General features: G+C 28.1%; 12 protein-coding genes and 1 pseudogene across 25 annotated transcripts; 10 read left to right on the top strand and 3 right to left on the bottom strand.

Moving 5' to 3' along the window:
* The first annotated feature begins 22,961 nt into the window (after window positions 1-22,961).
* LOC145937428 (aminopeptidase N-like) lies at window positions 22,962-33,453 on the top strand. The gene is made up of 10 exons (XM_083040447.1): window positions 22,962-22,984; window positions 23,269-23,718; window positions 25,124-25,288; window positions 29,586-29,785; window positions 30,479-30,759; window positions 32,032-32,222; window positions 32,362-32,667; window positions 32,757-32,826; window positions 32,982-33,077; window positions 33,324-33,453. The coding sequence occupies exons 1-10, from the start codon at window positions 22,965-22,967 to the stop codon at window positions 33,420-33,422; spliced, it is 1,878 nt and encodes a 625-aa protein (XP_082896573.1). The 5' UTR covers window positions 22,962-22,964; the 3' UTR covers window positions 33,423-33,453.
* A 3,311-nt stretch (window positions 33,454-36,764) lies between these two features.
* Window positions 36,765-45,286, top strand: LOC145937427 (aminopeptidase N-like). The gene is made up of 11 exons (XM_083040446.1): window positions 36,765-37,171; window positions 38,438-38,887; window positions 39,472-39,655; window positions 40,113-40,251; window positions 41,005-41,086; window positions 41,973-42,127; window positions 42,340-42,620; window positions 43,358-43,554; window positions 43,679-43,931; window positions 44,292-44,366; window positions 45,170-45,286. Exons 1-11 carry the CDS (start codon window positions 36,765-36,767, stop codon window positions 45,284-45,286), a joined length of 2,340 nt encoding a protein of 779 aa, XP_082896572.1.
* Window positions 45,287-46,778: 1,492 nt separating this feature from the next.
* On the top strand, window positions 46,779-58,250 carry LOC145937059 (aminopeptidase N-like). 2 transcript variants are annotated; one of them, XM_083039852.1, is made up of 13 exons: window positions 46,779-46,932; window positions 48,690-48,784; window positions 49,291-49,749; window positions 50,360-50,546; window positions 50,994-51,132; window positions 52,293-52,374; window positions 53,273-53,616; window positions 55,467-55,747; window positions 56,245-56,447; window positions 56,618-56,932; window positions 57,029-57,098; window positions 57,169-57,243; window positions 58,037-58,250. In XM_083039852.1, the coding sequence occupies exons 2-13, from the start codon at window positions 48,717-48,719 to the stop codon at window positions 58,145-58,147; spliced, it is 2,334 nt and encodes a 777-aa protein (XP_082895978.1). In that variant the 5' UTR covers window positions 46,779-46,932; window positions 48,690-48,716; the 3' UTR covers window positions 58,148-58,250. The 2 variants fall into 2 exon arrangements, with proteins under 2 accessions (XP_082895978.1, XP_082895977.1); XM_083039851.1 differs by lacking the exon at window positions 46,779-46,932 and having other exon boundaries at window positions 48,258-48,784.
* Window positions 58,251-69,864: 11,614 nt separating this feature from the next.
* Window positions 69,865-74,354, bottom strand: LOC145937253 (uncharacterized). Of its 2 annotated transcripts, none has more exons than XM_083040188.1 (9): window positions 74,237-74,354; window positions 73,659-73,845; window positions 73,330-73,536; window positions 73,004-73,175; window positions 72,571-72,919; window positions 72,038-72,487; window positions 71,701-71,950; window positions 71,178-71,509; window positions 69,865-71,023 (listed from the first exon to the last, which is right to left on the bottom strand). In XM_083040188.1, exons 2-9 carry the CDS (start codon window positions 73,800-73,802, stop codon window positions 70,870-70,872), a joined length of 2,058 nt encoding a protein of 685 aa, XP_082896314.1. In that variant the 5' UTR covers window positions 73,803-73,845; window positions 74,237-74,354; the 3' UTR covers window positions 69,865-70,869. The 2 variants fall into 2 exon arrangements, with proteins under 2 accessions (XP_082896314.1, XP_082896315.1); XM_083040189.1 differs by having other exon boundaries at window positions 74,120-74,269.
* Window positions 74,355-74,537: 183 nt separating this feature from the next.
* On the top strand, window positions 74,538-76,613 carry Urod (uroporphyrinogen decarboxylase). Of its 2 annotated transcripts, XM_083040018.1 has the most exons (7): window positions 74,538-74,562; window positions 74,698-75,071; window positions 75,179-75,337; window positions 75,464-75,625; window positions 75,802-75,939; window positions 76,041-76,214; window positions 76,325-76,613. In XM_083040018.1, exons 2-7 carry the CDS (start codon window positions 74,775-74,777, stop codon window positions 76,463-76,465), a joined length of 1,071 nt encoding a protein of 356 aa, XP_082896144.1. In that variant the 5' UTR covers window positions 74,538-74,562; window positions 74,698-74,774; the 3' UTR covers window positions 76,466-76,613. The 2 variants fall into 2 exon arrangements, with proteins under 2 accessions (XP_082896144.1, XP_082896143.1); XM_083040017.1 differs by lacking the exon at window positions 74,538-74,562 and having other exon boundaries at window positions 74,584-75,071.
* Window positions 76,584-80,731, bottom strand: L(2)41ab (lethal (2) 41Ab; the record flags this gene model as incomplete). Its single annotated transcript, XM_083040019.1, is given in 8 exon segments — window positions 76,584-76,811; window positions 76,919-77,077; window positions 77,157-77,447; window positions 77,657-78,178; window positions 78,310-78,720; window positions 79,015-79,258; window positions 79,530-80,152; window positions 80,474-80,731. Coding segments are annotated over 8 exon segments (2,736 nt in total), but the record flags the coding sequence as incomplete, so codon positions are not given.
* A 684-nt stretch (window positions 80,732-81,415) lies between these two features.
* LOC145937244 (protein TAPT1 homolog) lies at window positions 81,416-85,159 on the top strand. Its single transcript, XM_083040181.1, has 7 exons — window positions 81,416-81,810; window positions 82,383-82,537; window positions 82,643-82,740; window positions 82,894-83,228; window positions 83,455-83,552; window positions 83,686-83,901; window positions 84,407-85,159. The coding sequence occupies exons 1-7, from the start codon at window positions 81,612-81,614 to the stop codon at window positions 84,989-84,991; spliced, it is 1,686 nt and encodes a 561-aa protein (XP_082896307.1). The 5' UTR covers window positions 81,416-81,611; the 3' UTR covers window positions 84,992-85,159.
* A 1,625-nt stretch (window positions 85,160-86,784) lies between these two features.
* For (cGMP-dependent protein kinase for) lies at window positions 86,785-144,206 on the top strand. Of its 2 annotated transcripts, XM_083040814.1 has the most exons (10): window positions 86,785-87,546; window positions 118,469-118,635; window positions 137,204-137,423; window positions 139,025-139,088; window positions 139,187-139,359; window positions 139,723-139,869; window positions 140,206-140,652; window positions 141,632-141,931; window positions 142,008-142,070; window positions 142,157-144,206. In XM_083040814.1, exons 1-10 carry the CDS (start codon window positions 87,002-87,004, stop codon window positions 142,320-142,322), a joined length of 2,292 nt encoding a protein of 763 aa, XP_082896940.1. In that variant the 5' UTR covers window positions 86,785-87,001; the 3' UTR covers window positions 142,323-144,206. The 2 variants fall into 2 exon arrangements, with proteins under 2 accessions (XP_082896940.1, XP_082896942.1); XM_083040816.1 differs by lacking the exons at window positions 86,785-87,546; window positions 118,469-118,635 and adding an exon at window positions 121,758-122,972.
* On the top strand, window positions 111,409-116,160 carry LOC145937636 (uncharacterized). Its single transcript, XM_083040817.1, has 2 exons — window positions 111,409-112,210; window positions 115,423-116,160. Exon 2 carries the CDS (start codon window positions 115,667-115,669, stop codon window positions 115,949-115,951), a length of 285 nt encoding a protein of 94 aa, XP_082896943.1. The 5' UTR covers window positions 111,409-112,210; window positions 115,423-115,666; the 3' UTR covers window positions 115,952-116,160.
* A 2,462-nt stretch (window positions 144,207-146,668) lies between the features above and the next one.
* On the bottom strand, window positions 146,669-147,495 carry LOC145937426 (cyclin-C-like; annotated as a pseudogene). The gene is made up of 3 exons (XR_014425555.1): window positions 147,220-147,495; window positions 146,913-147,138; window positions 146,669-146,830 (listed from the first exon to the last, which is right to left on the bottom strand). The product of XR_014425555.1 is annotated as a cyclin-C-like (transcript).
* Window positions 147,496-148,061: 566 nt separating this feature from the next.
* Ago3 (Argonaute 3) lies at window positions 148,062-160,691 on the top strand. Of its 3 annotated transcripts, XM_083040811.1 has the most exons (12): window positions 148,062-148,220; window positions 151,251-151,357; window positions 153,769-154,234; window positions 154,566-154,764; window positions 154,856-155,169; window positions 156,073-156,343; window positions 156,477-156,830; window positions 156,930-157,180; window positions 158,194-158,344; window positions 158,484-158,684; window positions 158,783-158,974; window positions 159,754-160,691. In XM_083040811.1, the coding sequence occupies exons 3-12, from the start codon at window positions 153,804-153,806 to the stop codon at window positions 160,087-160,089; spliced, it is 2,700 nt and encodes an 899-aa protein (XP_082896937.1). In that variant the 5' UTR covers window positions 148,062-148,220; window positions 151,251-151,357; window positions 153,769-153,803; the 3' UTR covers window positions 160,090-160,691. The 3 variants fall into 3 exon arrangements, with proteins under 3 accessions (XP_082896937.1, XP_082896938.1, XP_082896939.1); XM_083040812.1 differs by lacking the exon at window positions 151,251-151,357; XM_083040813.1 differs by lacking the exons at window positions 148,062-148,220; window positions 151,251-151,357 and adding an exon at window positions 153,139-153,471.
* A 3,380-nt stretch (window positions 160,692-164,071) lies between these two features.
* Window positions 164,072-181,692, top strand: Chico (insulin receptor substrate 1 chico). Of its 7 annotated transcripts, XM_083039582.1 has the most exons (12): window positions 164,072-164,517; window positions 165,631-165,946; window positions 166,053-167,189; window positions 169,750-169,895; window positions 170,193-170,478; window positions 171,596-171,712; window positions 173,428-173,796; window positions 175,220-175,653; window positions 176,976-177,394; window positions 178,226-178,643; window positions 179,426-179,666; window positions 180,699-181,692. In XM_083039582.1, exons 3-12 carry the CDS (start codon window positions 166,715-166,717, stop codon window positions 181,649-181,651), a joined length of 3,858 nt encoding a protein of 1,285 aa, XP_082895708.1. In that variant the 5' UTR covers window positions 164,072-164,517; window positions 165,631-165,946; window positions 166,053-166,714; the 3' UTR covers window positions 181,652-181,692. The 7 variants fall into 7 exon arrangements, with proteins under 7 accessions (XP_082895708.1, XP_082895709.1, XP_082895706.1 ...); XM_083039583.1 differs by lacking the exon at window positions 165,631-165,946; XM_083039580.1 differs by having other exon boundaries at window positions 165,631-167,189.
* Window positions 181,693-222,182: 40,490 nt separating this feature from the next.
* On the top strand, window positions 222,183-226,310 carry Odd (odd skipped). The gene is made up of 2 exons (XM_083040377.1): window positions 222,183-223,074; window positions 225,834-226,310. The coding sequence occupies exons 1-2, from the start codon at window positions 222,533-222,535 to the stop codon at window positions 226,183-226,185; spliced, it is 894 nt and encodes a 297-aa protein (XP_082896503.1). The 5' UTR covers window positions 222,183-222,532; the 3' UTR covers window positions 226,186-226,310.
* The last annotated feature ends 4,886 nt before the right edge of the window (window positions 226,311-231,196 follow it).

The raw sequence follows: 231,196 nt of genomic DNA, 5'->3' as shown, positions 1-231,196 counted from the left end.
ATTAATATGTGTGTATGTCAAGTTTCCGTACACACACGTATAAATGACACACTTGAAATTACAATCGCAGTGATTACGAAATCGAAATATTGAATCGTATATAATATAAATTTAAATACACAGTAATAATTTAGACGATGGTTCAAGTACAAAAGTTACAACCTATAATGGTTTTTGAATTTGGCGCGCGGCGCGCTGAGTGTCGACTTACGTAGTTATACGTCACGTCCTTCGTCCCTCGCGTCCTCACGATAGTCACGGTATCACGCTCAATCGGCTCCGCATTTTTCACGCGTTTTTCCCGTTAAGAATGAATTCCGCGTACAAACGAATGTTGGGAGTATTGAATCGTGCCACGGGCAATTAGCAGGAAGTATTAATTAACTCGTGCGATCACGGTTAATCAACCTACGACAGTTTGCATCCACCGGGCTACGCCGCCTAGCCGCTTTTTCTCCGAATCGATCGATCTCATTGAACATTCAATTTATTAAGAGGTATGTATCATTTGGCGTCATTTATTTGTACGAATCGCATCGCGTTCAAGCTTTTGTGCTTTGGGAAAACTATATTTTGGATGTGAGATATTTAATCAATACATAATTTATCGTTTTCAGATGATTGTGTCGCGCGCGAACCGCGCGAAGTTCGCGCCGCACAAAGTGTTGCATTACGTCACGATATACCACAGCGTACTACTTCACTACATATCGCGAATATCGAAAGTGGCGGATGGTTATATATCGTCGTTATTTATCCGTTGCTATTTATGCAATCCGGTGCGTAGTGCGTGCAATCGGTGTCGAGAATGCCGTACAAAGTAACGGGTGATCGTTCTATCGTATTATTTAATGCGGGAAATCGAAATCTGTAATGCCTGGTCGATGAAAATGCATCTCGGCGAACGATTTCCGAAACGACGCAAGAATCAACGAGAATATGGCAGCGTTTCAACGACTGGTGAGCAAATTGACTTTATTTACCTGATTATATCATTGTCATTTACCTGAAATATATAGCTAGCATATGAAAATCGCTCATATAATAATAATATAATATTATTTATAGGAACGACTTTCCGAAGCGACGCAACAATCAACGAAAATATAACCGCGTTTCAACGACCGGTGAGTAAATTGATTTTATTTAACTAATTATACCAATCATCGAATTTATATCATCGCCATTTATTTGAAATATATATTAGCCAGCACATAAAAACCGCTAATATAATAATAATATAATATTGTTTAGGATATAAATTGATTTTTGAGATTAGCTCAGAAATAAATTTACATTATACATATATACATATATTTAAATTTATAATATTTTCGATAAGCACTCGCATTAAAAATTTCATAAATATCTTAAAGTTATTCTTCTTTTTTTTTTTCAAAAAACGCAATAATATAACATTGGTTAAAAAAATCTATTTTTTAAATCAGAAAGAAATTTAAATTATACATTATATATATTTTCAATAAGCATTCGTATTAACAATCTCATGAATATTTTAATGACTTCTAAAAAATCTCTAATGAAAACGATTCTATGGAATTTAATTAAATGAGATGTGTGAAAAGTTTAATCATTTTAATTACTTATTTGAAAGACATTAAATGCATTTTCATTCAGAATTTGACTCTTCCTTTATTATGTAATAATTTCATATTTACTATATTGGTTCCATCTGAAAATTTATATAATTAAATTAAATTAGATGTGTGATAAGTTTAATTATCTTAATTACTTATTTAAAAGACATTGAATGCATTTTCATTAAGAATTTGACTCTTGCTTCATTATGTAATAATTTCATTTTTACGATATTGGTCCCATCTAAATATTTATATAATTTAATTAAATTAGATGTTTGATCAACTTAATCATTTTAATTATATATTTGAAAGACATTGAATGCATTTTCATTTAGATTATATATTTGAAAGACATTGAATGCATTTGCATTTAACTCGTGATTTATTATGTAATAAATTCATTTTTACGATATTGGTTCCATTTAAATATTTATATAATTTTACACATTTAATTAAAGTAAATGTGTGATAAGTTTAATCATTTTAATTACTTATTTGAAAGACATTGAATGCATTTTCATCAAGAATTTGACTCTTGCTTCATTATGTAATTATTTCATTTTTATGATATTGGTTCCATTTAAATATTTATATAATTAAATTAAATCAGATGTGTGATAAGTTTAATCATTTTAATTACTTATTTGAAAGACATTCTATGCATTTTCATCAAGAATTTGACTCTTGCTTCATTATGTAATTATTTCATTTTTACGATATTGGTCCCATATAAATATTTATATAATTTAACACATTTAATTGAATTAAATGTGTGATAATTTAATCATTTTAATTACTTATTTGAAAGACATTGAATGCATTTTCATATAGAATTTGACTCGAGCTTTATTATGTAATACATTCATTTTTACGATATTGGTTCCAATTAAATATTTATATAATTTAATTAAATTAGATACGTGATAAGTTTAATTATTGTAATTACTTATTTGGAGGATATTGAATGCATTTTCATGTAGAATTTGACTCTTGCTTGCTTATGTAATAATTTCATTTTAACGATATTGGTCCCTTTTAAATATTTATATAATTTAATTAAATTGGATGTGTGATAAGTTTAATCATTTTAATTACTTATTTGAAAGACATTGAATGCATTTTCATCAAGAATTTGACTCTTGCTTGCTTATGTAATAATTTTATTTTTACGATGTTGGTCCCATTTAAATATTTATATAATTTTACACATTTAATTGAGTCAAATGTGTGATAATTTAATCATTTTAATTACTTATTTGAAAGACATTGAATGCATTTTCAAGATTTTGACTCTTGCTTCATTATGAAATAATTCCAATTTTACGATATTGGTCCCATTTAAATATTTATATAATTTAATTAAATTAGATGTGTGATAAGTTTAATTATTTTAATTACTTATTTGGAGGAGATTGAATGCATTTTCATATAAAATTTGACTCGTGCTTCATTATGTTATAAATTCATTTTTACGATATTGGTCTCATATAAATATTTATATAATTTAATTAAATGAAATATGTGATAAGTTTAATCATTTTAATTTCTTATTTGAAAGACATTGAATGCATTTTCATCAAGAATTTGACTATTGCTTCGTTATGCAATAATTTCAATTTTATGATATTGGTCCCATATAAATATTTATATAATTTTACACATTTAATTGAATTAAATGTGTGATAATTTAATCATTTTAATTACTTATTTGAAAGACATTGAATGCATTTTCATATAGAATTTGACTCGAGCTTTATTATGTAATACATTCATTTTTACGATATTGGTTCCATTTAAATATTTATATAATTTAATTAAATTCGATGTGTAATAAGTTCAATCATTTTAATTACTTATTTGAAAGACATTGAATGCATTTTCATCAAGAATTTGACTATTGCTTCGTTATGCAATAATTTCAATTTTACGATATTGGTCCCATTTAAATATGTATATAATTTAATTAAATTGGATGTGTGATAAGTTTAATTATTTTAATTACTTATTTGGAGTACATTGAATGCATTTTCATATAGAATTTGACTCTTGCTTCATTATGATATATTTTCATTTTTACGATAATGGTTCCATTTAAATATTTATATAATTTAATTAAATTGGATGTGTGATAAGTTTAATTATTTTAATTACTTATTTGGAGGAGATTGAATGCATTTTCATATAGAATTTGACTCGTGCTTCATTATGTAATAAATTCATTTTTACGATATTGGTCCCATATAAATATTTATATAATTTAACACATTTAATTGAATTAAATGTGTGATAATTTAATCATTTTAATTACTTATTTGAAAGACATTGAATGCATTTTGATCAAGATTTTGATTCTTGCTTCATTATGAAATAATTCCAATTTTACGATATTGGTCCCGTTAAAATATTTATATAATTTAATTAAATTAGATGTTTTATAAGTTTAATAATTCTAATTACTTATTTGAAAGACATTGAATGCAATTTCATGAAGAATTTTACTCTTGCTTCATTATGTAATAATTTCATTTTTACGATATTGGTCTCATTTAAATATTTATATAATTTAATTAAATTAGATGTGTGATAAGTTTAATAATTCTAATTACTTATTTGAAAGACATTGAATGCATTTTCATTAAGAATTTGACTCTTGCTTCATTATGTAATAATTTCATTTTTACGATATTGGTCCCATCTAAATATTTATATAATTTAATTAAATTAGATGTTTGATCAACTTAATCATTTTAATTATATATTTGAAAGACATTGAATGCATTTTCATTTAGATTATATATTTGAAAGACATTGAATGCATTTGCATTTAACTCGTGATTTATTATGTAATAAATTCATTTTTACGATATTGGTTCCATTTAAATATTTATATAATTTTACACATTTAATTAAAGTAAATTTGTGATAAGTTTAATCATTTTAATTACTTATTTGAAAGACATTGAATGCATTTTCATCAAGAATTTCACTCTTGCTTCATTATGCAATAATTTCAATTTTACGATATTGGTCCCTTTTAAGTATTTATATAATTTAATTAAATTGGATGTGTGATAAGTTTAATTATTTTAGTTACTTATTTGGAGGACATTGAATGCATTTTCATCTAGAATTTGACTCTTGCTTCATTATGATATAATTTCATTTTTACGATATTGGTCTCATTTAAATATTTATATAATTTAATTAAATTGGATGTGTGATAAGTTTAATTATTTTAGTTACTTATTTGGAGGACATTGAATGCATTTTCATCTAGAATTTGACTCTTGCTTCATTATGTAATAATTTCATTTTTACGATATTGGTCCCATTTAAATATTTATATAATTTTACACATTTAATTGAATTAAATGTGTGATAAGTTTTTATCATTTTAATTACTTATTTGAAAGATATTGAATGCACTTTCATCAAGAATTTGACTCTTGCTTCATTATGCAATAATTTCAATTTTACGATATTGGTTCCATTTAAATATTTATATAATTTAATTAAATTGGATGTGTGATAAGTTTAATTATTTTAATTACTTATTTGGAGGACATTGAATGCATTTTCATCAAGAATTTGACGATTGCTTCGTTATGCAATAATTTCAACTTTACGATATTGGTCCCATTTAAATATTTATATAATTTAATTAAACTGGATGTGTGATAAGTTTAATTATTTTAATTACTCATTTGGTGGACAATGAATGCATTTTCATATAGAATTTGACAATTGCTTCATTATGATATAATTTCATTTTTACTATATTGGTCCCATTTGAATATTTATATAATTTAATTAAATTAGATGTGTGATAAGTTTAATTATTTTAATTACTTATTTGGAGGACATTGAATGCATTTTCATATAGATTTTGATTCTTGCTTCATTATGAAATAATTCCAATTTTACGATATTGGTCCCACTTAAATATTTATATAATTTAATTAAATTAGATGTGTGATGAGTTTAATTATTTTAATTACTTATTTGGAGGAGATTGAATGCATTTTCATATAGAATTTGACTCGTGCTTCATTATGTAATAAATTCATTTTTACGATATTGGTTCCATTTAAATATTTATATAATTAAATTAAATTAGATGTGTGATAAGTTTAATCATTTTAATTACTTATTTGAGAGACATTGAATGCATTTTCATCAGGAATTTGACTCTTGCTTCATTATGAAATAATTCCAATTTTACGATATTGGTCCCATTTAAATATTTATATAATTTAATTAAATTAGATTTGTGATAAGTGTAATTATTTTAATTACTTATTTGGAGGAGATTGAATGCATTTTCATATAGAATTTGACTTGTGCTTCATTATGTAATAAATTCATTTTTACGATATTGGTCCCATATAAATATAATTTAATTAAATGAAATATGTGATAAGTTTAATCATTTTAATTACTTATTTGTAAGACATTGAATGCATTTTCATCAAGAATTTAAGTCTTGCTTCATTATGCAATAATTTCAATTTTATGATATTGGTCCCATTTAAATATTTATATAATTTAATTAAATTGGATGTTTGATAAGTTTAATTATTTTAATTACTTATTTGGAAGACATTGAATGCATTTTCATCAAGAATTTGACTATTGCTTCGTTATGCAATAATTTCAATTTTACGATATTGGTCCCATTTAAATATTTATATAATTTAATTAAATTAGATGTGTGATAAGTTTAATTATTTTAATTACTTATTTGGAGAAGATTGAATGCATTTTCATACAGAATTTGACTTGTGCTTCATTATGTAATAAATTCATTTTTACGATATTGGTCCCATATAAATATTTATATAATTTAATTAAATTAGATGTTTGATCAACTTAATCATTTTAATTATATATTTGAAAGACATTGAATGCATTTTCATTTAGATTATATATTTGAAAGACATTGAATGCATTTGCATTTAACTCGTGATTTATTATGTAATAAATTCATTTTTACGATATTGGTTCCATTTAAATATTTATATAATTTTACACAATTAATTAAAGTAAATTTGTGATAAGTTTAATCATTTTAATTACTTATTTGAAAGACATTGAATGCATTTTCATCAAGAATTTGACTCTTGCTTCATTATGTAATTATTTCATTTTTAGGATATTGGTACCATATAAATATTTATATAATTTTACACATTTAATTGAATTAAATGTGTGATAAGTTTTTATCATTTTAATTACTTATTTGGAAGATATTGAATGCACTTTCATCAAGAATTTGACTCTTGCTTCATTATGCAATAATTTCAATTTTACGATATTGGTTCCATTTAAATATTTATATAATTTAATTAAATTATATGTGTGATGAGTTTAATTATTTTAATTATTTATTTGAAAGACATTGAATGCATTTTCATCAAGAATTTGACACTTGCTTCATTATGCAATAATTTCAATTTTACGATATTGATCCCTTTTAAATATTTATATAATTCAATTAAATTTGATGTGTGATAAGTTTAATCATTTTAATTACTTATTTGAAAGACATTGAATGCATTTTCATCAAGAATTTGACTCTTGCTTGCTTATGTAATAATTTTATTTTTACGATGTTGGTCCCATTTAAATATTTATATAATTTTACACATTTAATTGAATTAAATGTGTGATAAGTTTTTATCATTTTAATTACTTATTTGGAAGATATTGAATGCACTTTCATCAAGAATTTGACTCTTGCTTCATTATGCAATAATTTCAATTTTACGATATTGGTTCCATTTAAATATTTATATAATTTAATTAAATTATATGTGTGATGAGTTTAATTATTTTAATTACTTATTTGGAGGAGATTGAATGCATTTTCATATAGAATTTGACTCGTGCTTCATTATGTAATAAATTCATTTTTACGATATTGGTTCCATTTAAATATTTATATAATTAAATTAAATTAGATGTGTGATAAGTTTAATCATTTTAATTACTTATTTGAGAGACATTGAATGCATTTTCATCAGGAATTTGACTCTTGCTTCATTATGAAATAATTCCAATTTTACGATATTGGTCCCATTTAAATATTTATATAATTTAATTAAATTAGATTTGTGATAAGTGTAATTATTTTAATTACTTATTTGGAGGAGATTGAATGCATTTTCATATAGAATTTGACTTGTGCTTCATTATGTAATAAATTCATTTTTACGATATTGGTCCCATATAAATATAATTTAATTAAATGAAATATGTGATAAGTTTAATCATTTTAATTACTTATTTGTAAGACATTGAATGCATTTTCATCAAGAATTTAAGTCTTGCTTCATTATGCAATAATTTCAATTTTATGATATTGGTCCCATTTAAATATTTATATAATTTAATTAAATTGGATGTTTGATAAGTTTAATTATTTTAATTACTTATTTGGAAGACATTGAATGCATTTTCATCAAGAATTTGACTATTGCTTCGTTATGCAATAATTTCAATTTTACGATATTGGTCCCATTTAAATATTTATATAATTTAATTAAATTAGATGTGTGATAAGTTTAATTATTTTAATTACTTATTTGGAGAAGATTGAATGCATTTTCATACAGAATTTGACTTGTGCTTCATTATGTAATAAATTCATTTTTACGATATTGGTCCCATATAAATATTTATATAATTTAATTAAATTAGATGTTTGATCAACTTAATCATTCTAATTATATATTTGAAAGACATTGAATGCATTTTCATTTAGATTATATATTTGAAAGACATTGAATGCATTTGCATTTAACTCGTGATTTATTATGTAATAAATTCATTTTTACGATATTGGTTCCATTTAAATATTTATATAATTTTACACAATTAATTAAAGTAAATTTGTGATAAGTTTAATCATTTTAATTACTTATTTGAAAGACATTGAATGCATTTTCATCAAGAATTTGACTCTTGCTTCATTATGTAATTATTTCATTTTTAGGATATTGGTACCATATAAATATTTATATAATTTTACACATTTAATTGAATTAAATGTGTGATAAGTTTAATCATTTTAATTATTTATTTGAAAGACATTGAATGCATTTTCATCAAGAATTTGACACTTGCTTCATTATGCAATAATTTCAATTTTACGATATTGATCCCTTTTAAATATTTATATAATTCAATTAAATTTGATGTGTGATAAGTTTAATCATTTTAATTACTTATTTGAAAGACATTGAATGCATTTTCATCAAGAATTTGACTCTTGCTTGCTTATGTAATAATTTTATTTTTACGATGTTGGTCCCATTTAAATATTTATATAATTTTACACATTTAATTGAATTAAATGTGTGATAAGTTTTTATCATTTTAATTACTTATTTGAAAGATATTGAATGCACTTTCATCAAGAATTTGACTCTTGCTTCATTATGCAATAATTTCAATTTTACGATATTGGTTCCATTTAAATATTTATATAATTTAATTAAATTAGATGTGTGATAAGTTTAATCATTCTAATTACTTACTTGAAAGACATTGAATGCATTTTCAACAAGAATTTGACTATTGCTTCGTTATGCAATAATTTCAATTTTACGATATTGGTCTCATTTAAATATTTATATAATTTAATTAAATTAGATGTGTGATAAGTTTAATTATTTTAATTACTTATTTGGAGGAGATTGAATGCATTTTCATATAGAATTTGACTCGTGCTTCATTATGTAATAAATTTATTTTTACGATATTGGTCCCATATAAATATTTATATAATTTAACACATTTAATTGAATTAAATGTGTGATAATTTAATCATTTTAATTACTTATTTGAAAGACATTGAATGCATTTTCATCAAGAATTTGACTCTTGCTTCATTATGCAATAATTTCAATTTTATGATATTGGTCCCTTTTAAATATTTATATAATTTAATTAAATTGGATGTGTGATAAGTTTAATCATTTTAATTACTTATTTGAAAGACATTGAATGCATTTTCATCAAGAATTTGACTCGTGCTTGCTTATGTATTAATTTTATTTTTACGATGTTGGTCCCATTTAAATATTTATATAATTTTACACATTTAATTAATTTAAATGTGTTATAAGTTTAATCATTCTAATTACTTATTTGAAAGACATTGAATGCAATTTCATCAAGTATTTTAATCTTGCTTCATTATGTAATAATTTCATTTTTACGATATTGGTCTCATTTAAATATTTATATAATTTAATTAAATTAGATGTGTGATAAGTTTAATTATTTTAAATACTTATTTGGAGGACATTGAATGCATTTTCATATAGAATTTGACTCGTGCTTCATTATGAAATAATTCAAATTTTACGATATTGGTCCCATTTAAATATTTATATAATTTAATTAAATTAGATGTGTTATAAGTTTAATTATTTTAATTACTTATTTGGAGGACATTGAACGCATTTTCATATAGAATTTGACTCTTGCTTCATAATGATATAATTTCATTTTTACGATATTGGTCTCATTTAAATATTTATATAATTTAATTAAATTAGATGTGTGATAAGTTTAATTATTTTAATTACTTATTTGGAGGAGATTGAATGCATTTTCATATAGAATTTGACTCGTGCTTCATTATGTAATAAATTCATTTTTACGATATTGGTCCCATATAAATATTTATATAATTTAACACATTTAATTGAATTAAATGTGTGATAATTTAATCATTTTAATTATTTATTTGAAAGACATTGAATGCATTTTCATCAAGATTTTGACTCTTGCTTCATTATGAAATAATTCCAATTTTACGATATTGGTCCCGTTAAAATATTTATATAATTTAATTAAATGAAATATGTGATAAGTTTAATCATTTTAATTATTTATTTGAAAGACATTGAATGCATTTTCATCAAGAATTTGACTTTTGCTTCATTATGCAATAATTTCAATTTTACGATATTGGTTCCATTTAAATATTTATATAATTAAATTAAATCAGATGTGTGATAAGTTTAATCATTTTAATTACTTATTTGAAAGACATTCTATGCATTTTCATCAAGAATTTGACTCTTACTTCATTACGTAATTATTTCATTTTTACGATATTGGTCCCATATAAATATTTATATAATTTAACACATTTAATTTAATTAAATGTGTGATAATTTAATCATTTTAATTACTTATTTGAAAGACATTGAATGCATTTTCATATAGAATTTGACGCGAGCTTTATTATGTAATACATTCATTTTTACGATATTGGTTCCATTTAAATATTTATATAATTTAATTAAATTAAATGCGTGATAAGTTTAATTATTGTAATTACTTATTTGGAGGATATTGAATGCATTTTCATGTAGAATTTGACTCTTGCTTGCTTATGTAATAATTTCATTTTAACGATATTGGTCCCATTTAAATATTTATATAATTTAATTAAGTTGGATGTGTGATAAGTTTAATTATTTTAATTACTTATTTGGAGGAGATTGAATGCATTTTCATATAGAATTTGACTCGTGCTTCATTATGTAATAAATTCATTTTAACGATATTGGTCTCATATAAATATTTATATAATTTAATTAAATTAGATGTGTGATAAGTTTAATTATTTTAATTACTTATTTGGAGGAGATTGAATGCATTTTCATATAGAATTTGACTCGTGCTTCATTATGTAATAAATTTATTTTTACGATATTGGTCCCATATAAATATTTATATAATTTAACACATTTAATTGAATTAAATGTGTGATAATTTAATCATTTTAATTACTTATTTGAAAGACTTATTTGAAATTACTTATTTGAATGCATTTTCATCAAGAATTTGACTCTTGCTTCATTATGCAATAATTTCAATTTTATGATATTGGTCCCTTTTAAATATTTATATAATTTAATTAAATTGGATGTGTGATAAGTTTAATCATTTTAATTACTTATTTGAAAGACATTGAATGCATTTTCATCAAGAATTTGACTCGTGCTTGCTTATGTATTAATTTTATTTTTACGATGTTGGTCCCATTTAAATATTTATATAATTTTACACATTTAATTAATTTAAATGTGTTATAAGTTTAATCATTCTAATTACTTATTTGAAAGACATTGAATGCAATTTCATCAAGTATTTTAATCTTGCTTCATTATGTAATAATTTCATTTTTACGATATTGGTCTCATTTAAATATTTATATAATTTAATTAAATTAGATGTGTGATAAGTTTAATTATTTTAAATACTTATTTGGAGGACATTGAATGCATTTTCATATAGAATTTGACTCGTGCTTCATTATGAAATAATTCAAATTTTACGATATTGGTCCCATTTAAATATTTATATAATTTAATTAAATTAGATGTGTTATAAGTTTAATTATTTTAATTACTTATTTGGAGGACATTGAACGCATTTTCATATAGAATTTGACTCTTGCTTCATAATGATATAATTTCATTTTTACGATATTGGTCTCATTTAAATATTTATATAATTTAATTAAATTGGATGTGTGATAAGTTTAATTATTTTAATTACTTATTTGGAGGAGATTGAATGCATTTTCATATAGAATTTGACTCGTGCTTCATTATGTAATAAATTCATTTTTACGATATTGGTCCCATATAAATATTTATATAATTTAACACATTTAATTGAATTAAATGTGTGATAATTTAATCATTTTAATTATTTATTTGAAAGACATTGAATGCATTTTCATCAAGATTTTGACTCTTGCTTCATTATGAAATAATTCCAATTTTACGATATTGGTCCCGTTAAAATATTTATATAATTTAATTAAATGAAATATGTGATAAGTTTAATCATTTTAATTATTTATTTGAAAGACATTGAATGCATTTTCATCAAGAATTTGACTTTTGCTTCATTATGCAATAATTTCAATTTTACGATATTGGTTCCATTTAAATATTTATATAATTAAATTAAATCAGATGTGTGATAAGTTTAATCATTTTAATTACTTATTTGAAAGACATTCTATGCATTTTCATCAAGAATTTGACTCTTACTTCATTACGTAATTATTTCATTTTTACGATATTGGTCCCATATAAATATTTATATAATTTAACACATTTAATTTAATTAAATGTGTGATAATTTAATCATTTTAATTACTTATTTGAAAGACATTGAATGCATTTTCATATAGAATTTGACGCGAGCTTTATTATGTAATACATTCATTTTTACGATATTGGTTCCATTTAAATATTTATATAATTTAATTAAATTAAATGCGTGATAAGTTTAATTATTGTAATTACTTATTTGGAGGATATTGAATGCATTTTCATGTAGAATTTGACTCTTGCTTGCTTATGTAATAATTTCATTTTAACGATATTGGTCCCATTTAAATATTTATATAATTTAATTAAGTTGGATGTGTGATAAGTTTAATTATTTTAATTACTTATTTGGAGGAGATTGAATGCATTTTCATATAGAATTTGACTCGTGCTTCATTATGTAATAAATTCATTTTAACGATATTGGTCTCATATAAATATTTATATAATTTAATTAAATTAGATGTGTGATAAGTTTAATTATTTTAATTACTTATTTGGAGGAGATTGAATGCATTTTCATATAGAATTTGACTCGTGCTTCATTATGTAATAAATTTATTTTTACGATATTGGTCCCATATAAATATTTATATAATTTAACACATTTAATTGAATTAAATGTGTGATAATTTAATCATTTTAATTACTTATTTGAAAGACTTATTTGAAATTACTTATTTGAATGCATTTTCATCAAGAATTTGACTCTTGCTTCATTATGCAATAATTTCAATTTTATGATATTGGTCCCTTTTAAATATTTATATAATTTAATTAAATTGGATGTGTGATAAGTTTAATCATTTTAATTACTTATTTGAAAGACATTGAATGCATTTTCATCAAGAATTTGACTCGTGCTTGCTTATGTATTAATTTTATTTTTACGATGTTGGTCCCATTTAAATATTTATATAATTTTACACATTTAATTAATTTAAATGTGTTATAAGTTTAATCATTCTAATTACTTATTTGAAAGACATTGAATGCAATTTCATCAAGTATTTTAATCTTGCTTCATTATGTAATAATTTCATTTTTACGATATTGGTCTCATTTAAATATTTATATAATTTAATTAAATTAGATGTGTGATAAGTTTAATTATTTTAAATACTTATTTGGAGGACATTGAATGCATTTTCATATAGAATTTGACTCGTGCTTCATTATGAAATAATTCAAATTTTACGATATTGGTCCCATTTAAATATTTATATAATTTAATTAAATTAGATGTGTTATAAGTTTAATTATTTTAATTACTTATTTGGAGGACATTGAACGCATTTTCATATAGAATTTGACTCTTGCTTCATAATGATATAATTTCATTTTTACGATATTGGTCTCATTTAAATATTTATATAATTTAATTAAATTGGATGTGTGATAAGTTTAATTATTTTAATTACTTATTTGGAGGAGATTGAATGCATTTTCATATAGAATTTGACTCGTGCTTCATTATGTAATAAATTCATTTTTACGATATTGGTCCCATATAAATATTTATATAATTTAACACATTTAATTGAATTAAATGTGTGATAATTTAATCATTTTAATTATTTATTTGAAAGACATTGAATGCATTTTCATCAAGATTTTGACTCTTGCTTCATTATGAAATAATTCCAATTTTACGATATTGGTCCCGTTAAAATATTTATATAATTTAATTAAATGAAATATGTGATAAGTTTAATCATTTTAATTACTTATTTGAAAGACATTGAATGCATTTTCATCAAGAATTTGACTTTTGCTTCATTATGCAATAATTTCAATTTTACGATATTGGTTCCATTTAAATATTTATATAATTAAATTAAATCAGATGTGTGATAAGTTTAATCATTTTAATTACTTATTTGAAAGACATTCTATGCATTTTCATCAAGAATTTGACTCTTACTTCATTACGTAATTATTTCATTTTTACGATATTGGTCCCATATAAATATTTATATAATTTAACACATTTAATTTAATTAAATGTGTGATAATTTAATCATTTTAATTACTTATTTGAAAGACATTGAATGCATTTTCATATAGAATTTGACGCGAGCTTTATTATGTAATACATTCATTTTTACGATATTGGTTCCATTTAAATATTTATATAATTTAATTAAATTAAATGCGTGATAAGTTTAATTATTGTAATTACTTATTTGGAGGATATTGAATGCATTTTCATGTAGAATTTGACTCTTGCTTGCTTATGTAATAATTTCATTTTAACGATATTGGTCCCATTTAAATATTTATATAATTTAATTAAGTTGGATGTGTGATAAGTTTAATTATTTTAATTACTTATTTGGAGGAGATTGAATGCATTTTCATATAGAATTTGACTCGTGCTTCATTATGTAATAAATTCATTTTAACGATATTGGTCTCATATAAATATTTATATAATTTAATTAAATTAGATGTGTGATAAGTTTAATTATTTTAATTACTTATTTGGAGGAGATTGAATGCATTTTCATATAGAATTTGACTCGTGCTTCATTATGTAATAAATTTATTTTTACGATATTGGTCCCATATAAATATTTATATAATTTAACACATTTAATTGAATTAAATGTGTGATAATTTAATCATTTTAATTACTTATTTGAAAGACTTATTTGAAATTACTTATTTGAATGCATTTTCATCAAGAATTTGACTCTTGCTTCATTATGCAATAATTTCAATTTTATGATATTGGTCCCTTTTAAATATTTATATAATTTAATTAAATTGGATGTGTGATAAGTTTAATCATTTTAATTACTTATTTGAAAGACATTGAATGCATTTTCATCAAGAATTTGACTCGTGCTTGCTTATGTATTAATTTTATTTTTACGATGTTGGTCCCATTTAAATATTTATATAATTTTACACATTTAATTAATTTAAATGTGTTATAAGTTTAATCATTCTAATTACTTATTTGAAAGACATTGAATGCAATTTCATCAAGTATTTTAATCTTGCTTCATTATGTAATAATTTCATTTTTACGATATTGGTCTCATTTAAATATTTATATAATTTAATTAAATTAGATGTGTGATAAGTTTAATTATTTTAAATACTTATTTGGAGGACATTGAATGCATTTTCATATAGAATTTGACTCGTGCTTCATTATGAAATAATTCAAATTTTACGATATTGGTCCCATTTAAATATTTATATAATTTAATTAAATTAGATGTGTTATAAGTTTAATTATTTTAATTACTTATTTGGAGGACATTGAACGCATTTTCATATAGAATTTGACTCTTGCTTCATAATGATATAATTTCATTTTTACGATATTGGTCTCATTTAAATATTTATATAATTTAATTAAATTGGATGTGTGATAAGTTTAATTATTTTAATTACTTATTTGGAGGAGATTGAATGCATTTTCATATAGAATTTGACTCGTGCTTCATTATGTAATAAATTCATTTTTACGATATTGGTCCCATATAAATATTTATATAATTTAACACATTTAATTGAATTAAATGTGTGATAATTTAATCATTTTAATTATTTATTTGAAAGACATTGAATGCATTTTCATCAAGATTTTGACTCTTGCTTCATTATGAAATAATTCCAATTTTACGATATTGGTCCCGTTAAAATATTTATATAATTTAATTAAATGAAATATGTGATAAGTTTAATCATTTTAATTACTTATTTGAAAGACATTGAATGCATTTTCATCAAGAATTTGACTTTTGCTTCATTATGCAATAATTTCAATTTTACGATATTGGTTCCATTTAAATATTTATATAATTAAATTAAATCAGATGTGTGATAAGTTTAATCATTTTAATTACTTATTTGAAAGACATTCTATGCATTTTCATCAAGAATTTGACTCTTACTTCATTATGTAATTATTTCATTTTTACGATATTGGTCCCATATAAATATTTATATAATTTAACACATTTAATTTAATTAAATGTGTGATAATTTAATCATTTTAATTACTTATTTGAAAGACATTGAATGCATTTTCATATAGAATTTGACGCGAGCTTTATTATGTAATACATTCATTTTTACGATATTGGTTCCATTTAAATATTTATATAATTTAATTAAATTAGATGCGTGATAAGTTTAATTATTGTAATTACTTATTTGGAGGATATTGAATGCATTTTCATGTAGAATTTGACTCTTGCTTGCTTATGTAATAATTTCATTTTAACGATATTGGTCCCATTTAAATATTTATATAATTTAATTAAGTTGGATGTGTGATAAGTTTAATTATTTTAATTACTTATTTGGAGGAGATTGAATGCATTTTCATATAGAATTTGACTCGTGCTTCATTATGTAATAAATTCATTTTAACGATATTGGTCTCATATAAATATTTATATAATTTAATTAAATGAAATATGTGATAAGTTTAATCATATTAATTACTTATTTGGAGGAGATTGAATGCATTTTCATATAGAATTTGACTCGTGCTTCATTATGTAATAAATTCATTTTTACGATATTGGTCCCATATAAATATTTATATAATTTAACACATTTAATTGAGTTAAATGTGTGATAATTTAATCATTTTAATTACTTATTTGAAAGACATTGAATGCATTTTCATCAAGATTTTGACTCTTGCTTCATTATGAAATAATTCCAATTTTACGATATTGGTCCCATTTAAATATTTATATAATTTAATTAAATTGGATGTGTGATAAGTTTAATTATTTTAATTACTTATTTGGAGGACATTGAATGCAATTTCATATAGAATTTGACTCTTGCTTCATTATGATATAATTTCATTTTTACGATATTGGTCCCATTTAAATATTTATTTAATCTAATTAAAATTAGATGTGTGATAAGTTTAATTATTTTATTTACTTATTTGGAGGATATTGAATGCATTTTCATCTAGAATTTGACTCTTGCTTCATTATGTAATAATTTCATTTTTACGATATTGGTCCCATTTAAATATTTATATAATTTTGCACATTTAATTGAATTAAATGTGTGATAAGTTTAATCATTCTAATTACTTATTTGAAAGACATTGAATGCATTTCCTTTGCGAATTTAACTCTTGCTTCATTATGTAATAATTTCATTTTTATTATATTGATTCCATTAAAATATTTATATAATTTAATTTAATTAGATGTATGATAAGTTTAATCATTTTAATTACTTATTTGAAAGACATTGAATGCATTTTCATCAAGAATATGACTCGTGCTTCATTATGTAATATATTCATTTTTACGATATTGGTTCCATTTAAATATTTATATAATTTAATTAAATTAGGTGTGTGATAAGTTTTATCCTTTTAATTATTTGTTTGAAAGGCACTGAATGCATTCTCATTAAGGATTTGGCATTAGCTTCATTATGTAATTAATTCATTTTAAAATTTTGGTCTTATCTGAATATTTATATAATTTATATAAATGAGATCTAAGATTATTTCAATCATCTTAATTACGAGTTTGAAAAACACTGAATGCATTCTCATTAAGAATTGGCACCAGCTTTATTATGAAATTTATTTATTTTAAAATATTGGTCCACTCTGAATATATATATAATATAATTAAATGAGATGTAAGAGTATTTAATTAATTTTAGTTACTTGTTTGAAATACACTAAATGCATTTTCATTAAGAATTTGGCACCTAATTCATTATGAAATTATTCATTTTAAAATATTTGTCCTATCTGAATATCTATATAATGTAATTAAATGAGATCTAAGATCTTTTTTCATTTGTTTACCATTTATTATTTAAAATTTTATTTTTTAATTATCGTGACGCTTTATTGTCATTACAAAATTTATGTCATTTGCTGAATCTATATAATGGCATATTTTGTATTAATTTCTTAAAGCAATGTTATATTAACATACCAATTTTCTCAGTTATAAATCTTTAGTTTTGCTCATTAGAGCGTGTGTGTAAGAGTAAATAATCAAAATAGATTTTAAAATAAAAGACTAAAAAATTCATATCGCCATAATAAGCAAGCAATTAAAATATTTTTTATGTCGTAAATATGGTCTCTCAGATGGTGACATTTTTGAGATTTTAATGTTATTATTATTTATTTAAACGTGTAATTAATGTTCTATTTTGACATAAAGTATGAAATATCTTGGAATGTATTTATTTTCCGGTAATTATTATCTTATCTTAATAAATTTCTGCATAAAATTATGTAGACAAACCGATTGGTGCAAGAAAAACATACCCCTGTGATTAAGAAAAAAGAATTTGCAATTTACAATGTGCAACTGCATATTTTTTTAAAAATAATGATATGTTTTATTCCAATTGATTTAAATCATTATTTTATTCAGAAAATTATTGAGATAAGATTATCGAAAGATGAGTATATTGCAAGATATTACACAATTTTTTGGTAATATGTGTCAGAACAGGACTAAAATATCTCATAAACCATTCATTTTTCGACTATTTAACTCGAACAATTTTTTACGCCAAATATTACGAGGAATCGATTTATGTAAGAAAAGTATGATAGTTCCGTTTAACAAAGAATGACTATTTGAAATTTCAAAAATACTTCTACCTAGAATAAGATTATGTTTATGACAAGATACACGCGTCTCCCTTGAAATTCTATAACTTTTGCATGAAACAATTTTCGATGGAAGCTTCGGTTCTCAAAAAATAGCAATGCAGTATTTAAATTAAGACATTTTGTATATGACCAGTCTATTTCCATAATAATTTATAAGAGTTAATAATTTAAAAATATACTATAATAATAAATTAATAATTATAAAAACCAGTATAAATTTTATCATTTAACGATTTATAGAAAAAAATGCGGGAAATTTTAAATGTGTTGCTTGAAAAACTTAAATACGAAGAAGAATCTTTGAGTAACGAACATGATCTTACAAAATGTTTAAGACAGGAGGCTGCAAAATGGGCATGTTTTTTCGATAACATTCATTGCCAAAAAGAAGCAAACCGTAAATTAAAACAATATTTGTCAACATCTAACAATAAAACGCATAAGTAATTTATCACACATATTTATAGTATTCTTAAGTCACAATTTCTTATACAATCTAAACAGAGTTTAAGAGAATCAGATGTAACAGTAATGTGCGCCGCTATTTCAGAAGCGTATTTTACTTAGCGAAATGATATACATATATAACATTTGTTCAAAAATGCCTCGTTTTCATGTTATGATCATATTTGGATTGAAACTTAAAAATCAATATAAAACATTATTTTATTTTTAAAACATATTGTTTTATTTTGAACAATACAAAACAGTATAAAATAATTCTCATATCTCAAAATGATTGAATTCTCAAGCAAAATGGAGGCAACTCGTTTTCCAAAAATTGTAAAAAATTGTAAACAGTATCTGGTCTTAACTGGACAAAGAGGCCAATTAAAAAATCATTTTTGAACATATGTTTATATGAAATTTTTATTCATTTTGAAAGATAGAATGCTCCTAATGTAACCGCCCAAATTTTTGTTATACTCTGAATGTGGAATTATCTCTTTCTCTAAATATTTTTAACTAAAACTTTTGTTTAATTGTTTTAATAAGAATTTGTTTGGAAATATTACGCATGTTTTTTAATAATTTCATTAAATTTATACATATGTTAAATATACATAAGATATGTGCTTAGATGTAGTACACACTGATTACTCAAGAATTACGATACTTGCTTTTATCTGCAAATTGTAAAAATTTTAGTGTTTAAAAAAATGCAGTTTACATTTTGTTTCATTAAGGCTCCTGGGTGCTCACCGCGGCCATATTGGATTGTGACGTCAGAGGCGAGAAAGCACACGCTGAAAATTCTTAGATGCCATTTTTTAATGAAAAGATATTTCGATTAAACAGCACTTCAGATGGCTTTAGCACACTCTTAAAAACCCCCGAAAACTATCCTTTTCCCTTTATAATCAATCAACATCTGTAAAATGATCGAGATATCAGACTTTGACATGCGGAATGACTGCGCCTGTGCAAAGACCATCAGACGGACTGGGCTTCATAATATTACATTTTACAGCTGTTGATTGATTATAAAGGGGAAAGGATAGTTTTCGGGGTTTTTTAAGAGTGTGCTAAAGCCATCTGAAGTGCTGTTTTGTCGAAATATTTTTTTATTTCGAAATGGCATCTAAGAAATTTTAGCGTGTGTTTTCTCGCCTCTGACGTCACGATTTCGACATGGTCGGAAAGGAGCCAGGAGCCTTAATTATTACTATTAGAAACAAAGAGCAAAGAAAGACTGCTTTCATGTTTTTTTTAAATAAGTTGATATAAATTTATAAATAAAGCATACATATTTATTTAATTATTGGCCGAAATTTGAATGTGTTTAATTAAGACATTTGTTACACACAAATGCGCGACACACACACAAACATATATATATATATATATATATGTATACATATAACGACTTCAGAAGTTAGGTGATCCTATACAACATTATATTTATCATGATGACACGTAGAGAATCGTCAGTCTTTCATGATCTTTCGAAATGGTATATGTAATGATTGTAATAAAGTGTGTGTGAATATTATATTCTTCCTGTATTACATATTGCTAAAGCATTAATTTTCTGCAGGTAATTTTTATTAAGTTATACTTTTTATTAATATAGTTTTTGTAATTAACATATACTATTCCAAAATATAGGGTAAGTTAAATTAAAATTAATGATTAATTTACAATTAATATATAATGTTACATGTTTGATAGTGAGAACATGTAAAAAGTATTATCTCAATTATAGAAAAATTTGATAAAGTAAATATTGATGAAGATTATTTCAAACTTAATATAAAAATAAAGCTATCAGAAGTTAAATTGTTGTAATTAAAAATTACAATAATTATTAATTATCAATTATGGAGTATGATAGAACATTTTAATTGTCGATCGAATGAAGGAATCCGTAATATTATAGATTCGAAGCAATTATTGGCGCATCTATTTTGATATATTCCGATACATTTGAAAGACATGATTTATACATATATTATGTTCAGTAGTTATGTATCAGTTTTATAATTGATACAATTTAAAATTTGCTTTTATTTTGGCTTTATTTTCGGTATTTGTTCGTTTAGTATATGTATACACAATTTAAAAAAGGAAATAACACATAGACCTTCAAAGTAAAATGATAATAAATATGTGCGCTCTCTCGCACGCAAACATATGTATGTATATGTATGTAGACTATTGTGTATAATGATTATTGTGTTTATAAAAATAAATGCTCTAGAAAACTAACTTTACATATTCTATAAATTTTTTAGATTTTAAATGTATAATATAATAACTAACTTTTTACAATGAGCATAATTATTTAAAGAAAACATGCAATGCGTTGTCAGAAAACTGTATGTTGCTGTCAAGTACAATATGTGAAGCATAGAAAAATATTTATATACATATACAGATTTATTTTAAAAAATATTAATAAATTTGTGACCATTTTAAAGAAATTCGAGCGAAATGAATATTATGTTTCTGGTTGCAAATTATTTTAACTAGCGATCATAGATCTTTTCATATTAAAAATAATTTCAATATATCTTGATTTTGTATTTATTTTCTTGTTTATGTACAATGATATAAAACAGCCATCTAAGCTACATTTAATTTCTCTATTTGTCTCTTGTCTAGAGAGTGTGTTTTACAGATATCTAAAGTAAATATTCTCTCTCTAATATGATGTTTCTAAAACTATTATTAAGTAGCGGATTAATATTTACCGCTGCGACGGCTTCTTTAAATGAGTTATTCTATCAACAATCAAATTATACAAAACCAATGCATTACGATATCAAACTTATACCATGTATTGAAGGAACTGTTTTCTATGGCGAATGCAATATCAGCATAAACATTCTTAATAAAACGCAATACATATATTTATATTCAGAAAAATTATGTATTGAAAATATAGTTTTATTTCCAAGTTTGGAAAAATATGATGCGAATGATAAAGATATAGATTATAAACTGACATATAGTACTACAACACACATTCTTAAGATTTACTTTATAGATGAGTTATCACCAAAAAATTATACTCTATATATAAAATACACTGGTACTACTGATGATGGAGGCTTCAGAATTTTCAAAATGAATACACAAAATACATTGTAAGTAAATAATAAGTGTGTGTATTGAAAATAGTACAATGTGCAATTACAAAAGACATTGTAATTATTATATTATTTATGTATTAAATGCCACAAAAATGTTATTATATATCACAGAATTTAAACATAAAAACGAATAATTTATATCTTTATTATTATAATAATATGTAACATACTGACAAAATAATATCTATTAACACATATAACGTTTATACGTTTTTAAATCCCAATATTTTTATGCCTGCCAAAAAGGTTTCGTTAATTTATGTTCTTTGAAATGGTAGTTGGATAGCTGCTACGCATTTCCAGACAATTGGCGCCCGGCGATTGTTTCCATGTTGGGGTCAACCAGATTTAGAAGCGACTTTTAACATTTCTATAGGGCATGATCGTGAATACATAGTTTTGTCAAATATGCCAGTGCGAAATACGGAAATAATTGATCAGGATATGTTGTGGACACACTTCGATACCACCCCTGTAATGTCGCGTCATCTTACAATTGTGATTGTGTATAATAATTTATTCCGCCTTGATTATAATGGAACCATCACAATGTGGTGCAGAACATTTACTGGATTCAACATGCTATTTGCTTTCAAAGTAGCTGATAATGTCACATTGTGTTTAAAAAACAAATGGAAACTTTCGAACAATATTTCGAAAGTGGTTCATGTTGCAATTCCAAATTTCCCAGACAAAGGCATCGCGGTTTTAGGACTTGTTCTTTATAGGTGAGTATGTGTGCTTAAAATAACAGTAAAAATAAAATTATATTGATATGCAATATTATAAAATTTAAAACCATTTATATCTTTTGTTTCTGTGAACCTTTGAAAGCATAAAAAATTGTGAAAACAAACAATTTTAGTAAGAATCAAGTTTATTCTTATTATTCACAAAAAGTTAAAGTTTACCGTCGTAATACATACGTATACATGTACCTACATGTATACATTGGTCAACATTATCGCATTGGTAATTTTATGTCAAAACTTCAAATTATCATAACTCCGCCGAAATTGAGGAGAAGATAAGTAAATTCAAAATCTGACGAATGCTTTTTAAGAATTTACAGACTTACTTTACAAACTTTAAGCTTGACAGTGAAAAAAATTTTTAAATACGACAATTTTTGACAGAATTATGATTATTTGAAGTTATGCAAAATTTCGGCATAAAATTATCCATTTGATAATTTTGTTGATCTGTATATTAGCTATAATAAATGTCGCTAAAAATGTATGTATGTACAACGTATGTATATGTACAATGTATTAGAATATACATTATTTAAAGATTTATATAATTATTTATAGAATTTATAGAATAACATGTTTCTATTGTGTTATTAGTATCTCATAATAGAAAAATATTTCAATTTTTATATATCAGAGCAAACATTAACAATATTTAACAAATTTTTATTTTAATATTACAATTATTCAAATTTAATTTCTTGACTTTTGTTGTATAAATTTTATTTAATTTGATACCTTAATTTTTTTCATTTTATTACAAATTTTATTTATTTCTTTTACATTTACCTAATAGAATGCAAAAATCAGAATATACCGGACTTTTCTTTCTTTAATTTCAACCATATATGCCATTTTCTTAAAATAATTGATAGAGATAGTATTATTTAATATTATTTAAATAATTGTTAGGGATAGAAACTTTTTTGTATATTTAAAAGTTTACGAAGCACTTTTAAAAAGTATTACTAAAATCTTTTATGTAACGTGTGTGTGCGTGTGTATTATCTTCAATATATTATACACATATATAAGCTTATACGGAAAATAAAATTAAAGTATGATGAAATAGTTATAATGTTACATAAAATTATAAATTATTTAGAGATATGTGACTCTTGATGGATTTTTGATGCAGATTATTGAATTATTGAATTTTTTTATATTTATTAAATGCAAATGCTGAATTATATAATAATACCAAGTGATTTGTTTACGGATCTTGAATAAAATAATGAATTATTAACATATATAATATATATATGTATATTATATAATATAAAAACAATTATTACTTCTTCTGTCTTTATATATAAAATCTTTAAACGCGTACAATAAATATTTTTTATATAAATAAACATTATTTAAATACATTTTTCAGAGAAACAGATATCATGTACGATAAAATGTTAGATCCTGTTGCTCGCAAAATCGAAGTAGCTCAATTAGTAGGACGCAAAGTGATACAGGAATGGTTTTCTAATTTAATGAATCCGTTTTGGTCAGATTTTTGGTTGTACGAAGGTCTTACTACATTTCTTGGAATGTATGCTGTTAATAAGGTTTTATTCCAAAATATTTTTAAAGCTATCTCGCTCCCACTCTCTCGCAAATAATATAATACTTAAGCATTTATATTCATATATATATATATTATATATTATAGAATTTTCGTATATCGAGCTTTATTTAGAAAATGCATAAACCTTTTGTAAACGTTTTGTCTTATAAATTATTTTTTAAATATATTTTTAGCATTATATATATAGAAAAACAGTTTTTTACAAAATACTTTTTAAAAATATTTCTACCGTACATATTGTTACATTGTAAAATGTGAACTTTTTTCTAATTTTTTAAGACCACACTCATTTTGTTGAATATACTCTCAAATTTTTATAAAATATAAAATAAAATAGATTAACAATAAATTAACACGTATGACATTTATGTTTAAATTAATTTGATAAAAAGAACTTTGTAATATAATATAATATCAATAATTTAAACAATATGTAATATTTGTTAGTTATATAAAAATACATAATTTTAGATTTTTGTATTATATTTTTTTGAATGGTTTTCAAGATGAGAGAAACTTCTTTTTAACATAGGAGTAACACTAGTGATATTTATTCGCGAATTTTGCTAATGCAAGCATTTTCAGAGCGGGTTTATATTAATATATGTATTAACAATATTTTCTATAGCTTTTTCCAGATGATCGAATAAAAAATTTATTTGTTGTTCAAATTCAACATAACTCTCTTCATTTGGATGATGATTATCATATGAGGCTTATTATATCACATGTTAACAGTTCTTCGGAAATTTTCTATTCCATTAGAGGTATAGCAATATAAATTTTAATAAAATTATCCGCGGAAAATTTTAATTATAAATGTTATATAATATATATAAAAGATATTTTAAAAAAGAGTCAAGTATAAATAATTTTTTATCTAGATTTTAATTAAATATTAATTTTATAAAAGTAATTTTATAGTAATTTTATAATAATTTTATAGTAATTCTATAAAAATATATATAATACGTTTATGTAAAAATATTTTTTAATTATAATTTAAATTCATCCATTTCATCCATTTTAATCAATAACCTCCTAATATCTTTTTATTTTTCATTGTAAAACAAAATGTTTCAAACAAAAGTTTAATTTAAAGTGGGACAGAATATGGTATTACTGAAAGGCGCTTTTCAAGATCATTTAAAGGTTATTTATATTTTTTTAAGTGAAAACATCATATTTCTTTAGTATAAATCGATTTCTCACAATTTTTGGCATAAAAAATTGTATGGGTAAGATGACCAAAAAATGAATAATTTACGAAATATTTTTTACTTAAATTTGACATAATTTTACATAAACTATAAAATATATCTTGTAAAATATTTATTTTTCGATGATCTTAGTTCAATACTTTTATGTATAAAATAATGAGAAATTAATTGGTATAAAAAAAACACATAGTTGTTTGTAAAAAAAAGTATGTAGCTGCTAGTTGCAATTTATATACTTTTATGAGGAATTGTGAAGAATTGATTATTTACATAAAAAAAATAAAATAATTTTATTTAAAAAAACATAAATGACCTTTTAATGATTTAAAAAGCGCCTTTTAGAAAAAAATCAGTAGCGCAATCTTTTGTTACCTTTCAAATCAAACAATTTTTGTTTGAAACATTTTGTTGTTACAATCAAAAATAAAAAAGTTTGGGGGGGTAATCGATTAACATGATACCCTGTATATACAATATATATTTTTTTAAATACATATATGTATATATATATTTCGGAAAAATTGCATTTTCGAAAAAAATGTTTCAAACAAAAGTTGTAGGGCTTTAAGTGGCACATAGCAATATTATTATGATTTTGAAGAGTGTTGTTAATGTCACTTGAAGGTGGCCTTTAATTTCTTAAATGGAATCCCCCATGTTTTATTGCATATTCGTGTAGCTTACTTCGAGAGCTTTTCAAAACATTATAATAAAGTAATTTTTCATTGGGTACTTTTTGTGTTATGAGACTTGAAGTTTACAGTTTTTGACATAAAATACAAAATATCTAGTGATACATAGTTGCTTTTAGAAAAAAGTATGTAATTTGTAACTAACAGCTACATATGTTCTCTTGAAAATAACCATGTGTTTTCTTTACAAAGTATTAAGATAAGATTACCGAAAACTGAATGTTTCATACGATATTTTGTATTTTATGTCAAAATACTGTAAACTTCAAGTCTCATAAAGTACTTAATGAAAAAATACTTGATTATAGTGTTTTGAAAAGCTCACGAGAGGTAAGCTACACTACATATGCAATAAAAAATGAGGGATTCTATTTAAGAAATTGAAGGTGACCTTTACGTAACCTTGGCAACACTCTTTAAAGTCATAATAATATTGCTATGTAATGCGCCACTTAAAGCCCTACAATTTTTGTCTAAAACATTTTCTTCGAAAATAAGTATTTTCCGAAATATTAAGGAATTTTGATATTTTTGGAACACCCTGTATATAATAAACATATAAATAATTATATGTATATATATGTATGTATAATTAATATATAAATATGTATTTAAAAATATATATATAGAATATCCGATAATAATCGCAGGTGTATAAGTAGAGCGGGTTAAACGAATGGTCCTCTAATGTTTTGCAATCTTCGTAAAAATTATTGAGAAATTAATTTAAAAACTAGGTCGATACACGCGAGTATAACGCGCAGCGAAAAGAGACATCTCAATGTTACACGGTTACTATCCTGTATATGTATATACAATAAATTTTTCTTTATTAAATCAATTACGTTTACAAATAAACGTTGTAATAGTATATATTTTTAATATATGTATATCCAATTATACATTTGATGTAAATTGTTGTAGCATCCATTATATTTCGCATGTTGCAACATGTAATTTCCGAAACGATATTTTGGAATAATATCGGCTTATATGCAAAGAATACGTGAGTAATACATTTAATACGATAAAATTGCAATTATGTCAACTTAAATATATGAAGTATAATAATAATAGAAGATTTCATAAAATGTTTCTTATTTTTTTACTTTTTTTGTCATTATTTCTTATAATTTTTTTTTAGTTTTATTTATGTCATTGTTTAAATCTATTACTAGATTTTTTTAAGTTTATTATTTTTACTATCATATTTTTGAAAAAAAATGCTTTTGTAGAAAAGAATTGCTTTTTTACTTTTGTCGCTTTTTTATTTTATTCAAATTCATTGTTGTTTTGTTTATTATTTTTAATCTTGTTTAATATTTTTATCTTTAAAAATTATCTTCTGATATTTTTTTATTTTTCAATAATTTGTAATATTTTTTAAAATTCTTTTTTTATTTCGACATATCTACATATCTTTCATAATTTCTGCATTATTTATTCTTTTAAATTGTGTTTTGTGTTTTATTTATGTTATTTTACTTTCGGATGTTTCTTATCTTTTGTACTATTTTCCTTATTTTCCATTTTATCTCTTTCTTTTCCCTGTTTTGTTATCTTTTATTTTAATTATTTCAACTCTCTCAATACTTTGCTTAGATGATTTTCTGTATTTGTTTTTCTCTTCATTGATTTTCTGTTCTTTTTCTGTCATTTCTCGAATCTTTTCTTTGCCACAGTTTATCATCTTTTCTTTTCTTTTAATTTTTAAAATAGATAATTTAAAAAAAAGGATCTCTATTTTTACCTATCTTTTTTTCTATATATCCGCATTGTTCTTAACTTTCTATTACTCCTTTGCAATACTTCATACTATTATTTTTGCTTCAGCCATAAAACTTATAATAAGTCTCTTTTTATGCTAACATCAAATTTTATCTTTACTTATCATTAAAATGTTCTTTGTATTTTCTTTACAATTATGAATTGTTTCGAACATGTTTATATATGTATATGTTCCAAATATTTATTAATTATTCTCGTATCTCACTAATTCTCTTTATATTTAATTAAATTATAATTTTGACAATTTACATTTTAAATTCTATTTAAAATTATGTTATATTATTTATTATCGAAATATAAATATAAGGTATATAAACAAGGATGCAATTTTATATTGTGTTTCTTAATATTCATTTAATTTCTTTATAATATTTTAACATATATATATAAATTTTTAATAATTATATATTTAATGTGTGAATCTAGTCGACAACATCGCATCAATTTTACGTGTCCTATGATGACTGATGGAATAAAGAATCCGGATATAATAAAACAGGCAATATTTTTTTGGCATGAGGAAAAGCATTATCCTGTCATAAAAATAATACGAAATTATAGTGATCCTATGGGTCAGACAAATATAACGATACAAAATTTCGATACAGTAAAAAATTATTGCATACCCATAACTTTTACTACGCAAAAAAATCCTAATTTTAATCATGTTTCAATTTTTACTTGGGCACACACATCGTCGAATTTAAATTCACTATCTCTTAAAGAGGATGGTTGGATGATATTCAATATACAACAAATTGGTAAATATTGACTGATTGACTTAGTACTTTTCCATATTTATTTTATACAATTGATATTTTACATTATTTTATATATTTTTATCTAATTTATTTATTATCTTATAAAAACTTAGATATATATTATATATAATTATTATTATAATAGTTTATTATAAAATGTGGCCTGTAATGTTCAGTGCTAATATATATAATTATGTTAAATATTGTCTTCTCTATATAATAGTAAAACATTAAATTTATATTAAATCTTACAAATATTCTAACAATAATCAAAGTTATTAAAAAGATAAATCATATTTATACATTTTAAATAATAATATGAGCAAGAAACACAAAATATTTTTGTTACACATGCGATAGAAATTGTACTGTACAGTATAATATGAATACTATATTTATAATGTGCACAACCAGAATTAATTCTGTTTTATACTGTTTTATATAACAATATCTTGCACAGTTTTATTTTTTGTATTATTTTAATTATAAAGATGACATTTTTACAATTATTATTATATACATTTATATATACATATATTTGCACTTTATTCGTGATACTTTCGATTATTCGTATATCTTTAATTAATTTTTTTATGTAAAATAAAAGTATATGTACAGATATTTAAAAATATTTTGTGATAAAATTATTCAAAACAATAATAAAATTAATAAAATTTATTTATTGTTCAACAGGATATTATCGCGTGAATTACGATGACGAGAATTGGCGAAAAATTTCAAATTATCTAAACTCTGATAATTACACGAAAATTCATGTTCTTAATCGCGCTCAAATTATCGATGACGCATTTCATTTCATGGTAGCATGTCAACTTGATTCCTCTATATTTTGGAATCTCACGTCATATCTTTATCAAGAAGAAGATTATATAGCATGGTATCCTATGTTTAAAGCTCTGGAATATATGTCGAATGTTTTTCTACTGCAGGATGAAAAAATTGAAATTATAAAAGTAAATATCAACAAATTTCAATGAAATTATTACATTTTAGATATTTGTATATTCACTCATTAACAAAAACATATTCATTAACAATAAAATTTAGTATACAATATAGTAGAAGAAAATTATATTTCTTCAAAAAATATATATATATATATATTATATAGATATAAAGAATTTCGCCTAATTATTTTCGTGCAACGAAATTATTTCATCATTGTCTGACTTAATCTATACTTAACTCCTTGAATGCGTAATGAGTATAATTTACAATGTATCTTATACATACATATTGTATATATTATATAGATATAAAGAATTTCGCCTAATTATTTTCGTGCAACGAAATTATCTCATTATTTCATCCTATGTCTGACTTAATCTACACTTAACTCCTTGAATGGAGATATCTTATACTTTTATATATATATATTTTTTTTATATATATATTTTATATATATATTATATATATATATATATATATATAAAAGTATAAGATACACTGTAAATTATACTTATTACGCATTCAAGGAATTAAGTATAGATTAAGTCAGACATACGACGAAATGATGAAATAATTTCGTTGCATGAAAATAATTAGGCGAGAAATTTTTTATATCTATATAATATATATATATATATATATACACACACACACACACTGGCGGATTTTTTTGGGGGGGGGGGGGGTAAAACCCCCTTGCAAATTAAAAGAAACAATTTTGCTGAATTTGTTTAAAAAATATAAAGAAAAACAAACATTAAAGAGCTATCAACGTCGTTGATCCTGGAATACAAGCTAATCATGAAAACCCCCCAAAAATATTAAATAAAATAATTTTGCAAACCCCCCCCCCCCCCCATTATCGACGTCAGGATCCGCTAGTGCATATATATATATATATATATATATATATATATATCTCTATATATATTATATACATGTATATTATATATACATATATCTATATATGTATATATATGTATATAAATATATATACATACATGTATATTGTATATGTATATTTGAGCATTTATACGTGCGGAAGAACGTTTGAGTCCATAAAGTGAATACGTCTGTATGTATGCTCCAAAGAAAAAGAAAATTTTTAAGAATTTGATGTAATTGGAAAATAATAAAAAAATTTTTTAATTTTTGGATTTCTATAATATTTATACATAAAATTTCTCTCTCTCTCTCTCTCTCTCTCTCTCTTTTTCTGAAAAGAAACAAAAATCAAAAATAGAACATAGACATTACAAAAAATTGATAATTTTTAGACAAGAATAAGGAATATATTATACATGGTACTTAAAAGAATCAAATATGAAGAAATTGACGACACAGACGAGCTTAGAATATGTTTACGACAAGAAGCTACAAAATGGGCATGTATTCTCGATGACTTCACTTGTAAAAAAGAAGCTTTCTATAAATTAAATCTACATCTCAAAGATCCTGAAACACAAATGTAAATATTTTTATACATTTATATATTTTTTAATTTTTTTAAAATTTTCTTGTACCTCCTATAATGTTTACATAATTCGATCAAGAGATTTATATGCTAATCTTTAATAAGAAAATTTATTTTTTTTCAAATATTTTAGATTGCCATGGTGGAAAGAATGGACATATTGTAAAGGTTTGATGATAGCTACCAAAGAAGACTTCACTTGGCACTCAGTGTATAATATGGGATTAGAAAAATCTGATATTAAATTTTTAGAATTCTTGGCTTGCTCTGAAGATTCTTCCGTCATCATTTACTATTTAAACTTAAGAAATAATCAGAACATTATAAAATCGGAATATCAAAATCATGTTAACAGTTTTTTACATATTATTACGAAGCATGCAAAGAGTCAAACTATACTGAAGTACATATTAGAAAATTTTAACGACATAAAACCAAAGTAATGTGACATATTTTTATAAATATTTTGTTCAAAAATTAAGTATGTGTAATTATATGTATATATACATCTGTTTTTTTTGTTTTTAGACATGTTAATATGACTGCAGCATTAATTATTATTATTAATAATATATATTCCACAGATCAACTAACTCAGGTAAAAATTTTACATGTTTATATATATCCAAAATGTGATAACAATGCGATATAAAAGTATGATTTTTAATAATTTTTATGTAATGTTTAAAATAATTATCAAAATGTTATAATAATGTTATTTATTAATAATGTTAAAAAAATAATCCATTTTAGCAAATAAACGAATACGTTGAAAAGTTTAGCGAAACAAAATCAGCTGATACAATAAATAACAAAGAAGAATTATCTGAAAGTGATTTAATAGACAAGGTAAATTTAATACTTATATTATAACTATATTTTAATATTATTATAAAGAGAAAAAGAAAAAGAAACACATATTGTACTAACTTTTTAATCTCTGATTATTATTCTTATATTTGTTTTGTGTATTATATGAATAGTATATTGTTTTCATTGCAAAATCTTTGTTTATATTTGATTTTTATAATGAAAAATTAGATTATTATTTATATTATTATATTATGATTAATGTAATAAAACGATATGTTTCAGATAAAAAAAGAATTATCTTATAAAATTAAAAGTAAGATTGTAATTCGTTGGAATCAAATTAAAAAACAGACAAAGTACATTAAGAGATTTTATTTCTAATTGATGGATGTAATGAGAAATTGAATTCGTAGACATATTCATAATTTATAAGAATAATTTTATTATATAATATATACTATTTCTTTTATTGCTTTAATTTTTAATTATTGTATATTTAGATGTGTTACTATTCGATGCCTCTGCATTTACGAAAACTTTATGATTATATGCCTCAAGTATTTTTATTTCTTTGTAAACATGAAGTAGTTGAACTAACTTCTGAACGGGTGAACGTATCAACCTCCGGTTTGCGCCAAAAATTTTCTTTTTTTATGTCCTTTTAAACGATATACTACAATATGGGTGGTTCTATTTAAAATTTTTGAGTTAGATATCCCCCTGAGGCACTCTCTTGGGGGGACAATCATCAAAATCCCCTTAAAAGAGTAGTCTCTCAAAATAATCAAACATGTATTTCGTCGTTTTTCATAATTTTGAGCCGTTTCCAAAATAAAAGGGGTGGACGGGTGGTCTGATACACCCTGTATATATATATATATATATATATATATATATATATATACACATATTTAATAATGTATATATGTATATATTTATATAACTATAGGCATTAGTGATAAGTTAACGTTATATATATAATATAATTAATATTTTGTACTTATATATTAGTAATTATCTAAAATTTTGTATTAATTAGCATTTTTTAAATTACAATAAATCACATAACACAATTCTCTCTCTCTCTCTCTCTCTCTCTCTCTCTCTCTCTCTCTCTCTCTCTTTCTCTCTCTCTTTCTCTCGCTCGCTTTTTTTTCTTTTGTTAACTCGGTAAAGTTTAGGACAAAAATAAATAATGTGTTAATATATACATACATATGTATAATACACAATATTTTTTCATAGAGATCTTTACATTTTCTAGTTAGCAATACTTTTATATCTGCAAAAACAAAAAAGTTTTTATCTATGTAATTTATGTTCTGTAAATATGATATATATTATATCATGATGAATAGCTAAAATGCATTCTTAGATATGTGGCCCCCAAATAATGTGTCCATGCTAGGACAAACCGTCACCAAAAATAATCTTTAATATTTCTATAATGCATTCTCATAAATATATAATTTTTGAATACTATATAATTTTTGAGTACAATTAAGATTTTATGCTTAATGTGAAAAAATTCAAGTATTAAGTTAGTTTTTTATTGTTTGCATATATGTATATATGTATATACCTATTTCAAAATAATCTTTATTAACTGCAAATTTACAAATGACGCCCATCAATTTGATTATATATTTATATAATATCTGATAGCTTTCATCGACAAGATGTTTTTGAATTATTAATAACCTTAGACGTTATTGACATAACATTACATATACATTATATTATATTGTCATGTATTTAGTACTGTCAGTTACTAGAAGTCTCTCAAAGTAATATGATTGTGATAGTCTTGATAAATATTTCCACAGTTAGTGACGATAAAGGATATAAAAGACAGAAGCTAATTTTTTCAAGGAATCCAATAGTTGTATAATTTGTGACATAAAATCTCAATAATATACAAAGTAAGTTATAGATAAACATACATATATTTGCTTTAAATATATAAAAAGATGAGAGCAAGAAATAAACTTTAGTTTAAACTCTTTAACACAAAAAGCATATTTTTTCATTAAAATTATACATTTGACACGATTTTGATATACAAATAATTTCAAATTTTTATAATAATATTTTGCACATATTATAATATTAATTACAATCTTGAATAATTATTTGTCTATTAATTATTTCGAATGTTAAAATATTATATAAATATAATTTGTAATATACATTTCGTTAAAATGTTTATATAGACGATATGACATTTAAGATTAAATAGAACAGAGTAGAACTATACAGAAACGAGGAGAAAACGAAAATCAAATTGTTAAAAATGATACATGTATATGAAACAAATGTAAGCGACAACTGTTTTTTCCTTTTCTCGGACTGATTTACTTAAGATATTATAATAAAAAATTTAAATACGTAAAATTTTATCAAATAAATAACGATCGAATAGATAAATACAAAACATATAATAAATAAGTATCATAACACTCATATAAGACAGATTGACACATAAAATAAAAACAGATAACAAAATATACAATATGTAACTTTCAAAACCCACTAGCAGTAGGTATATCAAACTATCATTGCGTATTTAATAAAGTTTTTCTTTTCAAAACGTTCTAGAACTAAAATATTATTACATAATTATTATTAAAGTTTAAAAATAATACTTGATATTATTCAGTTTAAATTGCTTAGGGCCAATGTCCTATTATGTTCGAGATATAATATATATAGATTCGTAAAAATAAACATTAATAAATAATTTAAAAACCTAAAAATAAAGAAAACAAGAGATGTATTTGTGCTTCAAAATTATTTAAATTATATCTTAATATCTTACTTAATATTAAAAGTACAATTTAAACATTTAAATTTTGTGCATGTATGTGTTACACGTTTTTTGCAATTTGTGATATAAAATTTATTGTTTAAAATTTGAGAAACTCAGTACATTGTAAAATGTAGTAATTGTAAAATGTAATAAAATCCAATTGTACAGTCATCTTAAGTAAAGTAATGAAAAACAAATTACTTCAATATTTTTCACGCGAAATAAATTTAAATATAAATGTAATGTGCATATATTCAATTAAATGTATATAATTATTACTTATAAATCACTTGTTAATATCTTATTATTTTTTACATTTGTATATTTTTTTAAGTATTTATTTTGATTCTGAGTGCATTATAATTTATACATTGTACATCTATTCTCTCTCTCTCTCTTTTTCATAGTCTGTCAATAATGCTCTGTATTTTTTTCTATAGAATATTTACTAAATCCAATTATTTTTAAATTAGCATAGCATTATAGCTTTAAAAATAAATTGATCAATGAATTATTAACATTATTAAATATTGTTATTATCTTATTATCTTTAATTAAAATAAATTAATATAAATTTTATTAGCTTATTCTATAGTAAAATGTAAGATAATAATTTATTAATTTATTTTGAAAAGTATACGCGTAATGTGTGTGTCTCTGTGATATATTTAATATGGTAATCTATACGGTATACCTTCTTTTTAAAAAGAATATAAATTAAATTTTTTTTGTATTTATTGTCTTATTTTAATATATAAAATATAGAAAATAAAATAATCGAATTCTACGCCACATTTAGTAAATCCGTTTTCCTTTTTCTTAAAGAGAAAATCTGTCTGCAGAAATCTGAGGTCAATATTGATATGATTTTTCTAAAATTATTTTTAACCAGCGGTTTAACATTTCTTACCGCGATGGCTACGACCGACTTTTTATTGAATTATATAAAACCAGAGCATTACAACATCAAGCTTAACCAATATGCTATAGAATTTGGATACAATAATTACTACGGCGAATGCAATGTTAACATTAATATTCTTCAAGCCACGCATATAATAAATTTTCATTCAGAAACTCAATGTATAACAAATATAGAATTGACCGATAATCCACCAAGATTTCGATTCAAATATGACAGTGAAATGATAGTTTATAAACCGATAGAATATTTACGTGACAATAAGACGCAAATTATCAAATTTTCTTTCATAAATGAATTGCCATCGGGACGCTACATATTGAATATGAAATTTGCCGGTACTATAGCTGATTACGGAGGCTTCAGAACAATGTCTTCAATGGAAGGTGAAAATATAGGGTGAGTAATTAATAAATGTATAAAATGATAAATATATAATATACATTATTAAATACATAATATGTTGTAATTATTATTTATATATTTAATGCAATCAAAAATATTATTAAACATATTATACATATTATACAATAATGAGTCTAAACTATTCTTCAAATATGACGTTTCTATATTTTGTAATTTTCAATATTTCTATGATGGTAAAAACAAAATATTTATCGTTATCCTGTTTATATTATTATTAAACATACAATACATTATAATTATTGTTTACATATTAAATGCAATCATACGCATAAAAATATTATTACACACATATTATACATAGTATAAAATATATTATAAAAGGTGAATAATTTATGGTGAATATTATAATATTATAAGAAAATATTTTATATAGTGACAAAATAATAACAAAATAATAGATTAAATAACAGATCGAAAAAGCTCTGATTATGTGTACAAAACATAATATAAAAATGCTGGTAATTAAAAATCGACGAACTAAACTACACTCCGCAAAATAATTAAGGGATAAAAAAATTGTTTAAAAAATAGGCAAATTTTAAATAGTTGTAACTTTGTTTCAAAAAATGAAAATTTTAATTTTGAAAAAGGGTTTTAAAGTTTAAAATCTCTACTTTCGAAAGGTCACAGCTGTTTTTCATTTTCTTCAATTCTGGCATTGTTTATATACAGAAAACGGCGAACTTAACGAAATGGAAAATTTTCTTCTCACTTTGTAAAAAAATTTTTTGACTTTTTCACGTAAAAGCTTGAAGTTTTTTACAAAATCGATTTTTAAAATTTAAATTTTGATTTTTCCTTATCAAATTATCGATAATTGAATAGTAAGTGGTCATTTTTACTTTGATCGTTCATAATTTCGTTTAAAAATTCATAATTTCGTTTAAAAATCACCGTAATTTTAAAACTGAATTCTTAAAGATGAATCTTTGCTCTATAGTATACTCCTCCACTTCTATATGCTCTAAATAATCAAAAGAAAAAAATTCTAAAATCGTTTTAAATTTCTTTATACTTATTTCAAAATAAGTATAAAGGAATTTAGAAACAATTTTATTTCATTATAATATTTATTTGTAGCTTTTATCAGCCCTTTTTATATGGTGTTTTAAAAATAAAAGCGAAATAAGTTTAAAATATTCCCATAAAATGTTTATTCTTTTTGTAGTTTTTAATACTTCTTTGTTGATAAATACAAAAAAATTTATCTTATCTGCATGTATTTTTAAATCATTGTAGATGGATTGCTGCGACACATTTCCAAAGAATTGGCGCTCGACGATTGTTTCCATGTTGGGACAAGCCGGAATTAAAAGCGACTTTTAACATTTCTATACTGCACAATCGTAAATATAGAGTTTTCTCAAATATGCCAATGCAAAAAATGAAATATATTAGAAACATCATGTCTTGGAAACATTTTCAAACCACTCCTGCAATATCTACTTATCTAGTAGCAGCAGTTGTAATTCGAGCCAAACTATTTTATGTTTCCAAAACTGAGACCATCAACATGTGGTATAGAATGGCCGCTTCATCCCACCTGTTATATGCAGAAGAAGTTATTAAAAGTGTCACACTGTACTTAAAAAGCGAATGGAAACGATCACAAATGATTACGAAAGTAAATCATGTAGCAATACCAAATTTCCAAGACAAAAATATGAATTTTGGGCTTGTTTTATATAGGTAAATATATAAATAAAAAGTATTTATATTTATTAAAATGTATTTATATTTACTAAATATTAATAATATTTAAAATAGCAAAACGTTATATTTACATATTTTTTGGTGTTTATTTAAGTTTAATAAAAATAATTTTTTTTTCAAAAATATATTTATATATATTAAAATTAATTTTTAATTATATTTGTAGAGCTTTCAAATATTTAAAGTAAATTATTTTTATAATTACATATTTTAGTAAATAACGTATGGAAAAATTATAATCTTTTATGTTTATTTTTAGTATCGATTATATCGTACCTTTTATTACACAATGAAAAGACGTTTTCATTTTTATAAATATGATAAGAAAATTTATATTTTTTTATTGATTAAAGCTTATTAAATTAATGATTTATACTTGTTCAAAATATGCACTTACTTAATCAGCACACATTCTTATACATACTTGAATTTATGTACATAATGTGTAATATAAATGTAAAAGGAATTTGGGGAGAGATTGTATCACATTATACATTATAAACTATATGTTAATGAAGGTTAACATTATAATATACTGTTATTTAAAAATTAATTTTTAGAGAATCAGATATTCTGTACAACGAAAACTCAGATCCAATTGCGCGCAAAATCGAAGTGGCACATCTATTGAGACGAAAAATAGCTCAAGAATGGTTTTCTAACGTCTTGAATTCATCTTTGAACTCTTCCTCGTGGATAAACGAAGCTTTATTACCTTTCATTGAAATGAATATCATCAACAAGGTGATTTTCACTTCTTTTGCATTTTTCACATATTTTACATTTAATTAGTTGAATCAGTAAAAAAAATACGTTTTGACGTATAATAAAACATTTATGTGTTTTTATAATTTTATGTGTTTTTATATATCTTTTGTAGAAAAGTTTGATAGAAAAGTTTCATGACTTTACATTTTCTGAAATCTGAATTATATAAAAATTTATAAATAGTTATTGAAACTGATAACTTACTGATACTTATTAAAGTTTAATTTGAAATAACATCAAAATAAAATTTGTAATATCTATAGAACAGTTATGTTGTATGTATAACGCATATTATTTCATAAATCTTTTATATTTTTAAGCCGTAGGACATAAAATAGCCCTTTTGCAGCGTAAATTTACAGTGTATATCTGCTAATTCATGAATTTTTTTCAAATTTATATTAATAAAATTACACAAAACGTTGTTCTTTAGGCTCTCCCTAATATCCGGATGATGGATTTATTCGTGGTTCAAATTCAGCAAGAATGTCTTCATTTGGACGCTGATTACAATATGTGGCCTCTTATGTCGCGAACCAACAATTCTATTGAAATTCCTTGTCATAACAAAGGTATAGTAATACAAGTATAATTAAAAACTGTCGTATGCGCAAATTCTTGAACATAAATATTATAAAAGACTAGACAAATATAAGAATGTAGTAACCTATTCAAATTTTAATTAATTTTTAATTATATTAAAGTACGAGGCGTATTATTAAAGTAAGGTCCATTTTGAAATAAAAAAAATATCTTAACATGTAAAAATAATTTATAATAGCCAAAAAACTTTTACAAGCTTACTTAATTTTTCTACATAATCACCAATGACTTCCATTCATTTTTGATATTGTTTCAACAGCTTCCTAATTCCATTGTTGTAAAAATCCGCCGCCTGTGTCTTGAATCAGTTATATAGTAATGCCGCTTTTCTTTTCGTGTTTTAGTTCGCTTTAGGAAATTGAATAGACAATTCTGAAACCGTAAACCGCTGATTTTCAATAATTTTTGTATTTACTTCTTCCATTAAACTTTCTGTCATCATTGTTGGGCAACCGCTATACGCTCTTCGTCATGAACATTTGTTTGTCCTTCTCTAAACAAACGACACCATTACCTAACTTTACTGTCACTCATAACATTTGATCCAAAAACCTCACAAAATTGTCTACTCAATTTTTTAACAGCGAACTAAAGAACGTTATTAACTAGTTTAAGACGCAGACTTTTAAGACAATGGAATTAGGAAGCTGTTGAAACGATATCAAAAATGTGCGATCATTTTTGATTTGCTTCATTTTTTTTATAGTATTGATTTTTTGTAGCATTGATTTTATTGCGCATGCTTCAACATATAATTACTGAAACGGAATTTTGGAACGCAGTCCATAAATATTTCCATAACAAGTGAGTAATAAGTTATAATATAATAATTACATACTATAAAATTAAACATATTTAGTAAATTAATTAAAATAATTATTTTTTTGTAAAAACAATTCTTTTCTTGTATCTTTTATATAAATGCTATATTAATTTTATTTTAAATTTCGCAATTTTCTAAATTCTCTGTCGTGAGCATTTCCTACATTATTTATTTTCATGCTTTTTAACGCATTCACGTATTATTTTTTTCTGATTATCAAAAGAATTTTATCTCTATGCAAGTTCAAAATTTTATCTTTATATTTAAACTTTATATCACCTCTCTCTCTTATTATACCAAAACAATTTATACAATATGAATTACACTTTAAATGTAACTTGTGTACAGAAAAATCTATTATTAAACAATTTGCGCATTTATTTATTTCTTACAGTTTAAATAAAATTCGTTTATTGTCTATTAAACTAAATTTACTTTAAATGACATGTGCAATATGAAATTCTAATTAAAATTAAACTATAATAGTATTAATTTAATATATAAAATATATAGCTATCTTAATATATTATCTAATCATATTCATTACATTACTTCCTATTCATCAATATTAAATTTTAAAAACTTTGCATATCCAGAGAACCATCTTATGAAGTTTCTCAAGACATTATATTGATTGCAATCAATCAACATACACTTACAAATGTATGTATAAATATGTGTGTACGTGTATATAAATATTATATATTCATATAAACACAATTCAGGATCGTTTCTAAAGTTGACAGAGATCATGGATGTTTGGGTAAAGCATATATTTAAACATTATCCTGTCATAAATATAATGCGAGGTTATGATAATCCTACGTCCTTTATAAATATATCAATGCAAAATTTCAATATTTCAAGCGATTATTTAGTACCTTTGACATATACTACGGAGAAGAAATATGAGTTTGAAAAAACTTTTTCTTACCTTTTGCTAACCAAACAAATGCCTTCTCTGACATATGGATTGGCCTACAAAGAGGATGGTTGGATAATATTCAATATACAACAGACTGGTAAATATTGAAAAATTCATTACTTTTTAGCGTTTATACTACATAAATAATATTCTACACATTTCTTTAGAACTTTTTTATTCTTTATTTTACTTTTAATCTGTTTTGTATGTAAAAAAGTATAAACAAGTAGAAAAAGTTTATTTTGATAAATCTATTTTAAATATACAATATATATGTATAATGATATAATCAATAAAATTTTATTAAAGGATATTATCGGGTCAATTACGATAAAATGAATTGGCAAAGAATTTCAAATTACTTGGATTCTGAAAATTACATTAGAATACACGTTTTAAATCGTGCTCAAATTATCGATGATGCGTTTCACCTTGTGATAGCACGCAAACTCGATTCCTCTATATTCTGGAATCTCACGACATATCTGTACCGAGAGAAAGATTATGTAGCATGGTATCCTATGTTCAAAGCTTTGGAATACATGTCGAGCGTTTTTCCACTGCAGAAACAGAAAGTTGATAAAATCAAGGTATCTATTAATTTATAATAATAATAATAATAAATAATCCTTTGGACCAGCCCCGCCTCCGCTGTCCAAACTGGCCGAGCCTCAATCGTCCTCGCGATCGTCGTTTTACAAACTTACCAACTTTCTCAGCTGCAAATCTTTAGCGTCAATTGAAAATTGACAAGTTTGTGATAAAAATAGAAACTATGTTTTGTTAAATATTTAAATAATTTTATTAAGTTTTGATAAATTATTAATTATATAACGCACCCACTTTTTATTTAATAAAATCTATGTAGAATTGATGCTTTTAAAACACATAATTTTATATGCAACAACAAGATATTAAATCTTTACGTATAAATTGTTATCAAAATTTTTAACAAAGAGAAGCTATGAAAATTGCCATCGACGCACTATCAATCCTGATACAATTGTGCAAAATTTATAGCGTGGGATTAGATACTTAAGATAGATTTTGAAATAAAAGCCAGAAAGAATACGTATCAACTGTTAATAAGCGAGCGATTCAAATATTATAAATTTTATTATGACATTTACATACACAAATGCGTACGCAGATCATTATCGTGCGTGATTTCCTGCATAAATAAATTTTAATACATGCGTCAAAGCAGAAGATATATGACAATTTATTTCTCTAACTCTCTTATTAAAATAGAAAATTTAAAGATACGTATAGCAAATCTATAATAATAAAAACCAATATAAATTTTACATTATTTAATGATTTGTAGGAGAAAATGCGGGAAATATTAAAAGTGTTATTTGAAAAACTTGAATATGAAGATTCTTTTTCGGACAACAAAGTTGAAGATCTTCAAAAATGTTTAAGACAAGAGATTGCAAAATGGGCATGTTTTTTCGAAAGCAGCGTGTGCCTAAATGAAGCCAGTCATGAATTGAACGAACATCTTGAAACACCTAATCATAGGTAATTTTTCGCATATATTCAATATATTCTTCAGGCTATATTATACAATGTTTAAGAAAAATTTATCGATTAAAATACACAAGACTGAGTACTAAACTTTTAACAAAATTTTATTTTCTCCTAGACTTTTACCATGGTGGAAACAATGGACTTATTGCAATGGTTTACGAGCGATCGAAGCAAACTCTTGGTCGACAATATATAATATGATGGAAAATCATACCGATTATAAAATTCTAACATTTCTGTCTTGCTCTAAAAATCCTAAAAGAATTAGGAACTATTTAAATCTAATAAAAGATCTAATAAAAAATAATGAAATCACATCAAAAATTTACCCACAAGTTCAACTAAATCTGCAGGTTGAAAGCAATTTGGTTAATAGTTTCCTCGTTACTATTGCAAAACATGCAATGAACAATGATATACTTATATATATATTAATAAACTTTGGAAAAATTAAACCCAGGTAAAAAATAATCTTATTCCCTAAATATACATATATGTATATACTATTCTTAAAGATATGCAAGCTTATTATCTGTATATTTGTTGTTTTGTAGACAAATTAACACAATTGCATCATTAACTGTTATTATTAATAACATATATTCTATGGAACAACTTACCGAAGTAAGCATTTCATGATTTATTAAAAATTAAATATATTTTTATCTGTGCTGTACGGTAAAATTACTTTACTAATTAATAGTAAATATTAAAATATCTTGTTTTAGGTAAGCGAATACGCTAATGAAGCTATAAAGATGAAACATTTCATTATTAACGATTTGGTGATTTTAACAAATGAGGTAAATTTTATACACATATATTAGAATTCCACATAAGTTCTCATTTGTTACTAAAATTATTTATCTTCGTATATGTTACATATACCATTTTATGCTTTACTTATTAATTAAAGTAAAAAATTTCAATTGCATCAAATACATACAATATGTATGAATTTAAATGTGGCCCTTTTTATAATAATGTTACTAGTTAATAATGTTAATTAACATTAATATCTATAACTCATAGTACTCTACGCTTTATTTCAACTAATACATATTTAAAAACTTTTTTTCTGATACTATAATACAATTTATTAATACAATTAAAAATTGTCAGGGAAAAAGTTATTTAAAATTATATGTATGTTAGTAAAAAATATTAATTTTTTTGTTGTGTGTTCAAAACGATTGACGTATATAGAAAAATTCTAGTTTCGCGGAATTATATAAATAAAATACTAATAATAATAGTTGCATTTATACAAGTATTAGACAACTCTAAAATTATATAATTCGATGTTTCTTATAAATATTTCTGTTTGACAAAGAAAATTATTGCAAGATATGTCAATCTGCTTTGTAACTTACAATTAAATTTTAAAGAGATATAAACATAGACAAAAGACAAAAAAAAATAAATTTAAAAATCTATTTTCATTGAATTGATGTTTATGCGCATAATAATAGCTGCTTTTTTTAATCAACGCTTACGCAAATTTTAATATCACATAAATTGTGCCCTACTATTTTATTTGTTTCCCTATTATTTATCGTTCTTCATTATTTTCTTTTATGATAAATGTCGAAACAATCTGTTTTAGGAACGCGAAGTTTGGGAAACAATGTTGCAACATGTTCCACAAATTCGGGAGAAGATAAAATTACGCCAATCCGAAATCGAGAACCAATTAACGTATCTCGAGACTTTGTCCAATTAGATAATATAAGGGCACAGCAACTGTGTATTGCATGCACAAACTTGTAATTTTTTGTATATCTTATAGTTATTTTTAATTACAAATTTAGAGTGCATTAATAGTGTTTGATATATTTACAAGTGTACTTTATAAATTGCGATTCATCAAATTTTTTAATTTTTAATTTTTAATTTCTCTTTTATTTTTTTAAACTTGAAGTAGTTGAATCACATGGTTAAATATAAAAACGAAAAAGTATATGTCTGCAAGTTTATAAAATAATTCAAGTATTAAATGTAAATACGTGGAATATCATTTGTGCATTCAAAGATGTACTATTTAATTAATCGTTTGAATTTGTTTTAGCTTCTTTTTGTAATATGTAATTTCTATGACTTAAATTATGTATATATACTATATATGTTTTATTATTAATATTTATTAATAATACATATTATATATATATATATATATATTAAATACATAATAATTTTTTAATATTTTTAATAATCATATATTAATATTTAAATTATATGTATATACGTATATGTGTATATATATATATATATATAGATTTATATATATATGTATATATATATATCTATATATATATATATACCTACAAATATATTAATATTAAAATGAGAATAATAGACTACATTTTTTTTAAATATTATGTATATGCATAAATATATACATATGTATGTATAAATATATTAATATAGATATTAATTGTTTAAATTAAAACTATTTATTAATAAGTATTTAATATTTAAAATGTTATTAAATATTTGAAACTCGTATCAAAGTAACATTTTTTAAAAATTATAATAATAATTCAACAACATGTGTGATGAATCTTTTTAAATACATTTATGTAACTAAAATTTTTCTTCATTTGTTTCAACATAAATCTTGTTTAAAAGTATTAATACTAATTATACTTATTACACTTCTCTTTTTAACTCTTACTATTTGAATTTCTAAAGCATAAATATTTGAGCGTAGCTTTTAATAAAATTATTAAAAATTTAATTGTTAAACATTTAAAAAATATGTGCTTAGATGTAACACACTGGTTACTCAATATAATGTTTGCTTGTATGTATTTGCAACGTGTAAAAATTAGCGTTTAAAAAAGTGCAATCAGCAATATTTCATTATTTATTACTGTCGGAAACTTTAGTAAATATTTCTTTTCGCTATCGCATATGTACACTAATTTCTTTTGTCCAATATATAGACCTATAATTATTAAAATAGTATATTTCTTTTTGACTACTTGTATATTTTTCGAGATTAGTTGATTTAAATAATGCATATTTATTTGTTTATTGGCCGATATAATTGGTCGATTTGATTGCGTTTAACTAAGAAATGTATCTGTTACACATATACCTACGCGCGTACACAGACATACACACACAACAAAACGAGAAGTTTTGTTGACATGAGATTATACATTTATTATGACACGTACTGAGAATCGTTAGTCTTTCATGGGCATTCGAAGTGAAAAGTCATACTTGTAATAAAGTGTGTGTGTAAACGTTATATACTTCCAGCATCACGAACAGCTAGTAGCAATAAAGCAATAATTTGTTGCAGCCAATTCTTACAAATGATAATATACTTTTGCAATTAATATTCTATTCTAATACATAAAGGTAAGTCATTAAAAATATAAAGAATTTACATATATATTTATATATATCTACAAATACAAAAAGAATTTAGTCATACAATAAAACGGAATATAAATTTTTTCAAGATACACGCACAACGAAAGTAATTTTATTTTTTCAAAGTTAAAGTTTTAATACAAAGAGTTTTAGTACAAAGATAATTTTTTTTAAATAGTGTGTGAGTGTACATTATAATATTTTACGAAACGCAATATTGAAATAATCTTAAATCAAAGAAGTTTAATTTCGAATAAAATGTTTTTGAAACTTGAAAATGCTATATATTTTACATAACAAATATATAATAAATATTAGACTAGATGTTTTACTAGATATTAGATTAGGTATTTTACATAACAAATATATAATAAATATTATATTTGATACATTTAATTATTGCCATTTAAATACTAGATTAGATACTAAAATTTCATCTTTATAATATTGTTGTGCATTTTATAATAGATTTTTGACTAATATAATATTTGAAAGGATTTTTAAGTCAAGCTGACGAATAAGTAGAATTTTACTTAAAATGCACTTTAATATTAAATTTACAATGCATAGTGTCTATATATGTATTTAGTTCTTTGTCAAAGCTGAAACGTTTTCAAACATTTAAAATAAAAAAATTAATAATTAATATAATTTTTATTTATACAATTAAAATCATTTTAAATATCACATGTTACACACATTGAAGATAAAAACATATAAGAAAGTATTATCTTAATTAAAGAGATTTAAAGTAAATATTATTTAGGATTTTATCTTCGGAATTTTTTATAGAAATAAATCTATATCAGGAAGTTAAACAATAAAATTTTTAATAATTATTAATTATTATTAAAGAATATGATAAAACATTTTAATTATTCGAAAGAAGAAATCCATAATAAATTTAAATCAATTGTTTTGATATGTTATGATGATTCGTGATGTATTTCCTTTGAATGTCATGATTTATATACATATTATATTCAACATCAATTTTATGATACAATTTAAAATTTATTTTTGACTGTATTCTCTCTCTCTCTCTCTCTCTCTCTCTCTTTCTCTCGTAAATATATGTATGTATGTAAATGTAACACCTAATGTGTTTATAAAAATAATTTGTTCTACTGAACTATTTTTAAATAACTTATAAATTTTAAACTTATAGTTATATTAATTTTTGACAATGAGAGTGCATAATAGTAGACTTTTTAAATTAATAATAATTTAAACAATTACTTGTATTAATTTTTTTATATAAAATATAATAGAAAATAATATAATAAAGAAAGTTTGGCACCACATTTAGTTTCTCCGTCTGCCGTTTTTCTAAAAAGAAAATCTGTTCGCAGATACTTGAGGCAAATACTGATATGATGTTTCTAAAACTATTATTATATGGTGGTTTGATATTCTTTGCCGCGACGGCTTTTTCTAACGACGAACATTCGCTGATTTTACTGGATTACATAAGACCAGAGCATTACAATATCAAATTTATATCATTTGTATCATTTGAAGAAAATATTTACTACGGCGAATGCAATGTTATCATTAACATTTTAAAAGACACGCATAGAATAAATTTACATTCAGATTCAGATGTATTATATATAACAGATATCGAATTGACCGATAGTATTATATATAGCAGATATGACAGCAAAATGATAGTTTATAAACCGATAAAATATTTACGTGACAATAAGACGCAAATTATTGAATTTTTTTTCATGGATGAGTTGTCATTGGGACGCTACACATTGAATATGAAATTTATCGGTACTGCAGCTGATAACGGAGGTTTCAAACCTGTTTCTTCAATGGGAAAACAAGTGTGAGTAATTGATAAATATATGTTTTATATATATATATATATATATATATATATATATATATATAATAAGTTCATATTAAATACATAATGCATTGTAGTTATTCTTTATATGTATATTAAATGCAACTATACACACACAAAAATTATTAAACATATCATACATATTATGAAAAAAGAACAGCGAATAATACTGTTTATTTATTGGAGGTCGGTACGTTCGTTCCTGTCTCTTTCTCTCCAACCTTTTTGATATTCTGTAAATGGTTCAAACAAAAACAAAGTTTAAATGTTCAAAATAAATACGGAGGAATTTAAAAATAATTTTGCGCCTAATATCTGTTCCTCACTCTCATCAAACCTTTTTATACCATGTTTTGAAACAAATAAAAAAATTAGTTTAAAATATTATTGAAATATAAGGTTTTTTCATTTTCTAGTTTATAATTCTTCTTCATTGGCAAAAAAAAATATCGCTAACTTATTGATGTATTTTTAAATCATCGTAGGTGGATTGCTGCAACACATTTCCAGAGAATTGGCGCTCGACGATTGTTTCCATGTTGGGACAAGCCGGAATTAAAAGCGACTTTTAACATTTCTATACTGCACAATCGTAATAGTACAGTTATCTCTAATACGGCAGTGCAAAAACAGGAAATAATTGGAACCCTCACATCATTGACACATTTCAACACCACTTCCGCAATGTCTACTCATCTCGTAACGATACTTGTGATTCCATCCGATTTATTTGATATTGTTGATAGAACTGAGATTATCAACATATGGTGTAGAAAAGACGCTTTATTCTACATGTCATATGCAAGAGAAGTTGCTAAAAATGTCGCACTATATTTAGAAAGTAAATTTAAACGATCAGAAATTATAAGAAATGTGTTACATGTTATAGCTATCCCAAATCTTCAAGATAAAGACATGATGAACTTTGGGGTTATTTTATATAGGTAAATATATAAAAAATGTATTTTATTTATTAGAAAGTTAAATACTAATAATAAAATAGCAAAATATTTAGGATTAGCATATCTTTGGGTGTCTATTTAAATTTGTTACAAATAAAAAAATTATATTATTTATTAAGAATATATTATAAATATTTTTTTATATATCTTTAGAGATCCTAAACAATAATAATTTAAAATAATTTTTATTATTTACGAATTTTAGTAAATAATATTAGCTTATGCGTATAAATTATAATTTCAAAAGTATATTTATAGAATACTGATCGTGAATACATCATATCTCTCAATGTGTGAAACGACGTTTTCGTTTTTATAAATTAATTAAGAAAGATTATATTTTCTTGTAGATCAAAGCTTATTAAATTCATGTTTTTTATTTATTAAAAATATATATTAAGTAATCGGGCTGCTTCTTAAATGCGCAAACTTCTTGTACATATTCTTGTACATATCTGAATTAACATATATAAAGCAACAAATGTAAATGCAGGATGGAGAGTGACTAAATCATTAACATTAAGCATATAAATTGCAGGTTAATAAAGGTTTACTATATAACACACTGCATTATTTAAAAAATAATTTTTAGAGAATCAGATATTCTGTACCACAACGAATCAGATGCAATTGCGCGCAAAATCGAAGTGGCACATCTTGTGGGACGAAAAATAGTACACGAATGGTTTTCTAATATGTTAAACTCATCTTGGTATGCTTCCTCCTCGTGGTTAGACGAAACTTTAATAGCTTATTCTGGAATAAATATTATCAACAAGGTAATTTTCACAACTATTGCATTTTTTACATATTTTATGTCTTGTTCGCTGACTCAGTCAAAAAAATACTTTTTAACGTATGATAAAACAAAACATTTATAAAATTTTTTATGTATTTTTAAATATTTTTCATGCTAGAATTGTTTGATAATTTCACATTTAAAAAAAAAAAAAAAAAAATTTAAATTATATAAATACTTAGATCTATTAGAATTATACTAATACTTAGATCAAAATATCTGTAATAAAAAAGGTTTAATATATATAGAACATAGTTGTGCTATATGTAACGCACATTATTTCATAATAAATCTTTTATATTTTTGTGCCATAAGATGTAAAGAAATTTTTTATATGGAGCAACAGCGCGAATGTATATTTGCTGTTTTATGAATTTTTTCTGAATTTATATTGATGAAATCATATGACATAAAATATTGTTTTTAGGCTTTACCTAATTCCCGGATAATCGATTTATTCGTGGTTCAAATTCAACAAGAATGCCTTCATTTGAACGCAGATTACAATATGCGGCCTCTTATATCACGAATCAACAATTCTATTGAAATTCCTCATTACAACAAAGGTATAGCAATGCATGTATAATTAAAAATTGCCGTATGCGCAAATTTTTGAACATAAATATTTCTAAAAAATTGGCCAAATTTAAGGATAAAGTAAATTATTTAGAATTAATTATTTATTAAATTTACTATAATAGTGTGTGTGTGTGTGTGTGTGTGTGTGTGTGTGTGTGTGTGTGTGTGTGTATGTATATACACACACTTTATTATACATATATGTACTTTAGTGTATATATAAATAAAACTTGAATTTTCTGTTTAATCAACAATATTTACATATAAAAGTGTTTATAATAAGGGAGGATATTAAAAAAAGTACCAAATTTGGCCCCTAAAGATATAATTAAAAGGAACAGCGGTTTCTGTAGATTTTGACCTCCTAAATACGAAAAAATTATGAAAAAATTCGTGGGGTTTAGGGAATACCTTTGAAAGTTGAGCAACAATATTGTTGTATTTATAGAAATTTGGATGAGCTATCACAAAATACATCCGTTTTTTTTTTAAAGGAAGCTAGAAGGAGATGCATTTTATAAAACATACAGAAACAATCTAATAATAATTAATTAATAATAATAATAACACTAGTTTACAAAAAAATTTCTTTTATTATTTTAAACGAGACAAGGTGTTTTTTTAGATTTTTAAATGCTAAAACGAAGCAATTTATTGCATATTAAACCTCAATTATTTCGGAAATGTGACATGCTAGTGAAAATTGGCTTGCGACATCGTTTTCAGTATACAAAAATTTATAAAACATATCTTGTTTCGTTTAAAATAATGAAAAAAAAAATTTTTTTATAAACTAGTGTTATTATTATTATTATAATTAAATATTATTAGATTGTTTCTGTATGTTTTTTATAAAATAAACCTCCTTCCCGCTTCAAAAGAAACACACAAATGCGTTTTGTAGTAGCTCTATGCATCATCCGAATTTCTCTAAATACCATTGCATGTTTTGATGGTCAATTTTCAAGGTATTTCCTAAATCCTATAAATTTTTTCATAGTTTAATTGCATTTAGGAGGTCAAAATGTACAAAAAACACTATTCTTTTTACTTACACCTTTAGGGGCCAAATTCGGTATTTTTTAAGATCCTCCTTTTTTTTAGCATACTTAATCATGTTTTATATATATAATATGATTTGCCGTAGCATTGGTTTTATTGCGTATGTTGCAACATGCAGTTAACGAAATGATATTTTGGAACGGCGTGCTCAAATACTTACATATCAAGTGAGTATAATATTATAAAATGAAATATAATAATTACATTAAATAAAATATTCTTAGTAAATTAAGTAAAATAATTATTTTCTATTTTTTCATAAAACAATTTTTTCTTTGCATTTTATTTTAATACTTTTATTTTCTTTCTCAATTTTTTAATTTACTATAATAACCTTCTTCTATCTTAATTATTTTAATTTGTCATTTAATTTATTTCTTTTAATAAATTTTATTCATTTTTTCTCTTTATTAACATCTAAATTGAAAAATTTAATCTCTAAATACATTTGTTAAGAAAAACTTATACTTTTATTTGTTTATTAAAACTTATTAAATAATTAATTCTATATGCTTAATAAAAATATATGTATTAACTACATAATCGAACTTAATTCTGTAGTGCACATATATTTTCACACATACTTAAATTAATATACGCAATATAATATAATATAAAAAAGAAAGGTTGGGCGAGATTAAATATAACATTATACATATATTAAAACGCAAGCTCAAAACTATATTTTTATATTTATTCATATATAATATATATACTCATAATGCCTTTTTCTTATTATATCTAAATTTTACGGATCCAATTATGTCAAATATAATTGTGTTCGAACGAAATTATGAATTATATATAAATATTATTTTCGCACTTATTTATTTTATACAGTTCTAACAAAATTTTTTATTTCTAATTAAATTATATTTAAAATTTTTTATATCAAAATCTTATCAAAATTAAATTTAATATTAACTAATATACAAAATATGTAAATGAAATGTTGCAAATTTGCATGTTTTCTAATCATATTTATTACTTTATTTTTTTCATCAATATTTTAAATTTTACAAAATTTTTTAATTTAACAAATCATCTTATATATCTCGATTTTAGAGAAACTGTAATGGCTTACAATGGCTACAATTTAGAAACACGATCTCAATATCCGGAGAAAGTAAAATGGCTTTTACATTTGATAAAAGTCGTGGATATATGGGCAGTGCAAAAGACTTTTCCTGTCGTAAATGTAAGACGAAATTATTCTGCGTCCAATATAAATGTATCGATACATTTCGATACTTCTTACGATTATTTCATGCCTTTAACATTTACTACGGAGAAGATCTGTGATTTTGAAAATACTTTACCTCGTTTTTTTCTAACCAAAGAAAGTTCCTCTGAGACAATAGAATTGCCAAAAGCATATAATTGGACAATATTCAACATACAACAAACCGGTAAATATTGACAATAAAATTTATTACTTTTACGAGTTTATCTTACGTATATATTTTTTTTTTTATAAAAAAGGCATGTTAAGTCGATTCTCGAAAATCTCAAAGTATTGTTGCTTCTTTTCCGCAATGCTAATTGGCTGTCTCAATTCGCGTTGTGCGTTATATTTGTAGCAACGAGATTATCAGCTGATAACTGTCAAAAATATTAACAGAGTTTTAAATATTGTAACATATATTATTTAAAACATATAATTATTTTATATAATTTTATTTTGGACTAACTGTCAAACTGCTAGCCTTCGCGATGCTAATATAACGTACAACGCAAATCGAGGCAGCTAATCAACATCGCGAAAAAAAGGCAACAATATTTGCGAGAATTGATTAACAGGCCTTGTCTAGAACGATACAAGCGCGATTCCTCAATTTTATGTTAAAGAGAATGATACAGAAATCAGCTGATCACTGTCAAAAACTATTAATCGAGTTTAAAGTACTCTATAACATTTTATTTAAAACATACTATTATTTTAATTTATATAACAATATTATTCTTAAATGTAATTAGCAAATTAACGCTTTAATCAGTTGATTTCTGTCAAAAAATATTACTAAAGCGTTAATTTGCTAATTAAATTTCAAAGTAATAATATGTTATAAAAATTAAAACAGTAGTATGTTGTAAATAATATGTGATAATACTTTATCCACCACGCTGCACATCTCGCGCGAGACTGACCGCAAGACTCTGAGCAACCGTGTCGCCAAGCACACCCCACACGTCCACCACGCTGCGCGTCTCGCGCGAGACTGATTTTTCGATTGCGAGACTGACGATTGACGATCAGTGATCAGTCTCGCGCGGAACGCGCAGCGTGACGGATGTGTGGGGTGTGCTTGGCGACACGGCTGCTCAGAGTCTTGCGGTCAGTCTCGTGCGAGACGTGCAACGTGTTGGATGTGTATAGACGCGGGAGTCTAATGGAAGTGCAAATATTTTGATCCAAAGATTCTTGTAGAAAATTCTATTTTTTTTTGTTCTCTGTTAAAGATTTAAATAATGAATTTTTATGCATTGCATAATTAATTTACATATTGTTATGCATGCATTGCAATCGATGCATAAAAAATATATATTAATTAATTATGCAATGCATAAAAATTCAATATTTAAATCTAAAACAAAAAATGCAAACAAAGAAATAGAATTTTCTATAAGAATCATTTGATAATCGAGGTATTCGCAACGTCGAGATTAAATACGATTTTATTGACGAAAAGATTTATTAATATTTTTTTATAGAAATTAGCTACTTTAAACTCGGTTATTATTTTTGACAGTTCTCTCAGCTGATTTCTGTCAAAAAATATTAATCGAGGATAAAGTATTATTATCAATATTACTACTTTAATTTTTATAACATATTACTTTGAAATTTAATTAGCAAATTAACGCTTTAGTAATATTTTTTGACAGAAATCAGCTGATTAAAGCGTCAATTTGTTAATTAAATTTTTAAATAATATGTTTTAAAAATTAAAATAATATGTTATGGTACTTTAAACTAGATTAATATTTTTTGACAATTATCAGTTGATTCTGTCGAGAAATATTAGTGTTTTAATAATATTATTCTTTTTAATGTAAGATCGAAGAATGGCGCCCGCGTATCGCGCGCTTATGTTGTTCTAGTAATTGATATTCTAAATTATTATAAATTTTAATTATAACGTCATTTATCTTAAATCTGTTTTGTACATAAAAGAGGATATAAACAGATATAGACAGTGTCTTTTGATAAATCTATTTCAAATAATAATTAACAAAATTAATTTTTGTTGTGTTATAGGATATTATCGAGTCAATTACGATAGAATAAATTGGCAAAGAATATTGAATTATTTGGATTCTGAAAATTACGCGAAAATACACATTTTAAATCGTGCTCAAATTATCGATGATTCGTTTCACTTTATGATGGCAAAAGAACTCGATCCAATTATATTTTGGAATATCATAACATATCTCAACCGAGAGAAAGATTATGTGGCATGGTATCCCATGTTCAAAGCTTTAGAATACATGTCGAGCATTTTTTCATTGCAGAAAAAGAAAGTTCAAGATATTAAGGTAGATATCAGTTTAAATTAATTAAATTAAACTAGTCAATATAAATGTAACATATTAGCAAGTTGTAAAGTACATATTTGTCACATACAACTTATACAGTCGTCACATAATTTTTAAACAAAACACATTTAGCTAAAGAAATTAATTTTTACATTATTCTTCATATTGAAATTAGAATATTTAAATTTGTATATTCTGCATATTATATCTTGTAAATTTTACATGTAAGTATATTATACTATATTATACTATATTAATATTTCTCTTTTTTCTTTTTTTTATTTATTAATACCATCTATTATTTAAAATTTTATTTTCTATTTATCATGACGCTTTATTGTCATTACAAAATTTATGTCTTTTGCTAAATCTATATAATGTCATATTCTGTATTAATTTCTTAAAACAATGTTTTATAAACATACCAATTTTCTCAGTTATAAATCTTTAGTTTTGCTTATTAGGGCGTATAAATTTTATCATTTAACGATTTATAGGAAAACGTGGGGAAAATTTTAAATGTGTTGCTTGGGAAACTTAAATACGAAGAAAATCTTTTGAGTAACGAACACGACCTTATAAAAAGTTTAAGACAAGAGGCTGCAAAATGGGCATGTTTTTTCGATAATATTCACTGCCAAAAAGAAGCTAACCGTAAATTGAAACAATATTTGAACAATTCAGCATCTAAAACACATAAGTAATTTATCACACATATTTATAGTATTCTTAAATCACAATTTTTTATATCTAAACAGAGTTTAAGGTAAATTTGTCGAGTTAACTAAAATATACAACCATCCATCTAAGATCAACCATCTGATGTGACAATGTGCTAAATTTTTATAACAAAATTATATTTTCTCGTAGGCTTTTGCCATGGTGGAGGGAATGGACTTATTGCAATGGTTTTAAAGAGTTCAATAATATACAATGGGCTAAAATGTATATTATGTGGGAAGATAACTGTGATCATAAAATTTTGAAATTTCTGGCTTGCTCTAAAATTCAATACGTCATTAACAACTATTTTAGGCTAATGAAAAATGCGGAATTCAAATCATGTATTTATCAGCAAGCTGAAAGCTATTTGATTAATAGTTTCCTCTTTACTATTGAAAAACATGCAACAAATAATCTTACACTTACATATATATTAGACAACTTTGAAATAATTAAACTGAGGTAAAAAATCTTACTTCCTAAATATACATGTACTACTCTTAATGATATGCAAGTTTATTATTTACGCAAGCTTATTATCTGTTTGTTGTTTTGTAGACGAATTAACACAGTTGCAGCATTAACTGTTCTTATTAATAGCATATATTCTGTGGAACAACTTAACAAAGTAAGCACATTTCATGAATTTATATAATTAAAATATAGTATATAGTAAATATTAAAATATCTTGTTTTAGGTAAGCAAATACATCACTGATACTATGATTAAGATTGGAAACTCTACTACTGACGATGTGAGTTCTACAAATGAGGTAAATATATGTTAAAAATTACATAAGCTCTCACTTATCATTAAGATTGTTTATCTCTGTATATGTTATGTATATAGTATTTTGCTTTATTTATATTGAAATAGAAAACTTAGGTTTTATAACAGATATCTAAAATATAATATGAAAAGAAATTAAAATATGGCTTTTTTTGTAATAATGTTTCAGTTAATAACATTGACCATTTTTATAACTTATAATATTATTCTTTATTTTAAATAATATTAATTTAAGAGCTCTTTCTTCTTTCTGATACTATTAAATAATACAATTTAAAATTATCGAGAAAAAAATTATTTAAAATTATGAGAGTAAAGAAAATAAGTTATGGTAGTAAAGAAAATTTTTTTGTTGTTGTGTGTTTAAATCGTTTGGCGTCCATAAATCCATATTTTAATTTTACGGGGTTATTTAAATAAAATATTAATATTAATATTAATTTTCACAAATATATTGGATAACTTTATTTGTGTAATATATTTCGGCTTTATATTTTGCTAATATTTCTAATTGATAAAAAAAATAGCAGGATATGTCAATCCAATTTGTAACTTACAATTACATTTAAAAGAAATATAAGCGTAGATAAAAGATAAAAAGCATAAATTAAATAATTTTTTTTCATTGATGTTCATGCGCATAAGTGTCTCTTCCAATCAACGCGTATGCGACAAACTTTAATATCATAAAAATTATTCTATTATTTCATTTATCTTTCTATTATTTATCATACCTTACTATTTTTTAATGATAAATTTGAATGAATCTGTTTTAGCAACGTGAAGTTTGGGAAAATATATCGTATCGAGTTTCAGAAATTCGTGAGAAAATAAAATTACGGCAATGCGAAATCGAAAATCTAATAAAGTTTCTCGATAGAGTTTGACCATTAGATGATATAAAGTCATAGCATTTGTGTATTGCATTCACATATTTGCATGTAATTTTCTGTATATCTTATAGTAATTTTTAATTATTTCTAATTACAATTTGTGGTGCATTAATAGTGTTTGATGTATTTATAAGTGTACTCTATAACTTGCGATTCACTAAATTTTTTATCTTTTAATATTTACATATTGGATTTTAATTTTAATATGTTTAATTAATTTTTAATATTTTTAATATCATCAATTTTTAATTTGTTAATATATTAATATTTAATTTATATATTATATATATATATATATATATATGAATATTAATATTAAAATAGGAATTATAAATACACATTTTAATATTCCATATATGCATTCATATGAACATGTACATGTAAATGTATTAATGTATATATAAAAAAATAATTGTTTAATTTAATAGGTATTTAATGTTTTAAATGTTACCACAATGATATTACAAACATAAAATAAAGTAATTGGTATTATGAATATTTATTAGTATTTTTTTAATTTTAATAATCAATCTTATTTCATACAAGATACAAGTAACAATAATGTGCGCCGCTATTTTAGAAGCGTATTTTACTTAGCAAAATGATGTATATGATATGTGTCCAAAAATGCCTCGTTTTCGTGTTATAGTCATATTTAGATTGAGACTTAAAATCAATATAAAACATATTATTTTATTTCGAACATCAAGAAACAGTATAAAATAATTCTCATATCTCAAAATAATTTTATTCTCAAGCAAAATGAGATCAATTCGTTTTTCAAAAATTATCTGTAAGCAGTATCTGGTCTTGATAGGACAAAATGCCCAATTAAAAAATCATTTTTGAACATTTTTATATGAAATTTTTTACTTATTTTGAAAGGTAGAATGTGCTTCTGAAGTAACGGCCCAAATTTTTCTTATACTCTAAATATGAAATTATCTCTTTCTCTAAATATTTTTCTGTAATTAAAACTTTAATTGTTTTAATATAAAACTTGTTTGAAAGTATTCCCAAATGCGTCATTTTTCAGACAGCTAATAATTTTAATTATACTGCTTATTCTTTTAACTTTAATATTTGTTTTTTTAAAGCATAGATATTTACTCATATTTTTATATAATTTCATTAAATTTATACATATGTTAAATACACAAAAGATATGTACTTAGATGTAATATACACTGGTTGCTCAACAATTACAATACTTGCTTTTATCTGCAAATTGTAAAAAAATTCACGTTTAAAAAAATACGGTTTGCAATATTTCATTTTCAAAATAGTAATTATTACTATTAGAAATAGAGAGCTGGAAAGACTGCTTTCACGTTTCTCGAAATAAGTTGATATAAATTTGTAAATAATGCACATTTATTTAATTATTGGCCGATGTTAATGTGTTTAATTTAGACATTTGTCACACACAAATTTCACTCGTATAAACACATGTACAATACATGCACACATCATACATACACACACACACACAAAATGTATATATAACGACCTCAGAAAATTTGTTGACCTAACAGTATATATTTATCATGACACGTATAGAGAATCGTTAGTCTTTCACGGTCTTTCGAATTTGTAGATGTGTCATGCTTATAAAGTGTATGTGACTATTATATTCTTCCAGCATTTCGTACTGTTAAAAGCAATAATGCATTAATTTGCTGCTGCTAATTTTTATTAAAAGTTATATATACTTTTTAATAAACATACTATTTCAGAAAGGTAAGTAAAAATAAGTAAAAATATAAAGAACATACATATACTAGTACACAAATACACAAAGAATTTAAGCATACGATTTAAAAAAATTTCTAAAATACAAGCACAACAAGAATAGTTTTATTTTTTCAACGTTATCTTTGAATTTTAATACAAAGATAATTTTAAATGGTATGGATATTGTAATTTACTAATCGTAAAAATCGTCGAATGTTGAAATAATCTTGGACCCATAGTAGTTTATCGAATGAAATGCTTTTGAAACTTGAAAATATTATAGTTTACATAATAGATAACAAATATTAGTCTAAACACATTTAATTCTTCTTCTTCTTTAATTTAATTATATTGTTACTTACATTTATTTATATCGTCTTTTAATTACTAGAAGAAAATGTATATGAATATGAGAAATAAAAAATATTGCTTTCGATCTGTATTGGATCGCTTTATAAAGGCGATGTAAACAAGTAGATTATATTAATCATATAAACTAGAAACTAGAAGTAGACAGAATACTAAATATTTTGTATTTATAATTAAATGTATATAATTATTACTTATAAATTATTAGTAATATCTTTTTATTTTTTACATATGTATATTTTTTTTTAAATCATTTATTTTGACTCTGAGTGTACTATAACTTATTATACTTCTATTTTATAGTCTGTCAATATTGCTGTAGTCTAGAGAATATCTATTAAATCTAATTATTTTTAAATTAACATAACATTATTAGCTCAAAAATAAATTGATCAATGAATTGTAAACATTACTAGATATTGTTATTATCTCATTATTTTTAATTAAAATTAATTAATATAAATTTTATAACTTATTTTATAGCAAAATGTAAAATAATAATTTATTAATTTAATTTTAAAAGTTTGTGCCTATGTGTGTGTCTCTGTGATATATCTAATATGGTAATCTTTAGGGTATACGTACTTTTAAAAAAATATGAATTCAATCTTTTTTGTATTTATTTCCTTATTTTAATACATAAAATATAATAGAAAATAAAATAATAGAATTCTACGACACATTTAGTACATCTGTTTTTCTTTTTCTTAAAAAGAAAATCTGTCTCCAGATATCTGAGGTCCATATTGATATGATTTTCCTAAAATTATTATTAACTAGCGGTTTAACATTCCTTACCGCGATGGCTATCGACAAACATTTATTATTATTGAATTATATAAGACCAGAGCATTACAACATCAATCTTAAACAATATGTTATACCATATGGACACAATAGTTACTACGGCGAATGCAATGTCAGCATTAATATTTTTCAAGCTACGCATAGAATAAATTTTCATATGTCAGAAACTCAATGTATAATGGATATAAAACTGACTGATAATCCACCAAGATTTCGATTCAAATATGACAGTGAAATAATAGCTTATAAACCGATCAAATATTTACATCACAATAAGACGCAAATTATCGAATTTCCTTTCATAAATGAATTGCCATCGGGACGCTACATATTAAACATAAAATTTGCCGATACTATCGGTGATAACGGAGAGTTCAGAACATTGTACTCAATGGAAGGTGAAAATATAGCGTGAGTAATTAATAAATGTATAAATTGTTAAATATTTGATATTAACATTATTAAATACATAATACATTGTAATTTTCATTATTATAAAACGAGCCAAAAATTATTCGTATATATATTTCAACAGTACATTGCCTGCACATTAAGATGGTACCATCAGCATACTAGCCTACAAACTTTTTGATCTAATATACGTAAAATAAATCCGCGTCGTATGGGGTCCGCGGCTTAATAATTTTAATTTTCATTATTATAAAACGAGCCAAAAATTATTCGTATATATATTTCAACAGTACATTGCCTGTACATTATGATGGTACCATCAGCATACCAGCCTACAAACTTTTTGATCTAATATACGTAAAATAAATCCGCGCCGTATGGAGTCCGCGGCTTAATAATTTTAATTTTCATTATTATAAAACGAGCCAAAAATTATTCGTATATATATTTCAACAGTACATTACCTGCACATTATGATGGTACCATCAGCATACGAGCCTACAAACTTTTTGATCTAATATACGTAAAATAAATCCGCGCCGTATGGAGTCCGCGGCTTAATAATTTTAAATTTCATTACTTTAAAACGCGCCAAAAATTATTCGTTTATATATTTCAAAAGAACATTGTTTGCAGATTATGTTGGTACCAAGAGCAAAAGAGCCTACAGACTCTTTGATGTAATATATGTAAAATAAATCCGAGCCGTATGGGGTCCGCGGCTTAATAATTTTAAATTTCATTACTTTAAAACGCGCCAAAAATTATTCGTTTATATATTTCAAAAGAACATTGTTTGCAGATCAAGTTGGTACCAAGAGCAAAAGAGCCTACAGACTCTTTGATGTAATATACGTAAAATAAATCCGCGCCGTATGGGGTCCCCGGCGATAAAATTTCAATTTTCAATATTATAAAACGAGCCAAAAATTATTCGTTTATATATTTCAACAGTACATTGCCTGCACATTATGATGGTACCATCAGTATACCAGCCTACAAACTTTTTGGTCTAATATACGTAAAATAAATCTGCGCCGTATTAGGTCCCCGGCGATAAAATTTCGATTTTCAATATTATAAAACGTGCCAAAAATTATTCGTTTATATATTTTAACAGTACATTGCCTGCACATTATGATGGTATCATCAGCATACCAGCCTACAAACTACTTGATACAAATAAACTTTATGGAAGAGCATTGTACATTATTGTCACTGTACGAGAACTTGTTTAGAGATAGCAGAACCGTTGAAATTTAGCCAGCATCTCATCTTTTTATGCGATAATACATGTTTTACGTAAAAAATAATTGTTAAAAAAATGTTCTATTAATTTTTATTACATAAACTTTATGGTAGAGCATTGTACATGATTGTTACTGTACGAGAACTGTTTTAAAAATAGCAGAACTCTTGAAATTTTGCCTGATCTCATCCATTTAATCGAAAATACGATTTTTTCGTAAAGAATAATTGTTAAGAAAGTTTTCTATTAATTTTTATCACATGAACTTTATGGAAGAGCATTGTACATGATTGCCACTGTACGAGAACTGTTTTAGAGATAACAGAACTCTTGAAATTTAGACTGATCTCATCTTTTTATTCGAAAATACAATTTTTTCGTAAAAAATAATTGTTAAAAAAATTTTCTATTTATTTTTATTAAATAAACTCTATGGAAGGGCATTGTACATGTGTGCAACTATACGAGAACTGTTTTAGAGATAACAGAACTCTTCAAATTTAGCCCGATCTCATCTTCTTATTCGAAAATACGAGTTTTTCGTAAAAATTAATTGTTGAAAAGTTTTTATATTAATTTTTATCAAATAAACTTTATGGAAGAGCATTATATATGATTGCCACTGTGCGAAAACTGTTTTAGAGATAACAGAACTCTTGAAATTTAGCCTGATCTCATCTTTTTAATCAAAAATATGATTTTTTCGTAAAGAATAACTGTAGTCGACCGTAATCGAAAACTGTACTCAAAACTACTCAATCGCAAAATTAATAAACACATATTCTTTAGATTTTAACAATTTACTCGCTAATTGCAATTATATACACAAAATCCCTTGATACACATAATTTTCGATACACTGTTAACCCCTCGATGCACACAACTGTCAAAATATGCAATGACAGCCGCTCACGAAATAAGCGCAACGACAGAACCAATCGGCAACGCGGAAAAGAGGCAACAATACATTTCGAAACTTTCGAGATGACTTCGATACATTCGAGAGGACTTCGAGACTTTCAAGAATCAATAACATGTCTTTTTTGAAGAGGGATATTGTTTTAATCAGCGTTGGGAAAGTTACTTTATAAAAGTAACTCGTTACCGCGTTACTGTTATTTTTTCTAAAAAGTAACTCGTTACCGTTACTCGTTACTAATTTTGAAAAGTAACTCATTACCGTTACCGTTACTTCGAACGTGACGAGTCGTTACAATTTCCGTTACTTTTTTTTTATAATTCGGATGTATGTTAGGTTGTTCCTATATAAAATGTCCGATTTTGCAATGTAAACTTTTTAAAACTTTCTTTATCAATAAAAACCTTTATATTTATTCAATCTTATATTTGTTTAATCTTTTTTTAATCTTTATACTTGTTTTATACATCATTTTGAAGTTCAAAATTTGCCTTTTTATATCTAATTTTATTCTTTGATTTAATTGGTTTCGAATGTATTTTTTTCAACATTCTTTTCAGTATGAATAAACGTGATTTTCGCGTGCTTTTTTTGTATGAGAACGATAGTCTCGGGTCCACGATCGTCATTTGTGAAACTTTTATCTTCAAATTAAAATTTTTTATATCGGTGCATTCGTCGGCAAAGTTCTCACCAAACATAGCATTAATGTTTCGAGCGGTTGCTGCACATTATGGCCACTTTTCTACTGATATAAAAAAGCACGCGAAAATCACGTTTATTCATACTGAAGAAAGTGAAAAAATATATTCAAAATCAATAAAATCAGATATAAAAAGGCAAATTTGTAACTTTAAAATTATATATAAAAGATATACAAATATATATAAAGATTTTTATTGACAAAGAAAGCTTGAGAAAGTTTACATTGCAAAATCGGATATTTGATATAAAACAACCTAATACTATATCCGAATTAACATACATAATGTAATAAATGTAATATGTATTAGTCAAATGGGACGCTTCCCACTTTTATCAATATGTTCCTTTGTATGAAAATTATACCGAGTAAATCCGGAAAAAGTAACAACAAAAGTAACGGTTAAATTCGTTACTTGTTACCGAAAAATGTAACGAATAAAGTTTTTTTTTTCGTTACAAATAAATTTTGTAATGCTGTTACCGTTACAGTTACCAAAAAAAAGTAACTGTAATGGTAACGGCGTTACAATAACGCATTACTTCCCAACCCTGGTTTTAATTATGTCAAATCTTAGTTTATATTAGATTCTTATAATGCGGATTTAGATTATTTATATATAATTAATGTAATAAAATGATACATTTCAGATGATCAAATCTACGGAAGCTTATTTTTCATTATTTGCACATATAGAGCAACTAACTTATCATAAAATTCAAAAGAAGATATTAAATTCGCTCCAATCAAATCAATAGACAGAAAGAGTACTTTGAGAGTTATTTTTTTCTAATCAGTGGATGTAAGACAAAATTGCAACTCTGCATACGTGAATATATTTATCTTTTATAAGAATAATTTTTTTATATAATAAATATTATTTCTTTTATTGTTTTAATTATATATAGTATATTTAGATGCATTACTATTCGATGCCTCTGCATTTACAAAGACTTGATAACTACATGCATCAAGTTTTTTATTTTTTTGCGAACATGAAGTAATTGAACTATATTATTACCTGTGTAATCACGAAAAAGTATGTTATATAATATTACAATAAATTTGACTGTTACATATAATATAATAATATAAATATATAAATATGCTTGTTAAATGATAAATGCACCTAAATGTACTATCTTTTCATTTTTAATTATACATTGATTTGTCTTTAATTATTTTTAATTTAAAATTTTTTTTACGTGACTTAATAAAAATATATGTATACGCACATACACACAAACACATTTACATATATATATATATATATATAACATATTATTATTTAAATATTTAAATATTTCAACATTTAGATCGCCAATCTTCAAAGGAGGCATCATAAGAAGAATTTAAATATTATAAAAATTTATTGTTATTTATATATGTATATATATATATATATATATATATATATATCTGTATGTGTATTTAAAGTTCGTGAAATGCTTATACGAAATATCCTATTATAATTTTCATATATTTTAAACTATATTCTTGTATTTTCTAAAAAGTTTTAATCACTATCAGCATCATTTAATTTTTTCATAATGAGGTCTCTTAGTTGGAGATGTTGTGTTAGGTTGTTTACATGTATTTCAAGATTTTATTCTTTCGAAACGGAGGCTTATTAGAATTTCCCTACATTTTATTCAGTTATTTTTTTCAAGTTTTGATCATTGACAGCGTTAATTATTTTTTTCATAATTTCATAGTTGCTCGGTTGATACTTAAAAATTATGTTTTCATGTATCTATTTATCACGCTTGATTTTCAAAACAATAAAGGTGTATTCTATTAGAATTTCCCTATAATTTGAACCATATTCTGTTGTTTTCTAAAGAATTTTAATCATTAGTAGCATTATTATGGCCGTTAATGATTAAAACTCTTTAAAAAATGAAAGAGCATGTTTAAAAATACAGGAAAATTTATTTTGAGGTAACGGATCTACAATCTACAATCTACAATCTACAATCTAAATCTAATTTCTACAAAAAATCGTTACCCCGTAATAAAATAATAATTCACTCACCAATCGATGCGCAACAGTGAAGTTATAACTGCATCAAAGCTACGCTGATCTGTAACATACAAATAGAATTCAAATTATAGCAGCGCTCAAAATAATTGATATTTCTAAAAATTATCATTGTATCTTATATTAAATTTTATATTCAAAATATGCGTACAATAATCAACAAATGTATAATTAAATAACTTTAAAAATTTTGTAAAAAGGCTATCTGTTTAATATAAACTTTTTTACATATAAACTTTTATATATCAAAATAATTTCTTTCTAATTATTCCTTGTTTAAAGTTAAATGTTGCGTGACTTATAACAAGTATTATAGAAATAATACAAATATTTACCCCAAGGTTGCTCCGCCAGAGCCCGATGCCTCCTAGGCCTGCTCCTCCTCTCAGATTGATCAAGATTGTCCGTTCTCAATCCAAATCCTTTAATTTACACGCGCGATACTTTAAACTTTAAACGACACTCCCGCACTTAAACGCGCGAAACTTTGCACGACACTCCCGCACTTGAACAATTTTGCAAGGCATTTGAATATGTCTTACAATTAGATGCTTGTGTCGAAATCAATTTATTGTTCAATGAGCACAATTTTATTTGGTCATTATACGTGTCAGACACGCCGTATGTGCTTATAATTACTCTTTTAGTATTTAATAATATCTTTTTTTTTCCCCTCTTTATAATAAATATTATACTTTATATATTTATTTTACATCATTATATTTTAATAAATAAATATTAATATTAATATGAATATTGATATTAATGAATAAATATTTTATAAAAGAAATTTCGTACGTTTTTGTTGCGTCGACCGTGAGAGCTCGATAAACAATTGTCTATCATTAATCCGCGGTTTGTAATTAACGCAGTTTGTCGTGTTTATTTCATCAAGGCGATAATAATGTAACCGGTCAATTTAAAAAATAAAATATAATAAAATAAATTAAGACATATAATTCGCATTAAAAATTCTAAGATATCAAAAAATCTTCTATCACAATTTTCTTATCACTATTTGTTTCTTTTAGTTGCGTTAAAATATCTTCTCAAACTCATATTTTAATATAACTTCGCTTAACTAGTGTAAAGTTAACAATCAATATAAATGAATATGGATTACAAAATATTAGTCTAAAATTACATTAAAGTAAATTATAATAAAAATAATTATAATTATATATAATCATTTACAAAACAGTTTATAATCACAATTAATCATTATATAGTGTGTTCTTTATAAAATGAATTAAGTTAAATTTACTATATATTATAAAATGTTTTTGTAATTTTTAAAATATTTGTGTCAATATTTTTAACATATTTTTTTGAAATATTTGTCTTAATCTGTTGTAATTTGCAATCCATTCATTTTGAGGTAACGAAACTATCTACAATCTACAGTCTACATAATTATTACACAATCTAAATCTACATTTTCATATTATAAAATCGTTACCTCATAAATAATAATTTATTTCTCACCAATCGATGCAAAACAGCAAAGCAACGTTGACTGCAAGCTACGTTGATCTGTAACATATAAATAGAATAAAAATTATAGTAGACCGCTCAAGAAAATTAATTTTTCAAACAATTATTATTGTATTAGATTTTATTTTCCAAGCGTATAATAATAAGAAAATAATTAAATAATTTTATAAAGTCTTGATTTAATATACAACTAATAAATTTGGATTTAATGCAACTAATAAGTAAATAATAAACACTCACTTTAAGGTTGTTTTGCCGGGGCCCGATGTCCCAGACCTCCTCCTCTCTCAATTTGTGAGTATCGTCTATTATATCAGGTGTCCCATTTTAAAGGATCCACTCAAATATCTCATTGTCAGAAACACTGCGTTAAATCGAAAAATATTTCCTACAAAAGTTGTAGGGTTTCGAGGGGGACATAACATAGTAATATTCATTTGATCTTGGGCGGCGTCTCCAAGGTTAGTGAAGGTTAACCTTAAGTGAAGGTGAGAATGAATTTTGAAGAAAATAAAAAAATGCTTCAGATAAAAGTTGTTCAAATTAATTAGTAGAAAAAGATGTTATAATAAAAAATATGGGTTTCCATTTAAAAAATTTATTCTTACCTTCACTTGACCTTGGAGACGCCGCCCAAGGTCTATTATTGTATTAGATTTTGTTTTCCATGCGTACAATAATAAAAAAATAATTAAATAATTTTATAAATTTTGATTTAATATAAGTAATAAATATTTAATATAAGTAATAAATTTTAATTTAATGGGGGGAGGGGGTAACTAATAAATAAATAATAAATACTCACTCTAGATCTAAAGCTTCGCTGGCGTTCGAGTCTTTTCCAGATCTCCTCTTCTCTCAGTTCGTCGTCAGTTACATTGATCTGTAAAACAAGCATTCGTGTCTATAAAAGTCATGAATATTTTCATGACTATATATATTGTGGCCACCCTGCCCATGCTTCTCGAAAACCAAGCGTCCGTTAACCTTTCTTATTGACTATCGTCGAGCGAATGACAAAACGATCGAATAATCTCGCATAAACAATATATAATATCTCGCACGTCGCTAAATGCCGGATATACATGATTCGCAATCGAAAAATGATTATAATATATGATTTCAATGACTTACTCACCAATTAAATGTGTTGCGATTCAGAATTAATCTTTTTCGCTCCTGCCGCGACGCGACGTCTCGATATCGACTCCGAAATGACGTCAGAAGCTTCACGTTGGTTATGGCGGGAAACGTAACGCGCGAAGATCGATAGATACTCGCGATCGATACTCTCTTGCGATATATCTCTAAACACTATGACTTTGCAAACGCGCGAACAATAAATACTGTATTTATATGTTATACAAAAATTATTAAAATAATATGATTTTAATACATTTTACAATTGATTATTGTAAATCTATATATATTATAAATAAAGCATCGATCTATATCTCTAGATGTATATGTATGTTTTCCAAAACACATATAATTAATGATTATATATTTTTTGTAAATTAAAAAATTAATTTTCGCATAAAAAATTTGAATAATTTAATTTTTTTGAGATACAATAATTTATATAAAATTTAATCCAAGCTTGTTACCTGAATTCAAATTAACTAGGATATAATTGGATTTGTACATTGTAAAAAGTTCGTCAAAAGTATTTTCTCTCATTTAATATATATGTGATATGTACCATATCACATGTAATTAAATACTTATTCTAATCATGTTATTTTCTGATTATTTTCTATAACACATTAAAAAGTTCCATTCATTTAATTTTTACATCTTTATTACTTTTATTTTTATATATAATATTTATAACTTTTATTTTTATATACAATATTTGTATACATAATATTATTTTTGTATTTTACTTTTGCTGTAAATAATACTACAAATAATAATTTTATATTTCTTGTTATACTTTATATTTTGAATACACACATATATTCTTTAAAAAAAAACAGGCTACTTATGTTTGAGTTTTTATTTTTGTACAAACTATTACAGTAATTATAATTAAATAAATATTTATTATGAAAATGTATATTCTATTTATCTTTTTATTTATCTATACATATCTTATAAGCTGAAAAATCTATTTTTTACACACTGGCAACCGACTATCTAGGCGCGGCTTTGCTTAAAATAACTTTATCGCAAAGAAAAATCGCTTTGAGAGAGCACCGTATATAAAATTACACGCAGTAAAATTAATTAATAATATATATATAATTAATAAATATATATAATATATATTAAAAATATATTATATATATGTATAATATATAATTAATATATATAATTAATTAATAATATATATAATTAATATAATCGTTCAATATATTTTCCGTATATTTTCTTACCGACTACCACTTGGTATAAATCACAGCATCATTGTCATGATTAAAATTTCTTGATGCGCACAAGTTATGTCACATTGCAAAATTAAATCTATAAAGTTTTGTCTATATTATCTATGTTATATTTTTATAATGTCTTACTGCTAAATGAGATTTACAAATTAACGAGATATAAAATTATAACTATTTAGATGCAAAATATCACACATTACGATAAAAATGTTAATACTGTGACACGCAAGTGATACTGATTATATAACCATCTTATCACATGTACATCAAGTGCATCTTATTCTTATCAGTATTTCTATAAAATTTTATCTCTTTGATGAAGCATGACATGTGGTAGGTTTTTCTTTTTTCCTTTAAAATGCTAAAATTCTTTGATCTAGAATTTCTCTATCTATCAGATTACACACAGATATCTTTATAAAATATAAAATAACAAATAAATATTTGCAATTATATAGATATCTAGATATTCTGGTTATCATTTAGATATTCCGCGTATATTTAAAAAATATTTAACATCTCAGGCTGCTATATAGAACATCATATAAAAACTTGCATGGAAAAATATCCCATACATTTATAAATCCATTTATGTCTGTATCTCAATAGTATGTACATCGACGTCTTTTCCAAAACTGCTTGGTATTCCGTTGATATAAATCTTCCGCATGTTTTCGCGCATTTCTACGAGAATATACTCGTTGAAAATACCAATCCGAAGCGGCATCTTGTCGTTGCTTCTTATGCATATCAAATCTGTGAAAATGAAGAATATTATTTGTTAAAGATATTTTGTATATATATATGAGCGCACTAGAAAAGCTATACTTAAAGCATAATGAGTGTATTTTCAGAAATTTATATCTATATTATTTGTTTCTTATATCTTATTTTTTTCTTAAATTAATACCTTTCATTATCGCTCTGCCAATCCATATTTACATAATCCTGGTCATCTTGCTTTATTACGCGGCTGTTAAACGAAGACCGTTTATGATAATTATTGTTCTCTGACATACAATTCTTCATTTCATTCTGAGAGAGCATCTTCTTTTTTCCTTTAATATTTTTATTATCATTTTTGTAGATCTTTTTAGTAGAATCACTTGATTTGGAATACTCTTTTTGCTTTGGTTTACTCTTTTCAAACGAAACTTTTGCAGAACTTTTATAATCCGATACAGATTCTTTATTTGCATCATGTTTATTGTTAGAATTAACAATACAATTCTCTGTTTCACACTGAAAAGAATTTACAATTTGTATTTAGGTAACTTGTATGAAACTGCATTGCTGTATAATATCTTTTTAAATCTCTCTGTACATATGTATATATATTTACTATTTTTTATATTATTTTTATATATCAAAATTTCTTTTTTTTAACTTTAAATCTGAAGAAATCAACAATTTAATATAGATCTATGACTTACGCTTGATGTGGTGGACAATGTGGGTAAATCTTCGATATTAGATCTTGAACAATAGTTGGTTGGAGACGTGTCTTTCCATTGTATTAAAATATCATCAAAATTATCCTTTGACATTTCATCTGTTTGTGTTGCTTCATTACATTTAGTACATGTATGCTTATTTAACGTTTCCATGTTCATTTTTTCTATCGAGTCTGAGAAAAGTAGCTGAGAAGTATTGTATATTTTATCACTGCCGTTTTGGAAAAACCTGGTATAGAAAATAAAATAAATACACAATAATAACATAATAATAATTTATAATAGAAGGGAATAAAAGAGTGAGATTATTACTTACTTTGGAATAGTATAATTTTGTTCATTCAATCTCTTAGTGCTTTCCTTCTTTGAAGAACTCTTTCCATCGTCATCATAAATTTTCTGGCCATCCTCTTTATCGTATCTTGCATGAACCGCTGCATTATCAGCTTTCTTGCTCCGCTCCTTTACATTTTTTATCTTTGTGTTTCTTTTTTCAATAGTTTTTGTATTCAATTTTTTTGATGAATAATTTGAGAAACAAGATTTGTCATAATTTTTGAAAAGCTCATTATTCTCGGTTAATCGTTTCAAGAATTTATCATCAGGCAATACATTTTTCAAATCACATAATTTCTTAATCAATTTGTATCTTTGTTTAGTATATTTACTGTACACATTTAATGTTACCTTGCTTATTTTTTCGACTAAGTTAGAGAGAAGTAACTTAGAAGTAATATCTATTTTGTCACCGTCATGTTGCAAAATCCTAAGATAAAACATAATAATTAAAATATATACGAAAACAATTTATAATTTAGAAATAAGAGAACTGCATTTTATTATACTCACTTTAAGGCAAGAGAATTGTACTCGTTTTGTGTATTGTTATTAAATAATATTAAGTTTTCATAAAATGACTTTGTACTGTTCACAATATCCAGTGTCTCACTTATTTCATTTTTTAAAGAACTGTTGTTATCATAAATAAATGCTAATGATGATAATACATGTAGAGACATTTGGAGTTGAGACACTTGATCCAATGAATATTGATCAAAATTGAAAGATTCCGATGTAACAGTAGGCTTGTCATTCATTTTATTCGCAGAATCTATCTTAAAAAGCTGCCCTATAAAGTGCTCCATAATTTTCTTGTCAACTACAGTACGTGCTTTAATTTCATTTAGCATAGTTTTTACTGAAAACGAGAAACCTGATTAAGATGTAAGCAATAAATTAAAAATTTACTTTAAGGTCTTAAAAAAAAAACTTTTTATTTTACCTTCTGTCAATGTTTTGCAAGTATTAATAATATTGTGACTTACAGTCTTAAGACTTTCAGTATTAATCCCATTTGAATTTAAATTGGCTTCAGGAGTTATGAAAGAATAGCTAAGAATGAAACCAATAACGATACCAATTATACAAGCGATGAAAACATTTCTTATATTTCCCTATATGAACAAAGAAAAATTATACACAAAATTCTATTATATAGGAAAAATATTAACAAAGAAATATAATCTTAGATGGATAATAAAATACAAGTTAGATGCTATATACTATATATGTATATGTATATACATATGTACATAAATTATTTAGTACCTGTTTATTTATTTGTGTTTCCAGCATCCACAGAGGCCCACATGTGTTACCATTAAATCGACCGAGTTGAACAATATTTGTAACAGTGTCTATGTCGCTCTCCGTTATGACAGAAATCCCATCGGATATATCTTCTGCTTCTGTATTTATGGACGAAACTTTATTATCACTATCCTTCATCTGTGAAGTCTCAGTATTCAAATCCTCCTAAAATTAAGAATCCAGCGTGTTTTATTCATTCGCATATATTTAAATATTATTCGCTCGTGCATATAGCATGGAAAATTAATATATATATCAACGTTATTGCGCAAAATTAAAATTCTCACCTTCTGTGCGTCCGAGGATTGCGAAGTTTCATCATCACCATTCTGTTTATTAATCCAATTCAATTTAATCCACTCGTCTCCATCTGTCTCCACTTCTACCTCCTTCAAATGAAGGCATATTTCATTGATATTTACATCATCCATCGTTTCTGCCTCGTAGAGAGAGAATTGTGGCTCGAAGCAAAATCTGATCGAAATACCAACGCAAATTAATGCACCAAAGTACGAAAATTCATACTCATTGAGTCACAGCACAAAATACATTTTATTGAACACGTGCCAAAAATAGCGACAATAACGCTTGCATATCTGACAGCTCTCGCGATTTAAGTAGATTCCGTCGAATTTTTCAAATGACATACATCAAGGAGATAAATATTCTCGATTACGAAATCCTTAGAATACCGTTCTTTTTTTTTTTTTTTTTTTTTACATAAATTCTTAGCGGAGAATAAACACACCGGAGAAACGTTTTTGTTTTTGAATTCCAGCTGATCGAGTATCTTGAGTATCGCAAGATGACAACGTATAATAAAAATCGCACTTGGCGAGCACCGATTAGAGTAAACACAAAATACCTTTTTCCTTATCTCTTTCCTCTTCTTTTGTCCTCCTCGAGTCACTCCTTTATTTTATATTTTCCTCTATTCCGAATCAGCTGTTTTCCTCTAAACTGCGTCTACGTCAGATCGACCAATCGGGGGAGAGAAATTGTTTTCCCCCGATTGGCGCGCAATCTGTCACGTGACCACGTGGAGCGAATGACAGACGGCTCCGCGCGCGACCACGTGACCACGTGACCACGTGGAGCGAATGACAGATGGCTCCGCGCGCGACCACGTGACCACGTGACAAGTATGACGTAAGACGTCGCGCGGGATGGCAACAATAGGGAACCCGATAGGTGAGTCTCCGTATTGTAAGTAGGTGCCAAAACACTGCCAGAGAATCGTGTATTTTTGTCTAACAATTAAAATATTCTTCTAATTGTATAAATTATTGTATAAATTCTACAATATTAATATTACGATATATGCAGGATTTTTTATAAAAAAAAAAAATTGTGCGATATAAAGAGGATATATTTTGGAACCGAACGGAGAGGGGATTGTCAGGATGATCGAGCACAACTTTCCACCCTTGAAAAACGATCGTGTCCTAAGGGCGGCCCGAGGAGAACCGGTCGACAGGGTCCCGGTTTGGGTCATGAGGCAGGCCGGGAGGTATCTTCCGGAGTTTCAGGAAGTCCGGGCCCAGCACGACTTCTTCGCCGTTTGTCAAACCCCGGAACTGGCCTGCCAGGTGACCCTGCAACCTATAGAGCGTTTCGATCTGGACGCCAGTATAATATTCTCGGATATTCTGGTGATCCCTCAGGCGATGGGCTTGAAAGTCGAGATGGTAGCGGGGATAGTAAGTGAAAAATCTCCTCAAATTATGTTTGAAAAGCAACAAGTATAAGTAACGTAACATTGTATTCACTTCTATTTGTTCTCTATAAAATGAAAAGTGTCTGTTAGGGTCCGGTCTTGCCTCAACCCTTAGCGGATCCTGCTGATCTGGCGAGACTGGCTCGACCAAATGTAGAGGAGGCCCTCAAATATGTCGGAGAGGCTATAACATTGACTCGGCACAAGTTAGATGGAAGAGTGCCGTTGATAGGCTTCACTGGAGCACCTGCAAGTACTTTCATATCTAGAAAAATATACAAAATTATTATTAAAAGAATTATTTTGCTGTAGAGGATGTACACGTTGTGGATTTTCACAGTATCGTACAACTTGTATATTAATTTTTATTTTTAGTGGACTTTGATGGGTTACATGATTCAAGGGGGAGGTAGTTCCACGATGGCCAAAGCAAGGTCTTGGTTGTACAAGTATCCAGAGGACTCTCATAAAGTGTTACAGATGATTACAGATGTTATTGTGGATTATTTAGTAATGCAAGTAAAGGCTGGTGCTCAGGTATATATATTCAAAAGTATAATTTGATAAACATTTAAAGGATTCTTTTGTAAAAAGAGAATTCTTTTGTAAAAAGAGAATTCTTTTGTGATACATACAATAACATATTTATATATGTAGCATATACAATAAAAATATAAATTAAAAGAATAACATTATATATTGTTTTTTTCAAGTTACTTCAAGTATTCGAAAGCAACGGGGACTATTTGGATGACGCATTGTTCACAACTTATTCTTTTAAATATCTGAAACAAATAAGCGAACGTGTACGAAAGCAATTGAAGGAAGCAAATATTCCGGAAGTGCCTATGGTATTTATTACATAATTATTCTGTACATATTTATTACATGATTATTCTGTACAAATTGCCTTTGCATAGATGTAAAATAAACTTTGAACCCGTTTTTATAGATCGCTTTCCCGAAAGGTGCGACTATGAATTCTTTAAAAATTCTCGCTAAGGATAAAAGTTACGAAGTTATAGGCCTTGATTGGACTGTAAATCCTGTTGAAGTCAGGAAACAGCTCGGACCTGATGTTACATTGCAAGGTAACATGGATCCTTGCGCAATGTATTCTTCTCAGGTATGTTGGATATTTTCTTTAAGATTAACAAAAATTGTACCGATTAGTGATAATTCATGATACAAAGATATTTATAAGAATATATGAAATATATTCATAATTAATTTTAGGATCAAATTGTTGATCGTGCACACAAAATGGTGTCAAATTTTGGTAAAACTCGATATATTGCTAATTTGGGTCATGGTATTTTACCAGATACTCCCATTCCATCCATGGAAGCTTTTATCAAAGGTGTACATTCTGCATAAGTATAATATATCTTTTATAATACAGATTTTTTACATGCATTATGCATTTGTATAAGTCGTTACAATTATTGCGTTATTAAATAACGTTGCATCGTTTTTTTACATATTAACTGGGATCTTATAATATTTCTAATGTCAAAAATATTTTTTGAATATTATTTTTCAATAAAGGGAAGTCTTGGCTCGTTCGTTCCATTACGTGTTTCAAATAACCGTGAAGAATCTGTTCGTTTTGGAATTCTTCGCTTATTGCTGCTTCGCTCTTAAAAAGCATCTTGTATCTACCGCTTTTAATGTCTTGAAGCATTTTAGCTTTTCGTTGTTTGAAAACTAACGCTTGCAAATTCTGCAAAAGTAACAGAAAATTTGTCTAATTATAATAATGTTTTTCTAAACACAAATATAGTAATTTCAAATTCATAAAATTAAAGAAAATAATTCACAATAACATACGTGATATTTAAAAGCTTCTATTTGCATTATCTTTTGATCCACATTTGGGATAACGTCTTCTATCATTTTTACTGCTGTTTGCAATTCGTTACATTTGTCCAGCGTATCTTTTATTTGACATTCTCGCTCGAATATTTTATTTTCAACTTTCTTTGTTTCCTGTAATAGATATCAGAAAAAATATCAAGAAGAAACGATTTATTTCACTTGTCAGTCAATTTTGACGCAAGTTGATTACCTTTGCGATTTGTTTTATCTTCAATTTCTGATCGGCGAGGCGTTTGCAGAAGATAACTTTCTGATTGTGTTGTCCTTTTGGATCTTTCTTGAACTTGCTCATAACTTTGTCCAATATAATGTCTCTCCGCGCGACGCAAAACTCCATATCGTGGATCAATTTTTCCTGTATCCTGCGCAAATGTGACAGACGCATTTCCATTTTGTGAATTTCGCTCTTCATCAGGGCGATATCCCCGCCATTAGTTCGTTCATCTTTCATCTTCTTCGTCGTTTCTTGCATCAACTGCACCTGAAAATGTAAAATAAATTAAATGATGATATTAAGCTTGTTTGCTTCAAGTAAATTAAATATTATAAATTGACATAATTGTGGCAAATGTTTTTCTTCTGCTCTATCGTGTGATTATATATTATAATATATATGTATGTATATAATTATAATTATATTTATATATATATAATTTATATTATAATATAATTATATGTTTAAAATTGTACTTTTTTCTCCCACGATAAACTTTCTTGTTGCACAGCATCTAGATTGTCCTTCAAAAGCGCCTTTTCTTCATATAATTGCTTTAAATCACTCTGCATCTTTATTAGATTTAATTCTGCATCCTCGAGAGACTGTACACCCTCGTTCTTCATAATAGAATTTTTGTCCTCCAGCTCCTCTTTCAGTCCTTTTTGTATAACTAATTGCGCATTCATCTGCACCAATCTTTGTTGCAATAGATTTAACACTCTCTGCATATTCGAGTCTTCCTTATCGAGCATTTCCAGGGTATGCTCCAGTTTCAAATTCTTTTGATCCATAATCATAATTTCTTTATTAAGAAGATTGAGTTCCTGCAGCTGTAGATCCCTTTGTTGGCTCAACGTGATCATGTGTCCCTCTTGTCGGATCCAGAATTGCTGTGACTTTTTATTATCCTGCTGTATTTCTTCTATATTTTTTTCCAGAGTCATTATTTTCATGTCGAGCGGATTCACTTCTTCGCCGCCAGTGTGTGATAATATCTGTAAAAAAAAGATTATTATTAAAAGTAAAGAGAGTTTAACATTTTCATATTTTTCTAAATATTTAAATATTTTTAAATATAAGAATTTAGTAATTTTATCTTTAATTATCATAATATATTTAATATTACCTCCTCAATGGTTTTATTCAAGGTGGCAATTTTTATTTGTTTCCTCTCGATTGTCGCATCGTGTTTCTTGATTTCTTTCTGAATCTCATCTGTTTCTTTCCCTTTCGCGTCGTTACTTTGCGAAAGTTCCTCTAATTCCACCTTTTCATGAGATATGTAAGCATTGAGCTGTTCCAATTCCAATAATTTTTTGCCGTACGAATTTTCTGTCTCCATCAATGACAATTCTTGTTCTTGTATTCTCTCTTTAGAATCCACTAATAATTTATTCAAGTATCGCGCCGCTTTATCATGCGCAACTTTTTCCTCCAGCTTGCTATATATTGTATTTTCCAACTCGTTTTGCTTGTTCAAAAATTTGGCAAATTCTTTATCGATTTCTTCTTCTTCGTGCAGCAAATATTGCCATTCCTAAAATGTGAAATTTTCGTTAACTGGATAATAATATATAATCGCATTTAAAATATATATTATATAATATATTATATAAATATATTATATAATATATTAATATTAATACATTATTTATATTATTATATTATTTGTTATTTTATTATTTATATTATTAATATTAATATTAATATATATTTTAATATTAATATATATTAATTATAATTATTGTATTTTTAATAATATAATTATTATATTTCTATATATTAATATGATAATTCGTAATAAATATGCAAAAAACTAAATTTAACGTACATTATTAATCAAGTCGAATTCATGTTGTTCGTGCTCACTGAATTTTGCCATTTTTACTAATTCAGATTGCAAATTATTAAGTTTGTCATTTTCCACTTCCATCAGCTTTGAATTAATCTGTATATTGTCTCTTATTCGTACATGCAACGAGGTCAAATTCTCGTTATTCTCCGCTTCCTTCTGCGTCTCTTTCTTCAATTTCTCTATCTCTGTATGCAATGTGGTGAAGGAGTCGCATATTTTTCTGAAAAGATATATTAAACCCCTTTTGAATCTTCCCTCATTTAACGAGAATAGAACCCAAGTAGCAAGCGTACGTCATTTTGACGCCAGTGACGTCATTAGACGGCAAAATGACGGTCATTTTAACGTTTAATGACTTCAGTTTGCTACTTGGGAAGTTTCGCGATTATCTCTTTATTTAAATATATTATATATAAATGTGATTTGATCATGATACTATCTCATCCGTTATCAAATCCACTCATTCAAAGATCCCTTAAATATTTACGTACTCGCGCTCCGCGTTTAATTGCTCGTAAACCTTATTCCGCTTAGTGATATTAAGTACGACGGAATTCCAGGCGTTGCACAAATTCATGTGTTGCTTATGCAAGGCTTCCAGGTCGGCGTTGACGTCGGCGATCATCTGATTGATCTCGATCCTCTCCTTATTCTTCAACTGCAACTGCGCATCCAAATTGGCTATCTCGTTCTTGATCTTCCAGATCTCCTCCATCAATCGAAATATTATAAAGTCCTTCTGTTGCTTCCGCGCAATTAGATCTCGTTGAACCGTCTTGTCCTTCTTAGACACTTGTCTAGAGACAGCCAAGTCGCTCTCGAGTTCCTTCTGCCACTCCGTAAATTGCGTTTGCAAAATCGCAAGCTGCTCCAATTCCTGCCCGAGATTCTTCTCCTTCGTTTTTTCGTCCAGCAATTTTGCATGGGTTACTTTACGTACGTCTCTTGCTTCCCTTACTTGAGTATCTTTTTGCTCACGCAATAAAATTATATTCGTTATCATGCTTTGATACTTCTCTATTGTCATTTGCTGCTGTGCTGTTTCTTGCTGGGAGTTATACAATCGTAAGCTCTCTGCTTCGTGTTCTTTTTCTATAGATTTTATTTTAGCATCCTGCGAAATATTTGCAGCTAATTATTCAATGAATAAGTATGTATAATATATATAATTATATATTATTAATTAATATTTATATTTTAATATTAATATATTTATATTATTTAATTATATTGACAATTATATATAAATAAATATATATATATATATATATGTGTGTATTTATATTATATATATAATATATAATAATTATATGATATATATAATATATATTATATATAATGATATATAATAATAATATATGTTTGCACGTTTTATTTATTTTTATTAAAATTTTTTCTAAATTTGTGTGTGGAAAAGAGAGTAAAAAATTCTTACAAGATCTAATATCTCGCTGCTCAACTTATTGTCAATACGGACAAGATGTTCTTGCAGAGCATTCTGGAATTTCTTCATCAAAGAGTCATCTGGATCTAGAACGTTTGACACATTCAAAGATGACTTTGAGTTGTCTATCCATAATTTTTTTCTGAATTTAGTCCCTGATCGTTCTATGCTGTCAGCTTTAAATTCATTATCGAGAGATACAGCGTTGCTTTCGATTGATGGATCCATCGTGGAATTTTATCTGTATCGCACAATATTTTATAAAAAAGAAAAAAACTTTTTTCTGAAAAAACATACACAGAAACTACTCGCTTTCAACACCGGTCTGCATGCTAAACTGTTGTTGATTCAAATCAGATTCGTAACTAAGCAAGTATCATGACATCATCATGAAATTATTACTATACGTAATCAATATATAAGTTTATTTTTTATTAATTTTTTAAAATTTATTTAAATTTATTTTAACAGATCATCGAGTTGATTTAACTTTAATGAAAAATATTATATTACATGTAGTTAAATATAATTAAGTATATCTCTGATATATCCCCGAGTTTGTTCCTAAATAATAATGAAAAATATATATATAATTAAATATATATACATATGTATATGTACAGATATTATTTTTAATAAAATATTTAATTATAATATATTTTTAATAATATTAAATATTATTTTTAATCACATTTAATATATTTATAATATATTTTTAATAATAATATTTATAATATATTTTTAATAAAAAAATCGATCATACACACATATATGTATATAAAATAAATTTTCTATATTATATAATATTTTGTTGACAATTATATTAATAAAATTATTTCTATTTTATCGACAGTTGATAATTAAAATTCCCTTCTGATTAACAATATTATCGACTGTTGTTTATACTGACCGTCAATATAATCTAAAATTCATAAACGTGTTACGATGACAGTTGTGTCCGGAACGTCCGGAACGAGGCACGATAGAGTCGCGCATATACGAGAGAAACGAGACGCGGTTATGTCTGAATGAAAATAATACACAGGGAGAGTAGAAAGTTCGCGAAGAGAATGCATTTCGTATCGGTGGTGTTCCTTATTGTTTGAAGTATATTATTAGGGAGAGAGCGATGCAGATGCAGAACGTCATCCCCGATGGGGATTTGGAGCAGAGCGGCTGCTCGGACCAGAAGAGGACCATCAGGTTTTGCGCTGCTGACAAGTCGAAAAATCATGTGTCATCCAACAATAAACAACGGGTGGAAAATGTTGATCCGCCGCGCTACAGGTCGCAATTATCAGGCGGGCCAGATACGAGGAAAAAACCAAGTATATATATATATACACATATATATATATGTGCATGATTGTCGGAATTTGCTTCGCAGGATATCTGCAGAAAAAACTAGCATGATAAATTATGTATTATGAAATGTAAATACGATAGATTAGTCATCTGTACAGATACGTCATCGAATTTTGCAAGATTTATCCGCAAAAATGTGAAACAAGAGTTCTCATGCATGACAGATGATTTTAATTTAAGATATGTCGCGTTACGTTATCTATCCAATTATTATGTTATTTATTTATTATTTATTATTTATTTTTAATAAATGGTTAATAATTATATTAGGAATACGCTAGGAATTATACATAAGTTTCACGTTTGACGGATGATTTTGATATAAGATATGTCGCATTACATCATCTATCCAATTATTATATTAGGAATTTGTTTATTATTAACTTTTAATAAATTATTATTAATTAATCATGTTAGAAATATGCTGGGAATTTATTATATAGAACTACTTTTATTATAAATATGGAATTTCTACAAATAATGCTTTACTTTTGTGTATAGCTTGATTGAATTAAATACATTTTTAATATTTCAGAAGTGTCGTTCATGCAATTTTTAAGGACAGAATTAACAAGGGATTATCAGCTGGAACACGATGAGGAGAAATTCTCTGCCAGAAGGGAGAAGATTTATTCATTTATAAAAATTCCTAGAGAGGTGGAGAACTTTATGGCATATGGTTTTCTTCAGGTATAACGATATTACATTTCGCCATTGCAAGAATAAAATGATAAAATTATATTTTTAGCATAATTTATATTCCATTACTTTATATTACTATTTTTATTGTTACAGTGTGCGGATTCCTTTCTCTTCGTGTATACATTTTTACCGTTAAGAATTGCAATGGCTCTATGGGCAGTGATTACGAGACCCTTACAACATTGCTTAAGGTATTTGAAGGAATCGATGAATTATATCACTAAGAATTTAACGTTAAGAATTTAAAATATAATTAAATTTAATTTAGAATTTAAAATATAATTCAAATATAATTTAATATATATTTGTTTATTCAAAAATTTTCACTTAATCCCATTTCACAGGGGCAAGGACGAAAGAGTTCGTGCGCAAGATACAAAGATGTATTTAAGCCCAGCTGAGGTGTGCGATTTATTGAAAGGGATCGTTGTGGTAGGTTGCTGGGCAGCCACCTGGAAAGTGGACACCTCCATGATGTATCATCTGGTTAAGAGTCAGTCGGTCATAAAGTTATACATATTTTATAATATGCTGGAGGTAGGAGATCGTCTTTTCAGTGCTTTCGGCCAGGACGCTATAGACGCTCTACTTTGGACAGCCACAGAACCGCGTTCGCGTTCCACTCGTACGCAACATTTGGGTACATTACCACATCTTTTGTTCGCCTTCATTTATGTGTGTATCCTTTACATACAATTACATAATTTTATATATATATGTATATTTTATATATATTATTTTATATATAAATATATTATTTTATATATAAATATATAATTATATAATATATATATATTATATATGTATATAATTATATTAATAATCAATTTGATCCGCAATAATGATTTTTAAGTCGTTTAAGAACAAGATGCATATGTATGTACCTTGACTGCATTCTCATAAAGTATTTCATAGCATATTGGTATTATTCCAAGCAACGACATTAAATGTAGCGATCAACAGCAGTAACAAAGCCCTTCTGACAATTATGATGTCCAACAATGTAAGTACATCACGAAAAGTGTGAAGCAGTTTTTTCTAGTATCCAACAATAAAATATAGCAAATTTAAATAAATAAATAAAATATAGTATATACAAAGTATAAAGGAATCTAAAAATATGTGAAATTTTTCAGTTTGTAGAACTGAAGGGTTCTGTGTTCAAGAAGTTTGACAAGAACAACTTGTTCCAATTATCTTGCGCTGATGTCAGGGAAAGATTTCACCTAACTATGCTGCTCCTTGCAGTGACTCTACAAACAATGAAGGAATACGCATGGCACAGCGATCGTTTCGCCGTGTTACTGCCAGATTGTGTGATGCTGTTGCTCGCAGAAGTTCTTGTTGACTGGGTTTGTATAAATTATATTATTATAATTAATAAATCGAAAATATATATAGACTCTTACGTATCTAAATTATCATATGATACAAATTTAAGCATGAAGAGAACTAATAAGAGAACCAGATATAGATATTAGGTACAACAAAATTCCTTTAGACTTATTTTGAATGTTCTGGGCCTTCCTTTAGAACATCTTAAGCACATCAATTAGTAATTTTTTTTAGCTCTTTTCAATATCTTAATTTGTATTTATATTATTATATTATATCGAGCAATATCGGATAGGATTTAGCCTGTATTGGTAATCGAACTTGATTATTCTTACGGTTAAATTGTTCAAGTCTTAATATGTACTTTAATAAGGAATTTTACGCACATTATTAATCGAGACTCCTTTGTCTGTTTATATACGTTATAATATCGCTATAATTAGGCCTGAAATATCTGCAAGCTGTATTTGATCATATGAATCATTCCTGCCTACGCTAATCTCACATTGTATGTCTGCGAAGGTGAAACACGCGTTCATTACGCGTTTCAACGAGTTGCCTTCAACCGTCTACAGGGATTATACCGTGAGTTTGGCCTATGATATGACGCAGACACGTCGGGAGACAGCGGTCTCGGATCCCTCGGATTTAGTCGCGCGGCGAATGGGCTTTATACCTCTTCCCCTGGGAGTCGCCATGGCTCGTGTTCTGTGTACAACCCTCACGCCATCCGCGAGACCCGCTAACATCATACTTCTACTGCTGGCGTATCTTATACTGATGGCTCTTCGTATACTAAATAGTTTAATCATTCTCGGTAAAGCGTGCGACATAATATCGCACACGCAGACCGAAAAAAATAACGTAAGCTCGAAATCTCCGTCGCATAAACGTGCTAACAGTGCTGACATGAAGAATCCAAATCTTGGAACGGCTATCTTGTCAAACAGCGCCGTCAGCTTGAACAACGTCTGTTTAGACGAGGTATTTCTAAATACGGAAGAGACGCATAAAATTGAGAAACTTCAGTGCAACGCTGACGAGTTCACAGGTGCCGCGAAAACGACCGTGTTAAGGACAGGAAGCGAACCCCTTCTTCCACAATGACAAGTCTTTAGCGGGATTAAAGTGCGATGGTTCTTTTTTTTTTATTTATGAATTGTACATATTTTCCGTTGTACATATATACACATGCACAGATACTATATGAATTTTTTGCAGTAATATTTATATAATGTACCTATGTAAGGATAATAAATTTTTGGTTATTGTTTATTCGCAGGTTTAATTGCCAGGGATATGCAGTTTTACGTGCAAATTTATGTGGAATATGTTTTAAATTGTTTCTTCATAACTACATATATCACACGGAGTGTTTCATCTAGCAAAGCAAGCAAGTATTTCTGTTTAAATTCTTTAATTATTTTGAATTGGAATTTTTTCTGAAGGATATTGAAAGCAAATATCTTTTATAAATATTTTATATATTTTTAAGAATAATGTTCAACTACTCTTTAAATTAAAAAAAACTTGGTAATACAAAATTTTATATATATAAAACTGTATATAATTATATAACTAATTTAATAACAGTTATATAATTATGAGCCGGTTGTTCCAACTTCTTGATAAGTTTTACCCGACAGGTAGCATATCTTCGTCTCTTTTTTAGAACTTATCTGAAAAGAGACGAAAATATGCTACCTGTCGGGTAAAACTTACCAAGAAGTTGGAACAATCGACCCTATGTAAATTATATAATTATATATAACTGTATGTTTATTCAATTTGTATGTGTATTCAATTTTGCTTTGGACCTTGTGCATTATGCATTATTACAATTTGATGACTAATGATTGGCTGTATCAAAGTTCTCTATCCATAAAGTTTATTTGAGAATGACGAAATTTTTTATAGCATTGCTTTAAAGAATTTTTAATTACATATATTTAGATAATATATATAAAGTTAATAATATTATAAACCGAAATAAGATAAAAAATCTGCAAAAGTTGATGACCAATAACGTTAATTTTAACGATAAAAATTTGTGCAATTTTTTTCATTGATATTATAAATTGATTTTCTTTCATAAGCAATATTTTTTATTTTTTAAGAAATTTGCTATATAAATAGTTGTTAAAGAAGACAAAATAATATATCTTTTTCAAGAACAAACACTATTAAATATTTGAGAAAGTTCAGAATTATGAATAATATTTATTTTCAAATAATAGCAGTTTTTTTCATTAAAAATAAATCAAAATCTTATTTAAAATGTTTAAATGCAACACATACATATTTATATAGCTGTGTAATATTAGTTGTTGCTAAGATAAAATTTAATAATTATCTTTTATATAAAAATAATAATATATTAATAACATTAATTTTATCGGAATAAATAATTTTGTACAATTACTTATTTTATTGGTAGATATAAATTTAAACAATATATTTTTATTTTTTAAGAAACTTGTGATATAAAAATTGTTAAAGAAAGCAAAATAATGCTTTTCTCAAAAATATTCGCCAAAACATATTTATTAGCAAATAGGTTTTTTTATTCAAAAATAAAATCAAAATCTTATAAATAAAACACGTATATATTTCTAACTATATCTATATCGTCAAAATAAAATTTAATAATCCTCTTTTGTGAAAAAAAATAGAAAAACATATTTTAAAATTTATACTATAGTTCTCTCTCTTATGATTTTTATCGATGAACGAACAAGAAGAGCGCGCTCTTATATACGCCATAGAGTATGCAGAACGAATCTAGTCGATTCCAGAATCTCGTTACGTCACGACCACGTTCGGACCGGCGCGCGCCTTCCTCCCCCCACTCCGCCGTCTCCTTCTCTCGCTCCCTCTCTCGCTCCGTCCTTCTCCCTCCCACTTCGCAGTATCTCTCGCTCTCCCGTCGAGTTCGGTACGACAGCGTGGAGGTGGCGGAGGACGTCGGTCCTCCGCTCTTCGGGAGCGCGAATCACGCGAATTCGCGCGATAGTAACGACCGACGACGTCCCCGACGTCGCGTTGCTCCGCGTTATACACATCGCAAGAGTTATTCTCTCTCTCTCTCTCTCTCTCGTGCATCATCGAACAAGTTGAATGGACAAAAGTACAAAGTACCGAGTGCCCATCGGCGACGCCTGCGTGTCTATGCGCGTGTGCTTCGACTCGCTGTGCTTCTCGTCGACGCAGCAGCGGCTCGCCGACGAGGAGGACGCAGCCGCCTCGTCGCAGCCGCCGACGCGGGACGTCGCCGTCGCCGTCGCCGCTGTCACCAGTCCCCAGACCGCCACCACCACGCAAGTCGCCCAAGTGCCACACGTCGGCGGCGCCGCCCCGGGAGGTGGTGGTGGTGGTGGTGGTGTTGCCGCGATCGCCGCCATGGGTACCCTGAGGGAGCTCCAGGAACTGCTCCGAGCCAAGGACGAGCGTATCGCCGAGCTCGAGGCGGTTGTCTGCTTCCGCGACGCCGAGATCCAGGAGCTGCGCAGCCACCTCGACAAGTTCCTCAGCGTCCTGCCGTTCAGCACCGCGCCTCCGCTCACGCCGACCAAGCCGCGGACCCGCGATCGCGCCCAGGGCATCTCCGCGGAGCCCCCGCTCCAGGAGCTCGCGCCTCTCGCGGTCGTCGACAAGAGCGACAGGTTGGTACCATGCGCCTCTGTTTTTCTCCGTATTTTTGCGCGCACGCATATATTTTCTCTCTCACGTATGTAGATGTATCTATAGGGTGATCTACAACGAGGAAAACATTTTGACAGCTCGTTCTGGAGGTCATTTCGAGTTAAAAATGTTTTATTTAAATTGGCTATTTTCTAATAGTTTTTATGTAATAATAATGATCATTTTTTATAATATATTTTTGATAATATTAACGATAATTATATTAAAGATAATATTTTACATCAATTATTGATTATTATTTATATATTAATTATATTTTATAGTATTTCTGATAATATTAATGATAATTATATATTAATAATATTTATGATAAATATTAATCATAATTATTATATAATAATAATTATTATTATACGTATAATAAACAATAATATATATAATAAATATAAATATATATAATAAATATTATTTTCCAATAATAATTATTAATTTATAAATAGAATATTTTGTTTTTGAATATAATGTGAACAGATATTAAATCTACTATTTATTACTGCATTAATCAAACTTTGATCTCTCGTAGTTCTATATAATTAATTGAAATATAGAACATTTTTTTTTTATTTGAAACGACCGAACAGGCTGTCGAAATTTTTTACACTCGTTATAGATCACCCTGTATATGTATATGTATACTCCGTTCTCCTTTTTTTATCCCCCCCTCCCCCTCTTCGCCCCCCCCTCTTCTTCGCGCGCACCTTGCGCTGCGACCTTGTCGGCCCTCCGACGATTTCCCGCATTAAACGGATATTTTTAAACCCGCGCTTATAATAATATATGACGTTTCTCCATTTTGACACGCACGTGTAAAATGGAGCGCGATCGACTGGAAGGAAAAATTATACGCACCGTCAATAGTCAGCGATAATGTGTACAGTGCGAGACAAAATATGATAGCGCACACATATGCGCTCTTATATATTACACATTCTCTTGAGAAAAAACATACCGAACGTCGCGTCGCTCTCTTTCCTCACGAAATATATTTTTAGAAAGTTATATCAAGCGTAAAAAATATAGAAACATAAATTCACGCGCGGTGAGACGATAAAAAAGTAGCACATTTCATAGAAAATGCAAGGAAGATTATAATATTTAATATTATTGTATAATTATTATTATTTAATATTATTATTATTATTATTATTATATTAATATTAAGAAGATTTTTTATTCTCTTTTATATAAGCTCCAATTTCTCTCTTTTAAGAAGAAAGAGATTTGTCGTCTTAATTCTTGTATGTTTATTGTAAGAAAAAATGTATAATATATAGGGTGCGCAAAATGTACATTTTCTTTCGCCGATTTTAAGAGACAAAAATATGAAGTGCGTTACTTTATTATTATATATTACAGAAAAATACATTTTATTAATTATAATATCAAATCGTGGTCTGTAATTAGATTTATACAAAGTCAAAATTTAAATGATTTCGACAAGTTTCTCGCATTAATTAATGATCGAAAAGTTATGATATAATTTTGCCAAATTCTCCTTCATCGTACGAGTATGCAAAAGTGACCTTTGTCAATGATTGAACTCACCGGCATTGAGATCATCTTTTTTAAATACCTTTATTCGTCACTCGTACAACTTAAATTACACAACACACATACTTAATCATTTATATTTGTTTTCGAATGTCTTTTTCCTTTACGAAATTATTTGCTAAACACATCAAAGCTATCTATTTTTACTCTCAAATAGCCGATTTTCGATTAATCGCATCTTCAATAATTTAGAATTTAGAGGTAAATGGACGTCATTTTATGCTATTTTATTGCCACGATTAAATATTTTTATTATTAAAGCTCTCAAATTAACAATTTGTCAAAATTATTTTTAAAGTGCATTTAGAAATATAACTGAAGAATGAAATTTATTGTGACTTTTATTTGCTAAAACTTGAGATACGTCAAAATTCTTTAATTTTTAATTATTAGATTGATTCGTCAATTTCGTATTATTATTTTTTTTTTATAATTTTGAATTAATTCAACATAATATTAAACATACATATTATTACAATTAAATATATTTATTATTGAGCTTCTCAAATTAAAAATTTGTCAAAGTTATTTTTAAAGTAAATTTTAAAATAATTGAAGAATGAAATCTTGTGTGCGGTTTATTTGTTAAAGCGCAAATACGTCAAAATTCTTTAATTTTTAATTATTAACTACTTAAGGCTTTTACCGATTTTATAATTATATTATAATTTTTTTTTTATTATTTCAAATTAACACTCTCGACATACAATATATAATTCATCGAGAGGTGTCTCACTGTCGCAATACATGTACATTTTTTCTGGAACATTGATTTACAAGCATAAAACAATAATAACCCAGACAAGATTAAAACGTCTTAAAAAGTAAAAATGATGTTGTTATGACGTTTTTTTAATATATATTTTTCTAAATATTATAATTTATGAAATCATTAATATTTGATATTTAATTTGTTCAGATTTAATCTAATTTTATTTGTATTTTGTGTGCTCAAGTTTATATAAAAGAAATTTTTATTAAAAATTGTTTTTTGATTTTTAAAAATTTCTGAATTTTTTAATCACGAAATTTAAAACAAGACATTTTTTAAAACTTATAATTGGGAACACGTAACTTTTTGTTATATCTTTATTATAATATAATATTTTAATTTATTGTGTTTCAACTAAATATTTGCAATATTAATTTTTAAAAAATATTGATTTTAAATTATATATGATTTACAATATCTCATAAATTTATTTTTCTTAACATTTCTTCTTAAAATCATTCTAATTACATTTTTCTTACTAAATTAAACAGTACTAATATTTAAATATTGTATTTTATTTTTAAAAAAGAATTAACATTAATTACACGCATTCTTTAGAATTATACGGCGCATTACATGGAATTACTTCGAATTCTCGATAATTCGCAATACATGTACAAATTTTTGATGAGTGAGACACCCCTCGTAATTCATAAAAACATATTAGCAATTACAAGAATTACAAGATGCACGATGTAAACAGTAAAAGGACAGAAAAAACAATATTAATGGACAGCAATGAATATTAACTAATGTCTGTTGCTGTTTCTGCCATAATTTGTGGATTTTTTAATTTTTCTAAAGAATTCTAATATGTACACTGTAAAAAAATTTTGTGTAAAATTACAACTATTATAGTGGGTAATTTTAAGACCCACTATAATAGTTGTAAATTTCCACGCGTTTGTAAATTTGCAGTATATACAAGTAAAATTAATTTCTTCATTTGTAATTAAGCTGATTGCAAAAATAAATTTACAATATGTATGTAAAATTATAAAACGATAATGTAAAAATATTTTTTATAATTGTATTATTAAACATATTATTAAACACAATATATAATTAAACATATTATTATTATACATATTATTAAACACGATATATAGAATATTACTGTTGTATTGAGTAATATTACAAAAATTTAGATAATTACATAAAATCTTTAAAATATCATATTATTTCGTAAGTTTCCATATAAAAGAAGATATATTTACATAATAAAAGACATCTACATAATTTTGTGGAATTACATAATTTCTGTATAATTACATGATTTCTTATATTTACAAGACTAATCATGTAATTTTTACACCTATTATTTGCGTAAATTTACTAAATTTTTTTACAGTGTACAATGAGAATAGAAGAAGAAGATAAAAAATAATTCCACGATTTTTGCGTTGACTTCGTGCTCTCAATGTTCGCACTCATTCGATTATGTTCGATTTATTGACGTCCGTATTCAATCTGTTTCATTTGTCAGGTGTACATACACGCGATTTAATACGCACGTAGGTGCTTAAGTATTAATACACGCGACGCGAATATTTAATCATAAGTCGGCGCTAAATGCTCGGCGGGGATTATTTGCATTCCACGTGTTCGAAGGCAGCAGACCTCTCCATACAGGTTGCGGCATGAAGAAAAAGTGGAAGAGAGATCAGTTATATGTTTTCTTCTCGACGAGAAACTCGGAGCTGACATTTAATGTCCTCCGCGGACTCCGGTCTTTTCCCCTAGATATACATAAAATTTATGAATTTATCGCGACTGCTATTTAATAAAAGAATTATTTTGATTTTTGCACGCGATGACTTTTTTTCAAATAATTAAAATTTATCACACGCATCTTTCATAATCTGGACATTTGGAAAAAAGTTGCTATATAGTAAATTTGAAATGAACTTTAATACTTTTTACATTGTGAGAAAAGCTCATTATTTTTATTATTAATTAAATGGAATTTAAGGTTTCGCAAAAAAAAAAAAAAAAAGGAATTTTAAATATATTATGCGCACTTTTATTTGATAAAATTTATTTATCGAGAATAGTAAAGAAATTATAATGCTAAAAAATAAAAATTAGGCGGCATTACATTGATCTATCAGAAAGCCGGTCTATATTTAAATAGATCTTTGATTAATAAACTCGACTTATGTTTACGTTATCGCTCATCGGATATATTTCGATAAATATCGCGTGTATAGTAAATTTTTTAATTTTTATAATTTACTTTTATAATTTCTATAATTTAATTTTTTAATTTATTTTTGGAATTATATTACGAATAAAAGATTGCATATAATATATATATATTCCACAATTAATGATCAATCATATGAATGGCAAAAAAGAATAATTTTTTTGAATTTATAAATTGCTTTGCATAATAATATTTAAATATCCCAGAAACTTGCAAAATGTGTATTTAAGTATATTTTTGAAGATTTTTTCTATTTATTTATCAGTATTTACTATGTTTTCATAGTTTTAGTTTACCTATTAAATTTCTTGACGTATTGTCGCCTTAACGTATAAATTCCGAGAACACGCAACTGCCTCATCAACTACTTCCGCAAAAAAAGGAAAAAAAATCTGCTGTCGTCGAACGGGGACGATTTTTATCGATGATAATTGAAATTCGATGCGCTTTGTTTGAAATCGTTACGCGAGAGCGAAACGATTGAAACCCAGGTCAGCAGTTAGGTGCTAATTTTAACTCGGTGCATTTCATTATGCAAGTGCTTTCATCGTGCGGATGAATCAATGCACGCATTGCGATTTCCTTTTATAGCGGCGTCAGTTTCTGTAGATCGTGATTGGACGTGATTAATTAAGTAGCATCCGAATTTTTGATATGCATTGCGCGATTTCGATTTCTCTCCTTTCGGTCAACGATTTTTTATGATTAAATGCATATAAAATATGGACTTCAAGGTTTTAACCTTTAAAATTAAATGTAATATTTATTCAAATTTTCTATTTATTTATGAGCGTGTATTATATTATTATTTTTAATTTCTTTATATCCATTTTTTCAAAATTATATAAAATAATCTTTGAATTTGTTATTTGGTATCAAATATTTCTTTTTCTACCGCGAAGATATTTTAAGCACTTTTATCCGCTTTACATCTCGATTTCATTACAATCAATCCTGCCTTACGTGAAAAGTGTCTGATTAAATCTGACATTTCATATCAAGGGCATATTATGGAAAGCATACACAGTTGAAAAATTTGTGTTAAATTTAACAAATATCACCTGTCCCAAACGGTCCACAGAAATTTTTGTGTTAATTTAACATAATACGGATATGTTAAATGGTGACACGAATATTGTGTTAATATTTTAACATAAAATAAATGCAAACTTCAAATAAACTTAAAATAAATTTTGTGTAAAATTAACATAGTTTTAATGTAAAAATTAACTAAAAAAATTGTTAATTTTACATTTTATCACCCCCACTTATATTATAAAGTAAAATTAACATTTTTTTCTGTAAATTTTAACAGATAAATCTTGTCACTAATAATACGGAACATATTTATTGTGTAAAATTAAAAATAGATATACATTGTGTTATTTTTACACTTTTTTTTAGTTGTTTTAATAATTTAACATTTGAGTCCAATTAACATAACAGCAATATGTTAAATTAACACATGAATGTGTTAAATATTTAACACAAAAATTTTAACGGGGACCGTTTTTAACAAGAAAACACACATTTTCCAATTGTGTAGGGTGGAGAAGATGACATTAACATGTGTGCGTTGTGTCTATAAGTAAGAGACTTGTGCTCCTGACACACCTGTTGCGCCTAAGACACCTGTTGCTTCACGTCTAATTCCTTTCACCTATTGCATTGCTATAGTTCAAAGTTTTTTGTTCTCCAATAAAAGATCTTTGAATCTCATCCATCACTAAAAGAATCTTAAATTTGCATTTTTTTTGCGCGCAAACAGAGATATTCTATAATTATAATTTTAAATGAAGCTAAGCGAATTAATCGGATTGAGACTGCACGAGAGTGTTACAGAAATTATAATAAAGACTTATTAATATATATATATATATAATAATTTAATAGAAATTTAATTTTTATAAAAGAATAATATATAAAAAACTCCCATTTAGCAGAAATATACACCTTCGACGATAACAAAGGTGTACATACACATTATCGAGATTAGTGCACCGTTTAAATAATCATGATTAGCAACGAGTTTAACTGTGTGTATTGAACGCATTGCGTTACTGCGTAATTGCAACATTAGAATAGTCATCCTACGTAGCATTGCGCATTTGGATTCGAGCACAACGGAAGGTGGCTTCGGCCATTTCCAGAATGTCAAAGATGTCGCATACATTTTACATTCATATATTCTCCAAGTAAAATACACCATCTCAAGTAAATAATCTGTGTGAATATACTTAGTTTCTCTGCACGTAGCCTCGAAAATTTATTTTACCGAAAATACTCTTTACATCAAAATATTTCTTTCCTTTTATATATATATTTATATTTATATTTATAATATATTTATATTTATATTTATAATATATTTATATTGTATATTTATATATTTATTTAATCGATATTATACACAGAGATAATTTTCTCTTAGAATTTACTCTGAAAATCATAATCGTAGGACAATATGGTATGGAAAGAATTTTTTGAGAGAATTTATTTGATTAATATTTATCACAATAAAAAATAATAATATCTATCACAATAAAATATAAAATATATAGTAACTAAACTACATAGTAAAATTTACTAACTATATAGTATAAAATTAATCAAACATACTTTATATTTTATTGTGATAGATGTTATTATTTTTTATTGTGATAAATATTAATCAGAGAAAGTTTCATAAAAAATTCTTTTCATACTATATTATTCCTCAATTACCATAATTTTTGAGGGTATAAATTCTAAGAGAAAATTCTCTCTGTGTATATTTATTTAACCGATAAAAGAAGCTCGAGTTCTTCTTAAATAGATGCAAACGAAAAAATGGAATTTAAAGTGGTCATTTTAATTTAAAAATAGAAATTAAGGAATCTTGTAACACATTCAGTCGCGATAAGCAGGATCGCGTTATAACGAGTTTCCGGTCTGGCACACGCAAGATCTCGGTCAATCTGTTATTATAAGAAAACGTCGACAGATAGCAGATAGCAGATGTGTGTGTGTGTTTATATGTTTTGGAAGGCCATACACATTTGTATCGCCAGGTCGATCTTTTATCGCGATAATCAGATAATCGCGGATAATGATATAGATTCATCGATACAGACACGTGTCCAGTGTAAAGAAAACAGTGATACGCGATTTTTTCAAGGTTTTATTATCCTTATCCGAAGAAACGCTCGGGAATAATTTCTCTTATATATCTAGCACCTTCTCACTAATAAAAAGTTCGAATTTATAACGTAATTTAATATTAATACATGTATTAATCAATTTGTCACTCTAATCCCCTCAAGTATTTCTTCTATATCAATTATCAGGAAATTGATATTGAAAATTGCTGACTTCGTATTATGCTAATAATATATTCGCTTTTATAAAACACTTATAATGAATCATAAATAAAAAACAAATACCATAAATTAATCGTTCAAAAATACTGCAGGTAGAAAATATTAAATTTATTAATTAAAATATATTAAATTTTTATAGATACACCAATGGAAAATATAACAATAAAATTGTCGAAAGTAAGAAATTATCAATATCAGTTTTATCAAATTATTTCTTGAATTAATCAAACTATTCAATCAAACTAATCAAACTATTCTTCGGTTTTATTGTTCACGACATAAATTAAAAAAATAATTGAAAATTAACTTAATGCTCATATCGTTACAAAAGTAAATTAGTGTAAATTAATTTTTCCTACAACTTTGATATAAAAATATTTCTAAATTATTTATATATTATTATTTTTATTAAAACTGCTAATATATTTTTCCAACAATTCTAGTTTTAGAAGATTCATATAAGCAGGTAAACGCAAGACATTTCGCCTTGATGTTTTAGAAATGTTTCATAGTTTTGATATTTTTTTAAAATTTAAAGTAAAACATAAAAGTATTCTTTGATAAGTAAACCTTTAAATAATACCAAAAAAATTTCTATTATTTTTGTAGATTTATTTTGCGAATAATAAAACAAATAATAAAATAAAAACTTATAAATTTTTAAAATTAAACTTAAAAATCTTTAAATGTGCTTCGTCATTTCTTAATGTCTCTTCGAGCCTTTTCTTCCTTTCTTGTTTGTTCTTCGCTGCTTCTTTATGGCACTAACACAACACTCTCTTACGAAAACATGGTTAACTACGACCACGCACTTTACATAGCATTCTGGACATTAATTACACACGACGCGCACTTTATTTGATGTTGCAACGGAAAAACGCGAAAATTATGATCAGACAAACCTGCAATTCGCTCATTCGACATTGATAAATTCACGGAATGTTATCTCTGTTATTTATAAATAGCACGCATCTTTCTTATGGCAATTTTACTATCTCTCTTATGATTAATTATGATTAATTGTACATATTATGATTAATTGTACACTAAAAAGAAATTTGTTAACTTGACTAAATCGTTCAACTAAATATTATTTTGTTAATTGAACATATAGAAATATTTAAATTAAATATAACATATTAAATCTAACAAAACGTATATTTAACTTAAATACTAATATATGTTCAATTAACAAAATTGTAGTAATTTAGTTAAAAGGTCTCTTTTCTAGTCTAGTCAAATTAACAATTTTTTTTTCAGTGTAAAACAATTTTAAATTCTTATTTCTCCATATGATAATAATAAATTAAACTACTATTGCAAAGATGTATGTGTGAGCGAGAGAGAAATTAATTTCACAAATATTTTTAATAAATAATCTACAGATTTTTTAATTATATATTTTTAATTAAAAACTCGTGAAAATTCATTGTGTTTCATATTTTCTAGTACTTGTCGCGATCACGTTTCAAGAAATAAATAAACGTATATAAATATTCGAGATAAATAAACGTAGAATAAATAATATACATATATGTATATATACATAGGAATTTATAAATTAAAATATTTCGACGCGTAGCGCGCTGTGACGTCACGATCAGCTGTTTGTTGTCATTTGTTGTCATTTTCGCGGCGAGACTCGAGCGATGCGAGACGCTTCGCATATTTTCACTATATTCTCTCGAAATACGATCGCGACGAGTGTTAAAAACTATCAAACGCGATCATTCTTTCCGGTGATTACAATTACAACTATAGTTGTAATTTAGTTAAAAGGAGAAATCGTTGAAATTAAGTGTGTTTCGTACATATGTATTCTACCTAACTTAACCTAACCTAAGTCAACAGAGATAGAATTCAATCGAATGATTTTCCGATGCCGGACAGATCATAATTTCGTGATTCTTGCGTTATAAAATCGCAATAAAGCTGTATTAAGGCTCCTGGCTCCTTGCCGACCATGTCGAAATCGTGACGTCAGAGGCGAGAAGACACACGCTAAAATTTCTTAAATGCCATTTCGAAATAAAGAAATATTTCGACGAAACAGCACTTCAGATGGCTTTAGCACATTCTTAAAAGACCCCGAAAACTATCCTTTTCCTTTTATAATCAATCAACAGCTGTAAAATGTAATATTATGAACCTCAGTCCGTCTGGTCTTTGCACATGCGCAGTCATTCCGCATGTCAAAGTCTGATATCTCGATCATTTTACAGATGTTGATTGATTATAAAGGGAAAGGGATAGTTTTCGGGGTTTTTTAAGAGTGTGCTAAAGCCATCTGAAGTGCTGTTTAATCGAAATATCTTTTCATTAAAAAATGGCATCTAAGAATTTTCAGCGTGTGCTTTCTCGCCTCTGACGTCACAATTCAATATGGCCGCGGTGAGCACTCAGGAGCCTTAACATCGCAAAAATGCTATGCAGAAAGTGCAATTATCAAATTCTAATTATACACGCGCGATCGTAATTAACCATATTTTCGCGATTGATTGTGGGTGAAAGAAACAAAGAAAGATAAATGAAAGAGGAGAAGCAAACCAGAGAGGCATCGAGTAATCATGGGGGTGAGCAATTTATATAATTTTGCTTATTGATTATTAATTTAAAAAATATGTGAAATTAATTTCTCTCTCGCTCACACACACATATTTTCGCGGTAGTAGTTTAATTTACGTCATTTGGAGATATATAAGAATTTAAAATTGGCCAATTACACGTTACGTTTACGGACAGTCACCTGTGCGTAAAGTCGTGTTAATGATAGTGTTAGCGATAAATCGTACACGCACATTTTCAATTTTCGTTTAATCTGACATCTCCGGCACGAGAAACTTGGATTTATGTCATAATTAAATATTAAATTATTATTAATTATATATATAATATATGCTAATTATAATACATGCTAATTTATTCATTTAATTGCAAATTTATTGCTCGCGGAATAAATTTAAAAAATAATTGATAGCTGTCAAACTCATATTACTTATTACGAAAACTATGTCGATTAATTGCTTCTTTCACATTTTGATATATTAAGCTGTTTCGTGAATTATTTCTTCTCCGATCTGAATAACGCAGATTTAAAAATAACTTGTCATTGCGACTTACAATTAGTCACAAAATTTTTTTATCGCGGATATTTTTTTTTTTTTGCAACGAAAATATGCGTGAACATTTTTATAGAACAATTTTTTTATTCCAGTATTCTCTATATATTATTATATTAGGTATTCATTTTATTCATTTCATGGGACCCTGAATTCGCGAAATGTGTTTAAAGAGAAATCGATAAAAGAAAAAAAATATCTCACAAAAAATTGTACATTGATATTACATAATAAAACATATGTTAATCGCTTCTATAGATCTTACTCTGAAATTTTTAGTAAAGCAAATTTAACATTATTTTGTCCATGAATTGAGTTCTATCATCTGCGCATTAACTTTATTATAGTTTCTTTTTTTTGCATTTTTTATATACATATATATATATATATATATATATATATATATATATGTATACATATATCATATTTATATAACCGAGATTGTGTAAGTCGGTTTCAGGCTATTTGTGAAATGGAGTAAAGTGATTTTCTTATGATAACTGCACTTTGAAACGTGCGCAGAATATTATTATGCATTTAGAAGTTAAATATGTAATCGGCACAATTCAATATAAATAAAATATTAAATTGATAAATTTAATTTTATTAATATAAGGCAATATAATTTTCTCGAAAAAAGTATCAAAATATTTATTATATGATTTATATGATGTATATATAAATTATATAATAATATTCTGATATTTTTTTCGAGAAAATTATATTGCCTATATTAAAAATTAAATTTATCAATTTATTTAATTATATATTTATATATTATTATATATTATTTAAATATATAATATTATATAAATATATAACCATATAATAATAATATAAACACATAATAAACATATATATTTATCTTGCATCTGTGTGCAACTTTTCTCTCTCTCTCTGCGTCATTTTAGAAAAAAAATTAATTATCCTGTAATTGTGAAAAATTATATTACGGAAAATTATTAGAAACTTAATAACGTTTATAAATATTGAAGAAAAATGATACGTTTTATCGAGATTATTGTCTTTTTCAGATATTTATTAGTTTTCACTTAAATCTATTTAAGTAAATGTGCATAATACTAACAAAGAGATGTAAGAAAAATAGATATTAATATTTATAAAATACTCGAGCCACTTTATCTGTGAATTGATACTTAATTTTTATTTGCTTATCTAACAATAAGGAAATAATCTAGAAATTGCTCTTCTCAAAGTTTCTATTCTGTAATTTATTGACAAATTTGGAAAAATTTTTTTTACGTACACAATCATACATATGTGTGTAATTAAGGATACTTAATTAATATACGAACGTCTCTATTAATAACTGATGATTCTTTAATTACCTATTGATAAGAAACACAACGCGAACGATGGACTCGACGCAATATTTTCTGACGGTTGTGTCATAGATCCCCTTTCTTTCTCGCTACATTCGCCGATAAATAATTAGAAATGATTTATTTAATTTTGCACTCGCCGTTAGAATTATTGTGATTAATGCGTCCGTTATAGTCCGCTTTAAGTGGCTGCGTAAACCTTATAGACGCTAACGCGTCGGTGATTTACCGGTCATAAAGTTTGGCGGAGGTGCTATTTTTCGCCTCGCCTCTCCTCGTCGAGAGAGAGAGAGAAACACACGTAAGAAGATTGCATTTCTTCCACACACACGCATCCCTTTACGCCGCTCGTAATTGCAAGGCCCTCTCTGGCCCACTTGCTGTTGGACTCGAGTCGGGTGTTGAAACCAGTCGAGTGACGTCACGTATAATTACTTCTTTGATTCACTCTCTTTCTCCTCTATGGTGACTCTGGCACGGCGAATTCGTCGGTCTCGAATCAGTGATGTAACGAGAATGGGCCTTTTTATTAGGCTTCCAGAAAGTATGCGCGAGAGATTCGCATACGTGTCCTTAAAAAAGGAATCTCATTCAACGTGTTTTATAAATATATATAATTATAAATATATTTAATTATTAAATTTATTAAATTTAATTTATTTAATAATTATAATATATTTTTAATTATAATATAATTTGCATATTGTTATACTGTCTCTCTTTCCCTTTTATATAAAATATATATATATATATATTTTTTTTTTATATTTTAGATACAGTATGTGTTGTGTGAACAAGAGAGAGAAACTACGTTGTATTATAATTATTTTGTAATATTTATAGTATTTTTTTCTATTTTTAATACATAATGAATGAATTTGAAGTGCAAAAAGGAATATCGTGTTTCAGCGTTTTTAGATGAGACAATATTGTGTTGTAGCATTTTTTTTTTTTTAGATAAAGAATCAACGAATTAAAAAATTATCTTTTATTAGCACCAAAAAATTAGAAAAATTTTCTCGTAGTTTCATGTTTTTTTTTAAAAGAAGACTGTTATATTTATTTTATCTATTGTATCTGACTCTCGTCAAAAATATTTTAATTAATCTTTTGTATATATTAATATATTAATATATTAATATAAATAATATTTAATAAATATAAATATATATTTATATTATAATATTATAATATATACTTTTGTTTACAATTTTTACTAATATTAATATTCATAATATCTTAATATTAATATTAATAGTTATAAATATATATATATATATTAAATAAATAAAATAAAAATCTTTTTTTATCATAAATAAAGTATTAAACAATTAAAATTAGTGCTTTAATCTTTATACGTTTACTAAAGATATATGCTCGTTTTTACATTTTTTAATTATTTTCCTATCAAACTTTTTTGAGGAAAACCACGATGTAATAAAACATTAGATTTTATTTAAATAATAATGAAAATAAAATATGTATTTTTGTGGATACATATATATTTTCGACTTTTCTTATATATTTAATTTTTGTTACATACAACGATTTACGTGGATTCAACATAAATTTATTAATATATATTATAATATATTGATATATTAAATATACACATATAAAAGATTAATTAAAATATTTTTGACGATAGTTAGATACAATAAACAAAATAAATACAACATATTTGAAAAAAAAAAACATAAAACTACTAGAAAATTTTTCTAATAAAAGATAATTTTTTAATTCTTTAATAAAAAAACGCTGAAACACGATATTCTTTTTTGCATTTACCTATTTGCTTTTTACATTTATCGATTATTTATCATTCAACATGTATATATGTATTAGATAATAGAAAAGAAATACTATAAGTATTAAAAATAAAAAATTAGTATGATATTCTAGTAAAAATATTTATTCTAATGCATTTTCAAGCTAGGGAAAAAATTTGAACAAAACCAAGCTATTGTCAAGAGAAAAATTTCGCTGCGCATACCTATATTTTTTTTTTCGCGAGAAACAATAGCAAACCTACTGATAAATACATCACATAACACGTGTCTCGCGTGCCAACGAATGTTGCACGCGAGTATTATAATTGCAAACGTGATTCGCATCTACGCGCATGTATTTTTAATCTCGTCCTAAAACGTCATTTCCCTGACAGCGATTCATCTCTCAAATTCCACACCGCTTCGCTTTTTTCCTCCTCCTTAGTACATTTAAAAAACGAAACAGAGATGTTGCGCCACGTCGAATTTGTCGCATAGTTACGCTACTGATGCTGCGAGTTTGCTCGCCTCTCTCGCTCCCCCTTTTGCCCTCCCACCCCCCTCTTGCCCGCCCTTCCCCCTCTTGCCCGCCCTTCCCCCTCTTGCCCTTCCTCCCCCTCTTGCCCTCCCTGCCCCTCTCTCTTCCCCTCTCCCTCCCTTCCCTACTCTCTTTTCATTCTGGCTCTTTACCCGCGTCGTCCCTCCCGCGCTTATCTCGGCGCGTGGTTAAAAATAGATTCTGTCACGGCCATCGGCGACATTTCAAAAAGCTGAAGCCGTACGAGCGAGCGAGCGAATGGCCGAGAAACGAACGAGCGAATTAGCGCCTCGATCTCGCCTGATCTCGGCTGGTGGCGCCTTCTCGAAACGTCATTTCACGCGCTTGATATTTCCGCTGCGCCGATCCACCTGTTTCTCGAATGGTGGTCGCCTTCCTCGTCGCCAGGGCTCAGTCGGTATATATCTCTCAAAATATGTATTCTGCTGAAGGAAGGAAAAATAAGGATTATGATGTTCAATATACGGTATTATATAGACAATTATAAAATATAATAAATATAATAAATATTATATATACAAATAATAATATTAAAATAATAATGAATATTTACATATGCAAATATAAGTGAAAAAATAAAAATAAGCAAAAGAGATTTTTAATATCACATAAAAAGATATATTTAAAATTATATATTTAAAAAAATATATATGTATAATTTTATATATATTGTTTATATTTAAATCTCTATGTATATTTCATTAGATATATATAATTATTTTCTTATTAAATATAAATATTAATAATATTAGATATTATATTGATAATTAAATAAAATACAATAATTTAATTAATACAATAGAATTTCATAAAGAGTGATGAATCTTATCAATCTGCAATCAAAGAAGCGACTTCCAAAAAATAAATTTGTGTAATATAAATCTCTCTATAAATATAATGTACATATATACACGCGAAATATTAAATTGAACAATTATTTTAAAATATAGAGAGATTAATTATTATTTATTAGACCATTAATGTACCACAAATATAATTCCGACTGAGAAGTAAAACGATCAAATTGTAGAATCGAGTAAATAAAATGAAGATTAGCTTCGGGATACATTAAATTGTCTAATAAATAATTAATCTTTACACTTTAAAATATACTTAATTATAATTTAATATTGTTTAGGTACATATGTGTATATAATGTCCGAGATTCTCATCGTCCTTTTAATGGCAAATTCTTTGGCTAATTAGGACTGATTTTTCTTTTCTTTTTTTCTTTTTTCTTTAGCGAAAATATTGAAGCATCAATAACTTTTAAGGTATAAATGATTGAAAAAGAAAGACTTGTCGCAAATTAAATTTTGGCAAGATAAATTTGCTTATTGCAATTAATTTTAGGTCGAGTTTACTTTAAAGGATTATAAGAATCTAGCGAATCAAAAAATAAGATACTTTTTAATATAAAGTGTTTATTTGTTGATTAATCGATGAAAAATTTGTTTGATTAATTCATAATATTTATGTTAATGAAGCTTTAATATTCTTTATTTGCATTAATATACATTTGTCATTTTTTATTCATGTGGTGAATTTTTTTCGAATTTTTATCTTTTTAAATTATAAGAAAGAAATAAAATTTTTTGGCTTGTGATAATTCATGAATAACAAATGTAAAGATTTGAAAATCTCTTATTTTATACATATAACTTATCATTGAAAAACTAATAAACTAACTATCATGCAATCACACTATTTATTTAGAACGCCATTATTATGTTCTATTACAATATTTTATCTTAATTTTATTATTGAAAATATATATTTTTCAACGGATAAAACATGATTAATCTATTTGTTTAAATAATAATTTACACGATAATAAGAAATATTATTTTTTGATTCGTTAGACTTGTACAACCCTTTAGATAGATTTTTATTAATTTGAAACTTAATTACAAAGTTATAAGTATACCATGAAAAAATTGTTACAAATAATGATTTTTCCCTCCACATTTTCGTTAACGAAAAATCAACTCCGAATTGGCCAAAGTATTTGTTTATTAAATCGATAAACGCGATAACTTTGGGACATTCTGTTTATATAACTTGCGTAATGAATAACAAAACAAGATCGTTAATGAACGCTACATATATCATGTGTGATAACGCCTTTTATATTTATATTTTATAAAGAATCGATATCCAATTTTCTCGAGAGCATCGAACTCCGAACCAAGTAATGAGTGCGGAACCTCGCGTCAATGAGATATTTACGCTTATCGACGATGAACTGTTTGACAAAAATAGCGTTGTCAACGCGTCTTATCGATAAATTTACTCGATAGCGTCAATCACGAAATTCGATAGCCAGAACGCAATGATTTAACGTAGTTCGCGTCTTGATTCACCCGATGATTCTCGCGCGTTTCGATTTCGACGTCCAGAAACGAACGACATCTTTCTTTTATTTAGAATCTGTTCTTTTACTGTCACTTCGAGACGGATATGACGTGCGTATGAAATCTCTCAACTTAGATTACGATTATAAACTACTAAGCGACTGAGTTTTTCTACAGCTTAAGTCGAAGGAGGAGCGATATATTTTTTTTTATTTTACAAAGTTTTCGTAAGAGTTCGTCGGAATAAATCTTCGCTAAAACATGCATATGTGTATGTGTGTATTATATAACGGAATTAAACAGACTTATCTATTTAATTATGAAAATTTAGAAATTATTAATAGAAAAACAACCTAAAGAATATAAGTATATACAGTGTATATTCTATTCAAAATTGAATATGTATTATATTTTTAATACTTATACAATTACATTAATTATAGTCTCTTTTCTTTGTTTTTTTTCATAGGATATATATAATTATTTATTAAATATTATAATAAAATTATAATAATATTATAATTTTATTTTTTATATTAAGTTATATATAATAATTATTATATAATTATATTAATTAAATATTATATTAATAATTATATTAATTATAAATTATATCAATATAATTATTAATATGATATAATATTAAATATTATATCGATATAATTTTTAATTAATATAATTATCTAAAATTAATATAATTATATTAATATAATATTTAATTAATATAATTATATTATTATTAATAAAATTATAATAATATTATAATTTTCTTTTTTATATTAAGTTATATATAATAATTATTATATAATGATATTAATTAAATATTATATTAATAATTATATTAATAATTATATTAATTAAAAATTATATCAATATAATTATTAATATGATATAATATTAAATATTATATTATATATTAATCATTATATTATTATATTAATAATTATATCGATATAATTTTTAATTAATATAATTATCTAAAATTAATATAATTATATATAATAATTAATATATAACTTAATATAAAAAATAAAATTATAATATTATAATTTTATATATTATAAAAAATAAAATTATAATATAATATTATATTATAATTTTATTAATATAGGGAAAAACGTAATAATTCGATTCGTGAAGTAATCATTTGAAGAGATATGCAGGGAATGTTTGTGCTTCTCTCTCTCGATTGTAACTCGTATATCTCTCGTACGATGGGCCACGCCTCCTCGTTTGAGATCTTGACAGTGTAAATTGACGGATCGCGCAATCGTCTTTCTGGTCGTCTTTTCGAGTCGTTCAACCGAGCTAGAAATCATCGGTTAGTGCTCCCCAACAATTGAGATTGGCCCCAGACATTCCGGCATTTGGCCGCAGAATCATCGCGGAACTCGCATCTGATGCGCGGAAAGCTGCCAAGTCCGAAACGCGGTATTCCGTTCTAGATCTCACATTAACAGATCTAGCTTACAAATGAGCAACCTGTTCTCTGCGCATTGCACAATCCGCATACATTCTCTCTTTCGCAAATTCTCCGCTCATATTTCACAGAGCTCATTCTCATCTCATGCACATTTTACTCACATTGCTCTACATTATTATATTATACATACATTATTTACGAGTATACTTTGGTGTTTGTATATTTGTTTCTATATGCTGTTATTGACAGTTAGTGGAAAAACTAACAAGATTTTTAGCCTTTGCCTAATTTATATTTATTTATCTTAAAAGCGCGTTTGTATACATATATAATATATAAAATTTTATATTAAATCCCTTTTTTATTTAAATGTGTATAAAGATGTAAAGAAAATGTATGTTTTTTTTTCCCTCTCTTTCTTTCTCTCTTTTTCTTTGATTTTGATTTTTAAGTTTATATTATACATATATAATTAGATTAAACAATATAATCTGTTATTGTATATTATAAAAGCTATGTAATGATTTCTACCAATTTATTATCAATGATTATTATCAATGATATACAATAATTGAAATTCTATTAGCGATATTTGAAGTATTTTAAAGTGTTAGTTTTTCGCTTTCCAGATTTTTGAATAATCTCCTGTTTTTGAGTTAAAATCAATACGATATCCATTTTAGACTTTTAAAAATTTTGAAACATCAAATTATTAGAAAGAAAGAGAGACAAAGAGAAAACACAAATATTTCCTATCTCTGTATACATTTAAATAAAATATGATATAAGATTTTATATATTTTTTTAAATTTTATTTTATAAATTATTCTTACACAGTTGGAAAATGTGTGTTTTCTTGTTAAAAACGGTCCCCGTTAAAATTTTTGTGTTAAATATTTAACACATTCATGTGTTAATTTAACATATTGCTGTTATGTTAATTGGACTCAAATGTTAAATTATTAAAACAACTAAAAAAAAGTGTAAAAATAACACAATGTATATCTATTTTTAATTTTACACAATAAATATGTTCCGTATTATTAGTGACAAGATTTATCTGTTAAAATTTACAGGAAAAAATGTTAATTTTACTTTATAATATAAATGGGGGTGATAAAATGTAAAATTAACTATTTTTTTAGTTAATTTTTACATTAAAACTATGTTAATTTTACACAAAATTTATTTTAAGTTTATTTGAAGTTTGCATTTATTTTATGTTAAAATATTAACACAATATTCGTGTTACCATTTAACATATCCGTATTATGTTAAATTAACACAAAAATTTCTGTGGACCGTTTGGGACAGGTGATATTTGTTAAATTTAACACAAATTTTTCAACTGTGTACATTTTGAAACAAAACTAGTGTCTTCTAATCTTATTATCTCTTCTATGTACATACATGAAATTTTATTACATTTTAAATTAAAAATTTAATGTTCAATTATTAATTTCTAATTTAATTTAAAAAAAATCAATTTTATTTATATTTAATTCTATTTATACAGATGATACAATATATATGTATATAGGACAATACACAAACTTATCATAAGTAAACATGTCTCGTACAATGCACGCGAGGTTTTATTATCGTAAAATCTCGCGTGATTATTCAAGAAGTTACGCGAATCCCGGCATTATTCTACTTGAGGCTTTTGCATAGACAGTACGTAGAATAATGATTGCGAAATAGAAACGCACGAAGAGACTTTTGAGAGGCTCCGATACGCGACTTAAATAATTCAAGCGTCCCAATAATGCTCTCGATCCCGCATATATGCTTAAGCTCGTTTTACACGGTTCAAAAATATTCTTTAGAGAGATCTTTACGATCTCAATTATAATATTACAAACAAACAATATTATATTTTACATTGATCTGGAATTTAAATTAGAAATTACAAAAATCGCTATTTTTCCCGATAATTAATTGATTATTATATATACATATATCGGACAAAACAGACTTTATATGTATACATGCGATTCATATAGATACCTTTTTGAAAATGAGGCAAGATTTATAATCACATTCGTGTATGTTTTTGTTAAGGAAACTCGTTATTAAGAAAAAAAAATAATTCGCGCGACCCTAATTCCTACTTATATTATTTAATAAGCGATCATATGAAAACGTGTAATTCAAAGTTCTTAGTTTTACTACTTGAATATTACCGGTTCTCATGACAGTTTGGAAAATACTTACGCAATTAATTATTGACTTGATCGATGTGAAATTTTGTTCTTTCAATTTAATATATAACGATAAAGAATTTTTCACATGTAAATTGAATTTTTTTCATTACGTTTTGCGAGTTGAATTACGATTCTAATCAATTATGCAAGTGTATTTTTGGTAAAAGAATTCATTAAGAAACATATAGAATAAAAAAATTCTGTCAGATTAATTATACGGTTTAAATAATAAAATATTTTGAAATTAAATGTGAAATTAGTTTTGATAATTAAATATATGTTATATTTATTATTATAGTGTATATAACAATTATTAATTAATGTTATATCAAATTCAAAACATTTTCCATGCATTTATCGTGCGCGAATCTTAGAATCTTTAGTTCTAAATACAAATAAAATATTTTATATATTATTAAGTATATAATAAATATTTTTTTATAATATCGAATCTAGTACGTATTAAAATTTTATTATTTATTATATTATATTATTACTTATTTATTATTATATAAAATTTAATGATAGCAAAATGTTAATCTGAATTTTATGCATATTATAAAACAAATATATTGAATTGCATGTTATTAAATACACAAAACTTAACATATTAACATAGCTAATAAAAGCGATAATAATCTGTGCCATCAATGATTTTTTTTTTACATTTTATAATGTTCGTACGGTTTGTGTCAACAAAATGCACAATAGCTATAATTTAGCATTTCTTATTTATATGCGTACACATTTGGTAACACAACTTGTTGCAAGTTATTAAATCCAAACCGGTTATCGTATCAAAGCTTCTCGTATTCACTTAAGTGAATACGAGAAGCTTTGATTAGAAAAAAGACAACTTTACAATATTCACAATTCTGCGATATCTAAATATAAATCGTCATCAAAGGCAGTTATATTCGTAAGATTACGGACTCGATAATTGTTGGAGACTCGTTAGAAAAATGATTTGATGAATTGTACAATCTGTTCCTCCGCGATATAACGCAATCTTCGGAAATAAAGCCTCGAATAAATAGTAGGAGGGGGGAGAGAGATCGTAAATCAGTGAAAATCTTTAGAGAATCGCATACGGAAATGTGTTTGTTGGTTGTTTTTCCTCACGCTTTGTAAGAGAGAGGAACACCTTTTTTTTCTTGGCGTTTAACATCGACGTGCCAAAGTCAAGGAAGCCATCAGGGCCGCACTCGGTTAAAGGCCGGTTTTGTATGTAGGACGCATCGGGTACGAGGCATAATAAATCGCTCCAAGCACATTTCGCCGACGCAAAGTAGACTGACAAAGCGTAACCAGTGGCGTAATACAGTTTATCTTAATTTTTTTACAGAGTAGATTCGAAAATCTTGAAGAAATGTATATATATATTTTTTTTTTAATCTAGGAAGAGAATATATATATCATTATCTACCACAAAATAGAGATATTTTATTTTTATATAGAATTTTTTTTATTTATATATATATATATCTTTTTTTTTTATTTTTTCTCTACATTATTTAAGGCTCCTGGATCCTCGCTGTGGCCATGTTAGGTTGTGACGTCAGAGGCGCTGTGGCCATGTTAGGTTGTGACGCGAGAAAGCACACGTTGAAAATTCTTAGATGTCATTTTTAAATGAAAAGATATTTCGATGAAACACTATTTTAGATGGCTTTAGCCACTTTTAAAATACCTCGAAAACTATTCTTTTCTTTTGACAGTCAATCAACAACAATATCAGACTTTATCATGCGGAATGACTACGCATGTGCAAAGACCAGACGGACTAGACCTCATATTACAGTTATTTTACAGCTGTTGATTGATTATAAAGGGAAAGGGATTTTCGAGAGGTACTCTAAGATTGTGCTAAAACCATCTGAAGCGCTGTTTCATCGAAATATCTTTTTATTTCGAAATGGCATCTAATAATTTTTAGCGTGTGTTTTCTCACCTCTGACGTCACAATTCCAACATGGTCGGCGAGGAGCCAGAAGCCTTAAATGATTGCCCTTGGATTCTTTTTGAATTAAAATTAATTAATTTTAAAACATCTTCAAGAATTTCAAAACATCCTCAACATTTAATTTAAAACATCTTCAGTAGACGTTAAATTATGAAATTAGCAAAACTGATTTTTTTTTATTTGAAAGAGAGGGGGATTTTAAAACCTCCCCATCCCTAAAATAAAAAGCATTAAAAAATAAAAAAAATGTATACAGGTTTGATGTTGTATCAAATTTTCAAATCGCTCGTAACAAACTCGCACAGTTGGAAAATTTGTGTTTTCTTGTTAAAAACGGTCCCCGTTAAAATTTTTGTGTTAAATATTTAACACATTCATGTGTTAGTTTAATATATTGCTGTTATGTTAATTGAACTCAAATGTTAAATTATTAAAACAACTAAAAAAAAATGTTAAAGTAACACAATGTTTATCTATTTTTAATTTTACACAATAAATATGTTCGGTATTATTAGTGACAAGATTTATCTGTTAAAATTTACAGAAAAAAAATGTTAATTTTACTTTATAATATAAGTGGGGATGATAAAATGTAAAATTAAAAATTTTTTTAGTTAATTTTTACATTAAAACTGTGTTAATTTTACACAAAATTTGAAGTTTGCATTTATTTTATGTTAAAATATTAACACAATATTTGTGTCACCTTTTAACATATCCGTATTATGTTAAATTAACACAAAAATTTCTGTGGATCGTTTGAGACATGTGATATTTGTTAAATTTAGCACAAATTTTTCAACTGTGCACAGTTGGAAAATTTGTGTTTTCTTGTTAAAAATGGTCCCCGTTAAAATTTTTGTGTTAAATATTTAACACATTCATGTGTTAAATTAACATATTGCTGTTGTGTTAATTGAACTCAAATGTTAAATTATTAAAATAACTGAAAAAAGTGTAAAAATAACACAATGTGTATTTACTTTTAATTTTACACAATAAATATGTTCGATATTATTAGTGACAAGATTTATCTGTTAAAATTTACAGAAAAAAAATGTTAATTTTACTTTATAATATAAGTGGGGATGATAAAATGTAAAATTAAAAATTTTTTTAGTTAATTTTTACATTAAAACTATGTTAATTTAACACAAAATTTATTTTAAGTTTACTTGAAGTTTGCATTAATTTTATGTTAAAATATTAACACAATATTCGTGTCATCATTTAACATATCCGTATTATGTTAAATTAACACAAAAATTTCTGTGGATCGTTTGGGACATGTGATATTTGTTAAATTTAGCACAAATTTTTCAACTGTGGGCCTGTTGCCCTTCGATAGAGATCGAGGTCCTTCCTCCTACGCCATTGTCAGTACGCAACAGTAGTAAACGCACGTATATTCGCGAATAGATCGGCACGTACGATCGTAGCGGTGATCGTAGCCAGGAACGACGATCGGAGGGCCGAAGGAAAGACTCGGATGAAACCGGTGAAAGGAGAGAGACCATATTTTTTTTTGTTTAATTGGCTGCCGAACGCGGTGGCGGGAGTTTGGAGGAGAAGCCGCGAGAGTCGTTCGTGATTAAAACGTAAAAATAGCCGGCCCGCGTGTTACGAGATCGTTAGTCATTGCCGGTCCTATACACAGACGGAAGCCGAAGAGAAGAAGAGTGCGGCTCCTCCGCGTACTTATATATACATATACATACGTACACTTATGTTAGTCCCGCGTGCTCCTCTTCGATCAGTGTCAGTTCGATCCTATCACTTCTGAGTGACAGTTCGCGCCTCGTTTTCCGAGCTGGATTTTCGAATCCGAGGATTCGATATTAATATTAGTGTAAAATCGGTATAATTTCGGGTGGGACTCCAATTTCGACGTTACATACGCGCGAGAGTGATTATACCTTATATATATCTACTTGTGTCGAATTTGATATGGAAATTTGATAATTGGTTCTCTCTCGCGTAACTTCTGCATAGCAGGAAGGTGAGCTCGTGTCAGCGAAATTATTATACCTCGTTCAGAGCCAGAATGTACCGTTAAATTCGCGATTTCTTCTTCCACAATTATTCCCATGAACAATAATTGAAGTTAACCGATGTTTGTGGAAGAGAAGGGATTTTTCCTGCGAAGGAAATGAATTTCCTTTTTCTTCCCACGAAGAAGTTAATTGGTCCCAACCCTAACTCGGTTGTTTTCTTCACCGATGACGCAATAGAAACGTCTCTAAGTAATAACATCATATATAGTAACACTGATGGATAAAGTGTAAAGCTATTAGCTATTTAATGATATATGTTGGAAAAAAAGCCACGTGTCTCCAATTGATAGATTCAAGATAGATAGTCAAGATAGATTTCAATGTCCAAAGCGGATTTTTTCTTCGATGTCGTATCATATTCGATATTTTGTACGATTTTTTTTACGATATATACTTCTCGATTCGGTTGTAACAAGCGAGATGTCACGCGAGACACGCGAGTGAGTTGATACCGATCTCGTTATATTGTAGATCGCTTGATTAAAACAGATTGAACGAAGCGTTGTGGCCTCCGCCAAATTGAGCAACGTTTAATAAAAAGTCTGGAAGAGACGGCGGAGATTCTGTGTGCGATGAGACTTGATAAACTAAGGGAATACCCCGGTTACATGTATCTCATTCTTGGGATACCGACGTCAATTTTTTATTACAGCTTATAATAATTAGCCTCGTTTGTGTGTCATGTGTACATTTTTTAATAATAATTTAGGAAAAAAAAAAAGAACAAGAAGAGTGAATTAATGTACTCGTCAGTAATAGATTGCTTTGATTGGAGCAGATTGAGAAGAGTAATATTCGCTTCAATATCTTTATTATTTTATCTATCATCTAAGTCTAATGATAGCTTTTTTTAATACGGCTTTTTACAATCATTCTTCAATTCAATTTATACATGTAAATAAACATATATATTCAACTATAATATATAATATGATATATTCAACTATATAATATATAATACGATATATTCAACTATAATATATGTATAATAAATAATCATAATACTTCGAATAGATTATTTTCAATATTTTTTTTTATTGATTTATAGAGATCAATTTATGTATTTAATTTCCTGTTTCACTTTTCGTAGAATCGTTTTATTTGCATTTTTCTCTTACATTGCATATAATAACGAAACTTTTTTTTTTTATTACAAAACATGTGAAGAAATACTGAACTTGAAAAACTACTAGCGCGTAAAGTATCGAAGACAAATGATTATTTCCTTCACATTTTTTTAATCGCAATATATAATTGCCAACGAGTAGTTAAATATATCTTTGTATATCCCGGCAACGTATTATTAGACGATTATACAAGATATAAAAGTTTTTACAATCTGCTAATATTCTCGTGAGATTACAGGCAAGTTTCTCTGCAATCGCAATTTTGTTATAAAAATTTTAGATGCGTGCAAATTAAATTTATAAATGCATCTTATTTCAAGCAATGCCCCAAAAATCCCTTTTTTCAGGATAATATTAGCTATCCTTATTTTATAAAAAAAAAAATTTCCTAAAGTATAGGAAATTTGTTATTTTAAGAAGAGAGACCTGTTTTCCAACTTCTTATGTAATTGGTGCTTCTAACTTTGGCTTATTACACTGAGGAAATAAATATATCTGGCTAGCTTTTGGAATCGTCTTCGACTAGATGAGAACTCGAAATTTTGCTGCCGGCTATCTTTGGAACTATACTATTAACATTGACAACTGTCTGAATTGTGTTAAACATTCGAATCGCCTTGGACCCGCGATGAGAAACTGAAATTTTGCTCCCGGCTATATTTAGAATGCTACTATTAAAATTGAAAACTGTCTAAATTGTATTAAATATTTAATGTAAATATATGGAAATTTTTAAAATTTCCTAAAAATTTGTCTAAAAATCTGACATATTCTCGAGAATTCTGGTAAAAAAGTATTCAATAATGCATGACTCAAATCAGTTATAAATGATTATTGAAATAAAAAAGTGGACTTGGTATCTCTTCAAATGCTTATCTTTTTATATTTGATCACAGAAATTTTTTTTGTATTAGAAAAATGTATTAGAAAATACCTTTAGAAAATAACCAGAGTTCTATTAATTAATTACATCGATATTTTGAAAACTGGAACGTTAGCTTCGAGATTGATGATCAAGATTAAAAATTTCCGACGAGTTAAAGTTTTTTTGTTTTTAAAATCTGACATTTTCTCGAGAGAATTCTAGTAAAAAAGTATTCAGTAAAATATGACTCAAATCAATTATAATTGAAATAAAAAAAGACTTGGTATCTCTTCAGATTATATTTTACATTTGATCACAGAATTTTTTTGAACGTATTAGAAAATATCTCTCTCTTTGGAACATAGCCAGATTTCTATTAATTAATTATATACTTATTTATTATTTATTTATTTCTCAATCCATGCCTTATGTCTTTGGATGGCTTCCAGTTTCTACTGTAACTTGTATATACATATATGTAAAGCTAGAGTTATAAATCGCATCAAATGAATCAAACAAAACAAATCTCATTATCAAATAGATTAAACTTAATTGAAAATTGAAAATTGAAAAATTGACAATTAACGTTGCTATTAATATTAAGCTTAAAATATTAATTAATTATATCGATATTCTAAACATTTTCAAATCAATTATATCAAATAACTCAAATAAAAAAAAAAAAAAATCTTAAATAGATTAAACTTGAAATTGAAAATTGACAATTAAAAATTAAAAAATTGACGTTGCTATTAATATTAAGCTTAAAATATTAATTATATCGATATTTTGAAAAATTTTAAATCAATCACATCAAATAAAACAAAACAAATGTCAAATAGACTAAACTTGAAATTGAAAATTGACAATTGAAAATTAAAAATTGATAATTGACGTTGCTATTAATATTAAGCTTAAAATATTAATTATATCGATATTTTGAAAAATTTTAAGTCGATCACATCAAATAAAACAAAACAAATGTCAAACAGACTAAACTTGAAATTGAAAATTGACGATTGAAAATTAAAAATTGACAATTGCAATTAATATTAAGCTTAAAATATTAATCATATCGATACTCTGAACAAAAATTTCAAGCTTCGAGATTGATGATCAAGACTAGATCACTCATACAGAAATATTAATACTGTTATCGTCTTAGGTTCAAATAATGGGGACTGAGAATTGAATACACTTAGATATATGTATATATATACATATTTCAATATTTACGCGTTCATACATGCATTTCCCTTGATTTTCGCGCCTTGTGAAACATTCATTGGACGACGAAAGAGTGACATTTTCGTGTATGGCTCGCGCGCGATATCGTTGAACGAGAGAAAGAGAGTGTCATTTGGATTTTATACGGGAGAAGAAAGAAAGAGAAAGAGCGAGATAGGAGAATGGATTCGATACGTGACCTGAAACGATTGCTGTACGAGCGCACGGAGGCCTTGCGACGTCGCGACGAGACCGTCGAGATGCTGGAAAAGACGCTCGAGGAGCGCGACGTCACGATCCGTTACTTGCAGAACGAGATCGATAAGTTCCGGCAGATTGTCGATCTAAGCCTGATGGCGTCCAACGTCAATTCTAATCCGAGACTGAAACGGCAGGCCATTTCGGCGGAACCCCTCAGGAATGACACGGCGAGGCCGGTGGTGAAGTTCACCAAGCCGAAAAGGTAGATCCTGATGCCCTGGATGTGTCGCGCGACATCCTTTTTTCATCCCGAAAATAATACAGGGTGTATGTTTCCGGGAAAAAGCTTAAAAACCTGGTATTCTCAGGGAATTTTGTTGAATCTTGAAAAATCAGGGAATTCTCATGGATCAGGATTCGGGGTATTTTTTAAAAAATTGTGTGTCCTTTGGTGATTTTACTCTTATTTATAAGAAACATATAACACATCTTTGTAATAGTTAAATTCTTATTGAAATTTTATGTGATCTTTTTATTTGACGATTTTTTTAATATCAAGATCTTGTGTAAGTTTCATAGAAAATTGTTCAATTTTTTAATAGATAATATCTAAATAAATTAGTATTCCTTATTTATTTAATAAATAATTTAATAAATAATTAATTTTAATAAATTAGCATTTCTTAAAGATGTTTTAATAAATTATTTGTTTTATAATTTTGCATATATTTTTAACGTTTAGATATAGTGATATATCAAACTTTGTTAATGTCCAAATTAATTTTACAATTAATGAATCAATATTAAATGCTAGTAAAACTATACTCTTGATAACTTTGCAATTGTATGAATATAGGAAACGCATTAGAAAACGCATACAATAAAGAAACTTATTTTAAAAAGCTGCATCTATATACATTTCTGATTTTTTTACAAGATTTGAGTAGACACCCTGTAATATCCAATTTTGCAATAATTTGCAAATTTGCGTCTGCGCTATTTTTCCTCATTTCCGTTTCATCTGCTGCTGATTTACTTTGAAATTTTTTTACGTTTGTTTACTAATAATATATTTTCATACGAAATTAGGCATGAAAAGAACTAACAAGAACCAAGTATATAGATATTAAGCAACAAAATTGTTTTTAAATTCTTCTTTAATTATTTTGAATGTTTTTTTCCTTCCTTTGGACCATTCTCATATCGATTAGTAAGATGCAATTTATTTTAATTAATATATTATTAATATATTTACATATTTAATATATTTACATATATTTAATTAATATATTAATATTTCGGAAAATATTTATTACATAAATACACATATATTTATCGAAGTGCAAATGTAATTAGACATATAATTTGTAAATAAAATATAATAAAATTATGCAGAATAAATTTATATACATAAAATAGATTCTATTCTAAAAACTGTTTTTGTTATTTATTACAAATAGATGATTATTTTATGTAAATTGATACGATTCAAGCATATAATATGCGATATACATATATGTATATAAGAAATTTTAACTTACTTAATCAGTTGTTAATGATAGAATAAATTTTCGCATATATATGCTCTCTCTATAATATATATTCTCTTTTTCAGATCGAGATTGTACATATAATTATTTTAATATTAATCTTATAATAGTTTCTAATAATATTATTAGATACATAATTATTTTAATATTATACTTTAATATTATTATAATTTTGTAAGATCTTTTTCTTTGAAGAAAATATTTGTCAAGAAGTTTAGATTTGTGCATAGTCTGCAGCTATAAAATATATTATTGCTTAACTATTTTAATATTACTTTAATATTATTCTACCATCATAATTCTATATATTTTTCCATTATTCTACTATCATAAAATCTTTTTATTTGTAGAATTCCAGATTTGTTAAGAAATCTACAGCTAAGAAAAAATTTTTAATGCGCCCACTGCAAGTTACTCATGCATTGTAATTATAAGGAAAACATGATACAATATTTATCAAATCTATGCCTTATACTTGCTTTACGTACTTTTAGATAAGATTTCAACCGCGTTCGTTATATTTTACACTCGATGAATATCGTATCACGTTTTTTTACAATTACATCCACGAATATAATTTGCACACTTGACTATGAAAAATAATATTATTTATTTTCTCATTTTCTTGTAAGAATATTCACTGTAAAAAAATTTTGTGTAAAATTACAACTATTATAGTGGGTAATTTTAAGACCCACTATAATAATTGTAAATTTCCACGCGTTTGTAAATTTGCAGTATATACAAGTAAAATTAATTCCTTCATTTGTAATTAAGCTGATTGCAAAAATAAATTTACAATATGTATGTAAAATTATAAAACGATAATGTAAAAATATTTTTTATAATTGTATTATTAAACATATTATTAAACACAATATATTATTAAACATATTATTATTATACATATTATTAAACACAATATATAGAATATTACTGTTGTATTGAGTAATATTACAAAAATTTAGATAATTACATAAAATCTTTAAAATATCATATTATTTCGTAAGTTTCCATATAAAAGAAGATATATTTACATAATAAAAGACAAATCTACATAATTTTGTGGAATTACATAATTTCTGTATAATTACATGATTTCTTATATTTACAAGACTAATCATGTAATTTTTACACCTATTATTTGTGTAAATTTACTAAATTTTTTTACAGTGTACTCCGTTTGATGCAAAAGAAAGAAACTTAATAGTGAATCTGCTTCTGTGTTTCCAGGTCTCGCGAACTAATCAAGACTGCCATTCTGGACAACGACTTCATGAAAAATTTAGAGCTCACGCAAATCCGAGAGATCGTCGATTGTATGTATCCTGTTACGTTTCCGGCTGGTTCGATAATTATACAAGAGGGCGATGTCGGTTCTATTGTATTTGTTATGGAGGGTAAGTGAATACAATCATATATATACATATATCTTTATGAAATATGATAGTTTCGTCGAAACAATATTCTGATGTGTACTATATAGCAATAATAATGCGCGAAAATATTAATAAATATTAAACAAATAACATTAATAAATAAATAATAATATTAATAAATTTTATGACGTAAGAAGAAATAAATATTTATAAATTACCGATAGCATATATATTTTTAAAAAATGGATTGCTTCTTAAAATTTAATTAATTTATTAATAAAATGAGACAATGCGATATATCTCCATAGAGAAAGTAAAACAGAAACAGATATATTGCGATATATCCTCAAAAAAAATTTATGCAGCTTCAATTGTCTAGTATATGAAAAGTTAAGGATCAAAAATAGTAATATATAGCCGCGTTATTTTAAAATCAATGTTTCTCGTATATATATACTATTTGTTCATCTGGAGCTGCATATGATATATATGTTCCTAACTTAAAAAAAAATTATAAATAGTGCTGTTAGTTGGATTTTTCGAGATATATTTCTTATATATATAGAGTGTCTCTGAATTTAATGCCAAACTGATATAATGGTTTTAACACATAAAAACAAGTCGAAAATGTCTAATAAACTGTATATATGTATATATAAAATCAACCTAGTGCACTTAAACTTTTGACGTGAAACTTTTCATCTTATGCGAAAATAATCGCAATATATTTTCCAAAAATTAGTTGAGTTTTATATATGTTGTAGAATAGCTAAATATGAGGCGATTAAACGTACATTCATTATTGAGTTCAAGCTTACGTTCACATTAAAAAATGTTTGTTGTAATCAAAAATTTATCGCTATCGCGGGAAGATTACGTTAACTTGAGAGTTTCGCATTTTTTTGTTTGAATAATCTTTTCGTGTTTGGATAAAAATAATCGCGTTATGTAGGATTTTTTTCTGCAAAACTATTTATTTCTGCATGCACAGAAAAAGATTGCAAAATAATTAAATATATAATAACAAGATTCCAATTACAAAATTATAGGAACTAGTTTATTATTTTAAGGCTCCTGGCTCCTTTCCGACCATGTCGAAATCGTGACGTCAGAGGCGAGAAAATACATAAAATTTCTTAGATGCCATTTCAAAATAAAAAAATATTTCGATGAAACAGCACTTCAGATGGCTTTAGCACACTCTTAAAAAACCCCGAAAACTATCCTTTCCCCTTTATAATCAATCAACAGCTGTAAAATGTAATATTATGAAGCCCAGTCCGTCTGGTCTTTGCACATGCGCAGTCGTTCCGCATGTCAAAGTCTGATATCTCGATCATTTTACAGATGTTGATTGATTATAAAGGGAAAAGGATAGTTTTCGGGGGTTTTTAAGAGTGTGCTAAAGCCATCTGAAGTGCTGTTTAATCGAAATATCTTTTCATTAAAAAATGACATCTAAGAATTTTCAGCGTGTGCTTTCTCGCCTCTGACGTCACAATCCAATATGGCCGCGGTGAGCACCCAGGAGCCTTAATTGTATAGCGCTTTATTTTAATTATAAAATTGAAAACAAAAATTGATTTTGCCGGAAGTCGAATTTCAAGGGAAAAAAAAAATTATATCGGAGTAATCGTGTGATAAAAACGATCCGTGGGATATCAGCGCGAAGTTGGATTTATGTAAACACGATTATATGAACTGCGACATATAATTCTCTTTCTCCCGGAATTCGATTTCCACCGAACAAAGCACCGATTTCGTAATGACTGACGTGCCGTGTCTTACTTTCACAAAAAAATACGCGTCGCTTTTCTCCCTTTTTTTCTCAACTGATCCGATTATTAGTGTTATCACTCATCCGTGTCGGTTGCAGTCACGTAATCGGTTCGCCTCGTATACTTATAAATATTTAAAGTCTATACGAAAGTATCTTTAATAAAGTATCTTTTGATATTCGCTTCTATTATTATTATACACGCAAAAAATTTGAATGGATATATTTTGTTTCGTAAATTTAAATTAATGTATTTAAATATCTATAATTAAAATTTACATATATTATTATATATATTATTTACATATTGTTTTATATATTATAATTTTTATTAATTATATAATTATAATTAATTAATAATTATAAATTAGAATTCCTAAGTAATTTTATCATTTATATATTATTTTTATTATTATATATTATATTACTTATAATATATATATTTAAATTTATTTATATGACAAAATTTTAAAGATCGAAAGCAAGAGTTAAAATCAATGAAAGATGATGCATTAATATCCCTCCGTTCATACACATGCACATAAAAATAAATATTATTTTTATATATCTATGTTAGAAAAATTGTTCGATGAATATAAATATAAATTCGTATATATCTATTTAAATATCTAGAATTAAAATATGACAAAGTTTTTAAAATCGAAATCAAATGAAATATCGTGCACTAATATCCCTCATCCGTTCATATACACATAAAAGTAAATATTATTTTTATAAAAAATTAAAATGTTAGAAAAATTGAATTTTGTATAATTAATATAATAGACATTTTCTTTCTCTTATTCTCTTTCTTAAATTATTTTCATTATATTTATATACGAAAAGTATTATGTTTATCCGCAATGATTAATCTGTACTTAATAACCGTAACAAATGTTTATTATAAATTTTACAAAATAGAAAGCTTCGAAAGTATTGCAAAATTAATTTCGAAAATTCAAAGAAATACCACTTGAAATGGCTTGCGCATTAAAAAATCCATAAAATTCATCAGTTTCTCCAATTATTCTAAATTTATGATAATAACAAAAAATATCCCGATAAAAAACGACTATGCGTAAAATCAGCCGAATTAACACACAGTTAATTAAGTCAGCGTAGGACCCTCCTCTAATCTCGCACTCCCGGATCTTCGCGATCATAAAAAAAAAAAAAAAAACAATCGCTGTGCGCTTTTATTACATCGTGGGAGCGAGTGCGGGGGCGAAATGAGAACCGCTGTCCTTTCTCTCACGAGCGCGAATGGTGGGGGGAGACTCGCGCGAGAGAGGGGGGGTCTCTCTCTCTTTCTCTTTCTCTCTATCTCGCGCGCGCACGCTTTTCACCAGTCGCGAATACTGTCAGTGAGCGTCAGACGACGCCGCGCGAACGTTATTACGGTGTCCCTCCTTCGACAGGATATACCGTATAGCTCGTGGGTTCCTTTAAAAAGGAACGCGTCGTGTGACGTTTTTATTTATTTATTTTTTTTTTTTCGCGAAAGTGATGATTGCGATCGCTCAAAGAAGAGGAGAACGTCCTGTCAACCTGGGATCCCAAGGAAAGCTGTCGGCGATATTTTGACAGCTGTCAAACGGAGAATGTCCCCGAGTGCGAAAACAGTATACGAAGCGCATCCTGCGTCCGAGAATTTTCAATGAAAGGCCGGAGTTGCTCGTCTGCGCCGGATGCTGTCGCGGAACGGATGTTGCGAATGAACGACACGGTGCTCGTCGAATTTAGCTCTCGAAGATAACTGTGTGGATTTCTCTCTTCCCTCGAGATATCATCGCGAGAGATTCTTCCTCGAGGCTCCGTTTCGGAGCGAAAAAAAGCGCAACTGTCAAGAATGCTCCCACCTGTTGCGCCTACCTGCTGCGCCCACCTGTTGCGCTTCTTCGAGCGCGTCTAAGAGACATTATCGGACAAAAGGAGGAAGAAACGGCGTTAAACCCCGAGCGATGATCGGCCTGTAACCTTTGCGCGTCTCGAGCAGTCCGGGAAAAACCACCGGCGAAAGTCTACCGCGAGAGCTCCGCTGCGAGAGTTCTCCACTCCTATCTCAGTCTCGGAAGGACTTTAGCGAGGCTCGAGGTCATGAAGGTTCGGAGTTATCCCGGCCGGGCGGTCCTGGAGGACCCGGAACTCCTGCTCGACCCGGACGCGACCCGGGGTCGAGCGATGGAGTTGCTCTACGAGGCCAGCTGGCGCGAGTGCGGGGTCAACTGGGCCAGCAATGGCGCGGACAAGGTTCCGGCTTCGGCCATCAGGCATCAGCAGCAGGAGGACGAGCGCTTCGGAGGAGCGTACGTCGTCGACGTGGTGTCGAGGCTCGAGGGCAAGCCGGAGGAGCCTTCTCCGAGTGCGAGGGACGAGGACGCGCGGTCCAGGGGATCCAGCAGCACCGACACCATCGACAGCGAGTGCTCCGAGGTGAATCAGCCGCCGTCCTCGTCGGCCCCCAGTAATGCTCAGGGCGGTTTTCTCATCCCGAGGCCGAGGCTGATAGTCCCGGTTCACACCTACGCGAGGAGGAGACGCACCGGCGCGCCCCAGCCTGTAAAGAGACGCCAGCGCGAAGGTATTTTCTTCGAGGATGTATAAGGGATATCGGCAGTCTTGTTCTTAGATGATTTTAAAATTAGCTAGATGAGATGAAAATGTGTAAATTCATCTTATTGTTAGATAAGATGAAGATGATTTTGTTTTAAGTATATCTAGATGAGAGATAAAATTATATGACGTTTCATCTAGATAACTTGCAGATAATATTATATTTTTAAAACCGCTTAAGGCTCCTGGCTCCTTGCCGACCATGTCGAAATCGTGACGTCAGAGGCGAGAAAACACACGCTAAAATTTCTTAGATGCCATTTCGAAATAAAGAAATATTTCGACGAAACAGCACTTCAGATGGCTTTAGCACACTCTTAAAAAACCCCGAAAACTATCCTTTCCCCTTTATAATCAATCAACAGTTGTAAAATGTAATATTATGAAGCCCAGTCCGTCTGGTCTTTGCACATGCGCAGTCATTCCGCATGTCAAAGTCTGATATCTCGATCATTTTACAGATGTTGATTGATTATAAAGGGAAAAGGATAGTTTTCGGGGGTTTTTAAGAGTGTGCTAAACCCATCTGAAGTGCTGTTTAATCGAAATATCTTTTCATTAAAAAATGGCATCTAAGAATTTTCAGCGTGTGCTTTCTCGCCTCTGACGTCACAATCCAATATGGCCGCGGTGAGCACCCAGGAGCCTTAAGTAAACAGAGTTATTAAAAAAATGTAAATTATAAAAGGGATATAAAAATATATATTCATATACTTTTATTTATAAATTTTTATCGATTACTGCATGCTTAAGTTCTACTACTTGAGTGTTTTTATGTGCTATAACTCTAGACCAAATTATCTGAACATTTGTTTAGATAGTTTAGTAAAGATAACACTTTTTTTCATCTTAGATGCAAATATAATACATACTTTTATTATCTATATTCTATATAAAGATAAGATGATGCTAAAATTTCATCTAGATGATCATCTATATAATTTTATTTAAATAACAGCAAACATGGATATAACACTGCATCAATGTGGAAGTCCGCGGTTTTTATGGGCTGGGTGAAAGATCATATTATCGATGTGTTAAGGTGTTAGATTAGATATTCGGGTATATTTGATTAAATATATAGTCAATGTGATATGTCTCAGTCTTATTTTTTTAAATAATATATAGGAAATGATAATAAAGAAAAAATATTGTAAGATTTATATAAAAAAATACAAAAATTTACACATGAATTAGTAAAATTTAATTAATATAAAAATAATAATTAATAATATTTATTTTAATAATGAATTATTAAAATAAATATTATTAATAACAAAATAATAATAATTATAAAATAATTATTAATAAAATTTATATAAATTAAAATTTGCATAAGTACAAAAATTAAAAATTTATCAATATATAAAGCAATAATATAACAATTATTTTATACTTAGATTGATTTTAATATTACATATTACACTTTGTTCTATGCACAACTCAACGAAAGTAAACTGGTTATATTAGCTGCTATCAAATGTCAATGTTACGTTCACTTTGCGTTTGGTAATACTATATATAATACTGTAATACTGTTGATAATAATTAGGAATAATACTGAAAAAATAACATAGGTATATTACTGGCATTAATAATTACATTATATATTAATATTTAATATATATTAATTACATTATATTAATTAATTTATTCACAATATTTTGCCTTTTTATTTTGCTCAATTTTAATACTATATTATTAAAAAAATACATTTTAGTGAAATCTATACAGTTTAAATTTCGCCTCTAATCGATCATTTCTGTAGATATCTTTTACCTACTTTCTTAGTAAAAATGGACGTGACCCGGAAACAAAGCATGCTTTTCAAACTTGTTTGACAAGTTTTTTTTTTTTATTACTATATATGGCTTTAATTTTTATTTATTCACTTTAACAATAATTACATTTGATAACAATTTTATTGAAATGTGTTAAAATAATATACCATATAATTTTCATATTTTAAGAAGATTCATTTAAATTTTGATTGACACTAATGTGGACACTGTCAGTAAGATATGGTCTTTCACCCTATTTCTCAAGAATAAACAAACGTTAGCACGAGAATGTATTTCATATACGAAATGATTATAAAATCGCGAACACACTCCATGCAAATCTCGAATTAACAAGGAAAATTTCTTGTTCTTCTTGACTTCAAATTTGCTTGAAAACCATCTTTCTTCAAGATCTTTGAACATTTTTTACGAATACTTTGATAATGTTTTTTAAAGTTTTCCTAAATATATAATATTTTGTTTTTAAAATTCTAAAATTTAAAAAAATATATATTTTAATTAAAAAAAATTGTTTAATTAAAATTTTAATATAAGATTTTGTTATCCATTTAGAAACGTGCATTTATAATTTACTTACAACACAAAATTTATTTATATATAAATTTGATGTTTAATATATAGAATATATTATATATCTAATTATATATTATTATATATAATTATATTATTTATTTTATTTATATGTAATATAATTAAATATATACAATATATATTATAATTCTTCAAATATTTTATATAGGTACATTATGCACGGGACATAAAACTAAATAAAAATCTAGTTTTATCACAAATTACACATCGTCTAAAAAATATAATTTTAATATCATTAGAGCGATCAGACAAATATACCAGAACAAATATAGCAGAAGTGCACTTCTCGAAAGAAGTCATGCACTTTTACAAAAGAAGAGAAAGTACCCCGACTTCCGAGACACTCTGTACATGGTTGCCGGACGTGGTTATGTCTCACAATTAAATATGTATACGAGAAAAGATACTCGTTTATATAATTGTTCCGACATATACGGAGAACGAACGTAACGCGAGGCGAATCACACGCAGACACATACATATACACACACATATATACGCATATATATATATACATATGTACATCCGCAATTTTCTTGAACGCTCGTGGAAAGAACAAAGGTTTCGGATATACCGATGTCGCGTCAAGCTGACCTCGATGTAATATTTTTTAGTGCACGAAACCGGATTATCTCGCGAAATGGACTCTTCGTCTGCTCGGCTGCTCGAGAAAAGCGATTTTATCGTTCGCTTTGTACACGCAATCCTGTGCTCACGACACGTTTCAATGTTATACAACGCATATGGACATACCCGAAGAGATTTTTTACACGATTTACACAGTTATAGATATATTATTTATCTCGTGTTACTCGCGCCGTGAAATCGCTCTACGAAAATCAATAATACATGACATGAATAAAAAATATATATATATATATATATACGCTCGAATTGATGACGATTTATAAGGTATTTAACGTAAAATGCCACATCCTGATGTTTTCTTAAAATATAATCGGAAATTTATCGTTTATATCATTTATTTATAAAATCGGAGCCTAATCGCTGTTGATAATTAAATATTTCTAAAACAATTCTGAAAATTTACTTAATATGTTTAATATGCATCTTTTAATTATTATTACTCTTTCTTTTTTTCTTTTTCTCTCTATTAGAGACACTATGTTAAGGCTCCTGGTACCTTGCCGACCATGTCGGAATCGTGACGTCAGAGGCAAGAAAACACACGCTAAAAATTTTTAGATGCCATTTATTTTATGCAAATAAAAACATATTTGCATAAAATAACACTTAAGATCTTTTTAATACACTTCTAAAAAACGCCGAAAACTATCCTTTCCCCTTTATAATCAATCAACAGCTGTAAAATGTAATATTATGAGGCCCAGTCCGTCTGGTCTTTGCACATGCGCAGTCATTCCGCATGTCAAAGTCTGATATCTCGATCATTTTACGGTTGTTGATTGACTGTCAAGGGAAAAGAATAGTTTTCGGCGTTTTTTACAATTGTATTAAAGAGATCTTACGTGTTATTTTATGCAAATATGTTTTTATTTAGAAATGGCATCTAAAACATCTCAACGTGTTATTTCTCGCTTCTGACGTCACGATTCCAATATGGCCGCGGTGAGCACCCAGGAGCCTTAAACATTTTGAACTTAAACGTACGACAGATACTTTCGAAACTTTCTATATATAATTTCATATTCATGTAAAACCTATCGAGCATTTCATACAAAATCGATTATCGACAATAAGCCATCCGAAATAAGTCACGTTATAACTTTTACCAATTTTCTCTATAAAGCAAGTCTTGTTGCATTTATGTATTATACATAAATAGCATGGGCTTGTTTATAAGTCAATTTATGGCATCATGCGTCATAATAAAAATCGTGTTTTGACGTGTCAAGAATAATGAAAAGCAAAGTTAATTTTATTGCCATTTCATTATCATTTATTTTCTGAAATTTATGTTTCAATTTAAATAACTGAGATGCTAAAATCTATACATTAACATATTCAACTATAATCAGTTTTAAAAACATTCGTGAAAGAATGTGTATAGATTAGCTATGCAGATTATTTAATAATTTCATAAAGATTGAATTTTTCAACGTTTAAACGTGCTGAATTGTTTGTACAAAAATTTAAGAGCCTGTATCATATTTTCCACTTTATGAGAAATTTTCCTATTTTATGGAATATTTTAAAAAATCATTCTCAGCACTTGCACGTCGTTAAGTTGGATTCTTATCAACGCTAATGCCGCTTTGAAGTAGATAAAAGTAAGAAAAGTGTATACATTGTACAGACTTTATTACTTTATTCAGTGTAACACTTGATACACGTAACCTTCTAACATTTAGATAAACGTGCATTAAAGTGTATAAAAATTCCTTTCTTAACATAGAGAGCAATGATTTTCCCACCTTTTCAAAAAATATTATATAATAAAAACTTTAATTATTCCAATAATAGCGCAATAAATTGGAAATGAAAGAAATTAGCAACAAAAAAGCAATTAATAAGATTAAATTGATGAGTATATTCTTTTAATAATCTAATTTAATATTCTCATATCAATAAATAGTTAATAATCAAATTAGCCGTTTTGTTTTTAAACACACAAAATATTTGAAATGCTATTTTCTACAAAATAGTGGATATAATTAATTATATTAATATAATATAATATTAAAAAAATAATAATAGCATTTAATTAATTTAAGAAGCAAAATGCAATTCTCTAATTCGCTGTACAAAAATTTGTCTTTGCGCTGCGATATATTGCCCCTCACTTTCTTTCATTCCTTACTTTAAGAAGGAAAGGATCCAGATGTGCACCGAAATATTCAACAAATCGGAGGGCATCTGGTTTTGAGGGCCGTCCAGAGTTAAAAATGTCAACGGCTGCCGCGACGAAATTTATTTCTTGTCTTGAATCCAAGTTTTCGAAGTGGAATTAATTAAAATCACACTTTCTTTTTTTTTTATTCACGTGGGCAATGTAAAACAATTACGACCAATTAATAATAATTTAATAATCATAATTTCTTAATTAATTATACCGATCCAGTGCAGAAATAAAAACAGTCGATCGGGACGAACAAGATTCACTCTTTAGTGTCTATATAATAATAATTATTGCAGGTGGAAATTATATATAAAATCTTGGAGATGCGATAAAAATCATTTATGCCGGATGTACATATAATTGCGACTGTCGCGTTATTTCTCACGAATAACTCCAATTAAAAAAAATTAAAATTATTTTATACACCAACACACACATAAGATTATTATAGAATATTAAGCACGCGAAATCGCAATCTTTGCGTTCTTCGAATGGCACAATCTTCTAATTGCTATGTTAGATCGCCTTTAATATACGATGATTTATTTTTGCCAAAGCGTTCTTGTGTCTCTAGTCACTGCAAGTGCTGCCACAAGCAATGTTCGACCGCAAGCGTCATTAATTAAAATTATAATTGTCAGTAAACTGCAATGAAAAGTATCGTCTCTTTGTCGCGTGGGCCCTAACCGCAGAAATAAATTGTCTTGTCCCCTATCGAGTTCGCTTGGAAGCGTCAAAGGATCGTAAAGAGCGAAGAATCCTATCCTATCCTATAGTGATGCCTTCTCGAGTCAATTAAAAATTCATACATATTACAATACGTCGAGATATGCGTTAATTCGAGTATTATTCGTATATTTAAGGCTCCTGGGTGCTCACCGCGGCCATATTGGATTGTGACGTCGAGGCGAGAAAGCATACGCTGAAAATTCTTAGATGCCATTTTTTAATGAAAAGATATTTCGATTAAACAGCACTTCAGATGGCTTTAGCACACTCTTAAAAACCCCCGAAAACTATCCTTTTCCCTTTATAATCAATCAACATCTGTAAAATGATCGAGATATGAGACTTTGACATGCGGAATGACTGCGCATGTGCAAAGACCATCAGACGGACTGGGCTTCATAATATTACATTTTATAGCTGTTGATTGATTATAAAGGGGAAAGGATAGTTTTCGGGGTTTTTTAAGAGTGTGCTAAAGCCATCTGAAGTGCTGTTTCATCGAAATATTTTTTTATTTCGAAATGGCGTCTAAGAAATTTTAGCGTGTGTTTTCTCGCCTCTGACGTCACGATTTCGACATGGTCGGCAAGGAGCCAGGAGCCTTAACAGGATATACTCCCGGGAAAAACCTTGAAAACCTGGTATTCTCAGGGAATTTTGTTTTACTTTGAAAAATCAAGGACTTCTCATGCGGAATTTGATTGGGATTCAGGAAATTTTTTTTTTAATTTATTTTTATTTAGCACTTAAGAAACATATATCTAACACATCTTTGCAATATTTAAGTTTCTTTTTAAATCTGATTTTTTTAATTGAAGATCTATTTTTCAAGATGTCAAAATCTTATGTAAATTTCATAGAAAATTGTTCATTTCTTTTTAATAGGTAATATTTAAATAAATTAGTACTCCTTATTTATTTATAAATAAATAAATAATTAATTTAAATAAATTAATATTCCTTAAAGATGTTTTAATAAATTATTTGTTTTATATCTTTGTCTTTTATATTTTTGAATATATTTTTAGTGTTCAGATATAGTGATATATCGTACTTATTGTCCAAATTAATTTTACAATTAATAAATTAATATTAAATGCTAGAAAACTGCACTCTTGATAACTTTAGAATCGTATGAATAGAAAACATTATATATATAGAAAGCGCATACAGGAAAGAAACTTATTTTAAAAAGCTGCATCTACAAATTTTCTTATTTTACTTGGAATTTTAAACGAAAATATCTGGAAGATCAGGGAATTATCAGGGAAATTTTTTACAAAATTTAAGTAAACACCCTGATTTAAGCAACATCTTAATTAGAAAAGAGACTTATTCCCGTTTGAGTGATACCTTCACTCACTGATCAGCTAACTCGCGGTTATCCGATGAGACTAACAAAAGAAGGTGGAGAGAATAGAAGGTTGCGAAAGAGACAGCTAAATGTTTTAACACCTCGATTTCCGCAATCGCGAATGTCCCAATTCAACATCCTGTTTTACGCACCTTTTACGCAAAAAAAAGGAAAAAAACCGTAACCCCGCGTCTTAAAAGCAACAATGAAGTAATCAACATAGAGTCTCACTATCACGTTTATATACCGACCCTCAATGGATATATATTATGCGGTGACGGGTTCTCTTTCTCTCTCTCTTTCACTCTATGGGTGTTAAACGCAAGTTAATATTGCGGTACTTATTGGAAACTCGTTTCGCGAACCTTTATTTAAAAAAATTCCATCCACCGAACGAAAGTGAAAGACACCGAAATTCATAAAACGAATCTGAAACTACTACATTTTTTTTTTATAATTAATTATTTATTTTTCCTCGGTCAAAATTGCACATATGCGATCATTTCTGTTGCGAGTTTTTTTATTAAATATATTAGATGAGAAGAAACCCAAAGTGTAACATGTTGGATGAAAAGTAACCCAAAGTGAAACGGTGGGGTTTTTTTTCTCGCGATAGAAACGATTTTAAAATCGATTTATTTCCGCGATAGAAAAATTCCCGATAAAGAAACTACACCAGTCGAATTTTTACACGAAACTTGGCTGTTTCACGCTCCAAAGCGTGGCCAAGCTATCTGACAATGAGTAAGGTAAGCAGGAGGAGTTTGGTTACGCTGCTTTCGTCTAACAAGTAAAACTTGGCGAAGATATGAGTGAAGCATAAACTCTTTGTCCTGTTACGTCGTCATGCTAGGTCTTCTACTGCATGTTTTATACGCATACTTACACATACATACACACAATTATATACTTTACATACATATGTATGTGCATAAAGCTCATGAGTGTATTCAGTGGTTCTCTGTACGAAGCAACCAGTACCAACTTATTGTAGTACAAACTTATACAAAGGACTTATATGCAGGACGAAACTCGAAGGAAGAGGATTCTCTCTATTTCGTTCTCTGTTCCTTTCTCTTTTTCTCTCCTTTTCCTTCGCGAGGTCTGTCAGTGTCAGGTATATCGTGTGAGCTTCTTTGTTCGACGATTGCGAATGTCATACATTCGAGTTGTCTGACTACAAAGTGTGTGGAAATCGATATTTTTTCAAAAAATTGCGAGATCCACTAAAAGCGAGATTGATTTAATCGATACTTTTTTTTTTTTTTTTTTACTTTGTGGCATTTTATATTTATATACAATATATGTCTTATTCTTTTATAAGAGCCATGTATGGAAATATTGCAGATTTTTATCTTTTTTTTATAACTGAATCTTCCATAAATAATTTTTCCGATAAACTTTGATATATATGACGTTGCTATTTAAATTTTATTATTGGAACTGTTCTTTTATTATATTTTGTTATTATTATATTGGAGTTAATATAATATCCCTCCGTCAGCAATCTGGATTTTTTAAAGCACAAGCAAACTTTCTTTTCTTCCAAATTGCTTTTTCAAATTTCAAATTTCGCTTTGTATAAACAATTGGGTTTAATATTTGGCTTTAAAATCTATTGGATATTGTAATAGAGATATTAACAAATAATCCAGAATTTTTTTGAACTTTTTGAAAGTCTAGAACATAAAAATAATATAGTGTGAATTTAAAAGACCCAATTTTGACGGCGTTAATAAAAAAAATGATTGCTAACGGAGGAATATTTTAATTAGAGCTATTTTTTTATTTATTATTGGAATTGCTATTTAAATATTGATTATTGGAGCTGTTTTTCGAAAAGTGTAAAAATATTTTGGTTGTAAAAAAGAACTTGGAAAACAACCAATTAAATTAATAAATTATCACGGTAAAAATAAACGTGTATTTATTTCTGCAAATTTTTAAATATCTTATGGCCAAAAATGGCTTTTAAATATCTGAGTTCTGCATTAATTAAAAATCGATAACTTTTTTTAGCTGATATAAAACATCTCGTTGAATAAAAGATCTATAATATCGATGATACAAAATAATGACTAATCGTGACAGTAATTCTTATAAATTATACAACGTACAACCGGTGCAATATTTATTAAACACGAGCGGTGCGCGTAATCAGCTGTTTCGGTGGAATGATATGATGACACCTCGAAAACATCCGCTTTTTAATATAAACGATTTCGCACGTAAGAATGCACGATCAGTTTTATTTTGCAGAACGCGATTGACGCATGTTTTATTCTTGCGAAAGCGATAAAAGAGCGACTCTCTCGATTTTCGTAGCAGTTACACAATTATATACAATACGCTATGAATGCACAAGTTATTCATAGTTGAAGATCAAACGGAGGGTGATGATGCATATATAAAAAAAAAATATAATCCACGTGATGTGCATAATTTGCCGACAATCGAGGCTCAGGAAACGCGATTATATATTCAGACTTCATATATTATTTATTTCTATTCGGATTTCATTTATACTCTCGTGTATGCGAATCTCTTCTTCCCGATGGAATAAAACACTTTTATGCAAGATAACCGTAATTAATGGGAAGAAGTGATTTATCGCGAGTTTGTGTGCTTTGGGATGACGTGAAGAAGAAAGAGAGATAATGAGTTTCTGAAACGCTCATATGCATACATTAAACGGTGGCTTCCATCTATCTATTTTTATCTTTTCTTGCGAAGACTAATGTGCGGATAATTATTATGAGGAAACGTCCAACAAAAATTTCGCTCTTCAAATTGCTGATGCCTCGTTTATGTTTTACAGATTCATTCTCTTGCTTAAGTCTTTTCATCTGTAAATGCATTCTATTATCTCTCAGGTGCGATATTGATAACAATTGCAGGAAACTTTTGTAACATGGTGAAGTAGCTTTAAGGCTCCTGGCTCCATGCCGACCATGTCGAAATCGTGACGTCAGAGGCGAGAAAACACACGCTAAAATTTCTTAGATGCCATTTCGAAATAAAGAAATATTTCGACGAAACAGCACTTCAGATGGCTTTAGCACACTCTTAAAAAACCCCGAAAACTATCCTTTCCCCTTTATAAACAATCAACAGCTGTAAAATGTAATATTATGAAGCCCAGTCCGTCTGGTCTTTACACATGCGCAGTCATTCCGCATGTCAAAGTCTGATATCTCGATCATTTTACAGATGTTGATTGATTATAAAGGGAAAAGGATAGTTTTCGGCGGTTTTTAAGAGTGTGCTAAAGCCATCTGAAGTGCTGTTTAATCGAAATATCTTTTCATTAAAAAATGGCATCTAAGAATTTTCAGCGTGTGCTTTCTCGCCTCTGACGTCACAATCCAATATGGCCGCGGTGAGCAGAAGCCTTAATCTCCTGGTGTCTTTCGCGCTCGCGATTTTTTCGCCAAAACTCTCCCTGTTGTTCCTTCATTAGTATTGCATTATGTATATACTTTCCAAAGTTTGTAACAACGATATCTACGCACGCGAGCACTACAATGAACATTCTCCGACTTTTCTAAGCTCTTTCGCATTTGTATACAGATAGATCATTTTGTAATTCCATTTATAAATATATTATACATTTTTTTATATATTTTTGTATATATTTTCATTTTATATATATTATTATATTATATAATATATATTGTATATTTATATATTTTTTATATATTTTTATATATATTATCTACTTATCGAGTTTTAATTAATAACTACTTATTAAGTTTTAACTAATTTTGTGTTAAATTCGAACAATACATTTTGACCCTATCTAGATTTATACATAACAAATAATTACGTTCCGATATTTTACTTAATTCTATAAAAAGCGAAAGAATGATAAAGCGACACTTTAAGTTAAAGAGTTAAAGAGTTCTAATGAAGTGATAATTTATGGATACCTAATTATATTAAGTCATGGAAGAAATTACACGCTTGTTTGTAATATTGATGAGACACGTTGAAAAATTTCAATTTTCTTGTTAAAATTATTTAAATATTTACATCTATATTCTTATTTTTTAAACTAATTTTTTCCATATTTTAAATTTTTTACTACGTTTTAATTTATTAAATTATTATATTAAAATATTAAAATTTTTATTATATTAAAATAAAAATTTTTATTTTATTAAATATATTAATATATCATATAATTAAATATTTTAATTATTTTATTTTATTAAATAATTAATAAAATAAAAATTATTTTATTAAAATAATAATTTTAATAAAAATTTTTCAATTTTAATAAATCTAATTTTTATTATTAAAATTTTTATCTTAATAAAAATTTTAATGATAAAAATTATATTTTAAAATTATATGCCTAAAATAAAAGAGAATGCTTAAAATAAAAAAGGATGCTTGAGGCTCTTTTCGCAGAATATATAAATAAGTGTCACTTTGTCGTGACCATCGCTTAATTCAATGGTTGATCCTTCGATGGAAAAAGATATGATCCAACTCGCACGATGCGAAACCAGTTCGGGATCTTTTGTATGACTCGTACTAAGCGTTATGCGCGAGAGGAAGTGAAAGCAACGTTCTCGGGACAATACGGCCATGGACTATCTGTCTCCTGTCGCAATGTCGAACTCTGGCGAATCGAATGATAGGATGACGAAAAGAAAATATCAGGTAGAGGAAACGGGCTAACAATAAGAGCCAGGCGCAGAAATTTGGCGGGACAAACTTGTTCTAAAACATCTCCTTTATTTAATTTGAATGTTTCGATCCTTCCTTTGTATTCCATCTTCAGCAGATCAATTAACAAAAAAAATGTATGTCTCTCTTAATTTATATCCCCGTCTTTGAAAGGCCTTTATAAATTCCACTTGTTAAGAAATAATTCAAAAAGTTAGATATTAACAATTGTGAAAGTTGGAGAAGATAATGTAAAAATTTTTGAAGGAAAATTAAATAAAAAATCATCAGCAAAAATTGTCTAAAATAAAAATTAGAAGATTTTTATTTTTAAAAATAAAAATCTTTTAATAAACTCACTTTATACAATTTATTATTAGCGATAAAAATATATTTGTAATCTTATATCCTAATGTATGTCTGTATCTTATGTTATATGTATATGTATTTTATTTTTCTAATGGATTTTTTTTTCTATATTACACGACATACGTAAATAAAATTCTCTTTCGAATCTTTTTACAAATGTACATTATGTTTAATGTGGTTTTATATAAAATATACATAATGTCTAATGTAGTTTTATATAAAAGACGATATTTCTTTCTAGACAAATCTTGAAATTAATGTAGAAAGAAATATCGTGTTTTACATAAAACCCCATTAGATTGCAAATTTAACGATTAAATTATGCTTGCATAATGTTTATGTAATAATAATCCAAGTATTTTACTATAAAGCGAAAATGATGTAATATAGCGGAATATTAAACTAACAAAAATTAATTACGAAAAATTATTATACATTTAATATGATATTTACACAGCGAATTTCTGTACAGTCAACAGTATATTAAAAAGATGTTAGCAAAGAATATCAAGTAACGCGATAACATTTGAAACGATAATATAATTGTATAGTCAGTGTCTTTCATACTATCTCAACTGACTTAATACAATTTGAAATAAATCCTTTTCAGAGGTCATCGAATCCTTTTGATAAATGTCGTAAATTACAATAGTTAGCTAAAATATTAGTGTGTTCGCGAAAAAATAATTGTGATGACTCCATTCTTTTATTCTTATGAATGTCACTTTTATAAAGCACATCGATGACATTTCGACGACTAGTCCAACTTTTATGAGACCAATTAATTTCAATACTAGTTTCGAAGATGGCTGCCTTTCCTGTTTCAAAATTTTGTTTCGGTCTGCTGAATATTGAGTGGATATACTATATTTAAGTTATAGTTTGATATGTTATATATATATATATATATATATATATATATTTAAATTATAATTGATTTATATAAGTTTGATAAAATAATTAAATTATATACAAAATAATCTGCAAAATTGATTAATAAGTTAATAATTTAATTTTCTCTTCGTAAATAAAATCGATTAAGGCTCCTGGCTCCTTGCCGACCATGTCGAAATCGTGACGTCAGAGGCGAGAAAACACACGCTAAAATTTCTTAGATGCCATTTCGAAATAAAAAAATATTTTGATGAAACAGCACTTCAGATGGCTTTAGCACACTCTTAAAAAACCCCGAAAACTATCCTTTCCCCTTTATAATCAATCAACAGCTGTAAAATGTAATATTATGAAGCCCAGTCCGTCTGGTCTTTGCACATGCGCAATCATTCCGCATGTCAAAGTCTGATCATTTTACAGATGTTGATTGATTATAAAGGGAAAAGGATAGTTTTCGGGGGTTTTTAAGAATGTGCTAAAGCCATCTGAAGTGCTGTTTAATCGAAATATCTTTTCATTAAAAAATGGCATCTAAGAATTTTCAACGTGTGCTTTCTCGCCTCGACGTCACAATCCAATATGGCTGCGGTGAGCACCCAGGAGCCTTAAATATATATATAGTTTGATAAGTTATATATATATATATATATATATATATATATTTAAATTATAGTTGATTTATATAAGTTTGATAAAATAATTAAATAATATACAAAATAATCTGCAAAATTGATTAATAAGTTAATAATTTAATTTTCTCTTCGTAAATAAAATCGATTAAATGTTGATCGAATCGCTTAAGCAGCGCTTTGATGTAATACAGATAAGCTGATAAATGTAACATTGAGGATTAAATTTGATTTCGATCTGTAATCGTGTTTCAAGAGACTTAGAATTCATCGTCAATAAAATTTCCCAATCGTTATATACGTGATTACATCTCTGATCTCGTCATTTCTTTTCAGAGGGTAAGGTCGAAGTATCGAGAGATGGCAAATATCTCAGCACTCTGCAACACGGTAAGGTGCTGGGAGAGCTCGCGATTCTTTACAACTGCAAGAGGACAGCGACAATTACTGCGGCAACTGATTGTCATCTCTGGGCCATCGACCGACAATGCTTTCAAACCATTATGATGAGGACTGGTCTCTCGAGACAGGCGGAATATACGGATTTCTTGAAGAGGTAAACCTTACATTAATCCTCAATTATCATAGTGGATTTGATCTCGTTGCTAGTGTTGTGCTTATTGTTAGATGATTTTAAAATTAGTTAAATAAAAATGAGATGCAAATATGTAAGTTCATCTTAGATAAGATGAGGATGATTTTGTTTTATTTATAAGTTTTTATCGCTTAACTGCTTGAATTCTACTACTTAAATATTTTTATGTGCTATGACTCTAAACCAAATTATCTGAACATTATTCTAGATAATTTAGTAAAGATAACACTTTTTTATCTAAGATGCAGATATAGATAACACATATTTTTATTATCTATATAAAGATAAGATAACGCCAAAATTTCATCTAGATGATCATCTATATAATTTTATTTTATATAGATAACAGCAAACACTGCTCGTTGCAAATATCTATTAAAATATCAAAGATAGCATTTGTTTTTAGTAAAATTGTATAATTTTTAATTAATTGCAATTAATTGATTCTTAATTTTCTCTCAATCTTATATGGAACTATATTCTTATATGACACTACATTCTTTTTATTGAGAAAGGAAAAATAAAACTACATTTTTTATAAAGACATTATTTATTGTGAGAGTCAACGTCATAGTAGATCTGATATCGTTGCAAATATACTTATTAAAGTATCAAAGACAGCGTTTATTTTTAGTAAAATTGTGTAATTTTTAATAAATTGCAATTGATTAATTGATTCTTCATTTTCTCTCAATCTTATATGGAACTATATTCTTTTTATTGAGAAAGGAAAAATAAAACTCTACATTTTTTTAAAATTATTTATTGTAAAAATCAACGTCATTCTTGCCGAAAAATAATTATGTTAAATCTTAAATATTTACGGAATCATTGTAATTAATTATTCAAAATTTTCGATTTTTTAAAAACTGTATAATTATTTAATATATTTTTTTATATTTCAATATTGTTAAGCATTTTTTATATAATTATACCGCTTTCTATAGTAATAACAATTATATGGAAATCTATGTTTATAGTCTGTAAATGTTAATTTTCAAAAAATTTATAATAACCGATTATTATTTAGAAAATCCTAAAGTCTAATCCTAATTTATATGGAAGTATATCATATGGAAATCACATCTTTTCATTTTTGATAAGAAAAAAAAATAACTTTCTTTCCACGTATTTAAAGCTACTTATATTCATGAAAATATTTCAATAGTCTATTCTATAATATAATAAATAAATATAATATATATAATATAATAAATAAATTTGTGTGTATATAATATAATACAGTGATCAATTTTTACATGATCTCTCATTATAAGAAATTATGAAAACGATAAAATAATGTGAATTGACAATTCACATAGTTTTTTTTTATAAGTTTCAAATCAATTGTATAAATGATGTATGATTTATCAATTTTTCACCGTTTAGAAAATATTTCATTTTTGTATGTAGCATCTGCAACTGAGATCAGGAATTATAGCGTTCTTTGTCAAAAAAAATGAAAGGAGTACATTTTTACGCGTAACAACTCTTGTTAGGAATACTTTTTACGAAAATCGTACACGTTACATTTAGAAATAACGCAAAATTTCTGTTTTCAGTGTTCCGATCTTCAAGAACCTACCGGAGGAAACTCTAATCAAAATTTCGGATATTTTAGAAGAGGTAAGAAGTCCATTACTTCTCGCTAAAACGTGCGAATTATTATTATATACAATTTATTATTTATCATGATTATTAATTTTGTATTCTCTCTCACGCAGACGTTTTACAACAATGGAGACTATATAATAAGACAAGGGGCGAGAGGCGACACATTTTTCATCATTAGTAGGGGACAAGTACGTGTGACGATAAAGCAACCCGATACGATAGAAGAAAAGTACATTAGGACATTAGGGAAGGGCGACTTTTTCGGCGAGAAAGCTTTACAAGGGTAAATATAATTAGTACCTTTATTTTATTTTTATTGTTTGGCTGTCTTGATCGAGTAAATTTATTACTTGACTATTGAATACATTTAAATTGTAAGATTGTATTAATGTTTTTATAATCGAAAAATTCTTATTTTGTTATTTCAGTATTAAAAGATTGATAATATGAATACATATAAATATACTTAATAAATATAAATATATTAATACATATAAATATATTTAATAAATATAATATATTTAATAAATATATTTAATACATATAAACATAATAATATAATATAATATAAATATAATACAATATATTAATACATTTAAATATAAATATATTTAATAAATATAAATATATTAATGTATTTTTACAGAGATGATCTCAGGACTGCTAACATTATTGCTGATGATCCAGAAGGAGTAAGCTGTTTAGTCATAGACCGTGAAACGTTTAATCAATTAATTTCATCCTTGGACGAAATCCGAACGCGATACAGGGACGAGTTGGTGGAACGTAGGAGGTAAATATAACTCTCTTGTTAAATGTAAAAATTAATCCCTTCTTATATAAGTATTCTACAATTGATATTATAACCGTATATATTATAATCATTATATATGAATATTGTGTTTCCACGCTTAACATTAGGATGGGAGAATAAACTTTACGTTTCAAGTAAGTTCGATGATAAAAAATAAAAAGATATATCAACATTTTGATTGCAAAATGCGGCAAAATTAAGTCTAGATACGATTTGCAAGCATACATTTGATTTTTTATAACAAATACGAGAGAGAGGGAGAGAAAGTAAATTCGTAGTGATAAGAAATATATTGAAATCTTACGATTTCTTCAGGTTGAACGAGGAATTCCGGGACGTACGGTTGCAAGACCTTCGGACCATCGCGACTCTCGGCGTGGGTGGTTTCGGAAGAGTCGAATTAGTTCAAATTGCCGGAGACGGCACACGATCCTTCGCTCTCAAGCAAATGAAGAAGGCGCAGATCGTCGAGACGCGACAGCAGCAGCACATTATGTCGGAAAAGAGGATCATGAGCGAAGCGGACTGCGACTTTGTAGTGAAGCTCTTCAAAACCTTCAAGGATAGGAAGTATCTCTATATGCTGATGGAAGCTTGCCTGGGCGGCGAATTGTGGACCGTCCTCAGGGACAAGGGACACTTTGACGATGGTACTACGCGGTTTTACACCGCATGCGTCGTGGAAGCCTTCGATTATCTGCACTCCAGAAATATCATCTATAGAGATCTTAAACCGGAAAACCTACTTTTAGATAATCAAGGGTAAGACTGCATCTGAACACAGAGAGAATTTTCTCTTAGAATTTATGAAAATCATGGTAATCTTGGGACAATATGGTATTGGAAAAATTTTATGAGAGTTTCTCTTATTATATTTTATCACAATAAAAAAATATTATCTACCACAATAAAATATAAAATATGTTTGATTAATTTCACATTAAAATCAATAATTTTAAAATATATTAAAAACTTATGATTCTTTAAGTGTTTAAATAGAATAGATACTAAAAAAGTGATAAACATATAAAATATTTTATATAAATTTTACAATGCAGCATAATATTTTCAATCTGGCTTTAATCGCTGATGATAATTTTAACAAGCAGCATAATAATTTTCGGCTTATTATCAAACATGATAAAATTTGTAGTGAATTTTGCGGTAAAAGATAACGAAAAATTCTCTCTGTGTATAATAGTAGATATATTATTTTAAAAAGATAGAAGAGAAAGATAAAAGAGAGAAGAACCCTGATATATTTTATGTATACAAATTACTATTTTTATTATATTAAATTAACAGACATATATCGTATACATATACAGGGTGTCTCAAAAGTCCTGCAACAGTTAAATATCTCGAAAACAAAAGCTTTTTGAGAAAAAAGTTATAGAGCTTCAAGTAATATTAGTACTATAAACAGTTAAGGCCACGTAAAATTCACTTTGAAATTTGTAAATGGAAACCCCTATTTTTTATTACATATTCATATAGCTTATCATAAGAGCTTTTCAAAACACTTACAATCCTATACTCAAAACATTAACAATGCTATTTATAGTACACACTAACATTACTATTTAATGCGTCACTTAAAGCCCTATAACTTTTATTTGAAATATTTTTTTTCGAAAAGCCTTTGTTTTTAAAATATTTGACTGTTGCAAGACTTTTGGGACATCCTGTATATGTATCGTATTTTAATAAATTTATTTCATTAACATATTTTATCCTTTAGATATGTTAAACTCGTCGATTTCGGCTTCGCTAAACGGTTGGATCACGGACGGAAGACCTGGACTTTCTGCGGTACACCAGAATACGTGGCACCGGAAGTCATTCTGAACAAAGGTCACGATATAAGCGCCGATTATTGGTCCCTCGGTGTTCTTATGTTCGAATTGCTTACGGGGACGCCTCCTTTCACCGGTGCCGATCCGATGAAGACGTACAACATTATTTTAAAAGGAATCGACGCTATAGAATTTCCCAGATCCATCACACGTAACGCGATGGCGCTTATCAAGAAGCTTTGCAGGTAAACACATAATATTTGTAACAATGTCTGCAACATATAAATGATAAACCTCCATATTAAATGGTTCTATTTCCAGGGATAATCCAGCAGAACGTCTTGGATATCAGAAAGGCGGTATTATTGAAATACAAAAGCATAAGTAAGCAGCATTTCGGTTTTAACACACTTTAAAATATTGTAAAGGAATATTTTTTAAAATAATTTATCTTTATGGATTCCTTACAGATGGTTCGATGGTTTTAATTGGGAAGGCCTCAGGACGAGAACTCTGGAACCGCCAATACTGCCACGAGTCCAAGGCTCTATGGACACTACAAATTTCGATGCTTATCCGGCTGATTCCGATCCACCGCCACCTGACGACACTTCCGGTTGGGATAATGACTTTTAAAAGTGTAGAGATCTATTTAATATTTGCATTTTTTTTTCTTTTTTTTTCTAATCACTTGGCAGGACAGGAAATCATCAACAGCACATCACGATTTCTCGATCATACGAGACAATTGGCGACATTTCTGCATTTATATTTATACCTCTCTCATAATTACGTGATACATCGATATTGCAGTTGCATTTTTGTCGTGTTCTTATATCTTTTTCCTATTTCATACGATCGATTAGAACGAAGGGAAAACTGCACTGTGATAAAATTTAGGATTTAGAATTTTTGGATGACATAGATATTAGCAAAATTTAAAAAAAGGAAGGTTCAGACCCAAATTTTGTATTTATGTCGCGTCTGGTGTGCTTTCGGAAGTAAAGTATCTCCTCCCCAGTGTTGTATATTGTAATAGCATACTTACGCAAGTGTCAAGTGCCATTATTATTACCTCGAGAAGGTAAATTCATACACGTTCTCATACTTGTGCTCAGAAAATGCGGTCATACGTAAGAAAACAGTCAGCTCAAGTCCAAGGGACCTCTTGCCATCCATACTTTAACTTGTCAGAATGTGCTTATAGATCAATCTATCGGATGTTAAATTTTTTACGGCAAGTTTTCATTGTTGTTTGATTCACGCTTTAGAGTTTATCTTCTATTTTAATTATATATATATATATATATATATGTATATGTGTATATATATTATACACATACACACACATATATATATGTATATATATATGATTCTTGTAAATAATGAATTATATCATACAAATTTTAAATACGAAATGTATATCATAATAATAATAATTGAATTTTATGAATAGCAGCTGCAGGTATGGCTGCAAGAACCAACTAAATCCACTTTCTTCAGTAATTTGTAATATTTAATAACTCTTATAATAAACAATTATAAAAAAGAGAAATTAATTATATACAACAATCTTGTAATTATACATTCAAAAGCATTTTACGCTTTGATTATCGACATTCTGACTATTCAGACAGTAAAATATTTGATGAGACTTTTCAATACAGTATCTGACACACAGACACTGTATTTTATAGATATATTAGTTCCTTCAATATTGGAAAAAATTAACTTGACTGGTTCTTTCAGCCAGGCCTTCAATTGTATTATGTATACACATATATATATATATATGTATGTACATATATATATGTGTGTATATATATCTGTTAATTTCTTCTTTATGTACAAAAGTCTATCCTGGAAAATACCAAATAAAAGTGTACGAGTATTATTAGGGTAATACTACGATATTTTAATAAGTACAATAATACTCTAATACTAGAATCCCTTTATTCTGAAATCTCTTCTCAATCTTCATTCTTATTCTAATATAAAAGGAGATGAAAAGGAAAATCGTTCTTCAAAAGAAGTTTTACAGTATTACAAAAATACAAACCTAATAATTCTCTTACACTAATAATGGATCTAATTTAAAGCACAAAAGTGATATATCATAGTTTTCTTCATAATAGTTGCACGAATAATTACAGGCCTAAAATAAAAAGAACGCTATATAATGTTGCTATATACATATAATATATTTTATATAAAACACAATCAATTTTTCTATATGAGAGAAAGTGTATCTGGATTTACATACTAAATATTTGTTTTATTCCATTCATTTTAGATCTTGATAAAGATACAATTACTCAATGCCTTTTGGGTAAAAATAAAGGTTTGGCTTACAGTTATAAAGACAAATGCTTATTTTATCCAGATAGGGCAGCGAAAGCATGAACACAATGAAAGCGATGTTATATTTTACCTGATTTTGATTTAACGAAGGTGTTGAGATGTAATCAAAAGTTGATTGTCGCATCTTAAAAATATAATCTCTCTCCTAAGCTCAAGAAATATCACTTTTAACACTGAATTATTCCTAGCGTCAATTTTTACTTCCTAAACCTTTATTTATTCTTCTTCTTTATGGCTTTATGCCAATTATGTTCCCTATGAGCCATCGAATTATATTACGCTTATATATATATGTAATAAGACACTTTTTTAATAGCAGTCTTCAAAATTAAAACTTTTTCTTTGATAATTTGTATTTCATTAATAATATATTTTTTTTCTTTTATTACATATATGTTCTGCAATAATTTTTTGTGAACTTTCACTCAAAGCTTTCAATCTGCATTTATAATCATTGATTTATAATGTTAATTTCATATGTGATTTAGTTTTGTGATGTATCAAAAATTAAAATAATATAATCGATTGGGTAAATATAATAATAATTATAATTATGAGATAAATAGATGTTCACAACATAAGATACTATTAAATTGATGTGCTTTTTAAAATGGTTTTTCAGAAGAAAAATGTTTGTTTTGAGAACTTTTACTATTAAAAAAGTATTATCTTATTACATTTGCATCTACATTGCATCATTAACGAAGTGCTATAACGTGCCTTGCATCTCATTCGATGATTGGTCAGTCTGATGAAAATTTGACGAGATGCCTACACGGAGAAAATTTTACAATAGGAATTACATGAAAAATACATTCCCTTTAACAACATTAATTATAAAACTGAAGTGACTGATAACATCAAGATATTTATTATTATAAAAATTGTAAATTATGCATTTATTCTATTGTTTGTTAATTATACATTTGTTTATACAATACTGATATACATTTGTCAAAATATTTGAATTACAATACTTTTTTGTAAAAAAATATAATACATATTATTGAATAAAAATATCATGATTTTTCTTATACATAAATATATTCCACGATTACAAAAATTATATTGTAGTTTTTATTATAATATTTTCTCCGCAGAGAACATGTATATTTTGATATACGGCGCAAGATCCATGAAATTTATAGAATTGTGTAAGTGTAATATGTTTGTTCCACATGAAAGCTAAGAACCATGCGATATTGTGAGAATTGTGGAAACTTAAGTCAATTCATTGATGTTTGAGTTTTGTTAGTTAATAAGATGGATCAGGAAAATTTAATGACACATATATATGATTCGACATAATTCTATATTCTTTGTATATTGTATTTTTCATAATACAGTCTAACATTGTACATAAAAAATACCTATGCATAATTTTAATATCTTTACTACGAATTATATGTATATAGTAATACATAACAATATAATTTATATATATTAGTTTAGAAATAAAATTTATTATAAGATTATAGTAATATAAATTACTGCTTGGAAAATATTTTGAGTTACAGGCAGTATTGTTTGGATAATCTTTTGTCAGGTTTTGATTTGATTCATAATGAGTGCTTCCGATCTAGAAAAATATAAATTATAAATTATAAATATAATTCTACATTATTGGTCCATTTTAATAGATATATCAATATATTATCTAAAATAAAAGATTTTAACAAAGTAATTTTAACAGTTATTCTAACAAGGATTTTAACAAAGATTTTAACATATTTCAACAAAGTAAAAAAATATATTTTACATTGCTCAGATGAAAGGTAATAGAAGATATATAATTTAGAAAAATGCTACTAATACTTGTACACGTTGTAGCATATAACATATTATTTTCGATAAGAATTATATAATGTGGTTGTTGCGGTTCACTATCTCAAAACTTTCTATATAAACGAACATGAACTGCATATTATGGATTACCTAAATGCACCTAATACACATAAAAGCCAATGATCTATTTTTCTCCATGCAATCAAATATGAATGTGTTACGATTATTCCAAATACAAATTTGAGTTTTTTGATCCTTTTTGCTGTTTTTTTCTGCTTCTTCTTCTATAATTTTAATGACTAGTGTTGACCAGGAATGATCTAATCAAGCAGGCCATCAACTGCTTGAAATGAATTCTTTCAGTGATGAATCTTTATACTTCTCTTCTTCTTAAAATCAAGTGCTTGAGGATTTGATGCACATAATCAAAAATGTGTTACAAACAAACGTGTTTAAACACATTCTTGTCCACAGGCGACAACTCTTTGTTTTCTCATTACAATGTTAGATTTAATCTGTGAATGTATGAAAAAATGTATATAATAGCAGAATTTAACAGTCAAGCAGTTTCTAAACTATTGTAATGACTTAAGTTATATATAATTAAATTCGTCTCTTTATACAGGGTATTAAAAAATTAGACCGACAAACTTTAAAAGGAGAAAGAAGACTTTAAAATAAACATTTTTGTTAATACTAATTTTCTCTACAACATTTAGTTTTAATACTACATACTGATGTGAAATATGAGTTTGTGACTTTTCAGTTTGTCACCTTTATATTAAAGTTAATGAAAGAATCTTTGAGCATTAACTGTAAAAAGAGTTAATTACTTTTTATTCAACAAATTTCAATAAAATTTTCTTTATGCAGTAAATTTCATCATATTTCTTCCACAATTCATATAGATTAATAACCGTGCTATTTTTTAAATCTTTTTCAAATCTGTATTCATTTTTGTGAACCACGATTTAGCAGACAAGCTATTTGCAGACAACCTGTGAAAAAAACAAAATAGACATTGTTAAATATAAAATTTCTTTCTAATACACACTAGATTGTAAAAATAATACTGCTTACCAATAGCTATTTGATAAGAAGAATATGATATACATCTGTTCTTAAACTATCATTAATTATACGCCATGTAAGAGTAAGTAATTTATCATCTGGTCCCACATCCTGAATTAATGTTAATAAGGGACGGTATGGTTGAACAACGATCTGAATGTTCCAAAAGATAAAATTCACACTCTAAAATATGATTTGTACGATATGGAAATTCTTGTGTATGCATAATTTTTAACTGAAAAAAAAGAACAATAAAATGTAATTAGCATATTAATCATCAATAAATTATAATAGAAGATATATTCACAAAACTTACCTGTAGTTCCCACTGTCGTTATCAATCTGGTATTAGAAATTACTCCAAACTCTCCTACTTTTGATCCCAAAAAGACTGCCGTAGGAGCTAATAATAAAGGATCCATACATTTTAAGCTATTGCGAGCATAAAACTTTAAAATACTATTGCAGTAGTTATCACTTGTTGCCTCAACGTTAATTGTTCATCTAACATTTGTGTCACTAATAACAGAAAACAGAAATAATAAATGCATAATTATGTATGCATAGACTATATTGTACAATTATAAAACATGATATGTCTAGACCGTAACCTAGCTCTACTCTTTATTATGAAGCTTATTTTTGAAAGAGTCAAGCATTTGACCACAAGAATATATATATTTTTCTCTATTTGACTTTTATTTTCGACAGATAGTTTTTATTCTCAGAAACTTTGACGACAGTTCAGATTATTATTAAAGATTGAATAATTCACTGTACTTTTATAAATTAGATGCGACATGTGTCTAGGCATCATGACGTCATATGACGTTCTTATAAAATCTGTCCATGTTGCTTGCATTTTTTTGCATTCAGATTCTTCACTTTCTCCGTCTGTCTGAGCTCGAATGTCTCATTTTTAAAATTTTTAGCATTTGCAAGCAACACAAACAAACCTGGCTCTCGTAAAAGAGTCAGGAAACGACAAGACTCAACAAGAATCTCTCGGTCTATCGAATTTCCCGTTTTTCGGCAATAACAAGCGCGCGCGAACGCTGATTGGTCGGCGCGTTTTCCCCTCGTCCAATCATGTCTCGCGCTTCATCCGTAGTCGAGTTCGGCGTTCTATATCACTTCGCTTCGTTGGAGAGAGAGGAGAGTGCCGAAGGGGAGGAAAAAGAGGAAAGAATCAGAAGAGGATCCGAGTGCGGATCTCGTAGTATCTGCGTCTAACAGTGGATGGAAAATTCGATAAAAAGACGAGAAAGAGAACATTGGTTGTCGAACCTGAACATTGTTAAGTGAAGAGTCTCTCAAGTAAGTATCTTTTGCTTGACTCGCGCGCGCGCGTATTGTTTTTTTAGGGTTAATATTCCGGCTAGAATTCGCGAGAGAGGTTAACATCCGTGTTAACGATTCCGAGCCGCCATGTTCGAGATTTTTATCTTCGATCGGGTTTTTTTTTTTTTTTTTTTTTTCCTTAGAAATAAAATCTCTTCACGTGCGACTCCGTCTTGGAAAATTCTCGTTGCAATAAAGTGTACAAAGGTATTTTTTTTGTCGGCATTTTTCTTGGTTTCATAAATTTTCGCATCGCATCCTTGAAGCCGAATATCTTCACCATCTTTCCTAAGTTTGCCGTAAATTGTAAATAACAACGTATAGGCCGGTATTCATAGTCGGTTCTTATATTTAAGAATGTCTTAAGTACAATCTTAAGATGTGATTAACCAATCACAAAGCCGTATTTGCATCTTATGACATCACGATGTAACATAAGTGCAGTGAACCACTTGAAAGAACACTGCATGCTGACAAGGAAAAAAAATGTGGAACCGATCATTTTCTTTTGGTTTTAACTGATTGTGAGTCATACAGCTTCAGCGATCCAATTACATAAAAAGAGTCCGACAAATTCGTCGACAAATGTAATATTATTCTTTTGTTCTTTCTGAATTGCTAAGCAAGTCAGAAGATATGTGCTAAACAAAAATATTAAATTACATCTCTTTCTCGATGTGTAGAAATTTTTACATTCGAGATTTTCATATTGAAGTTGAACGTTATTCGATTTATTTTACTGATTGGCTGAGATTCCTTTTGGTAAAAGCGGAATCAATCAGAAATATTGAAAATTTTTGCATAATAATTAGTCTATATATATATCCGTCTGTTTTTATATTCAAGATTATCTTAAATATGATCTTAAAATCCAATCAGTGAAATATATGAGTCATAAAATGCATTTTTTATTATTTGGCTGCTATTTTCGGTCAAAATCGCAGCAGTATTTAGACTTGAGAGTCTTTAATAAATAATGGGGGGTTCAATCAATAGTAATTACTTTTAATGATTCAATCATTACTGATTATTTTTAATGGTTCAATCAATGCTGATTACTCTTAAATTGACAATTGCTGCCTTGGAAAAAGAGAGAATACTTATTCTATTTAACTATGACGTCATAACTGTTTGTGTATTGCACTCGCTTCACGCACTATTTTACACACACCATTAACATTCTTATATTCGTGAGATGGCATGAAATCCGCTATCACGAACAAAATATGATGAAGGGGTTCGTGTCGGGGTTTGCAAAATTATTTTATTTAATATTTTTGGTTTCATGATTAGCTTTTATTCCAGGATCAACGACATCGATAGCTCTTTAACGTTTGTTTTTCTTTACTTATATTTTTTAAACAAATTCAGCAAAACGTTCTTTTAATTTGCAAGGGGGGATTTTACCCCCCCCCCCTCCCCAAGGATCCGCTAGTGTGTTTTTAACGTAATATAATCGATCATCAAGTAACGAATTTTCATAAAATAATATGTAAAATTAAGAAATTTAAATTGCAATAACTTTAAAATGAGTTAGTAAATTAAAGCCAAATTTTAACAGTAGCTTTAGTATCAAAGTGGAAACGATCTATATAATTTTTATGAATTTTGTACCATTTTTAGATTTTATTTCCTAGAATTTTTCGTACTTATTTAGAAACACCCTGTATATATTTTGAGACAAAATATATCTTATTGTTAGCAGTGTTTGCTGTTATCTAAATAAAATTATATAGATGATCATCTAGATGAAATTTTGGCGTCATCTTATCTTTATACAATAAAAATATATCTATTATCTATATTTGCATCTTAGATGAAAAAAAGTGTTATCTTTATTAAATTATCTAGAATAATACACTCACTCCAAAAAAATGTTTTTTTAATCATCTCGATACGATGATTTTTCGCAGAGTTATTCGCATTAAAGTAAAAAGTTGCCTTTTTATTCAAATGTGAATATTTCAGCGAAAAATCATCGTATCGAAATGATAAAAAAAGCATTTTAAAGAGGAGACTCTATACTATCATATGCATTTATTCCATTGAGTTACGACATTTGACTCACGCCATGTGCCGTGGCGAACTCGGACCATTATTTTCCAATTTTGCATGCTCTCGTTTTGTTATCCGCCATTTTCAATAAATTTATCTCGCATTAAAATGAATGGATTCTTAAAGTAGAGATTTCAAGCTTTATTTTCGTTTTTTATAAACCTTTCTATCTTTATTATTTACGAAGTTATTGTCATTTGAAATTTGATAATTTTTTCCCAAATTTTAAGTGTAACGCTTTTTTTGGAGTGAGTGTATTTAGATAATTTGATTTAGAGTTTTATAGCACATGGAAAATGAAAATATTTAAGTAGTAGAACTTGAGCAGTAAACAATAAAAATTTATAAATAAAAGTATGAATATATTTTTATATCTTTTATAATTTACATTTTTTAATTTTATATTACATTTTTATTTATTTATATTTTTTAACTGTGTTAACTTTATATTTCTTAACTTATATGTATAAGCGGTTTTAAAAATAATATTATCTGGAAGTTATCTAGATAAATCGCCATATAATTTTATCTCTTATCTAGATATATTTAAAACAAAATCATCTTCATCTTATCTAACAATAAGATGAATTTACATATTTTTATCTCATCTTTATCTGGCTAATTTTAAAATCATCTAAGCACAACACTGATTGTTAGATATATTTTATATAGGACGTCTGGTAATATAATCGCACGATCTCTCGTGTGCAAATAAACCGGATTAAATCGAGTAGGAAAGTGCTTTACCGTTTTGTGATTTTCCCAATAATTAATGAGAAATTAATTAAAAAGTAATTTTTAATTAAAATTAATTGACAAAAGATGGGCCAGATTTAACTCACTCTACCTCCACGTGAGAGGTCGTGAAATTATTATCGGACACTCTATATATCTGACGATTTTTTTAACCTATTAATTTAATTAATTTTGGTTAATTTTGCTCTTTTAAAGGTGTCGACTCGTAGCTTTATAACGTTCCAACGTCGCTTAACTTTTTTACTTCACCGCCAGCCGCCAGAGTGCAGAGCAGTTGCTTTACATAGCTTTTTCAAAGAATTGTAAGTTGTAAGAAATAGTATCACAAATGTAAAAAAAAGTTGGTATTTTAATGGAGTGACGCAAAGAACGACGACACAGCATTTTAATTTCAAGTCATCCAGTGCCATCTCAATTCAAAGAAGAAGAAACACAGCGTCTTTACTGTGTCGACTTGTAGTTTGAAAGCACTCAAACATTAACCTCACTTTTCTTTCCCCCCCCCTCTTTTTTTCATAGAACAAACTACCAAATCATCGTGCAGTCGTATTAAGCCTAATCTACAATGGCAGTAAGCAGTATAGAGTAAGCAGTAAGCAGTATGAAATGGGAATTGCCCATTTCGTTACTCCCGGTCTTTACATCCACTAAAAACAGTATACTCTCTATTCTGCAGCCTTGTTATTGCCATTGTATACTGTTTTTAGTGGATGTAAAGACCGGGAGTAACGAAATGGGCAATTCCCATTTCATACTGCTTACTGCTTACTGCTTACTCTATACTGCTTACTGCCATTGTAGACTAGGCTTAAGGCCGATATTACATTTGTCGTACGACAAACTTTTTAAGCTCATTGATTGGCTACAAAATAGAGACTTCAGAAATTTTCTATACTGCAGCCAATCAATGCGCTTAAAAAGTTTGTCGTACGACAAATGTAATATCGGCCTAAGTTTCGTGAAAGTAAAAACGTGTGAATATCAAAATTAACGAAATTAAATTTAAGAAGATTCTATACTTTACTGTCGACACTTGTAAATATTGCTATCTATAGAATGCATTTCTGAAATTAGGTTTGAAATCAGAGCAGTATCCAAAAAAACTAACCTGAACCTAATTTGAGGGTCTCTATTTTATTTAATATTGGACAGAGGATTATTAAAGATAATTATCTTCTTCTTCGAATTGAACGAGAGATTAGCTTCAATCTAAATTCTATAAAGCCATCAATTGTAAAGTAAATATATAAATAAATTATAAATAATTATGTCTTCTTGCTCCTCTTAAGAGAATATATATAAAAAGCACAAAATTGTCCGAACAAAGGAAACGACGCGTTTTAACGTGTCCGTTCCTGTCCAGGAACTCTGTTAAGCCTAGTCTACAATGGCAATAAGCAGTATAGAGTAAGCAGTAAGCAGTATGAAATGAGAATTGCCCATTTCGTTACTCCCGGTCTTTACATCCACTAAAAACAGTATACTCTCTATTCCTACAGCCTTGTTATTGCCATTGTATACTGTTTTGTATACGAAATGGGCAATTCCCATTTCATACTGCTTACTGCCATTGTAGACTAGGCTTTAAGGCTATTGCGTTCGAAAATATACTTGTCGAAAGTAATAAATAATATAGCGTTTGATTGGCCAATCAAAACAAGGAAATCCTTGTTACTTTTTTTACCCCATCTTAGGTGAATCTAAAGCCTAGTCTACAATGGCAGTAAGCAGTATAGAGTAAGCAGTAAGCAGTAAGCAGTATGAAATGGGAATTGCCCATTTCGTTACTCCCGGTCTTTACATCCACTAAAAACAGTATACAATGGCAATAACAAGGCTGTAGGAATAGAGAGTATACTGTTTTTAGTGGATGTAAAGACTGGGAGTAACAAAATGGGCAATTCCCATTTCATACTGCTTACTGCTTACTGCTTACTCTATACTGCTTACTGCCATTGTAGACTAGGCTTAAGAATACACCAATTAGATTCACGAATTTTACAACAGTTGCGAACTGCTTTTTCTGCTGAACGCGGCCATTAAGTGTTATCGACATTATTAGGCCGATATTACATTTGTCGTACGACAAACTTTTTAAGCTCATTGATTGGCTACAAAATAGAGACTTCAGAAATTTTCTATACTGCAGCCAATCAATGCACTTAAAAAGTTTGTCGTACGACAAATGTAATATCGGCCTTACGAGTAGATTTTCGAACATAACTAAAATTAGATTAGAGATTTCATCGTCGTAACGTTTTTATAGATTGTTTTATCATTTTGTCTGAATATTGGCTCAAAACTTTAGTGCAATTCTTCGAATATTTTAAAGTTAATTAATTAATTTGTACATTTATTATTAGGAAAAATCACATTCTCCAACATTTATTGACAGATATAACAAAGAAGAAACATTGTTAGTGACAATTTGAAATTTTTTACATATATTAATGAAACTCTTAACGATAATTTGTACAAAATTTCATTCCAGATTTCACTTGAAAAATTAATTTACTTACATAAATGCTTAGGCTAAAAAGAAATTTCATTGTTTATGTGGAAAAAATTTAAATTATATTTTTGTAAAAATGATATATGAAGGTTTTCTCTTAAAATAAATAGTATATTTAAATATTACAACATATAATTGAGTATATATGATAGTAATACTTCAATATGTCTTAATAAACATTATTGTATATTTATTCTACAGATTGAAGAAGATATACATACACATTCCAAGCAAAAATGGACAATAGTAAGAAACCCCCTTCCAAAGGACGTGGCAGTCTATTATTGCAAATGATGAAGGACTCTAAGTCACTTCACCACTCCTTAGAAACACCTAGTTGTTCGTCTACTGAACAGACCAGATCATTTGAGACACCTTCGAGCTCATTCACCTCAAGTGCTAGTGCAGGTCGTGGACGTGGTCAATTAACTAATTTGTTGAAAGCAATGAATGTAAGCAGAGAATCAGAATCCAGAGGCCTCAGAGAATCAGTAGGTGTAGTTGCTCGTGCAGAATCTTGCCATAAAGTATTAAGGGAAGAGTCTGCAGGAGTTCTAGGAAAGTTGTCCGATCTTTCGGTATATGACAATCCACCCACAGCAGACGTACTTTCCGTTCCTTCTGAAGATATTACACCAATATGTCGGCAAGGAAAAAGTGGGACAAAGTAATTTGTGATTTTTAATTTTAAAAGAATACGCATATATACACATACTCGTAACACCTATCTTTGACTTACATAAAAAACTTTTGAAACAAATTTGAATCACTTGTACGAGTTACATTAAATAGTCAAATTTCAAGAATGGATATAACATGATTCTTATTTGGAATATTAATTTAATTTTTAATCATAAAAAATAAAATTATGTAAAAGCTGTTACGTACATCGATGAATAAATATGTTATAATTTAATATTTTTAATATATATTTAATATTATTTTTAATAATTATTTAATATTATTTGTAATATATTTAAAATTATCTGTTCTTCTAGGATAGAAGTACTTTCCAATTATATAGACCTGAAATTAGATCCCGGAAGAGGTATGTTCAACTATGAAGTTAAATATAGTCCAGATATAGATTCGGTAGGATTACGCCGTAAATTGCTTAATCAACATTCCGCAACAATTGGACGAGCAAGAACATTTGACGGGATGACACTCTGTTTACCAAGACAACTGCCACAAGCTGTGAGTTTAAAAATTTTATAATAAAAGATAATACATATATAATGTATATGTGTTATATGTATTATATAATGCATAATTGTCAAACTTTTAGGTCACGAACTTTTATTCGGAACATCCAATGGATGGGTCGCGAATAACTCTCACAATCATTTTTAAAAAGAAGCAATTAATGAGTGAAAATATACAGTTTTTCAACGTTTTGTTCAATCGCATCATGCGTTCGCTTAGTTTAGTTCGCATTGGACGGCAAAATTTTAATCCGGTGGGCGCACAAAAACTGAATCAACATCGATTAGAAGTGTGGCCTGGTTATGTTACCGCCATAAACGAATACGAGGGTGGCTTAAAACTGTGTTTGGATTCGAAGCATCGAGTAATGCGTACGGAAACGATGAGGGATATAATGTGAGTCTTATTTAATTATTTTTCTTGTTTAATAGTCAAGTGTGTATATATGTATGTATATATGTATGTATATACGCAGGGTGTCCCAAAAGTCCTGCAAAAGTTAAATATCTCGAAAACAAAGGCTCTTTTTGAGAAAGAATGTTTCAAATAAAAGTTGTAGGGCTTTAAATGGCGCATTAAGTAATAATATTATATATAGCATTGTTAAGGCCACCTAAAATTTATTTAAACATTTTTTAAATAGAAACCCCTATTTTTTATTACATATTTATGTAGCTTATCTTAAGGGCTTTACAGTACTTTTTTATATAAAATACAAAATATCTTGTAAAACATTCAGTTTTTGATAATCTTAATTTTATGCACAGAATAACGAGACCAATCAATTGGTGTAAAGAAAGCGCATAATTGTTTTTAAGAAAAAATATTGTATACATTTTTTAAGAAAAAATGGTATACATTTTCTTAAAAATAATTGTAATTTCTTTACACCACTTGATTTGTCCAATTATTTTATGCATGAAAGTATTAAGGTAAGATTATTGAAAACTAAATATTTTGTATTTTATGTCAAAATACTGTAAACTTCAAGCATTATAATTCGAAAAGGACTGAATGAGAAATACTTTATTATAGTGTTTTGAAAAGCTCTCGAGATAAGCTACAAGAATATGTAAAATTAAAAATAGGAGTTTCCATTTAAAAATTTCAAAGTTTAAAGCCCTACAACTTTTATTTGAAACATTTTATTCAAAAAGCCTTTGTTTTCGAGATATTTGACTGTTGCAGGACTTTTGGGACACTCTGTGTATATAATACATATATATATATTTATAAAGTCATAATTTATAATAAAAGAAATTTAATAATCGACTAAACTTTTCTGCAATTTTTTTTCAGAACTGCGATTTTTAGTAAAAATCAGCGCAACGCCAGAGATATGGTAATAAACGAGGTTGTTGGTACAAGCGTATTAACGCGATACAATAATAAGACGTATCGTATAGATGATATTGATTGGGATAAAAATCCAGAATACGTATTCTCCAGAAGTAACGAGGAGACGATATCTTTGATCGATTACTATAAAAAACATTGGAACATCGAAATTAAGGACTATAAACAACCGCTCTTGGTGCATCGTGGTACCATTAGAACACAGACTGGCGAGGTTCGTCACTTTATGCATTTTCTGCTCTGCATGTTTCTCTACTGTCGATATATATATAACATTGTTAATATGTGTATCACTTGAAATTTGCCATTGCCAATAAAAAAAAAAAAAAATCGTTTGAACACGATAGAAGCAGGAAAAAACAATTCTCCTGGTGCCGGAATTGAGCTATGCCGCGGGTCTCACAGATAGTATTCGCTCCAACCACTATATAATGAAAGATTTGAGCATCGTCACGAAATCGTCGCCTAATCAACGTAGGGATGTGATTAAACGGTTTATAAAGGAGATAGAGCAAAATGAAGTTACCCGGGAATTATTAGCGGAATGGGGATTGCGTTTAAGCGATGACATTAATCAATTCACCGCGAGACGTCTCGATCCTGAAGTAATACGTTTCGGGCATAACAATACGTGCCAACTGACACTCGAGAAGCCCGCAGATTGGAGCGGTGCTGCAGTGAGAAATCCCGTATTACGTACCGTAAGTATATACTTACATATTGAAGAGAAACAATTGAAAAATTGCGAGTATCTAGAGTGAACAATTTTATAAGATCAACACAAACATATTGTGTTTCAGCCCAACTTGACCAAGTGGGATATTATATATGTCTCGAGGGACGAGACTTGTGTCAAAGATTTCGTAGAGATGCTGGGCAAGATTTCAGGAGCGATTGGAATGCGAATCGACTCTCCAAAAAAGACTAAGCTTAGTGATGATAGAACCGAGAGTTATTTGCGAGAAATTAACAAAAGCCTCAACAATTCTATCGAATTAGTAGTCATCGTTTTTCCAACCAATCGCACTGATCGATACTCTGCTGTCAAAAAGTAATTTTTTTTTTTTTTACTTTTAATGATTTTATTGTATTTTTATGTTAAAACATACAATATTATACAGAGTGTCCCAAAAGTCCTGCAACAGTCAAATATTTCGATAACAAAGGCTTTTAAAAAAAAATGTTAAATAAAAGTTAGGACTTTAAGTGGCGCATTAAATATTGTGACTATAAATAGCATTGTTAAGGCCATGTAAAATTTACTTTGAAATTTTTTAATGGAAACCTTTATTTTTGATTGCACATTCTTGTAATTTATCTCGAAAGCTTTTCAAAATACTTTTTCATTCAGTGCTTTTCGAATTATACATAGTATTTTGACATAAAGTATAAAATATCTTGTAAAATATTTAGTTTTTGATAATCTTATCTTAATACTTTTATGTATAAAATAATTAGATAAATTAATTGGTGTAAAGAAAACAGTTATTTTTAAGAAAATGTATACAATTTGCAACATATTTTTTCTTAAAAACAATTATGCGTTTTCTTTAAACCAATTGATTGGTCTTGTTATTTTGTGCGTAAAGGTATTAAGATAAGATTACCGAAAACTGAATGTTTTACAAGTTATTTTGTATTTTATGTCAAAAAATATTGTATCTTTTAAGCCTCATAACTCGAAAAATACTTAAAGGAAAAAAACTTTATTATAGCGTTTTAAAAAGCTCTTAATAAGCTACATGAATATGTAATAAAAAATAGGGGATTTCATTAAAAAATTTCAAAGTGAATTTTACGTGGCCTTAACAATGCTATTTACAGTCACACTAATGTTACTCTTTAACACGCCACTTAAAATTCTATAACTTTTATTTGAAACATTTTTCTTAAAAAGCCTTTGTTATATAAGAGTTTGATATTATTGCGCAAGAATTGATTGTGTCTCTAGTGTAGAGAAATCATCAAATATGCTAAAAATTTCAATTTTTTGTGCAACGATGACTGAAAATAGTAAAGTCTAAAGTGAAAAGGTCTGTTTTATCTCGTCTGTTATGTTTACAGACTATGTTGCGTGCAACAAGCCATACCATCTCAAGTTATCATATCGAAAACAATTGCCAAAGCTCCAAAATTGAAAAGTGTCACAGAAAAGATTGCGCTTCAATTAAATTGCAAGTTGGGAGGTGCGCTTTGGACTGTAAATCTGCCACTGGTACGTAGAACAAAAAAACTTGTTCTTTATCATATTTTTATTTATATATTTTTATTTATTTATATTTATTATATATTTTTATTTATATATTGTTTTTTTTTTTGTTTGATAAAAATCTTAATATTATTGTGGTTTACAGAAAAATTGTATGGTATGTGGTATAGACGTCTACCACGCTGGTGTAGGAGGAGGTGCAAAGAAGAGTGTCGCAGGTTTTGTCGCAAGTTTAGATAATCAGTTAACCAAATGGCACAGTAGAGTCTGTATGCAGGCTTCCAAGCAAGAGTTGGTGGATATGCTACAAGTGTGCCTTACCTCGGCTATCACTGCCTTTCAGAAGGTAATCAGTGTTAATTATGTATCTCCCAAATGTACTCGAATCCTACTATTACTATCAATGATTTGTTAAAATAATGAACGTTATGTCACGCTTTTTAGCACAATGGTTGTAGTCCAGAGCGTATAATTATATATCGCGACGGAGTCGGCGATGGTGATCTAGATTATGTCCAAAAATATGAAGTAAAGCAACTAATGATGACGTTCAACCGCATCGCACCGAATTACCAACCGCAACTCAGTGTAATAATTGTTCAGAAACGTATCAATACGCGATTGTTCATCAGAGACGTGAGTATTATGTTGATAAGTTACTCATTATATGCAGTGTTTGCTGTTATCTAAATAAAATTATATAGATGATCATCTAGATGAAATTATCGGCGTTATCTTATCTTTATATAGATAATAAAAATATGTATTATTTTTATCTGCATCTTAGATGAAAAAAAGTGTTATCTTTACTAAATTATCTAGAATAATGTTCAGATAATTTGGTTTTTATAGCACATAAAAACACTTAAGTAATAAAACTTGAGCAGTAAGTGATAAAAACTTATAAATAAAAGTATGAATATATTTTTATATCCCTTTTATAATTTACAGTTTTTTATATAATTATGTTTATATAAGCGGTCTTAAAAATAATATTATCTGGATGAATCGCCATATAATTTTATCTTTTATCTAGATACGTTTAAAACAAAATCATCTTCATCTTATCTAAGATGAATTTATATATTTTCATCTCATCTTTATCTAGCTAATTTTAAAATCATCTAAAGCACAACATTGTGTATGACTTTGTTTACATAAGCGGTCTTAAAAATAATATTGTCTGAAAGTTATCTAGATAAATCGCCATATAAGTTTATCTTATATCTAGATATATTTGAAACAAAATCATCTTCATCTTATCTAAGATAAATTTACATATTTTCATCTTTATCTAGCTAAAATCTAAGCCTAAGCACAACACTGGTTATACATCATGAAACACAGTATTGTGTATTAATGATAAATTGAACAATTAACATTTTGACAAGTTGACGATCTTAATTTTTTTTTAGAGAGGCAATCGGGGCTTGGAGAATCCCGCAGCGGGCACCGTTGTTGACTCCTGCATAACGAGACGAAATTATTACGATTTCTTCCTTGTACCGCAGAGCGTGCGACAGGGTACGGTGACACCAACTCACTACGTCGTCATACACGATACGACCACCATGGAGACTGACCACGTGCAAAGACTCACGTATAAACTCTGCCATCTATACTACAACTGGCCCGGTACGATTCGCGTACCGGCTCCCTGTCAATACGCTCACAAGCTCGTGTACCTGGTCGGCCAGAATATTCAGGCCGAACCGCACCGTTCCCTCTCGGACATCTTGTTCTATCTGTAACTTTTTCTCTTGTTTTTTTATTTCTTCATCCATTCACACACGCTTCTCCTCTTTTATGTTCCTTAAAATCTCTAAAAGTACAAATATATCTATAGGAGAATATTTATAGGAGGGTGATAGAATGTTATATATGAATTATTTGATTATGTTCCTCTATACCAAAGTCTATCACTGATCATCGTGATCGTGAATGACAATTTTGCCGAATATCACAATCGTACAAAGAAAAGTAGTTACGACAAATTATGTAGCAACGAGACAATAATGTAGGAGACTATTACCAAGTATATTATAAACATGCACTTGGTACATATGTCTCTGCGTAGTTATTTTATTTTATTTTACTTTTTTTTTAATGCATAGTCAATTAGAGTAGACTAGTACTAGTGCAACACGGTAACACTTGCATTTGCATTAACCCGGAAAGTAACTTTTACATTTAGCACTCGGGTTGAATACAATGCAAATTTTGCTCAAGCCCTCGAGCAACATATTGTGCCTTTTAGCTATATCACATACATATATAGCTGTACATTCCAAATTTGTAACTTTTGTTTTTTATTTTTTATACACAAAGGGACTAAAATACAATTAAAAAAGTATTTTTTGGACTAAAATATTTTATACTTGTTTTTGTTGCTTCATACTTATTATATACATGTCCCAACGTTGATGATTGCAATGCTTGTGGAAACATTTTATCTTTGTTCAAAAGGCTCCTGCATACTTGATTACCAAGTCTGTAAAATTTGTACGATAGCGCCACATTTGACAAAACTATAAACTATAAAGCTTGAAAATGACATAAATTATTCTTGCGACTTACAGCGTCATTTATCATTTTAGTGCAATGTTTTTATTTTTTAAATAATTGTTATAGTGTTAAAATATACCGAAGACTCTCATTTTGTTATCAATTTAATATGTAAAAGCAAATATTTATTTCATTTCGATACCTGTCAAACAGTGGGTTTTCGTCCTTGATTAGGCTCAATTCAATTTGACGTATACAATGTTATTTATTGCTTACCCAAAGAAAAGAAGAGTTTTCGGTATATTTTACAAGTCGGTTCTATCGATTATAAACCCTATTTTATTGAAAAACATTTTTATTTTAGCGTAAGTCGCAAGAATTTTCATGGTATATTTTCTCGCTTCTGACGTCATCAATTTTTAAGATGGCTGCAGTGAGTATGCAGAAACCTTAAAGACAGATAAATTAATCTCACCAGTATTGAGATTATCAAGATGGAACGTATATGATACTCGGATAATCTTTTTTTCTTTTTTTTTTAAATTTTCTACTTATTTTCATACACTCTTGTTAACTTTATAATTTTGCAAAAATTATTTTTAAAAAATTATCAGTATTAAAATAAAGACTGTAATAAATAAGCCTATATATGTAAAAACTTGATTTAATTTTTTTCTTTTTTAATTCTTAGATTAGAGATTTTTTAAAAATATGTTATGATCACATAAATTAACAATATTGTTAATATTGCAGCTATTATTGTTTTATAATCTAAGTAAATGTTATACGTTTAATGTAATTTCCAAAGTTATTTTTAGAGCTAAATACACATTTTTAAGCATGCAAAAAGTTAGAGAATCCATAATATATTTTTATATATAAGTATGAAGAACTTTTTGCATATTTATATTAAATGGGTGCCAAAAATAATTTTCTAAATGAGATTGATACACAATAATAACAAAATTTATTTTGTTGAAAATAATCTCGTATGAAGTATTAGATTTTTTTATTGGACTAGGAATAATTTGATATTTAGAATATATTTTATGTACACCAATTTAAAAAAAAAAAAAAACAATGTAACACTTTCTAATGATATTTCTATAGAATATACTGTCATAATATTAACACGACAGTTTTATACGTTTAAAAAAGAGAATCTTACTTTATTTTCATATTTTCTATGTAACTAATCCTTTCATTATTATTCCTATGTTAGCTCTATTTACTAGCTTGCTTGACAAGAAAATTATATCTGCGTAAACAGCATTTTTTAGTTTTAGCATTTGCTTTTAAAATTATTTATTTTCAAGCGTAACATGTATTTTTTGCATGTAGATTAGATTACATATTGTTGAAAGAATGAATGGAATAGAATTTTTCATAGTTTGAAATATACGATTGTTACAATATATCGTAAAAAAAAAGTTAATATTATTAACATTCAGGAGAGATTTATTGAAGAAAAAAGACAGGCATATTCACATAATTCATATTGTCATATTTTTCTATATAAGATAAATTTCAATATTTTAATTTTTTTACATCCAGAGAGTGTTTGTACATAAAAACTTATAATCATATCTATTCTCTAATGAAGTTTTTAAAAAGCTTTATTAGAACTGGAATATATTTTAGTAAGATGTTACATAACAAAAAAATGCATCAAATATATAAATTTTATTTTATTGAGGGAAAGAAGTTTGAAGTTTCAAGCATTTTTTTTTTCAAATTGTGGAATTTGCCACATATTTATTAATTCAAGAGTTTATTTATAACAGTAAATATTGCAAGATTGGCTATTATACATTATTCATCAATCGGGCACTCAATTAAGCGTCAGTCCAAGTCGATCAAAGTTTGATACAATTTTTTTTTTAAACAATAGAAGTAGAAGACAAGGAATCTCGCCAAACTTTAATATTTAACAGTGTCTTTTTTAGATTAGTTTATTATAGTTATTTAATTAATTTATAAGTAAAATTTTTATGGAATTTTCATACATCAATAAGCATTAAAAAAATTATATATATATATATATATATATATATATATACATATTTTTTTTAAGAAAAACATTTTATAAATAATAAGATGAAAATATTCTCCTTGTAAAAATCCCATAATCGACCTATACAATTGAATCATTCGATCTTTTCATGAGCAAGTAGAACCCTGTAAGTAAAATCCTATACACGGAAATCGGATTACGCTTCGTTATTAGCATCTCGCGTGTACTTTGCCCGCGTCTTGAGTAAACATTCCGCGCTCTCGGAACTCGGAGACGCCTTATTTCGGTACGATTGCGACCTGTATAGGGTATCGTCGACAGACAGACAAATGGAAAGAAAGAAACGTCACGTGGAACATTATTCAGATTTTTCGTCTCTCTCTTTCTCTGCCGACGACCTTATCTGAGAAACGCGCGCGAACGAGACATATGTCATAATCTCCTCTCCGCGCGAATTACGTAAAGACGATAATAAACACCGAATAGCGTGTCGAGGGGGGGGGGGGGGGAAAGGTTTACGTATCCCGTAGATCCTTCCGCATTGCGGCGTCCGTTGACACGAAATGCATTACGCCATTGGCCAGTGTTTATCTAGATGAAATTTTGGCGTCATCTTATTTTTATATAGATAATAAAAATATCTATATTATCTATATCTGTGCATCTTAGATGAAAAAAAGTGTTATCTTTATTAAATTATCTAAGAATAATATTCAGATAATTTGGTTTAGAGTTTCATAGCACATGAAAATATTTAAGTAGTAGAACTTGAGCAGTAAACGATAAAAATTTATAAATAAAAGTATTAATATATTTTTATATCTCTTATAATTTACATTTTGTTATTTTACATTACATTTTTTAACTGTTTACATAAGCGGTTTTAAAAATATTATCTGGAAGTTATATCTAGATGAATCGCCATATAATTTTATCTTTTATCTAAATATATTTAAAACAAATCATCTTCATCTTATCCTAAGATGAATTTACATATTTTTATCTCATCTTTATCTAGCTAATTTTAAAATCATCTAAGCACTGGCTATTGCAAATAAGCGCCGCGCTCCTTGGCGCGAGTATATATGTGTGTGTGCGCTGTACGCGCATGCGCGCGCCGCCCGCTCATATTTACAATTGGAGCCGCCGCTGGCGCATGCGCGGTAGCGCGCGCCCTCCGCGCATGCGCACATCTTGTTTACAACTGCGGAGCTCGCCGTACACATGACCTTTACAAGATAGACACGATCGTCTCGTCTGTCTGTTCGGCTGGCTAGGCGTGAACTCGCGTGCGGTTAGCAAAAGCGGAGAAGTGAAAGATAGAGAAAGAGAGAGATAGTGAGAAAAGTGTCGCCCGACATAGCGTGCTGTGTGTATATTATCGTGGTGGCGAGAGACGTCGCTCTTTTTTTTTTTTCTCCGCTGGAATACACTATATACTTTTGGGACTCCGCCACGTTCTTCGTGGTTTCGCGTGGACGCGAAATTCACGCGAGTCGAATATTGCGTTACGTTGCGTCGCGAGAGAAACGACGACGACGACGATGACGATGTTGACGACGACAATGTCGACGACGTCGACGGCGACAACGCGTTCGCTCGTCGCTCCGGAAGGAAAAACGTAGTGCATCTAGTACATACACATACATATATATACCTGGTAAGTAAAAAAAATCAGAGGAATTATCATCGCTCGCGTGGAAGGAAAGTGCGTCAAGTTTTTTGACGTTTGACGTCGTTTTTTTTTTTACTTATCGAGTGAAAACGGATGTGATAGGGAGAGCGAGGGGGGGGGGGAGAGCAGTGCGTCGTTAATCGCGCGTTAATAACCCCCCGAGTGTGTTTTTGTGCGTGTTTTCCTCTTCCCCGAGCGAGAAGAAAAGCGGAAGCAGCAGCAGCTGCGGGAAGAGCCAGTCACAGCGACGACGACATAGAGCGTAGAAGGAGAGGGAGGGGGCGAAGAGGGGGGGGGCCGCCGCGTTTCCCCGCATCGACCTGGAATGCCGCCGTCGCGGTTGTTTTGACGTCGGGAGGCCAGCTCCGCTCTTGTTATTGCGCGTAAAAAAAAGAAAGAGAGAGAGAGAGAGAAAAGAAAAAGCCGCCGTTGGTTGCCCTTGGCAGTAGCCTATTTACCGAGAGGGGGGCACGCAAGCCTGATTAGGGGGCGAATTTTTTTTTTCTCAACCATCGTCTATCTGTCTCGCGGATTTTCTTCCTCCTCGCGTCGTGTAACACAACACGTTTTCCTCGAAACGTCCAGGGAGAGAACACGCCTCGCCCCTCTCTGTCTAGCCCGCGTATTGCGCTCTTCTTCGTCTCTTTCTCTCTCTCTCTCTCTCTCTCTCTCTCTTTCTTTCTGTCTGTCTGTCTGTCTGTCTGTCTGTCTGTCTGGCTCGCTGGTCATCCATCCATCCATCCATCGTCTTCTGTCTCTATCTGTGCGCGCGCGCACTCTTGTGTATACACGTCACCGTCCGTGGACCACGCAGTAAATCTCGCGGTTATTCGGAGAGATAAACAGGTGCGGGAGGGGGGAGAGAGACTAGGGGGGAGGGGATAATCTCCCGGTTTATACTCTCTCGTGGTGTGTTTGCGACTGATCACAAGTCGGTTATCCTTCTTCATTATTGTAATATTGTCCGGCCCCCCCTGCCCCCCGCCCGGGTTTAGACCGCGAGAAGCCGCGTGGAAATTGTATTTATTTTTCTTTATTATTTATTTAATTTATTTATCATTCTCTTCTTCCTCTGCAATGTTTGCAATGTTTTTTAAGGTGCCGGGGGGCAGAGCTCTCTCGTCGGCGGGCGAAATTAGACGAAACCGCGCGTGACAGGTGGATTCGAGGCGTGCCGTGGACATTAGAAAAAGAGAGTGACACAGACTGAAGGAGGGAGAAAGAGAAAGAGAGAGAGATAGAGAGAGAGTCGCGACATCTCGGAGTCATCGGGCGCGTTCGGCGCTGATCGCGGGATCTCCCCTACTTGGTTTCTCCAACAACGTCTCTTACCGAAGGAAGGAAGGAAGGAAGCGAGCAAGCAAGCAAGAAAGGAAGAAGAAGAGGAAGAGAAGCTTCGCGGCAAGGATCGAGCGTGTGTGTTATTGTGTTGTTCCTGTCGACGACGTTGCTCCCTCGCGTGCTCGCTCGTCCCCCCTTGTTATTGTTATCGTTCACTCCTAACCTAGTACTCTCCGCAGAAAACGGCGAGGAGGTAGACGTCCGCCGCCGAAGGCAAGAGAGGAAAAGGAAGAAGAAGAGGACAGAGAGAGAGAGAGAGAGAGAGAGAGAGAGAGAGAGAGGAGACGAAACGAAGCACGCCCTCGGCGAGGAGTGCGCAAAAGTGCACATGCACCGGCGGTGGTGCAGTTGATTGTGCGCGACGCCGTTTACCTTATTTACGTCCCCGAAACGTGCTCCCGCCTCGACCGCCTTCGTTCTCATCTCCTGATGCGATAAGAGGAAGAGGAAGAGCGTCTATCTTGGAGAAAAAGAAGAAACGCCCCCCCACCCCCATTTTGGTGTTTGACACATCGAACCAGAAACGGCTCGCTGACAGGTCGTCGTTGTTGTTGTCGTCGCGGAAAGTGTCATCAACGGTGACGTATCATCAATCCAAGGCTAAAGAGACGGACGGTGAACTTTTGGCGCGAATTTCCTGCCCCCCAAGAATGAATTTCCGGGGGTTCTACCTCTGACATCTCGCGCCACGTGTTTTTTCTTCTCTCCCTCTCTCTTTCTCGAGGCTCGCCTGGACTCTAGAAGGTTAAAAGGAAGAGAGGAGTTCTCGAGAAGGCGATTATTCGATCGCATGCACGAGGGGGAGAGAGGGGGGCCGCGAGGGGGGAAGGATGCCGTGTGAATGATACGGATACGAAGGGCCCGCTTCGTACTCGAGAGAGATCCTCTCGTAACCGACGTCGTCGACGTGCCGTCGTCGACCATGTCATCGGCCAGGGGGGGCCCGGCGTCGCCCCCGGGGGGCGGGGGCCCCGTCATCCGCTGCGGCCACCTGAAGAAGCTGAAGACGATGAAGAAGAAGTACTTCGTGCTGAGGGGCGAGGCCCCCGGATCCCTCGCCTGCCTCGAGTACTACGATAGCAAGAAGAAGTTTGACAATAGGCAGCCGCCGAAACGCAGTATATTGCTGCACAGCTGCTTCAACATCAACAAGCGCGGCGACACCAAGCACAAGCACGTGATCGCCCTGTACACCAAGGACGAGTGCTTCTGCCTGATCCTCGACAACGAGAAGGAGCTGGACGAGTGGCTCAAGGCGATGCTCAGGCTGCAGAGCGGGGACGTTCCTGATGGCGAACAGCCGCGGCCTACATTCGGTAAGGTCTTTTTTTCCTCGCGTTCAGATTCAATTATTTAATTATTATTTAATTATTTAATTATTATTTTTCTAATATTATTTATTATATATTATATATAATATATTATTATATTATATATTATTATATTATATATTATATATTATTTATTATATATAATATTATATTATTATATTATATATTATGTTATATTTATATTATTTAATTATTATTATAGTTTTCTTGAAATATGAATGTAAATTAAACTCGAATTATTTTATAGATATTTATTGGAGGGAATTTTTTTTGCGTTATACATACATGTCTGAGAAACATACGAATTTATTTTCATTATAAATGAATGAATTATTTTGATTATTATTATTATTATAGTTTTTTTTGTCGTGTGATTGTAAATTAAATTCGAATCATTTTATATGTATTTTTGGGGGGAATATTTTATTTACTATATAATAATATAGATTTTGACATATATATGTCTGGGAAAAATACGAATCCATTTTCATAATAATAAATGAATTATTTTGTTTATTATTATTATTATTATAGTTTTCTTATCGTACAAATGTAAATTAAACTTGAATTGTTTTATAGAAATTTTGGGGGGAAATATTATTTATTATATATAATATAATACATAATAATACATAAATGATTTTAATTGTAATAAGAAATTGAAAAGGCTTTTTTTTTAAATAAATTGTGTCTTACGGTAAATTATTATTATAGATAGACGCGTTTTCAGTTAGAGAATTTTTTGGGGAATTCTACCTGTAGAAAATATTTATTCGCGAATATTTATATCGTCGATTTTTAGATAAACAGCATAAATGTGTAGAATGTTACTATACACAATAATATGTAATAGTACAATAATATATTACTTTGATTATTATTATTATAATTTCTTATCCTACAAGTGTAAATTAAGATTTATTTATTTTATATTGTTTTATAGATATTTTGGAAATATTATTTACTGTAATAAAACAATTTTTTTTACATATAAATACGTTATACAATGCTGAAAAAAGTACGAATGCAAGAATCTCGTTCATAATAATACACGAATTATTTTGATTATTATTATTATTATTATTATTATAGTTTTCTTGTACAAATATAAATTAAACTTAATTTATTTTATATCATTTTATGGAAATTTGTATACTCTACACAATAATACAGATTTTTACATGTAAATGCATTATATATATATGAGAAAAATACGAATCTATTTTCATAATAATGCATAAATTATTTTGATTATTATTGTTACAATTTTCTTGTCGTAAATTAAAATCGATTAATTTTATATTATTTTACAGATAATTTTTTTGGAATATTATTTACTCTACATAATAATACAGATTTTTATGAATGCGTTCACATATGAATGTCTGGGAAAAATACGAATCCCATTTTCTTGCGCTTTCCGCAAATGACAATCAATTTTTAACCGTGACGAGAGAGATTATTGCGCACTTATATCGACCGGTGCAGGGACCTAATAGCGGACAACAGAATCGCACGTGCGCGTTTGTTTACATCCGACGTAAAGAATAAATCGACAACTCTGGAATTCACTTTTCTCTTTTCTTGAATTTTATCTCTTTATCTCGTTTCATTTTTCTGACTCGTCATGCTCAAAAAATGCGAGTTTCTCTTTCAATTAGCGTCCCTAGAGGGGAGAATCTACACATTTTGTTTACGTATAACATTGTGTTGATGCTGATGTAGACAATGTTGTGTAAGCTTTCGTGAGAAATCTAAATTAATATGAAAACAGAGAGAAAGATAAAGGCGCACCAAGGAGTAGATCGAATAAAGAAATGCTTCATTGCTTTCTCTGTGACTTTGTGACTTTCACATTTTCAATATAATACAACCTTGGAACAAAAATAATGCAATTGTTTGTGTTCTTAGCTTAAAGAACAAAGGAGAAGGGACAATATCGATTCAATACAAGATTTGTTTTATGTTGCACAATATTACTACTATGGAACTTTGTGTGATTTTAGCGTAAAATATTTATTATAGTTTCCTTGTCATATAAATGTAAATTAAATTTGAATTATTTTATACATTTTTTAAAATATTATTTACTACAACATTTAAATATACATATTATATGTGTAACATTTTATTGAAAATATATTCATATTGCATAAATAGATACTTATTACAATTAAAATATTAAGATTATATAAAAAATTAGATTATATAATTATACATATAAAGAATCTACAATCGACAATAATAATCAAAGAAGAGTCTTGATTGCGAATTGTAATACTGAAATAAAAATAACTTCTCTTTCGTTACAAATATTAGTAATTTATTTCTCTAAGTTGGACTCGGTTAGCCTAAAGTCACATGATGATAACTTGTAATAAGTAAAATTGAAGTTTTATATAGTTTGAATTGTAAATTTTATATACATATTACATACATATTTATTTGTTAAAATAAAGTAGTCGATGAATGTCAAATTTACATGTTATTTTTATAACGTAAGATTAAAACAGGATTGATTGCATTTCTTTATTGTTTGTCGCAGAACACGTATGGCAAGTTACGATGCAGAGGAAAGGTCTAGGGGCAAGGAAGAACATTCACGGACCCTACAGATTATGCCTCACCGATCAAACTTTAAGTTTAGTGAAGATTGGGGCACAGGATAACTCCGACTCTATCGAGATTTCTGTAAGTTGTATAACATTCAATAGTTACGGAGGAGTATATTACAGTTATTATAAACTACTGCTTGTATATACGACTATCATAGTCCCATATTTTTTCTTTTTATACAAATTTGGTTATTTTTACATCGTAACAATAAGCATCGCAGAAAAGTCAAATTCAATTGTAAAAAGCTGCATCGTCATCAAAAGCAGCATCTCTTAATACTTTTGCTCTTTGCAAGTTGAATGGTGATGTAAAACTTGATGTCTTGGAACTAACTGCTGAATTGCAAACTAATGTTTTCTTTCACTCTTACAGCTAAATTACATAAGACGATGTGGATTCGCGGATGATATATTCTACATAGAGGTCGGCCGATTCGCCGTAACCGGGGACGGTGAATTCTGGATGGCAGTCGAGGATAACAATATAGCGTTGAACATGTACGACGTAATAACGAGCGCGATGAAGAATTCCAAAAGTAACAAGGACGAGGGATCTCAGAGAAGGCGCAGTTCCTCCGCCAATGAGGCTAGCAAACCCATATCCGTTCTCCAACGACGGCATACGGGTCAGAAAATCGTTCATAGCTTTTCGCCTCTGGGTAAGCTGTGATTTTCGTCCACGAATCCATTTTTTTTCTTGTACATACATACCTTGTACGTTTATCCGATTGTGATTTACACCAGGATGTGGGTTATCGGTCATTACAAAATGTTTCGTACTACTTACTTTTGTATATCTATGTTGTAATGTGACTTTTAACGCACCAGTCAGTTATATATGTCCATCTATAAGTTAGAAGAGATATTTCTCTAAAAGTAAAGATCTCTTCATCGAAGAAATACTGCCTTTTAGTTTGTTTCGATGGACAAGTTATTTGCGTATCTCTAAAAATCCATTTTTTAAAGAGATCCAAACTTGGAAATTTGTGTGATACGCATAGTTAGTATGCTATAAACAGGGTGTATACTCTCAGGAAAAACCTTGAAAACCTGATATTCTCAAGGAATTTCGTTCAATCTTGAAAAATCAGGGAATTCTCATGAAATTTGATTAGGATTCAGGGAATTGTTTCTGAAAAATTGTGTGTCCTTTGATAATTTTATTCTTATTTAGCACTTAAAAACATATGTCTGACATATCTCTGCAATAGTTAAATTTTTATTAAAATTTCATGTGATTTTTTTATTTGACGATCTTTTTCAAGATCTTATGTAAGTTTCATAGAAAATTGTTCAATTTTTTAATAGGTAATATATTTAAATAAATTAGTATTCCTTAAGATGTTTATAATAAATTATTTGTTTTATATCTCTGTCTTATATTTTTGCATATATTTTTAACATTTAGATATAGTGATATATCAAACTTTGTTATTGTCCAAATTAATTTTACAATTAATGAATCAATATTAAATGCTAGAAAAACTGTACTCTTGATAACTTTGCAATTGTATGAAAAAGAAACGCATTAGAAAGCGCATAAAGAAACTTATTTTTAAAAGCTGCATCTATATACAAATTTTCTTATTTTACCTGGAATTTTGAACGAAAATACCTGGAAAATCAGGGAACTTTTTTTACAAGATTTGAGTAGACACCCTGCATAAATGTACATGCACATGTTAAATTGTATAAAGAATATCAGGTGAATCTCATCGTTGTGTATACAAGGAGCTCGGCTTTAGAGTAACACAAGTGGGTTTACGGGGTTTACAGAGGAACAGAAGACACACAAGGAGCAAGTGGAACCGTTGCAAGAGCAGACCGCTACTTCCTATGCTCCCACACAGTGTAGTCAATCTCGGAATACCTCCTCCACCAATACAGTGATGGGTCTGTTCTCTGTCATAGTTAGCTATCTGCTTTCCTCCTTTCGCGTTCTATGGATTTTTGAATGACAAAAACAAAAAAAAAAAGGATACATCAGAGCAGTGTGTGAACGTGTCGTTTATATTTTTCTTCAGATTCTTTTTATTCCATTTTATTGGAGTATCAGGTCATTGCATTTCTCACTTCATATAGTTTTGAGACCACTAGAGTTTGCATCTATATTGTAAATACAGTTGCATGTGTATACAATTATATATACATAAAATTGATTGAAATTGTTGTGAGATTACAATTGTTACGTGATAAAAGAGTGAACAGGATTGCATATATATTATATATTTCTATTTTATTTTATTTTGTATTTTGTTAAAAAAATTAGTAACGTCAGAATTTCTACAATTAATATCCATATTAAATATATCTGAAGAGAGAAAATTTTTATGATAATGAAAAATTGTAGATAGAACTTTTGTATTAAATTATAATTAAATGTATATAAATTTTGACACGAATGCAATGATGAATCACGTTAAAAGGGAAAATCTGGGTCGATAATTAATGCATCGTTTCATGAGTGTTAGCTTCATGATGTAAATAGCATGACTAATACAGTCAGTGAGTTATCTAGAATTTGTAAATTATCTGATGTGTCAGGGATATTATATCATATAAATAATATATAGGGTGTCCCAAAAGTCCTGCAACAGTCAAATATCTCGAAAACAAAGGTATTTTGAAGACAATGTTTCAAATAAAAGTTCTAGAACTTTAAGTGGCGCATTAAATAGTAATATTGGTGTGACTATAAATAGCATTGTTAAGGCCATGTAAAATTTACTTTGAAATTTTTTAATGGAAACCCCTATTTTTGATTGCACATTCTTGTAGCTTATCTCGAGAGCTTTTCAAAACACTATAAAGTATTTTTTCATTCAGTGCTTTTCGAATTATAATGCTTGAAGTTTACAGTATTGGCATGAAATACAAAATATCTTGTAAACTATTTAATTTTCGATATCATTATTCTGTGCATAAAAGTATCAAGATGAGATTATCGAAAACTGAATGTTTTACAAGATATTTTGTATTTTATGTCAAAAAATATTGTATCTTTTAAACCTCATAACTCGAAAAATACTTGACGGAAAAAAACTTTATTATAGCGTTTTAAAAAGCTCTTAAGATAAGCTACATGAATATGTAATAAAAAAAATAGGGGTTTCCACTTAAAATTTTCAAAGTGAATTTTACGTGGTCTTAACAATTTACAGTCACACTAATATTACTATTTAATGCGCCACTTAAAGCTCTATAACTTTTATTTGAAACATTTTTCTCAAAAAGCCTTTGTTTTCTAGATATTTGACTGTTGCAGGACTTTTTGGGACACCCTGTATATAAAATGACGGAAAGAGAAAGAAAGATGGGAAGCTCAATTAATACGCGCTTTATCATTTTGACATTATCGACACGTGTTTTATTGCAATCAATCCTTCTGTCAATGTCCGGGTATCCAGGTACCCGTTCATCGATAGAAGAGTCTAAGGGGAACGAACAAGAATATTTTTTTTTAATAGAATGTGTCATCGCGTAAATAAAAATTCATAACAGCAGATACGATTATTAATGTATATCTGTGTCGTATCTGTCTAAACTAAACAAGATATATAAAACAGACAGAGAACTGTGCGATAGTGAGAGGTGTGAATGGTTTGCAGCCGTTGCTGGTGCAACCGGGGCTTGGACTACTGGGAACGCGACGACTACTAATGCCAACAGTGGTACCGCTAGACGTCGTCATTCGGTAGCGAGTCATCCTCATTCCGTCAATAATTCCCAATCCGCTCATGTCACAACAACTGCAGCAACTACGACAAACGCCACCACTGTCACTACCGCCATCACCACCGCAACCACCACCACTATCACCACCACCACCATCACCACCACCACCACCACCATCACCACCATCAACACCGCGACGATCACCACGACCGCGACAATATCCCATCAGAGAACCCTGTCGCTGCCCCTAGCCGCCGTTATTATCAGTCAAACACAACCGTCTAAAAGATCCGTTTTACGGTGTATGTATTTCGTTCCGTTTCATTATTTCTTTATATATATAACAATCGAGCCGAGTCTGTTTTGATGATGAACTCTCCTCCTCGATGTTCCTACTACTGTAATTTTACTGCTTGTTACGCTCTTTTGGTTTCTCTTCTCCCGCCCCCCTCGCACTTTCTTCAAGGTGTATTGAAACCCGAGCGAGATCGATGTTGAGTTTCGTTTGATAAATAATTGAAAAAAAAAAAAAAAACTCGCGGAGTTAATATTTACGAGACTGGACAGTTTTTTTTGCTGTGCAAGCATGTTGAATGCATGAATATATTTATATATATATATTTACGATGCTTTGGTTTGTATTTTCTTTGTTTGTTCATTCATTGTCAGAATTTTGAGAGGAGAATGGATTTAAGTATATATACATTTTTTGTGTTTCGATGCGCAACACATTGTTGATACTTTGGGTAACGATTGCGCTATGGAAAAACTGGTTATTGAAAAAGAAAATTCTTTCTAGTCTGCTTCTTCATCTATTTATTTTCTACATATATATAACAGTGTTACGGGATATTTAACGAGATGATCACTCTCGATTTCTTGATTCTCTCCCTAGAGAATATTGTACAAGGTGTCCCAAAAGTTTTGCAACAGTCAAATATCACGAAAACAAAGATTTTTTGAGAAAAGTGTTTCAAATAAAAGTTGTAGGACTTTAAGTGGCGCATTTAGTAGTAATATTAGTGTAACTATGTATTGTAAAGGCCACGTAAAATTTACTTTGAAATTTTTAAGTAAAACCTCTATTTTTTATTATATATTTATGTAGCTTATCTTAAGAGTTTGTCAAAACACTATAATAAAGTTTTTTTCCGTTAAGTATTTTTCGAGTTGTGAGGCTTGAAAGATACAGAGTATTTTGACATAAAATACTATAAACTTCAAGCATTATAATTCGAAAAGCACTGAATAAAAAAGTACTTTATTATAGTGTTTTGAAAAGCTCTCGAGATAAGCTACAAGAATGTGTAATCAAAAATAGGGGTTTCCATTAAAAAATTTCAAAGTAAATTTTACATGGCCTTAACAATGCTATTTATAGTACACACTAACATTACTATTTAATGCGCCACTTAAAGCTCTAGAACTTTCATTTGAAACATTTTCTTCAAAATGCCTTTGTTTTCGAGATATTTGACTGTTGCAGGACTTTTGAGACACCCTGTATATTATATACTTAACAGCAAAACACAGTCTTTCGATACACATGTCATGTAATGATAATAATAATAATAATAATATATACATGCGAACGTATGAAAAACTAACCACCGCTGCGCTATGCTGGGGCGATGGAATTTGGCTTCATTATTTATTTATTTATTTTTTTTTTTCTACTACCAGTCAATCATCTACTGGAGAGATACTGACGAGTAAAATTTCCAGGTGCCACCGTGCGAGACCGATGCGACAGTTTGCCGTCGAGGGCCCACACCATCAGCGAGGGACAACCTACGACTACTACGGTTACGGTGGTGAATCCCTATCCCAGGAGCGGCGGGACTCATATCATTTCTCACGTGCCGCGACCGCATTCCATGTGCGGGCGGAATCTCTCGTACTCTCCGCCGGTCGCCTCGATGCCCATCAGTCCCGCTTCCGACGTCTGCTCCTCGGACTCGGCAGGATCGTCGCCCTCGATGGACGACTGCGGCGAGAGCATCATGGAGGAGAGCACCGGGGTCTCGCGATACGGACACTCGTTGACTCCGGACGAGCCCGTGATCCTGGAGAAGAAGGGCGACGATTACGCCCTCTGGTCGACCTCGCATCCGCATTTGAAATACTCGCCAAACTTTAAATCCCATTCGCCCTCTCAGGTGAGCGTGCATTCGCTTGTCTCGCAATCGGACAGAAACCAGGATATCTATTCCCTGGAAAAATTGGATATTGTCAGGGGATTTTTTTTACCTTGAGAAATCCAGGAATTCTCATGGAATTTTATTGAGACTCGAGGAGTTTTTTTGAAAAATTGTGTCTCTGATAATAATTTTACTTTTGTTTAGTACTTCAGAAATATAAGTCTAACATAGCTTTGCAATATTTACGTTTTTAATTAAAATTTCATGTGATTTTATATTGATATCTCTTTTTAATATCAAGATCTTATGTAAGTTTCATAGAAAATTGTTTAATTTTTAAATAATATTTAAATAAATTAGTATTCCTTAAGTTATATTTATAATAAATTATTTTTTATTTTACATTTTGTTTTATTTTATTTTTTTATTTTTGCATATATCTTAACATTTAGATATATTTGATATGTTATATTTTCTTATATTGTCCAAATTAAATTTTGCGATTAATAAATCAAAATTAAATGCTACAAAAACTGCATTCTTGATAACTTTTTTTGCAATTGTATAAATAGAAAACATAAAGAAAATTAAGAAATTTATTTAAAAAGCTGCAGTTACTCTCTGGAAAAAATTTTATCTGGAATTTTCAACGAAAATACCTGGAAGATCAGGGAATTTTTTTTACAAGATTTGAATAGACACCCAGTCACAGAATTTGATTTAAAAAAAAATTTTTTTTTTTTTAAAGTTACCCTCTTTGATAATTTTACTTTTATTTAGCACTTAAGAAACATATATGTAACATTTCTTGTTTTAGTATCAAAATTTTATGTAAGTTTCATAGAAAATTGTTGTTCAATCTTTTAATAATATTCAAATAAATTAGTATTGCTTATTTATTTAATAAATTTATTTAATAAATTTAATAATTAAATAAACAAATCAATAATAACTTAATAAATAATTAATTTAAATAAATTAGTATTCCTTAAGACGTTTCTAAATTCTAAATTATTTTTTGTTTTATATTTTTATTTCATATTTTTGCATATTTTTAGCGTTTATAGATATAGTGATATATCACACTTTATTGTCTAAATTAATTTTACAATTAATAAATCAATAATGCTACACTCTTGATAACTTTGCAATCTACGATATGAATAGAAAACATTAGAAAGTACAATAAAAAAATTTATTTTAAAAAGTTGCATCTACAAATTTTCTTGTTTTACCTGGAATTTTAAACGAAAATACCTGGAAGATCAGGAAACTTTTTTTTTTTTTTTACAAGATTTGAGTAGATACCTTGTTAATCCTAGTTGTCATCTTGATCGCAGAGTTCCTACCAGAGTGAAATGTACAGTCCCTGTGGCTCGAGTCCCGGCCGCGGTGGTGCTTACATGCCGATGAGTCCAGCGACGACCGCCCACTCGCATTCCCGCGGATCGTCCCTCGTGGAGGAGAGCAACGTGGACGGTTACGTGCCGATGGCGCCGGTCGGCGACGACGGTTACGTCGACATGGATCCTGTAAATAGTCACAACGGTCACTTCCCGGACGATATGTCGCAAAACGATGGCAGCAGCTGTTCCGTCACGTCCGGCACGCCTAGTACTGATCTGCGCTTTTCCGAATATCATCTGGACAAAGTGACTAGCTTCCTCACACCCGGGGAGGATCTGCAAGCCGCCAGACCGACCAGAGCTTATTCCGTCGGGTCCAGACCGGAACAAGCGAACAGGCATCGTAAAAACAGGCACGAGACTTTTCTTTTCAGATTTATACGTATACAGGGTGTCCCATTTTAACTTTGGCGTGAAAAATTGTTAGAGTTAAATAGTCGAAAAATGAATGGTTCAAGAGATATTTTATGCTTCATTCTGACACATTTTGACAAAAAATATAAGATATCTCGTAATGTATTCATTTTTCGATAATCTTACCTTAATAATTTTCTGCATAAAATAATGAGATAAGTCAATTGGTGTAAGAAAAACATATAGTTATTTTTAAAAAAAATATGCAGTTGCAAATTGCAAATTACAAATTTTTTTTTAATCATAAGACTATATTTTTCTTACACCAATTGATTTATTTCATTATTCTACGCAAAAAATTATTAGGGTAAGATTATTAAAAAATAAGTTTGAGATATTTCATATTTTTTGTAAAAAAAAGTGTCAGGATAAAGCATGAAATATCTCGTAAACCATTCATTTTTCGATTATTAAACTCTAACAATTTTTTACGCCAAATATTACGAAGAATCAATTTATGTAAGAAAATTATAGCGGTTCCGTTTAAAAAAGTAATGATGACCTCGAATGGGACACTTTGTATAATCAAATACTCAGGCATAAAATATTTCCACTGTGTATTAGTAGATGTTATTGATACACTGTGGACGAAACATCGAACGTTTTGGAAAATTTATATGTAATTTCTGAGTGTTTAATTAAAGACAAACCTGTAAAACTCAAGTTTAAAAAAAAAACTTAAGTTTGACAGGTGTGTCTTCGAATATTGACTAGATCTGCCACCGATCAGAAATATCGAGCTGAAATCTAACTCTATTCTTCATATACAGATTGGACATCACTCCTCAAGACGCCAATAGAGTGCGAGCGTTTTCTGTGGGAAGTCGTTCCAAGAGGCCTGAGATCGGGAGGCTGGCGAATATAATCACTGCGCCGTTACCAGCCGGTTCGGACAGCTCCAACTCGAAATCGAGCTCCGCGCCGTTGTTATCGAGCTCCTGGGGACACAATTCAGGCTGCTCCGGAGCGTCCGATCGAATGGAGGATCTCATGGAATTGGATTTTACGAGACCCAGTATTCCAACCGCTCTCTCCTCGCCGCCGTCATCCTGTTCTCAGCCTCAGCCTCAGTCGCAGCCGCAATCGTACTCTACTGCCACCGACACTAGTTCCTACGTCGACATGTCGCCCGGACAAGCTCCCGTATCGACCACTACCCCATACGTCGATATGAGTGGCATAAATAAGGTATTAATAGTGTATTCCCTGAGATTATTTGTTGAAAACAGGATGTATACTCCCGGGAAAAACCTTGAGAACTTGGTATTCTCAGGGGAATTTTGTTTTACCTTGAAAAATCAGAGAATTCTCATGGAATTTCATTGGGAGTCAAGGAATTTTTTAAAAAAATTGCCCTTTTGATAATTTTACTCTTATAGCACTTAAGAAACATATGTCCTAACATATCTTTGCAATATTTAAGTTTTTTTAAAATTAAAGATCTATTTTTCAAAATATATCAAGATCTTATGTAAGTTTCATAGAAAATTGTTCAATGTTTTTTAATAGGTAATATTTAAATAAATTAGTACTCCTTATTTATTTAATAAATAAATAAATAATAATTTGAGATAAATAATTTATTTAAATTTATACTAAATTATTTTTTGTTTTACATATTTATCTTATATTTTTGCATACATTTTTAATGTTTAGATATAGTGATATATCGCACTTATTGTCCAAATTAATTTTACAATTAATAAATCAATATTAAATGCTAAAAAAAATTGCACACTTGATAACTTTAGAATCATATGAATAGAAAACATTAGAAAGCACATGCAGCAAAGAAACTTATTTTAAAAAGCTGCACCTACAAATTTTCTTATTTTACTTGGAATTTTGAACGAAAATATCTGGAAGATCAGGGAATTCTCAGGGAAATTTTTTACAAAATTTGAATTACACCCTAGAAAATTATCGTACACAGGCGTGTTAAGTGACACGAAGATATCTTTCTCTTACAGATCAATCGCAATAACAATAATAATACAATCACTGCCAACCACAATCATAGCCACATGCATATATCATCGTTAGCTTTTGCCCATAAACCTGTAATTACGACTCTGAAGCCAGTGGAAGAAGCGGAGGGACCTTATATGAAAATGGACGGTACGATGGAGGATTGGGCGCATTCGAACGCGAGCCCGAAGCAAGTGTCATCACCTATGCAAGAGGATAACTATCAGACGAATGGACCACCAGGTAGTTCGCGCTTTAAATTAGATTTCTCCATTACGAGAGAATTATTATTTATAATAATATTATGCGTTGGAATAAAAATAAAGAAAATAATATAAAATTTTATATATATATATATATATATAAAATAATATAGAAAATAATATATATAAAATATCATATATATAAAAAATATAAAAATTTAAATAGGAAGGACTAATAAGAGGCAGAGGTAATATATTAAATCTGTGCATAAGTTCCTGGATCTTTTTAGGCGATTTTATTTATGTACATTAAAGAAACAATATAATCTTTTTTTAATTAAATATTTTCCTTTGCTTACTATTTTTAATCAAAGTATTTTCCTTCGCTTGTTATAACTTTAAATCATCTTTCAGGCAACAAATGACGGATTATTATTAACGTCGAAATTTTCATTCATTAATTTTGAATTATTGGAAGTTTTTAGATACACAGTATTACAGCTCACAAATAATTTTGGTTGTTTCAACGATACTTTTTCAGCGATAAAAATAATACAGCGTACAATGTCTGATATGCACTTTCATGATTTTTATTTTCAATTAAATTAGACATGTATCTACTCAACAATTGTATGCAAAATCGAATGCATTGACCAAGAATACTAACTAAAAAAAAAAATTAGTTTAAAAAATGATATATTTAGATTTCAGCGCAAAGTAAATTTGATCCCAAGAGAACTTATGTACAGATCTAATAAACTTAATTAGAAAATAGAAAAAAACATAAAGATAATGAAGACAAATTTTCACATTTTTACATCTTTATCTCATAAATGAGACAAAAAACAAAGCTGATGTTCAATACAATAACGCAACAATTGTTATGTATCAACACAGATAAGTAACTTTTAATAAAGGGCCTCTTTTAAATTCTCGCTAATTTCTTTAAAACAATTTTTTTAAATAATTGTTTATTTATACATGTTTATTTATTTCTTTATAATAATTGTTTATAATTATATATTGATTTCTTTATAACAATTGTAAAAATTGCAATTATACGAATGTTCAGGTAGCACGAGAACGGCGCCGGTAGATCTTCCACAACCGAGGCGTCCTCCGGAGGGCTACGTCGAGATGTCCTTCAAGGCGCGTCCGACTCTGGAGCAAGACTACATAAACATGAGCATGGGTGCGAACAATCGGAACAATCGGAAGACGCGGACGGGCAGTCGTAAGGAGAAATCGCGCTCGCAGCCGATCGCCATCCAGGCGGGTAGCAAGCCATCGAAAACCCCTAGCTTCTTACCCTTGAACGGGAGCCCGATGTCCGAGAGTCTGGCGAGCACACCGGCCTCGCCGCCTCGTGCGACACCCACGGGCTCGTCGACCACGATCTTTCCATTCTCCCTGAACAGTCCGCAATCGCCCGTGAAACCCTTCACGGCGAAGAAGAGCGACGACTTCTCCACGTCGGACAGTTCTAAACCGAATAAGAGCAACGACGACGAATACGCGTTGATGGAACCCGGCAAGACGAGTATAAATTCTTCGGTGTCGTCGTGCTCCACCGCTTCGTCATCGACGGAGACGTCGAAGACGAATAACGAGCAGCCGTCGAAACCTCCTACGTCGCACAACACGGAATACAGTACGCTCGGCAACATGATCACGAAGAAGCTCACAGATCTGACGGTGTCGAAGGCCCGTCTCGTCACGGCCTCGCCTAACACCAGCCCCACCCTGACGGGTTTCAAGCCGTCGACCGTGCAGCAGCCGAAGCCCGCGTCGTCGCCCAAGTTCATCGACGAGACTCCCACGCCTACGCCGACGTCTACGCCGACGCCTACGCCGAGTCCGTTGGACAGCGAGGGCTACGAGAAGCTCCAGCCGGGCGCGACGATCCTGCACTACGCTAGTCTCGATCTACCGGAGATTGGAAATCCGCCGCCCGTCTCGCCGGCGTCCACCCAGGAGAACTTCACCTACGCCGAGATCGACTTCGCGAAATTGAGACAGAGCTAAGATATGCATGCGGCTCTGTCCCTTTTTATCATATTTTCGTGTGCAGATTATTAGACTCAAACATATTTTTATATTGAGATTACTTTACAGTAATAATAATTTTTTTGCATTTTTTAATAGACATTTATTTAAGTTTTATTTTATTTTTTTTTTTATAAAAGATTGAAGATTAAAATTCAATTAAAATTAAAGATAAATTATTGTTTATAGCTTACATTATTCAGATTTTATCACTAAAAAAAATGTTTTTGATTAATCTGTAAAAATTATAAAGAAATCTTCAATCTTTTATAAAAAAAAAAAAAAAATAAATAAAACTTAAATAAATGTGTCTATTAAAAAACGCAAAACATATAACCGTAAAGTAATTTCAACATAAAAATATGTTTGAGTCTAATAATCTGCACAAGTCTGTATTTTCGCACAAAGCGAAACCGGGGGTGGCTTTTCGATGGCTGAACGCCTCTTGTGTTCCCCACGATGATAGCAACGAGTAGGCAGGGTATAATAGATTGATTGATTCTTGACATTAGCTCGGCTGGTCTAACGAACAAGTCGCCGGGGAGCCGTATAGAAACTGTATATACATATATAATTCATTTCTTTTTCTCCAGAGCCTAATATCGCGACATTACACACTGCTCGCCGGTCTTTTTATAGCGTACGGAGATTGGCAGCCTATTTTAAATCGTTTGAATAAAAAAAAAAAAAAAAAACGTAAGCATTGTTGGTACCTATAGTTCTGGTTGTACTGCATTAATATCGTATTTTATCGGAGTAATGTGAAATTTTTTTTAGTATATAGGCGAGAAAATGTATACTTTGTCGCTGATTCCGAAGAGAGAGAGAGAGAGAGAGAAAGAGAGAGAGAGAGAGAGAGAGAAAAAAGAGAGAGAGAGTTCCCAAAATCTATTCATATATGTATGTTATTTCTGATAAAATTGTCGCTGAAATTTAGCAGAAGGAAAGTAAATTGCGAGAACGTTATCTTTTTTCTAAGTTAAGAATAATATATGATTGGTATATTTTCTTAGAAAAAATTAGAAAAAATTTCTTAATATTATCTTAGTTAAGCGAGAACCGCGAGCTTGTGTATAAAAATGTATAAACTTTTTAAATTTTAATTTTGTTGGTAGATTTGCATGTTATATCTCTCTATATCAAAATTTATTCTTTATTCTCTTTTTATTATTATTATTATTTATTTCAGACGCTGACAAGCCAAATACGTATAACAGTCAGTTCCTTTTGCGTTATATATATATATATATATATATATATATATATATATATAAAGTTTAACTAGTTATTTATATAATAATTTTTCCTTATAATATTATGCGACGAGACGGAATTTATTTATATTAACTGTTTTGGGGATTCTTAAGTATAACATAAATTCTATATCGCTTCTTCAGTATGTTTACAAATTTTAGCAACGTAGTACGTTTTATTCGCTCTTATTGTAAATTCTATCAAATTCTCGATTTTCTTTTTTGAAATCTATGCACTGTAGTTTGTACAAACAATCTGTGTTGATCACAGACTGTCGAATACGCATGAATTTTTTTTCTTTTTAATTTTTAAAAAGTACTCATACATATGTGTATATAAAACTCTCTCTTCTGTTCGCGCCTTCTGCATGTGTGATATTGAGAAAAAAATATCACCCTCTATTTTAAAACACTCATTTTATCTCTATCCGAAAAAAAATCTTTTCAATTCAATCGAGATCCTAAAAATGACGGAGAATCTGCGAAGTCTCTCTAGACGTAAGAAGAAGAAAAATCGTGAAATTATATTATCGTGGATTTGCAATTTTTATAAAAATTTCGAAAATCGTTCTAAGCCTCTATGTTACATTACGCAGCAGGTACATATATATATATATATATATTATGGCATAACTTGGCGGGACTATCGTATGATCGATCTTTTGTCGAAGATCGAAAGAAATTCGCGCGCGACACCGAGATCCCCTTTTTCCGCCCCCCTTCCCCCCTTGCTTTTAGACGTTGCGATTAACCCGTCGACATCAGCGCTAGTTGAAGACGTTTCAATGAAACTGAGTTATCGCTATAAGCTTTAGGAGAATAAATCGCATAGAATACGGTGGTGTGTAACAGTACACTACCAGAAACATAAGTACACACACACACACACACATACATATATATACACACTGAAGGAGAAACGTGCGACGTTGTCTTATGTAATTATGATAATTGCGAATTGGATGAGATTCTACTTCTAAAGTAGTCATTTTGACGTTAAATGACGTCAAAGGGATGTATTTTGATGCTAATGACGTCATTTGGACGTCAAAGTGATGTATTACGCTAAATTACGTCATTTTGACGTCAAAGTGATGCATTTTGCCGCTAAATGACGTCAAAATGATATCACAATAATTACTGTGGCTATCTGGGGCAGATTAAGATGAGACATCTCATGGAATTCGCGGTATTTGCGGACAAAAAAAAATAGGTGTTCCGTACACAAAATGCAGTACATGTGTTATCACGCTTTTCATATAAATTATGGAAGGGTCGGCCTTCTTGAAGGAAGACTGCATACAAACACACATACATATACATACATACAGTCGCGCGTATACATATATGCATATTCGTTCTGCAGGATATTCTGTGAAAGACGGTACAACCGGACGGTTTGTGCCGGGACGGTACAAAGAAAGATGATCTAGAAAGAGGAGAGAATGAGAAAAGGATTAAAAAAACAAAAACAAACTGATAAAGAAACTGAAAGAAGCCTACGTATGACGAATCAACCTTCTATCGATAGTACGGCTTATCTTGTTTGAGCTAATATACATAATTCTTTGCATGTATCTTATTTAAAAAAAAAAAATAAAAAAAAATAAAAAAAAAACATTGCGGTTGTATCGTAACGTACAGGGTGTCTTGTGTATATACGCGCGTGTCCCGATAAATTTTCTGAGAATTTGCGAGTGCGTGCGTGATATATGTGCGTGTCTTTTTATGCATGCATGTGAGAAAAGAGGTGTTTCGTGTCGGGCACGCGTGTATATATACATATATGTACACACACATACATATATATGTTATATATAAAAATTAAGTATAATATATATAATATTAATAATTAATAAACTCGCAATATACACTGTCGTTTCATTTGCCGATTTTACCTTTTGTAATAAGGAAATATCTCGTAAGATTCGATTATCATTTCCAAAGGAATCTATGCAGGTTGTCAATTTTTAATAATTTTAACATTTTTAATTATTTTATAATTATAAGTAATTATTTATATAATTAATTTTTTAACAAAACAAAGAAACTTTAAGGAGCAAATTACAATTAAACAAGTGTTTGTAACACTTATGACTTTACAAAACACTTAATATAACCCTCGCAATGACAGCCTCTCGATGTTATGAATATAATTTACAACGCAAATTGAGGCAGCTAATCAACATCGCAAAAAAGAGGCAACTTTTAGGCAGCTTGCGAATACAGAATTATGCGCGATTCCATTTTAAAATCAATGGACTTTTATTCTCAATTTAGCGTCAATATCTCATAAATGATTAATTTAACGCTGCTATATCTTTTCGCGTATATATATGTATATTTATTACACCATTATTTTATATCACTGTTTCGCATTTAACCCTTTAATCATGATGTCTAAATTAATTAATATTGCTTATTATTTATTATTATAAATTTTAACTTGTCATATTTTATCGATTTATACTCTTTTTATTGACCTATACTACTTACATTTATTACATTATTTTATGTTACCATTTTGCATTTAACTTTTTAATTTATGATGTCAAAATTAATTAATATTGCTTATTATTTATTGTTATATGCATTGATTGATAGTGTTTTTATTAACTTAAGTTACTTTCATTGATCTACACTACTTTCATTGACCTATACCACTTATATTGATTACATCATTATTTTATATCACTGTTTTGCATTTAATCCCTTAATTATAATGTTTCAAATTAATTAATTTTGCTTATTATTTATTATTATAAATATTAACTTTTAATATTTTTTGATTTATACTATTTTTATTGACCTATACTACTTACATTTACTACATTATTTTATGTCACCGTTTTACATTTAATTTTTTAATTTATGTACACATATATATATACATTTATGTACACATTTATATATATATATATATATATATATATACATACATTTATGTACACATTTATATATATATACATTTATGTACGCATTTATATATATATACATTTATGTACACATTTATATTTTTATTGCATTTGTATTTAGATTATTTTAAGCATATCAATCATATTATTTCCAAGATCATCTTGTTAAAAACTTTATAATTATATATAGAATGTTCTATAACTTAATTGCGCAAACTTTTATTTTTTCGAAAAAAAAATAATATAATTATTCTTTACATTATTTTTTAATTGTTTTAATTATTATTCTTATTTTTATCTGTTTAAATAATGCATAAAATATATAAAATAATAATAATGTAAAAATATATAACAAATAATATAAAGTAATAATGTAAAAAAAAATATATATATATGTATAACTATAGAACAGACTGCACTATCTCTGCAGTAATATGTGTCATTTATGTCCGAAAAATCGTCTGAGTTAATAGGGGAATATAATTTGCAAAGAGGTAGTGTCGATAGTGCAGCAATAAATATATTCGAAAAATCATCCGCGTTAATAGGAGAATATAATTTGCAAAGAGGTAGTGTCGATAGTGCGGCAATAAATGTCTTTTAATATGTCCGAAAAATCGTCTGAGTTAATAGGAATACATGTTATGCAAAGAGGTTATTCGAAGTAACGTCGGTAATGAAGGTTGGTAAATTATCGACGTTATTATCGATAAATTACCAACCTTTATTACCGACCTTTATTACCGACGTTACTTCGATCTACCTCTTTGCATAATATGTATTCCTATTAACTCAGATGATTTTTCGGACCTGAAAAGACACATATTACTACACTATACCTCTTCGCAAAATATGTTCCCCTATTAACTCGGACGATTTTTCGAGCGCAATAAGACATATATTATTGCTCGTTAAATCTCTTCGCAAAATATAATCTATTAATTTAGATGAATTATCGAAGATATTAAAAGACTCGTATTATTGCACGTTAATTAATTGCATTAATAATTATCTGTAAATTAATAACAAAAATATATGAAAACTGATTTTTCTCGCAGATTCTGCCACTGAATAAGCGCAAGAGTCCTGAGATTATAAATCAAATAAATAAATAAAAATCGCTAATCGACAAGCCGTTAAATGAAAAATAGAATTAGTAAGAAATTAGTAGAATTAATGATGTTTTATTATTATTAAATGTATATTTTTCTGTTTTCTGTACAATTTATTGTAATCACGGTCTTGCATAAATAAAAATAAATTAAATTATATATTACAATAAAAAAATATAAATAATAAAAATAAATAATAGAGATATATTTATATTATAAATAAAATATAAAATACATTATATTATTTTTTACGTATTATTAATCAATAATAATTTTAATAAATCGTATATTGGATTTCTCGCGCATGCGCGTGGAATTTATATCACATATTCATATATATATTGAATTTTAGAAAATATATTTATTAAATATAAAATATTTATTTCAGGTAACAATATATTTTCTAATATAAGATAATCAGAAATATCAGAACAATGGAATTATAAAAAATTAGTCACTCGCATTATATTTTCTAAAATTCTAGAATAATAATCTTAGAAAAAGATATTTAATTTTGAAAACAAGCAATAGAAATATTTTTCTTCTAATATAATATTTTATATTTAATAATATAATATTTTATATAATATTTATGTAATATATAATATAATTTTATATTTATGATCACACTTATATTTTGTATTTCTTAGATATTTTATGTATCTGTTTTGCTTGGAATTCAACTAAGATAATCGAGTTGAGTTGCAGCTTGATACTCTCCTTCACTAAATTGTGCGATGCTCATTGACAAATAAATCCTGACTGCTGTACACCTTCACCAGCGTAGAGATTATGTCAGACACCTTGCTGCATTGTTTTAGCTGAAAATACAAATTCTATATTTAATACTGACGCTATACAATACTGATATTGATAAAATCACTCAGTAACAATTGATTGATAATTAATTTCTCAATTTCTTCATTTCTAAGAGTTTTCTTAGTTTCAACAGTGATTTTTTTTATATAAGATGTACAAATAATACTAATTGTAAAATTTATTCATTATTCACTTTTGTAGAAATAATAAATACTAAATAAAATTGTTTGTGCAAATGTTTAGAATAGTTTGCTCAAATGTAAAGGATTATTTTAAAAAATAATTTGTAAAAACTATATATATAGTTATTTGAATTCGTACATAAAAAAAGATGACCTGTATATATATATTTAATGATAAAACAGTGACTAGAGATTGCGTGCTTGTTTAGTACTGTCATCTACACTCATTTTAGAGATTACACAGAATTACGTAACCAACCATTTTTCGACCGATAAAATGTTTAAAAATTTTGTTTTGTACATCTATAATTGTGAATCAAAGAGTAAAAATACGATCCGAATGGAATTGATTATATATTTTATTAGCTGCGTATTATTTTTCTATTCTAGTTATATTATAAACACACATGCATACACACATATATACTATATAGGTATGTATTGGAATATTTTTATGCATACGTGTATAAAAATAAAAGAAAACAGTGTGTTTAATAAATTTAAGCTTTCTTGTTTAACGAATAAAAATTGAATTGTGTGCAATAATTTTTTTTTTAAATACTAATTATTTACACTATTTTCTAATTTATATATATTTATATTTTATGGTTAATTATTTTTTTTTTAATTTTAATGACATATTTTAAAAATTATATCAGAATAATTTTTGGCCGATGCACGCAATTGATCATTATCATTATTTCCAAATTTAGAAAGCCAAACACTGAAGATAACTATAAACAAATGTTTTAATAAACTTATTAGTTTTTTTAGTCACTGTTTTATATAATATTTAATAAATTTATTCTAATCACCATTTTATCAAAAATATACAACAGATCATTTATACAGCTATTTAAACTATAGCACAATTCACAAATTATTTTACGTATGCGATTAATTAACTTCACGATTGAAAATCTCAAAACAGCAGTTTATCGAAACAAATATTTCGCACAATTTATTCATCCAAAGTAAAAATCAAATAAAAAAGAATGAGAATTATAAATTATCAATCCGTTACAATATATTTACAAGTGATAATTATTTCCTTAAAGATTCTTTAATAATACCTTTTTTTGTATTTGAATATAATCTCGCATCACAAGTAACAATCAATCGTGTAATTGATAATTAATTTTTGATGCATTAAACATTTCAAGTCACAATTATATTATATACATATATATATATAATTTTACAATATATATCTCGTAATTTATTGTATAATTAAAAAAGTGTCTTAGGCCATAAAAATCTTAATTTTTCATAATTCATCCATCTATATTGATTGGTAATTTGATTTTACAGCAAGTTAAAGCAAGTTATATTAAAATGATGTGAGATCCATAGATATTCCGTGAAAAACAATTCTTTAATAAATGTAAATCATTCTTGAATTTATCACTTTTGCGTGAGTTATATTAAAATATTTGATTTTGTGAAATATATAATTCTTGATAAAAATTCTTGAGTAAAAATACCTATTAATTAAATACTTATTAATTAAATAAGTACTTATTTATATTTAATATTTATTAACATTTTTTTATTAATTAAATACTGATTTAATTTTTATAAATTCGCTCGATAATCCGATCAAGTCGCGTCTATGAGAGAGCATAAATATTTGCGTCGTTCTATAATAAGAAGAGCGAACGGTGACGAAAAATGCGGAAATGCAAGTCCTTCTCTGGGTCCTTTTCGTGCCGCATTGTCAAAGGATCGGACGAATGCGAGTATTTACAAAGGTTATTATGACTCAAAATGTTTCAAATAAAGTTCCTGCTGGGTTTTCCTCATTTACACTAAAGTAAGTCGATGGAGGGTGACGGGTACAATATTGGCAGTGGAATACATTAAAATAAACTTTAAATCAAGGGATGGCATCAGCAAAAGACATTTTTGCTTGTAACATGGCTGTCGGCCATTGTTACGTCTATGTAGGCGATTTTTTTGGGCGACCTGTGAAATCAATTGTATGTTTTTTGCCTTATTTTTTTTGTGTAACTTAAAATACAATACAAGAAAATTATGAGAGAAATGCCGACGACAATATTTATACTTGCAAAGCGGTGGCCAGTAAAATAAGAAATCTTTACACGAAATTAGATTCTATCTAAATTTCGATCATTTCGGACTTATGTTCGAAAATTAAGATTTTGAGATAATGCCATTTTTATGTAAAAATTTCAAATTGCTTATTGTTTTCTGTGTGTAATAATGTTATATGAGATGTTCAAAATTACCTTCGTTTGCAAGAATGCAGACTCTTTTTTCTGACGAGTTCCGAACTCTTTGAAACATTTCCGGATTTTAATGTTTTCCAAGCTATTAAATATTTTTTATCTCAATTCATTGACGTTATATTACTTTGCCGTAAGGATTTTAAATAATCCCATAAATAAAAATTGCATTGCAGTAGTTCTGTTCTTTCGTTATAACTTTAGTCCTAAAGTTTGTCAAAATTATTACGCGACGGATCGATTTTGAATTCAAAGAATTATAGAGAATAATTATACTTATATATTTTTGATCTTGCGTTTGAGAGGTAAAAAAATTATTGTTAATATATATGTTAATATATAACAGTATGATTTAAGAACTCTTTTTACGCACTTTGCATTTCGGTGTAAGTAAACTACTCTCTTACGTCGCTATTTCTTTTATTCACGAAAATCTTTTTTATATTAGTTTTTCATATTAAAATCTTATTATCTTATTTTTTTTAGGTAATATAAGTTTTAATAATATACTTAATTTTAGTAATAAAAATTCTACATATCGTATATACTGAAACTTTGTTTATTTGTGATAAATTACGTTCAAGTAATTCTTTTGTTATATGATATAAATTTTGTCAAAATTATAACGCGACAGAGCGAGATTTTGAATTCGAAGGATTATAGTATGCATATATGTATATTAATATAATGATATTATAATAATAATTATATATAAAGCATTCCATACCAAATCAACGACTTTTCCCCGACCATTTTTGACTTGCTTCTTTTTTTTTTATTTTTCTTTATCGATTTCCGTGTTACACATTTTTTTAAAAATTGACTTTAAAAATTTCAAATATTTATAACTATAGAAGAAAAATAAAAGTATTGTCATTTATAAGGTGGTTGGTAAGAATGGTAAGATACCAAAATAATTTCGATTAAAATTGACTAAAACACTATTAAATTTTCTTTTTTTAATTTTTTCAATATTTTTTTCGAAAAATACATTCGAAGACAAAAAATGACCACCTTATTTATGACAATAATTTTATTTTTCTTCAAGTTATATAAATATTTAAAATTAAAAAAAAATGTGTAACTCGGAAATCGATAGAGATAAAAATCTAAAAAAATTCATGGAAACTACTTTCAATAGATACAAAAGCATAAAAAAAATGATAAAAATTTGGTATGGAATGCCCTATAGTTTTTCTCTTGAGTTTGAGGGATAAAAAAATTAATTATTTTATTGTTAATATATATGCGTCAGTATACGAGTCAATATAAGATTTAAGAGCGTTCGCTATCTTTAACGCACATTCCGGTGGTCACTGCGTATTATACACTGCATATTATCAATTGCGTTCATCGCGACGACGGTAAACCGAGTTAGTTGTCCCCCGGGAGAATTCATCGGTGAGCGGGCGTAAATTCAGCTATACAGTTCTCCCTTTCTCTCTCTCGCAGCGGGCGTGCGTCTGCTAATTGCAGCCGGATTGATTACGGTACTACGGGCCGTTTTACGATGTTTGGCGAACATGTCATCTCGCGAACCGTCTGGGTTGCGCATGTACGACGACGGTGACGCGTGCGTGGGTGGGTGGAGCTCGTGAACGGGGGTCGCGATGTCGACGTCCGGGCTTTCCGCGAGTCTCTCATCCATAAACGGGGTCGGTGGGATCGATTAGGATGAGAGAAGATTCTCCAGGAAGCGCTTTTCTCTCGCTACATATGTATGTGTCGGGGCAACGATTTTAAATCGTCACAAATATGTATCCGACATCGATATTTCATTGATATATATTTTTATCGAATTAATAGGCCGATTGAGAAGAAAATTGATTCTCACACTGAGAGAATTTTCTCTTAGAATTTATCCTGAAAATCATGGTAATCGTGGGACAATATCGAATAAAAAAATTGCATAGTAAAATTTACTAACTATATAGTAAAATTAATCAAACATATTTTATATTTTATTGTGATAGATATTATTATTTTTTATTGTGATAAATATTAATCAGGGAAATTCTCATAAAATTCTTTCCATTTACCATACTGTCCCACGATTATCATGATTTTCAGAGTAAATTCTGAAAGAAAATTCTCTCTGTGCACCCTTCAGTAGTATCGGGCGTAAAATAGGCTGCAAGATATATAATTTAGTGTTCTAAAATATTTTTCGCACGTTATTATTTTACCAAAAACTGCAATTAATCAACGATATTATGCACACGAATAATGACTTGAAATATTTAATTGTGTTTCAGCTCACAAAAATTGTTTATTAATTATTTCTGCCGAGTACACTCATTAAAACAATTACAGACGCGAATTATAGTCAGTAGAATAAAAAATGCATTGATTTATCTAGCCTCTTTTTTTTATGCTTATATCGGTATTTTAACAATTAATAAAATTGCTTCCTTTTTATTTACACACTGATTATTGAAAATAAAAAATAGATAACGCGCTTAAACTATTTTCGGCACAATATTATTCTGTTAAAAATTGCATTTAATCAACTATAGGCCGTTTAAAATTTGCACGCGAATAATATTTTAATAATTTGAAATATTTAATTTTATTTCAGCTTACAAAAGTTGTTTGTTAATTATTTCTGCAGAGTACACTCATTAAAAAAATTATAGACGCGTGTTACGATATAATTACTAACAAAAAACGTATTAATTTAGCTAGTCTCTCTTTTCGCGAAGCTTATATATTTTAATAGAATCTTTTTTCTTTATACACTCGTTATTGAAAATAAAAAATAAATAACGCGCTTAAATTATTTTCGGCACAATATTATTCTACTAAAAACTGCATTTAACCAACGATAATTTATTAGGCACAAATAATATTTTGATAATATTTTATTTAATTTTATTTCAGCTTATACAGGAGCTGTTTATTAATAATTATTTCTGCCGATATTCTGCATTAAAAAACTCATTTAAAAAATTACAGACACGAATTACGGTATAATTAGGAATAAAAAAAATATGTATTGATATATCTAGTCTCTTTCTCTTTTTTCGCGATGCTTATATGTATGTTTTAACGGTTAATAGAATCGCTTCCATTTTTTTACACACACTCGTTATTGAAAATAGAGTACCGAAACGAATTGATTTGCTCCCGATGGAGTTGCTCGTTCGTCGTCGTCCGTCGTCATCGTCGCGTAAAATCTGCGTCGCTTAATAACGCAAACGTTATTATTATTTTCGTAACGCACTTTTGTACCTGTAATTAATTGGAATATTTTCCAGCCGACCCCGTGCTTGAGTGAGAAAGAGAGAGAGAGATAGAGAAAGAGAGCGCGCTGCCAATTTACCGTCGCAATTCTCTATACACAGATACATATACCAGGTGTCCTATTTTAAAGGACCCACTCAAATATCTCATTGTCAGAAACACTGCGTTAAATCGAAAAATGTTTCCTACAAAAGTAGGGTTTCGAGGGGAACATAACATAATAATATTTATTTGACCTTGGGCGGCGTCTCCAAGGTTAGTGAAGGTTAACCTTAAGTAAAGGTGAGAATGAATTTTAAAGAAAATAAAAAAATGCTTCAGATAAAAGTTGTTCAAATTAATTAGTAGAAAAAGGTGTTATAATAAAAAATATGGGTTTCCATTTAAAAAATTTATTCTCACCTTCACTTGACCTTGGAGACGCCGCCCAAGGTCATATGAATATTACTATGTTATGTCCCCCTCGAAACCCTACAACTGTTTGTAGGAAACATTTTTTTATTTAACGCAGTGTTTCTGAGATATTTGAGTGGGTCCTTTAAAATGGGACACCCGTATATATACAGGGTGTAACTAAAAAAAAATAAATAAAGCACACTATCCAATCCAATTTGGAGACGATTTTTCCTCAGTGTCAAGGCACCTATAATTTTCAAGTTATATAAATGATTGAAAAGAGGGCTTCTCTCACAAACTAAACTTTGTGGAGTTAAAATATTAACAAAACTACATTCTTCAGTGAATTTCAGGTAGAGTTTACTTTAATAGAATTTTAATTTTGAGGCTGAGTTAAAAGATATACGATGACAAAAAATGATGACCTCCCCCGACACTTTTGCCGAGGAAAAATCGTCTCTAAATTGACCAGAGAATCTGACGGTGTGGTCCATATGTATATGTTTCTTTCAGGTGCACCCTGTATATACATATATATGTATATTTGCGTGCATTTCAGATTCGACATCGGGGCAACACGTGAAACCACGTGTCTATGTCTGCGTTCACCGGTAAACGAGAAGGAAAGGGGGAGGGGGGATGAAAGAGGGGGGGGGGGTGCAAGGCACCCCCGGGGGTCGGAGGCCAGGGGTTGAAGCCATTACCGTCACAAAGCTACCACCAGATTGCCGTCGGGGCTCTCGGGCTGCCTCTCTTCGTGTGTCTGTCGCGTTTTCACTCTCTCTCCCTCTTTCTCTCTCCTCCTCCACGCCCGCTTCGTTCGTATTCATGATTTAAATCCAATTGCCTTTTATCTGCTATTCCGGAGTCGCTGATGATGGAATCGCCGAGATCAGAGGCGCCGGCGGCATCCTTGTCTCTCTACCTTTTCCTTCGTGCATCCTCGTCCTCTCTTCTTTCCTCGCATTTGCTTTTGCACGCGAGAGAGAGAGAGAGAGAGAGACTTCTCTTCTCTCGTTGAACTTCAATGAAGCTTCAATCTCTTCGCTGTCGCGCGATAAATCCTTGCGAACACTATATGTTCTGTCTCTCTCTGACACTTTCAAATTTTAATTCGTAAAATGTGCATCAAAATTGATGCCACAAGTTGCCTTGAAATGTTCAGTTGGGATGGTAAAAGAAGAAAAAAAGAATTGTTACATTAAATATATTGTATATAATTGAATTATAATAATAATAAATTTTTACATCTAATTTTATATATATTTACTTTCCATCAGCAAAATTTCGCTTTGTATAAACAATTGAGTTTAATATTTGGCTTTAAAATCTATTGGATATTATAATAGAGATATTAACAAATAGCCCAGAATATTTTTGAATTTTTTGAAAGACTAGAACATAAAAATAATATGGAGTGAACTTTAAAGACCCAATCCTTTCAATCCTTTATATTAAAAGATCCAGTTTGCTAATGGTGGATTAATATATAAATTATTATATATAATAATTAATTTAAAATATAAATAAAAAATTAATGGTGCCTCCCTTTTTTCTTCTTTTTTCGCGTGGAACCTGTAATATTCGTTCTTGTTTAGAACTTAGGACGATCTACATCCTTGATCGACTTTTATTCTTTAGTCGCCAAAAAATGGTCGGTTAATTGGTTATTAAACAGGAAGGTGGTTTTTTCTTCTTTTTAGAACGACATGCCAGAAGCAGGTATTTTATTCAAGGACGTATCTAATATTTTTCAGAAGTAAAAATCTTTGGTCGTGCATTTTAGTGCAGGCGCGTGCCATAGAAACATTTTTTTAGTGCGGTCGTAATAGTCTGGTTGTCCTTCGATTTTGTGAAAACAGATGTTTTCAAATTAGGAAGAACTACCGTACAACTTTCAGGTATTCCGGCGAAATGAATAACGCAATAAAATAGCGGAAAGATGCTTTATTATCTCTTTCCACGATTACCTCATTTAAAACGGAGATATTCTACTGACATCGAATATGAAAAGCTACGCTTTCCTTTTCAAAGAATTATCCTTACTTAATTAAGGTTCGTTTATGGCAGCAATCGTGGGAAAGGAGCGAAATTTCTTTTTTTCTTGTATAAATTCGGATTCCCCCGTGAAACTTTTCACCAATAATAGAGAGATTATTCAGGTCTAGGCGTGGAAAATGAAACCATAATTTCAGCTATATTAAAATTTTTAACGAAACATATAATTGAAATAATAAAATTTTATATATATGTATATAACTTGAAAAAATTTTAGAAGATATATGGCTATGTTATAAAAAATTTGTTCTCATTAAACTTATGTTACTTGTATATTTTTCTTTGTAATATTGACAGAAATATAAATATCATATCTATATTCCATTTTCAAAAAATATCTATTATTACGATATTAATATTACTCTCTGCTTTATGTTTTTTTTTTGTCAGCAAGCTTCGTGGCGAAAAAGTTAATGTAAAATTTTTTCACGTTTCCTAAGAAAAAGTCACACGATTACTGCTCATGTAAGGAAACTCGCTCGCTTGAGAAAAGAGGTGAGAATGACTCGTCGTAAATTGTAGCGAAATATCGCTCATGAAGCAAAGTAAGATTGTACTATAAAATGCATGGTTGACCGACGAGATTTATTGATAAAATATAAATAGAATTATACGTTTCTTATGAGTCTTATAAGAAAATGTAATACTTATATATTCGTTGTATATTTGTTGAGTAAAATTACGAAATATTTGCCATATACGGAAATAGACGTCATATAAAAATTTAATTTGCAATAAAACATGTATCAATGTGTATAAAGACTAACGTTGAAATAACGTCTTAATTTATGTGCATAATGATTAAGGCTAAATTAATTAACTTTAGTTAACAATTTTAGTAAGGCCCTCAATAATTCGTTTTAGAAATTTTAAAATTGTTCATTATATTTAGAAGTAATCAATTAATTCTAATTAATTCTAGAAATTTTAATATATATATATTGTTAGAATTTTCAAGGGAATTCATTGCAAAGATAAAAAATAAGTTTAAGATTTTTCGTTAATAATTACAACCCACAAAGTACACTTATATTTTTCAATTATTTATACTTGTACAAGGATGTCGATTCCTGATTGTAAATCTAACAATTGTAAATCAAAATTAACAATTTTCAAAATTAACAATTTTTAACGAATTTTTAATTTATTATTATTTTTTTTTATTACATTATTATTTCGGTCTCTGAAAATTCCAATAATTCAACTCTAAGGTAGTTCGACGAGAAAAGAAAGAACACAAAAGAAAGAATACAATTTTTTTTACAACTTTTTTGATGAAAAGTTTTGAATTTAATTGAAATTTTGAATTACATACTTTTGAAATTTTCGATTACATGATAATTCTGAAAAATTTAAATTAAGCCTTGTAAAAAAGAACTACTTTAAAGCACAATTTGTGTTAGAACATTGAAATCTCTCTCTAAAAAAGAATTGTAAAGATTAAAGTTAACAAGATTTTTATAATTAATAAATCACAATTCGATTCAAAGCTTTTCAAAAAAGTTGTAAAAAAATAATTGTATTCTTTCTTTTGTGTTTGTTTTTTTTATCAAACTACCTTAGAGTTGAATTATTAGAATTTTCAGAAATCAAAGTATTAATGTAATAATAAAATAAGAAAATATACATTTAAAAAAAAAAAATAGTGGTGCGGATCTTCATTTCATTTTTGGCTACTTTGAGCAAAACTATTTTAAAAACTAACTAACTATAACTATTTAAATTAAAACTATAAAACGATCTTAAATTGTTTTAAATTCTGAACAAAGTAGCATTTTTGTGAATGACATCACAAGTTAGCCTTCCGGGTTTTCAAAGATTTTCATTGTTAGGGGATCAACTCGACAAAGACGGTCTTACAAAACAGGAACAAAACCTTTATGACAACGGAGAATTAAAATTATTGGAGTTTTCAGAGTATAAATAAAATATACTTTTTCTAAAAAAAGAAAAAGTAGGGAACGACCTTCATTTTATTTTTGACTACTTTTAAGATTCAAACTATTTTGAAAACCAACCAACTATTAAAATTACCTAAAACTGTAAAACGGTTATAAAATTTTTTTTTAATTCTAAACAAAGTGGTATTTTTATGGATGACAAAATTCCCGGTTTCTCAAATAATAATAAATTTTCATTACTGAGAGGGGGTTAAACTCGACACAAAGCCGAGTCTTACACAAAACAGGAACAAAGATTCATGACAACGAACGGATTAAGCACACATCGTATTCTACGTATTCTATTGGAACCGTAGGGAATCACGCTATGGATTTGGCATCCAAAATTGCTGAAAGATGTTTTATGGGACGCTTTCGTAATACGAAACCCGAAGAATCCAAGGCTACCCTTTTTTCCCCTTTCGCACGCGTTATCTCTTTCGGCATTTTCCTTCTTTCCCTTCCGTCTATTTTATTGCAGCGGAAGAGTGAAGAAAAAAAAGTGAAAACTTTCGAAAAACTTTCGTATATGGTCGACCCTACGCGTTTTATTTACGACGGGATATTGTTGTAATTCCTCCCCCTTTACTTGTGAGAGATTACTTATCGTTAGTTATTTCCTTCATTAAAATCGGTCATCGACTTAACTTAAAATATTCAATATAAAATATAAATAAAAGTTGAGGCAATGAGAGCCGAAAATAAATTTCTAAATTTTAATTTTCTTAAATTGAAGATTTTACTGAAGATGGTCCCAAACAAGGACCAAACAAGGAGTTCACCAGAATTTAGAAATTTATTCCGACGGCTTCCATCCAACGTCTCGGCTCTCATTGCTTCAACTTTATACAATTATATTGAATATTTGGAGTTTAACAGATTTATTTTAAAATATTTACTACCTGAAAAATGGCCAAAGTTTCCAGAAGCGAGCCATACTAATATTTTTCTTCTGTTGCTAGTCTTCTATCGTTTCGTCGCGCCGGATGCTGCATTATTGGTCCATTAGCCGCAGAAAAGCATAAGGGATGGAGGTCGGACTTATTTAGATAAAATTATAAAATGGAGTTTCCACGCCATACAAAAGTTTGGACCTACACCTGGTTTCCTAAACAAATAAATAAAATTCCTGATAAATAATTCTTTATATACATACGCAATATACTATATAATAGATACATACATACATATATATATATATAGTAAAGATAAAAGATATATAAAAATACATATAAAATATAGATAGTATATATAAAATGTATAGTACATAAAATAATATATATAAAGGTAATTTAGACGTTTAAAAATTATATATTTTTTAAGATATATATTCTATATATATTTGTAAAGATTTTTATTTAAAAAAAATTAATAAAAGATTTAGACGTTTAACAATTTTTATAAAAAAATAAAAGATTTTATATAATATGTATAAGATTTATTAGACATTTATTTTATTTTTATATAGCACAAATATTTTATATTATATTGTATTATTTTTTATATAGCACACAAATCATCATACTACAATATATACATATTCCAAAAATATTTACAATATATTTTTTGGAAAGAACTGAAAAAGTTCTAAAAAGGCTACTTTTCGCATACCTTTTCCACTTAGCTTTTAATTTATTCAGCGACCGAATAGGTCAAAGTAAACAATTCTTTACATAGATACACATTTTGTCCAAAATTGTGGTACAAATCCAAAGAAGTCTAGTAAACTGTTCAACTACAATGTCTCTCTCTCGTCATGGATGTTGCGACCTAACACGGTGAATATACACACTTTGTCCTCTAATCTTATACCGAAACAATCGCGCGTTACCTGAAAAAACCTTGTTAACTTGACTAAACCTTTCAACTAAATTACTATTTTGTTAATTGAACATATATTAGTATTTAAGTCAAATATACGTTTTGTTAGATTTAATGTTATATTTAATTTAAATATTTCTACACAGAGAGAATTTTCTCTTAGAATTTACCCTGAAAATCATGATAATCGGGACAATATAGTATGAAAAGAATTTTATGAGAATTTCTGATTAATATTTATCACAATAAAAATAATATCTATTACAATAAAATATAAAATATGTTTGATTAATTTTACTATGCAGTTTTTTGATTATTTTTATTGTGATAAATATTAATAAAAAAAAATTCTCATGAAATTCTTTCCATACCATACTGTCCTACAATTACATGATTTTCAGGGTAAATTCTAAGAGAAAATTCTCTCAATGTAAATGTTCAATTAATAAAATAATATTTAATTGAGAGGATTGGTCAAGTTAAAATTTTTTTTTTCAGTGTGTGCGTGCGTTGAGTGACACTACGCAGACACTGCGTGTAAAGCCGTGACCGCACGACCACCACTCACGCGCATAAAACTTTTTTGATGGGTTTGAGAAGGGCTGCTCCTCCCATTGCGAGTTACCGTCGACATTCGAACCGCCAGGGAGGTCCATGCAAATATACCGTGGCCGACTCAGGAAGAAACATATATTTCATGGAATATTTATCACGCCGAAATACACGTCCGCAGAGACGCGAGGCAACTTGTCAGCTGATCTGCTGGTCAGTCGTTAAGGAGTAAAGTGACGCTCGAATAGAGAAAAAGAGAGAAGAAAAGATATACGAAAAACGCATTTTTATATCTTCTTTTGTTATAATTGAATAATAATTTTTTGACAATTAAATTAATTTAATTTTACAAATTTAAAAGCCCTAATATCGCCATTATAAATTTTTACGAAAAGACAATTACATACAGGATATAGTTAATAAAAATATAAAAATCTAGTATATTTTAAACTTTAATAACTTTTAAACGCGTGAATAAACCATTTTAAAGAAACTTTTATATTCATAAGAATTTTTCCATAAAATTCGAAATAGAGGAACTTAACATAACAGCCTTATTTTTATTACAAGCATAAAGACTGGAGACAAATCAACTGACAGATTATTTTAATATAGCAGACTCCTTGTAATTAAATTATTCAATCAAAAGTAACTGTCGGAGAATTTTTTGCGATAGAATATGATATTAAAGAATTAAATATAATAAGAAAAGGCATTCGTGTTAAATCTGTCATTATTTTAAATTTTATGAATATTATAAATTCTATATTTTCACACTATGTTTTCTTATTATAAATATTTTTTAAAATTTAGAATCTTTAAAAAATATACTAATTATAAATATACAAATATTATTTTATAAATTTTATAAATATTTTAAATTTTATAAAAATGTTAAATCTTGTGATCTCATGAGTATAATAAATAACTTTAAAGTTTCGAAAAAGTTCATTGATATGTATAATATTATTCGCTTCTGTTGCCAAACTCAAATCGCATCTTTGATTGTCTCAATCTTTGCATTTTGTTAAAATACGGATTTACGCCGAATAATATGATCGAAAAAAAATATATATAATACGATATCTTGCATTTAAATTCATATATGTATATTAATATATATAAATATATATCGCAGCATAAATCTTTGCTTTGATTAACAAAGAGTATCATTGTGTAATCTCTCTCGTCCGGTTAAAAGTAAAGCGTAACGTAATTGTTTATTAAAAACCGGGCTCACTGCGCGCGGATCTTATTATCGATTGTTGAATGACGGGAAGCAGATGACTGCGTAGAGAGTGTCATCGTGTATGGCAGCCGCCAACTGCCGTATAAACCTTTTAACACTGCCATGCAATAGCATGGCTCTTTATCGGCCTCTGCCAGTTCCAGTGCTAGACGATCTATAGCTACTGTTAACTTTTTTTTTCAAGACGATCAGATTCTATTAAAGCAAAAACTGGGTCGACTTGTATTTTAGACTTGCATAATATAGAATCTTCGATACGAAGAAAAAGATTACGATTTAAATTTATAAAATGCAATTTTTATATTATATTTATGCTTCATTTATATTAGCGTCTCTCATAAAGAGTGATAAATGTATATATTATATATCTTTCTCACAATTTCATCATCGATAGATATATTTTCCATATTATCTTCACACGAGAGAGAATACATGATTTTTAATTACAAAATATTATAATTATATAATTTTATAAAATAATATAGAATATTTTTGCTGCAAAAGAATTACAATTTAAATTTATAAAATATAATTTTTATATTCTATTTGTATATCATATGCTTCATTTATATTAACATCTCTTTCTCTCATAAAGAGTAATAAAAATATTATATATTATATATTATATCTTTCTCGCGAAGGTTTCATTATTGATATATTTTCCATATTATCTTCACACGAGAGAGAATACATGATTTTTAATTACAAAATATTATAATTATAATTTTATAAAATAATATAGAATATTTTTGCTGCAAAAGAATTAGGATTTAAATTTATAAAATATAATTTTTATATTATATTTGTATATCATATGCTTCATTTATATTAACATCCCTTTCTCTCATAAAGAGTAATAAAAATATTATATATTATATATTATATCTTTCTCGCGAAGGTTTCATTATTGATATATTTTCCATATTATCTTCACACAAGAGAGAATACATGATTTTTAATTACAAAATATTATAATTATAATTTTATAAAATAATATAGAATATTTTTGCTGCAAAAAAATTAGGATTTAAATTTATAAAATACAATTTTTATATTATATTTATATATCATATGCTTCATTTATATTAACATCTCTTTCTCTCATAAAGAGTAATACAAATATTATATATTATATATTATATCTTTCTCGCGAAGGTTTCATTATTGATATATTTTCCATATTATCTTCACACGAGAGAGCATACATGATTTTTAATTACAAAATATTATAATTATAATTTTATAAAATAATATAGAATATTTTTGCTGCAAAAAAATTAGGATTTAAATTTATAAAATACAATTTTTATATTATATTTATATATCATATGCTTCATTTATATTAACATCTCTTTCTCTCATAAAGAGTAATAAAAATATTATATATTATATATTATATCTTTCTCGCGAAGGTTTCATTATCGATAGATATATTTTTCGAATTATTTTCGCACGAGAGAGTGCATAATCTTTAATTATAAAGTATTATAATTTTTACGTAGTAATTATTTATTACGCATTTGCATTTTAGACTTGCGTAATACAGAATCTTCGATACGAAGAAAAAGATTACGATTTAAATTTATAAAATGCAATTTTTATATTATATTTATGCTTCATTTATATTAGCGTCTCTCATAAAGAGTGATAAATGTGTATATTATATATCTTTCTCACAATTTCATCATCGATAGATATATTTTCCATATTATCTTCACACGAGAGAGAATACATGATTTTTAATTACAAAATATTATAATTATAATTTTATAAAATAATATAGAATATTTTTGCTGCAAAAAAATTAGGATTTAAATTTATAAAATATAATTTTTATATTCTATTTGTATATCATATGCTTCATTTATATTAACATCTCTTTCTCTCATAAAGAGTAATAAAAATATTATATATTATATATTATATCTTTCTCGCGAAGGTTTCATTATTGATATATTTTCCATATTATCTTCACACGAGAGAGAATACATGATTTTTAATTACAAAATATTATAATTATAATTTTATAAAATAATATAGAATATTTTTGCTGCAAAAGAATTACGATTTAAATTTATAAAATATAATTTTTATATTATATTTGTATATCATATGCTTCATTTATATTAACATCCCTTTCTCTCATAAAGAGTAATAAAAATATTATATATTATATCTTTCTCGCGAAGGTTTCATTATTGATATATTTTCCATATTATCTTCACACGAGAGAGCATACATGATTTTTAATTACAAAATATTATAATTATAATTTTATAAAATAATATAGAATATTTTTGCTGCAAAAAAATTAGGATTTAAATTTATAAAATACAATTTTTATATTATATTTATATATCATATGCTTCATTTATATTAACATCTCTTTCTCTCATAAAGAGTAATAAAAATATTATATATTATATATTATATCTTTCTCGCGAAGGTTTCATTATCGATAGATATATTTTTCGAATTATTTTCGCACGAGAGAGTGCATAATCTTTAATTATAAAGTATTATAATTTTTACGTAGTAATTATTTATTACGCATTTGCATTTTAGACTTGCGTAATACAGAATCTTCGATACGAAGAAAAAGATTACGATTTAAATTTATAAAATGCAATTTTTATATTATATTTATGCTTCATTTATATTAGCGTCTCTCATAAAGAGTGATAAATGTGTATATTATATATCTTTCTCACAATTTCATCATCGATAGATATATTTTCCATATTATCTTCACACGAGAGAGAATACATGATTTTTAATTACAAAATATTATAATTATAATTTTATAAAATAATATAGAATATTTTTGCTGCAAAAGAATTAGGATTTAAATTTATAAAATATAATTTTTATATTCTATTTGTATATCATATGCTTCATTTATATATTAACATCTCTTTCTCTCTCATAAAGAGTAATAAAAATATTATATATTATATATATTATATCTTTCTCGCGAAGGTTTCATTATCGATAGATATATTTTTCGAATTATTTTCGCACGAGAGAGTGCATAATTTTTAATTATAAAGTATTATAATTTTTACGTAGTAATTATTTATTACGCATTTGCATTTTAGACTTGCGTAATACAGAATCTTCGATACGAAGAAAAAGATTACGATTTAAATTTATAAAATGCAATTTTTATATTATATTTATGCTTCATTTATATTAGCGTCTCTCATAAAGAGTGATAAATGTGTATATTATATATCTTTCTCACAATTTCATCATCGATAGATATATTTTCCATATTATCTTCACACGAGAGAGAATACATGATTTTTAATTACAAAATATTATAATTATAATTTTATAAAATAATATAGAATATTTTTGCTGCAAAAAAATTAGGATTTAAATTTATAAAATATAATTTTTATATTCTATTTGTATATCATATGCTTCATTTATATTAACATCTCTTTCTCTCATAAAGAGTAATAAAAATATTATATATTATATATTATATCTTTCTCGCGAAGGTTTCATTATTGATATATTTTCCATATTATCTTCACACGAGAGAGAATACATGATTTTTAATTACAAAATATTATAATTATAATTTTATAAAATAATATAGAATATTTTTGCTGCAAAAGAATTACGATTTAAATTTATAAAATATAATTTTTATATTATATTTGTATATCATATGCTTCATTTATATTAACATCCCTTTCTCTCATAAAGAGTAATAAAAATATTATATATTATATCTTTCTCGCGAAGGTTTCATTATTGATATATTTTCCATATTATCTTCACACGAGAGAGAATACATGATTTTTAATTACAAAATATTATAATTATAATTTTATAAAATAATATAGAATATTTTTGCTGCAAAAGAATTAGGATTTAAATTTATAAAATATAATTTTTATATTCTATTTGTATATCATATGCTTCATTTATATATTAACATCTCTTTCTCTCTCATAAAGAGTAATAAAAATATTATATATTATATATATTATATCTTTCTCGCGAAGGTTTCATTATCGATAGATATATTTTTCGAATTATTTTCGCACGAGAGAGTGCATAATTTTTAATTATAAAGTATTATAATTTTTACGTAGTAATTATTTATTACGCATCGGAAATTGAAGAATAATGAGAATCATCGTTATCTTCGTTTATTTCGCCCTTTTTACGTCCATTATTTATTTACCAGGCCCCACAAAATGCATGAACGGCTCTTTGGACACGACATGCAATATCCATATCGAAATTCGATGCAATTTAACGATAATAGAAATACGATTATGTGCGCATGGGTTATTGCGTTAATCGACGATGACTCTTTATGCGAGATATTGCGTTCATGTATATCATATTCTCTCTATAACACCTAATTATCTCGCAGAAATAATGAAACCCTGAAACGGGACGTGTGTCATTGAACGCGCTTCTGAATTTCACTCTTTGCTTCCTTGAATCATCGCGATAAACATAACTAAAGTGAAGAGAGAGGAGACAGTAATTAACGGGAAGACGAAATTAGCCAGATTAATTAAAATATTTTACTATATAATTTCTATTTGCATAGAAACACATTTATTTAAATGTATAAATATTATATTTATATGTAAAAAAAACATTGTTTTTCTAGAAAAAAATCAACGTTGCTATTGCAAAATCAGAATTAAGGTTCTCCATTAATGTTATTTCAGATTTTGACTTCAAGATGTAAAAATGATGGTATACGAAAAAAAAAACTGATTTATTTCAATATATTTTTTGAAAAAAAATCAAAATCATGGTATTTCTTGCTTTTTAATACAGCTGAAACAATATAATAATGAGAAGACGAAATTGACGAAATTAAAATATTGTATTAAAATTAAAATTTTTATTTGCATAAAAACACACTTATTTATATGTATAAATATTATTTCTACGTAAAAAAAGCATTGCTTTTCTAAAAAAAAATCAACATTGCTATTGCAAAATCAGAAGCTAAATTGAGGTTCTTTATTGACATCAGAATCGGATTATGACTTCAAAATGTAAAAGTGAAATGGGATACAAAAAAAATTAATTTATTTCGTTGTATTTTTGAAAGAAAATCAAAATTACATAATTTCTCGCTTTTTAATTCAATGCAGCTGAGACAATATAATAATAAGAAGATAAAATTGGCCAGATTAATTAAATTATTGTACTGTGTAATTTTTATTTGCATAAAAACACATTTATTTAAATGTAATAAGTATTATTTCTATGTAAAAGAAAACATTGCTTTTTTCCAAAAGAATCAATATAGCTATATTCAACAATGACAATTCCATTGATCGGATTATGACTTCAAAATGTAAAAGCGATAACATACAAAAAAAACTGATTTATTTTGACGTATTTTCAAAAAAAAAAAATAAATAAATAAAAATTACGTAATTTCTCGCTTTTTAACTCAATATAACTTGCGGCGAGAAGCCGGAAGTGTCTAGGAAAGTTCTTTCTTCATAAGAGATACATATATACGTCATTGCGTGAGATTTGCGGAAGAGACGTGCACTTGAGCAGTCCAAGTTACTTGGTATATGTACATATATATATAACATATACGATCGATTGCTTTAACACGCCTTAGGAAAATAAAGGATTGTCGGCCGTGTTTCATCTTTTCGGAAGGTTTGTATAGAGGCGGCTTCTTAGAAACCGATTTCTCGCCATATCGGTGCGAGCGCGCCAATATCAAAGTAGTCCCGTGGAAGCACGCGATTGTCGGCTTTGCACAGTGATAAGATTTCTCCTCGATAGCGCAAACGAGGATTGTGATCATAAATGCGAAAGCCTTCCCCTTCTTCCTCTCTCCCTACTTCTTTAAAAATTCTTTGTCGGTTGAAAAGTCGAGTACTTGACAGATAATGCGTCAAGATATTAAGACTATTTTTTTTCTTCTGTTCTTTCCTCTTTTACAGATTAATCTCATTAGTTGCAGATTTTTTTGGTTAAATAATAAGATATTCTAAAAAGATTTTCTGTTAAATAATAAATTAAGATGTATATATTGTAACAGAAAAATATTTGCAACTAACTAAGAGATTAATCTATAAAAGATAATTTATAAAAAATTATATATATATATATATACACAATTTTTTATAGATTAATATTTCTATATAATTTTATAATAATTATAATTTATATATATCGGGTGTCCCATTTTAAAGGACCCACTCAAATATCTCAGAAACACTGCGTTAAATCAAAAAATGTTTCCTAAAAAGTTGTAGGGTTTCGAGGGGGACATAACATAGTAATATTCATATGACCTTGGGCGGCGTCTCCAAGGTCAAGTGAAGGTGAGAATAAATTTTTTAAATGGAAACCCATATTTTTTATTATAACACCTTTTTCTACTAATTAATTTGAACAACTTTTATCTGAAGCATTTTTTTATTTTCTTCAAAATTCATTCTTATCTTCACTTAAGGTTAACCTTCACTAACCTTGGAGACGCCGCCCAAGGTCAAATGAATATTACTATGTTATGTCCCCCTCGAAACCCTACAACTTTTGTAGGAAACATTTTTCGATTTAACGCAGTGTTTCTGACAATGAGATATTTGAGTGGGTCCTTTAAAATGGGACACCTGGTATGTATATAATATATAAAATCTTTTTTTATATAATATTTTTTTCTTCGCTTCTTTCTTCGTCTATAGATTAATCTTTCATAGATTAATCTATACATTATAGAATAATCTATGAAAAATAAATCTACATAAAAGACGAAAGAGAAGAAAAAAATATCATTAAAAAAATTTACATATATATACATATATATGTATATAATTTTTTTGTATCTCTCAGAAATATATTAAAAAATGTATATTTAAATATATATTTAAATTTGTTGCCAGAATAATTACAAGCGCGATACAAGTCATGAAAGAGTGATGGAAACTTTTACTGTATCATAAGAATGAGATGAGGCAATGTGGAAAAACAATAATCAAAGATAAGTGTCCTATTCGTAAAAATTTAATCCGTATCATCTAATCTTGTATGATCGATGCGTTTGTCATGCTTGAGCTTACATTTACGTGTCATTAAGAACTCCAGTGTATGTGTGCGATTGAATTTATCCTACGTCCATTGAAAAAAAGGCCTGTGATAAATATGTTAAATTTTAAAATAAAATTTTAACAATTAACATGTCCGCTATACACATATCATAGGATAATAATTTTAAAAAATGATTAACTAGCATAAAAGTAGTGCAAAAATATTATTTCTCTAAGACAGATCTACGTTATCATTTCTTTTTAGAGAGAAAGAAACATATTTGGAAAATATATGTATTCAACAAAATTATAATAAATTTATTCCTTTCAGATATATTTTACTTTTGAATTTTTCTCTGTCGTATTAACATTTCGACACTTCATTGTCTCTCTTAGATAAGGTTTATTGCTTTTTTTATGGAAATATTATATTTGGAAACTATAATATCAGACAATTTTGCAATAAATATCTATTTCTTCCAGGTATACTTAATTTTTAAAATTTTCTCTTCTGTCTTAACATTTCGACAGAAAATTCAATTCTTGAGCTTTTTTTATCAAAGAAATTATTTTAAAAAAATCAGACTCGCTCGATACGCATTGTCCTTTCTTTTGCGTCTTGATAATTTGATTCGCGAAGAAAAACTACCTTGTCCATAATGACGGTCCTGCTCCGAGGAAGTCGCGCGTTGTGTACATACACCGTTCGCAAAGTGTGCGTAGGTACACATAGACACACATAGCACACATGCGCACGCGCGGCCACGCGAGCATAAAGAGCTTCGCGATAGCGGCGCCTTTGATGTGCGTTTTCGCGTCCCCCGACTACCTCCTCCGCTATAAAATTCTGAAAACGCGCTGACGTTACGTCGCGCGCGAGATGATCCGCCTTTGACGAGCGGATCTCTCGGCGAGATTGCTAATTTCCTCGATCGCGCTAAGCAGAGTGCGCGTCATTTATATATAAAGTATAGATTTATGAATAATGTAAAATTCTGATAAATTCGGAGAGAGACGTATTTTGCGTAGGAAAATATAAATTAATCGTATAGAAAAAAAAAAATATATATATATATATATATATATAATGTTTTATTTTAAGTGATATTGTTGATTTTATCTTGAAAATACATTTTCGGAAAAAAATTTTATAAAAAAGTTGCAGGATTTCAAGGGGGATATAATATCATGACTTAGAATTATCTTTGGGTAGCGTTTTTCAAAGTCATTTATAGATCAATCTAATTTTTTTTAATGGAATCTTTTTTTTTGTTTACATAAATCGATTCCTCGGTATAAAAAGTTATAAAGGTATTAGGATAGCCAAAAAGTGAATAGTTTAGGACATATTTTAATTTGACATTTTTTACATAAACTATGAAATATTTCATAAAATGTTCATTTTTTTATTATCTTATTTCATTACGTTTATGTATAAAATAATGAACAAAATTAGTGTAAATAAAACGCATAGTTGTTAAAAAAAAATATGTTGCTGCTATAGTTGCAAATTACATACTTATTTTTGAAAACAACTATGTATTTTCTTTACATCAATTGATTCCTCTCATTATTTTGTGCTTAAAAGTATTAAGTAAGATTATTAAAAAATGAATATTTTTAACGAGATATTTCATAGTTTATGTGTGAGATTATGTCAAATTAAAGTATCAAATAAAATATCTCGTAAACTATTCACTTTTTAGCCTTTCCTAGCCTTATAACTTTTTATGCAAATATTTATGGCAAGTAATCAATTTATATAAAAAAATTAAGGTGGTTCTATTTAAAAAAAACTAGATTGATTCATAATTCCTATAAATGACCTTGAAATACGCCGTCAAGAACAATTCTAGGTCACAATATTATAGCTTCCTCGAAACCCTACAACTTTTATATCAAACATTTTTCCCGAAAATGTTTTATTTTATTTTGTGTATAAAAGTATATTGAATAAGATTATTAAAAAATGAATATTTTACAAGATATTTCATAGTTTATGTGAGATTATGTCAAATTAAAGTATCAAATAAAATATCTCGTAAACTATTCACTTTTTAGCCTTTCCTAGCCTTATAACTTTTTATGCAAATATTTATGGCAAGTAATCAATTTATATAAAAAAATTAAGGTTCTATTTAAAAAAAACTAGATTGATTCATAATTCCTATAAATGACCTTGAAATACGCCATCAAGAACAATTCTAGGTCACAATATTATGGCTTCCTCGAAACCCTACATTTTTCCCGAAAATGTTTGATTTTCAAGATAATCGACCAGCACTCACTTAAAATGAAACCTTGTATATATATATCTACGATTTTTTTATTTAATTTCTTTATCCCCCTACAAATGATTGCATGCGAGTGTGCAGCCATTGAGAAATTAAAATAAAATTATTATCGATTACGGTAGCATGGGTCGGGCGAAGGCTAAAACACAAAGAGGCGATAAGAGAGCTAGGATGTACGATATCAATACTCTATTTTGGAGTAGGTGTGGCCAAATGGAGGGGAATATACAAGCTGCCGTCGGGAAAGATACTTTGAAAACGCCGATCAAAAACAATATGCATATGCATCTGTGCTGTCAGAGAGAGATGTCAAAAAGATAAGTTTTATTCGAGGGGTGTCTCACTGTCGCAATACATGTACATTTTTTCTGGAATTTTACGCATTACTTCGCATTTGTTTTCGAGCATAAAACAATAATAACTCAAACAAGATTAAAACGTCGTAAAAAGTAAAAATGATGTTATGACGTTTCTTAAATATATATCTTATTAAATATTATAATTTATGAAATCATTAATATTTGATATTTAATTCAGATCGAATCTAATTTTATTTTGTGTGTGTTCAAGTTTATGAAAAGAAATTTTTATTAAAAATGGTTTTTTAACTTGATTTTTAAAAATTTCTGAATTTTTTAATCACAAAGTTTACAATAAGACATTTTTTTAAATTTATAATTGGGAATGCGTAACTTTTTGTTATATCTTAGCACGATTTGAATTAGAAAATGTTTAAACTGTAGGGAAAGCATTTCTGACACCTTCTGTACTTTATCGGATAATATGGAAAGAAAATTTTGTACTGATTAAAATATTTCTTCGCTCTCTAAAATTTAAATATATTAAAATCGATATAATAATTTTAATATATTTTATATTATAGATTTTTTATTATATCGATATAATCGATATAAAATAATAAGAAATATATAAAATATACTAAAATTGTTATATCCATTTTATATTTAAATTTTTTATATAAATCTATATAATAATTATAAATATTTTCGATATAAAAATTCGGTCTAAAAATTTTTTTCTACATAAAAAAATCGACATAATAATTTTTCTAAATACACTTATCGGCACAATTAACCTGTATTTTTCTCATTATTTCAATTATAACTGAATATTCATTTAATTTAAATAAAAAATAAAAAAGTTTTGATCTAAATAAATTTGATTTATTTGCGTTTCTAATAATACTCCGAGCTAAATAATCTCAATAAATTAAATTTTAATTGGCCGGTTAATTGTGCCGGTGATATTTTATATATAAAGTCATTATTATATCGATTATATTGATATAATAAAAAAATTTTTATATAAAATATACTAAAATTATTATATCGGTTTTAGTATGTTATATTAATTATAATAAAAATAATTGATTATAATAAAAAATCTATATATAAAAATACTAAAATTGCAACATATAAAATCTAACAATAAATTGCAATTGGAAGAAAGAGAGAAAGCAATGTATATTTATAAAGAAAATTGTTTATATTGTTGAGAGAGAAAAGGGAGAGAAATGTAATATTTCTTCGTAAGAAAAATATAATATAATTAAGATAAAATCTATGTGACTGTAAAAATTTTGAGAAAAAATATAATTATAAAATAAAAAGAAAGATAACGTTTCTCTCAAACTAATTATGAGAATAAGAGATGTGCGTTCAATCAAAAGGCGGCAAACTTTATCAGCATCAGTTGAAAGAGCAATTGTCATTTATGGTATAAACTGTTCGGTAGTTTAGAGAGGAAGGATTAAAAATATCTCTGTTTAAGTTCGTACACCTCTCCACCACAATCTCGCATATCGTTCCACACGTGGGAGTTAAGTACGTGACATCTTACGACGTAACCGCGTAGATATTATCTCCGAACGAAGCATATGACACCTCGAGTTTTGAAAGTGGCAGAAGCGATGGGCGTCTGCTCGGCCATTGAGACTAAGCAGATGATATCGGCTGTAAACGAGATTTGAAACCTTAATAAAGAGAAACTATAGGCTATGTTTAAAGGGATGATAGGAACGAGGAGCCGCTCGTCGTTCTCTTATTTGCAAAATTTTTATAGGAACATCAACGTGACAGACTTCTGTCAGGTCTTTGATAAATGTGAATTTTGTTTACGTGTAAAAAAAAAAATAAATAAAAATTCATTGTTATTACATTATAATTACTTATTATATTTTATATTACAGTAGAGTACACAGAGAGAATTTTACCTTAAAATTTATCCTAAAAATCATAGTGATCATGAATTTTATGAGAATTTCTTTGATTAATATTTATTACAATAAAAATAATAATATATATTACAATAAAATATGTTTGATTAATTTTATTATGCAGTTTAGTAAAATTAATCAAACATATTTTACATTTTAATTCTGACAGATGTTATTATTTTTATTGTGATGAATATTAATTAGAGAAATTCTCATAAAATTCTTCTCTCCCATGATTTTCAGGGTAAATTCTAAGAGAAAATTTTCTCAGTGTATAATATTAAAACGTATTTTTTTTATTTTAGGAATTTATTCCAATCATTGTTACAGAGAAAACTCGCAAGAAAAATAAAAATGCTCCAAAGGTTTAAAGTAATAAAAATGTTTATTTTTCCTTTTTATAGATATATGTGTGTTTTTAACTCTTTTCTTTTATCTTTTAAAAAATTATTAAAATTATTAACATTAAGAATGTCTCACTACTCTCAATATTATATATATATATATATATATATATATATATATAAAATTATTAAATTCAAAAAATTATTCTATTTTTATTTTATTGTTATTATTATTATTTTAATATTAAAAATGTTACATCTAATAAAGCTGTAATATAATTGTGTGTGTGAATGCATATATACATATATTTTAATCTTATTCTACAAGATATATTGCGCCAGCTATAAAATCTATACGATCTGGAATGCGAATCTAAATTGTTAAATATCTAAAAAAATAACTAAAAAAAAAAATTAAATTTTGTCTATTGAATTATTATATATATTGAATTCATATATTTCTCTCTCTCTCCTTTAAGTTATAATCAAACATATATACATATCTTATCATTTTAATTATATTATACTTTATTAAATATAAGATTTTTAATTTTAATATTAAAGTGATAATTAAAAAAATTAAATTTTACAAAATATAATTTTTATTTTGATACACAGTGTGTTGACGCAATTTCTTGATGTCATTACTTTAATGGAAAATTAAACAATATCGTTACAGCATTTATTTTCGATTAAAATCGCATTATTTTGTATATAGTGCAGAAAATAATGTAGAATTATAGATGCAGGAAATAACGAAAGTGGAGAAAGTTAAATAATGCGAATAAAATTGGCGTTTAGCATTTTCGAAACAATTTAAACCTAGACAAAATGATTTTGCATGGTAAAATTGAAATTTTCTCGCAATAATTCGATATTTTTAGGGCAATCAGTGTTTTTCTCTGCTACTGAATTAGCATTCTTTATGCGTGTCAATCCTGTTTCGGCACGTGCTAGCTTCCAAAATTCCTTTTGTGTGTGTGTGTGTGTGTGTGTGTGTGGGTGTCGCGTGCGTGCGTGTATGTGAGCCAGCTGGAAATCTATACATATATAACAAATGTAACGTGAACTATGTAGGTTTCCAATACTGCATGGCAGTAAATTTTGGAACGCAGTCTTTGTTATCGGTTTAACGCTCTAAATAGTAGATTAATCTTTGAACAAAAAAAAAACATATTTCTAATTGTTCAAGAAATGCGTAAAAATCGCAATTTCTCTTGTAGGACATATATTGAAAGTATTATTCCACGCGAATGTTTCATGAATGCATTTTGAATACATTTGCAGATTTTAAGGAAATGTTCTGGCGAATATCATTAATCTCGTTTATATTATTATTGATCATTTTGTTAATTAAGTTTATGAAATTTTTATATGATTACGTTTTTCTTAAAAAATAAACTTCTTTTAATTTTCTCTGCTTATATTCTCTAAATAATGCCTTAAGTTTTCTTACATTACATTTTTTCTTCCCATTCGCATTACGAGCAAAAGAGCGGAAGTAATTTTTTTTGTAGTTTAAACGTCTCTTTTTGTCCGCAATTTACGTTAGCATGAATGAAACAAATTCAAGGCTAGGTGTCCCGAATATACATATATATGCTTAGAATTTAAGAATAAAGTATATGTGGAGAGTTCTTTTTTTTTTCTCAGCTTCGGAACGTAACCCGAATCCTTTAGCTTTCAACATCTGTGATCGTGAACACGAAAGCGAGAAATCAGAAAATGGTTGTGTCTGTTTCTCAAGTGGCGGTTAGGTCCCGATAGGCTTCCAGAATGCCACTTGAATAGTGTCGGATTAAATATTTCACATTTTTTAAGAATACTGAAATGTGGAATGATAACACTATTCGCACAATAAAATAATATCTTTAATAATTTTCAAGCGTTTTACTGATTCTCTCTTTATTTCTCGCTTTATTATAGGTTTTTTTAATAGGCTTTTTTATAATAGATTTTTTAATCAACACGAAAAATATGTATTTTGAAATTTAATATGGAAATTAGACAAATTATTTACAGTATGGGGATTCATATATTAATTAATTGAAAATCAACTAATTTGAAAATAATTTCTAATTTCAAAGATAATATTAAATAAAAAAAAGATTACATTAAGAATTTCTCAAGGCTCTCAATATATATATATATATATATAAGTAATATAAGTAAATAAAATTTAAAGTGTTTTAATGAATAGTTACTCAATATTTTTAAAATTATTCCAATGAATTATATTTATCAATCTTTCTTATCATTATTTCCCTATATAAAAATTTCTGCTTTTAATACATTTAATGATTCGTCAATTTTAAGCCGCTGATAAATAGTTTTAATTTTTGTAGTAATTCGATAATTGTTATTTTTATGATTGATTATATAAAGCATTTTTCTATTAAATAATTCCCACGATAAGAAGATTCAAACTCCGCTAGTTTGCATCTTAAATAATAAGTCGCAATCGAAATCATGTGAGAAAATTTTCACAGTTCGCCGAAGGCAATTAATTTTGAAAGTCGTTCTGTAAACAAACCATCACCGTCTGGGTCTTGTACATATATCAGTCTTAAGTGTTCTTCGACTTCGAGAGGACCTATACGTAATCTGTGAATGATACAGGAAGAGGCAGGAAGATGTGAGTCTGAAATGAAAGAAAAGAAATGAAACCATTTTCTCATAATGTCATGATGATGGTCTTTCCTATATTTTTCCTATGCTTGCTCCTTGACTTTCTCACTCGGGAGTCTTGCAAGTCTTTTTTCGAATTGCAAATTTCTAAAAATTATTCTAATTCTAAACTATTTCTTATTTCTTTTATATATATTTTATAAATAATTTTTTTAGAATATTATATTATATTATATTATATTAAATTATATTATATTATATATTATATTAAGAAAGGTGAAGATTTTTATTAAGAAAGATTGAATGAAAAAAACTTACGGTTATTTTAACATTTATGCAATGTTGTGTAAACTATATTGCATAAATAAATAAATATAATAATATTTATATATAATATATGCAATATTAATGAACATTCTATGTAAACGGGACGTTTTTCGAGAAGGGAATAAATTTTGAATTTCCTAATCCTAATTTTCCGTAAGTTTTTCAATTAAAAACAAGAGGAAAAGAAAGAGTTGAAACGCTATAATATAAACTGCCGCTCTAACGGGGCTTTTAATTTGACATATTAGCGTGTATTCCAGCAAGTACATATTCCATTTGGTAGTTCCAGTACCTGCCTGCATAGTTTTGCAAAGAGTGGCAGAGAGAGAGAGAGAGAGAGAGAGGGGGGGAGGAGATGGAACGAGTGAGATAGATGGATGACGGCGACGTACAAAGACGCTTCGGGGGTGACGAGAGCGTGCGAAGGGGACGAGGGGATCTGCCTGCCTGATGGAGCTTGAAACTGAATTAACCATCTCCGCCCGGGGCCCGTGATCTCGTCGCAACCTCATCTCGGCGACCATTATATTTGTCTTTGTATGCTAAACATTTTGCGGAATTATACGAGACAGGTTTCGAAGAGTCGTCTCTCCCTCTACTCCACCCCCTTCACTATCTGTCTCTCTCTCTCTCTTTCTCGCTCACTCTTCCTTTTTACCCTCAATCCACCCTTCATCCTATTCTCTATAGCGTGATCGAGAAACGATAACGATTACGAGATATTACTCCCTTGTGCAAGATGACGTTCCAGGCGAAAAGCGATCAGTGAAATATCGTCCTTCTTTTTTTTTTACGGCGTGCATAGAAAGAATTTATGTGACTACGAGAGCAGAGTGTTAAAAACTAGCGTATATCCCGGAAATGCCTTCTGATAAAATTTTATGTGCCTTTAAGGATATATTCTCTTGTCAGAATCTTTCTTGTATTGATTCCTAAAAGGTTTTTCATGCCGTGTCGAAAATTAATCTTTTAATATGTATACATAAAAAATAAAGTTGCAATATGCACTTTATTCTTCGTTGATTTAAAATGCTTTAATAATTTTATTCAAAGATTATTAACAATTATATAGACTCGTGAACGATTCTTGTAAAAAAAATCCAATATTAAATTGATCGAAGAGTACACAAGTGGATAGAGTATAGATCTAAAGCATATTATAATTATTATATTATATTATATTATAAATTATATATTATAAATATATTATATATAATTTATATAATATAATATAATTAATAAATTATAAATTAATAAAAAAAGAACGACAATATTTCATTAATTAATAATATATTGTATATTTATATTAATATTAATAAATATAAAATTTAATGTGCCTTTAAGGATATATTCTCTTGTCAGAATCTTTCTTGTATTGATTCCTAAAAGGTTTTTCATGCCGTGTCGAAAATTAATCTTTTAATATGTATACATAAAAAATAAAGTTGCAATATGCACTTTATTCTTCGTTGATTTAAAATGCTTTAATAATTTTATTCAAAGATTATTAACAATTATATAGACTCGTGAACGATTCTTGTAAAAAAAATCCAATATTAAATTGATCGAAGAGTACACAAGTGGATAGAGTATAGATCTAAAGCATATTATAATTATTATATTATATTATATTATATTATAAATTATATATTATAAATATATTATATATAATTTATAATATAATATAATTAATAAATTATAAATTAATAAAAAAAGAACGACAATATTTCATTAATTAATAATATATTGTATATTTATATTAATATTAATAAATATAAAATTTAATGTGCCTTTAAGGATATATTCTCTTGTCAGAATCTTTCTTGTATTGATTCCTAAAAGGTTTTTCATGCCGTGTCGAAAATTAATCTTTTAATATGTATACATAAAAAATAAAGCTGCAATATGCACTTTATTCTTCGTTGATTTAAAATGCTTTAATAATTTTATTCAAAGATTATTAACAATTATATAGACTCGTGAACGATTCTTATAAAAAAAATCCAATATTAAATTGATCGAAGAGTACACAAGTGGATAGAGTATAGATCTAAAGCATATTATAATTATTATATTATATTATATTATAAATTATATATTATAAATATATTATATATAATTTATAATATAATATAATTAATAAATTATAAATTAATAAAAAAAGAACGACAATATTTCATTAATTAATAATATATTGTATATTTATATTAATATAAATTTTTTATATGTATAAATTATATATAAATAATTTATATCAATATAAATATATATATAATATGTCGGTCAATCAAAATTTTCTTCAAGTCTTATTTATAGTCACGCAGTCTGTGGCTGTGATTACAGCTCTTATAAATTTATAAATGGATAAGATAATTCACCACGCGCATATAAATATATTGTGACCACATATATTGATACAGACTTAGAACTTGGAGACCTTAGATATGAGAGATTATCTACACTTTCTGTATAAGAAAGAAGAGAAAATTATCGGTTAAGAAAATGCCCAGCGAACAATAATGTTTTCCAAACACTTCAAGAGACAGAAGTACTAAAAAATATGTTCCTATAATCCCTCCGGACAAAGTCTACTAAATTTGTCAGCCCATATCCATTAAGTATAGACCATAGGGTCCACGATATCTTTTGGGCTTTATTTTATTTTATTTTATTTTATTTTATTTTATTTATTTATGGGTCTTCTATGCTGATATCTAACATTGTGTGTAAGAGAGAATCAGACATTTAATTCTCTAAATGTGTAATATATAAAGAATTTTTTAAAAATGCAATAAAAATTTTAAACAGTAAATGCTATCTTTGATATTGTTATCTTTTAATAAGAATTCTCTTTCAACTTCAACGTCACTCCGATGATTTTTGACGGCACATAAGACGACGATGACACGACAACGTCGCAAATAAATCGTGAAGATTAACCGAGAGAGAGTTCCACCGGTTTGTTCTTATTAAAGTACTGCTTAATGTAAAGATTTATCTTCCTTCCGACGTTGATGTAAATTTGTAGTGAATGTATCGGTAGCATCGATATCCTAAATATCATGCTGCGCTACATCGTTAACGTATAATGAGATTACCGGACCGTTCGTCGGAAAGAATATCGGGAGGAGAAGAGGAAGAAGATGGATCGTAAGTCGTTATGAGAGCAAAACGAACGCTCGTCCCAATTAGCGGTGTTGTACGACGAAATAATGCAGTCGCACGCGTCAAGACACTTAATTCGTCATCTCTGGCTTTTAAAAAAATGCAGGAATATTTCAGGAATTTTCCAACTTATTTTTTGTGTAATTATTTCAAACTTAGTGTACATACTTATTGAAAATATACTTTCTCTTATTGTTAGAATCAGTGCATAAATGTCACTAATTAAAGCAGCGATACAAGATTTCACTGAAAATTAGTATTCCAGATGTAAATACAATAATAAAAGAAAAAAAAAAGAAAATAATAAGATGAAAGAATAATCAAAGAAAAAGCTTTAAAAGCTATTTAAAATATTTTTATTATTTATTCCTTTATCCCATTGATTATGGCAATAATCATTTTATTGAAAAATCGAAAATAATTATATATATTTACTAGATGTAGATTTTAAAGCTTTTTTTTTTTTATTATTTTATTTTCTTTTTTCCTTTTATTATTATATTTATTTTTTTAATTTATTAATATTTTTCGAAAGAAGCCCTCGTGTACATAGCTGGAATGAAACACGAACACAGAGAGAATTTTCAATAAAAAAATAATAATATGTAGCACAATAAAATATAAAATATGTTTGATTAATTCTACTAAAAGTATAGTAAAATTAATCAAATATATTTTATGTTTTATTGCGCTAGATATTATTATTTTTTTATTGTGATAAATATTAATAAGAGAATTTCTTATAAAATTCTTTCCGTATCATATTGTTGATTACCATGATTTGACAGGGTAAATTCTAAGAGAAAATTCTCTATATATAATTAGTATCAAATTGAGAATCATATACATATTAAATTTTTTATTCTTGAGATGTCATAAATAATCTAGAAAATGAGCAAGATTTGATCAAATTCAGATATCTTCTCTCTTTAACAAAATATATATATTACTATAAATTTGTTTCATATATAATATAATAAATTTATAAAAATACATTTTACAATATTTCACCAATGGAAACAATTATTGTTACTAACTAAATCTTTCAGTGAGATTTCACTGATTTGCAGTAAAATCTACATATATATTTATAAATAAGACTGTAAGTAACTAATTCACTGCTTTTCAATGATAATACACTAATTCCATCTAAGAAATTATAAAATTAATATAAGAAATTTCTATGGAAAAAGGAGATAGAAATAAATTTTTATTTAATAAAGAAAAAGATGCATTATATATTCTTTTTGAGCTTGATCACTTCGAACGTTTCAAAAAAAAATTTCTTATGTTATTATCTTGAAATATCGAAAATAAAGAACACTTCTATTCGATTAGATGATGACAAAGTATGGCCAGTGGCGCCATATTGTTTATAATGATCCATGACATGTAATATAAGTATCTCTATCTTCTCTACGGTAGGGGTGGTTTGGCGCCCGTCAACCCTCTGTGGTTGGCTCGCATGAAAACTTGCGTGAGTCGATTACCCGATGCACTATCTCGGAAACATGTTCGTTCGTTCACTGCAATGGAGTTTGTAATAGCACAGAATTGCCTCTATTTTCGCGTATGTATTGCCGATCATATATATGGCAGCGCGTAGCTTTATCTGAGCGCAGAATTCGCAATAAAGATTGTCATCTATCCATTAACATGCAATTTTGCTATATTACAGTTTTATGTATCCCAAGACAGCACTTTTTATTTTGTATTTTAATTTTTTAATTTTTAATTTATTTTTATTTTAGCAATCGAAAAATTATGTTTAAAATTAACATATAAAGATAAAAAGAAGGCTTAATATATAGTTTATATATTCTGATCAATTTTTCTTTTTTTAATACAAATAAAAATACAGAAATCTTGTTTTTAAAAATTTTATTCTTTTTTTTCAAAAAGATTCTCTTTCTTCTTTTCTTTCTTGCTGTTTGCACAAGATTTTTTTTAGCCTTGGTTATTATTTTCTATGTACTTTCTCAAATGGAATCAATGTATCACTGATAGTTATCACTGACAGTAATTTCAGTTAAAAATTATAATATTATAATAATATTAGAAAAATATAGCAAAATCTCTGAGAAGAATTTTTATGATTGATTTTTCAATAAAATTTTGCTGCCATACTCATTGTCAGTGAAACATAAGACGGAGGAGCAAAATACGAGTGTTTCGACTGAAGGTCAATTGGTGCTTTAATCAATGCGTGACAGTTTCACTGATTCAGTTGACAAAAGAGTTTCAGGACGACCTATTATCTCGACCTAAAAGTATGAAATTCGAAATTAGGAATATCGACAGCTCGTGTGGCAGCCGTCTGCTGCTCATTCAATCACGCGTGACCCCGACACGCCGGACGCGTGTGTACACGAGTGTGTAGGCTCACACACGCACGTCGTGTCGTGCGTCTTTCGGCTCTTTGCTAAAAGTTTACACCCGGTATCCCCCGTCTTCTTGGGCGACGACGGCGACGTGACGGGAGACGACACAGCGGGAGACTATACAACTATACAGTGTTTTTGGTCCACACTGGGGGATACAGCGTCGGGACGCCCCGGAGTCACCGTGACCCGGAAGCTCCGCCCCTGTGGAAGTCGAACCGCCAACCAACCGGGTATCCAAGAGGTAGGAGGAGCCACCGTGCTGGCGGCATCTCGTCGTCATCGTCGCCAGGTGAGCGGCAACTCTCTGGGATCCCGATCGGGCAGCCTAGTAGTATCGTTCCGACTCTCGTATCAATCTCTCGTTGCTCTCTTTTTCCGTCTTTTTTCTTTTCTTTTCGATATCTCTCTTTCTCTGTCTCTCTCTCTGTCTCTGTCTCTCTCTCTCTCTCTTCGCCGCCTGGTCCGCGCGACTCGTCGACTGCTGGAGCTCCAGTTCCCTTGAGTTCCCTCGAGTTCAGCGACCCTTATGTGTCTCGAGTCGATCGATCGTTTTCGAAGTGACGATTTCTCTCCAGTGCCGATTATCCGATCGATCGCGGCCTCCTTGGCCGCCGTTTTGGCAGTTCAAGGAATATCCATTCGCTTGGTGATAGATGGAGACGAAGACGGAACCGTTGACGCCACCGCAAACACCTCCCACCGTTGACAGATCGATGCATCATAATCATCAGCAGCAGCAGCAACAACAGCAGCAGCAGCACCACGTGCCATTTCCGAGGTGGACCAGGTCTCAGCATTTCCCGACCGGCAGGTATCTTCAGCAGCAACAGCAACAGCACGTCCAAGCGACGCAGCAGAACGTCGGTGGCTACCAGGCTGCGTTCCTGGACACCTGGCTGAGAGGTGCGGCCTTGTTGGCGGTCAGGGGTTGCTGCCCTCAGACTCGTCCGCATCTCTATTATCATCAGACCCATCAGAATCTGATCCCGGTGCCGCCACCCCCGCCCTCGTTCCTCGCGAGAAGAGCGCCGGGTCAAAGACCCAAGAAACAGTTCATCTGCAAGTTCTGCAATCGACAGTTCACCAAGAGCTACAACCTGCTGATCCACGAGAGGACGCACACCGACGAGCGACCGTACTCGTGCGACATATGTGGCAAGGCCTTTCGCAGGCAGGATCATTTACGGGACCACCGGCAAGTATCCTCCAGATTTATGTTTCCAACTCCGCTGTCCAGACGCGGTGTCACATGGCGGAAAGAGAAACGTTTTCACGAGACTCAAGTTTATGAGAGTAAAGACTAGTTTAGATGTAGGCGAGAAAATCGTATCAAAATTATAATAATGCCCTGACAGTGTAACGTAAATTTTCATCTTACTTCGACTCATCATGAGTTAAGCCAGAGAGAGACTCAGAGATGAATAATTGGAATTAGATTTTACCAGAATAAAATAAGTTAGACAGTGAAAAGCAACATGGAATGTGCGTTATCAATGTGGTAATAAAATAATAAATCTTATACGTTACAGTTACACGATGTTTTTGAGAAAAAGATTTCTAACTGTTCTCTTAAAGTTTAGCAAAAGAAATTGGAAATTGGTCCTTAATCACATGTTTTTCGAATAAAGAGTTCCGTTAGAATCTTTTTATATCTAACTTCTTTCTTTTTTTTGTACTTTTTTTTATATTTCTTGACCTTCATTAGATACATTATACAGATCTGTAAAGTCTTTGTAAATTTTCTTACGTATTTTCGAAACTGTGTGTCGAATGATGCAATTTCACGCAGAGAAACTCCTGCTGAAGATTAAGCTTAACAGTTGTCTAAAGAATTTTCACGAGTCAGTGGATTTATATAATGACACAGAGAGAATTTTTTCTTAGAATTTACCCTGAAAATCATAATCATGGGACAACATGGTATGGAAAGAATTTTATGAGAATTTCTGATTAATATTTATCACAATAAAAAATAATATCCATCACAATAAAATATAAAATAATTTGATTAATTTTACTAAAAGTATGGTAAAATTAATCAAACATATTTTTAAAATTCTTTTCATACCATATTGTCCCACGATTACCATGATTTTCAGGATAAATTCTAAGAGAAAATTCTCTGTGTGTACTGTTTCATGTGAACGATATATTGAGATTTAATTGTAAGAGAAATCCATGCACATCGAAAGTTTTTAGAAACAGAACATATATACACATTTGTATTTTCATGCTTTTAATTTAGAAAAATGTTTTGAAAATATTTCTGAAAATATTTGATTTTGGTAAAATATATTTTTGATTTGGAGAAAATACATTTGATTTTGTTCATTCAATAATCAGAATTTCTTTTTGTAATTACTTTGAATATTATAATAAAAAACCACAATTGATACTAACATCTGACTATTACTATATTTAAATTAAATCTTTATTTTTTTAATTATTTTATTATTATTATATTAATTTATATTATTATTATTATTATTATATATAGCTATATATAGCATAAATCATCGAAACAAATTTATTTGTTTCTTGTTTGATAGCTATAGATATAAAAAATTGAAAAAATTTTTTTATACTGAAAATTGTATAATTTATCTCACTTGAAGTAAAATTCTATTATTTTATATTACGTGATAATTCTTTGTTAATCGTAAGTGAAATTTTCATATAAAATTGAAGCCAAATTTCTCGTGGCGCCAGTTTATGTCAGTATCTCCAATATTATTTTTTAGGAGTTTTCAGGCTGTTTGCACAGGATCCTTTGTAAGGATCTTATAAAAATATCAATATGTAGATATATATGTATTATTGATCAATATTGACGCTTTGTGTTATTTGTATTCGTGAAAACAGGAAATTTCAATTTGCTTCTATCGCTAATAACTCATCGCAAGGAGATAATATCGGAATTCACAAAGTCTTACAATAGGGAGAATCATTTTTTAAATAAAAAAAAGCAGTGATATTTATGAAATTATATATAATATTTATATTTATATCGCAGATTATGGCGGGGATATTTTTATAACTTACTTATCGAAGAGACACGATAATTGAGGGATCGCGTATTTATTCCAAGATAATTTTCCAAATCTATCAAGGGGAAAAAAAAATTAAATATCGATACTTCCGCATGATGAACTAGGAATGTGCCGGATATCCGATAAATATCCGGAATGCGGCTTATCCGGCTACTTTTTTCCAATCCGGCCGGATTAATCTATCTGGAAATTATCCGGCTATTCGACCTACTCGGCCATTTTCGACAATCCAACTAGTGATTCAAAATTTAAATATTTTAAATATAATGAATAATAACTTATAAATAATAATAACTTATATAACATATAAAATCATATATATATATAACCGTATAAAACATACTTGGATAAAAGATTTATTTAGTTAGATTGACTAAACATTTGGTGAAATATAGATCATCCAAATATTTCATTAAACTTATGGCCATCTAACTAAATATTTTTATTATTTAATTATTTAATTATTGTATATCTTTATACAGGGTGGTTCTCGTAACGGTCGTCAAGATTTTCGAGACGTTTCCGACAGTTTATATTTTCTTTATATAAATCAATTTATGTTCAAATTTGTTTTTATTGCATGTTATAATATAAAGCAGATTAATTTTTACTATATAAACTTTTTTATATAGATATTTATTTATTAATTTAAATGATTCACCAATATTAATAATTAAATTAATAATAATTTAATTAAATTCTTTATTAATTTAATTATCGATCTAAAATAGTTAATTATGCGCGAAATAGTAACAAACGTACATTTAACTTTAAATATAATCCTTTCTTTACTAAAAAACATAGCTGAATTCATTTATCAGCATAATTGCCGGATAATATCCGATTATCCGGAGAATTCCCTACTCACGACCACGGCTGAGAAAGATTCTTTTTCCACTTCTAGATACATACACAGCAAGGAAAAGCCGTTCAAGTGCACCGAATGCGGCAAGGGGTTCTGCCAGAGCAGAACTCTGGCGGTGCACAAGATTCTGCACATGGAGGAGTCGCCGCACAAATGCAACATCTGCGGTCGGAGCTTCAATCAGAGGAGCAACCTGAAGACGCATCTACTGACGCACTCGGAGGTCCCGCAGGACCTCAGGGTCGAGGCGTCGATGTCCTCAGACTCGAGCAGGATCATTTCCACGGAGGTCAGACAGATGGAACGGATGAGCAGCCTCCTGCCGATTCAAAGGACCGGCACGATCGCGCCGAAGCTCGGCTTCAGCATAGAGGACATCATGAGACGTTAAGACATTCATTTTATTCCGAATTGTTCATTTACATCCGCCGCTCCCCCGACGCCAAAGGCGTCTCTCTTTTCCTCCCCGCGCGACCGAGTTTCTCGCCCGACATTCGTTTCGACAAGAGGCTAGATTCAATTAGCTTTATCGATTGTACTAATTGTACCTATTGTAATCCTTTGTGCTCCTGTATTAAACGACCAATCAGATTTGTTTTAAGAATTTAAGAATTTTTTTTTTATTTTTATTTCTATTTATATTTTTGTATATAAGTCTTTACATCATGTATATATTTCTATTTATTATTTTAATATTTAATAAAAATTTAATAATTTTTAACTATATATTTCTATTTATTATAGTAGTATTTAATAGAAGAAAAAGTAAATGCAATATTAAATCAATTAGAGTATAAAAGATTTAATTTTAATTACAATATAAATAAGTATATAATTGAAAGTGTAGTATTAAGAATATCTGAATCGTCATCGCAAAGGATTATTCCCCCATTTCATTTCAAGAAAGACAAAGGATCAATTAAATAATCAATTAATTCCAATTGAAATTTGTAGGAATGTCTCACATAATCAGGAATCGAAACTTATCAAAAATCAATGTAATTTCGATGCTTTAATGCACGCGAAATTGATCTCAAAGTAATCAATCGATGTTTGTGATCGCTTTCGATTTCCCGCTTCGGCAGTTAGAACCTTATTTGTGTCGATCACTCCTTCCTCACGAGAGCAGAGGGAGACGTTACTGTCTACTCGCATGTCAAAACAGATCTCGTTGACGAGTTGGACTTCTCGGAATTATATTCTCCGGATTGATCGGATAGATGACGAAACGTAATTGCGATTGCGATATAGAAGATACAGAAGAATGAAATTGCAGCTTTGGGTCTCTTCAACGGAATGCAAATTGCGAGGGAAATTCTATTGACGCAAACCTAGCGAAGGTAGGTTCCGAGTTGTCGAATTTTCGCGAATAAAGTGAATATTTATAAATAGAGACGTTGTAATATTATATCGTAAGTGTACGATTATTAACTCGGAATAATTTGTCGGCTCTTACGAGTCTGCGTTATGTCTAGCCAGAGAGTTTAAAAAAATTCTCGAAAATTATTCTTGTTGCCTATATACGTCTATTTTTTTTTTTACAGAGATTATGTAAGGATGCTGTGCTTCGTCTTGGGAGAATTCTTATTGTTAGTGAGACATAAATACAGATTCTTGAATTCCGCGGATTTTCGTGTAACATCTCCTTGTAAATATGCTTGCAGATATTTATATGAATGTTTGCGTGAATATATGTACAGGAATTTTTCGATTCCTGAGAGAGAGCATTTGTACATATTCCTATAGATGTATGTGTGTGTGTATAATATATATGTACATACAGAGTATAACTGAGAAAAATATCATCAGTGTAAATATCAAGGTGCTAATAATTTTCAAATTATAAATGATTTAAAGAGAAGAGCTTCTCGCAAACTATAAACTTAGTAGAATTAAATAATTAACAAAACCACATTCTTCAAGTAGAATTTATTTTAATAGAATTTTAATTTAAGACTTACAAAAATACATGATGGCAAAAATGTGGGATATGCAAGAAATGATGACAGATGTCTCGACAGATTTTTTCGCTAAGAAAAAATCGTTTTCAAATTGGCCAGAGAATCTGAAAGCGTGCTCCATATATATTTTTTCAGTTATACCCTGTATATATATATATATATGTATACATATATATACACTCATTCTCTTCGAGATTCTAAATTATGAATCACGAATTTATCACGCACATTTCAACTTACAATAGTTTCTTCTCTAAAATTCCTCTGCTGATATATTCCAATTATTCTAATTAAATACATTGTAACATACAAACATATAAAAATATATACAAATCAATACTGTACAGACTTGGCATTACATTAATCCGTTTTCACTCGAGAAAGATTTTCTCGATTTAATATTTATTAATTTATTTTTGTCGCATGTGTGTCAGAGAAAATCTGAGAAGTATTACTTTATATTTGCACAAAACTTCAATTAATTATTATTAATTGAAAAAGTTTATTTGAATTATGATGTGTTCATAAATCGATATATTTACGCGAGTTTTGAATTCACATGTATGGCGTTCAAAATTTGTAGAAATAATTACTTTGTAATAATAATTTGCGTCGTTTGTCTTAGAATTAATTGATATTAAGTTGGTGCTTATAAAATGTCGAATTTTCGCAGATTGAAAATATTTGCATCACTGTTTTAGTCTCTACTACTTTTAGTCTTTATTATTTTAGTTTTTACTACTTGATATGAAATTGCATATACATAGTTGGATCACTTTGCTTTTCTACAAAAATTTTTTAATTTATTTTAGTTGTAAATATTATAAATATTATAATTAATTCTTGGGCCTATATTTCTTATCGATAACGCTCGATCACAACAAAGTTGAAAAAAAATTCGTCAAATGATAGAGCTTATATTTTAATTAAATAATTATTTTCATAGAATATATGATGTTTAAAATAATCGCTGGAAAATCTGACATTTTTTTAATATGAAAAAATAATTCATCGATTTTAAAAATCCAGAATTTTTCCAAAAAGGCATTTATATTCACTATAGAATAAGGAAAAGTTAATTCTGATAGATTTCATATTTTAATTAAATACTCATTATTTTCATAGATGTGATGTAAAATTAATCATTAGAAAATTCGACATTTTTTATATGCACCAAAATCAAATACAATGGAGTAAAAACAGAGAGAGAAAGAGGGGGAAGACGGATTTTTTTTATTCCACGCGTAAATCACAATCGTTGTACGCGAGATGAATATCTCCTTTCGTTTCGTCTCCTTAGTTTCTCAGATTTTAAAACTACATTCCTGAAGTGTACACTCACGATTATACGATTCACGAGGCGTCGAGATAATTGATCGTTCCTCGACGACAAAGATCTATGTCCAGAGAGGTGCCACGTCGCGTGTATCGAGTTTGTTAATGAAAAGTCTGACCCAACTAGATATTCCCCCCTCTCTCTCACCTCTCTTTCTCTCTATTTCCCTAAAATTAGGAGCTTAGATCAGATAAGGCGCGAGGAGGATTACTATTTTCTGAAGGTGCCATTGTGACAACTTGTATCGCGAATGATCTAAAGATTTTTTTCCTTTTTCTCATCTAGGAAAAAAGATACACTGCTATTATACCCGCCTGGGCCACCCACGTCTCACGTATAGAGTGTGTACAGAATTCTCACATTTTTTTTATCGAAGGATATAAGAAAAAAAATTTAATAGTATAATTATTTTTAATTTTTTAATTTAATTTTCTAGTTTCAATTTTTAATTTTTTAGTTTAGGTAAATCAAGGTCTCGTGAATATACGACGACCTGAATTATGTAATGTTCTCCTACAAAATTAGCTGATGTGTCGACTGATCTAATCGAATTTTAAAACAGGGAAATGAATTGAATTATCTAATATTATTCTACAAAATTAGCTGATGTGTCGACTGATCTAAATTGAATTTTAAAACAGAGAAAAAATTGAAAGAAATTCTAGAAATACGAATCTATGGCTGAGAAGATGTTTGACTTCTGACACACCCTGTGTGTGAGCGTTCGACTTGTTTTCGGAGTTTTCGCTTAAGGTGCGAGTTTCGAAGTCATTGATCGCGTTACCGCTAATTTAAAATCGTTGTAAATATATATATGCGTGTAGATAGTTCGCGTTCTCGTAGGTGTGAATTGTCTTCTTCGGTAGAGTGCGAGGGGTGTCTCACTGTCGCAATACGTGTACATTTTTTCTGGAATTACGCATTACTTCGCTTGTAAATTGATTTACAATTTACAAGCATAAAACAATAAAAAGTAAAAATGTTGACATTTTTTTAATATATATTTTACTAAATATTATAACTTATGAAATTATTAATATTTGATATTTAATTCAGATCTAATCTAATCTTATTTTGTGTGTTCAAGTTTATACAAAGAAATTTTTATTAAAAATGGTTTTTAAATTGATTTTTAAAAATTTCTGAATTTTTTAATCACGAAGTTCAAAACGAGACATTTTTTAAACTTATAATTAGGAACACGTAGCTTTTTGTTATATCTTTATTATATTTAATTTAGATGTTTTAACTAAATATTTGCAATATTAATTTTAAAAAATATTAATTTTAAATTTTTTGCATAATACATTGGTACTATATGATTTACAATATTTCATAAATTTATTTTTCTCAGCATTTCTTTTTTAATCATTCTAATTACATTTTTCACACTAAATGAAACAGTACTAATATTTAAATATTGTATTTTATTTAAAAAAAAAAAAGAATTAACATGATTACACGCATTCCGTCGCATTCCTTAGAATTAAAAATGATGTTATGACGTTTTTTAAATATATATTTTACTAAATATTATAACTTATGAAATTATTAATATTTGATATTTAATTCAGATCTAATCTAATCTTATTTTGTGTGTTCAAGTTTATAAAAAGAAATTTTTATTAAAAATGGTTTTTAAATTGATTTTTAAAAATTTCTGAATTTTTTAATCACGAAGTTCAAAACGAGACATTTTTTAAACTTATAATTAGGAACACGTAGCTTTTTGTTATATCTTTATTATATTTAATTTAGATGTTTTAACTAAATATTTGCAATATTAATTTTAAAAAATATTAATTTTAAATTTTTTGCATAATACATTGGTACTATATGATTTACAATATTTCATAAATTTATTTTTCTCAGCATTTCTTTTTTAATCATTCTAATTACATTTTTCACACTAAATTAAACAGTACTAATATTTAAATATTGTATTTTATTTAAAAAAAAAAGAATTAACATGATTACACGCATTCCGTCGCATTCCTTAGAATTAAAAATGATGTTATGACGTTTTTTAAATATATATTTTATTAAATATTATAACTTATGAAATCATTAATATTTGATATTTAATTCAGATCTAATCTAATCTT

The sequence above is a fragment of the Prenolepis imparis genome, unplaced genomic scaffold (genome assembly GCF_030444845.1).
Source record: "Prenolepis imparis isolate NDT839.2.m4 unplaced genomic scaffold, iyPreImpa1.0 SCAF_6, whole genome shotgun sequence".
NCBI classification, from domain to species: domain Eukaryota; kingdom Metazoa; phylum Arthropoda; class Insecta; order Hymenoptera; family Formicidae; genus Prenolepis; species Prenolepis imparis.
This window is presented reverse-complemented; position numbering and strand designations above follow the sequence as displayed.

What these genes read in the sequence shown, in the direction of transcription:
- LOC145937428 (XM_083040447.1), top strand. Translation starts at nt 22,965, where the DNA reads ATGAATACACAAAATACATT. An exon ending in TTAGGACTTGTTCTTTATAG is followed by an intron (nt 23,719 to 25,123) that starts GTGAGTATGTGT and finishes TACATTTTTCAG; the next exon opens with AGAAACAGATATCATGTACG. An exon ending in CCACAGATCAACTAACTCAG is followed by an intron (nt 32,827 to 32,981) that starts GTAAAAATTTTA and finishes AATCCATTTTAG; the next exon opens with CAAATAAACGAATACGTTGA.
- LOC145937427 (XM_083040446.1), top strand. Translation starts at nt 36,765, where the DNA reads ATGGCTACGACCGACTTTTTATTGAATTATATAAAACCAGAGCATTAC. An exon ending in ATGGAAGGTGAAAATATAGG is followed by an intron (nt 37,172 to 38,437) that starts GTGAGTAATTAA and finishes AAATCATTGTAG; the next exon opens with ATGGATTGCTGCGACACATT. An exon ending in AAATGAATATCATCAACAAG is followed by an intron (nt 39,656 to 40,112) that starts GTGATTTTCACT and finishes GTTGTTCTTTAG; the next exon opens with GCTCTCCCTAATATCCGGAT.
- LOC145937059 (XM_083039851.1), top strand. Translation starts at nt 48,321, where the DNA reads ATGATGTTTCTAAAACTATTATTATATGGTGGTTTGATATTCTTTGCC. An exon ending in AGAAAGTTCAAGATATTAAG is followed by an intron (nt 55,748 to 56,244) that starts GTAGATATCAGT and finishes AACGATTTATAG; the next exon opens with GAAAACGTGGGGAAAATTTT. An exon ending in CTGTGGAACAACTTAACAAA is followed by an intron (nt 57,099 to 57,168) that starts GTAAGCACATTT and finishes ATCTTGTTTTAG; the next exon opens with GTAAGCAAATACATCACTGA.
- LOC145937253 (XM_083040188.1), bottom strand. Translation starts at nt 73,802, where the DNA reads ATGGATGATGTAAATATCAATGAAATATGCCTTCATTTGAAGGAGGTA. An exon ending in TACAATTCTCTTGCCTTAAA is followed by an intron (nt 72,488 to 72,570) that starts GTGAGTATAATA and finishes GTTTTATCTTAG; the next exon opens with GATTTTGCAACATGACGGTG. An exon ending in TGGCAGAGCGATAATGAAAG is followed by an intron (nt 71,024 to 71,177) that starts GTATTAATTTAA and finishes TCATTTTCACAG; the next exon opens with ATTTGATATGCATAAGAAGC.
- Urod (XM_083040018.1), top strand. Translation starts at nt 74,775, where the DNA reads ATGATCGAGCACAACTTTCCACCCTTGAAAAACGATCGTGTCCTAAGG. An exon ending in TAGGCTTCACTGGAGCACCT is followed by an intron (nt 75,338 to 75,463) that starts GCAAGTACTTTC and finishes TTTTATTTTTAG; the next exon opens with TGGACTTTGATGGGTTACAT. An exon ending in ATATTCCGGAAGTGCCTATG is followed by an intron (nt 75,940 to 76,040) that starts GTATTTATTACA and finishes CCGTTTTTATAG; the next exon opens with ATCGCTTTCCCGAAAGGTGC.
- LOC145937244 (XM_083040181.1), top strand. Translation starts at nt 81,612, where the DNA reads ATGCAGATGCAGAACGTCATCCCCGATGGGGATTTGGAGCAGAGCGGC. An exon ending in AGATACGAGGAAAAAACCAA is followed by an intron (nt 81,811 to 82,382) that starts GTATATATATAT and finishes TTAATATTTCAG; the next exon opens with AAGTGTCGTTCATGCAATTT. An exon ending in GTTCGCCTTCATTTATGTGT is followed by an intron (nt 83,229 to 83,454) that starts GTATCCTTTACA and finishes ATTCTCATAAAG; the next exon opens with TATTTCATAGCATATTGGTA.
- For (XM_083040814.1), top strand. Translation starts at nt 87,002, where the DNA reads ATGGACAAAAGTACAAAGTACCGAGTGCCCATCGGCGACGCCTGCGTG. An exon ending in GTCGTCGACAAGAGCGACAG is followed by an intron (nt 87,547 to 118,468) that starts GTTGGTACCATG and finishes CTGTGTTTCCAG; the next exon opens with GTCTCGCGAACTAATCAAGA. An exon ending in TATTGTATTTGTTATGGAGG is followed by an intron (nt 118,636 to 137,203) that starts GTAAGTGAATAC and finishes ATTTCTTTTCAG; the next exon opens with AGGGTAAGGTCGAAGTATCG.
- LOC145937636 (XM_083040817.1), top strand. Translation starts at nt 115,667, where the DNA reads ATGGATTCGATACGTGACCTGAAACGATTGCTGTACGAGCGCACGGAG.
- Ago3 (XM_083040812.1), top strand. Translation starts at nt 153,804, where the DNA reads ATGGACAATAGTAAGAAACCCCCTTCCAAAGGACGTGGCAGTCTATTA. An exon ending in CAAGGAAAAAGTGGGACAAA is followed by an intron (nt 154,235 to 154,565) that starts GTAATTTGTGAT and finishes CTGTTCTTCTAG; the next exon opens with GATAGAAGTACTTTCCAATT. An exon ending in CTATCACTGCCTTTCAGAAG is followed by an intron (nt 158,685 to 158,782) that starts GTAATCAGTGTT and finishes CACGCTTTTTAG; the next exon opens with CACAATGGTTGTAGTCCAGA.
- Chico (XM_083039583.1), top strand. Translation starts at nt 166,715, where the DNA reads ATGATACGGATACGAAGGGCCCGCTTCGTACTCGAGAGAGATCCTCTC. An exon ending in CCGACTCTATCGAGATTTCT is followed by an intron (nt 169,896 to 170,192) that starts GTAAGTTGTATA and finishes TCACTCTTACAG; the next exon opens with CTAAATTACATAAGACGATG. An exon ending in TCATAGCTTTTCGCCTCTGG is followed by an intron (nt 170,479 to 171,595) that starts GTAAGCTGTGAT and finishes CGGGGTTTACAG; the next exon opens with AGGAACAGAAGACACACAAG.
- Odd (XM_083040377.1), top strand. Translation starts at nt 222,533, where the DNA reads ATGGAGACGAAGACGGAACCGTTGACGCCACCGCAAACACCTCCCACC. An exon ending in GATCATTTACGGGACCACCG is followed by an intron (nt 223,075 to 225,833) that starts GCAAGTATCCTC and finishes TTCCACTTCTAG; the next exon opens with ATACATACACAGCAAGGAAA.